General features: G+C 37.2%; 17 protein-coding genes and 3 long non-coding RNA genes across 40 annotated transcripts; 10 read left to right on the top strand and 10 right to left on the bottom strand.

Annotated features, from left to right (window-relative positions):
• Positions 1–3,572: 3,572 nt before the first annotated feature.
• Positions 3,573–20,790, bottom strand: LOC136239867 (uncharacterized). Its single transcript, XM_066030616.1, has 9 exons — positions 20,762–20,790; positions 20,564–20,657; positions 20,005–20,081; positions 19,555–19,725; positions 18,344–18,437; positions 18,186–18,284; positions 13,810–13,991; positions 3,704–3,953; positions 3,573–3,599 (listed from the first exon to the last, which is right to left on the bottom strand). Exons 1-9 carry the CDS (start codon positions 20,788–20,790, stop codon positions 3,573–3,575), a joined length of 1,023 nt encoding a protein of 340 aa, XP_065886688.1.
• A 690-nt stretch (positions 20,791–21,480) lies between these two features.
• Positions 21,481–24,216, top strand: LOC136240117 (uncharacterized). The gene is made up of 3 exons (XR_010693678.1): positions 21,481–21,548; positions 23,251–23,338; positions 24,102–24,216. It is a non-coding gene; the product is annotated as an uncharacterized lncRNA (long non-coding RNA).
• A 1,816-nt stretch (positions 24,217–26,032) lies between these two features.
• LOC136240116 (uncharacterized) lies at positions 26,033–32,242 on the bottom strand. Of its 10 annotated transcripts, XR_010693672.1 has the most exons (9): positions 31,751–32,242; positions 31,386–31,436; positions 30,994–31,067; positions 30,455–30,528; positions 29,746–29,849; positions 26,821–26,956; positions 26,530–26,768; positions 26,439–26,481; positions 26,033–26,271 (listed from the first exon to the last, which is right to left on the bottom strand). It is a non-coding gene; the product is annotated as an uncharacterized lncRNA (long non-coding RNA). The 10 variants fall into 10 exon arrangements; XR_010693674.1 differs by lacking the exon at positions 30,994–31,067 and having other exon boundaries at positions 31,751–32,051; XR_010693670.1 differs by lacking the exon at positions 30,455–30,528 and having other exon boundaries at positions 31,751–32,048.
• Positions 31,859–33,910, top strand: LOC136240115 (uncharacterized). Its single transcript, XR_010693667.1, has 9 exons — positions 31,859–32,097; positions 32,164–32,235; positions 32,288–32,320; positions 32,376–32,441; positions 32,495–32,549; positions 32,603–32,697; positions 32,751–32,841; positions 32,897–33,099; positions 33,896–33,910. It is a non-coding gene; the product is annotated as an uncharacterized lncRNA (long non-coding RNA).
• A 2,376-nt stretch (positions 33,911–36,286) lies between these two features.
• On the bottom strand, positions 36,287–55,140 carry LOC136240124 (ATP-binding cassette sub-family C member 4-like). Of its 3 annotated transcripts, none has more exons than XM_066030974.1 (29): positions 54,964–55,139; positions 50,617–50,727; positions 50,099–50,216; positions 49,753–50,043; positions 49,263–49,352; positions 49,046–49,209; positions 48,280–48,405; positions 47,979–48,228; positions 47,452–47,655; positions 47,355–47,402; positions 47,255–47,299; positions 47,005–47,196; positions 46,856–46,950; positions 46,720–46,806; positions 45,906–46,002; positions 45,509–45,856; positions 45,327–45,461; positions 45,243–45,280; positions 44,943–45,193; positions 43,058–43,137; positions 42,854–43,004; positions 42,578–42,808; positions 41,646–41,746; positions 38,859–39,059; positions 38,644–38,799; positions 38,498–38,587; positions 37,732–37,904; positions 36,991–37,096; positions 36,287–36,543 (listed from the first exon to the last, which is right to left on the bottom strand). In XM_066030974.1, exons 1-29 carry the CDS (start codon positions 55,053–55,055, stop codon positions 36,382–36,384), a joined length of 4,233 nt encoding a protein of 1,410 aa, XP_065887046.1. In that variant the 5' UTR covers positions 55,056–55,139; the 3' UTR covers positions 36,287–36,381. The 3 variants fall into 3 exon arrangements, with proteins under 3 accessions (XP_065887046.1, XP_065887047.1, XP_065887048.1); XM_066030975.1 differs by lacking the exon at positions 54,964–55,139 and adding an exon at positions 53,717–53,794; XM_066030976.1 differs by lacking the exons at positions 36,287–36,543; positions 36,991–37,096; positions 37,732–37,904 and adding an exon at positions 37,911–38,198 and having other exon boundaries at positions 54,964–55,140.
• Positions 55,141–59,040: 3,900 nt separating this feature from the next.
• Positions 59,041–68,336, bottom strand: LOC136241710 (rac guanine nucleotide exchange factor JJ-like). 7 transcript variants are annotated; one of them, XM_066032980.1, is made up of 14 exons: positions 68,091–68,336; positions 63,935–64,099; positions 63,331–63,452; positions 63,205–63,282; positions 63,094–63,132; positions 62,998–63,042; positions 62,901–62,951; positions 62,814–62,840; positions 62,679–62,714; positions 62,577–62,630; positions 61,924–61,956; positions 61,783–61,863; positions 60,495–60,551; positions 59,041–60,146 (listed from the first exon to the last, which is right to left on the bottom strand). In XM_066032980.1, the coding sequence occupies exons 1-14, from the start codon at positions 68,134–68,136 to the stop codon at positions 59,142–59,144; spliced, it is 1,839 nt and encodes a 612-aa protein (XP_065889052.1). In that variant the 5' UTR covers positions 68,137–68,336; the 3' UTR covers positions 59,041–59,141. The 7 variants fall into 7 exon arrangements, with proteins under 7 accessions (XP_065889052.1, XP_065889050.1, XP_065889053.1 ...); XM_066032978.1 differs by having other exon boundaries at positions 62,769–62,837; XM_066032981.1 differs by having other exon boundaries at positions 62,814–62,837.
• A 1,239-nt stretch (positions 68,337–69,575) lies between these two features.
• LOC136241711 (uncharacterized) lies at positions 69,576–109,240 on the top strand. Its single transcript, XM_066032983.1, has 9 exons — positions 69,576–69,757; positions 75,670–75,766; positions 81,958–82,063; positions 82,355–82,502; positions 84,788–84,881; positions 84,945–85,043; positions 89,668–89,849; positions 103,565–103,900; positions 108,900–109,240. The coding sequence occupies exons 1-9, from the start codon at positions 69,636–69,638 to the stop codon at positions 109,084–109,086; spliced, it is 1,371 nt and encodes a 456-aa protein (XP_065889055.1). The 5' UTR covers positions 69,576–69,635; the 3' UTR covers positions 109,087–109,240.
• A 3,425-nt stretch (positions 109,241–112,665) lies between these two features.
• On the top strand, positions 112,666–128,270 carry LOC136241045 (roundabout homolog 2-like). Of its 2 annotated transcripts, XM_066032224.1 has the most exons (8): positions 112,666–112,766; positions 117,306–117,635; positions 118,477–118,758; positions 118,812–119,159; positions 119,207–119,500; positions 125,354–125,668; positions 127,573–127,842; positions 127,890–128,270. In XM_066032224.1, exons 1-8 carry the CDS (start codon positions 112,721–112,723, stop codon positions 128,063–128,065), a joined length of 2,061 nt encoding a protein of 686 aa, XP_065888296.1. In that variant the 5' UTR covers positions 112,666–112,720; the 3' UTR covers positions 128,066–128,270. The 2 variants fall into 2 exon arrangements, with proteins under 2 accessions (XP_065888296.1, XP_065888297.1); XM_066032225.1 differs by lacking the exon at positions 117,306–117,635 and having other exon boundaries at positions 112,667–112,766.
• Positions 128,271–130,683: 2,413 nt separating this feature from the next.
• Positions 130,684–131,622, bottom strand: LOC136241100 (uncharacterized). The gene is made up of 3 exons (XM_066032272.1): positions 131,540–131,622; positions 131,408–131,483; positions 130,684–131,349 (listed from the first exon to the last, which is right to left on the bottom strand). The coding sequence occupies exons 1-3, from the start codon at positions 131,585–131,587 to the stop codon at positions 130,832–130,834; spliced, it is 642 nt and encodes a 213-aa protein (XP_065888344.1). The 5' UTR covers positions 131,588–131,622; the 3' UTR covers positions 130,684–130,831.
• A 4,961-nt stretch (positions 131,623–136,583) lies between these two features.
• LOC136240393 (nucleolar protein 16-like) lies at positions 136,584–146,437 on the bottom strand. Its single transcript, XM_066031359.1, has 5 exons — positions 146,205–146,437; positions 139,883–140,003; positions 139,780–139,819; positions 136,974–137,065; positions 136,584–136,913 (listed from the first exon to the last, which is right to left on the bottom strand). The coding sequence occupies exons 1-5, from the start codon at positions 146,303–146,305 to the stop codon at positions 136,806–136,808; spliced, it is 462 nt and encodes a 153-aa protein (XP_065887431.1). The 5' UTR covers positions 146,306–146,437; the 3' UTR covers positions 136,584–136,805.
• Positions 146,438–146,530: 93 nt separating this feature from the next.
• LOC136240391 (uncharacterized) lies at positions 146,531–156,216 on the top strand. Its single transcript, XM_066031358.1, has 10 exons — positions 146,531–147,518; positions 147,670–148,047; positions 148,101–148,319; positions 148,410–148,509; positions 148,553–148,694; positions 149,302–149,401; positions 149,453–149,551; positions 153,913–154,094; positions 154,150–154,485; positions 155,883–156,216. Exons 1-10 carry the CDS (start codon positions 146,667–146,669, stop codon positions 156,067–156,069), a joined length of 2,595 nt encoding a protein of 864 aa, XP_065887430.1. The 5' UTR covers positions 146,531–146,666; the 3' UTR covers positions 156,070–156,216.
• A 2,681-nt stretch (positions 156,217–158,897) lies between these two features.
• Positions 158,898–176,334, top strand: LOC136241379 (uncharacterized). Its single transcript, XM_066032571.1, has 9 exons — positions 158,898–159,031; positions 163,595–163,694; positions 166,053–166,161; positions 166,218–166,371; positions 166,673–166,772; positions 167,907–168,005; positions 172,862–173,043; positions 173,472–173,807; positions 176,000–176,334. Exons 1-9 carry the CDS (start codon positions 158,997–158,999, stop codon positions 176,184–176,186), a joined length of 1,302 nt encoding a protein of 433 aa, XP_065888643.1. The 5' UTR covers positions 158,898–158,996; the 3' UTR covers positions 176,187–176,334.
• A 5,441-nt stretch (positions 176,335–181,775) lies between these two features.
• On the bottom strand, positions 181,776–198,000 carry LOC136240288 (death-associated protein kinase 1-like). The gene is made up of 12 exons (XM_066031230.1): positions 197,840–198,000; positions 197,680–197,781; positions 194,290–194,406; positions 194,137–194,235; positions 193,363–193,473; positions 190,524–190,649; positions 190,389–190,472; positions 189,472–190,182; positions 188,250–188,314; positions 187,554–187,674; positions 183,109–184,062; positions 181,776–182,067 (listed from the first exon to the last, which is right to left on the bottom strand). The coding sequence occupies exons 1-12, from the start codon at positions 197,966–197,968 to the stop codon at positions 181,852–181,854; spliced, it is 2,835 nt and encodes a 944-aa protein (XP_065887302.1). The 5' UTR covers positions 197,969–198,000; the 3' UTR covers positions 181,776–181,851.
• Positions 198,001–199,273: 1,273 nt separating this feature from the next.
• On the top strand, positions 199,274–201,261 carry LOC136241620 (transcriptional coactivator YAP1-A-like). The gene is made up of 2 exons (XM_066032862.1): positions 199,274–199,719; positions 200,011–201,261. The coding sequence occupies exons 1-2, from the start codon at positions 199,352–199,354 to the stop codon at positions 200,876–200,878; spliced, it is 1,236 nt and encodes a 411-aa protein (XP_065888934.1). The 5' UTR covers positions 199,274–199,351; the 3' UTR covers positions 200,879–201,261.
• Positions 201,262–207,486: 6,225 nt separating this feature from the next.
• Positions 207,487–226,198, top strand: LOC136241617 (protein ECT2-like). Of its 3 annotated transcripts, none has more exons than XM_066032859.1 (25): positions 207,487–207,732; positions 210,502–210,782; positions 219,207–219,343; positions 219,391–219,436; positions 219,489–219,578; positions 219,636–219,743; positions 219,799–219,872; positions 219,977–220,004; positions 220,061–220,160; positions 220,595–220,710; positions 221,181–221,240; positions 221,728–221,833; positions 221,945–222,111; positions 222,585–222,704; positions 222,803–222,871; positions 223,740–223,850; positions 223,897–223,993; positions 224,411–224,492; positions 224,550–224,628; positions 224,727–224,855; positions 224,993–225,086; positions 225,147–225,304; positions 225,442–225,557; positions 225,824–225,886; positions 225,941–226,198. In XM_066032859.1, the coding sequence occupies exons 3-25, from the start codon at positions 219,279–219,281 to the stop codon at positions 226,128–226,130; spliced, it is 2,268 nt and encodes a 755-aa protein (XP_065888931.1). In that variant the 5' UTR covers positions 207,487–207,732; positions 210,502–210,782; positions 219,207–219,278; the 3' UTR covers positions 226,131–226,198. The 3 variants fall into 3 exon arrangements, with proteins under 3 accessions (XP_065888931.1, XP_065888932.1, XP_065888930.1); XM_066032858.1 differs by lacking the exons at positions 207,487–207,732; positions 210,502–210,782 and adding exons at positions 217,948–219,020; positions 219,065–219,129; XM_066032860.1 differs by lacking the exon at positions 207,487–207,732 and having other exon boundaries at positions 210,291–210,782.
• LOC136241616 (uncharacterized) lies at positions 207,761–215,421 on the bottom strand. The gene is made up of 10 exons (XM_066032857.1): positions 214,396–215,421; positions 213,211–213,579; positions 212,939–213,157; positions 212,744–212,843; positions 212,559–212,700; positions 211,289–211,382; positions 210,821–210,919; positions 210,572–210,753; positions 208,607–208,933; positions 207,761–208,057 (listed from the first exon to the last, which is right to left on the bottom strand). Exons 1-10 carry the CDS (start codon positions 215,242–215,244, stop codon positions 207,871–207,873), a joined length of 2,568 nt encoding a protein of 855 aa, XP_065888929.1. The 5' UTR covers positions 215,245–215,421; the 3' UTR covers positions 207,761–207,870.
• A 2-nt stretch (positions 226,199–226,200) lies between the features above and the next one.
• LOC136241619 (uncharacterized) lies at positions 226,201–230,147 on the top strand. Its single transcript, XM_066032861.1, has 14 exons — positions 226,201–226,323; positions 226,374–226,395; positions 226,445–226,514; positions 226,562–226,668; positions 227,142–227,264; positions 227,326–227,454; positions 227,883–227,916; positions 227,970–228,096; positions 228,193–228,315; positions 228,370–228,467; positions 228,521–228,679; positions 228,803–228,887; positions 228,941–228,990; positions 229,040–230,147. The coding sequence occupies exons 1-14, from the start codon at positions 226,248–226,250 to the stop codon at positions 229,151–229,153; spliced, it is 1,317 nt and encodes a 438-aa protein (XP_065888933.1). The 5' UTR covers positions 226,201–226,247; the 3' UTR covers positions 229,154–230,147.
• LOC136241621 (uncharacterized) lies at positions 229,120–230,223 on the bottom strand. The gene is made up of 2 exons (XM_066032863.1): positions 229,958–230,223; positions 229,120–229,901 (listed from the first exon to the last, which is right to left on the bottom strand). Exons 1-2 carry the CDS (start codon positions 230,094–230,096, stop codon positions 229,189–229,191), a joined length of 852 nt encoding a protein of 283 aa, XP_065888935.1. The 5' UTR covers positions 230,097–230,223; the 3' UTR covers positions 229,120–229,188.
• An 8,135-nt stretch (positions 230,224–238,358) lies between these two features.
• Positions 238,359–250,386, bottom strand: LOC136240917 (uncharacterized). Its single transcript, XM_066031981.1, has 4 exons — positions 250,242–250,386; positions 250,042–250,182; positions 243,027–243,180; positions 238,359–238,560 (listed from the first exon to the last, which is right to left on the bottom strand). Exons 1-4 carry the CDS (start codon positions 250,255–250,257, stop codon positions 238,464–238,466), a joined length of 408 nt encoding a protein of 135 aa, XP_065888053.1. The 5' UTR covers positions 250,258–250,386; the 3' UTR covers positions 238,359–238,463.
• A 25,227-nt stretch (positions 250,387–275,613) lies between these two features.
• LOC136239866 (uncharacterized) lies at positions 275,614–282,452 on the top strand. Its single transcript, XM_066030615.1, has 7 exons — positions 275,614–275,887; positions 275,986–276,264; positions 278,555–278,875; positions 279,384–279,449; positions 279,494–279,513; positions 281,047–281,194; positions 282,406–282,452. Exons 1-7 carry the CDS (start codon positions 275,719–275,721, stop codon positions 282,450–282,452), a joined length of 1,050 nt encoding a protein of 349 aa, XP_065886687.1. The 5' UTR covers positions 275,614–275,718.
• The last annotated feature ends 5,906 nt before the right edge of the window (positions 282,453–288,358 follow it).

Below are 288,358 nucleotides of genomic sequence, written 5' to 3'. Positions count from 1 at the left end.
TCGACTATTCTATTATCATAAGTCAACCTTTTTCTGTGGCATGCATTTTTTCACAATTATTCTGCCTATTATGCTAGCATCATGTTTGATGCTTTAAGGTACCTATTATGCTCAAAATTATGCCAGCATAATAGGCTGGTGGCTATACATACTGCTTTGTAATATCAGTACTGTATCACAAATTCAGGTCCACCTCGGATATGTAACAAAACACATCAAGACTTGCACTGAGATAAGTATAGCCCAGTTGCTAGCTCTGTATGGGGACTTTTTTTTCTATACACACTGTACACTGATGGGGAATATATACAATCTTTACTAATTTCATAGTGCTGATGGTATTAACCACCCGTGCCAAAAACAGCCCAGCTGTAAAAAAAGGCGAGGCCAAGAATGTTCAAGTACATGTTCATGGAGTAACTACAACCAAAAGACATGATATCAAAATCTGACCAAGAAAACATTTACAGTATAGGCACTTTTGTGCATTCATTTTCTATATGCTTCACATTATCATATCCAGCTAGTTAAACATGTGTGCTTGCAATATAAACAATACTACTGAGATGATAAAAGATATTACACTACATTGTTATCAAAATTAATTTAACTAAAAATTTACAATTGGTTTCTACTTGGCCATCTTTTTATTTGCAAAAAGATGGCCAAGTAGAAACCAATTGTAAATTTTTAGTTAAATTAATTTTGATAACAATGTAGTGTAATATCTTTTATCATCTCAGTAGTATTGTTTATATTGCAAGCACACATGTACAGCTAGCTGGATGTGATAATGTGAAGCATATAGAAAATGAATGCACAAAAGTGCCTATACTGTAAATGCTTTCTTGGTCAGATTTTGATATCATGTCTTTTGGTTGTAGTTACTCCATGAACATGTACTTGTGCATTCTTGGCCTCGCCTTTTTTTACAGCTGGGCTGTTTTAGGCACAGGATATCACTACTTTTTGTTAAATAGAGAACATACAGTTAGGTATTATATTACATAGGAGACACTGCATACATGCATGTGTAATAACTATGGCAGATTCAGTTCAGTTTCTCTAATGTTGGATCAGCTAAAATGGCCTACATTACAAGTTCATCGGAAATTATCTAGGTTGCATAAGATACACTACCAACAGTTATCACTCCAAATTCCTCATTATTACTTACCAAAAACACGACCAACAAGACAATACCACCATCTTCACTATAATTATCTTACCTACCTCATCCACCACGGCATACCAAAACAGCTATTTCTCAAGAACAATAAACAACTGGAACATACTACCAACTGATACAATTGAAATTGCAGATACTGATCTATTTACGACTGGACTCCAATCATATTATTGTACCTAATGTATTTGTGTTTATGTGATTCCTGAGCACACCAGCAGGGCTGACTGCTCAGTAAACAATAATAATAATAATAACAGCTTCAGCAACAGATTAGCTAGCTAAATTAGTATTAAATGCTTCCAAGTTCAGTGTTTAGAAGCGCTACTAAAAGTGACTTGCTAAGAGAAAATTCATTCAAACTGTGAAAATAATGTTCAAATTCCCGCAAGGACTCACATCAGCGTTGAAACCGGGTCGGGTCATCCGGGTCAACCGGGTCACATTTCTCCGGGTCATCTGGGTCCGACCCGGTTTACAAATTATCCAGGTCTGACCCGAATAGGATCACGTGAGAAACGAAATTGTTCATTTGATGACGTGGAAACTTATAAACGCTATCGCGTAGCTCTTCCGTGAGCAACGCCCACTTATCGCGTTACCAACATACGCTCAGCCACGTTCATTTATTAGTAAGCGCAGTATGTAGCACGAAACTGAGGGTATCTATGGTGAGGGGTAGCTATTGTCAGTAGGTGATGACCATTTTTTTTTTTTGGTCTTCAACCTACAGCTAGGCTGAAGTTGCAATGGAACCCCCGTTTTTAAAAGTCTCGATCCGCCCCTGTTTACTCAACACGAATCGAACGCACAAAACGTAGTCTCGCTCGAGACTAGCCGAAACATAGTTCTTATCGCACGCCTCGGCTTTAATTAATCCGGGTCAGTGGGTCATCCGGGTCAGTACACAGGTTCTAATAGATCTTGCGCGTCGACAAATTTAAAGCGGAAGTCACGTGTGGTAATTATAGTTTGAAGTTCAAAAATAAATCGATTTGATTGGTTGAAATTCTATGCACGTGATTTCGCTTGTTTTTGTTGTCGCGCAAGAATTATTAGAAGCTGTGTAGTAGTGACCCGGTTTCAACGCTGACTCACATGTAAGTTCATGTATAGCTATAGTCATTGTAAACGGCTATATAACTACCGTTGTAATTTTAGACAGGAATCTCCCATGTCATAGTAGCTTCCTGGGATTATATACTATGCTTGTGTAGGCCAGAGCCTCGTAGCTGGCTTGTTCTAGCTGTGTGGGTCAGACCGCGAACCTTGCCGCGAACACGTTGAGCTGAACCCTGAGAAAACAGCTAAAAATGAAATAGTCAGCATATCAACCAACCAAGATGGTTGGTGATGACAACAAAGATGTCAAGAGCAGACAAGTGCTTCCACCAACAGTTCAGGAAAGGTTAATAGGCTATATAATTTTATAGCTTCCTATAATGTATGGTGAAAACTTTGGCTATAAATAATGCGTTAGGCATTTGAATGATTAGTGGGTAAGTCAATACTACAAATGAGTTAATATTTTTGAGGGCTCAACTCAATGCGTACATACAGTATACCGTAATTACTATGCATCAATTGATTGATGTGATAATAATATGAGCAGATCTGAGACAACCATGGACCCTACTATATAGTAACTGGGCAGATATATAGAGTTATGTATACTCTGATATAATTGTTGAGTGTTGTAGTTTGCCAATGGTCAAAGCTAAATTAACCATTTTAGATAGTTTTTGTGATGTTGAAGGGTGTCAGGCAAACTCCAGTTAGGGGCAGGCAATCAAAGGTTATTTTTCAAAACAGGAGAGGAACATGCTTAGGCCAGCAAGATACGGGCTTAATCTACTTACCCCTATAGATGCACCATATTATATATAATGCACGTATCAATGTATTGCCCTACTCCCCCCCCCACCCCCCCCTTCGGGCATATATGGGGCTATAGTGGGCACAACCGAATGTTAAATGCCCCATGGTAGGGCAAACCTATTGTGTCAAATCCCCACCATTGGCTCCAGTTACAACATGGGGGATTTGACATAGTGTAGAAAAAATACTTGGTTGTTTAATGAATGATTGTCAAATGCCCCATAGCGTGCGGTAGTTTCTTGTCAATTCCCCCTGTAAAGCCCCACTTACATCCAAGGGGGGTGGTGGGGGAACACATTGGTATAGGTGCATAATGAGTTTGCATCATAAACCTTGTGTTAAAATTTACTTTTTCATGCTTATAGCAGCTAGTGAGCTTATTCTCAAACAATCAGGACTGGAAAAACTACAAATTGTCTTCTATATTTATCTATCAACTATCCAATCACTGCTGGTTTATTAAAATTTCCTTTGCTGTAGTAACTTGTTTATGATTATGCTATAACCATTAGTCCCCCCCTAGTTTATATGTCTCCTAGCAACAAAAATGGTTATGTCAACAATGTAGGTGAGAACCACAAAACAAGTCAAGTAATATATTCCAAAATTGGTCATCAACTGCTGCAGTATGCTGAATACATCTGGGGGTAGAACAAAGGCTAGGAATTCTGCCAAGTCATGTTGAGGAACATCAATCCTTGCCAGTTCCCAGTCGTAGATACACATTTGTCGAGTATCCTCATCTGAACTAGCACTTTGATCAGTTGCAGCTTTACGGATACAAATATTTCGTGGGTTACAATCATTTTGGACCAAGGTCTTTGGAAAACTATCAAATATTTTCCAAAGTTCATCCATAGAATCAATAGCTTCAGTGGTCATTTCCACCCTATACAATAAGACAATTATTTGCATATAAACACACAAAACAAAGTTCCTATGTATATATATATATATCCACTCAAAAACAGCCAAGCTGTAAGAAAAGAGTGCAGCCCTCAAAAGCCTGGATGAAAAAAGTTGTGAAATCAAAGGTGGAAGTTATGAAATGGCTGCAATGCTGTTAATGCTAACAAATTTTAATAATGACTCTGTGCATTAATAAAATTTATTATCATTAACATCACTGCAGCTATTTCATGCATGGCCACCACTTTTGATTTCACAACATTTTTCACCCAGGCTTTTGAGGGCCAAACTCTTTTTTTACAGCTTGGCTGTTTTTGAGTGGATTTCACTTCTTTTTGTATTTTCAAAACCAAGGTTTTGACATTTATGATTTCTTTTTATCTACAGATCAGAACAATGATGACCATACAAGTGATACAGAAAATTACCTACACAGAGAGAGAAAACCATTACTGCTGAAAAACAAATAATTCAGACACAAGTGTCCTCGGACACATGCTACCACAACATGATTTTCTAGTTCATGCATGCATGCATGATGGCTATACTTGATATAAAGTTTTATTAGGTTTATATGTATTTATTTCGACTATAGTGATTTATATGAAAGTGAATTGGTATGCGTGACTGTAGGATATTCATATTGAAAACTTTTGCATGTTTTGAAACAATTAAAATTTTCCCTAAAATGAGCTGAGTGCATGTTCCCATAATTTATGTGGACTCCACTTGTATATATATTGTGTGTTATCACAGGAGGTGAAACGAGGATCATCCAAAGTAGAATAGCCTACATTGTTGTACTGGAGTTGTAATGTTTCAACTCCCTGGTATACTATCAGCAACAAGCTGTCTATTCCAGTCACAAATCAATCAATCAGATCAGAGCATTCAATCATAGTTTTGCAGTGACTGTTCTATTAGAGTATCTCGATTTTTCATGCAAACATGAAAAGATGCAGTTGCTCAACTTTAAACAAAGCAAATCCTGCACCTTTTTTACTGGGATATGATTTCCAGGCTGTTGTATCATAAGTTTTGCTAGCATAGCACTTATTATGATGATTATGATGATGATGATTGGCGTAAGTCGGTCATAGCTATGTCTGCTCACAGACGGTCTGGGGGAAAAACTAAGTTAATACTACAAATATACCACTGATTGATACAAAAATGGCTCCGATTTGATGAAATAGCTATTAGACTGAGCCTCAAAGTGTTGCAACAATAGTATGGTGCTAATGCTCTAATAGGGCGCATGTTTTTACTTTTGCTGAAATCATCTAATAGAACACACAGAATGTTCTAGATTTTCTATTGGTAGATCAGTTTTACTGGAATTTCTATGTATAAGGTAGAAATTAAGTGAAGTGATCAGCCGAGATAGCAGGTTAAGGATGCAGGTGTCAGCTATGGAGGTCCTTGGTTTGAACTCTGGTCATGGTCAGTTGATTTTTTTCGGCATTTTTTATGCACCTTTTTTGCCTCCTAGTGACTGCTCTATTAGAGTATCTCGATCCCGCGATTTTACACTTGCTCGGTTTTACTTTATAACTTTGTAGCTGTATGTCTGTTGCTGTTCTAACTACCACACGGCACTCCTAAAATGATCAGCCTATGTACACACAAATTTTCAAGTCATTCCTGTACTCAGTTTACCCTGTAGCCGTGACAAAAGTTTCATATTTTTTATGTGAATAAATGCTCATAACTCCTTGGATATTTATCAGATTCATAACAAACTTGGTACGCAAATGTACCTCTATATGCTCTTTACTTGTGCAAAATATCAATACAATGGAGTTACAAGTTTGTGTTTTATAGCAATTATTGCAAAGTCAGGGCCGGAGGAGGGAAAATTGAGTTGGTCAGGCCATTGACTATAATGTTGAAATTGCTACTATATACATGCCAATGAGAGAGGAACTGTTGCACAGTGTGCAAAGCACACTCTGCGAAGTGCGAAGCACGAGCATTCTGGGGGCATGCCCCCACAGGAAATTTTTGAAAATTAGACACTGATATATAAAATTTTAGTGACATTTCACTGCTAGCTAGCTATATAAATATGCTCAAGCCTATCTGTTGTTCTTCAGACTTCCTATACTATATGTAGACCTGACATACAGGGGTGAGGGAACACAGCATGAAACTTGCTGTATGGTTCATTTAGTTATAGCTAGCAATTAGAAGTTCAAGGGGGTCTGGGGGTGCAACCCCCAGGAGCTGCAGAATTTTTGCAATTTAAAGGTTTGAAATGCCTTAAAATTTAAAATTGATGCTAAATTTTAAAGTAAAACTAGCTAGCAACTTGCAACTTTCCCACCAAATTTCACAGGGAACCCATGCAGCATGATCCCCTTTAGCTAGGATATAATTACTATAATATTATAGTGAATTCACACAGCTACAATAAAAAGTTACACAGCTACAAAAATACAGTAACAGTATACTACTATACTGGTTTGTATGAAGTGAACGGATCATCACGTAAATCTATATACTGGTGGATATATAGTCACGAGACTAATCAGTTTTCAAAAATGGCGCGATGTGGGTGAGGAGAGTTTACTCGGTATCTCGACAGGACGAGTGGGTAGTTGAAGAGGAGTGATTTCTACTCAACATTTCATCCAGATGGCCACCATGTAATGTATGGGTGTACAGCTTCTTGCCGCGGAATGAGTCGTCTGGTTTGTCACTGCCAGCCCTTCGCCCAGTAAAAGAAGCCAAGAGAGACAAGCCAAGGAATGCTAATGATTATTTTATGAAGATTGAATTGTGATATAAGTGTGCTGGTTTAGAATCAAAGAAGGCACCTGCCTTACACGTGATAAATGCCAACTGTCAGCACACGTGATACTGTACGTATAGAACCCACAATCATTTCTGTACGAATCAATACGAATGCTATACGCTGTACTGTAAGGTAATTTGAGATACTATACGTGTAGTTTTGTGCTTTAGTTAGGCCGAGAAACTAGGTAACTACTCGTGTCATGCATTTTCAATAACAGCTGTAAAATGTACGTAGCTACATGTAGATGTGATCGTCCAAAGATTGCATGAGAGTAATGTAGTTTGAGCTGGTCAGCTAGTTGGTTCAACTCCAGATTATTGGTCCGGCTCGGGCCTGACCAACCGGACCGTCTCCTCCGGCCTTGAAAGTGTGCGAAAAGAAATCAAAGCCCCCGTAGCCCCCCTACGGCTTAAGAAGAAAGAAATTAAAACAAAACTTTGGCCACTAATATCTCATAAACAGCTGGGGCGATTTCCTTCAAATTTGGTATGTGGTGTGGCCTACCTGGTGGGCACCTCTGTAGAGAAACTGGTTCCAATCGGATAAGGGATCATGGAGCTACAAAGGTGTGAAAATTGCATATTCTTGTAAATATACTCATGGTGTGGCGCGCCAGCTTCTTGGGCCGCGCGACACATGGTAGTGTGTCTTCATATACTTGAAATTGATAAGGAGAAAACATCCTAACGGCCTGGCAGACTCCTGTAAGCGTTCGAGTGTTAATCGGATGGCTGCAGGTTTGAGGCTGCCAGGCTGTAGGATCAGGTGTCCTACAGACCTTCAGCATTTGTGCTGTACAGCCTTAATAAATAAATTTAAAAAGCTACATCAATTGAACCAGTATAGTGCAACCAGGCATAAACTTCCAAAAAAATTTTACTTGTCCACCCACGCATTTATTCTATATCCTACTAGATACATTCTACAATGTTTATTATGCTTTCATGCCTTGCTCTGCTCATTAGCACTGTGAAAAAAGAGAGATATAAGATGGTATTTCCAGTGGCTTATTGAATACAAAAAAGCTTGATATAACCTGTATTATACAGTACTAGCAATCTCATGTAAGGCTTTAGTTAATGTGTAATTAAACATACTGAAACCATATATGTGATGGTATAGTGTGGGCATTATACTAGATATAAGATATTTCAGGTAATGTGGTAAATAAACTGAAACCATATATATGACCGGATTTACGAAAAGGTACCTTTTCCACACATTTGACATACCAGCAAACTAAATGATGTAACATTTAACTCCTCATACCGATTTTAGTATCAAAATGTAGCCAAATACTGTAGTTACATCCATTGAAAATTTCAAGCAATTATATTCCATGATCAAAAATTATGAAGCTTTAAAGTCCAAAAAAATAGGTCAAATTTTGTGTGTGAAAAAGGTACCTTTTCGCAAATCCGGTCACATATGTAATAGTTAGTATGCATTATACTAAAGTATAACATGAGTATAATGCAGGGTTTATATTAAAGCTTATTTGTATTCAATAAGCTACTGGAAATACCCTCTTATATCCCACCTTTTTCACAGTGTAGTATTTCATAATTTACTGCTTTACTGTGGTTATACATGTTTGCAGAACTGTAGTCAGTTTGCATTCACCTTAACCAAAAACACGTGTGCATTCCCAATGGTTTTGTACTGAAACAAGTCATGTTTTTATGTTGTAAACATGTTTCATATACAATTCAGGTGCTTAAGGGTAAATAGAATTCTAGGAAAATGAGAACAGAACAGGAACCAAAAGCTGGAATGAGAATGACCAATGGAAACTTCCTGATAAAGGTCATCATGTCAAATACAGATTTGATTTTACAACACAATGCTTCTTTACAGCTAGAGTTGCACCAATACTTCAATCGGTAATTAGTGGAGGTTGATAATTTGTTGTTTTTACCATAATCAGAAGTTGGTTGGCTAGCAAATTATTAACCTATTCAGCTTCAGTAGCTGCAGTACCACTGGAGGGATGGTGTCAAGGCTCTATATACAGGTAACATGTATTCACGAATGGTTAGTGGTGACCAAAACCCGACCCTAAATAAACAGTGACTATTGGAGCCCTAGCCCACTTGTCTGATTAGCAGCTTTGACTTGTAACTATACAAAGCCATAGCATTTTAGTGGATTATGCACAAGTGTAACTTGTGGAGTCCTACAATCAGGTATCAGTTAACTATTGGTAAAATGGGGCAACCATATACTGGATACTGGCTTAGCCTTATAATAGGAATATATTTACCACATTACATTGGGTCCTTCCACTAAAGTGATCGAAATACTCTAATAGAGCAGCCAGTTTACTATACTACAAGGCAGGCCCGTAGCCAGGGGGGGTTCGGGGGGTTCGGAAGAACCGCCCTCTTGGGAAAAAGGTCCACAATTTCAGTAAAAAGGTCCACAATTTTAGCAAAAAGGTCCACATTTTTAGTATACAAGTCCAAATTTTCAGTAGCAAAAGTCCATTAGCTCCAGTTTAATAAACACCACTAATAAGAAGCTAAATTAAGTGCTCCGAGTAGCTGGCTCATTCAGTGCTTGTAATGCAATGCAAGATCGAGATACTCTAATAGAGCAGTCAACCACCCTAATAGAACAATCACTCTAATAGAACGGTCACAATTATGTTTTCTTCTAAAATCTGTATGTAATTACTTAATTTATTTACAAAACCATGTTTGTTGCCTTAACTAGAACTTTCATAATATAAAAATTTTGGTGGGCAAGCCCCCCCATGCAGAGCCCATAAATAGCATCCATGCTTCAATGCACGATCCAACAGAGCGCTCAATCTTTCCCATTCTTATTCACTGTGACATTCCAATATATTATAGACACAGATGGTATAATTACAGTAGTATAGTAGAGATATTTCCCAGATGTCATCCAAATAGCTGGTCTTAAGCCTACCTAAAAATTGTTATTTTTATTGACTGAAATGCCACTAAATTCAACCTTTTAGTGTCTATTTTCAAGAAATTTCCTGGGGGGGGCATGCCCCCAGACCCCCCTAGTTTCAGCATGCTTCGCATGCTGGGTGTGCTTCACATGCTGGGTGTGCTTCACATGCTGGGTGTGCTTCACATGCTGGGTGTGCTTCACATGCTGGGTGTGCTTCACATGCTGGGTGTGCTTCACACACCATAATGTAATCCATATAAAAAGGGCCTCAAAAAAGGTCCACTTTTCTTCTAAAAGAACCTACCCAGATAAAAGTCTGGCTACGGCCCTGCAAGGGACCTGCATTGATGGACTGTAGGGTGTATAGACTAGCTAAGTCATCAATGCTGGAAGTTAGCTACTTGTTTGAAATAAACATTTTAAAAGATTCAACTATTAAGCTTGTAGGTTTTGGAAACTGCACCTGCATACTGGTTCCAGATAAGAAGTCATATGATGGGGGGTAGCCAGCAGTATGCTTTTCAAATTGAAGTGGCTCCAAGAGGAGTTCCCATGACTGTTCAGTCTTCTCATTGGAGTCACCTCAGCTAGCTTGACATATACTGCAGCTACTACATGCCTCATCATGTGATTTTTACGCCAAAGTTGCAAGGGCAACTTCCCACATTTATATACAGTCACTGTCAGTTAATTAGAATAATTTGAAAACCTCTTCATGTTTAATGACTGAACCTTTTTAAATGTTTATGGTTTCAAAGGAGTAGCTAACTTTCAGTGTTGATGACTTGGCTAACCTATATTACATACTTAATCTGCACAAAAATAGCCAGGCTGTGAAAAAAGGAGCAGCCTTACTTAAAAATCCTACATGAAAAAAAGCTGCAAAATCAAAGGTGGCAGCCAACAAATGGCTGCAATGATGTTAATGTTAACAATATCACTTTTTGTACAAAAATTGCAAGTTCCAAAGTCAGCTTATGGTTGGCCTTGATACTTCATTTCTACCTTTTTTCGTTTTACTACAGAAACCTGTGAAGACTGCATTATGAAGCACTGATTGAAAGAATTTTGAAAGCACATATATCCCAATGATAGCTGAGCAGATTTGACTCAAATTAGGTATGGGAGATGCCCTATCCTGAGGAAGCTTCCATAACAGAAATGGTTAATTATACTGTTCAAGCGCTATGGATAATGGAAACGGTGCTTTCTGATTCCGTAAAACGAGTACGTCGCCACCTGCACCTGCTGTACTTTGCCACACGACACACTTGATAAAGCCTATTTTCATAATTTAAGCAGTACTTTGATAGAGCACACATTTTTTTCTGAGCACTTCAATAAAATGTTCTAGAATTTCCACTGATAGACTATGAGTTACCATTCTAGTGTACTAAACCAGACACTTTCGTTTATATAAATTAGAAATTAAGTGAGATAAGCGACTGACAACAATGGCAGAGTGGTAAAGGGCTTGGGAATAATATACATAGGTGTGGAGGTCCCTGGTTTGAAACCTGGAGATTTTTTTCTGATCTTTTTTTTGCATGCATTTTGTTTTTTACGTACTTCTCAGTGGCTGTTCTATTTAGAGTATCTTGACTGTGCTTTTTTCACATGTTTGGTTTTGCCTTATATCTCCTTAGCTAATACTCTCAGTACTTTCAAACCACAAAAGGTTTGCACTACAATAGTAATTTCATGTACAGTAGTTGTTAATGGTTCCTACTCAGATTGGGTGCCAGTTGTCACAAGGGTGTGTCTTGGGCCCATTGTTGTTCCTACTTTATGTGGATGAGCTGACTACAATACCTAAAGTGTGTAAGTTGAAGCTGTTTGCTGATGATGTATTACTTTACCTTAATGTGACATCAGTGAAGGATTTCCAGAATGATCTTTCTGCTAAAGTATCATGGTCTAAATGGTGGCAGCTTAATTTGAACCCCAAGAAGTGTGAGGCATTATCCATTACCAACAAGAGGAAGCCAATTGCCTTTACTTATGTTATAGACAACCAACCAGTTCAATGGACCAAACCTAGTGAAATACCTGGGGATCCATATAAATGGCAAATTGCAGTGGTCTACACAGTGTCAGATTGCTGCATCCAAGGCCACCAGGGTTTTGAATGTTTTACAATGTACCATGTTTGGGTGTGATACACCAGATGTAGAGCATACAAAGCTCTTGGTAGGCTGAGTATGCTTGTGTGGTTTGGTCTCCACATACTGTGAAGGATGTGAACTTACTAATACTGTTCAGAGATGTGCTGCATGATGGGCTTGTGGTGCTTTCTGGGGCCCATCTTGGCCTTTTTCTCATGGTGTGTGCTACCAGAAGTTATACTTACCTACCTCATGTGCCAGACATGACTATTTGTCAGTTTGTGCCCTTCAGGACATTTGTCATACTGGTTCCGTTCCATTTCTGAACTATTGTATGTACAACAATATGCCAATTCATAGCCATCTTATCCCTCCACCAATTAATGCCAGACGTTATTCTTTCTTTGTGCATGTTTGTTTTGTTCGAAACCAAGTTCCCTTCAACATACTGGGAATTTACTGCCATTCTGCATTATATCATGCTGCTTATAAACATTTTTGTTGTAATTTTCAAGTGTTTGCTGTTTGTTTTGTACTGTATTGTGTTTGTGTTTTGAGTTGTTGTGTTTTGCATTTGGACAGTGCCTAGTGTAGGCTTGTGCCTTTAGTACTGTTCCTTCCCTTGTGGTAAAGTAATAATAAATAAATAAATAAATACAGACCGATTTTCAAGTTATTTCGTCAAGCGGATAGACCTGTAGACATGACAACAAATCACTTTTGCAATTTCCAAAATTGCAAATAATTCCATTGTTCTTAGTGTGATCTGTTCAAAAATTGGGCTGTAAATGTGTTGCATTATGTTCTTACTGCCCTCCAAATGTGAAGCCAATCAACTAAAGCACGCATGAGTGATTACAATTTTTTCAAAGTGTACAAAAAGAAAATTTAAGAAAAATATGAAGAAACTAAGACAAACTTTGAAGGCGTATATATATATATATATATATATATATATATATATATCAGTGATGGCTGGGTGGATCCAACTCAGATTTGGAATAGTAGATGTCCTACCCCGAGGAAGCTTCCATAGCGAAACTGGTTAATTTCCATTCAAGCACTATTGAGCTATGAATGAGTGAAAAAAGCGTTTCTTGGTTTCTGTAAATACACACTTGCCTGTCTTGCGTCCACACTAGCTGTACTTGGCTGCACGACACACTGTCATGTATCCTGATATATGCCAGCTTTAGTCCATAAATTCACAGGTTTTCAATACAAGTCTCTGCATGGTGGAATAGTTTGCAAAACATTCTTTACTGCCTTTTTAGAGTATTTTATTCCAGGTGACTGCTCTATTAGAGTGTTTTGATTGTTTTAGCAGAATGATCCAGCAATGCTGCAAAGAGCATTGTGTTGCAAAATTCAGCCTGTGTGGTAACATGATTACCTTTATCAGGGCATTTTCCATTGGTTGTTCCACTTCCCATTCCCATTTTCCTAGAATTCTACTGACCTGGTGCTTAAGGGCTTCACAGTGCTACTAAATGTTTGGGCAGCTGGCTCATGTAACAAGAGTTATTAACAGGAAACAAGAACTCATGATCAGGTGAATGCGAACCAACCATATAATAGCGCAAAAAATCAGGGCAAACATAAGTCCATGACATGCATAACACATACCTGCTGCGGTATATATGCTAAAGGGCACGTGTCAGGATGAACAGACATCTGCTGTAGCAGTCAAACTCATATAGTGTTTGCCATTATTGTGTTTACTTATCTGAAAGCACAAGTTATATAGTTAGTCAGTCAGAGGAACATTCCACTAAATAAGAAAACACTAACATTTGGTAGCAACTTACTAGAGCACTTCAGGCTCTAACTAATATTGCCAAGTCATCGTGAAAGAAGTTGAGGTCGATTTTTGGCCAATACTTGTGGCAAAAGCATGAACCTTCATGAATTGTACAAAAGTATAGAAGTTATTATTTCTGTATGCAAGTTTATGTAATACTATAGCATTACATAATTTAATAACATACTAGAAGCCAGCTGTTACTTACACTTTACTTGTCCAGAATTCAGGAAATTTGCTTGCAGCTTTAGCTAGAGTCCCCTTCCACAGTGGACAAAACCTGATGGCCACATCATGAGAATGGCTGTGATCCATCCATGATTGTTGACTTAACCACTCCACCTTGTCCATGAATAAGGAATGAATTTTGGCCATGTCACGAAGAACAACCTGTCAAAGAACCCAAACAATGATAGTCCAATTGTACAAATGTTTATGTTGGTGCATGTGTACTTTAAAACCAAATATTTAGATAGTAATTGTAACCCAGTCTGAGAAAACCGGTCTTATTGTCCATGTCAGCAGATTCGATTTTTCACCCAGGACAAAAAGCTACATGAATAAACTATCTAATTCCACAATAAAAGTCTGCTAGACTCAAGTGGTCTGGTTTTGCTGGCTGCTTTTCCCAAGCCCAGTGATGATCCGTACATGCGGTGTGGGGCCTTAATTAATGGAGCTCTGGTCAGCCTGGGGATGACCGCATGTGGCTGTACAGCTCAGTGGTGTTGAATAAGTACCTCTGCTGTGAATTTCCTTTCATTTTAGCCAATTTTGATACCTCAATGGTGCAAAACTTGGCCTAATTCATCCCTACGCCTTCCTTTTCAATTTTTGAACACGATCTTGCCTGCCTTCCAGGCCCCCACCTCCCACCCATTTTGCAGCTTGCCTGATACAGTCAACCTCAGTTTAAAAAATATCTAAAATGGTGGGAAATTTATTTGTTGGCTACTTGCATAGTGGATGCTGTGGAAGGTAAGGAATTGGTGTAAATGTGTGAAAATTTGGTACACATAGCTTCAACCATTGGCAAGCTACAACACACTAAATACTTAAACCGGCATTTTTCAATACTTTTAAATAGGCAATAAGCCTGGTTTTCCCAGACTGGGTCACAATTATTAGTGATATAGTCAAACAACTTTCTTTCTGTCTGTTTTAAATCCCCCTGCACGTAATTATTTCATAGGCTAAGTTGGGGTTGCAGAAACTTATGGTACAAGTATATGAAGATAGCACAGCCCATATAGCATAAGGTATTGCTTCTACAGATGTAAGAAATTAGAAATTTATATGGGGATCACAGAAATAAAACCAATGCAACAAGGGAGATCATCTACAACTTGTATAGCTGCAGGTATCATTTTATGATCTGTACTCATATATACATAAAATTTCAGTTATTCTATACATTTGTCTGTTTACTTAATATATTTCATTACTGGTGAACCATCGTATACTGCATCAAAAGGAAGAATGGTGCCAGACACATTCTTCCCTGAGTCCTTGTAACTAGGCTAAAGCTGCAGCACAAGTTGCTGTCAGACCTTCAGTGCAGGTCACTGTAAAGTGTTAATAATAATAATAAATGCTTTAGGTTTAAGGCATCTCTCTGGAGGAAGACTGAGTGTGGCTCCGACTATACATTGGTTGATCTGCAGTTTGAACCCTGGGGCTGGAGGGATTTTTTTTGGCCTGTTTCTGTTACACCTTGCTTGCTATAAGTCATTGCTTAAGTCTGAATCCTTGTAACTAGGTTAGGTAATCCTAAGGCTGCAGCACAAGTTGCAGTCAGACCTTCAGTGCTGGTCACTGTAAAGCGTTTATAATGCTAATAATAATAATAACATCATAAAAATTATTTGCACAACTGAACACCCAACTATTAATTACCAAAATGTGGAGTGGCTATTCCACTTTATTTCCAGCTATGTTCCACTTGTTATATGGCATTAAAAACAAAGAACAGTATATACTAGTACGATGGCATGAGATGCACCTGTGCTAGTCACTACGCAAATTATGACTGACAGAAAGGAGGACAAAGGTATGTCCATGCATCGATGCATGCATATACCTGCTGTGGTTGGTGAATAGGCACATCTCGGGCTGAAGCAAAGTTGAACAGAGAAGAAATCAAGCTTGTAGCCTTATCCATAGTCAAGGCATCAGTTAGTTAGTCAGGTAACTGAAAATTTAATTAAACAAAAAACATTTCATACAAGCTTGTTGGAAGAGTTTGGGACATTTATGCATGGGCCTAGCTAATGATGTCGCACTGTCATGAATGAAAGTCGAGGCTGGATTTTGGTTGATATAAGCAAGAAAGCTTAAACTTCCATAAACCCTATTACACAGTACTATCATACTATACATAAGAAATGTAGTAGAGTCTGCTACTGAATATGCTATTGGTGTAAGGTCTTGATACAATCCTTATAGTAGTATGATGCATAGCATTTACAGAAAGATGGATGAGCACTAAGTGGGCACAGTTCTATCGGTTTTTACTGCTGTAGTTTCTGAAAACATATTAGAACAGTCAACAGACAATAGGATATATCAACTATTCTAATAAAAGAACCACTGTGATCCAAAATCATTTATAAAATCATTGCCCTTTAGCATTAAGTGCCTTCAGTTACATTATCAAGAGGCAATTTCTTATCAGATGTAATGCAAAAATGGTGGTGCTGCTGTTTCTGGAGTTTGCCTGCTCTGGTTGAATATTAGTGATGCCAGAACCATTCCCTGTTTAAACTGAGATGGAAGTTAGCTAGTTATAGAGTTATCATTAGGTATTAAAGCTATGAAAGACAACTGGTCAGTGATAGAGTTACTATATGACAGAGAGAAGTTACAATTGTTACCGTATACTGTAACAGTATAGCCAAAATTTTTTAAGGGGTGAAACTGTGTGAAATACAATTTTTGCATTTTTAATTCATGAAAGTCTAGAAAACATTTCTTTGAGGTAATAGCCATGCATATGTGACCTAAAATATTTCACAATTATATATTCACGAAGCTGTCAGTCATTATTTGCAAAATTTGTAAAAAAATTGTAGCCTAAAAATTTCCAGCTATACGGTATAGCTTTAGAGTCTGCCTATACAGCAAGGAAGAGAAGTACAGTATTTTAATATGTAGTTGCTACTCAACATGCATATGATACGTGTAACATGTGATAGTTAACTACAGCTAGCCTACTTCCCATAATCAGTAGCCAATGATGTTACTCATACTAAATGTTGTTTGTGTGTAGCTGATCATGAGCAGCAGGGTAGTAAAATAGGCAGCCATGCATGCTACTTTTCAGTACTATAAATAGTTAATGGGTGACCCTCCACAGTTATGAGATGAATCAAGACTGCTAACCCAAGGGACAGTCATGCATGGCAATAATCCTTCATGGTGGAGTAAAACAGTCAGCGAATTTTCTAAAACTACCCTTGGAGCTAGGGCAGTACATTCCCCCATGAGTTAGCTATGCAGAAATGCATTTCTAGCATTAGGACTGAAAAACTGTTTGCTTGATATAAGCAGAATTCATAAAATATGTGGTCCAAGCAATTCATAAAATTCTATCATTATAACTATTTCTGGTACATCACCTTTGATTTTTTGAATGCTGGTTTTTGAAGTAACGGACTGTTTTTAGCAACTTAGCAGTTTGGGTAGAGATGCATATACACTACATATGTGACACTATACTGACAGTATTTGATTGCTGCAAACAATAAATACATACAGGATGTTTTAGTGCCAATTTCTTAGCATACATGGATGTGGACAGACAAACACACATAGGTATGAACACACAGAGTATAATAATTTGAAGAAACTGGTTGGTTGGCAACCTAACTGTAGCAATATCCAATTTGGAGAAGGGAGCACAAATTGTATGTTTGTCACAGTGTAGGAGAAAATCATGTTTCATGTTCTTTCTTTGTCAAAAGTACACTAGATAGTTGTGGTGTGACAGCTTTCTTGGTTGCACAACACACTACCATGTGTCTTTGTACTTTATACCAGGTAAACGTGACTGTTATATGTGACCTAGTCTGAGAATTGTCTATTAAAAGTATCAAGAAATGCCGGTTTTAAGTAATTATTGTGTTGTATGGTCAAAGTTATGTGTACTAAATTTTCACACACTTCACAAGGGTGAGTGGTAGGGCCCAGAGGAGGGAAGAGGCTGTTTAAAAATATTAAAGAGGAAGGCATAGGGATGAATTAGGCCAAGTCAAGTCTCAAAACTGGCTAAAATGAAAAGACACTTACAACACAGGTCTATATTCAACACCACAGAGCTGTACAGCTGCATACAGCCATCCCCAGAACTCCATTAATGTTAAGGCCCCAGACCAGACATACAGATCACCACTGTGCACTTGCTTGGGAAAAGCTGCCAGCAAAAGCAGACCACACTCAAAAGACCAGTTTTCCCAGATCCAGTCATATATTAAGAAACATGTACAGTTACAACTTTCCTGACTGGTATATTTTGACTACTTTATTTGGGTATATATTCTAGAATAACTACTGAAGTATACAGTGTTGTTTAGCAAGTGTTTATACCTTAATATCAGCAGTAGTCCATCCTGAGATATCATCAGCAGTGTTAAGATGAGAAAAGTGTTCATTTGAAAGATATTCCATTATGAATGCGAACATTTCCTATGCATTACATTTACAAAGTAAATGTATTGTTTTATATTATGGCTTTAATAGCTCACCTCACTGATGGAGGATATGCTGTAGTAGATTTGTGGTAGAAATTGTTGCAACTCCTCCATTTGAACAATGGCCAATTCCCTTGCATGGCTTAACCTATAGTGTTGAAATGCAATATACACACTTTTGAGTAAAACATTACTCTTTACTCATTAATACCAGCCAAAGTAATGCACTCCAGCCAAAGTAATGCACTATCACTTTATAGTAAAGTAACTAGTAATACATTTTAAAGTTACTTATTACTTTTGTAAGATTTCTAATTAAAACTGTCAGCTGTATATTTCTCCAGAATTTGCTAGAGTTACACATTAACAACTAACGGTGAGTAACTGCAGGTAACAGTAGGTAACTACAGGCAATACTGGGTCACTATAAGCAACAAGTTGGGCTAAGTGTGTGGCTTACAGTTTTCAACCAAAAGACATCAAACATCAAGAACATAGCACTGTAGCCACCAGTGTGCGGCTGTAAATGATTGTGATATACTCTAATAGAGCAGTCAGATCACAGCTATATTCTTCAATGACTCTATTACTAGTTGTTTATTGTTTTTCTGGCTATGTAGCTAAACATTTATTATTAATTAATTATTGTACTTTCATTGACATGCGTTGTCATGATACATTGATTGATGTAAAATTTGGTGCTTGTGTTGGCTAGGGATGCGCCGATTTTGCCTGCAAAAATTTGGAAAAATATGTTGGTAAAAGCAAAGAGCAAAATATTGGAAAAATAGTCAGAAAATTGAAAATATTAGCACCAAGGAATGGCAAGTTAGCACATTTTGTATGAAAAAGATCAAGATACTCTCAAAATATTCTAATAGAGCAGTCACACATGCTGTAAGCTTGAGATACTGCAATTAATTTTTACCGATGCTCAGCAAAGTAGAGAAATTTCGAGCAAAATATTGAGCTAGAAAAAAATTGAAAAATAGGTAGGGAAAAAAGCAAAACAGGCTCATCCCTAGTATTGGCTATCTAGGCATAAAATGTGTTTAGTTTAGTGTAAATCACATGAAAATATTTTTAACACAAAACTTATGATCTTTTTTTGCATAGTGATCTACTATAGATGAAGGGTGAAATTTTGGGGAAAAAACTGGTAGGTACATCTTTAGCTAGTTACTGGCAAGCTGTGACTAGTTAAATGTTATCTTAATCTGTGTACATACTTACACAATGTGAAATGAGTAATGTATCTTACTAACCTGACATTTGAGGCAGTTGCCAATGCTTGTATCTCAGCTATTTCTGCTTCACCTCCCTGTTCTGACTGCTGCTTTTTGCTCAAAAGAGCAGGTATATCACTATCAAGTGGTTTAGATTTCATCACAACTGGCCACTCCACTACACTACCTGTTACAACAACAAATAATTCCCTATGCAGTACAGTCAATCCTCAGTTATACAAACACCTTTGTTCCTATAATTAGCCAAAAGTGTTCAGATCAGTGAAATTGTTTGGATAATGAAGCCTATTGATTTGCAATAGAGAGCTTTGTTCAATTACTCTAATAGAACAGTCATTTACTCATGCACACTGATGACAAAATACTCTAATAGAGCAGTCACTTTTGGTATTCAAAGTTCAGATAAGTGAGGATCCACTGTAAAACATAAATTATCCACCTAAGTGTGAAGTGTAATGAATCATGTACCCAAAAAGACCAATCTTCTTTGTGGTATGCATTGTTTGCTTTTTCATCTTAGTAAAGTTGGTTTTACCAGAATCAATCTAAATTGTACACATTAATGTCATGAACACATCAATGTACTGAAATTACAAATGGCAGTAGTATAGCTAATTTGACGCATGTAAAAATTTAGAATTTCAAAATCACCTGGAGTCACCAATGTTGGCCATGTAGCTATACAATCTGTATCAACCAATTAACTTCACAACTCAGTGTTAGCACATCAGATATTGACAAACCCTTTACATCAATCTTTCAGTTACAAAATATAATTCATTTCAATAAATTTAACTAATGCAAAGCTACATATCTATTCATTTTGCTGAGAATTGTAACCTGGGTGCAACCACTTGTCTGGATTTCAAGTAAGTCAGCATGCAACAAGAGAGCAAGTCGACAACCAAGAAAATATCTTAGACAGTTCAGTGGCAATCCAACAATATTAGGGGGCAAAATATTTCAAATGATTCAGTGAAACTGGGACTCTGGGAGAACAAAATAATGACTGTTTCAGGGTTCTAACATTCTGTAATAGAGACAGCTCCTGCAGGCTTGGAACATATTTACCAGCTATTTTCTTCCATGCTTTGGTTGGTGGGACTCTGCTTCTATTAGATCTGCACAATAAAGTTTGTGATTTCATCATTAAACATTAATATTTTAGGTGTCAAATGTGCCCATATGGGTGATTTTCCAAAATTCGGTCACAAATGTCTCTCACTTGGTGCTGTTACAAAGCTGATTCCCCATGAGTAATCTACTGCATAAAAGACTTCATGATTTTGCACTGAACTTTGAAAGCACAAATTTGTTACTAGCTAACTTACTGACTCTTGACTACTTAATTAATCATGGCTTTGGAAGATCAACTGTATAAAATAATTTATGAATTCATATTCCACCCTGTATTCACAGGCTTTAGCCTTCTCATAGGTCCCTAGTGGGATAGCATTAATAATAAACAAACTAATGATACACCACAGTTTGTGGCTATGCTTAGTGTCATTCTGCAAGGTAAGCATGTCGCTAAAGAAAGCACTTACAATAGTTTACCCGAGTTGCTGAGAGTACTGTTGATGAACTCTTGTCTCCTTCATGAATAACTCAGTAATGCTGGGTGTGGCAATACTAAAGACTTTCAGACTTCTAATCCATCAATGATTCTACCAATTTCAATCACTAACATGTACTGTTTGATGACTGAAATATGCACACTCTCCCTTGAGTGCTGCATGCATGCTTGAGGGATTGTGTGTATATTTCAGTCATATTCCTCTTAGCATGTTATAACTATATAATTTATTTCATATATACGTATAGCTATAATTATGAATCCATTATTCATTATTGCTATCCCACTAGGGACCTAACCTCGTTTCATTATTGTTCATTGTGTTAATTGATTCCTTTTTAACATTACTAGTTTTTGTATCCTATGATAGACTTCACAAGGGTTGCAATCAACAAGCAAGTTCAAGGATTTCTTTGACATTCTACTGTCTGCAAAGGTATTGTATATTATGGCTAAGCAAAACCAATGTACCACCAATGCCACAGATACATAGCTAAGCATGCTTCATGCAATGACATTCAATATTAATATTGACCACTTCTTCTAGACATGTACATGTGTACTATCTGGCTGCTGGCACATGGTTTTTAGCCTCCTGAAAGTTGGTTATTGTGATTGTAGTTTGGTAATCTAGCTACACATTCTCTGCTGTCATAAGGGTTAAGCATCCATTCTATTTGAGGCTAAATGGCTCTAATTTTGTATCAAAAAATACTTGGGTAAAGAAAGAAAATGAACTTGAGGCCAGTTCAACTATGGAGATTCTATCCAGTCCAGTTCTTCATAATACTAACTGAGGCCGAAAAACCAATAATATGGTAGTGTAGCTACCCATTCACTGATGGTGTTAGTTTGATTTTTCCTGATGCATGATTTGTCAGTGTGTAACCTGTGGTCACATATGCAGCTTGAGTGCTTGACACACTGCTTCAAAGTCATACTCTAACACTTAATGCAACTGTGACAGCATACTGGTGAATCCTCTAAAGTGAGTTGCTCATAAAAATGTGCATGCAGCATGTTAGTACTCATTGGACATATAGCAGCATGCTGATGCTCCTTAATTGCCTATAGACAAGAAGCTAGCTTTCCATAATTATTCTCCCATTTAAGAGAGACAGCACTTAGGAACATGCTGATGCAAAGAGCTGCTAATTGTTCATAAAAGAGTAGCACATCAACACTACCATATGAATGAGAGAGACAGCATTTAGTGGCATGCTAGTGACTCTCTGCTATCATTATAGCATTTGCTACAAGTAGCAGCAAGTTGAAAGTAGTGAATGCTGTTCATTGTGTGAATTTCCCAAGGTTAGGGAGTTAGACTACTGATTGTGCCATAGAATCGGGTTGTTAAGTGCATGTGTCTATCAAGTGCATATTCTGTTAAGCACATACAGATTTACCATGGCTGATAAGCGCACATGGTCAAATGCAAGGCTCAAGACTCGACAAAGCTACACATGGGAAGAAATGCTGGAATTACTGGAAAATGAATTTCTCCTCGAGCACTTACATCGTCTCCTTGAGGTCTTCCTTCACTGTGTATACAGCAAATCAGCCTCCTGGATTGCAATATTCTTGTCCATTATGAAGGATTTCACCCAGAAATAGAGTAAAATATCCTTATTCACTGCCATGGTGACTGGCATGAACTACTACAGTAGCTCTTCTATTACAATGTAGCTATTCCATGTTAACACACCCTAATTATTTATTAGGTGTATGCACCAAACAGATAGTATGATGTTTTACAAAAGTTTTCTTCAAAAATTATAAGTGCATGCGCTTAACAACTCGATTCTACAATACTTTCCTGTAGATGAAAAGTGTGCTAATAAGTACTCCGATGAGAGGCAACAATTGTCAGCATGCTGATGGCTCTCTCTTGTTTTTATAATGGCTTTGCTCCAACATTAATTTACTTAAAAGGTATTCAAGTGTTATGATCTTTATTGCATGGTCACAACCTAGTTCGGGGCCTTTTCCACAAGCATACATGATGGTACTATATATAAGAAATGAATTTTGATTATTTTACTGTGTAGTATTACTGCACAGCCTAAATAGAGATATTGGCATCAAATGTAATGAGATTTGAAAACAACATACAAGAGTATACTCTTTGATTTTTAAAGGATGAAAATGGTGAGGGGTTAACAGATACAGAGATAAGAGAAGAAGTAGATACATTTATGTTTGCTGGTCATGACACTACAGCAGTAGGTATAATGAAGATGTTCATGCTGAGGCACTGACAAATCAATTACTATAATTAGATTGATTGATATATGTGACCAAATTTGCGAAAAGGTACCTTTCTCATACAAAAAAATATGACCCATATTTGAACTTTGAAGCTTCATAAAAACTTTTTTTATCATGGTATTTAACTTCCTGAAATTTTCCATACATAGCTATACAGTATCTGGCTGCACTTTGATAGCTATTAAGAGCAAGTAATTGGTATAAATCCTTTTCAAGTAAGCTGCTGCCATAGCAACATCCGCCATTTTTGAGTACAACCCATTTTGAAACTGTGATAGTGTAGGGGAGAGCGTACGTTTAACTTGGTCAACCTTTGCTGTGGAATGCAGAAGAAGAAGCTTTACTTCCTGGGTATTGTTTTATGCTTATAGAAAGCAACGCTACCAGAGTTGCAGAACGGGTTGTACTCCAAGATGGCGAATGGTGCTATGGTAGCAGCTCACCTGAAAAAGGTCTATAAGGAGTAAAGTGTTACTCATTCTGTTTGCTGGTATGTAAAATGTGTGGAAGGTACACACACACACACACACACACACACACACACACACACACACACACACACACACACACACACACACACACACACACACACACACACACGCACGCACACACACACATGCACACACACACACACACACACACACACACACGCACGCACACACACACGCACACACATGCACACACACACACACGTGTTTCTATATATATATATAAACTGCAGGACTAGGTTGGGTACTGTATTGTCTGGCAATGAACAAGGAGCACCAGGAAGTGTGTAGGAAAGAGGTCAGAGAAGTATTGGCTGGTAGGGACTCCGACAACATTACATGGTAAGATTTTTACTACCCATCTTTGTCATGCAATTATTAGTTTCTGTGTATGTACTATCAGGGAAGATGTGTCCAAACTCTCCTACACCACCATGTGCATTAAGGAGTCATTGAGGCTGTATCCAGTTGTTCCACTATTCGATAAACTGTTGGCAGAAGAGTTTGTGATGAATGGACAGAGGTTTCCAAATGGTATCTACATATTAAGTGTGTGGTATTTTTGTACATTTGTGATTGTGTAATGAAAAAGGAACCTGACAACAACACAATTACAAGTATAACCAATATTTCATAAGCACTTCATTGACCAGAAATCTATTAAAATATCTATACAAAAGAACTTTAGCACCGATCTTTTCAACAATTTTAAATGCTAAACACACTCAATCTCTTATAATGGTACCACATACTGTAACTCAAACAGCTTAAGATTTAGTAATCAACAATGAAATCATTTTTAAAAATCTGTATACCAAAGACATATTTGATTTCTATATCTGTGGTTATATGGTGGTTTGTAGATTCATAATTCTTACATACTTTAGGAACAAGGGTAATTATTGATATCCGTGCTTTACACCATGATCCATTAGTTTGGCAAGATCCAGAGGTTAGCCTATAGTGTTGTTGTGTATACATGTGTAATGTCTTGTGCTTCACTTCTGCATCAGAAATTTGATCCATTGAGATTTAATGTTGAAAACAGTAAGAAAATGGACCCATTTGCTTACCTTCTGTTTTCTGCAGGAGCAAGGTATATTTTGCATATATTGGAGAATGTATATATGTGGGTCAGTGTGCATATATATATATATATGTATTGCATATTGGATGGGCAGAGAAAAAGCACACCCAGTCTCTGACCTTCGGTTCCATTTATCCTGTAAAAAATCATTATTTGATTGTTTTTAATCATATAGGAATTGTATTGGTCAACGTTTTGCTATGCTAGAAATGAAAGTTACAGTAGCACATATTGTAAACAAGTGCGTAAGTTTGCTTGCGTTATGTAATGCAGAGGTGTAAGAAGCACGGGTGTAATGGGTGCTTATCTGTGCACGCCATGTGACCAGACAAGATGCTGATGATTGATTGGTTTATTGTTTATGACCTCTAAACAGTCAGACAAATAAATTACTACATAAATTACAAAACAAAATGACAAAATTCAATAAATTCATTTTCCAAACGATACTCACACTAGGATGACAATACCATGAATATGTACAAGTTGTGCCATTATTTCAGTCTTTTGTGCACATTTTATTTTTCATAATGTCTAGATACTTCACAAAATTACATCTATAATGCTAGCATTTTGCTAATTGCTTTTACTCACCTATTATGCCAAAAAATTGCTGACACAATCAAGTTCATTGCATTGTTTTGTCTGAATCACTATAAATTGTTAGTTCCAAAATTAATTTCCAATGATTTGAGACATAGAATTATAAAAGTGTAATCAATGTCTGGGGAGCTGTGTCCACAGACTCCCGCACCTTTCACCTCAGCACCCATGCCTAAAATTTCTTCTTACCACTGTGCAAAAAGTTTGATATACTCAGGTGCACACTAGTAGGCATAACTCAATTATACATTCAATTTACACAGGTATGTATGAATATGATATACTATAATTGTATATCCTGTGTATTACAAATTGGCTGCTATACACTGGTGTGTATACATCATGTGTACATATGTAATAGATATACACAATGTAGTATAGCTTACCACAGCTTGTTGGCATGGCTACGTGGGCACAGTACATACAGCTAACTTATTATTAAATTCTTATGTATTCTGTGCTATTTTTAAAGAATTTATGTATAAAAATGTAATTCAATAAACTGTAACACACACAACAACAGCTCCATTGTCATCCCAAGTGGCATTAATCTAAGCTTGCCTTTATGTAGAATTACATTTGTATAGAAAAAAAACATTAAGATGTTCTCTGTCATGGTGGCTTTTCTTCATCTACACCAGGCCTGACCCAGTTGGTGGTTGCTGTACATCAATTCAAGCCATACATGTAGTACTATTTTCACCAGGCTGCATCTGCCAAGACATAGTTATTTTAAAGAGCACATAGGCTACAATTACCAGTATAAAATTTATGGTACAACTTTATAACTGACTGAAAGAAACTGCAAAAGAACAGTTGTAAAGTTGTAAATGCTCAGAACAGTTGTAAAGTTGTGAATGCTCAGACATACAGTACTTACCAGTTGTATGTCATACAGCTTCAGTTCTCTTCGCTGACTGAATCTGCAAAGGATATCAGTTGTTAGTGAACAAATGCTAGTGAAAACTTACCAGCTGTCCATCGTACACATGGGTACTCTCTGTTGAGTGAATCTGCCAAGGATATCGGTCATTATTATACAAAGGCCGTGGTCATACTTAGCAGTTGTCTGCCGTAAACTTGGGTACTCCTTGATGGCCGAATGATATTGATTGTTAGTGCACAAAAGGCTATTGCAAGTTGTCCATCATACAAAGACCATGGTCATTATTGTCCATTGAATAACTTGAGTATACTTTGCTGACTGAATCTGTCAAGAATATAAGCTGTTATTAGTATGCAAAGGCCATGATCATACTTACCGATTGTCTGTCATTATAACTTCAGTACTCTTTGCTGACCGAATCTGCCAAGGATATCGGTTGTTAGTGCACAAAGGTCATCGTACAACTTGAGTACTCCCTACTGAGTGAATCTGGCACACTTTACTGGTTGAATCTATCATACCAAGAATATCAGTAGTAAGTGCACACAGGCTATAGGTTATGAGGGACAAAACTGTGCAAAACTGTGTAAAACATGACTTTAAATTCACAAAATCTAGAGAGCATCATTATACATTACTTCACTAAGGTAATCACTCAATGATTTCATCAATATAAAATTATATAGAAAACTGTCAATATTCACAAATTTGCAAGAATTTCATCCCTCAAAAATTTCTAGCATTTGTTGTCATTTCATCGATGCTTTTTTAATTATACAGTATTTAGGCATACTTAACAGTTGCTGGTGGAACATGACTGTTGGCGTACATAACATCTATGCTTTTGGGTAATGTCGTACACCACATTTATACCGCTGCAGTACCGGGAACATTGGCTTCATCGTCATATCATACACAAAGTATTAGGAGGATCTGTATACTTGAAAATTATTATTAAGTCCTATATAAGGTAGGTAGTCAATTTAACTTTTAAGAACAGTATGTAAGCCACAGTGGTAACTAGCAACATGCATACATACATTTGGCCAAGACTGTGATATTAATATAGTCACCTGTAGTAACACTATAGTCACATGGCTACTTGTTCTTCCTTAATAAATTTTGTTACAAAGGCCAGCTACCCAAACGTTTGATAGCACACACTGAAAGAACAAGTAGGCCTTACATAATATATATTTAGTACGGACTATTCAGGCGTAGAGAAACGTGTAAAACCACTGGAAGCGAGCATATGCTCACCTCTTTGATATGATTGGTTATAGTACCTATCTCTAATGAAAATTTTAATGAGCTGGACACATGCAAGTGCTGTTGTTTTCCATGAGTAATGGTGCACCGCAGTGCTGATTCACTGGGTAGGCGCGACCACATGTCTGCACATCCCAGACCAAACTCGTTTGTATGGAATTTTCTATTTAGCCAAATTTTCTGCTGACGCCTTCATAACTCTATAATGTTTAGCACTATGGGTATGATTTCAGTTAAGTCATACAAGAGACCAAAAAGTAAGCTGCATACTTTCGTATAGTGTGATAGAGACTTTAGTCTATAATAAAAATGATTCATTGTAGATTGGTCACTTACTACACACAGTGTAGAATTATTCACAGATTCTTTAACTATATGTATGTGATTACACCCAACATTCTTTGTTTGTGTACAGTCATGAACATCCATTGTAATGCCAGTTTACAGCAATGATTGCCAATTTACCAGACCACCACTGGAACATGAAGCATGACAAAGTGAAACTTGACAATCTATGAGGTACATACAGGCTGCTGTTGCTTCCTCCAAGAAAATTTCATATATAGATCCTCTGAGGATGAATTATAGAGAAATTTCAGTAATTTATCATAATTGTCTCAAATGCTGATTCACTGGGTAGGCGCGACCACATGTCTGCACATCCCAGACCAAACTCGTTACTATGGAATTTTCTATTTAGCCAAATTTTCTGCTGACGCCTTCATAACTATGTTTAGCACTATGGGTATGATTTCAGTTAAGTCATACAAGAGACCAAAAAGTAAGCTGCATACTTTCGTATAGTGTGATGGAGACTTTAGTCTATAATAAAAATGATTCATTGTAGATTGGTCACTTACTACGCACAGTGTAGAATTATTCACAGATTCTTTAACTATATGTATGTGATTACACCCAACATTCTTTGTTTGTGTACAGTCATGAACATCCATTGTAATGCCAGTTTACAGCAATGATTGCCATTTTACCAGACCACCACTGGAACGTGAAGCATGACAAAGTGAAACTTGACAATCTATGAGGTACATACAGGCTGCTGTTGCTTCCTCCAAGAAAATTTCGTAGATCCTCTGAGGATGGATTATAGAGGAATTTCAGTAATTTATCATAATTGTCTCAAATTATGGCTGATCTCATATCACTCACTGGTCTGGTTTCATTTAGCCACCAGAGTATAACCAGAAAATGCCAATTCAAGTATTTTAGTCATCATAGTGTAAAAACAGTGTGTGTGTGTGTGTGTGTGTGTGTGTGTGTGTGTGTGTGTGTGTGTGTGTGTGTGTGTGTGTGTGTGTGTGTGTGTGTGTGTGTGTGTGTGTGTGTGTGTGTGTGTGCATTTGCATGTGTGTACTGTGTAGCATTAATAATTATTATGCATATGTGTGTGTGCATTTGCATGTGTGTACTGTGTAGCATTAATATTTATTATGCATATGTGTGTGTGCATTTGCATGTGTGTACTGTGTAGCATTAATATTTATTATTAGGGACCTGCCGATTATGTTAGCATAATTTTGAGCATAATAGGTACCTAAAAGCATTGAGCATAATGCCAGCATAATAGGTTAAATATTTGTACGATAGTGTAAACTCTTGCTGGGAAAATGACAATTGCAAAATAAGATGGATATACTCTAATAGAGCAGTCAGTAACTCTAATAGAACAATCATCAAACTGACTGTTCTATTAGAGTATATCGATCTTGTCTCTTACATGCAGGCATGCAGCAAGAATTTATTATTTGTGTTCCAGCCACTCATTTTTTTCTTTCTATATAGTGTTAAACTAGTAGCAAAGCATATGAACTAAGGCATGAACATTGAGCATAATCGAGCATAATAGGTAAATATTGAGCATTAATTTAAGCATAATAGGTGAATTTTTTGAGCAGTGCAGCATAGCATAATAGGTAAAATTATCAGCATAATCGGCAGGTCCCTATTTATTATGCATATGTGTGTGTGCATGTGTAATGTACTGTAGCCTACCTATACACACATGTAGGCTCACTTATCTCGTTCATAAAAAGGATAAGCTTGATCACTGATGTAAGTTCCAGGGGAGACCACAGTTTTCTCCTGCAGTGTAGCCTTCTCCATCACATCGTGTAGGTACTGTAGAAACAGGAGTACACACCATAAAACTTTCAGTAGCCACCCACACTATGAATAGGAATACATATATACATGGAATCCTTGCAGTACACTAATCCCTATAAACACTGTAATCAACTAGGATGACCTTCACACATACCTGTACAAACATATGACACTCAGTTACTGTAGTAGCCCTACGTGAAATTTAAAAAAATCGATGCACTAAAATTTTCTCCAATTTCCTTCTTCTATAGCTCATTTAAATTGCCATGCACTACTTTTCCAACAAAATCTGAGGTATCTATTTGCCATGCACTACTTTTCCAACAAAATCTGAGGTATCTATTATGTGTCATGAGATATGTCTTTTATTGCATTTTGCAATACAAAATTTGTTACACCAGGTTGGTTGGGTCATTGTGGTGCCAAAATTTCCATGAATTAGATCATTGTGCTCATAGAGGGTTGCTCTACACATATCACACCTGAAAAGTTACCAGACACAAAGTAGGCTGTACACAATAATTAATTTTACAGAAACATATTGCACATACTTCTTAGCTGTCATTTTAGCCATGAGCAAACAGTTTGTACAATGATTGTTTTACAGTATACAGTCAAACCTCTCTAATGCGACGCTCAATGGGAGCCATAGATTTTGCTGAATAAAGGAGGTTGTTGGATTATCAAGTCACCTCTGTAATCCGACATTATACAATATGTCAGATTATGCAGTAAATAACAGGTAAAACAGATCACACAATGTTTTAAACATGAATTAATTTTAGAATTTGTAAGTATTACAGCTTTTTTCTATTACTGTCAACCAATTAAATACTTTGGTTGCTTAAAAATTATTTTCTGTGATTATTCTAATGCCGCTATTATTCTCTGTCAGATTACAAAGGTCAAAAACAATGCATTTCCAAGTCTAGAGAATCACAGTTTGTGTCGGATTATGGGGTACAGAGTTGTCAGATTACAGAGGTTGTTTTCTATACAAAAATGTTGGTAAATGACATTTCAGTCGGATTCTGGATTATGCAGGTGTTGGATTAGAGAGGTTCGACTGAATATACAATTACTGTTTTACAGAGGACACCTGCATAACCTGGACACTTAGTTGAGGCCCCAAAGTACCAGCTTTTACATGTAAACTGACCTGGAAAATCAGGACATCTTAATAATCAGGACATTTTTGGTTGATCCCAAGGTGTCTTTAATACACAGGTTCCACTGTAATGAATTTATATTTCATTTTGAATATCAGGACACCCTCCTATCTCACATAGCTAGACCAACTTTTTCAGGGGAAGTTCCACTGCTTGGTGCAAATTGGCAAAGCCATTATCTTCTTACTGTTTAGGTTCTGAGACTATTATACTTTAAAATGTGGCACAGTGTTTGCTTGAACACAACAGGATACAAAACAAGCATGTTGCTCAATAGCAAAAGGCTTAGTCAGTCTGGCTATGCGAGATTTGTTGGACTCCTGAACATACATACAAACTAAATCATCTGTACATAATACTTGATACATCACTCTTAACCTACACTTCGGATGGTGGTGGTCTATCAAAGCGTCGTACCAATGATGGTGACCGGCTATACAATATGACACAGTGGGAGATACAAAATGACACAGCGAGACATACAATATTATGACACAGTGAGACACATAATATGACACAGTGGGACTAACACGTGCAAAAGCAGTGATGTCATGCTTAGAGGTGTGTCCAGAATGAGTGCGACTATTCAAACTGGACCACACCCATTTTTCTCCCTACAAAGATAAAGTGGTCTAGCCAGGTGAGACTAGTACATAAAGTATAACATGCTTAAGTAATCTGTAAAGGACAATACAAACATATCATAGATCCTTTACACTCTAAGGATCTATGAACATATCCACTCACCAAGAGGAATGTAGTAGTGAAGTAGTATTCACAGCGGAATCAACACTAATAACTAACTAGTTACTGTCTGTCCAGTTTGCCACATAACTGTAGGAATTTGCGCGGTGGTCTAGGACGATGAGCTCTTCCAGAGTATCAAATCACGTGATTCGTAAGTGTTCGAATTTATAAGCAACACTAGTTTTACAACCGGATGCGGTTAGACCTCTTTTGCCGAGAGCTCAGACTAGCAGTGTGTGAAGTCTAGCGCAGTTCTTTTCATCCGAGTTTTTATCGATGATACTTTGTTTCATTGCGCACTGTTCTGTCGGGTCGGAGGCACTTTTATGTGAGCACCGCCTCCAGAGGTGAGTCAGTGTAGCTATTAATGTTCACTTCTTATTGCCGTGGTGTACTAAATATTAATCTTTTAGGTGTTAGCTAGACGCGCGTAGTTGTATCGCTCTCAAGACTAGGTCAAGGCGTCGTGCTCCACTAGTATCACGGTAAGCGTACATGAATTGTGCGTGTGGTTCATTAAAGTTTCTGTTTATGTAGTTTTGTCTTTAGGTACAAAAGCACATTTAAAAGGTTTGTTAGTTTACTTGTTGTCTATACTGTTTTACGGGCTGATGATTCAATGCAGGTATTGTATGGAAGTTGCTTTGGCGGCATAGTTTGCTGCATCATGCACTGACATAATAATAGCTTGGTAAGCAGTAGTGCTTCTTTCTTGCCAGCTTTAATTTTTCTTTTCAATGATAGTGGCAATGGAACTGCTGCTGCTTATTATGATTGCACAGCATTTCAATAGTTACAGGTATGTCTGTTGTCGTATTACTGACTAACTATTTTAAAGTATTCATTTTGTAGGGCTGAATTGTAGAATCACATGCTACTGATACTTCATTGTGTAGATGCCAGGCACATGATCATGATTGAGTTAACTGTGTTTATGCAGTGAACAGGTATAATAGCTTTTCATAGTTGTCTATTGGAGAATACACCTTTTCTATTGTAGAACAGTGTGTGGAGTTTAGGAGATGTGAACTAGGAAGAAGAATTATGTCCACACATGTACATCTGGTGAATTTATCAGCTTCGTTTCATTGGTAAGGCCACAAAAGAGCATTTGAATCATTGTTAAGTGATTTCTTTTGTCTGTAGACGTCGTTTGATGATGAGACCTATATAGAAGAAGAATGATGTACCTGCTACTTTTATCAAAGTGAACACTACTGGACACATTTCATGTTGTTTACTCAATGTTGTACAATTTTAAATTTTTTAATATGAAACCTCTAATCTTATAATAGTAAAGATATTCACATCAGATATACTACATTGAGTTACACCACAATTATACATTGGTGAGTATATCAAATATGTATTTCTTACATATGCACATATTATACTTATGTAAACAGAGGTTATACACGTGGTTAACCAGTAGTGTATAAGTCAATTATACTCATATATTATACATAGTAGTGTAAATGGTATCTATACACAGGTACAACCATGGTGTATAACAGATGTGCCACACATGTGTAAATAACTATCCTTGGTGTATATCATAATAATACATCAGTTATACACCTATGTATTTCAAATGTTTTGCATGGTGTACACCTCTGTGTACTAGATTAATTTGATGTTGCTACTGTTATAAGATGGTTTATGTATTATTTCTATGTGCAGAACTGTAGTCACATCCCTCAATCTTATTATACACCAATATATTTATTATGACAGCATTATGTTTATCTGTACTTCTCACCAGTTATTCACAACATTAAAAATGTATTTGTTGTAATTGTCAGTAGTATAATATGTGGTTTTGTTATGCATACTCAGTAAGTTGCTGACTAATATGCAAATAGTGAAATGTTACTAACTGGATCTGTGAAAAGGAGTCTTATAGCCTTTCCAAATTCTCAAGTTTGACTGATCATAACTCCTAATGTTTTCACCCTATCACCTTCAAATTACACCAAACAATAGTGCCATGTTAGGGGTATGTAGTGACTGAATTTCAGGGTGGTACCATTTTCACAAGTGAAGGTATGGGTTGCCAAGTACATGTAATCAGAAGGGCTAAAAGATCCCTTTTCGCAGATCCGGTCACAAATATGCATTAACCATATTATGCAACAATATGTACAGGTTCTTGTTAGAGGTAGACACTACTCACAAGGTGGAGCCTTATCAGCAAACACTCTGGAAGCCAAAGAATGGGATCAAGCTAAAATTGAGCCATGCACCAATGTGATGCTATATCAAGACATTCTGCTATGGGTTTGCTTTTTTATAGGGTTTTTTTCTGTAGAATGCTATTGCTGCAACCCCTTCACTTATGGACTTATCTGTTATATGCACAGCTATAAGAGTTTTTATTTCACTGCATACAATTGTTGTTGTAATTATAATGATTGTAGTTATGATGCATTTGTTTGCTGCTTACATTAACAATGGATATGTGGAAAGTACCTTGATTATTACATTTTAATTGAGTTAATGATGAGCAGCCGAAATTTTATTTAATCCTTTCTGGCACTGTGTGGATAAACAGTTGTACAGTATGTATAAATATGCAATTAAATTAAGGCATATAGCTAGTTTCTTAGGCAAAATTTCCAAGGGAAATTATAATGCTTTAAATAATGGTATGGTTTTGCATCCACTAAATAATGGTACTTTTGTGGTTTAAAAGTTTAAAACCTCAAGTTGATATTGTAAAATATCATGAAAACAGCAATACTAGTCTATGGTACAAACAACTAAAACAAGACATGTTTCATCCCACTTTTGACTAATACCATAATTCATGCACATGCAAGACAGTCAAGTCAAAATTTAAAAAGGAAGCATTTTAGCAGAATTAATTGTCACCCCATCTTTAAATCCCAATAGCCGCTTTATATGGATAATCATGCATGGATATCTACATAACAGTTACCTTTAGTTGAGAAATATTACACACAATCAATGGGCTCACTGTATATTATCTCTACATGGGCTAAGCAATCCTTTTACATATTTGGAACACATGATCCCGTTTGTATTCTGCGGTGGGAGAAGTTAGAATCATTGATCAAAATTTATTTTCAGTTTTCATACTGTAATTAGCTATGATTTTTATTATAAATTTATATCATTACTGAATGTTCAGGAGCAGATATGAAAGAATTGCAACGATAGCTATAATATGCATATGTCATCATTACTGTGTAAGTATTCATTCTGACTCCTGGCTGTTTGTTCTTACATCCTTGGAAAGGAATTAGTTTGATCTGTCTGCTAGGAATTTTGGGATAAGCTTGCCCTTAGATGTAAAAGAGTCTCTATATATATTGTGCTTGCTGTTTTATTGTGATGGATACATAGTGTTCCCTTCAACAGCTTTTGAGCATGCACTTGATTGTGCTTATAGGTGGTCTTGTTGGCCATAGGCATAACGATGCTTTTGGCTACTCTTGTGTGGTAACCCTATATCATGAAGAAGCTTGTAGGTTCTGGTGGCATTTTTGACTGAACTACCTGTTGTTGATGCATGTGCTTAACACTTGTTCGTGTGTATGTGAATGCCAAGTGGCTAGAGCAATAGCCTGGTAATTGAAAGGTTTCAGGTTTGATGCCTACATATAAGTTGCTGTTGTTTCCTTGAGCAATAAACTTGCTCCAGTCTATGTACCCACTGTATAATGGGGACCTGGTGGCCTAATATCAACTGGGGAAGTAGCCCACCCAGCAGTAACATCAAAGGGTACCTGATGACATCTGGGAAGCAAATCTCCAATTATCCTTGTCTCAGTTAGCGGTGTATACAGGCATTGGTTTGCTGGGTGGCAATAGCTATAATGAGGGCTTTGCTAGAACTAGGCTTTGTATGTGTGTGGGAGGGAGGGGGAGTAGGTTCAGCAGCCACAGGCTATAAGATATTATTGTTTATTTTGAGAGATTAATGCTCATGCCTCATAATACCTCTACTGCTGCGTTATGTAGTGCCACACCTGAAACAAACTTTAAGGAATACACCTTAATGAGCAGCCCTTTAGTATGGTAATTGGATACATGTTGGCTTGTGTATATTCTTCATGTAACATTGCTTTGTGTGTGTGACGGTAGGTGGAGGAGATTTTTGATTGTGAATCAGTGGAACTTCACCGTCAATATTACCTTGCATGGGAGGATCAAAGCAAAAAAACTGTTCTATAAAAGCCATACAGAATGCAAATGTTCTATATTGGGCAGTTATATATAGAACTCTTCAATAGGACACAGTTCTATTTGTATAGGTTAGGAACCCATTGCCTCATTAAGAACCCTTCGCCTCGGCTTATTATATCCGTACAAAATTTAATCAACTTCTACATTAACCAAACCAACATATGAGAGTGTGCCTAATACAGTTGTAGAACACCTATATATATATATATTTTTTTTACATAAGTAACTTACAGATTTACCAAAAGTTGCTAGTGTTACATTAGGATAATTTTATACCAACAGTTGTTCACTAGATAGCTTACTATGCTATAGTGTGATTACTTTAACTGAACAGGTACCACTCTGACAGATTGTTGTTAATCACAGTACAGTACTTAAGAGCATTATAGTGTAAATACTTTAATATACTGTGAGTGTCAGTACTAACTATACAGTAAGTTTTGGCTCTTCAGTTGTGCAATTTTTTTCAACTTGGCTGATTCTAATGGACCAGTTTTGTCCACCATTGATCTGAATACTGACTGAGCAGACTGCAGTAGGTTGAACGGTGTATCAAACTCTATCACTTTACCAGAAGACAACACCTGTAATAAAATAATAACAGCAGTAAGGCTTGTGATAATGATCCAATAGCCAAAACATACAAAGCTTACAGTAAAATATAACACAACTGCCAAATATTGGACTTTTATGTTCAACATTCAGCCAAGAGCCTTGCTGAATTCCTTTTTAAACTCTAATTGGCTGGTCATTTTAGCCACACACTCTCTTTGCACTTTCTATGTAAAAAGCTAACTGAATCATTAGTCAACAATAATCATTAGTCATCTATCAGCATTAGTACGGATTGCAACAAAATGTTGAACAAGAGTCAGTGACCATTCTTCAGTGTTTGTTAGTAGTAGTTACATTCATTCTTGCCCACACTAGTATCTGCTCTTTTTCCAAAAATAGACTGTGGCTCCTTCGTATATTGCATGCCAGGGAATATAATCAACGACTATATATGTAGTATTGCAAGTCATACTTACTAATATCCTATCAGAGTCCATTACTGTTTCAAGTCGGTGAGCAATAGTCAAGATAGTACAATGGCTGAATTTAGTGCGGATCATTTCCTGAATTACGCTATCTGTTCTGTAACACAACATAAGATTGTTGATACAACTACATACCAAATCACTAATCTTGCATAAACTATAGTATGCACACATTGAGCTGAATCCTCAATAACTCATGAATGGAAGTGCACAAGTTCTTCAAACGTTTGGCTCATCTGTAGTACTGCTGACCTGCTAAAATATTTCAAAATCTTTTCATTCGAATGTCTGGTACTTCATTTATAACCAATCAAACTTTTTACCATACATTTTCTGTGAAGAAACCATAAAGTGTATAGTCTGTTATACCTCTTTTCTGAATTTGTAGTGGGGTTAAACCACATGTGTCTGCTTTTGACACCTTTACTGTCAAAAATAATCATCTGGTTGATTTCTCTTGAGAAAAAAATCTACGTTTAATTTCTTTTTTGGCTGTTTTATCAAGATTCAGCTCAACGTGTCATACCATAAATGATTAGCTATCATAATGGCAGGAGCACAAAATACAATATAGCATGCAAACATTTTACAAGGTGGAAAGTATATAGGATAGAGATGTATACTGTAAAGCTACATGCATATATAAGTTTGAGTACTTCATTACTTTAACTAGCTAGACAACAGTTTTTGTTTACAGTATGTACAACTTAGTGTTATAATTATTCCACTTACATTAGGTCAACATTAGCAGTTGCCTCATCAATCACAAGAATTTTATTTTTCCTCAGCAATGCTCTTGCCAAACATATCAACTGTCGCTGGCCTACACTAAAGTTAGAACCACCTTCAGATACTTTAGCATCTAATCCTTTATCTAAACTGGACACAAAATCCTTTAGTTGCACCTGTAGTGTATAAGAAATTCTTATATCTGTGAATGCTATCCCACTGGGGACCTGTGAGAAGGCTAAAGCCTGTGATTACAGGGAGTCTGAAACATGTAACTAAAACATTGAAGAACGCAGAAAAAAATCCCAGACCCAGTGGTGACTTGATCCCCAGCAACACGCAGTCTAGGTACGCACCAAAGGAGCCACAACAACCAGGATCTGAGATTTTCTCTGCATTCAACCTTTACTTCTCACCAGCTATGGTTTTATCTGTGAATGCTATCTCACTAGGGACCTGCATTTGCTAATCTGTGGAATAAGCATAAGGCCCTAGTGATTCAGATAAAACATTCTTTTAAAAACAGTAAGTATCATAGCAAAGTTTAAGGCCTTAGTCTCCAGTAAATAGTCCTTGTGCAATTAAATTTAATCAATGTAGGCTATACTACAAGGACCAAATCAGTTCTCATGTATCATGATAAACTTGTACATGATGCCTGATGTTTGTAGAGAACAATGTGTGGAAACAGTTTAGTATAAAGAATTTACAAAGGAAGCTACTGCTACAGTTTTAATATGTTAACCATAAACAGTCAATATGTACGTACTTCTTCTAGAGCATTCCATAGTTGGTCATCTCTGTGTTCTTTAAACGGATCCAAATTATACCTGACACTTCCACTGAACAATACTGGATCCTGTATAATGCATGAATTATTGAGTCTCAGTTTCAGTATACTAGCTATACCATTACCTGTGGAATAATTGATACTTTCTTGCGAAGATCATGTAATCCTATCTCAGTTATCTGTACTCCATCAATTTCAAACACTCCTTCTGGTTCTGCTAACCTAAACAAAGCTGCTAGCAAGGAAGACTTGCCAGCTCCAGTCCTTCCCACAACACCAATCTACAGATATAGTACTTACTATGTATGTAGTGCTATGTACATAGTATTGCATGGCTAACCTTTTCACCAGATTGTATTATGAGTGATACAGACTTCAACACATAGGGCAAGTGTGGAGCATATCTGAAATCGACATTGTCAAGTTGAATTGTTCCCTTGTCAGGCCACTCCAGAGAAGGTTCCTTGTCTTTTGAAAAAGACATCAATTCTGCCTCAGACTCCAGTTTGCCATAACCCATAACTCTCTCAACTGATACCAGCTAAATTATAAGACACAATATCAACCTTACAATGTTTGTATTACTACCACACATGCATTGATAATAAAATAGTGTATGATACGTACTTGCAAGGGCAAAGTAATTTATTTTATTTTATGGCATTTCATAATTTTGATGGACAAAATTATTGGCAAGGTAACATTCCGCTAAATGTGGGGTCTTGACCACATACTGTAGGACTACATAATTATATTGTTGTGCATGCTACACCTATGCAGATTCTACATAATTTAAGTCTTCATAATTGTGTTCAGTCACATTCTTAAACTAGAAAGTCTAGTAGTGAGAAAAAAATATGCCTTCACTGCACTGTTGGATTATTTTAAGGTATTCACAACCACCTGTAGACTTGTTATTATAGTCATACTATTCTATCCTTTGTCTAGTTAATACATTATGAACAAAGGTGCCTTTAGAAAACTTTGTGACGTTACACCACAATGTATTATCTTAATCTCTAATGGTACTTTTTTTTTATAACAGGATGATGGCTCTGTATTTTTCATAACACTTGGGTGAATTGGGTCCTCCTGACCTGAAAGATGCCTTTTCAGCTTTTCATTGATCTAGGAAAGGGTCAGCAGTAAAATCTGAAGTTTGTTCTCTTGGTGTGTACTCTATTTGCTCATCATGATGATGTCTCACAGTATTTTGAGGAATATTTCTATGGGAAACCCTTCAATGAGAAATCTGGGGAACAAAACGATCTCTAAAATGCTTCCTATTTGTACCTTTACTCAGTTCACTGAATTCAGAAATGATTTATCTTTGCACTACTACTTTAGCCAGTGTTACAGATATGGTGCCTTGTTTGCAATAATATTATGGACTGGATTGCAGGTTACAATATACTGAGTAAAGGATATGTTAAGATGGATCAAACACTTGTCACCAGGAAGGCTGATTTAGATCCTGATGACAAGCCCTTATAGCATTAAGTTTTCTAAAGTTTATGTGTATTTATACATCAAATCCATGTTGTGTATTGTAAACAAATTAGATTCAGTATAACTGTATAATGATGAATCTATAAGTCTTATATGTATATTGCGATGCATAGGGCAACAACCAAATGAAATAGAAAACCATACTCTAGTGAAACTTTAACTGAAACAGAGGTACATGTAGATACAATACTCATCATATACTTCAAAACTGTTTACTGGCTACATTAAATGTAATTGCATTCTGCAAAACACTATAATATTTTTTTTTGAGCACCACTGTTTGCAGTCTCAAAGCTTCTGTCAGTATCACAAAAACGTTGTGTGACTTTTGCATTAGGGTTTGGCCAAAAATATCACCCTATAACCAGCCTCACAATATCTTCATGATGCCTTGGCAGTATTGGTTAGGTATAACCAAGCCAAAAAGTTCCTTCAGTATGACCTGAAATGCTTTCAAAAAGTTGCTACAAAATTAAAATATATATATTCAGTGGAATTTTCTACTGCACCTACTAACTCACTGACTGACTGACTGACTGCCTGCCTGCCTGCCTGCCTGCCTGCCTGCCTGCCTGCCTGCCTGCCTGCCTGCCTGCCTGCCTGCCTACCTGACTGAATGACTGAATGACTGACTGAATGACTGACTGACTGACTGACTGACTGACTGACTGACTGACTGACTGACTGACTGACTGACTGACTGACTGACTGACTGACTGACTGACTGACTGACTGACTGACTGACTGACTGATTGACTGACTGACTGACTAATGCATTCAGACATGTAGCTAGCTATATAGCTACTACTATCTGCTCAGAGTGGCTTTAATAGTGTAGATCAGGACTTGTTTGTGCCCCTCCTCCTGGATCCACCCCTATACTGAGCATTCATTTTTCTAACATTTATAAAATGACTGAATGCCTACAAGGTGTCGATTCATGGTAACATGATGGATTCCCTACATTTGTAAATGGGAGTTGTCCAAATTTTCCATGGAGACTGGGTTGATTGCAGAAGCTACTGTTCTTAATTTGTAATGGGCTGAATGCAAAGTGTAATGGCCACTTCACTTTCCAGTCAATTATTTATAGTTCGGGCACATGTTCAGACGAAAACATTAACTCAGGTGCCACTCTTTCTTATGATGCAGTATGCACGGGTTCACCAGTGTTACAAAAAGGAAAACAAACAAGCACAAGGAAAAATTAAGAATTTTAAGTTCGATTAGGGATCATAGAAAAAAGGGGGAAACAAAGTGAGGTCGCCAACACCTGTAGATGTACTAATGTTTATGTTTAATGATTACTAGTGACATTTAATCCTTAATTCAGAAGTCATGGGTATGAATTAGGGATTAAACATCCACTAGTATATTTGCAACTGTAGGCGACCTCCCTTGTTTCCCTCCTTTTTCCTATGATCCCTTATCAAACTCAAAATTCCTAATTTTCCTTATAACTGTAAATTATAGTCCCTCAAGTACATAGGCTAATGTACAAGTTGTGATTATGGTAACCTTATGCACAAATACTGCATGACCTATACTGAAATGCAAATGCTTCATATTCATAACAGCCTACACATCCAATCATGACAACATAATAACTTTTCCTTACCAAATTCTCCACTTCAGCACTTGTGCGTATTGTGAACTGAAGTTGCCCAATTAGCCTAATAGCATAATACATGGACAGGCCCACCAGTGCTGGATCAACACCTAAATATAAATAATCAATCACACTTACATCTATAACTTACTACAGTGTAGTACTATACAAGTTTAGGAAATTGTGGGACCATAATGAAGTATTGTAAGACATACAATCACTTGCAGTGTCTAAATTTTTCCTTTCCTTTGAGTTGTCATTAAAGTCAAAGGACAAGAAATTAACTACACAATTTTTTACTTTGCTGTTCACTTCAAAGGAGTGAAAAAGTCACACCTAGTAATAGAATGATGTATATAGTTCATTTTTATATGAACGCAGATCTAGACGTATAATAAAGCCATTCATGTTGCAGTGGAGGAGATCTAGGACTTTCAAACATGGAGGCCCAGATCGAGACATGACCCCAAAAAATTGTAGAAGCTTTCAGGAATTTATGCTACTTTTGTAATCACAGTTAAAGCAATATTTAAAATTGTGAACTAAAACTAACTTAGTCTAATTGCAGCTTTGTTACTTGACTGGTCTGTATATTAGAGTGTCTCATTTAGTTTTAAGAAATGTGAGATGAAAAGCTGAAGGATTAGTAGCTATAATGGATGTCACTTAAATGCAATTACATGCATGCTGCTGAAATATAGTGCATTGTATTGTTTGCCACAATAAATCATCAAGGCAGAAATAAATTATAACTACATTCTGTGCTAGCTAGATTGCTAAATGAGCCAGTGAGCTAAATTTAAATGAGGATTTAAACTAAAACTACTGAAACCCATCTAAAGTACCAGTGCATGGTGCAAAATGCAATCTTACACTTGGCTTTGTGGCAAGGAGATATCAAAAAGCAAATATATATGCATATACAAAATAAACAAACTTACTATCTGTAAGTGGAATAGATGCAAACATTACAACTGCAACAAACAATCCTCCAATCGTGTCAACTCTTAGACCAAACCAGGGGGAAATAGCAATCTTAATATGCCAACTCTTACTGTGCTCATTCTGATAATAATGTAACTTGTTAACAAATTTATTTTGTTCTTTATAAGCTCTGATAGTTGTTAATCCATTAACTGTGGCTGAGATGTGTGAATACAATGGACTACGAGCTATAAGAAACATATGAAAATCCACATAATCAATTGTCCCTTTACCTATTGCTTCAATTCTTTGCACATCTCTGGAAGCATACAGAAAATAGTGACGCAACAGGAGGAGCAGTATGATAATAATTATAGCCGGAATTATAAGCCAAAAATTAGCAATACATGCAATGATCACACCAGATGATGCCTCCATTAGCGTCTGTACAAAATAATACTAGCACCAGACTGGTAGCTACTGGCAAACTAACTTACCGAAAAGAAGAAAACAAATTGATTAGGAAGAACATTATCCATATTTCCGGTGTCAGCTGAGAATCTGTTTAAAACACGGCCTACAAAAAATATGTGTGATTCACTTATATACAACCACTAGAAATTAATTTACCAAAACAGCACTATTATACAACTGTATAAAATATATTACTTCTACTAACAAATGATTTGGAAAATAACAGCTGAAATATTTTGCAGCTACACTGGAGTCAGGCACCAGGCATGGCTTCATTGTCTGCAGAAACCAGTCGTATATGTAATGCCAGACTCTAAATTAGCTTTTAAATTATCACATCAATACACACAGTAATTAAGTGACAAAGAAAGCTGGTGTGCTGCACCAGTGTGTTAATAACAGGAAGGCACAATTTTGCAGTGGAGTTGTTCATCGGGTAAAGTAGACAAATTTTAATGACATCCCCACAGCCATTCCCAAGGTACGCAAAATTATTGATGGTAAATTTTTCTTTGCTTCTCCTTTTTTCACACAAATTATAAAATCACTATAAATGTATAAAATAGTTGCCTTTGAAAATTTGGCAGTATGTTATAAGTATGTTATACTTATATAACATACTGCAGTCTTGAAGGCAAAATTATGAAGCAATATCAAATTTTTAAGGAGTGATGAACGATTTTTACAAACAAATAGATTTATATGTTTATCATACCTACAAAATGAACTGCCATTGAAAATCAGTTGTAGATGTGATTTTCATAAGGATATCTTTTTAAAAATCAACGTATATAAGTTGTAGTTCTAGCACAAGTAGGAATCATGTTTTCAATAAAACAGTCACTCATATTAAATATACGTATCTTGCAGTGGAGATTCTAGAACTTGCTATATAACACACTTATGTGTGCTGTATTAGAATTAACCATTCTATAGATTTTAAAAATTGTAACATATCAAACAAAAAACAATTCAATATACGTGGTGTACTTAGCTAAAACTGTTACAGTACCAATTTTTTCTTCAGAAATCACTATATCAAGAACAAGAAAAATGAGAAGTCAGCAGATTTAAAGGGGGTCAAAGGAAGGACTCAACCCCCTCAAAATAATGCATGTCAGTTATGCTGTAAATGATATGAATATCTCATCCAGTGGGATGCCTTATCTTTCCATAGCTATACAACTGTTGTTGGGCATTGCCAAGCAGTCTTTATCATGTGATTGCTGTAGTTTCAACAGCAAGCCAATTGAAACCTACAATTAACTATATTTGAGTGCTATATATGAGCATTTAATGCACAGTGTCAATAGAGAATTCAGATGGACATAGATTATACACAGCTATTTAAAATTTTTAATTGAATAGGGCAAAACCTACAGTAGGTATGACACTCTCGTCAATGTTGCCACTTCCACAGATTAAGGGTTTGCACAAGCTTATAGTTGCATTACATCTGCTTGCTCACAGTTTATGTCCATGCAAATTCAAGCTAAAACACTTGACAACCGCAGTGAGAGTTTTATGACACTTACCTAGTTATCTGGTTAAGTAGCTATGCAAACTTTTATAACACACACAGTGACATTTCTTAAACACCTTAGGTATTCAGAGTTTGTCAATACCTTCATGGGCACAGTATGGTTAGATCATTAACTGCCTAGCTACTACTATATATCACTACTATGTTTATGTGTATATAGATGTGTATCACTATTATACAATTGTATAAGGTAGCTCAGTTTGACATTATTGCTTTTTGAATATTGGACATACTCACATTTTGACCCCCCCTCCCTTTTCCAAAAGTCTGCATACAATACTAACAATTTTATTGGACTGCTTTGTTGTACATTGCAACACATAGTATCATAAATACTATTTGATTGAGACCATAACTTTTCTTACCTACTGGATTAGTGTCAAAAAACAATATTGGCGCTCGTAGTACTGATCTGAACATTTCATTATGTAAGTTGCGAGATGCTCTCAGACAAGATACAAAGCCAAATACTGATTTAACCACAGTGATCAATATTGATCCCCCCACTATTGCTCCAAATATTCCAATCCACTGGTTAGTGGTCAGGTCAAAGTTAGAGGTGTCGTCGAATGTGACATTATCAAGTCGTGGAGAACAACTTTCACCTTCAGTGGCCCTGAGCAAAGAAAGGTTCCATACAGCTTATAAGAAGGTCAATTCCTTACCATACTGACAACCACCAAGTAGTGGTCACAATGCTACCCTATATGGCAATACTACATAATAAAGAAGTGCTATGTAGATAATACCTGGGATGCTAAAAACACTGCAATAAGAAGGAGCACCAATATTGTATTTCCTCCAGCCTTAATATAAGTGAAGTAGGTCTTGTTAGAAATTTTTCCATGAGCTCTCTCTTCCTCTGGTTCTGTATTATGCTGGTTCTAAGTACATTTAATGTTACTAGTGATGCATAATGCTACATACATACTTCTGAATCTTTTCCTCTGATAGGTTCAGTCTCATTATGGACTGATATCACAGAGCACAACGATGGCACAGTATACAGAGATGCTCCCTCTAACTCCAGATCACTACTTGGTTTGTCACTATCTGAGTTCTCTAGTTTTGTATGTTTTCTAAAGTTTTCTATTGGTAAGAGATGTGCATTATCTCCACCCTTGTCAGATTCTTTGTTCATCTCTGTTGTATCTTCACATTCATCTACCACAATATCTGGCTGTTTAGTACTATCCTTCTCTATATCATCAAATAGTTCGGTTGGATCCATTCCACTTGATGTTAACTGCTCATAACTACCATACCCTTGTACACAACCCTTTAAACGTTAGGTCACAGAGCATTACAAAGTTAAGGCAAGCACAAACCTCCTTTAGCACTAGGATGGAGTTTGCATGTTGAGCATATTGTAACTGATGAGTGACCAGTACAACTAATTTATCAGACAAAACTCCACATACACATCTGTAAAATGGTAAATTTAAATAAACTGACATTCACACAAATGTACACACATCATACAGTAGTACTGTATATTAGGGATCATATATGGTGGTTTGCACTTTCTCACAAAACAAAAGGTTGGTCAGAAACCAGCCTCATAGTGCTTTGTCCAAAAAGTGCTTTCATAGCAGCCAAAAACACTTCTGAACTGCCTGCCTACCTGCCTGCCTGCCTGATGACTTCAGACAAGCATTACTCAGTAATGGCTAAGGCTACAGGTTTGATTGTTTCACTGTAAGACATCACTTCAGTCTGACAAGTGCCTTCTGGCACACATGCAATACGTACAATGCATGCATCACAGACTTGCCTTTGTTTTCCCACTGGCATCAATTCATTGTAGTGCATTATGGCTTCCCTCTGCTGACTATCCCATTTATAATGGAAGTTGTCCATTTTTTTCTGTATACTGGAATGATTGCAGATGCTTCTCACACTGTTCTTTGTTTGTAATGCTATGAAACAAGCTGAACATACAGTATAGCTGAAAACAAAATGCAATGGCCACTAGCAATTAATGGTTATGTATTGTAGGAATATACAGTCATTCAGTATTGGCCACACCTAATATCAGCTCTTTTAGTTAGTTGCCAGTTACTTTTACTACACCTTTTTATGATCAAGGTGTTTTGGTAGGGATTTATGTAGCTATGCTTGTATGTATATGCGTTTACTTACGCATCAAATAAGTGTCTACTCACTGCAGCATCTACTGCACTCAGAGGATCATCTAACAACATGATGTCACTGTCTCTGTACACAGCCCTACAATAATACATCACATTGCTGCTCACATAGTCTATATATTACATACCTGGCCAAGTTCACTCTAGCCTTCTGTCCACCACTAAGATTCACTCCTCGCTCTCCAATCAAGGTGTTCTCACCAAATGGCATTTCATCAATATCCTATCAACACAATATCACTTATCATTATTGCCAGTTACATTAATTTCTTCTCACCTTCTCCAGAGAGCAACACTCTAAAACTCTATTAAACCAAGGTTTATTATAAGCTTCACCAAATAAAATGTTTTCTTTTAGTGTTCCAGAAAATATCCATGGCTCTTGGCTTGTATAAGACACGGTACCCTTAGTGTCTACTGACCCATCTAATGCTTCTAGTTCTCCCAGTATACACTGCAGTATTGATGACTATAGAAGTCATAAAGTATGATGGTGATCAGGAAGAGCCAGCTAGTAGATAACATACCTTTCCTGATCCAACTGGACCAACTATTGCTAATAACCTGTTTGACTAGATGAATACACTTATGTAACAGCATAGGCCATTTTAAAAATATTGCTTTTACCTTATCAGTGGTGAAACTGATATTGTTCAATACTAGCTTCTCCCTTTCCTATGTTCAATGCAGCCAATGTACATACAAGTGATGCAATGTACCTCACTTGTGTCCAAGATGCTGTTAGGTTACTAACTACAATTGTGGGAGATAATTCATTAGACAATGATCCAAGTCCATAAGTTTCTTCTCCACTGGCCAGTTTTATAGTAGTCTTTTCACGATCAAGATGTGGTTTTCTTGTAGTATTATCTGGATCACCACTTCTTTCCACCATTTCATCTTCAAGCTCTGGTAGCAGCAGTAGTTTCTGCATTGGTAAAATAAGCATGGGATTTAGCACTAATTTTAATTGCATGCAAGGTTTCATTGATAATTGTTAGCTACAGTACCTAGATATATACAGTAGCTGACTGTGGCACTTAAAGCCTGAAATGGAAATATATTTTAGGATACTCAGTATTTCACATTTTAGATCAACCAGTGAAGATCCCTTATAAGATACACAAAGTGTAGCCATGTATGTATGTACAGTGTACATAGTCTTCAGTCATGATGACCAATAAAAACTTGAAGATACAAACACAAGTTAGAATTTTCTGTATGCACCTGACTTATTAACAATGAAAATACCTCTATTCTCTTTAACGCAACTGACATCTCTGCAGTATGCAATAAACAGTAGACCATCAGTTGCACTAAGAAACGCTTTGCAAAACTTAAGAGAATCAAACTAGTAAATACTTTCTTTGGAGTGAGGATGTTTCCCGAACCAGCATAAGTTGAGAAGATTGCAAAACTTAGTAAGCCAGTTGATGTGTAAAAAATTGCTAAATTGCAGCCATTGATTAGACTAGCTTGAGTGATGATCCTACTCTCCTTCCTAATATAACAGACCAAAAGCTAATAATGCATTATAAACCACTTTACTAACTTTCTGATTCCTTTCACATATTCATGGAATGCCCACTCCCATGCATACATCTTGATCAGTCTCATACCGCTGATGATCTCATTCATCACTTTCACTCTCCTGTCTGTCACTTTAGCAGACTTGAACCTGTACAAGCAGTATACACTTGTTCAAATTGTTATTACTGGCTTTACAGTTCCAGCACTGAGTGTCTGACAGCAACTTATGCTGCAGCCTTTGAATTACCAAACCTAGTAAACAGGAATTGAAGATCTTGACATTACTCAATACAACTAATAAGGCAAAACAGAAAATGGGCCAAGGAAAGGAAAATAACCCTTCCTATATCCCAGGATTCAAACTGCAGGCCACCCAATGTCTAGTTGAGCAAATGAAAAGTCATTGAATACGTTCCTTATGATGTATATGACAAGTAATCATGTGCCAACTAACTATCATGAATTGACCCAAACAATACACCGAAAATTAGGATTCAAGTTTAAAATATGTGGTATCCAACTTGGTAATATGTATATGTAGCTATCATATTTTACTATTCATTGACAATTTACAATCAGTGATAATTATAAATATTATTGCAGCCATTTCTTCCTTAAAGGGTGTATAAGCTCTTTATTTATAAGCCACTTCCTATTTACAGTCATTTAAGATTATGATTAATATAGAGAATGGTTAAGTACTTACACTTTTATGTAGCTACTAAAAAGACCTTTGTGGGTATCACACAAACCTGTACATTGCTTAATAAATGAATCTTTTTGCTCACCTCCACTTGGCATATATACGAATGGACACAAACTGTAGCAATGGCAAGAGCAAAAGAATCGCCAAAGCAGTTAAGCAACTTGGACCAGTTTCTCTCCACAACAGATACATGACAACAGGAATGAACAGTGGAACAGCCCACCACTCATGGATAAAATCAAAAGCCTGTAATAGACAACATACCAACATGCATCAATATTGATAATATATAACTATACCATATCAAATTTTTTAACATCATTGGAGCAAAGGTTTACAATACGTCCAATAGACTGTTGACTAATGGTAGACTGTGACAGCTTTACAACCTGATGATTACACACATCATGTAAACAAAAAGGTAGAATGGAAGACTATCTTGATTGGTGTGGCTGCGTAAATATAGTAAGAGGCAAGAACAAGATAAATTCAGGATATTACATAACTGAGTGGGAAAATTTATAAGGATGGAGGAAGACTTGCTATCAGACTGAACACTGATGTAAAACAGTGTTTGTTTGTAATGTTGCATGGGGTATTTTTAAACAACAGAGTCATAACTATCATGAATCATTGGAAAAGCTTGTTAATAATAATTATTATTATTATTATAATGAATGAATGACTTATAATACTTTCTGTGCAGAGTACAAGTGTCTTTGCTTGAGCTCAGTATTATGTGCTAAACGTATCATACAGAACACAAAAGGACATTATGTATGTACGTACCTTTGAATAAATTGCTGCAGTCAACACTATTCGGCACATCATTCCAATTCTATGCCCAATATAAAACACCCATGTGAATAAAACTACTGAACAACATGTCAATAGAGTTATTCCTGCAGCATAGAGGTATGCATTTCTGGTGACTATGTCTATCTCCTCTTCTTTTTGTTTGACCAATTCCGAACTATTAGAAGCCCTTAATGGAAAAAGCTCCTCTTCTAGACTATTCTTCTCACAGAAATATTGTGACAGATAACCCACAAGTACTGACTGGCCAATAGGAGGAAGGAGCTAATAATGCATATGTACAGTACTAAGCTATAAAAGACATGGTGACAATCCTAACCAACATAAAGAATAGGATTCCATGTACCAGTAGATTCCACTTGAAACAATGAAATAATGCGAACCACAGTCGAGGTGTTACATTCTTCTCAGCACGTTTCAATTCTTTTTCCCAAAATCTACAACAATAGTGTCACTATAATATACTGCCTTGAAACATTTCAATAGGTATATACACAAAATATATGATACATAGGTGAAGATAATGTCACTATATATTATCTAAATGCAAAGATGCAAACTAAACTATGTCTTGCGTTTCTTCAGTCAATAAAATTAATATTATATTGAATTCGTAACTAATGCTGTGCTTAAAAAATGGAAGGTGATGTAGCATGATATACGTGAACATATGCATGCATGCAAATTACCATAGGTTACTATGATTAAAGGTCTCTTGAGCTTGAGGTTGTACATTGCATGATTGATAGTTGTGAAAATAGTGAATATGAGCGGTGGCTATGCCTAGTTAGTGTCATATACACGCCATCAGGAAATTTACTGTAATTAATAACCAACTTGTTGAATTTCTCCAATAAAAGTTGTGATCTAATTCCTTCAGGTGTAGCATATAGATCATCTTGCTTTAGCTCCTGCTTGTATCCTAACCAGATCAGAGAGTGCACCCAACTATAGTAAAAGATAGGACAGTTGCCTTTTGTATTCAAAACAAAATGAATATATACACGATGAGAAACACAAAATAAATAGTTTCTATGTGTAAGCATGAAATGAAGTTGCAAGATACACATATAATCTAATAAGAAATACAGTGGCATTCATTGTCACTAGGAATTAACCTAATACCACGTGCACAAGTAGAGTAAGGTCTTTTAAGTGTAGGAAGTTCTAGGATCACCTCACAAGTTGTTTTTGGTTTCTTTACTAGAGTTACTAATGGAAGCAAAAATCTGATTAGTTACTCTTCTCCTACTAGTGAAGGCTAGCAACCAAAATGCAAACATTACAATTTTAAACTAGTAACACTTGAAATTCAACTCATAAACATTCAGTAAAAACTACATATGCAAGCAGTTCTAATTACCAAGTTCTGGGTGAAAACTATAATAATGTGTGTAAAACTTTATTAGACCAGAAAAGTGGTTTCCATCAACCATACTGGATCATGAACTTTGCATCTCCAATGATGCATCTGTATGGATATGATATTCACTATGCATTCATCGAATGCTAATGCAACATGAAGCATGACAACCATTTCATAAGTTTTGCAACTTTTCATAAATAGTGACGTTTTATATAGGTAAGAGTTTGTTATGTCATTATTACAGTATTAATTCACTATGTGTTATGATGATGATTATATACTGGGTCAAGACAGCATAGCTGATAATTGACCCAGGTAATTACAAACAAAAAAAAAAGAAAAAACATTTAACACATACATGCATACATAAAATTATTTATTGTGTGATGACAAGGTGGTTGGTAAAAATTTCTGTGGATTACTCTTCAATAAAGTTGTTAGGTAAAGTTCCATTCTCTTAATTTGAAGCTGTGCTGCTATAGCAAAAGCTATGTAGGATTATTTATTCTACCAGGTGGCTGTAGAGAGAAAATATCTAACGTGTGTCCAGCTACAAAAGTCATGTGTGAGTTTTTAAAGAATGCCAGTATTGTCAATGAAGCAAGCATCAGCAATATATTGTATGCATACATTTTCTGGCTGGGGGCGCACAAGAGACCATTAATAAGGCCTGCATTTTAAAAAAGCAATCAAAATGAAAAAAAAAGTATTATACAGAGCGTGCTAGCTATAAATAAAGTGTACGAGTTGGCCTATACACTTAGCTATTACAAAACAAAGAAAACATAGCCAGCCTACAATATTTTTATCTTTAAACAAACACCACTCATTATTTCGTTCAATAGGATGCTACAAGATTTCTTTCAGAAAATACCTTTTTCCTTGCATACGTACATAACATTCTTGCGTGCAAGCGGTGTAAGGATCTTGCAAAACTCTGCAAGCCTTTTATAAGCCGTTTCTTTTCATATGCAAGATCGTTATTCCTGGGCTGACATGAATTAACCAATATTAAACCCCAGTGCGTGGGAGTATCAAAGCGCCGCGCTGGGTTATAACTACCATACAGCTAGACAGAGCGGCGCTGCTACTGTACGATATATTAGTTATCACCCAGTGATAACTAACCTATCACCCTGTTGCGGAGCCAATCAGTCCGAGGCTCTTTCGTGACATCACTATAATAACCGCGAATGGCATTGTTTACCAATGGAACAAAGAGCCGAATAAGGAAATATTGATACAAAACACACCAATACAGCACTTAAAACTACCTAAATCTTACAAGAAAAGTGTTAATCCTTTACACAATAACACTACAAGTTACCAATACGATAGTTTAACAAATGTCAAGAATAGTACGTGACGATTTTCGCTCCAGCAATCACTCCCAACGGCCACTATGGTAAGAACTAACTTCCTCTAGCTTCATCGTTCTATCTCAGACTATGGTAGCCACTTGTTGGTCTTTATTTTTCTCTTGCACACCATGCGACACCACCATACCAATTTCTGACGAAGGCGAATCGTACCTGGAACCGCTGCTTCATAACACTGCCCTTCGCTACAGTTTGTAGGCAGTATGTAAGGTCTCTCTTGTAGCTACGAAGTAGAATCTCCAAACAATTTGGATGAAATCTTGAACACAGTGACAAGAACTCAAACCGGAACTTAATTTACTATCCGTAAACTTTTGCGCACTCCCACGCACTGGGATATAAAACAGTTATATCCCGTGTGCTCGGATGATATCATTGTTATTACACTCTTCCTCGGCTCCACCTCGGACTTTTATTATTATTATTATTTTATTACTAGGACCGTGTCACATACAACCAAGTACATACACCAACGTGACAGCCCCCCGGTGAGGCTATTAGGTGGTGAATGCATTATCCCCAAATCAACTCAATATGTCACAATAGTGACAGATATAACACAATAGTGGCATCGTAACTAAAGGCCACCAGTAGCTAAATGCCAGTACATCATTGGTGTGGTATAAATGGCACAGTGATGTGTACAAAGTATATGTATACAAAACATACAGGAGAGAACTATACATTATTGCAGTATTGTATGCAGCAATACATTATAGGCAACATCACCATGCAGATAAAAATTATTAGCCAATATACAGCAATGCATATCAACATCAACTAGAGCTAAGTAAGGTTCATCAGTGATGTAGCAATGGCACAGTGATGGGTGACACACTATAGTTATGCATACACAACTTTCAGGAGATAGCTACACAATGCTGTAGGCGTATGCAAGCCAGATGAACCAGATAAAGGAAGACAGCCAAGCCACTAGAGCCTAGTAGCTACGCCAGGTGAAGGAAAAAAAGATTAAGCACGTATTGAATTGCCTGACACCAACACAAAGAAAGTTCGCCATGCCAGCTGCACAAGACAAAATTGTTTACTTGTATTTTATATGTAACTGTAAGCTTATTGTAAAGAGCGTGGCATATGTCAGTTTAATGTTTTCTTGTATTGTTTATTTACGTGAATTAATCCACTGGCAGCTGGCATGGAGACTTGAGATGTTACAAACATAAAAACTTACTTGTAATCTTCTTGTTTACACAAGTGGCTTCTGGCTCTCCTGCAAGGGCATCACTAAATCTTCGCGCAATATGTAAGTAATTAAGCAAGGGTGTGGTACTGGGCGTTATATAGAATTACACGTATGGTCAAGTCATTAGCACAAACAGGAGCGACGATTATACGTTTGTGCCTTCATTCACAGGCGAATCTATCCCCGGTTAGTTCATGTCTCTAGGCCTCGTCGTTTTCTCAAACATTAATTATTAATTATTTATTTATTTATTTATGACGTAATTTTAACCGCGTTTCGTATTATTCTTAGTACTTGGTTGTATAATTATTAAAGCTTTACAGTGGCCTGCACTGAAGGTCTGACAGCAACATGTGCTGCAGCCTTTGGATTAACCTAACCTAACACACTGGAACTGGAGACTTAAAGATTACATGACCTAGCTAACAATAAGGTGAAACAGAAAAGGGTCAAAGAAAGGAAAAAAAATCCCTCCTACCCCAGGATTCGAACTGCAGGCCACCCAATGTCTAGTCGAGCGCCACACTCAGTCTCCTCCAGGAGGGATGGATTTTCTTCCTTTAAACCTAAGTATTTATTATTATTAAAGCTTTACTCGTGTAATAACAATGATATCACCCTCGTATCGGGATATAACTATAACATCTACCCTGCATGCATGGAGCTTATATAATAATTACCACTTTGAGATTACTTCGAGACAATTGTATCACTCATTGTTGATGACTCTATGTGTGGCAGAAGTTTGACTGGATCACGCCATTCAAGGTAGATATTAGCCGTATCGGTACGAATGCTTCCAATAACTATAGTTATGATCCACTGTAGCTATATAGGCCTCTAGAACCCAAAACTATAAGCTTACTATCGTTCAGTAAAGGCGCTTTGTTGGCTATAGAGGCATTCGATATATACTTGACTTTAGAATCGCTGGCTAACTATTAGTATTGGATTTGGATTTGATTACTGTCCAGCACTTGCAATCTGTGCTGGGGGTGGTAGGAAAGGGCAGTCCATCAAGCCCGGGGAAAAAAATAAATTACTGTGTAAGCCAGCCGTATGCCGATACAACACAAGGGGTGCAACTGCACAACCCCATGCACTGATAATTGTCTAAATGTTCGGTACAGCCGCTAGCATTACAGCTAAATCATTGCAGACCTTCAGTGCTGGTCACTGTAAAGCATTAATACAATACAATAATACAATACAAAATTCTGCATGCGTGTATGTACCTGAAGAAAAGTTTAGAGAACACATTCGCCTTCTTTCTAGGGTCATTAGCAGGTTTCTCGAACACGAAGTCTGTATGACTCTTAGTATCCATGTGGACTCTCTCCCATGCATGCACTGCATGTACTATTCAAGTGGTTGCCGCTGTACTCAGTCAATCATTGTAGAGTGTAGTTTTGCAGTTCGTATTTATATAGGTCTATGCACTCGTAAAACCCGCTTGCAGTAGCTATACTTACGTAATTATACCGCAGGAATGTAAATTCCGTTAAATAGTTTTGATTGTATGATGACGTCATAAATTGTATCTAAAGCTGTCAGTCACTTTAATGTTAGTGACGTCACATACTGTGTTTTCTTTATTTTTATGTATTTGTTTATTTAATGCTATCTTAAATATTATATATTTAAATAATTTATGGCCAGTGTAAAAAAAATTCCTTTTTTATTTATTATTATTACTTTGCAACACCATATGCAAGATTACAGAATTAAAAAATGGTTGTACGATAACATTAATTAATGCTGCAGATGCCCTTCCACCTCGATATGGTGGTTTGGGTATCATAAACCCAACTCTTATTGCAGCTGAGGAGTATTCAGCCTCGTGTCACATTGCTGAGCCTCTTTCACAATTCATTCTGGACCGGGGTATCAATTCGGCTATTGTTAAAACAGAACAGCTATCTCGCAAGTCCGCAATCCGCAATTCCAAATCTTCCAACTATTCGGATAGATCTTCCAGTTTGCGTACCCACTTAGATCCCTCCTCTCAACGCGCTTTAGATCTAGCCTCAGCCAAAGGGGCCTCCAACTGGCTTACCACCAGGCCCCTACAGGAACATGGCTTTGCACTGCATAAGTCCGCGTTTCACGATGCCGTGGCACTACGTTATGGGTGGTCTCCTCAGCGGACTCCTGCTCACTGTGCATGTGGGACTTCCTTTTCAGTGGAGCATGCTTTATCCTGTCCCAAGGGTGGCTTACCTTCTATCCGACACAATGAGATCAGAGATCTAACTGCTACCCTGTTGACTGAAGTATGCTCTCAGGTAGCTGTTGAACCAGAGCTCCAGCCGGTTTCACAGCAGGACTACCCTGCTTCTGCCAATATCCAAGATGGTGCCCGTCTTGACATCGCCATGAATGGTTTTTGGGGTGGAAGAAGTGAAAGATGTTTTGTGGATGTGCGGGTGTTCAACCCTCTGGCTGCTTCTAATGCGTCCTCATCACTGGCCTCCTGTTATCGGAGGCACGAGAACATTAAGAAACGTGCGTATGCTCAGAGAATTCGTGAGGAGGAGCATGCCTCTTTTACCCCCCTGGTAATGTCTGCCTCTGGTGGTCTGGCTCATGAGGCTTCTGTTTTTTATCAACGCTTGGCTCATCAACTTTCAAACAAGTGGGGCGATGATTACTCTGTTGTCATGGGGTGGTTAAGGTGCTGTCTATCTTTTTCTCTTTTTTTTTTTTTTTTTTTTTTTTTTATTTTTTTACCCGGGCTTGATGGACTGCCCTTGCCTACCACCCCCAGCACATAAATGGCCTGTGCTGGACAAACCGGGACTTTCTTAGTCCACGGCAAACTGAGACTCTGCCCGAATCAGCTCCACAATTGGGGGAGTCTTAACATAGTGACCGATGGATGAGCGGGCTCCGCGGATGCATTGTACGGTACCGCTCAAAGCCAACGTCGCACGAAACCCTGGGGTGCACGCGAGCGACTACGCTATGACTTTGGAGTACTTTCGTGCACAAGCTTACACAGCCCCAGCGCAGACTCGCACGTCAATGGGAGCGGTTTTCTTAATAATTAATACACTTGCATGTTAGCTGCACAATCGCTACTCCATGCAAGCATGTTAGCGAAAACAGAGCCATTGCAACAATACCGGTTGTTTTGCGTATAGCACGAATAGTAGGTTTTACGTTTAGTATAGCATGAATATATAGTAGGTTTTGCGCCTTTGTCGACCGCCACAAATGCTTCAAGTTGTTTCAAGGACCATTCCTGGACTACTGAAAAGCAAACAAGAACGTCACGTGTTGAGTCACTATCCGGGCGATCGAGTCCACTCGAGTGCTCTCAGCTAGCTAATTATAATTCTCCGTGGGGAAAACCCAGCAGGTGGTTGACAAAAGCACAGCTAATGTTATTAACTTACATTATAATAACGACAACTATTGAACATAAATTTATACTTACCAGGAAAATTAGGCTGCCAGTGCTCAAGAGAGCTGAAACAATTTTGTAGCCTGGTTTATTTTCACACGCGTTCACTTACGACGTTTTGATTAAAAGCCGCAGTCTTTACGTATGTTAAGCTACCATGCGGATTTTAATCAAGTTGTTTATATTATATAGGCTATATGTATAGACTTGACATGCAAATATAATTATTGTTGCGTATCATCAATATTACAGGTGTTGCTAGCCATGCCTGAGGACGCGAAGATAGCTTGACGGTCTACAAGTTAGCCAGACGACGGGTGAAGTCTCCAAAGAAGAACCTTCAACGTTGTATAATGTGATTTTAAGTGTTTACGTATAACCTATATTCTATATTAATCATAGAGCAGGATGTTTTTAATTAGCATAATGTTCTTGCGTTGGCGTGGCCGAGGGCGTGGCTAGCCACTGGCCGGGGAACGTGATCCAATACCGCACTTCTTAGCCTATAAGAGAGGGAGAGAAACCATCAATATTTACGAATAGCAAGGTTGTGTTACAAAATATTATAGCTACCCATTGAGTGAGTCCTCGACGCTGTGACAGTAGAAAACACACGTGACAATAAAGTAACTTGTGTACAACCTATATGGTAGTCTGTCGGCGCCCGCCCCTTTGCATAGAGTGGTCGGGCGCCGCCAGACTATATAAATGGCACAATTATAATAATTCAAGCGTAGCTTGCAGAATGCCTCGTATGGATGTAGCAACCAGGAAGAGAGTAATTGTACTGCATAGAGCTGGATATACCCTAGGAACCATTTGGAAACGACTGCAACAAGAAAGGATTAAAGTAACACTCAGAAGCTTGCAGCGGTTGCTGAAAAAATTTAAGAAGCATCACATTATCACCGACTTGCCTCGACAACATAAGTCCCGTAAAATAACCGCAAATATGAGCAAGATGATTGATAGTATGCTACAGGACAATGATGAACTTACTGCTAGACAGATTCGTGAAAAGTTAGAAAAGAAGTTTCCATCTTTGCGAGTTTCTCTAGCTACAGTAAAGCGGTCTCGTAGAGAAAATGGTTGGGTATGTACTCGTCCCCATTATTGCCAGCTGATTCGAGAAGCTAATAAAGCAAAAAGAGTAGCGTGGTGTAAAAAGCAATTAGAAAACTGTGAGCAGTTTGAAGATGTTATCTTCAGTGACGAATGCACAGTTCAATTAGATCACCATGGTAGACTGTGCTTTAGAAAGCAAAACCAAAAGAGGATACTGAAACAACGACCAAAACACCCTGCAAAGGTTCACATTTGGGGTGGCATTTCGGTTAGAGGAGCAACCCAAATTGTTATCTTTACTGGGATTATGAACGCTGTGAAGTATGTACAGCTACATAGCTGTAGATAACAATTGCAGGTATTAGTTAACATAATATTATACTTGTGCAGGTATCGCAAGGTATTGGAATCATCACTGCTGTTATTTTTGAAAAAGTGCTATCCACGGGGTCATAGACTACAGCAAGATAACGACCCCAAGCACACCAGCAAGTACATTGGAAGATTTTTTGCAGCTAAGAAGATTAATTGGTGGAAAACGCCTGCAGAATCTCCTGACATTAACCCCATCGAAAATGTATGGGGATCACTGAAACAGTTTTTAAGAAGCTCTTACAAGCCATTAAACCTTGAAGAGTTAAAGGAGGGCATTCAGCAATTTTGGCAGACACTGACTCCAACTGTTTGTAAAAAGTACATTGGGCATTTGCATAAAGTGATACCAAGGATTATAGAGGTGGAGGGAAATCCAAGTGGATATTGATACAATTAAGTTCTGTAGAATACTTAACTACATAGCTATACTTTATATACATTTTTTATGCATTGACTTCAGTAATAATTAAGCAGAAATGAATTATTCATGAAAAGGAAACAGTAATCACTTATTAATTGGGATAACAGTAATCATCTAGATAGTTATTACTAACGTTTCTGAAGTATTCACTGTGGTGGTTGTTGTCTACTAGGTTTGTTTATCAGCCTCCTACAACTTTCATCGATAGAAACGACGCAGGCAGCCCACTCTTTTCTTTCATTTTCATACCCCTGGAGAGGAAAGAACTGGAATGTCAAAGATCGGATATATTGAATCATTTGAGGATTTAACTGTGATTTTCTACCCTTTCCAGACACATTGGATGAGCACCTCACCGAAACAGTGAATAATCTTCTGACTAAGTTGACAGAAAAGTTGCGCCTAGAGCAACTAGTATTGTAAATGGATGTGAGCTCCATGTTTGATAAAGCCGTAGTGGGCATTGGAACTGGTACCATACGGTTAGGGGTAGGAGGGGTCCTCACAGAATTTGGTGTGGGATCTGTAGCATTTGTCCCTTGATCTGGTACCAAACAGGCAGGGGTAGGAGGGTTCCTCACAAAACATTGTACAGAATTTGGTGTCACTGCAATGGGATCCATAGCATTTGTCCCTTGTACTGATACCATACAGGTAGGGGTAGGAGGGGTCCTCACTAAAGGCTGTACAGAATTCGGATTCACTGCAATGGGGTCCGTAGCATTTGTCCCTTGATCAAGTAGTACTCCAGCTGGTACCATACGATTAGGAGTAGGAGGGGTCCTCACAGAATTTGGTGTAATTACCACAGGCACTGTAACATTCGTCCCTTGATCAATTGTAGGGTTGGCTTCAGCAATAGTTGACTCATGACTAGGTGGTATCATATTCTCTTCAGCATTTGGCGGTAGCTCCCCCTGATAAGGCTCTGCAGTGGTAGTAAGTGGACTAAGTGATGACTGGTGACTTGGTGGTATCATAATACACTCTGTTGGGGATGGAACTTGTACACTTGACGAATTGAATCCAACTGATATGGTATCGGTGGGATTGAACATTTTCGTAAGAATAGACGCAAGAGTTTTTTGCGAATCCTCTACTGCTTTTGTCAGCTTCCCAACAGTTGAATTGAGCTCCACTAAAGACTTCTTCTATAAAAAAGAAAAAGTTTTATGATTTTTTCAGAGACTTAGCTACTTAAACTGAACTACATTAGTGTGCCAATATTATAAGTTGTGTCATGATTTATGCTTTTAATTAATATTAGTGAATGGGTGAGTCTATACAAAAATTATTAATGCATGTAGAGAATCAAATATATGCAATAAGAAGGTAGTCATGACTGTGCTTTACATACAAAAAAAAATTGTTAGCTTCTGCTTTTTTCTGTATTTGTTCTAAGCACTGATGTTGTTCAGGATGACATCAGTGAAATTTATTGTAGCTATATGCATACTTTTGATTCCCCACAAGCATTAGCACAAGTATGTATTTCTTACCTGTTCAGTGCTTTCAATTTTTAATTCCTTCTTTAGCTCATGAATATCTAATTCCTGCTGGAAAAAATTAAAATTAACAACGGTAACTAAAGTAACTATGTAAATGGAAGCATTTTAGGACTACTCAAATTTTCCACAGTTATAGTTAGAACGAGCCGACAAGGTTTCTACGTGATTTAATGACCTGATTTATGGGTAGTTGAGCCCACATCATCAGAGGGGCACTAAATCATAGAAACTGAAGTCGGCCCATTTTAAGTAGTTTAGAAAGTTTCTCTGAGCGTAGCAGGCAAAGAAAGATTGAGAGAAAGTGGCACTAAGGGTACTCGAATCGAGATTTTTTCGAGGTGTCAACACCATACCATAGTAGCTACTATGCCTAGAAGAACGGCGCCAATGATGATTGTCTAGTGTAGAAAGTAAGCTATAACAAGTGGCAAAATGGCTGTTAGCATTATGAGATATCTGTTAAGTTTGTTAATCGGCAGCGCCACACTAACATCGCATTGTGCCCAGTTATACTGAAGTGGTGTGTTGGCTAGCCAGTATTGTAAGCCTTTAGAAACTTCTGATCGAGTGAAGTGAGTACTGGAGAGTAAAAGAAAGTAGCAAACTCTGTAGCTGTTGTTGTCAGAGTCGAGTTGCTGATAGTAAGTGTCAGCCACGCCACCATGTGGCAATAGAACGATCAGCCCAAATATTGTGTGTCTTGTCCATAAAGTAAGCTAACAGTGAAGGTACTGTGTATTTGGCTTTTGCCGACTTTTGTTTGATGAATGTAGTAAACAACCACTGGCGAGACCACAGGTTACTAAGTGGTTAGTAACCCCATCGCAGGTTTCTATTGGATTTAGTAACCTTATTAAGCATCTAGAGAAATTATACGTAATTTTCTAAGGGAGAATAAGTTATACATCCATGATGTTTAGCGTATGACTGGTTATGCAAGTCTTGCACCTATCATACTGAGTAATAAAGTTAGCTCAAACTATTATATTATTAGCCAAGTATTCAAGTGAGTTTCAAATATACTGATAATCCTAATGCTAATAGAGCTACGTTTATGATAGATATAATAGTAAAGTACCTCAGGTTGCACAGCTATCACAGATTTTCAAGATCCATGCTATAAAATGCCACGTTTCGTGTGACTTACTGCCAACTAAAATGGTTACAAGACAGTAGTCAGCATCCATAATTTCACATGTTATGCTGCTGTGCAACATAAGGAACCAAGAACTGCACAACTTGAAAGGGCTATACATAGTATACATTTTGAAGTACACACCTGTCTACCACCAGTGTAGTGGTGCACGGAACGGTCACGCTCACGATCACTCGAATCCATAGCCATCGGTACCACAATTTCCTATGTAAAATTACAATAATTAAATGACCAAGTTTTCCAATGCTAGTACACAGTACATACTTTGTTCACTGCTCCAAAAGAATCTCTCGTATGCTGTAATTAAATAAATTAAAACAAATTTAATGTAAGAATTTACATAGACCATCTCAAGCAAACAACAACATAGGTTGCAGATTTCTTTTATCGTCTGATCTGTACATTGACTATGCTGAAAATACACTACTGGGTCAACAGTACCATACAAATTAGCATATTAACTTTTTCTCAGAGCACTAGTTATTCATTTATTCCTTTTTAAGTGTTGAACGTGTATCGGTACACCTAAGATGGCTTTTGCTGGGGGCAATAATTTAGTACATGAACTTGAGCAATTTTCTTGTTTGACACACTGCCCTGGTAGTCAGATAATTCAACATCAACAGTTTCCTACAACAATCATTCATCATCACTAGACAAAGCAGTGGTGATAGTTTTTTTTGACTATACAGTATTGTGCATCAAAGTGAATCCATCCAATAATTGATGGTACACAAGAAACAAAACACTAGGCACAAAAAGGCTACAAAATCTGACTGAAACACAGTGTCAGCCTATACAATCAACCAACTCTGCGAAGCCCAAAACTACACAATTACACAATGTAAGTATGGTTATTACAAACCCACTGCTAGATAACAGCTAAGAAAACTGTGCTTTTAAAGAAAAGTACCCACTTCAATATCATCTTCACTGTATTCATCATCAACATTTTTGTGCTGATCTATGATCTAGAGGATACATTAATTAACAATTGTACATATATTTAAAGCACTTACAATGTCATTCCAAGTATCCAAATCATCTGATGTCATCTATAAAATACAAAAATACAGTACTTTTTAGCACGGTAATGTATTTACACATACTTCAATTTCATTCATGGGAATTTCTTGTATGGGAGCTTCACCAACCTTTAAAATAAAATCATCATCATCCTGCTATATAAGATATATTTTAGTAATGAATATGTGTCAGATCTTGGTACTATGTATACTCACTTGCTTTGCTTTCTTTGATCGCTGCTTTTGTTTGCCTTTCTTTGTAGTTTCCTAGAAAACAAGCATCAAACTTGGTCACATAATAAGAAATGGATACATTTTTGGTCTTCTGTGGTTGTTGCTTGCCCATTCTCCCGGCCTCCTGAAAGATTTTATAAATCATGCACAATAAACATAAAACACCTGCACATACATTGTCATGTTTCATGCTTTTATCTTCATTGTTGTTTACCTAAAGGGAACAATAACAAATTATTGAAGCACCTATATATATGTTAAACTTGCACATGAAGCACATTCATACTTGTATCAGTTTTCTTTTTCTTCTTCTTTTCGTTTTCTTTCTTCCTATTTCTTCACTCATACTTTGAGCTTCATTAGTCTATGATTGATCTACTATAATGAAATTTTCAAATGGACATATACCTACATCAATCAATTTCCTTCCTACAACAGCTTTCTCCTTTGTGACGTTCTGTTTAACTCCTCTGTTCTCCTTTTCTTCATCATTCAGCAATTCGTCTTCTTTTTTATTGCAACAATCTTTTGATCCTACAACAGAGAATATAACACAACAATAATATGAACTGCATGGCTTGGTCTCTTGTTCATTTCTTTTATAGCATATGGGCAGATTGTGGTAGGAACTTGTAAGACAATTTAATAATACACTCCTATCAATTATCCAAGCTCTATATTGGCTGTATATCAATGGTGCATGAATTTGTGAGAGTTACGTAAATCTTAGCTTTGCATTTCACAGACATACACATTTATTAGGTGCTCACAGTGTTTCTGTTAGAATGCACGACATGATACATAGGTACAGAAAAATAGAATTGATCAGTCACTATAGGAAACCACATTTTCCAGGTTAGGTTATCCCATTTGCATCCATGAAACTGCAAATTGTGAATATAGATGTAGCTTATGCGGTATAACAACAACCCCTTAGTGGACCAGTGATCCACTACACAAATCCATTCATAAATGAATTAAAGACCTTCTGACACCCGTGATGGAAGTATATTTACCTGCCATAACAAAAGTAGCTGGGTACAAAACTCCATCGTCCCACAGCACAATACAACTATCTCCTTCAGATAGCTTTTTAATATCTGATTGTATCCGAAAATCTTCTACAACAGACGTACACCCCTCCTCCTCATCAAATCGAACAACAGCATGATCACATGCATCTACAGTAAAACAATTGATCAATATGTACAAAATATTGCCAACAAACAGGTTCTCACAGGTGCATGTTTATGTGTGTAAGTATATATCTCATGCAAGTTCTGATACTGCTATGGATTATTGACCTATTACTGAGTGATCAAGCAAGTAGACACTAGACCAGAACATAAATTTCACAAATCACTGCAGATAATCATTGATATGTGGTAGCTTTGAGTTGACCAGTGAATTTTCAAGGTCCAGGATGCCACCAGATAGTACTCCCACAACATTATTTACAGCCAGTTTATACACCATAAACCACTAATTGCCCATAATTTGTGGTATATGTTTATCTAATTTCAAATGACCATGGTTCTTTTTTGGAAATTTAATGTTAAAGTGCAAAAAGACATCATGGATTATACAACGCTGGTTGTACGTAATAGTAAATCCAGCTACTACATGTACCTACATGTTCAGTGTAGGTGCTGTGTTCAATAAAAGATACAATTTATTACTGTAACAGTTCACACACAAATGCCATGTAACTTACATACCACTCACCATATCAACCAGAAGGCATACAATTGACCACAAATTACAACCACCTAGTGGTTTTCTGTATAAGGTAGTATTGACTAGAGAAGTAGTTCTTTGGCTTTGGTACCAAGTACATGTACTGTTCTAAGCTTCTGTACGATATAAATGAAGTTTCAGTGCTTGGTGTTTCCTAAGAAGTTAGTCAATTTTGGCAATTTGTCAGGCAGCCATGGTACAGTGAAGATATGGACACAATGCAGTTCAGCAAACTCATTACAGAGATGTGCTAATACAGCATGACCAGTAGCAAAGTACTATATAGAATTATAAGAAATGTCTATGACTTGTGTAGGCCTCTAAAAGCACACTTTGAATTTTACAGAGTATAAAATTATTTTTGAAATATATTGCATTCAGTCATGGGTTAAGTTAATTTCATTAGTCAGGAAAGTTTAATTAGGTGGGTTCAAACTAAACAAACACAGATGTTCCTCCTTAAACCAGAAGCCTGTAAACACAAAATGCTAATCCCTGTCAAACTTACCACTAATTGATATAGCAATTTGTGGTGCATAATCCAGGGTCAACAGAATTATACTCTGAGCCAACTTTAAATATGCTATAAAGCACAAACAAAAGAGCTGGGTGGATCTGACTGAGTTATCTTTAGGTCTAATGTTTTTGTTTGATAACTAGCATTGTATTCGTTGTGTCATTGAGCCAAAAATAATGATGAAGACATGCCATCCTATAATGTCAGCGTACTACATAATAAAACATGAAAGTCTTTATGTACAGTATGAAACCACTTATGAAATTAGATAAAACTGACACTACAGAATGCAATGTTACTGTATAACCAAGTTTAACAAGTAGAATGCTTGTGTAGCTTCCCAAACAATACCAGAGACAGGTTGGCGGAGGATATGTCTAGTACTAATGAATGAATGGGTGAGTAACACATGAATTTCGTTAACTTATGAAATCACTGTGACCAAGAAGAGGCTCCACTGAAAAGCTTTTGTGCCTACACCTTCCTCCACTGTAAAAACACTGTGCCTTCAAAATCCCAGTACGTACTAAACAGCACTGGTACTAGTGTGCAGAAAGCTTATTAAATTAGAAAATAAACTACCATAAGGATATGGATGCAAGAGGTCTTGGAGCTCAAACTATTCCTGAACATAATATCATGCGTGTGCTACAAAACAAAATAAACAATTATAGGCCAATTGCAAAGTTATGCAACTCTGTTGTGCCTTGTGTGATGCTATGAGATTCTAATCAATACCACAATTTTGAATCTAACAGTATTAGTATGCTTTTCAAAGATGACACTGAGTAGCTACATTATTAAAAACCACTATAATGTGGGTGGTAAGTACAGTGAATTGAAAAAGAATATAGTAAATGTTTGTCCAAGACATATTTTTGCCATGCTATGTCATAAGAAACCATGAAAGTCTTTATGTACAGTATGAAGCCACTCATAAAATTTAACAAAAAATTATGTGATTGGCTTCCTAAACAATACCAGAGACAGGTTGGCAGAGGTTATGTCTATAGTACTAAGTAATGAATAGGTGAGTGGAATTTGTAAACACATGAATTTCAATAGTCAATGGTCTGATGTACTTATTTGGATGTAAAAAAATATTGGACTTTTAAAAATTTTATTCTACCATTCCAGTAGTCCATTCCACTGTTTATACACTCCCATTAAAATGTTTAACAGTCATTCATTATCCTTAAACCATATTACAACTCTTATACCATTCATGCATGCTTATACCACAGACTTGTCAGTTAGGCATGTTCCTGAGCTTTTTAACCAAGCAAGCAGTATGCTACCTATATACCAACAGTAGCTAATAGCTTTGACCAGATGAGGTAACCAATCCATGTACAGCATCACTTCCTTCAACCTAACCTTGTTGTAGCATGCAAAGGAAGTTGGAATAAACTACCCATAACATGCAGCATACAGTGCACTAGAAGTTTCAAACAACCTTTCTAATGAGCACAAAACAGCAAGTTGGCATTGTGCTACTTCTAGAGAAGGCAAATGTTTAGCTAGATAAGTACATTATGGCTATAAAATATTGTGCATCCATAAGCGGGCAGCTCGATGGATCTGCGGGAGTCGCTCGTGTCCATCTACCAGCTCTTGGACTATCTCCTCGAACGATTGTTGCTCTCAACTTCACCGTCCTTCTCTGCAGTCAAGACGAAGTTTCCTTTCAGTCAGTTTCCTCAATGACAAAAAACCATCAGCAAACACCTATTGCATTTAATAGTCACTGTTAATTAATTCAATAGCATCTACCAGAAGTCACCATCTTTCACTAGTCCCTCCATTGACTCTAGGAGATATTCATTTTTTGTCAACACTACTTTCCTCTGGAACACTGTACCATTACTAATCGTTGAAGACAGTAATCGAAAGTCTTTCCAGCATCTCCTTATAATTACTTATGTGTCAATTAATTTCTGTATCACTGTTTTGAGCATTGTTTAGCTAACTGTGGGTCTATATACATATGTATGTATGTATGCTTGTTTTTGTAGGCAGACACATTGTACAAGCTTTACCTTTTGTGTATGCCTTCCTTTATGATAATAATAATAATAATAAGTATGAATATAATAACCAAGTAATAATAATAAGTGACGCCATTAATAATAAGTATGAATATAATTATTTTTGGTAATTAGTTACAATGGTATGGCCTCCAAATAAGTTTAATCTGCCATAACTTATGCATAGTAGCTATCTTCACAAGAAATGTACTTCACGACAGTTTCATAGTGTCTATCGTATTTTCTCATGTAAATTCTTTAGAGAAAGGCTCGAAGCTACTCTACATATTCGTTCGCGCAAGTATAGGCCACGCCCCTTTTACCTCGAACGTCAGTACGAAGCTATAGACACGGCGTTTTCAGCCCATTGTGAAAAGCACCCATAACATTTCAGGAGCTCGTTTCACACGGGTTCAAAGTTGGCACGAATAAACCTCAAAGCGAAAGCTTATACCTAGTTATATAACCTAGAACTGCTATACTGGCGCTGCATGCATAGCTATAGTCTTCATTCCTCTCATACTGTAGCATAGCTAAGCCACTTTGCTAACTTGGATGCGCAAATACAAACCAAAAGCTACAAACACACTCAAACGTTTTTGGAACACGACGGTAAACGCCCCTGGTAAACTACTTTTAAAAAGACCTGGCGCGTCCGTTCAACTCGCGCTCTAGCTATAACCGTAGAACTACTTACCATAAAACAAAAGGCGACGTCTGGCTAGCGTCACTTGGTTTGCTTAACAGCTGGTGCAAATCAATGCGAAAAACAGCTAGATCAATGCCCACCAGCCAGTATTGGTTGGCTAGCTACTTAGCGTTAGCTAAGCATGTACGACCAAAAAAGCAGTTAGCTAGCTAAATATAATACAGCAGTAATTAATAACAAACCTTTGCTCGCGAGCGCCATTGCACGCCTCGGCCTTAAGGATGCCATCTCCTTTCGAGTAACTTCGAGTAACTTCGAGTAGACTGTGAATTGTCAAGTAGCTAGGCTCTACAGGGGGGTGCCAAATATCGTTAATTGTCAGCTGTCTGCGACGAATGGTTGAAAAGACGGTACCAGCCAGTTGTTGATGTCTCGAACGACTGTTCCACGGGATTGAAAGTTTAACACCAGGTGAATCCCGTAAAGTATGCATGAAATCATCACCACAGAATGTTTATCAGTATATACCTCTTAATGGCAATGGATTTCTATCGCTTCCGTTGAAGGGCTAGCAGTATTCCATATCGTGTTTTGGTATACGTACCTGCGCATGGCGAACTCTCGAGGTAGCTTGGGAGTGCTTGCACGTTACGGTAGCGTGATCACGCGCGTACTCCAATGCACGATGTAATGGACTCCAGAGCAAGTGCGACGTTGGCTTAGAGCGGTACCGTATGGAGGACCGCAAGAGAGAAAAAGATAGACAGCACCTTAACCACCCCATGACAACAGAGTAATCATCGCCCCACTTGTTTGAAAGTTGATGAGCCATCTTTTTCTCTCTTGCGGTCCTCCATACAATGCATCCGCGGAGCCCGCTCATCCATCGGTCACTATGTTAAGACTCCCCCAATTGTGGAGCTGATTCGGGCAGAGTCTCAGTTTGCCGTGGACTAAGAAAGTCCCGGTTTGTCCAGCACAGGCCATTTATGTGCTGGGGGTGGTAGGCAAGGGCAGTCCATCAAGCCCGGGTAAAAAAAAAAGAAAAAAAAAAAAAAAAAGATGAGAACAAATTGACGGTTGCAGCTATTGACGGTTGCAGCTACTACGTAGCTACTGACGGTTGCAGCAGCGCGTAACGCCCGCGTGGTGCGTGAACGTGAGCGTAGGCTTTGATCATAACCGCAAGTGGCTGAGTTTGCATCACGTTAACCACTACGCATGCACTAGCTGCACACACGATTCGAACAGAGATGCAAACGTAAAACGTAAACTGCGCATACTCCATCACCATTTAGGCATGTAAAACCGCAATGCCAATATATTTGTGATATATAGTATATACGTAATAACACAATTAGGAGTATGTTGATAACATAGGGTAAATTTTTTATCGTCCTTGATCGGTTGGTTTCACCTAAAAAAGAGCCTTTGCTGTCTTGGTCATCAACGGTGATTATATAAAGCCTAGTAAATTCTCGTGTTCATGTGCAGTTGTAGCCCGGCTTCGAAGGTGTTTGATCACAAGTTCTGTGGCCTATATTTAGAATATGCAAATCACAAGAAATGCAACAATTATACAATATTTATATATACTCCTGAAGGTCTACTTGCACTGGTAACCACGTAACTATTCAAAAGTGACCGGATATGAGAAGTATACGTGTTAGTACGCGGATTGTGGTAACTATAGCTAGGTATATATTACGTTGTTTTGCAGGTCTTTTATTTATTTATTTACATTTATTTGGTCTTTTGCAGTTGTCCTCGGAGTTGAGCTATATACAATGTCGTCTGACATCAAAGACAACAAATCACTAAAATCCAACGAATTTGATGCTATTGGTAATGATCATGATGGAATAGCAAAATCTCAACGCTTGAGTCAAGAGCAGGATGATGTGAAGAGGTGGGAAATATTAACTCAAAGGTCAAAATGGCGATGCAAGAGTTCAGTGATAGTTTATATAGTCACGTAATAGTTCTTTGTCGGTTAAGCTATTCCGATCCTCCCATGCATCCTCAGACGTGCACCATCATTCTCTCGCTGTATGATTGCTATACCAGGCGTTCATTTTCCGGAGCTACTCTCTGTGGTATTACAATCCTTTTCAATAGCTGACTACAATGCAACTTAATAGAATATTGTTTAGCGTTTGTTCATAGCTATAATAATATTATGAGATTTTCAACCTACCGAATTTTCACGTGTAGCTACGTAGTTATTTTTGCTAATCAAATTAGCTACACCCCTTCAACAAACGTTTGACGAGTTATAGTCTAACACTGAGGATTTTCTGTCCGTTCGAACATTGCTGATGGCGTATTGCGTGCTCGATTTCGTGACTGCATTATTAGCTATCCATGCATGGAGCACGCAGTACGCAATGTTCAAACGGACAGAAAATCCCCAGTAGCTATACTGAAGTGGTAGCCAAAGCTTCGTACTTTGTAATGCATTTTACCGATTTAGATTTTAAGGCACCACTTAGTGATAGTCAAAAGTTGTCGAGTTTTCCGCGAGTTTCTGTGACCTGTGAGGCAAAGCATGCAATGGCGGATCCAGGATGGGGCATTTGGAGCAAATTCTCCCCCCCATCCTTCACCTTGTGGAGGAGACAGCCATACTTCTGATCAAAATAGTTACTAAACTTTATGTCAGGCCAAGAAACTCATGAAAATATGCACATTTTAGCTACTAGCATTTATTCCTGAAACAAAGTCAAATTAGCTGTGAAATTGTCACCCAGTACCTTCGTACGTACTAAGCGTCTCTAAAAATAATTAGCGTGTTGCAGTTTTAAGACATCAATTTTACAGTCTTTTAAACAGCTTTTAAGACTTTGCAACCATCTGAAAAGGCCAAAATGGCAAATATCACTTACACTGCTAGAGGTGATTATTTGCTGCTTCATAATGCAGCACTGAACTAGAGAATCTGCATGGCTTTCCCAGCCACTTACAACTTAGCTTGTTTGTGCCCCTCCCCTTGCCAACTCCTGGATCCGCCCCTGCAAAGTAGATATGCTGAGTTATCTATTTTTGGTGACAAGATTTCAGTTTCTGGTGGTCCAGCAAAACACGAAAAGGTACACTACCATCTAGTCTCGCGTGGCCGGCCAGCAATTATTATATAATTATGACATCATCTAATAAAATATCCTGACCAAAAAATAGTCATTGCAGCCGCAACAAATAGACCATGACAGCAGCATAGGTATATCTCAACAGGCAGTTGTGAAGCCTTGCAAGGTTTGTTTTATCTGCCAACACTGCATGTTTTCTCGGAAGTTCTGCATGGCCTACAGCAATTCCAGTACATACTGTACAATTATAATTAGTTTTAAAATTACGAACGACAAAGTGGATATAGTACCGGCACCGGACCTGTAACGAAAATTTTGGTCCGGGGCAAAAATCGGTCCGGCCGGACCATTTTCAGTCGACCAAATTTAGTCCGCCCGGACCATCTTTAGCATCCGAAATTGGTCCGACCTGACCAAAATTGGTCCGGCCCAAACCTAGTTGGCCACATGCACTCCTGACCACTCGGACCAATATTGGTCGACCAAAATGGGTCCGGGTGGACCACTAACGCATGCAGCCAATGATGCATGCATAGCTATAAGTTGTTTGTGACGGAACACTGTAGCCGACTTAGCTATAGCTATTCTTATTTATCAATCTCGAATAATGAGCATTGCAGGCATTATCACTGCATGGATTTGTGCTTAAAAGGTTATCCAACAAGGGCACGGATCATTGCATGCACGCGGGATCAGCTAGCCGCATTGGAGGTGCTTAAGATCGAGATACTCTAATAGAGCAGTCACCTATAACATTCATCACCAGGCATTGATCCAGAAATAAATGAAGGTAGGTGGCTACCCAGCCTAGCCCAGATTTTAAGTTGAGAGTCCTAAATGTCTTAATATTTATATATACATCAGGAAAAGCTGACGCTGTTATTGTTTGGCTTGTACAGTGAAGTGCATGCACAGTAGCATGTGTACTGTGCTCTTATGCACATATAATGTCTGATCATGAGTTAACACTAATGGTTAGAACAATACATCTGTAACACCTGCATGCATGTGTACATACTGCACATTCCTCTCTTGTATGTGATTTGTAGGAGATGATAGCTTAGGTTTGCTCCATTAAATAACTAAATGTGAACTATCATCTTCTACTGATCACATGTTCCTATATATACTGGTATAAACATTTCCTTAAAAGTTATATAATATTCCCTGTATGCTTTTCACTACTTAACCAACTTTTAAAATTTTACTAATTTTCACCTGTGCACATATACCAGTAGGAGATGCAAGCACTGATCCAGAAATAAACCAAGGTGGGTGGTTGGCCCAGATTTTAAGATGAGAGTCTTGAATGTCTTGGTAGTTACATCAGGGAAGAAGGGCTGAAATATTATCATCTAGCTTGTAGCACATAGCTATAGTAGCATGCCCTTGTGAACATAATAAGGCCGGACAAACTTGATTAATTGTTTCTCATCCCCACCCACATCCCTTTTTACCCCACCGCCTCTAATTTCATTATTGCTGTTATCAATCACGTGCACACGCATTTTGATGTTAGGAAGGCTGGTTATCATTTTACAGCACAGCAAATGTCACTTGCACCTCAGAAACGGTGGTAGCTAATAAGTAAGTAATAGTTCTTAAAAGGTTTTATAGTTAACCTTTATAACAGACTTTCCTGATTTGGAGTATTTTCTTTACTAATGAATAATGAAAAATGACCTCCCGCCTGCATGGAAATCTGAATTTTTGTGGATGAGAAACTAGTAATCAAGTTTCCTGGCCTAATGTATTTTGTAATCCCAGTATACAGGCTGATCGTGAGTTAACACCAGTGGTTAAAACAAACTGTAATACAACTGCTATGTAACACCTGTGCACATGCATACTGCACATTCCTCTCTGTCATATGTGATATGTAGGAGATGATAGTTTAGGTTTACTCCATTGAATAACTAAATGTGAACTATCATCTCCTACTAATGACATGCCCCACAGGAAGAAACATCACCTTATAAAGGTTATAGCTATAATATTCTCAGTATGTTTTTTACTAAGCCAACTTAAAATTTTGAGGCATGCAGTCGCATTATTCCACAGCCTTAGGGTGAGTTGTTGCAGACATAAAAGTAAAATCGACTCAATCCTAAAGCAGACCCCATATCTTCCTTCAAGAAGTTCTCTGCCTGGTAATAGTTAATATACCGCCCATGATCATAGATAAATTCATGTATACTGCTACCATCTACTGTAAGGTTATAGCCAGCTAGCATTGGAATCTGATGCAATGTAGGGATTTAGTTCATATTGATATAACAAAAGAGTGTTCATGATCAGTAATATTCATTATTAAATAATGCATGTCTGAGTGGCTGCAAGGCCACGCATGGTGGGTGGCTAGCCACCTCATCCACCCCTCTGGATCAGTCCCTGAAATAATATGTGTATCTGTTTATGACAATGCGTGCATGGGTATTCCCAGATTAATAAAAAACTGACCAAGGGTCAGAATTAACAAATTAAATTCTGAGCTATATAATTATGCAGAAGTTGAAGATAAGACATGTTTTAATGGTAGATTTTATATATTGTCTACCATCCTCAAGTATAAGTAATCCAGCATAGGCTGGTGATTTCCATCATGTTGCTATAGTTGTTTGTCATACTCAACACAAACAGGCTGGATGAAAGATTCAACCAAACACTGCAGAGCTGATGATGCTTGTGAAGTTTATTGAACATTTTTAAAAAAAATTTAATACAAGAAAAGGTTTTTACATTCAAACATGGTTGAACATATAAAAACGTACTTGGGAAGAATATTTTGTTACCTGTGTTTTGTATGCAACATTGACCACCATGCATGAATCCAGCATTGACCACGCATTTGAGTTGATGTATGCCGGAAGAAAACCTCTACTTCCCAGCTAGCTATTGACATGGAGAAGAAGAATACAGGACTTTTATCATACCACACTGCTTTAAATTAAATTTGCGACTGTGTTCATCGCTGCATATATATAGATCATGGAATTTAGTTTCTAGCTACTACATGCATTTTCCGTAAATCACAGAACTCGGGAAATTAAACTACGCTACTCATTTATATAGTTTCCAGGCTAAGTCGGCTGCAGTGATCCATCACAATATACTTAGCACGGACCGACCTGTCCATACAATGCCGGGTACACCCGCGGACCAACCAAAATTGGTCCAAGTGGTGAGGGGGTGCATGTGGCCAACAAAGTTTGGGCCGGACCAATTTTAGTCAGGCCGGACCAATTGTGGATGCCAAAAATGGTCCGGCCGGACTAAACTTGGTCAACCAAATTTGGTCCGGCCGGACCAGTTTTGGTATCCAAAATCAGTCCGGCCGGACCGATTTTACCCGGACCGATATTTCCGTGACAGACCGCCGCACCGGTTACGAACGTGAATGGCTATTTTACCGGCACAAGTGCATCATTTGCTGGACTATCAAACAAACCAGTTGTCTCTAGGCGAGCTAGGGTTGGTACGCGTCCAATATGCCTCGAGCATTCGACTTTAGGGCACGCGTCTAATAGGTTTCCCAGAGCGTTCAACTTTAGGGGATACGTCTAGTAGGTTGCCCCGAGCATTCAACTTAGGGGACGCGAAAATTAGTTCCTTAGCGTTAGGGTAGGCTAGGGTTCAGCTTTGGTTTCTTCTTCACTGTTGTTATATATAGAAGTCACTTCAGTCGGATGTTTATAAGGTAGAAACTAAAAGAAGTGAGTAGCTGTAGCACCGGTGGTATAATGGTTACGAGCATTGCTTATGAGTACGGATGCCCGGGTTTGAGTCCCTGCTGAGACAATTTTTTTTTCGCTTTCTTGGGTTTTTTGTCTAAGTTTTTTTTTAATGCACGTGACTGCCGGCACTGTATAACTTGCCTTAAAATTACGAACACTGAGTTAATGTTACTAGATAATGTGATGGAATTCCTGTTAAAAGACATTCCAGTCCTGAGTGATCGTGAGGCAGCTGTGGAATCAGAATACACAAAATGCCGCTGGAAAACATATTAAGTTTCACATAGCTTTAAAACATGGACAGGAGTCGTACAAGTAATACCAGATGTTTATTTTCTTCTTAGTCTACAAACAATGGCTAAGAAATGACTTTCAAATTTAATTAGTTCACCTGTATTTATGCCACGGCATTATAGTTTAAGTTACTGTAGCTAATTATATGTCATAATAATTGAATGGCTTGATCTGCTACTGATGTTATTGTTGCTATAAAAGTGAGTTTTCTTTTGCACACTGGAAATTTGAAAATATGCATAGTAATTTTACAGTTATAGCAGTATAGTTACAATGGAATATTTTACAGGACAATAGTACTATTGCAGGACAGACTTAAGTGACAGGGTTTTATACTTATTTGATTATGAACAAGTGACGTGTATTATAAGTGTGCATGGTTAAGCAAACTACATTCCTACACACCTTACTGTATTATACTGTATAACATATTATCTCATTATACTTTTGTACAGCATACACTGAGTGTTTTTTTAAATTGGTCAGTTTGTTGCTAGAGCTAATATTTAACAAACAGCCAATTGAAAGGTTCAAAGCAACTATGCCACTGTAGTTACAGTTTGACTGAAGGCTTCACTTGTCAATGAAGCAAGCCATTATAGTCATTGTACAATAACTTCTAATCCCCACAGTATAGGCTGAGTCAATTTTTGCATTTTTGTTGTTCTCCGCATGCTGTATTTATGTATTCAATTTAATCACAACAGAACTATTAAGGGTTTACAAGAAGATGACCTCAATGATGAATTCTTCAGTAAGGTGATTGGTACTAGGGGAACACTAGTGGATTGGAAACCAATGGAGGTAAGGATTATGAAAGTGTTATGGTACCTGTATGCAGACAAATGAACAGTTTAATTTTAACTGTTTGCTATAACTAACCTGAAAAGTAATAAAGCATGTAGCATTACATGTAGCATTTTTTGCCACATATAATTATACACCAAAAATAATTGTTGGCAGTAGCAATGTGCAACTATGAAATTTGCCACAAACTAACTATTGAAATAATGCCTCCGATATAATTTTATATATTATACCGTGTTTACTTGGTTAAACGCCACACCTTCAATAGTAGCCACGCTTGAGTAGTGCCATAATCAATTTTGAAAAAAGGGCTTCAACATCATTTTCAAGTCAAATTCAAATAGTTGCTGTATCGATTTTATGAACAAAAATAATAAATGCCATGGTGATTTAACCAAGTAGATAAAGGTATACTACTTTGACACCTGGAATCCACAGGGTTATATTATTGCCCTGACCACAGGGTGATATCATGATATTGTTCTAACCACAAAATAATGTCTTTGGTGCTAAAGCAGTGCAAAGCATTGGTACCCTTTGATTCTAATTATTGCACTGTTTAAAGTTTGACATTGTGGGTTTGAGTTTATGATAGATTTTAAAACAATGATTAGAACGGATGGCCTAAGTGTTGTCTCACTGAAAACAAGGGATTGAGATCAAATATACTATGTTGTTAGATATTAAGTATTGTGTTATTAGGCAATTAAGCATTGTGTTTTCATGATCGGAGAATCATAGTAAGTTATACATGACACATTTCAACCATGTGACAAGATGGCTCGGACATTTTCCAAGTCAGTAACTTATATTCTTATGTCACGTACTAACCAAATAGTTTGGGTCTGTAATGAGGCTAGATGGCTGAGAAATGATGACCATTAAAACCAGTAAAACCACAATTGCATGTTTCGAAAAGCACTGTATAGCTACAATATAGCTATAAATATTTTGTGAGTGCCATAGCCCAGGTGCATATCCAGGCCAGATGGTTTCCAGATTTGGTAGAGTTATAGGTGTGGGGGTCTGGGGCACAGCTCCCAACTGCTGACTAAGTATCATACATCAAAATGCTTCTAGATTCATGTTTTCATGGATGATAAACTTACCTTTTCAATATATATATATATATATTCTTTGTTCCTTAACTTCCTAAATATTTATCAACTACATGTACTGGTCAGGTAAAGTAATAATCCAAACGGCTACATAATCAATTTCTCTAATAAAATAAAACATAAACTTTGTAGATTCAAAAGTTTTATTCTAGAGTAGTTTGACTGACCTGACTGCTCTATTAGATAGAAAATGGTTTTTCAATACATTAACTTGTTCTTGCTGTGAGGAATTGATGTATAAGGTTCCTATTACACTGTAGCTATAACCTGTTCCCTGTATATACAGTTGTGCTGTTAAACTAAGATAATCCGGTGTTTCTGCTTTAAGCCTACTAGTTAAAAATTTAGAGAGGGTTTCCAGAACCAGAGGGTTTCCAGAACCTCAGGAAACCCCCTAAATACACCCCTGTAGCCTACACTTTTAACCCATGATCAATATTTAGATACCTGCATATAAAGCTAATGGGGTGAATGCTGCAGGTTTGTTTTTTCACCTATTAGAGTGATCACAGCACACCTGAGTGGTATGGCTACAGGTGTACATTGCTTACACCATCGCTACTCAGAATTCATTTTGATATAATTACATGCACAAATCCCTCATGGCCATTGTATAACTATTACATATATTATATTACGTTTCTTTCTCTATTCAGTTTTACCACACATGGCCTGGGGGAAGCTCTTAGGGATACATGTGACCATAGCTTCAATTATAATTCCTCACTCCATAGCTCCAGCTAGGATTATAATGTCACTAGATTCAGCTCTAAGACACCACTTGCCTCAACTACTACGCTAAGCTACTGGATTTACTGAGTTCAAATGGAAGTTCTACCATCTGCCATGAAAATTTGCCAGCAGTAATAGCTAGCTAGTTTGCCATTTAATACCAAGTAGAATAAAATATGGAGTAGAGAATGTGGTAGGTAGGAGTGCCATTAGGGTCAGTTCTTTTTTCTTAAATTCTTAAGTAAAGGAAAATGCAAAACCAGCTTCTGCACTAATGCAGTTCATTTATATACAAAATTTGAAAGTTGTATTGAAAAGCTGGATAGTTATTTCCATTTTTAGCTGTGAGGCTCATAATTTTGTGCAGTTCATGGCATGATGAGATGCCAACAAGCAAAATTTTGAAACTAGGATTCATAGTAAATGATCTTCCTTATAAATAAAATCATTATTTTACACAAGACAGGAACTTATGTCAACCACAATAATAATTGTGGCTATGCCAAACATTTACAAGGAAGAACTTAAAACACTAATTCACTTTACTGGAACTCATACACACTAGCCCTGTAATCCACATGCTGATTTTACCACTGCATGTAATCACAAAGTGACAAAACCAGAATATCAGCATGCAAGTATAGTTTATCATTTGGGGTCATTCCTATCAGTAATACTAGCATAGCCTCTAGCAGCTGTACAAATGTCATTTGGATATCAAGACAATAGTGGACTGGTAACTTACGAAATTATGAAGTTCCAGGCTCATTTCCCATGCAGTGAAAACTGCTACTTTTTTGCTTGAACAGCCAAGAGAACTTTAGTTTGCTTCCATTAATATTCCATAGCTGCAATTAGCATTCAGATCGATTCCTAGCTTTGCACCAGCTAGGATTATGATGTCACTGAATTTACATTATTTGCCTCGTAAATATCTACCACCATGCTGAACTTCTGGCTTTACAGAGTTCAAACTGTAGTTCAACCAATGTTGCATGAAGATCTGCTGATAGTGATAACTAGCTAATTTGCCATTTAATAATACCAAGCGGAGTAAAGAATATGGTGGATGGGGGTGCCACTAGGGCTGCCTTTAAAATTTTATAAACGAAGAAAATTCAAAAAAAAATTGGCTTCTATATACTAATGCACCAATACTTGCCTACCCAAAATTTAGAAGTCGGCTTGAAAATCCCACTAGTTATTTTCATTGTTAACTGTGAAGCTTGTAATGACTGCACAAATTGATATCATTATCTGGAATTTTGTGTAGTTGGTGGCATGATGACATTGCATCATTCTTGATTTTGTAATTGAAATTCATGGTAAATGATCTTCCTTTTATGTAACAACATTTACACAAGACAGGAACTTATGGTCAACCACAATAATAATTGTGGCTATGCCTAACATTTACAAGGAAGAACTTAAAACACTAATTCACTTTACTGGAACTCATACACTATATAGCACATATAATTCACATGCTGCTGCATGTAATCACAAAGCAACAATCTGCATGCAAATACATATATACAGTACATCTTATCATTTGGGTCCCCCCTGTCAGTAAGACTCAGTATCACAGCAATGCAAAGCCTCTAGCACAGCTGTGCGAAACAGTGGAAACACCACACAGTGCATCAGTACTGGAGTCGGTAACTAGCAAATCTTCCACTATGGAAATTGGCTGTCTTGGGTACTATCTTAGTGAGAACATCCATTTTATGAAGCAGGTTATGAACCATTTCACATTCTAAAAAAAGTATTTGATAAAGCAACAACTACTGTCATCTTAGAGCTGGAATACTTTTTGCTGACAATAATTTAGCTTGCATAGACTAAATAACTATTGCAATTGTATTTTTGCTATGCCTACATTGTCGCATGTGACTGATGACTTGTTATTTTCATCCTACCATCAATGTAGATGGTTTCAAGAAAGTACACAGATATATTATGGCAGGCTCTGCTGTGAGTGTAATTTGCATATTGGGACAGTAGTAGAGTAGTAGACCATCAGTGGCTTAAGAAATCACGAGGTTCAGACTCTGATAACTGCTACTGTATTTTGCTTGAGCAGCCGAAGGAGCTTTTAAATTAGTTTACTCCCATTAATGCTCTATAGCCATGCACCTAGCATTCAGAACAAACTATAACTTTGTGCCTACTAGGATTATGATGCTGCTGGGTTTGTTCTAAGACACTACAATACCTGATTTGCATAACAAATATATCTACCACTGTGCTAAGCTACTGGCTTTACTGAGTCGGTAGTTCAACCAATGTTGCAGAAGATTTGCTGGCAGTGATAGCTAGCTAATGTAATAATACCAAGTGGAGAAATATGGAGTATAGAATGTGGTGGGTGGGAATGCCCGGTTCTTTGTTCTTGTAAAATTCATAAGCATTGGAAAATGCAAAAAAAAAATCAGCTTCCATACTAATACAGCTTATCAATGCTTGCCCATCCAAAATTTAGAAGTCTTCTTGATAAACCCACAGTCTTGTTATTTCCATTGTTGGCTGTCAGGCTCACAATAATAGCACAAAGCAATTCAGACACTGTATTATTCTGTTAAAAAATACTCTTGTAATTGAAATTCATGGTAAAATGATCTTCCTTATAAGTAACATCATTTACACAAGACAGGAACTTATGGTCAACCACAATAATAGTTGTGGCTATGCCACACATTTACAAGGAAGAACTTAAAACACTAATTCACTTTACTGGAACTCGTACATATACTAGCCCTTTAAATTCACATGCTGATTGTACCACTGCATGTTATCACAAAACAACAAAACCACAATATCAGTATACAAGTATAGTTTGTAATTTGGGTCTCCCCTGTCAGTAAGACTCAGAATCTAAGCAATGTAAATATGTAGCTATATAAAGCCCCTGTGCAAAACAGTGGAAACCAGCATGGGGGTAACTCAAAGGTGAATCCAGGGGCCTTTGGGGTCTCACAACCCCCCTCAGGTTAAACCTCAAACAGGAATTCTAAGGGAAACTGCAAGGAGGAAAGCAACAGGATACAAAATATCAATAAAGCAGTCACAAACTATTCTAATAAAGCGATCAGACTACATCACATGATGATAGCTAATATGATATGAATTACAGTAGCATTCATAAAGAACTGTTTCACACTCTAAAAAGAGTACTTGATAAAGCTATAAGATCTTAGAGATTACTTTTGCTTGTAGCTTACTATACCTACATTGTTGCATGTGGCCAGTGACATGTTCTGCTGTGAGTGTCATTTGTATATTGAGACAGTAGTAGTAGACCACCATTAGTAATTTAGTGACTTAAAAAATCACGAAGTTCCAGGTTTAAAGCCCAAGTGATAACTGCTACATACTGTTTTTTCTTGAGGAGGGAACTCCCATTAATGCAGTTGTAAAACAAATACTACAAATACAATTTCCAGGCATGTGCTCACAGCCGGCTTCCAGCCATCTGTGGGCACACTCCTGTTTCAAAAATCAATAATTAGGTTTGCTAATTGTTGTTACACATTGGACTAACTCTCACTTGAATACAGCTGCAGTGGAAGTAAATACTTATTGCCTTCTTGGGATGGAAATCAGTTAAAATATCTGTAAACCACATCACTTGCTCTCTCAACAACCGTAATTCTTGGCGTAAAACATCTTTAAGATCCATAACATATAACTGGCCCCAAGCTACTGACAGATTTTGGAGATTGAAATCCTTCAAAATATTTAACAAACTTGTGTTAATATTTAACAAACTTGTGTTAATATTTAACAGACTTGTGTTAATATAAACTATACTTAGTTCCCTAACTACATGTCAGGTGTTGTAGTGATTTAAATATCCAAATTCTCCGATTGTTAAAAAAAAAATTAGCTACTAAATGTTTCAAACTATGCTCATACATTTATTACTATTCTTTTATGTATGAATATTCTATTCGAGTAGTTATAACTGCTCTATTAGATACATCTGGTACAGAGTATGATCTTAGCTGATTTTTGTGTTCCCTTATTCTTCCTTTGAGTCTGTTTTAATAATAATGGAGAATTTGGATATGTAAATCACTACAATACCTGACCATAATTGACCCTTAATTAGGACTAGTTTAGTTTATTATCCATAGAACATAAATCAGAATCTATTAAATTTTGAAGCGTTTAGATCTCCACAATCTGTTAGCGGCTTGGGACTGTACCCCCGCACCTACAGTATAACTCACTATATAATAGCAAATGTGGAAACCACCTGGAGAAAATCCGGGATCCACCCCTAAACTACTGCCATTTGTAATTGATGTGTTCATAACATAAAAACATATGATTTAGATTGAATGTGGTGAAAACAACTTCACTAAGGGGAAAAAGCAAACAATGCATTCCACAAAGAAGATTGGTCTTTTTGGGTACATGATTCGTTACACTTCACACTCAGGTAAATAATTTATGTTGTACAATGGATCCTCTCTTATCCAAACCTTGAACACCAAAAGTGAATGTTCTATTAGAGTATTTTGTCATTAGTGTGCATGAGTAAATGACTGTTCTATTAGAGTAATTGAATGAAGCTCTGTATATATAAATCAATAGGCTTCAGTTATCCAAACAATTTTACTGATTAAAACACTTTTGACTAATTGTAGAAACAAAGGTATTTGGATAACAGAGGATTGACTGTAATAATACAGTAATTAATGCACAGGGAATTATTTTGTTGTTATAACAGGTAGTGTAGTGGAGTGGCCAGTTGTGATGAAATCTAAACCACTTGATAGTGATATACCTGTTCTTTTGAAAAACAATCAGAAGCCAGGACAGAGAGGTGGAGCAGAAATAGCTGAGTTACAAGCAATTTTAACTGTTTCAAATGTCAAGTTAGTAAGATGCATTACTCATTTGACATGAAATATGTACATATAGTAAGAAGGTACTCTTTTGGTACATTGTACAATATGTACGTAAGTATGCACATAGATTAAGACGACATTTAAGGTATTTGAATTTGTCACAGCTTGCCAGTAACTAGCTAAAGATGTACCTACCAGTTCTTCCAAAATTTCACCCTTACATCTAAATGCATTTTATGCTTAGACAGAATTTTTATAGCAAATGCAAGCACCAAATTTTACATCAATCAATGGATCACGATGGCACATGTCTATGAAAGTACAATATTGGTATTTATGTTGAGAGTAGTTGTGATCTAACTGCTCTATTAGAGTATATCTCAATCTTTGCACCACTGGTGGCTACAGTGCTATGTTCTTTGATGTTTAATATCTTGGTTGAAAGCTAATAAAGACTGTAAGCCACACACTTAAATGAAACATTGAACCTAAAAATAAACAATAGGTTTAGCTATAGCCACTTATAATGTGCAAAAAATTTATAAGTATAAATAATATTTTGTATATTTTTGCACACAAAAGTTAGTCAATGCAGAGTTATAAAGGTAGCTGGGATCAGTGTTGTAAAGGTTTAGCTGGGATGATCAGAGTTGTAAAGGTGTGATGGACTAGCTGGGATCAGAGTAGTGAATTTTGTCAGGAGAGAAAAGATTAGTGAAGGTTCCCACTGCTCCCAACAAAAGTCTTGTGTGATGTAGTACACCAGTGATGGGTGACTTAGACTGTTGTGGTAATGGTCCTGATAAAAGGTAGCTCAACTTTTGTCTTGTAGTGACCCAGTACAGGAGTGTTTCCAGACTTGGTAGTGAGTTATTAATACTGGGGGAGCAGCCCCCAGCCACTGTACATTAAAGTGCTTCAAAATTTACTAATAATTATAGTTTATGCTGTATGAATAATACAAACCATTTAATTATGGTTTAGTTTACTGGTTCTCTTTAAGCCCATGGTTATGGGGCTGGTCTGGAGTACTGAGTAATTAAAAATTCAAAAATCAACATTTTTATTTAGGTTTCAAGCTAGTTTTACATTATGCCCATTTAAATTACAATTTGTTATGAATGTTCTATTAGGGTAGTTTTGACTGCTCTATTAGAATACATCTGACTGCTCTATTAGAGTATCTCAATCTTCATTAATATTTTTCCTTGTAGTTAAATTGTAATCTTTTTTGAGTATAGGTTTCCTAATACACTGTAGTTATACTGCTCTGCTCTATTCCCATTTTTCTGTATATTTGCACAACCAATCTATGATGGTTTGGTGTTCCTACTGCAAGCCTACAAGTTCAAATTTTCAATGGAGGCTTCTGGAACCCCTGGAAATCCCCCTACATATGCCCCTGCAGTATTGCCTGTAGCTACCTACTGTTGCCTGAAGTTACCCCCTGCTAGTTGCTAATGTGTAACTGTAACAAATTCTGGAGAAAGAAACAGCTGGAAGAAGACAAGACAACTGAGTTACTGACAATTTTAATTAGACATCTTTCAAGAGTGCTATATAACTTTAAAATGTATTACTAGTTACTTTAATAGGTTTTGTCAACAAACTGATTCAGATATATAGCTAACAATGAATTAACTCTTCTCCATGCCACAACCCGAGGCCATCATTACCATTACATGAGACCCTTATCAAGAATAGACTGTCATTTACACTCATTCTTCCCATCAGCAATAAAGTTATGGAACAGCCTACCCCCTGATGCAGCAGGAACGACACTAGAGAGATTTAAACAGTTGAATAATTTATTTAACTAGTTTGTAACTGATCATCCTATCTATTGTGTAATTTTCCTGTACCTTATGGACGCTCTGCACAGTACTATGAATACAGTACAGTACACGAAATAGTGCATTACTTTTAGGGACATAATAATCTAGACTCTCTGGTTTAGTAGGACACAATCTTGAACAAAAAAGGGGGCAACAGCCTGCTCACAATGACAGCCCTCCATCAAATATTTATATCTCTGATAAAGTAGATAAAAATCTTTTTTTTATAACTGCATAGTTTGGTATACTGCATCTCTGAATAGTGTGACAACTTATTAGACTGATTGACTACTCTATTAGAGTATCTCGATTTCAAATACAGATACCTCTGATAGAGCGCCAAACTTCTTTGGTAGGGCACAGGCCCACCTCTAGATATGCCACTGATTACTTTGGCTGTTAGTAATAAGTATAATAAGTAATAAATTACTTACATACAGTAACAACCCCAAAACTGTGTATATGTACACACTATAGGTTAAGCCACACAAGAGAAGTGGCCATTGTTCAAATGGAGGAGTTGCAACAATTTCTACCACAATCCTACCACAGCATATCCTCCATCAGTGAGGTGAGCTATTACAGCCATATACATATAATAATAATTATGTTACTTCATAAATGTAATGCAAAGGAAATGTTCGCATTCGTAATGGAATATCTTTCAAATGAACACTTCACTCATCTTAACACTGCTGATGATATCTCAGGATGGACTACTGCTGATATTAAGGTATTATCACTTGCTAAACAGTACAGTACAGTGTATTCATACATGTACAAAATTACAGTAGTCAAGTTATACCAGTCAGGTAAATTGTAACTGTACATGTATCTTAATACAACAGTCACATTAACCTGGTATAAAGTATAAAGATACATGGTAGTGTGTTGTGCAGCCAAGAAAGCTGTCACACCACAATTGTACATGTCCAGTGTACTTTTGACAGGAAAGAACATGAAACATCATTTGTGACCGAATTTGGAAAATCAACCATATGGGTGCATTTGACACTTTAAATATTTAATGACCAAATTAATAACAAGCTTTATAATGCAAATCTACTTGTTAATGATTTTAAGCCTTTCTCAATACCCTAAATTATTAGAAATATTTTTATAACTGTGCTCTGCTCATAATTAACAGTAACCCACTAAACATGAAAATTCTAATTATTTCACGCGTGCCCATATGTGGGTAATTTTCCAAAATTCAGTCACATTTTCTCATGCACAAACATATAATTTGTGCTTCCTTCTCCAGATAGACACACTCCAAAATTACATCACTGTCATAGCAACAGCCTTCCGCCATTTTGAATGGGGCCACTAACAATAATCACAATTGCACTACGTTGAAACATGATGATGAAAACAGCTTGAAAAAGTGGTATTATTGAACAGCAGGCTATGTCTTCAAGATTGCAAATTAGTGTTTCTGGTTAGACGCAGGTAGTTATCAGAGTTGAACAGGTGCGAAATGTTAACAACAATAATTGCCTTGTTTGCCAGTACAAGGATAGTGTTTTTATCTGGTAGTCATTACTGCTGTATTAATGAAAGTGACAGCAATAACAGCTGACCATCCATACCCCTCCTTGTACTGGCAAACAAAGCAATTACTGTTTTCAACACTTCGCACCTGTTCAACCCTGGTAACCACCTTCGTCTAACCAGAAACACTAATTTGCAACCGTGAAGGCTTCTATAGCCTGTTGTTCAATAATACCACTTTTTTTCAAGCTGTTTTCATCATCGTATTTCAACATAGCACAATCATGATTATGTTAGTGGCCCCATTCAAAATGGCAGAAGGTTGTTGCTATGACAGTGGTGTAATTTTGGAATGTGTATATTGGAAATTGTTGCAGTAAAGTTGCCAACTAGTTTCTTAAAATTATTGTCAGAAACTCTCTGTGTTCATACCTATGTGTGTTTATCCACACTCATGTGTGCTAAGAAATTAGCACTAAAATATCCTGTATGTAGAAATGAGAAATTATTGCTTGTAGCAATCAAATATTGTGCAACTTAGTCAGTAGCGTCACATATGTAGTGTATGTATCTCTACCCAAACAGCTAAGCTGTGAAAAACGGTCTGTCATTTTAAAAGCCTGCATTCAAATAATCAAAGATGATGTACAAGATAGTGGTTATAATGATATCAATGTTAATAAGGGAATCGTGAACGGTTAAAGTTGTCCAGTGATAGAGTCTATAAGCATTATAATATATGTGATCAGTGACGTAGCTAGCCCAGAAGGATTGGTTGGGCACCATTGTATGTGTACAACCTGCAGCAATCAGCATGCAAAGCATGCTGCAGCTAGGGGAGCCTGGGGACATGCCTCTCCAGGAACATTTTTGAAAATTACATGCTGAGATTCAATTTGGTGGCATTTTGCAGCTAAAATTTATCATCTGTAGTAGGACACTAGCTGTACGAATGTTTTGTTTGCATAATAATTATTATTAGTTATGTAGCTGTAGGAGGCTTCATATTGCACCTTGTATCACACAATTTAGCTATAGCTAGCTACGTACGGTGAGTACCTGAGTTGGTAGGGCACTGGAACTGATTGGTTGGGCCTGTGCCCTACCAGTACCCACCTTAGCTACACCACTGTATGCGATATATACACCCTGTAAATAGACCAAAATGATTCAGTCATATTGAAAAGGGTGCAGCCTTATCAATTCTTTTACTTGTCTTTGTCTACTGAACTATTTAAGGCAGCATTTTACTTTATTATTGATGCAACATTGGAAGTGGTAAATTACACAGGTTGAAGATTGACAGGCAAGAGGCTAAACACCAAATGATGGCAACAAATTGTTTTCACTTTTTGCAAACAAAACTTTTATGAATTCTTTGGACCACAAATTCTGTTTATTATCATTAACAGGATTATTACCATGCATGACTGCCACTTTGATTATGTTACACATATCATACACATGTTGAGTAGCAACTACGTACTAAAATACTGTACTTCTCTTCCTCACTGTATAGGCTTGTGTCAAATAATTATATGCCAGCATAATAAAAGCATAATAGGCTGGAGTGCTATGCCAACATAATGCTAGTGATATTTCAAACTATGCAGTTTAATTCCATTGTTACTCCCTAATAGAGCAATCTTTTTGGAAACTATAGTACATTCGCATTCACTTGGACATCCTGTTTAACCACATAGTACTGTGAATATATTTGTGGTAAACCCAAGGAAGCCAGATCATGCTTTTCCAATGGACAGTCAGTACATTATGGTTACATAATAACTGTCTACCCACTGGTTGATCTAATTTACAAAGCCTTTGATTTCTATTCAACTATAGGAAGTCCAAGTGAATGTGAACTTACTATACAATAGAGCACTCAAATGCATAGTACATAGCTCCTTAGATCAATATTCTCTAATAGAACAGTCACTTTGTAGTGAAATACTTAATAGAGCATTCACCAATTAAAATGTTCCAAAATAATCATAAGAAATGTTGCTAACCTAGGAGCATGATGCAAGCATAATGGAAACACTGAAGAGCATAATAGGTGAAACTTTTGGGATATTCCTGAAAGCATTTTGGGTGAAATCTTGGGCATATTTGACTCAGGCCTACTCTAATACTATACCATGTAGCTGGAAAATTTTAGGGACAAAGTTTTTTGTGAATTTTGCAAATAATGACAGTTTTGTGAAAATATAATCGTGGAATAGTTTAGGTTACATATGCCTATTACCCTAATGCATTTCTAGTTTTCTAGAATTTGTGAATTTATAAAATGCAAAAATAGTATTTTATACAGTTTTGCGTAAGTTTCACCCCTCAAATAATTCTGGCTATACGTTATACAGTATATAATGCAGCGATTGTAGCTTCTCTCTGTCAGATAGTAACTCTATCACTGGCCAGTTGTCTTTCATAGCCTTCCTTTCTGTCTTTCTCTGCATAATTGAAATTATCTTTAATTATAATATCAAATGAAAACAATGTAACTAACATCACATAGCTAACTTCCATCTCAGGTAAAGATTCTGGCATCACTAATATTCAACCAGAGCTGACAAACTCCGGAAACAGCACTACCACCGTTTTGAGCTTTTAAATATATTACACAAGAAAGTGCTTTTTGTTATTAGAACTAAAGGCACTTAGTGTTATGATTTTACACTTACAGGTCAGAGTAGTTTTTCTATTAGAATAGTTGATATAATTATATCCTATTGTCTGTTGACTGCTCTATTATGTTTTCAGAAACTACAGCAGTAAAACCTCTAGAACTATGTCTGCCTAGTGCCCACTCTCCCTCTCCGTAAATGCTATGTGTCCAAGTACACAAACATAATTCAATTACTACTATAAGGATTGTATCAAGATCTCACACCAATAGCATATTCAATTTCTACCTAACAGTGAATAATTGTAAGTAGCAAAGCAGACTCTACTGCATTTATTGTGTATAGTATGAGGGTTTATATGGAGAGTTTTGATTTGCACACTCATAAATATCACCAAAAATCCAGCCTCGATTTTTGGCTTGACATTATTCCGTAAATGTCCCAACCCTTCCAAATAGTTTGTATGAATTTTTTTTCTGTTTAACTGAATTTTTCTGCTAACTGACTAACTAACTGATGCCTCCAACCAAGCATAACTTGATTATAGATAAGGCTACAGGCTTGATTTCTTTGTTTAACTTCGTTTCAGCCCGAGATGTGCCTTTTCACCAACCACAGCCAGAACAATGCATGCATCATAGACGTACCTTTGTCCTCCTTTCTGTCAGCCATAATTTGCACTAGGTTGATTGCACAGGTGCTTCTCATGCCGTTGTACTTGTATACTGTTCTTTGTTTTCAATGCCGTATAACAGGTGGAACATGGCTGAAAATAAAGTGGAATGGCAACTCAGTAATTAATAGTTGGGTGCTCAGTTGTGCAAATAATTTTTATAATGTGTCTGGCACTATTCTTTCCTTTGATGCAATATGCAACGGTTCACCAGTAATGAAATATGTTATTAAACAGATAAATGTAAGGAAAAAATTGAATGGAAATAAAAAATGAAACAAGGGAGATCATCTACAACTGGTATACGTAGCTACAGGTGTCCTTGTTTCATTGTTATGATCCTTACTCATATGTAATGTTTTTGATCCCCATATAATCACATGTAAAATTTCCAATTTTCCCTTACACTTTTAGAAGTAATATCTTGTGCCATATAGGCTGTGCCATCTAATAATTATAATGCAAATATCCAGAAAGAACATTGTTTGACCACATCACCAAGAATTACTAACAGGCATAAACAGATGTACAGTTGGACTATCATGTTTGGTTTTCTTTGACAGGTTGTGCTTCGTGACATGGCCAAAATTCATGCCTTATTTATGGACAAGGTGGAGTGGTTAAATCAACAATCATGGATGGATCACACCCATTCTCGTGATGTGGCCATCACGTTTTGTCCATTGTGGAAGGGTAGTCTTGCTAAGGTTGCAAGCAAATTTCCTGAATTCTGGACAAGTAAAGTGTAAGTAACAGTTGGTTTCTAGAATATTAATAAATTATGTAGGGGCTATACTTACATGAAACCCTTTAAGCACCAGACAAGTAGAATTCTAGAAAAATGGGAAGGAAAAGTGGGAATGGGAACAACTGATGAAAAATGCCTGATAAAAGTCATCATGTTACCATACAGGTTGAATTTTACAGCACAATGTTTTTGCAGCAGCATTGTTGTTCCCTCGTCTAAAGTAATTGTATTTGTTGAACTTGACAATAAATAATTTTAAATTAATTGCAAGGATTTCTAAATAATTTTTACAATTGGCTAATAAATAGCTGCATGAATTTAACTATTCTTTTTGTTTGTTTTCTTCTGTGCAATCACAAACAGAAACTTTGACCACAAATTTTATTATTTTTATTTGTAGGTGTATCATACAGTACGATAGTACTGTATAGTAGGGACCACAAAGGAGTAGGCGTGGCCCACAAAATAATATCACCCAAAAACCAACCTCAATTTTCCAAGATGACGATGAAGCAGTATTGGTGAGGTAAAACTAAGCCCAAAAAAGCTTTCAGATCGACCCGAAACGCTTTCAGCAAGTTGCTACGGAATTTTTTTTTTTAATTATTCAACGGAATTTTCTACTAACTGACTGAGTAACTGACTGATGCCTTCAGACAAGCGTAACTTGATAATGGCTAAGGCTACGGGCTTGATTTTTTCACTGTTCGACGTTGCTTCGGCCTGACAGGTGCCTTTTGGCATACTGCAGTACATACAATACATTCTTCATGGACTTACCAGCGTCCCATTCATCTTTGCTGACAGCGAAGTGTCGATTTGGGGATAGCATGTGATGGCTTCCCTTTGTAATGGGAATCGTCCATATTTTTCATAGTGGCTATTTTGAAATTAGAGGTACTTTTCATCCTGTAATAATGTAACTATGTAGTGATGTAATAGATATATAAGAACTCTTATAAATACTATTAGTATTGTATGATGATCAACACTTCCTTTGTAAATAGCCACACATGCACATGTAAAAGTAGGACACATGCTTTTGTGAGTCAGTTGAGTTGTGAGTTATTGGTATCAGCAACAATTGTTACAGTGGCATAGTCGGCAGGATTGCCGCGACGAGACACGACCGACTCGACCTAGTCTAACTTAACCTCCCTCGCAAAATCTGTGATACCGTGGAATAGCTTGATAATGGTACCTGGAAAGGTCGAGTGTTATACTCTTCGTGCCAGTTGTTATTTTGTCTTTTCCTAGATAAAAGATATACGTCGCCATGGGAACCAGAAATGAGTCAGGACGACGAACTGGCTAGTGCCAGTGCCAGTGTTTCGCATCCCGTGGTATTGCCAGAGAAGTTTAGTGGTGCAAACGACTTCAGTGAGTGGATTAGTCATTTCAAAGGGATTGCTGCTATTAATAAGTGGACTGAAGAAGAGAAGAAGCTGTGGCTTGGAGTACGGCTGACCGAAAAAGCTCACGTGGCATTCACACGACTTCCAACTGAAGCGCACCAGTCCTATGTGGCACTGAAGTTGGCGCTCACCGAACAATTTGAGCCTACTAGTAAGCAAGAGGTATTCAAGGCAGAATTTGTAAGTCGTAGAAAGAGTAAGGCAGAGAGTTGGGGCGATTTCGGAGATGAGCTGTTACGAATAGTGGACGAGGCTTTCCCCACCCTTGAATACAAGGCTAAAGAACAGTTTGCTCTGTCACGATATCTGGATCAACTAGATCCAGCGGACGTGTTCTTTGGTGTGAAACAACGCAGGCCCAAAACAATAAATGAAGCAGTGAGCTCAACTATAGAACTGGAGTCCTACCTTACGAAACTGAACACTCGACAGAATTCCAGCAGTGTTTCCCACGTACTAACTGATGAGAAACCAGTGGTTGAGAACATCCAAGCAGTGCAACGAGATCTGGTTGGGACAATGCAGAAACTGGCTGAGAAAGTAGAGAAATTGGAACTAGATGCATCTCAGCGTAGATACCAGCCCCCTAGGCGTGTAAGAGGATCGCCACGGAACCCCAATGCCTCTATTATCTGCAGGAAATGTAACCAACCTGGACACTATGCCAGGGGATGTGCTACAAATGTCAACCAACAAGGACCTACACCTGGAGGAACTTGGACCTATGAAGGACTATATGTTCCAGACATGCAAGGTGTAAATGTTAATAATGTTTCAAGTTATTTCGTGTTGGGGAAGGTGTTTGGTAGTCCAGTGTCATTTTTAGTAGACACTGGAGCTGGGGTATCACTACTTAGGGGAGACGTGTGGGATAAGGTGGTACCAAGTAACTATAAGAAAAAATTACAGACAGCTAATAGCTTGGTAGGGGTAGATGGAATCCCTCTCCAACTTCGTGGAACTGCTTCAGTGAAAATCTCAGTAGGAGACCTTACTATGTGTCACAACTTTGTAATTGTTGATAAAATCACTGCAGAGGCTATTCTGGGTATGGATTTTCTAGAAGAAAACAAATGTGTGTTGAATTTATTGAAGGGGGAACTATCATTGAAAGATCAAACAAAAATACAGCTTCAACCTTACTCTGTAAGTCAGCTACTAGGCCATGCTAAAGTTAGTATAGTGGAAACATGTGATATCCCTGCCACCTCTGAGGTTGAGGTTATGGCCAGACTATCCACTGAGGACAGTGATCACACATGGGTTATAGAGACAACAGTAGGGACCCGCCGATTATGCTGGCATAATTATGAGCATAATAGGTGCCTGAAAGCATTGAGCATAATGCTAGCATAATAGGTAGATATTTTGTAACAGTATGAATTCTTGCTTATAACCCTCACAGAAAGATCGATATACTCTAATAGAACAGTCAGTAACTCTAATAGAACAATCACATAGCTGACTGTTCTATTAGAGTATATCGATCTTTTCTGTGATATGCATTTAACAAGTAAGTTTGTGCTTCAGCCACTATAATTTATTCGTAAACTGGAAATTATTAGCAGAGCATGGTAACTGAGGCATAAATAATTGGGCATAATTTGAGCATAATAGGTAAGTATTGAGCATATATTTAAGCATGATTATTATTAAGTTTAATATGCAAAACCTCCATTAAGGAGTATGACGCATATATCTTATATCTTACAAAATTATTCAAGAGTTTCTGATCAAGTTCATCACAGTACTTGCTTGAGACACTGCATCGCTAAAATCTGTTCTGTAGCTACAGATGTATTTTGATCTTGATATTATATGGCTTGATATGATGGAGTTGGTCTAAATTAGGAAGCTTCTCTTAGAACTATTTTACCATTCTTAATCCGATACAATTTATCCTGCTTGTTGAGCTCACTTAGCCTGGCACGTAGTTGTTTGTTCCGTATTTGCTCTTGTGGGGTTATGATAGGTAAATTTTTGAGCAGTGCAGCATAGCATAATAGGTAAAATTATGAGCATAATCGGCGGGTCCCTAGACAACAGATTCATCAGTCCCAGTACAAGTGGCAAGGGAACTAGTACAGCCAAAACATGGCCTTATACCAATACGAGTCATTAATACAAACCTCATCCCGGTGAAAGTTTATAAGGGGTCTACTGTAGCACATACAGATACCTTAGATGAGTCTGCTATCAGTATTGTGTCAGAGAGTGCCATATCAGAACCAAGTAAGCCTGCATCACCAAAAATTCCAGAAAGTCTGATACCGGAGAACCTTGAAGATGAAGAAAAGGAACAACTTGTGGCATTGCTAAAGCTTTACAGTGATGTAATTGCAAATGATGAGCAAGATGTAGGATGCACTAGTGTACTACAACATAGCATAGACACTGGCACTGCTACTCCCATTAGACAACAAGTTCACAGACTATCCTTGCCAGCAAAAGAGGAAGTGAAGACATTATTGCAAGACATGTTGAAAAAGCATGTGATTACTCCATCAACCAGTCCTTGGGCATCGCCCATTGTGTTAGTACAGAAGAAAGATGGGTTGACAAGATTTTGTGTCGATTATCGCAAAGTCAATAGCGTTACTCGAAAGGATGCATATCCCATTCCTAAGATTGACGAGACACTAGACACTCTTGCCGGGGCTAAGTTGTTTTCTACACTGGACCTTAGGAGTGGCTACTGGCAGGTGGAGGTGAAACCAGAACGTCGGGAAAAACTGCATTCTGCACGTCCGAAGGGCTATTTGAGTTCAATGTTATGCCCTTTGGGCTCTGCAATGCCCCAGCCACCTTTCAAAGACTTATGGACTCAGTGTTAGCTGGACTACATTGGAAGACCTGTCTAGTGTACATAGATGACATTATTGTGGTAGGGAAATCATTTGAAGAACACCTCTGCAATTTACAGGCAGTATTTGAGTGCCTTCGAAAAGCTGGACTCAAATTGCAACCCCGCAAGTGTCAACTGCTCCAACAGAAAGTTACTTACTTGGGTCATGTAGTATCAGCTCAAGAAATTTCCCCAGATGTAGAGAAGACGAGGAGAGTCAACCAGTGGCCTACACCACAGTCTCCCAAGGAAGTACAACAGTTTCTAGGGTCGGCAAACTACTATCGACGCTTCATCAAGGACTTTGCCTCCCTAGCTATACCCCTCCACAGATTAACAGAGAAAGGAACTCAGTTCAAATGGACTAAAGAGAGTGAGGCAGCCTTTAACACTTTGAAAAAGAAGTTAACTTCAGCTCCAATTCTAGCCCTTCCTGACTGGTCCAAACCTTTCATAATTGACACCGATGCTAGTGATACAGGTATTGGTGCTGTGATTTCCCAATTGCAAGATGATGGAAGGGAATGTGTAATTGCATATGCCAGCAGGCTATTAACCAAACAGGAACATAACTACTGTGTGACAAGAAAAGAGCTATTAGCAGTGGTAACGTTCCTTCAACATTTCAGACAATACCTCATTGGTACAATGTTCACTATCCATACTGACCACAGTGCTTTGACACGGCTACAAAATTTTAAGCAACCTGAAGGCCAACTAGCAAGGTGGCTGGAAAAAACTACAATAGTTCCAGTTCACAATAGTTCATCGCCCTAGTAGAACTCATGGAAATGCAGATGCCTTGTCCTGACAGCCAGTAAGACATTGTAGCAAAAAGTGCCCTGATGCACACAATTGTACCATCAATGCAGTGTCCATGGCAGCACTTGGATGCACTACTGCAGAACTTTCTCAGGCCTAAACTGAGGATCACAACATTGGCAGACTATTGCAAGCTAAACAACAGAACCAACGGCCATTAATGAATGAATCTAATGGTGAGAGTTTGGAGTATCACCGCCTTCTCCAGCAATGGGACCAACTTATAGTACAAGAAGGTATATTGTGGCGATTATATGCTCAACCAAGAGAAGATCTTAGCTGGAAGCAGTTGGTTGTTCCACAAAAGTTTCGTCCTGATAAACTTAAAAGCCTACATGAGGGAGTAACAAGTGGACACTTGGGACAGGAAAAAACTGAGTAAACTCAAGGAGAGGTTCTACTGGCCTGGACATTATAACGATGTCAGAGATTGGTGTCAAACATGTGTGGCATGTTTTAAGAGGAAATCTCCACCAACCAGTAGAAGAGCTCCCATGCAGACCATAACAGCAGGCTACCCAACTCAAGTCATGGCTGTGGACTTGCTGGGGCCTCTCCCAGAGAGTGAGAAGGGAAATTCATATGTGATGGTAGTAGGGGATTACTATACTAGATGGATGGAAGCCCTAGCTATACCTAACCAAGAAGCCTCAACTGTGGCAGAGAAGTTAGTGGATGAGGTGTTCCTGGGTTCGTTGAATGCTTTAACTGTACACTTCTAAGTATGCTAGCAACTTCTACCGAGAACCATTCCTTTGACTGGGAGCAGCAACTTAGAAAGGTATGCATGGCCTACAATACTAGTGTACAGTCATCAACAGGCTTTACCCCTTTCTACCTCATGTTTGGTCGCCAAGCTAGACTACCTATAGACATCATTTATGGAACAAGTACACCTGAGAATGAAGGTCAGGGAGTGGGTCAGTATGCAGCATCCCTTAAAAAGAAAATGACAGAAGCATTTGAATTGGTATATCAAAGCATCACATGCACCAAAAAATATTATATGATGAGAAGATACATGGCAAGCCATATAATGCTGGAGACTGGGTCTGGCTTCATTCACCATTAGTTCCAAGAGGAAGTAGTCAGAAGTTACATTGCCCATGGAAGGGTCCATACAGCATTGTTAAGAAAATCACAGATGCTACCTATAGGATTCAGCATTTACAGAAACGAAGAGATAGGCAGGTTGTTCATTTTAATTGCTTGAAGCCATGCTCAAAGCAAATTCATCTAGAAACTTCTGACCCATTAGTGACTGTACCAACTCCCCCAGCTCCTACAGATGTCCAACCAGAAGATCAAAATGATATCGAACTAGTTGACTATCTAGATGATGTAAGTAACACACAACAACCCAGTGAACCTCAGGCCAGACGGAATCCTACTAGAGACAGGCACCCACCTCAGCGGTATTCTGATTATGTACAATACTAGATTGATCTGTAGTGAGCCACCTTATGTTAAGAGGGGAGTGGTGTAATGATGTAACTATGTAGTGATGTAATAGATATATAAGAACTCTTATAAATACTATCTAATCAAAAACAGCCAAGCTGTAAAAAATGGTGCGGCCCCCAAAAAGGCCATGGTGAAAAAAGATGTGAAATCCAAGGTGGCGGCCAAGAAATGGCTGTGATGGTAGGTTAATGGTAAAAATTTTAATAATGACAGTTCAGGTGAATTTGGTGCCAAGACCAAGTGGCACAAAATTCACCTGAATTGTCGTTATTAAAATTTTTACCATTAACCTACCATCACAGCCATTTCTTGGCAGCCACCTTGGATTTCACATCTTTTTTCACCATGGCCTTTTTGGGGGCCGCACCTTTTTTTACAGCTTGGCTGTTTTTGATTAGATATCACTTCTTTTTGTATTTGTGGCTGGCTTTGGAGCTTTTTTAACCCATGCGTTTTTTTATTTACTACAGGAAGAAGAAAAGAACTTATAGAAGATTTTTAATACTTCAATTATTTTTGATTTTATTAGTAATTATACAAATTATATACATATATTTATTACATGCCCATTATTCCCCACAGGATATTTTTTAGCAGCTGATCTCTCTACTGGGTGACTTAAAATATAGCTGAACTATATACAGGATGGTTTCTTTGTAGCTGAACTCTCTACAAGGTGACTCTTCTAGCTGATTTCTCTACAGGGTGATTTGTTTCTAGCTGAACTCTCTACAGGTTATTTGTTTGCAGCTAAACTCTCTACATCCATGGTGGTTTCTTTGTAGCTGAACTCTCTACATGATGGTTTCTTTGTAGCTGAACTCTCTACATGATGGTTTCTTTGTAGCTGAACTCTCTACAAGGTGACTTCTTCTAGCTGAACTCTCTACAGGGTGATTTCTTTGTAGCTGAACTCTCTACATGATGATTTCTGCTGATCTCTCTACAGGGTGATTTGTTTCTAGCTGAATTCTCTACATGTGATTTGTTTGCAGCTAAACTCTGTACATGGTGCTTTCTTTGTAGCTGAACTCTACATGATGGTTTCTTTGTAGCTGAACTCTCTACAAGGTAGTTTCTTCTAGCTGATCCCTCTAAAGGGCGATTTGTTTGTTGTTGAATTCTCGACACAGTAATTTGTTTGAGACTGAACTCTCTACATGGCGGTTTCTTTGTGGCTGAACTCTCTATAAGGTGACTTTTTCTAAATGAACTCTATACAGAGTGATTTGTTTGCAGCTGAACTCTCTACATGATGGTTTCTTTGTAGCTGAACTCTCTATAAGGTGACCTCTTCTAGCAGAACTCTTTACATTGTGTCTAGTTTCTAGCTGATCTCTCTACAGGGTGATTTGTTTGCAGCCGAAATCTCTACAGGGTGATTTGCTTGTAGCTGAACTCCTTACATTGTGTCTAGTTTCTAGCTGATCTCCACAGGGTGATTTGTTTGTAGCTGATCTCTCTACAAGTTGATTTGTGTGTAGCTGATCTCTCTGCAGGTTGATTTGTTTGTAACTGATCTCTCTACAGGGCAATTTGTTTGTAGCTGAACTCTCTATAAGGTGATTTGATCTCTCTGCAGGTTGATTTGTTTGTAGCTGAACTCTCTAAAGGGTGATTTGCTTGTAGCTGAACTCCTTACATTGTGTCTAGTTTCTAGCTGATCTCTCTGCAGGTTGATTTGTTTGTAGCTGAACTCTCTACAGGGTGATTTGTTTGTAGCTGATCTCTCTGCAGGTTGATTTGTTTGTAGCTGAAGTCTCTACAGGGTGATTTGTTTCTAGCTGATCTCTCTACAGGGTGATTTTTTGTAGCTGACCTCTCTTCAGGGTGATTTGTTTCTAGCTGATCGCTCTACAGGTTGATTTGTTTGTAGCTGAAATCTCAACAGGGTGTATTGCTTGTAGCTGAACTCCTTACATTGTGTCTAGTTTCTAGATGATCTCTCTACAGGGTGATTTGTTTGTAGTTGATCTCTCTACAGGGTGATTTGTTTCTAACTAATCTCTCTACAAGTTGATTTGTGTGTAGCTGATCTCTCTGCAAGTGTTGATTTGTTTGTAGTCGATCTTTCTACAGGGTAATTTGTTTGTAGCTGAACTGTCTATAAGGTGATTTGTTTGTAGCTGATCTCTGTGCAGGTTGATTTGTTTTAGCTGAACTCTCTACAGGGTGATTTATTTCTAGCTTATCTCTCTACAGGTTGATTTGTGTGTAACTGATCTCTCTACAAGTTGATTTGTTGTAGCTGATCTCTCTGCCGGTTGATTTGTTTCTAGCTGATCTCTCTACAAGTTGATTTGTTTGTTGCTGATCACTCTAAAGATTGATTTGTTTGTAGCTGAACTCTCTGCAAAGTGTTTTGTTTGTAGCTGATCTCTCTACAGGATAATTTGTTTGTAGCTGAACTCTCTGCACAGTGACTTGTGTGTAGCTGAATTCTCTAGAGAGTGATTTAATTGTAGGTGAACTCTCTACAGGGTGCATGACTTGTTGATAGCTGAACTCTCTTCAGTGTGACTTGTAATGTTTTGAATCTCTACAGTGATATAATTGTAGCTTACCTCTCCACAGGGTGACTTGCTTCTTGCTGAACTGTCTGTAAGATTAACTGCTTGCAGCTGAAGTCCCTACAAAATAACTTGTAATGTAATGGAATTCTATAATGGAGTAAATAAATTAGCTGAATGCTCTATTAGGGTGACTGTTCTATTAGAGTATCTCGATCTCGCATTTGCTACACGGAGTTGGCTTTCGAATTATAACTCAGTGGTTTGTAATCCAATTCTTCTATACTACTGCAAGGACTTTCTATCAATTCTATGAAGATTATTCCAGCTATACACTGATTTTCAGCTCATTGCTCTTAGCGGTTTGACTAGTAGGCGTAAAAACTAATACTTTTTTATTACTAAAAATCGATCACGTAATTGTGACACAGGTTGGGTTTTGTGTTATATCTTCGTGGTCTTTATCTCGATTCCTTTCAAACCACCAAAAGGCACTCCTATGATGGTTACTCCATCTACATAGCAATTTTCAACTCATTCCATGAAGTGGTTTACCCTGTAGGCGTGACAACAAATCGATCTTGTTTTACGCGAATAATCGGTCATAACTCTTGAACCATTCATCGGATTTGCACCAAATTTGATGCTGGCTGTGGAGTGCAAGTGGGTTTTCATGCTGGCTGTGGAGTGCAAGTGGGTTTTGATGCTGGCTGTGGAGTGCATGCTGGCTGTGGAGTGCACCAAATTTGATGCTGGCTGATTTAGTGCAAGTGGAGTCCCGCTTGTCAGAGTAACATGCTGGCTGTGCTACTGTTTTTTCTTTTGTCTTTTACAGTTGTCCAGCACGTGCCTTTCTTTGTGCTGGGGGTGGTAGGCAAGGGCAGTCCATCAAGCCCGGGGTTTAAAAAAATAAATGAATAAAAATTAATTATAATTATTTTTTTTAAAAAACCAAATTTGATGCTAGGATTCGCCTTTGGACTCCCTTTCTGTGTGCCAAATTTCAAGGCGATCGCAGCATGCATTTGCGTTTTATAGCAATTTTTGCAAGTGTGCGAAATGACGAAGAAGAAAAAAAAACGAAACTTTGGCCACTCATATCTCGGAAATGGCTTGAGTGATTTCCTTCAAATTTGGAATGTAGACTCCCGGCAACTCTGCAGCAAATTTGGTTTCAATCGGATAAGCTATCACCGAGATACAAAAGTGTGAAAATGACGTTTTGTTTCTTCCTGTAAATATACTCACTGTGTGGCGCGCCCGCTTCTTGGGCCGTACGACACACTACCGTGTGTCTTGATGATGATCAACACCTCCTTTGTAAATAGCCACACATGCACATGTAAAAGTAGGACACATGCTTTTGTGAGTCAGTTGAGTTGTGAGTTATTGGTATCAGCAACAATTGTTACAATCCCTACAGTTCTTGATTTGTACTGCTGTGTAACGAGTTGAACATAGCCAACAGCGAAGTGTAATGGATATTTCACTTTTCAGACGATAAAGCCAATGAAGCTTGATTAGCAGTTTCGCGTCATCGCCCGCATGCTTTTGATATACCCGCATGGAATTTCATTATTGGTATTTCAGATCGAAATACTCTAATAAAGCAGTCACTTTAACTCTAATAGAGCAATCGGCTATACTCTAATAGAAAAATCACTTGTTTAGGAGTTACAGAAATAGCTGAATATTCTTATATGGATTAGTAATGTACTTTAGCTATTTTAATGCAAGAGTAATCAATGTAGATCTCACTGTTTTCTGGCCGAAATTTTCATGTTTGGGATGTGTGTTGTGCTTTTGGAAAATAATGAACAATAACCGCCCGCCCGAATCAAATTTTCAAAAAAAACCTGAGCGAGAAACTGGTAATCAAGTTTCATTGGCCTAATTAATTTAATTGGGGCGCGCGGCACAATTTCTTTCTATTGGTATGTGTGGATTGCAGAGGTGCTTTACGAACAGTTCTTGATTCAAAATGCTGTGCAATGGGTCAGGATCAGAGCCCATGGTCCGGCCAATCACTTTTCAGCTACTTGTTTTAGTGAAAAGATCAAGATACTCTAATAGAGCAGTCATTAAAATATACTCTAATAGAACAGTCATCGTGATACTCTAATAAACCATTCAGTACTTATAGTCTAATCCATTTCATCTGTGTTAACTGTCTTAAAATACCCAGTGAGTCATCTGCATGGCACACTGCATTGAACTAATTGATCATGCATGTTGTGCATTAGCATGCAGTTACAATCTAAAACTAAACTTTCACGTTGAGAAATTTTTGTATACATCATGAAAACAAAATTAGCTACTAGCTATAATAGTCAGATATGAAACTCAATTAATTAGTAATGTAGCACAAAATTACCATTGATGTTAACAAAAAGAAGAGACTTTGAATAGCTTCCAGATGCCATTTCAGAGTATCTATTTTCAAAAATTTCCCTGGGGGAGCATGCCCCCTGACCCCTCTAGCTTAGCATGCTGTGTGTACTTATAGCGCATGTAGTTAAGTAACACACCAAAGCAGATAATGTCTGATTTACAGATCATATTAGATCAATAAAAACTGAGTAGTGTGCATGACTATGACCTTCACTGCAGTCCATGGATGGCCGGACCACTCAAAATCTCTGGGCTCAGCCCTGCAATGGGTTGAACATAGCTGGCAACAAAGCGTAATGGATAGTTCACTTTTCAGACAATAAGGGGCTGGGAATTTCAGATGCAGTATGCGTGGGTTCACCAGTCATAATAAAATTATTTACAAAAAAAGTTAACAAACAAGTACATGAAAAAATTTTGAATTTTCAACTAGAGTAGGGACCATAGCACATCAATAAAAAGTACTGAAACAAGTTGGAGTAGTCCATGATATTAAATCACAGTAAAACAATAAGAAGTGTTATGTCCCTACTGTGCATTTCTGTTATGGTATCTTGAGCACAGTAGGGATATAACACTCCTTATTGTTTTACTGTGATTTAATATCATGGACTACTCCAACTTGTTTCAGTACTTTTTATCGATGTGCTATGGTCCCTACTCTAGTTGAAAATTCTAAATTTTTCATGTACTTGTTTCTATAATAAGTGGATTAAATAGAGCAGTCACTGGGATTAAAATACTCTAATAAAGCAGTCAAGAATGTTTTGAACTATTCCACCAGGATCTGGATTGTAATCCAGGTAATTGGTGGACTAAACGTGGCATAGATTAGGTTTATAGGCTAGTTAAGTCATCAAACCTGAGCTACTCCTTTGAAACTATAAACATTTTAAAAGATTCAGTCATTAAACATGAAGAAGTTTACAAGTAGTTCTAATTAACTAACAGTGTCTGTATTATAATAAATATGGTTTGGGGTAAAAGTCACATGATTGGGTATGTGGCAGCTGCAGTATGTGGCAAGCTAGCTGAAGTGGCTCCAATGAGGAGACTACAGACAACAAAACAATCATAAAAACTCCTCTTAGAGCCACTTCAACTTGACAAGTATACTGTTGCATACACCCATCATATGACTTCTTATCTAGAAGCAGCATACAGGTGCAGTTTTGAAAACCTACAAACTTAATTAATAGTTGTTAAAATGTTTATGGTTTCAAAGGAGTAGCTAACCTCCAGCATTGATAACTTAGCTAGTCTATATTCCCAGCTACAGTCCATCTATTCTACAAGCTTTCAATGCAGGTCCCTGGTGCAATCTTGACTGCTCTATGAGGGTATTTTATCTATTAGAGTGTTTTGATCGCTTTAGTGGAAGAATCCAACACAATGCTGCAAATAAACTTGTACTTATTCCCATTTTGAGGCTAAGCCCTATTTCACCAATAGTTAACTGATACCCGATTGTAGGGCTCCACAAGTTACGTGTGTGCATAATCCACTAAAATGCTATAATTTCCAATAGTCAAAGCTGCTAATCAGACAAGTAGGCTAAGGCTCCATTAGTCACTGTTTATTTAGGTTTTAGTCACCACCAAATTACCTAAATACATGCCACAGCTTTGGACACCAGCCCTCCAGTGGTACTGCAGCTGTTGAAGTTGAATAGGCTAATAATCTACTAATATAATAGCCACAGACTGTTACAACCAATTTCCAATTATGGTAAAAACAGCTAATTATCAGTCTCTACTGATTACCAATTCAAGTATCTGTGCAACTCCAGCTGTAAAGATGAACCGTGTTGTAAAATCAAACCTGTATTTGACATGATGACCCTTATCAGACAATTCCATTGGTCATTCTCATTCCAGCTTTCTGTTTCCCATCCTGTTCCCATTTTCCTAGACTTCTACTTACCCTTAAGCACCTGAACTGGTTATCAAACATGTTTACAACACAAAAACATGACTTGTTTCAGTACAAAACCATTGGTGATGCGCATGTGTTTTTGGTAGGGGACTCAGGTGAATGCAAACTGACTAAAGTTCTATTTGCTGGCAGTACATGTCAATTTTGTGGGTAGCATGACAATGGGTGGTTTATCACCTAAGAATGAAGCAGAAATTGTCTAATTTGCGTACCACACCTCCAAAATTTGTAGAGTGATTCACTTCAATGGATGTCCCTTATCCTACTGGTTCAGTTAATGCAGTTTTGTTTGTGTTTTTATATGTGAATAATAATTATCTTATTGTTTAGGGTGGAAATGACCACTAAAGCTATTGATTCTATGGATGAACTTTGGAAAATATTTGATAGTTTTCCAAAGACCTTGATCCAAAATGATTGCAACCCACGAAATATTTGCATCCGTAAAGTTGCAACTGATCAAAGTGCTAACTCAGATGAGGATCCTCGACAAATGTGCATCTATGACTGGGAAGTGGCAAGGATTGATGTTCCTCAACATGACTTGGCAGAATTCCTAGCCTTTGTTCTACCCCCAGAGTGTCCTATCCAGAGGAGAATGGAAATGATCGAATACTATATTGAAATGTTGCAGAAATACAGCAAACGCAAATTTGATCATGGAAAGTAAGCAAAATTGCAAGTACACATAAGCATACAATCATTCTATTTTAACTACACATGAAGGACCACGTTATTGCATGTGTACACAATTTCAAATGGCAAAATATTTTTATATTTTTTTATAAAATAGATGCCACAGGTTTTTTCTACTCATTAGTGTGCTAAATCATTAGAATTATAGCCCAAACATTTACATTAATTCTATTAATACAGTGTTTAATTCAGTTGTGGATCTAGACCTTTGTAAACAAAATTGGATTTCATCAGGACAACTGTTTGAACTGTCTTTTACAATATTTTTAGTAGCTGTGCTATAATAATCTTTTATGCAGTAATTCTGTAATTTACAGTTGGGAAGGAGATGGGTTAGGGGACTGAAGCCAATTTATAATTACTGAAATTGTTACAGAGTTGCAAGTATTGATTATAAGTGTATTAGCTACTGCTGAAAAATAATCAAATAAAACAACCACTAATTCTCATATAATAGCTACCATGTGCATATAATAATAAAATGGCAAATTTCCACACATCTAACGTACCAGTAAACTAAATATCATAACAGTTGACTAAGTTTCTCTTTACATCAAAATGCAGGCAGATACTGTAGCTACCCTCATGGAAAAGTTCAGATGATTATATGCAATGATTAAAACATTATGAAGTTGTAGCTAAATTGGTCAAATTTTGCGTGAAAAGGGTACTTTTTCACAAATCCAATCATACATTGTTGTACTCCAGAGATGATCTCTAAGGTTTGGGGTATGGTTTAGCAGCACATCAAAACACACGACAGTGTGTCGTGCGGCCAAGTACAGCCAGTGTGGGTATGCGACAGACAAGTGTGTATTTTACAGGAACCAAGATAACGCCATTTTCACGTATTCATAGCTCGCTAATGGCTAAATGGAAATTAACTATTTTTGCTGTGGAAATTCCCTCGAGGTGGGGCACTTACCATTCCAAATTTGAAGTGAATCCACCCATCCATCACTGAGATACGCACCTTCAAAGTTTATCTTATTTTCTTCGTATTTTTCTTCGTTATCTTTTTCTTCTTTTTCATCTCGCACACTGTAGAAAAATTGTAATAACTCGCATGCGCTTTGGTCGATTTATTTAAAATTTAGGTGGCAGTAAGAGTGTAATACTGTACATTTAGAGTCCAATTTTGGTACAGAGGAATTATGCACAATTTTTCAAAATTCCAAAGGCGATTTATTGTCATACCTCCAGGGTAAACCGCTTGGCAGGATAACTTGAAAATCGATCTGTACATGAAGTAACTATTGTAGTGCAAACCTTTTGTGGTTTGAAAGAAATCGCAGTAAGTCATGGAAATTCTTCAACCATGTGTAAAATTGCAGAATCGAAATATTCTAATAGAGCAGTCTCGCACACTTTAGAAACATCATAATAATTCGTGCATACTTTGAACATATTCCAAATTAAATAAGAAATCATAATTTTGAGGTAACGTGCTGGAAGAAATTTTACACTTGTGTAGGAAACATGATTCCTACATGTGTAGAGCTTTGTTGAGAATTTTTGCAGAATTTTGTAGGAAATATTCCCATTCTGTTGAATTTTGTAAGAAAGATTCCTACACATGGCACAAAGTGTAAGACATCCACTGTGAAAGAGGTGGGATATAAGATGGTATTTCCAGTGGCTTATTGAATACAAATAAGCCTTAATATAAACCCTGTATTATACTCATGTTATACTTTAGTATAATGCATACTATACTATTACATAATTTATATGGTTTCAGTTTATTTATCACATTACCTGAAATAGCTTATCTAGTATAATGTCCAACCTATACCATCACATATATGGTCTCAGTATGTTTAGCACATTAACTAAAGCCTTACACGAGATTGTTAGTATAATACAGGTTATATCAAGCTTTTTTGTATTCAATAAGCCACTGGAAATACCATCTTATATCCCTCTTTTTTCACAGTAATCTTCTTGCAGTGTAGGAATAATTCCTACAAGTGTAGGAATCATTCCCACAAGTGTAGGAATTGTTCTTACAAATGTAGGAATTATTCCTACACTTGTAGGAATTATTCCTACACAATATGTCATGTGTAGGAATCTTTCTTACAAAATTCAACAGTGTGGGAATATTTCCTACAAAATTTCTTAATGCTGCCCTACACGTGTAGGAACCATGCTTCTTACACAAGGGTAAAATTTGGTACATCACAGAAAATTTGCTGTGTTTTAAGGAAAAATTTGCTGTGTTTTAAGGAAAAACTTGCCACATCTTAAAGGTTTGGCTTCTTATTTAGTTTGGGACATGTTTTTGGTAGATTTACTTAAAATTTGGATGGCAGTAAGATTGTAATACTGTACATTTACAATCCAATGTTGGTACAGATCAGACTAAAACCAAAGGAGTCATGCACGATTTTTCAAATTCCAAAGGCTATTTGTTGTCACACCTCCAGGGTAAACTGCTTGACAGAGTAACTTGAAAATCGGTCTGTACATGGAGTAACTATCATAGTGAAAACCTTTTGTGGTTTGAAAGAAATCGCACTAACAGTCATGGAGTTATAACAAAATCCGGATCGAAATCCGGATCAAGATATTCTAACAGAGCAGTCACCGAGATTTAAAAAACGTGCACAAAAAATGTCGGGAAAAAATTCTCCAGGTTTTGAACCAGGGACCTCCACACCTATATACCCAAGCCCTTACTGCTCTGCCACCATTGTCAGTTGCTCACCCCACTTAATTTCTACCTTATAAATGAATGTTCCGGTTTAGTACACTAGAATGATAACTTGTAGATCTGTCAGTGGAAATTCTAGAACATTCTATATGTGTTGCATTGAAGTGCTCAGAAAAAATGTGTGCTCTATTAGAGTAGCTACTACAAAAATTATGAAAATAGTGTGTGTCATGCAGCCGAGTACAGCTGGTGCGGGTGGGCAACATACTTGTTTTACAGAACCAAGAAAACACCGCTTTCATGTATCCATAGCTTGATAATCATTTCTACTGTGGAAACTTCCTCGGGGTAGGACATCTCTCATGAATCAAACATCTCTACTCAGTGTGTGATGACTACTTTAGACATATCTCAATATTTCCTTTGAACTTATCTCGATTATCTAACATATCTAGATAACTGAAACGATTATTTATTTTAGTAAACTGCCAATATTGTAACCAGTAAAGTGAGCAAATTGCAATTTGAATGAAGACTATAAAAAGTGAAAAATGTTAGTCTTAGCAATGTTTCCAAATGGTAGGAGAGCTGGAGCCCCCAGGAGATGCCTACACCATCAGGTATACAAATAATTTACAAAAATTTACTATTATCTAACCTATCCTCCTTATCTCGATAAGTCTTATGATATCTTGATAATCGAATATATCTAGATAATCACACACCTCTACTCATGAGCTGAATCTGCCCAGCTATCTTTGCGCCTTCAAAATTCAGTTCTTCGTAGTCTTCGACGATTCCTGTAAGTAAAGAGGGAAGTAAAAAGGCAAGTTAAAAGGAAGTGTCAAGGCCAACCATAGGCTGGCTTTTGAACTTGCAATTACAAAAAAGTGATATCCACACAAAAACAGCCAAGCTGTGAAAAAAGGTGTGGCCTTAGATTATTCTTTTTGTGCACTTTACAAAAACCCTTATAAAATGCAAATCAGTAGATTGATTTTCTTGAACTTTGGTGCAATTTAAGAATGTATTGCAGCAAAATTACGTACCAAGTTTGGTGTAAACCTGATAAATGGTATAGAGCTATGGACGACAATTTGCATTTAAATACCTTTTAAAATGGCCTATTTGTTGTCATGCCTATAGGGTAAACTGCTTTTGGAAATCAGTATGCATATAGGTTAACCATGACTCAAACCTTTTGTGGTTTAAAAGAAATTGCATTGACAGCTCTAGAGTTACAAGGCAAAAACCAAGCAACTGTAAATCACAGGGTTGAGATACTCTAATAGAACAGTCACTGTGAGGGGTTAAAAAGTGCATGAAAAGTGTTGGAAAAATAATTTACCAGTGTTCGAACCAGGGACCTCCATACTGACCACCCAAATCCTTAATCACTGAGCTGCTGCTATCATGGCTATCCACCTCACTTAATTTCCTAGAAATGAATGAAAATTCTAGTGAAAATCTGCTCAATAGTAAAACTTTATAAATTTCGTAGATCTACCAACGGAACAATCTAGATTGTTCTATGTGTGTTCTATTTTTTTTTTAAATGCATGCTCTATTACTGGAGCACACATTTTTTCGAGGATTTCTAAAATAGAACACTCATACAATGTTCTAGAACAATAATGTTCCATTGGTAGACCTATGAAACTATGAACTTTTACTATTGAGCAGATTTTAACTTTATTAGAATTAAGTGAGGTGAACAGCCATGATAGCAGCAATACCAAAATGCATATGGTTCTAATATTTTTATAATATTGGCTCTGATACAGTGGAATACTAGAGAAGTTACAATAGTATTGGATTGCACAGTTTATTTGATTACTTTTGTAGTTACAATAGTATTGGATTGCACAGTTTATTTGATTACTTTTGTAATAAAAGTAATCAAATAAACTGTGCAATCCAATACTATTGTAACTTCTCTAGTATTCCAATGTATATACAAAAGTAATCAAATAAACTGTGCAATCCAATACTATTGTAACTTCTCTAGTATTCCACTGTATCAGAGCCAATATTATATACAAACATTTTGGTTTCAATCAGTATTGGCAGTACACACTATACGATAAGACGTACTTGTTCCAATTGTCATCAACACAATCATCATAATAAGTACTATGCTAACAAAAATTGTGACAACAGGTTGGAAATTGTGCTCTAGCATATAAGGCGTATACTCCTCATTCTGAGCTTCTACATGTAAAACCTACCATGGTTTCTGTATGGTACTGATATAATTATTCTACATATATATATAGTACAGCAAAGTAGTAAAGTTTATAAATATCTTCACAGCTTTCTGAAGGTGTTAGATGCAGCTGCACTGGATTTCCAGTTGAACAGGCTAAACATGTACACCCTGGCCATGATGGAAAACGAATCTCTTCATTTCAAGTTTTTGTCAAGAGTTGTGGGTAGTAATGCAGCATACCTCTTTCAACGCAAGTCAGATGGTCACATCAAGTTTATAAGCAAGTTATGACATCTTGCACAGACACACACAGCTATATTGTCATTTGGACAAATTATTTTGATGTGTCACTGCAATATTTTACTTTTATTAGTGTTATAGTAATATAGCTGAACTGTATTGCTGACAAACTGCATTAGATTTTTATTACATTTTTAAGATTAAATTGCGTTGGCACATACAGGAAATACATGTATGCAGCAAAACAAATATGATCACCTACGTAGTTTACCTTTGGAACAAAAGTTTGCATTGTAGAGTATGTGGTCATATTGTATTATATAGCAGAAAAGAATTCGAAGCCAGTCTTCTTAGATGTTAACGAAACATTTCTTGTATATCTGAACATAATGATATTATGATGCAAATAGCACCTTACAAAAGAAAAGAGTCCTTCATTTCAAACAAGCATGAACAAAGTTTTAAAAATTGCAATAGCTAAATTTCCATATTTTATTTAATTAATCAGTTAATTTATTTATTTTTAAGGCTTTACAGCACAAGTGCTGAAGGTCTGTAGAACACCTGATCCTACAGCCTGTTTAAATTTTTTTATATAAAGTATGTTTGAAAAGGTGGAGAGCGGAGAAAAATTACATGACTGGACTCAAAACCTGCAGTCATCTGATTAGCACTCAAACACTTACAGGAGTCTGCCAGGCAGTCAGGATGTTTTCTCCTTGTCAATTTCATGTATATGTATCCATAGGAACTCTATAGATAATTATATATATGACCAAACTATCTTTCTAGGCAGGATGTAGATAACATCTCTTTGCATTTATATAATTACATTTTCTCTGAGTTGTGTATAGTGTCGTGTGATTCATTTTCATATTAATTCATACCTGAACTGAGGCCTAAATAATTATAGTCTTGGATATTAACAGTGTTTGATCTTGTATCAAGCCTATAATTTAGTTGTATGGAGCATCCAAGCATTATACAGTATTAGTAATACAAATAGGCGTCAGATATGAAAAAGCATAATAGGCTGGAGTGCTATGCCAGCATATGCTAGCATATTTCAAATTATGGAGCTTAATTCCATGCATGATAATAGATAGATACTCCCTAATAGAGCAGTCAGTGGAAACTGCAATAGAGCACCTAAATGCACTCTACATGGCACCTTAGATTGATAGTCTCTAATAGAATAGTGAAATACTCTAATAGAGCATTCACTGATTAAAATCAAAGGAATACTGCATGAAGAACATAATAGGTGAAAATTTTGGGAAATTTCTGAAAGCATTTTGGGAAAAATTTTGAGCATATTTGACTCAGACCTAAAATACAAAGAAAATTTTGTGTCAGACACACATCCAGATATGCAGGTATATGCAAAAGTAATGAGACTCACTTGACTGGGACAAATGACTCAAGTAACAGGGATATAATATATATATATATATAATCTGGCTTATTTAATGTGGTTTCAACCCTATAAACCTTCAGTATGTTGCATATATTTTTATACAGATACTCCAAATCTCCAGAAAAGATAAATTTTTATGCACATCAATAGGATAGCATTTTAAATTATTCGTGTTACATGCAGTTGTAAAATTTTAGTTAATCAGATTTTGGCCAAGTACTCTTGTTAGCACTTATACCTAAGATTATAACAGATAATATTACTATACCTTATTGTATGTGGCTGGGCCTGCGAAAACAGGGCATGTGGGCACAAACTATATACCCTGTCACACTACAGATCATATCTCAGTACTGGAACAACCTGCATCATAAAGCTAATTAAATGCTTACTAAGTGCTGAAAATTGTATAGCTATAGTGGAATGGTATAAAAAGTTATGAGTGATGGAAGTTTGAAAAAGTAGGCAAAAATCATGTGCCCACATGCCCTAATTTCACAGGCGCATTCACATATATGCTAAGACCTTCAGCATGTTGCACCAAAGTGCAACCAGCACATTAGCTATATACAAATTTATGAAAACTAAAATCTGGTTCTACCTCCAGTGTTCACCCTCCAGTGCCTAACTGGCAAAGTAGATAAAACAAACAAACAATTACAACTGTTTTTCATGTCAAATTTAGGCAAACTATGACTAAGGCTTTTGCATTGCTCTGTTAGCATGCACTTCCCTTGGATACACTGTGTTCATCGCAGTATCTTTACAGCCTCTCTAGGGTGCTGAATTTAAACATTAACGTGGACACTTGTTATGATTACTCCTGAATTTTAACAGTGCACTGCAGATATGTACCATGGATAATATGTCCATGCACAAGATCTACAAACTGTGTTCAACTATCACTTCTTCTATGTGGGCAAATAAAATTAATAAATGGTAATATTCAGCCTATACATAAATGTTCCATCATGTAAATTTCCAAGCATAACACTATAAATTCATTTGTTTATGCAATACTTATAGCCAATCTCTAACCATGCATACACCTGTCTAGTAGAAATATTTAAATTGGTTCATTACCCTAGCCTTGATCCTGGTGTCAGTACATTAATTTAGCTATCGGTTTACTAGTGTTATAATTATAGATTTGTGCATGGATATATCCATTAGCACATTCTAAAATGTGGTTGAGCTAATAGTTTCAATACCTTAATTAGTGGTATAGCTTCAGGCATCTGTTTAAATCATGTTATAGCTATTAACTTTCTTAATGATTTGTTTAATAATGTGCTCTAGCTGCCAGCTGTCAGATAATGCAAGATACTTACTTAAATTTAAGATGTATCTCTGACAAAGTAAAATGTATATTTCAGAACAGTAATCAATGCTAATGCGTCTGTTTCTGTATACAAATTTACAGTGGCTTGAACTGGCTTCTCATTAACCTCATTTATAATTCATAAATGACTCAGACCACGAAATGGTTGCATGCTATTTAGAATCGTATGAAGTAGGTGAAGCTGAACATGTTCTAAAGAGAAAACTGGTCAAACACTGTTGATATAAGCATAGTATTATTGTCTATGATATGAGCTCGGATATGAGAGACTGAGCCCAGGGCCGCCCAGAGAAATTAAGGGACCCAGGGCAAAGAGTTAAAGTGGGGCCCTTGACCCAAGTTGTAAGGTGAAGACCAAAAAAAAAGAAAAAAAAAAAAAAAAAAAAAAAAAAAAAAGGTCACAACCTGCTGGCAATGACAATAACTACCCATCACCAACCATATCTCCTTATCTATAAGCTTGCTACACTGCTCCTCTGAAGAATACTGTGACTGCTCTATTAGAGTATTTAGATCTGACTGCTCTATTAGAGTATATCGATCTTTTAAACAGGTATTCAGGGGGCCCTTCGTGGGGCCTCCTGGGGCCTCTTTCAGGCTGGGGCCCGGGGCAAAATGCCTCAGTTGCCCCCCCCCCCCCCCGGTGGGCGGCCCTGACTGAGCCTTCTTAAGATCTTGAACTGGCTTCTCATTGCGGCGTCATCGTTTATCCTAGCTATAAAGCAGGTGAGGAAGATGGGCACTGATTGGCTTGGCATCATGATGATAATTAGTGCTACAGTACGTAGGTAGCTGCAGCTGTAAATGCATTAAAATTTTTAAATGATATGCAGCTCACGTGCACTATCAACTATAATTATTTGCTGATTCGGCATTGCCGAACGACTTCGTCTCTGATAACCTTACTGAAAACTGTACCGCTTTAAATGGATTGGCATTTAGCGTCTCTTGTGGTGTTCTCCATTACAACAGGTTTGATGTTTGTCGTGGCTTACTTTAATATACTCACAGAATACCTGGTATAGCTACCGATGCAATTAAGACTAGAGTCTAGTTGTATTATGGGCGAAAACATAGGGTTTGTAGCAGGAGAGTATAGTTATGCACTTGTCAATTTCATGCCCCACCCCAGGGTGTCCCCACACCCCAAGTGGGGATTTGACATTGCTTCTTGTCCCCACCCCTGGGGCAATTGACAGTTCTCCAATTCACTGACTGATTTTTCGGTAGTTGCATTTCTAAACAATTAAATCGTACTCACTATAATTTTACTAGCTACAGGTGTATACCAGGTTAATTATTAGCTGCATGCATGAAATATGCGCTTATCCTTGAGGTGTTGTCAAATCCCCTACTAGGGGGTGGGGACATAGTGGGGATTTGACAGCCGATTTTGCCCCAGTAGTGGGGAATTTGACACCACGATTTGTCAAATCCCCTGTATTCCCCCACCACCCCCGGGGGTGGGGGGGTGGGGCATGAAATTGACAAGTGCATTAGGATTTCCTGGAGTAGCTAGTATAGATAGTCTACCATACTATACTGGTGGAGGGTTTAGACACAGGCTATCCATGCAGTTAAGTTCCCTCAGCAACATTACTGCATGGCTTGACTCTTGAACAATCTAAAGAATCCCTATCTACTTTATTATTAATATAATTGTGCATTAGCGTGTTATACCTTTGCAGGGCTTTGCTAATTATTTACTAATAAAAAGTAAATAAAAAATAGCCACGCGCCGCCCGCTTCAGAGGGTGAAGACTTAGTAATGCGTAATTGTGCCCTTGTTACGTATACCTATATTAGGACATGTATTGTGTGTTTGTGTGCATCTACCTTGCTGCCTAGCTGATACACATACAGTACACTGATACTTTTACTGTATGCTACCAGAGACTATGCAATTGCCATGAAATACTCTATTAGCTAGCTATAGTTTTCCCATGAATTTGAATGGCACTGCAGAGATTGCATGCATGGTGCAGTACTGTAGCTACCCATGAAGAGGTAAAGTTTATGGGAAACATGCACCATGAAAGTTGATCATGAAATACCATGAAATTCTGAAATTCATAGGCCTGACTTTTATGGTACATTCCATGATAATAATTTTACAAAAACATAGACATACTTTTCTGGTAATATGCAGTCCAGCACCAGTGAGCTACACAATTTGCACATTGGCTTCCTCCATGCCAGAGTCCCTTGCTGGTTCCAAGCATGAATCTCAATGCATGGTACTCTTCTTAAGAGTCCATCATTGAGGTAGCTATAATTATATCATCATGTCACTTAATCAGACATTGGTATTCCATCCCAAGAGATCATGTGTCCATCTAATATTGTTAAAACCAACTAAGCGTTGAGCCTTTGTTGTAATACTTAATTTTGATCTGACACAAAAAAGGGGATTCATTTTAGTTACACCTCTATATATAGGTTGGTAAATAAAAAATAAAAATTAAAGAAACAGAATTTACACAGAATCCCCAAGTATATATGTGACTGAATTTGACAAAACAAGGCTTCGACGCACAAAGCTTTGTTAGGAGATGTGGCGATTTTAAGGAATCATTGTGTAATAACTTCCCAGTGCCTACAGCTGTGCAAACAAAAGTTGCACCAATTGTTCATCTGTTCACTAGCTATCATTGAGTGGGTGTATACATTTCTGATACCCAAAATTTGCCCTGTTTTGAGCAGCTTTTGTCGAGCGGGTAATAATATCACAGGTGGTAGTAATAGGGTGGGAGGGTGGGGGTGGACGGTGGTCTTAATATACGGGTATAAAATGAAGTAAGAAGACGATTGGAATCCAGAGGCCAAGTTTGGGCTCTCCATGGCCCTCAAATTACTCCAAATTGACTGAGAACACTATTGGCGAGCTCTCTGTGAAGTCCCAGCTCACTACACACTATTATCACAAATCCATGGCCATTTAATGGTGCCAATCTCACACTCGTGGCTTTGACAGGGTCGGAAGAAAGCTGCTACAGAAACCAGACTTGCCAGTGCTGAAGGAAGTACAGTGTGAAATATGATAGTGTATTAGACCAGCAATTCATGTCTGGTAAAATCGTAAGTTTGATTTTGTGTGTGTGGAAGCCTTGTTATGTGAAATCCGGTCACATATGGATATTGAAATAAGTCAATGTGTATAATATTATTGGTAGATACACTCAGACACTATTTTCTGTGTGTTGTATACTATAAGGATCATTAATACCAAGTGCAATCTTTGCTGTAACAGATTACCTCTATAACTGCACAACTGATACAGTACAATGTTTGTGTTTTTTGTGATATTATATGGTAGAAATTTTAGCCAGAATGATTATCAAGTTCATTAACAACCAACTGTGCTTTTATTAGTATTAACATTATTAACACTTTACAGTGACCAGCACTGAAGGTCTGACAGCAACATATGCTGCAGCCTTAGGATTACCTAATCTAACAGGAACTTTGCAGCTATGATATTATAATTCAATTGTTAAGAATCATTTTTTGTGTTTGTAACAGTAAATCATTTGTGTGTTTGTAGCAGTACTAGTATTACAATTCTTACATTTCAATATAAAATTGAAGCAGATTGAAGCAGATTATTCTATAGTCTTGCTTGATGTTGGCACTCTTATCCTCCCTATATCTCTTATGCCTGAATTTAAATTCAAAAGGTAGACTTACATATCTATGTATATTAGTGCTATTATAGTGTCTACCCCTCATCATACAGAGAAAGCAACATTTTAGGGGGGAGTTTCACACTCAGGCAGACTTGTTGTGATGCCAGCATAATGATATTTATGCAGAACAGGGGCAGATCTAGGGGGGTTTCTGAAGTTTCTGAAAACTGGTCGTGTATATTCAGGTAATCAAAATTATGTTTTACAGTGATTTGCAATAGTACAAACGTTTAGATCGAAATACTCTAATAGAGCAGTCGACCACTCTAATAGAACAGCCACATTTTGTGTTTCTTTTAAGAACTGTAAGTAGCTAGCTACTTTATTTACCTGTGCCAACACAAAAATAGTCCAAAATCTTATAACAAAGTGTTAAAATCTGAATATCTTCCTTGGGGCATGCCCCAAGACGTCTGTTGTATGCTTCAAAACTGAAGTCAAATTTGCTCTGTCCATTAACTTTAGTCTGCACCTGATACTGTACCAGAAGGAAGCACAATTAAGCAGCCTACATTATACTTAACATAATGATATTTTTAAAACTGTTAATATTGCTACCACACAGTAAAAACAAACTAGTGAAGGTCACTACTAAATGTAGTGAACGTCACTACTAATGTCTGCCACAATACTCACTATTTTTGTGTAGTGACGTTCACTACTAATTTTGTAATGAATGTCACTACATTGACCACCAAGTAGTGACGTTCACTACAAAAAGTAGTGAACGTCACTACTTAAAAGTAGTGAGTATTGTGGCAGAGCAATTCACTATTAAATTTTTACAGTGCAGATTCAGGGGTGTAGGGAGGAGGGTTCCCAGGGGTACAGGACCACCCCTGTAAAATTTAGACTTCTGAGTTTACAGCAAGGCTCTAACACTTCATTTAGTGTGGCAGCACCAAATGAGTGAGTAATGGTGCATGGCACAGCACAACCATTCATAAATCTTGCATTCATCTCTCGGGAAAAGATTTAGAGATAACATGAGTCCTCTTGAAAGCTTGTAAAAAGATCGATATACTTTAATAGAGCAGTCAGGTATATACTCTAATAGAGCAGTCACGTATATTTTAATAGAACATGCATGTAAATATTCACTATGTTAAGGAACTTCATTATTGGAGTTTTTCAGACATTCTAACATTTAATAAAATATTAATGTAAAACTGAGCATGACCTTATACTGCTGTAGCTTTGGTATGCAGTACTTAAAGATATAGAATGCCAGTATTTTATCACTTGGGAGTATTTTATCATTTGGGCATGCAGAATAAATCCACGCTATGCATATTTTGTAGTTATAAGGTCTTGATTATAAGTCGTTCCAATTGTATCAGTGGATTCATGGTCCCTATACCAGTGAGATAACTATCACTTGCAGATGTCTATATGTATCTCTATATGTGCTGTGTTGTCTGTTTCCACTAGGTATATGGGTACAAGCTTCATCCCAGGGGCACTTATATAGCTATGCATTATAAGTAATGTACTATTTTTTGCATGAAATATGAAGTTTTGATTCATTAAAATATTGAAAGTCTCTCAGCGGCTGGGGGTGCAGCCCCCAGACCCCTGCTTCTGGTAACTCAATACTGCTGTTGGAGCTGATCTTCCCTTCAAAAAATCCTGGCTATGCCTCTGAGATTCCATTTCAAATTACACAATTTTCTGGAAAATCTTGCCCCCATACCCTCCTAGATTTAAATTTGTGTATAGTAAAAGTTTGGAAACCAGTCACCAAAATTCCTGGGGCTGCCCTTGTAGAAGGTGTATAGAGCTGTGGTTATTGCATGTGTACTGTGTTTGCCTGTTCTTATATTAGCCATGGATGTATCAGCTCAGGAGAGTTGTACTATTATCCCAACAAGTCCTGCTGATCTGGATCCTACTGGTGGAGTAATAGTTGATGGGACACAAAATGTGATGATAGAATGTAGTTGTGGTACAGGAAGAGTTCGGTGGTTTTATCCTAACACAACTAGAATTCTGACTCAAAACAAAACCCCACCTGGTGATCCATATCTTATGAACCAAAGAAGTGCACTAGTCATTCCTACCTTCAGTGACTCTACTAGTGGTGTATATACTTGTGGACTAGAAAATGATTACCCACCTCAGAGTATGGTTACCATTAACCTCACTCTATCATTTGGTAAATGTAACTGTTAGTGCTTGGTATTTCCATGCAGAGCCAGATCCAGGGGGTTTCTGAGGTTTCCAGAAACTGGTTGGTATGTATTCAGGAATTAAAGATTGATTTTGCTATGATTTGTCAAGGTATCAAAAGGTTCTCAGATGGAAATACTCCAATAGAATTACCCTATAGTCGCAAAAGTCACTTAGTCTACTTGTACCAACACAGTAAATACAGTCTAAAGGAGTGTTGAAGACTTGAAATTTTCCTGGAGGTCCCCATACAGAATGGTATCCATGTCTGTTATATGCTTTAAATTTCACATAGCTCCACCTCTTGACTCTTTATCCTGCATGCTCCTAATACTATTATCATTCCAGCAGAAGTAAGCTCATATCAATCAATTCCTAACATATATTTATTAAGATTCAATTTCATAATACATAATTTTCAGGGAGAGCACGTGCCCCAGACTCCCCTAGATTTAAGTGTGTATGCAGCAGAAAATTTGGAAACCTGTCACCGAAATTCCTGGAGCCACCCTTGATTTCTAAGCACAAACTAAGGTTTTCAATATCAAATGCAGTTTAGCTACATTCTAAGAGATCATGATCATTTTTACACATTTTAAAATTAAAAAAGGTGTAAGAATGGTGAGAACAATGAAATGCCAGCAATCCCTTCATCTTTTGTTCGTTGTTTCAGCAATACCTATTAAATCTAACTTATATCCTTTAAAAATTCATTTATGAGTTAACTTGTTAGCCACCGTAAATATGTACGTAAGAGTAACGGATTAACCATGCAGAGTATCATAATTATATGTATTGTAATCTCTCCATGTGTTTTATACCATCAGCGTTTACAACACATCCCAGTCCAGTGACTACAGGTGTGCATGCAGATGTTGCATTTACTTGTAAAGCTAGAGGACTGGGACCTATTGATCTTACTTGGGTGAAAAATGGCAGTAGTCTCCCTGCAGAAAGACATAAAGTGCTAGTTGATCAAAAACAACATGACATCACCAGTACTTTGACTATTCAAAATGTCATTGGCTATGATATAGGATACTACTATTGTGTTGCAACAAACTATGCTGAAAACATAACTTCAGAGAGTGCATTCTTGAATGTAACAGGTACTTCACAAACACATGCAAATATTTTGTGCAATTAAGTTGTATTTTTATAGTTCCTTGCCCAGAAGTAGTCACAGCCCCAGAGAACATCACAGTTAAACCTAGAGAGAATTCTAGTTTTGATTGTGTAGCGTGGAGTCATGGTTCATTGTATTATTACTGGTACATAGAGTACACCAATGGCACTATCAGCTACTATGATCCTTATCAGAGATGTGATACAGAGTGTGACTCGTATCCCATAATACACAAGCAAGAGTTTAGTCTTACTTCTTATACAACAGAGGTCCACACTTTTAAGGTTTTCAATGCAGATGAGCAGTCTAATGAAGGATGGTATTGTTGTGTTGCTGTCAATGAATGTGGCAATACTACTAGATGTGGATGGCTGGAAGTTGACAGTAAGTTTATTTATTTAGTGGAAACCAGTTGTTACATACAATTTCAGCTACTCCTAAGATTTGTAAGCATCCATCAAATATTACAGTTAGAGCAGATAGCTACAGGGAACGCACGTTAACTGTTGTAGCTGCTGGTAAAGGTCCAATTAATTATCAATGGGAAAAATATTCATCATCTGACAATTCCTGGATAATCCATGATTATGCATTGATAAAAGGTGAAACTTCTCCAAAACTAAAGTTTAAACCTGCTAGGCATGTCCATGAAGGTATCTACCGTTGCACTGTGAGCAATGATGATGGTAGAGTAACATCCAACAATGCTACTGTTACAGTCTATGGTATGTACATGCTGTAAAATACTGTGTATGTATAATGCACTGCACACAGATGTGATCGCATCACATAGCATTTGGTAAAAGAATACCGGTAGTAGATTACACACTTTACTTTGCAGCGACTTTGTTACAAAAAGAGACTATATATATATACCTTATGGTACATGGTGTCATGTTATTTCAGTAGGTTCCAAACATATTACTAAGGCCTAAGGGATATTAATTTTATGACCTCGTTAGTAGGCTACCTCATTGTTGAAGCCACTTTTGTCACAGAAGCTGCCCCTATTAATGAAGTTCCATTGTATGTCAACCATGAAAAGTGGCTAATGTGAAACTTTTAAAATAATAGTAGGAATTAAAGAAGTTGAAACGTAGAAGGCCGGATTATGCACATCCACACTTCAAGGAGTTTGTAATATTCAACTTATATTTTAATGAACACGTCTTCCTTGCAGTACATATATCTGTTATTATATATTAACATGCATGCTTCACCAACTAGTGTAATACATATATCTGTTATTATATATTAACATGCATGCTTCACCAACTAGTGTAATACATATATCTGTTATTATATATTAACATGCATGCTTCACCAACTAGTGTAATACATATATCTGTTATTATATATTAACAATGCATGCTTCACCAACTAGTGTAATACATATATCTGTTATTATATATTAACATGCATGCTTCACCAACTAGTGTAATACATATATCTGTTATTATATATTAACAATGCATGCTTCACCAACTAGTGTAATACATATATCTGTTATTATATATTAACATGCATGCTTCACCAACTAGTGTAATACATATCTAATCCAAAACAGCCAAGCTGTAAAAAAAGTGTGCGGCCCTCAGAAAGGCTATGGTGAAAAAAGATGTGAAATCCAAGGTGGCGGCCAAGAAATGGCTGTGATGGTAGGTTAGTGGTAAAAATTTTAATAATGACAATTCAGGTGAATTTTTGTGCCGCTTCACAAAAATTCACCTGAATTGTCGTTATTAAAATTTTTACCACTAACCTACCATCACAGCCATTTCTTGGCCGCCACCTTGGATTTCACATCTTTTTTCACCATAGCCTTTCTGAGGGCCGCACACTTTTTTTACAGCTTGGCTGTTTTGGATTAGATTTCATTTCTTTTTGTATTTGTATACCCCAAAGCCGGCCTATGGCCAGCTTTGGGACTTTTTTAACCTATGTTTTTTTCTTTACTACAGGAAGAAGAAAAGATGAAGTAGATGTACTTTAAATATTTTATCAGTAAATGTACAAATTATATATACTGTATAATACATATGTGACCGGATTTGCGAAAAGGGGTCCAATTTGCCAACTTTGACAATTGATAACTTCAGATTGGAAAGAGCTATTGCCTTGATATTTGGGCAGTGGTGAGCACCACTATAGCTGAATACATGGTGAAATGTTCAGGTTAATAATTATGTTACTTGAACACTGAGTTATGGTCTCCAACATTTACGGAATTGGATGTGTGTGGAAGACCCCTTTTCGCAAATCCGGTCACATATATTGATTACAGAAATCTCCATGGTGGTTTCTTTGTAACTGAACACTCTACAAGGTGACTTCTTCTAATTGCTCTCTCTACAGGGTGAATTGTTTGTAGCTGAACGATCTACAAGGTAACTTCTTCTAGCTGATCTCTCTACAGGTGATGTGTTTGTAGCTGAATTTTGTATAGGTGATTTGTTTGCAGCTGAGCTCTTTACAGAATGGTTTCTTTGTAGCTGAACTCTCTAAAAGGTAACTTCTTCTAACTGATCTTTCTACAGGGCAAATTGTTTCTGGCAGAATTTTCTACAGGGTGATTTCTTTGCAGCTGAACTCTCTACATGGTGGTTTCTTTGTAGCTGAACTCTCTACAAGGTAATTTCTTCTAGCTGATCTCTCTACAGGGAGATTTGTTTGTAGCTGAACCATCTACAAGGTAACTTCTTATAGCTGATCTCTACAGGGTGATTTGTTCGTAGTTGAATTCTGTACAGGTGATTTGTTTGCAGCTGAGCTCTTTACAAAATGGTTTCTTTGTAGCTGAACTTTCTCCAAGGTAACTTCTTCTAACTGATCTTTCTACAGGGTGATTTGTTTGTAGCTGAACTATCTACAAGGTAATTTCTTCTAGCTGATCTCTCTACAGGGCGATTTGTTTGTAGCTGAATTCTGTACAAGTGATTTGTTTGCAGCTGAGCTCTTTACAGAATAGTTTCTTTGTAGCTGAACTCTCTACAGGGTGATTTGTTTGTAGCTGAAATCCCTACAAGGTAACTTCTTCTAGCTGATCTCTCTACAGGGTGATTTGTTTGTAGCTGAACTCTCTACAGGTGATTTGTTTGTAGCTGAGCTCTACAAGGCGATACTTCTAGGTGATTTCTCTACAGGATTCCTTGTTTCTAACTGAACTCTCAACAGGGTGATCTGTTCATAGCTGAACTTTCTACTGGGTGATTTGTTTGCAGCTGAACTCTCTAAATGGTGGTTTCTTTGTAGCTGAACTCTCTACAATGTGACTTCTTCTAGCTGAACTCTCTACAAGGTGACTTGTTTCTAGCTGATCTCTCTACAGGGTGACTTGTTTCTAGCTGAACTCTCTACAGGTGATTTGTTTGTAGCTGAACTCTCTACATGGTGGTTTCGTTGTAGCTGAACTCTCTACAAGGTAACTTCTTCTAGCTGATCTTTTTCACTGCATATTTGTTTGTAGCTGAGTTCTCTACTGGGTGATTTGTTTGCAGCTGAACTCTCTACATGGGAGTTTCATTGTAGCTGAACTCTCTACAATGTGACTTCTTCTAGCTGAACTCTCTACAGGGTGACTTGTTTCTAGCTGAACTCTCTACAGGTGATTTGTTTGCAGCTGAACTCTCTACATGGTGGTTTCTTTGGTGACTTGTTTCTAGCTGATCTCTCTACAGGGTGACTTGTTTCTAGCTGAACTCTCTACAGGTGATTTGTTTGCAGCTGAACTCTCTACATGATTGTTTCTTTGTAGCTGAACTCTCTACAAGGTAATTTCTTCTAGCTGATCTCTCTACAGGCCGATTTGTTGAATACAAAAATTGATCAAAAATATAATTTTTGGTCAATTTTTGTATTCATTGTTTGTTTGTAGCTGAACTCTCTACATGATGGTTTCTTTGTAGCTGAACTCTCTACAAGGTGATTTCTTCTATAGCTGATCTTTCTACAGGGTGATTTGTTTGTAGTTAAACTCTCTACACGATAGATTCTTTGTAGCTGAACTCTCTACAAGGTGATTTCTTCTATAGCTGATCTTTCTACAGGGTGATTTGTTTGTACCTGAACTATCTACATGATGGTTTCTTTGTAGCTGAACTCTCTACAAGGTAACTTCTTCTAGCTGATCTCTCTACAGGACAATTTGTTTGTACCTGAACTCTCACATGATTGTTTCTTTGAAGCTGAACTCTCTACGAGGTGATTTCTTCTAGCTGATCTTTCTACAGGGTGATTTGTTTGTAGCAGAACTCTCTACAAGGAAACTTCTTCTAGCTGATCTCTCTACAGGGAGATTTGTTTGTAGCTGAACTCTCTATACATGATTTGTTTGCGGCTGAATTCTCTACATGATGCATGGTTTCTTTGTAGCTGAACTCTCTACAAGGTAACTTCTTCTAGCTGATCTCTTTACAGGGTGAATTGTTTGTAGCAGAATGATCTACAAGGTAACTTCTTCTTACTTATCTCTCTACAGGGTGATTTGTTTGTAGCTGAACTTTTTACAAGGAAACCTCTTTTAACTGAGCTCTGTACAGGGTGAATTGTTTGTAGCTGAACTATCTACAAGGTAACTTCTTCTAGCTGATCTCTCTACAGGATGATTTGTTTGTAGCTGAACTATCTACAAGGTAACTTCTTCTAGCTGATCTCTCTACAGGGTGATTTGTTTGTAGCTGAATTCTGTATAGGTGATTTGTTTGCAGCTGAGCTCTTTACAGAATGGTTTCTTTGTAGCTGAACTCTCTACAAGGTAACTTCTTCTAGCTGATGTATCTACAGGGTCACTAGTTTGTAGCTGAATTCTCTACATGGTGGTTTCTTTGTAACTGAACTATCTACAAGGTGACATCTTCTAGCTGATCTTTCAACAGGGTGATTTGTTTGTATCTGAACTCTCTACAAGAAATCTTCTTCTAACTGATGTTTTAACAGGGTGAATTGTTTGTAGCTGAACTCTCTACAGGGTGATTTGTTTGTAGCTGATCTCTATACAGGTTACTTATTTCTAACTGATCTCTTTAATTCTGTTCAGGGTGACTGCTCTATTAGGATGACTGCTCTATTAGAGTATCTCGATCTCGCACTTGCTACACCAAGTTGGATTTCGTGTTATAACTCCGTGGATTTAAGTCTGATTCTTCTACACCATTGAAGAGCCTTTCTAAGATGATAACTCCATCTGTACAGCGATTTTGAAAGCATTACCCCAAGCGGTTTACCTGGTAGGCGTGGCAAGCATAATAATAATAATAATAATAAAATAAAAATATTAAAAATTAGCTAATCTCGATTGCGTAATTGTTACACACTGTTGATTTTTTCGCTGTATCTTCCTGGTTTTTAGCTCGATTTCTTTCAAACCACAAAAGGTTTGAGGTTCAATAGTTAACCTATTCACCCACCGATTTTCAGCTTCTTCCCATACGCGGTTTACCCTGTAGGCGTGACAACATATTGGTGTTATTTTTCGTGCATAATCGCTCATAACTCTTTGTCTGTTTATGGTATTCCAGCCAAAGTTGGTACCGAGATGCGCCTTTATATCCCCCTTCTGTGTGCCAAATTTCAAGGCAATCGGATAACGCGTTCGAGTTTTATAGCAGTTTTTGTAAGTGTGCGACAAGAAAAAGAAAAATAAGAAGAAAAAAAAAAACGAAGAAACTCAGCCAATTTTTGAAGTCGCATATCTCGGGAACGCGCGAAGCGATTTCGCTCAAATTTGGAATGTAGAGTGCTGCAGTTGGGGGGCATGTCCACAGCAAAAATCGTCTTGTTTCATCAAGGAAGCACAGAGCTACGGAGGTGCGAAAATTGCGTTTTCTTTCTTCCTGTCAATATACTCACGGGTGTTACGCGCCGGCTTCTTGGGCCGCACGACACACTACCGTGTGTCTTGATATCTGTTATTATATATTAACATGCATGCTTCACCAACTAGTGTAATACATATATCTGTTATTATATATTAACAATGCATGCTTCACCAACTAGTGTAATACATATATCTGTTATTATATATTAACATGCATGCTTCACCAACTAGTGTAATACATATATCTGTTATTATATATTAACAATGCATGCTTCACCAACTAGTGTAATACATATATCTGTTATTATATATTAACAATGCATGCTTCACCAACTAGTGTAATACATATATCTGTTATTATATATTAACATGCATGCTTCACCAACTAGTGTAATACATATATCTGTTATTATATATTAACATGCATGCTTCACCAACTAGTGTAATACATATATCTGTTATTATATATTAACAATGCATGCTTCACCAACTAGTGTAATACATATATCTGTTATTATATATTAACATGCATGTGCATACTTCACCAACTAGTGTAATACATATATCTGTTATTATATATTAACATGCATGCTTCACCAACTAGTGTACTACATATATCTGTTATTATATATTAACAATGCATGCTTCACCAACTAGTGTAATACATATATCTGTTATTATATATTAACAATGCATGCTTCATCAACTAATGTAATGGCATTATTCTCTCTACTATTTCATGTGATAAAAATGTATACTGCAGGTCCACCAACCATCACTTTTATTACTACCAACACAACTGTGTTTGAGGGTGACAAGGTTCAACTAGTTTGTGGTGCTGTTAATGATGAAGATGCATTGTATGCATTACAAATTATCTGGTATAAAAGATCTGCTGGAATTACAATACCATTAAGTGAAATGCCAAGGTGCTACAATGACACATGCAATAATGGAACACTAACTAAACAATTATTACTTGATCCTGTAAGTCACTATGATGCTGGTGAGTATATATGTCGAGCATTTAACCATCATCAATCTTATACTGAAAGTACTACATTTTTGACAGTGGAATGTAAGTTCACTTTATAAATAAAACATTTAAACATTTGAATTTGTTGCATTGCACACTTATGTAATATGACACACAAAAGTTGCTGCCAATGTACCCGAACATATATTTAGAGGGATTCTCCATGCACTCTTTGTTCAAGTTATATGTTTAATATATCACAGTTGTTGCATATAGTGGAACATGTAAGGAAGACTTTGGGTCTGACTAGTTTTGACAAAACTTTACTGTTATAAGGAGATAGTATTATCTTACTGAGTTCTATAAAGACTTCAGGTAATTATGCGATGTCCTTCATACGAAAAGTTCTTTATACGAAAGGTTCTTAAGACAAGTTCCGCGCTGTATACTCGTATATCAGTGGCAATAGAACATCTTAAGGTCATGCCTACTTGAAAAGTCGTTGCTCAGAGCCAACTGACCCAATTTTGTGAAGATTTTAATTTGAAAAGGAATCACAAACACACAAAAATTTAAAATGATTGAGATACTATAATAGAACAGTCAGTGGGTAAAATGTCAATCTCACAAGGTAACATTATCTGCAAGCATAGATCCTGTGTCTCCCCACGCCTAACTAAGTTATACCAAAACATCAATGCCATCTATAGCTCATTGAACTACTGTATCCGGCTATGACCATGTAATTACTATGTTTGTATCTGTTTTGCAACAATAATGTGGCTTAAGCTATTTAACATGATGCGTGTAATATTATTTTGATCTGACCTATACTGATCTATTAAAACATGTATCAAACTAGGTATTATTTACCAACCGACCAACTCATTTTGTTATAAAAAATTTTTTTGAGCAACAAATTTTCAAATAGGTATGGTCTAACAGGAAGAAAAATCTTTGTACATGCATATAAAGCTCAGGAATAGTTAGGAAAGTTTAAATTGCATGTATAATGGAAACCACAATAAGAGTAGGTAACTGCTCTTATGGAACATTCATCCGTATCGTCTGGGGCCATCTCTCTCTTGAGATCATCATCTACACCTAACCCTCCATGGAAGGCATACACTTACCTAGCCAGGGATGCTAAATTTCCTATTTTAGAAGCTATTGAAATTTAGGCCAGGTGAGGGGACGCTCAGAAGGGCAGATAGGCCATAGATAATTGCAGGGAACTGAGTTAAAGGCTTTGTCCACTTTGTCCAAGCATGGTGTATTCATAGCGTATGATGCTCTAATTGGTTTGCAAGTCCAGCACAAGTGAGTCCCCTGGTCTCCACCACATGGCAGGATGAAGGTTGCCACATCACCTACAAGTGATGTCACAAGTTACTGTGTCTGCCATGAGGAGAAACTACTATGGGACTGAGAATTCAACACATCATAATCACTTTCATTAAAGTTTCATGCTCAATTTGACTGTATTATAAATCTAGAACTATATAACTTTGACATGATCTTCCTTTCGTTCATTCGAAATTTGTGCTATGACAGTTTGAACATTCTACCAAATCAAGATGTCACAATTAATACTGAAAATATTCATAATTTATATGAACAGCATGCAGGCTTCACAATTATATAATTATTATGAAAAAAATTATTTCTCAAGAAATGTGGATTTTAACTTTAAAACTTTGTTTTCATTTAATCAATTAACTATTATCGACACTATTAATAAATGTGCTGAATTATATAGTTCTATATGTGCTGTTATTATTTACAAGCTGATATTATATGTGTAGCTATAAGATTTTGTGTTCAAAACCTGCATGATTATAGTTACATTGTTCTATACATGACTAGAGTTCTAGCACTGAATCTTTTTACTTAGAATTATATACAGGTAGTAGAAATATGTAAATCAATCCATACTATAAAACCTCCTTATGTCACTTTTATTACTGAGATGTTTAATATATTAATCTGATCACAATTTCTTTCAGATGGTCCTGTACTCACAGTGCATCCCTCACAGTCACCATACATAGTCAAAATTGGGAGAAGTTTGTTCTTACTGTGTTCAGCATCTGGACTGCCAAAGCCTACTGTCCAGTGGTACAGGAATGGCTCACAAATTGGAGATCCACTACTACTTCAACAGTTCTATATAGTTCCTACACTTAAGCAAGAGAACTCAAATTACACTTGTGTAGGAAGGAACAATGCTGGAGGCAAGATAAACACAGCAAGTGCCAGTATACTAATAAATATAGGTATGTAAGATTTGTATTCTAAATTGTTTATTTGAGTTTCATTGCAGTACCATGTTGTCCACATTTAAAGGATCCTGCAAATGGAAAAGTGTTTTTCTCAAATTTTGGAGACAATGCAATTTTCACTTGTAATGATGGCTACACTATAAGAGGAACTTCTTTATTGAACTGTGACCTTACTACTGGTAGATGGAGTACTGATCCACCAACCTGTACAAAGTAGTTATGAGAATGCGCAAATATCAGAAACTTTAATAAAGTTAGCACAATTTTGACATTATAGCTATGTTCTACTATTACACATGGACCATAAGGTTTGTTGTGATGTTTGGTAATGGTATGTACAATGTCTATAGGTACTCCAACTTATTACATACTGTAATTCACTTTTTAACATTGCAAATTTTGTATGCAAAAATTATATGAAAATATCTTACACAAATATTTTTCAGTTGTGAATAATCAAGATACTCTAATAGAGCATTCGTGTAAATCATACATAAATATTTTACATGAAATTTTCCCATGAATATTTTACACAAAAATAAAGTGAATTTTATGGTACAGTGGATCCTCACTAATTCGAACAGTTCTGTTCTCAAGTTGACAAAAGTCTGTTCAGATTACTGAATTTGTTTGGATTAGTGAACCCATTGATTATATACAGAACCTAATTCAATTACTCTAATAGAACATACATTTGTTTGCAAATACTCTAATAAAACAGTCATTTGTACTGTTCGGATTATCGAGCGTTCGGATTACTGGAGTTCGGATTAGTGAGGATCCACTGTAGTAGCTATTGTAAGTAAATAGAAAAGACTGGAATGACTAAAGTTTGGTAAATTTGGCAAATCAAGGAAATTCACCAAACTTTATTTCAGTTGCCAATTAGTTATTCAGTATACAGTTCTATAGTAAATTTGCTAAACTTTTGTCTGCTCTACGTACTGATTCACCAAACTTAAGTCATGCCAAACTGTTGTCAGTTATGGTATCTCATTACTATAAACTTCAGTTTATGACACTTGTGTACAGTACATCCTAATGCATAAGTTATGTCTTTACTTGCCAAATTTATTTGTTTTTATTTATTAAGGCTTTACAACACGAGTACTGAAAGTCTGTAGGACACCTGGTCCTACAGCCTGTCTAAAGTTGTTACAGAAAGTGTGTTTGAAAAGGTGGAGAAAGGAGAAAAAAAATCCGTGACTGGACCTGGGCAGCCTCCAAACCTGCAGCCAAAACTGCATAGCAGTAACCATGCTATAATCTTACAGACATTGAGGATTACATACTCTCTACTCTCTTGAACATCATAGCATGCAACCGCACATAAATGTAACTATTCTTTAGGGAATAGAGGTGTGATAATTGATGTGTAACTATATTACCAACTGCATGCTGTCAAATTTAAAGTAAGTTTAATATCTTTTTGACACAGAATTAAAATTCCACTTAGCTCATTGTTTAGTTCACTTCACCTTGGCTTGCCCTCAGTGTTGGTTATAGATATCCTACACCAATTTGAGTTTTGTTCCTTATGTTTTCTTAAGTAAATGTATGTATATCTGTCAGTATGTAAGGTCTCAGCATAGCTCCTACTTGCTAAAGCACTGTGTATCTGTCATCTACTCTCTGTACAGAGTAAAACAGTGCTACAAAAATATACTTCCTTTTTGCTTATGTGTAAGCTCTACACAAATTGCAGATATAGCTACGTGGCTGCTCCAGTAATTTTAATGACTGGTTTCCAATCCAAATTTTTTGTGGTTCCAGGGCCTACTGTAACTACATAGCATTATAATCACGCTAGCATGCAACACATGCCAATCTAGGGTGCCATGTGGGCATGCTCCCCAACAGTAAAACATATAATAGTCAATATTGGTATTTTATAAAGTGTTGAAATTCAACTTCAAAATTTCATGGTATTGCTTTATTAGGGTATCTCAATCTTGCTTGACCATTTTCTGGAAATCTTAGAGAACCGTCCTGGAACCAATATGTATAATTTTTATGGAATTATGAACTTATTTGATACTTATCACTTAAGTTATACAGAAAAAGACAACACACATATCATTGTCAATATTTAAGAGTGTCAGCACTTACTTGCATTGGAATCACATGAGCTGCTGTACTTTATCATCACACAATATTATAATTAGGTATCCATGAGATTATCTCTGGTATATGTACCATGTGACTATATCCATCTGATTCAAGGGGAAGGGCATGGATGCAGGGGCGGATCAAAAGTTTGGAAAGGAAGGTACACTAGGGTAGTAGGTATATAGCAGGGGATCTGAGGGACACAGAAGCTAAAGGATTTTATATGCTTCAGGACTGAATGTTTTGAAGTAGAGCAGTTTATATACAAATATCTAATGCTTTCTATTAAGTGGTCTGCATTGATCAAGACTTGTACATTGCAGTCATGAGTAAGTAGTTCAACAAGAATGGCATACAAAGAACCATGTTCATTTCATTTGCTATATATTTCTAACAGGCTAAATGTGCCCATGGGATGGTACTGCAGATGCAAGCTGTCACACTCAGTAACTGTTAATAGTGGTGTGGTATATAATGACTGTTCTATTAGAGTACTTGACTGACTACTCTATTAGAGAATCTCTATCTTGTATCAAGTTCTTTTTGTGTGTGTGTGTGGGGGGGGGGGGGGGGGGGGGGGGGGGGGGGGGGGGGGGAGGGGAGGGTACATGCCCTCTGTGCTCCCCCCCCCCCTGGATCCGCCACTGGGATGCTGGCACTTATAATCAGAATATCAGTAGGCACTTGACACATACTGGTCTGACAATGCAAGGCTACATGGATGCATGCATGCATTTAAAGTATTACAATCTATGTATATATTTCAATTGTGTATTATATATATCATCTGGCAAACAAAATCAAATCAAATGTACATGTGTGTGTGTGTGCATGAAATGTCTAGTAGTCCTAAAGCCAGTGATTTCCTCAATGTCTACTCGGCTGCAATATCATATCTCACACATTCACATATGGTGCGATCAAAATCAAACCCATCTAGACAAGGACGGATTGAGCATAATGCACATTTACATTGGACACGGTCCCAGGTGTATCCATGTGGGCAGGATCCGAAAGCAGGGCATTGGCAGGTCAAAGAATGTCTGTCGCAGGTCTTTGGTGGAGTGCAGTCTACATCAGTGATGCATTCTGGGCATTTACAGCTGAGGTGTTCAGTAAATTGCAAGTACTGAATTCCAATGAAGTAACAGTAGTGGTATGTACACCTGAACACAATAGCCCATCGGTAAATCACATGTGTACGACTGGGTGTACATTTCCCAGATTGTCCACACACTAACCCATCACACTGCCTGAACCTGATGGGTGGCCAGTACAAGTAGCTAGGCTTATAGTAGTATTTGTAATAAGGTCCACTGGCACACTGTAGAGTGGATGGTCGAGCAGCACTAGTAGTAAAGCTATTGTACTCTGAGATAGCTTTAGAATCACCTTTAGTAAGATGACAAATCATTTGAAATATACACAAATGATTTTAGCACTGTCTTACTTATCATATAAGCTACTTCCACTTGATTTTCAGTGATACTGGAGGAAGACAGGTCTATTCCATGTATACTGTCAACCTTTGAACAAAGAATACAATCAGTTCATACTACATACTTACATTTGGTCTACTTACAAAGAGAACACAGCATGCCAGACTTAACAAACTTGAGGTTAACATCATTTTAAAGAAACTGATTTCACATGCCCATCCTGGTTGGTCATGCTCCTTTTATACAATTCACTCTCAGGCCTTGATGTGGCTAAGTTATCACATGACCTATACGCAGTGGAGTTGTATTGTATGTGACCATGTGACAAATTTGATTATGAGATGACTACAAAAAAAGCAACAGTGGAGAGTCCTAGGTCTTCTGCAAATACCCCTGGTATTTTTAAATCACAAGTTTACTGCTGAAATTAATCATGTTACATTATCTGCTAACCTATATAATTTCTATAGCAGCCTAGATAACTATTAAACAATAATTAAAATAATAAAAACATGAACACAATTAAAGGTCATATATACATCCTACCATTATTGTTCATTGCATAACAATTATTTTGCCTTTTTTCAGCTGTCTGTGACATTAATTTACATCCCTGCAAGACCAATCTTTTACACAGTCAACCAGCAGTACAATGTTCGCTTTCAAATCCATTCCACAGTCCCCTTGAATCATGAAAAAATAATAATAATAACTAACACACCTACTGTATAAGAATTGCTAACATGTTGATGTGTTTCATTTGGAATTTTTTCCTTATATATGAGAAATTTGGCAATATATATTATTTAATTTCATCAACCAAGAGCTGATCCCTACCAATACCTGTTGCATGATATAAAAATGGTTATACAATCACATTCAGTATGATATTATGTGAATTTCCCTCTTAAATAAAGATTATAAAGACAATTACTTACACACATGTATAGCTTACAGCATATACATGGATATGTTAACTTTCTGTGTATCACAAAACACACAATGATTCACCTTATAGCACTGATCCATAGCTAGAAGTATATTATATATTATTATTTTTAGGTCCTGTTATAAAAGGCAGTGATGTATTATAACTATACTATTAAACTGTATTTACATAAAAATGACAACTCATTGTAAGATAGATAGACAGATTAAGTAGCAATAGCATGAAAAACTGGGAAACCCAGCATCAATAAGCATCACAAATGGCTGAAGTACTAATTTGCCTGTTCAACAGAAGAAGCTAAAATGCTTGCGTTTGTCCTGCAAAATCTGGCTACATTTCATGTGCCTAAATGAATCTACATGCAGTGAAACCTGTCTATTATATTATATAGACATTTTGGGACTGACCAAACATCCTGATTATCAATGTATTCTGATTTCAATTCCTATAAGTGTCCATGCATGTTCCATAGATTATGCTGCAGGTGCCCTTATTTTAAAGTATCCACATTTATTTACAGCTTCAACTGTATAGCTGTAAAGAATACTGAAATTCAACATCACCTATTTAGTTTGTTAGGAGTAACTGCAAATAAGGAAACATTAGAATTATGACATGATCTAGACTAAAGAATGCATGCATGGTCTTATAATTAGATGATGGAGGTCTAAATACATGTATGTTATGTAGCTGCTTTTACAGCAGGAATAGAATATATATTTTAGTGCATGATTATAATTAAGTTCAAGGCAAAACTATTATTGTCAACAACTGAGATATTATATATGGCTGCTGGGATACAACTGGCTTCTATATCCCATGCAATGAGATTTGCAGGTGCAGCTTAAATTGCTGTACTATTCCCTTTACGTAAAAAAAATTCCATGTGTAATTATGTTACATGTATAATTATTATGTATTCATACTGAATAACTTTAAAATGAATTTTGTTCTATGGAAATTGTGACAAAATTGTTGTTGATTATACCAACCTCCCCAATCAGGGATCATCCTTCAACATTGATATAAGCAGAATAGATATAATATCTATTTAATTAGTTTCTTAAACTGGCCATGACCTACCCAATAAATTAGAAAACATCAGCCACCTCTAATAGCTGGTCAATATAATAGACCATCATACAAAATCAGTCTTATAATAATTATATCCTTAAATTCCAAAATCAATAAGCTAGCTATAAACATCAAGTCATGCTAGGGGGTGTAAGATTGTTTTGTTTTTGTTACACCAGATCACAAATTTCAAATTAACCACAAAAAATTAATTAGTAGTTACAACTTATATAAACATTATTAGTATATACATGTAAGCTGAATTCAGTTTCTATCATGTTGTACACCAGCATAATAAATTGTATGCTTAGGGAAATAGAGGCTCTAAAACAACATGTACATGCAGCAGGGACTACAGGGGAGATTGCTACTTCCTTTGTGAGTAGTTCTTTGTATGAGTTTTGTGGTTGTTGGTAGATTAACTATATCCAATTCACTTGAGGCTATCAGCAACCGTTTAAAATCATTTGATGATTTATTGTTGGTACAGATTCGTCACGCTCAGAGCTCCTAGTAGATGAATGCATTACAAACACAAATGCACAAGTAGCTATTCTGTGTAACCAAGTTAGCCAGTTGTTGGTTTGCTATTGTAGGACCTACAGCTAGCCTTCTGGCTTCCTAAATGCTTTAGAAGCCTAGCTTACATGCTTGATCACGTATTCCACATCTACATACATTATATTAATGGACTACTGTCTGTTCAACAACTAAAAACTAGCTGTGCCAGCATTACAGTTACATATATTATATTGTAGCACATTGAGTCAGAGTGTGAGGAAGATGGAAGATTGCAATTGGGTATATATAAAAATGATTGGAAGCTTGCTGGCTTAATAAATGCATGGATAAGTATATAGTTAATGTGCAATAAATTCCATGCAGATACCCACTCAACGTCTCAAAATTGGAAAGGTGATTGATATGTATGTGAAATTGCATTCCTACATTTCTGTTAAGGTTACGGGATACTGAGATACTGAGGGACTGTCAAACAAAAATTTATTACGTAATTCAGGTGGGCTTGGTGTTGTTGTGTTGTGTATCAGCTGGTAACAGGCTTAAATTGTTGGGAGAATCTTAGCGTGCTGACTGGACAGGTACAAGGTACAAGAAAACACACGTAACAGTACAAGATAACATAGAAACAACACACTTAGCAACTGGTGCACCTGTAAGCGCATGCATAGTTTTGCTGACTAATGGTGATATTTTCCTGAACCAAAAATCAGAACTGTCAGACTAGTTGTTAACATTTTGTATAAACAGACTACTAGTTTGGCTTCTTGTCTAGGTCCTGACGGAGCCATTTGTTAGAAATAATGTTTCTAGTGCTTGTGATATCAATTTAAAAATTAATTTTGTGACCACAGTGTCTTGCTTTAGGCCATATTGTAGTCATATTTCAGCAACTATACACATTATTCACAAATCCTCTTGTCAGTCCCTCACAAGTGATGTTCTTCAAACCTTAGAATTGTTAGTAAGTTCTCATGGTTCTTCATTGGTCTGATTTTTGGTTCATAGTTTTCACTAATTGGCATGGGGACAACTCATGTTTCCATAACAACATTTGAATTCCATGTCAATTAATGAGAAGTCAAGAATGCATAAATATTTGATAACAATGCATTAAGAAAAATCAAACCCCTAATCATGAAAAATGATTGTTAGTGTACTTGTGGGGTTAACAGTATTCCGTAACCTTAATATATAACATTTTACTAGTTCAGATGTATACATATTTAGACAGATCTCATGAAGTTATTCAGATGGCATATTCGGCTCAGTCATTACAAGTCACCTCAGAAATTTGAAGACATTCTATCAAAGTTCTTGTCAAGCCAAGCACTTGCCATTAACAATTGATCTTGCTCGGTATATGTAGTTTTAGCATATTTATACTATATAAGTCTCTAATTGCAGCCTGAGTTGTATTGGAGGCCATGTAGTATGTTTATTAGTTTAACAACTGAATGTTTTGTGCCTTGTGATAAGAAGTCACATTAGTTACTCGAAAGAGTTAGCATGGCATCACTCCCTTAAGGTTACGGGATAGTGAGCGACTGTCGAACAAATTTTTTATTACGTAATTAAGGCGGACTTGGTGTTGTTGTGTTGTGTATCAGCTGGTAACAGGCTTAAACTGTTGGGAGAATAATCGCATGCTGACTGGACAGGTACAAGGTACAAGAAAACACATGTAACAGTACAAGATAACATAGAAACAACACACTTAGCAACTGGCGCACCTGTAGGCGCATGCGTAGTTTTGCTCACTAATGGCGATATTTTCCTGAACCAAAAATCAGGGCTGTCAAACAACTTGTTAACATTTTGTACAAACAAACGACTAGTTAGGCTTCTTGTCTAGGTCCTGACGGAGCGGTTTGTAAGAAATAATGTTTCTAGTGCTTGTGATATGAATTTTAAAAATAATTTTGTGACCACAGTGTCTTGTTTTAGGCCATTTTGTTGCCATACTTCAGCAACTAGACACATCATTCACAAATCCTCTCGTCAGTCCCTCACAATTGGTGTTGTTCAAACCTGAGAACTGTTAATAAGTTCTCATGGTTCTTCATTGGTCTGATTTTTGGTTCATAGTTTTCACTAATTTACATGGGGACAACTCATGTTCCCATGACAACATTTGAATTCCATGTCGATTAATGAGAAGTTAAGAATGCATAAATATATTTGATAACAATGGATTAAGAAAAATCAAAACCCTAATCATGAAAAATGATTGATAGTGTACATGTGGGTTTGCAGTATTCCATAACCTTAAGGCATCTGTTTACCAATAAGTATCTAGGAGAGTGCATCTCAGAGTATTTATTAAGCCATCATTACAGAATCTTCGGATCAATTTGGCCTAGTTTTCAAATTTCGTGGGATCAGTTATTTCATACACATATATGCCACTTGTATTACTTATCCCTATAAGTAGGTTCTTTGGTGTACTGCCTATATATTGAAACTGGGTAAAGTTTCATTGTTTTTGCTACAATAATAAATGTATTGCAGGTACTACTGAATCATCTCATCTGTTACCACAATGTAGGTATACATAAGACTGTCAATTATCCAAACCAATATGGGGCTGAAGGGAGTTCGTATAACTGAAAAGTACATAAAATCAAACAGCCATGATCACCCTGTTCTGTCCAATTACTCTAATAGAGCATACGGGCTAACAAAATACTCAAATAGAGCAGTCATTTTGGCATAAAATAAAGACTGTTTGATGATGTTCAGATTATTGAGTCTCCACTGTATTATCTAACTGCTGCCTTTTAACAATATTCTAGAGTATAAGTGATTAAACTGATTAACGGGAAGACACTCCTATAGCTCCAGCATACACATTGAGCATATAAAATTTATTCTTTCGTTTGTAAAAACTGTTTTGATCCTATAAACTGAAGGCATTGTTTTCGCAGCTGTCCAGCACTAAGTTGATAAATGTTCCTCTTGTCTCGTGCCATTTTCTACACAGAAAACAAGGACACAATAGTAAACATATAAAAAAAGCATGAAAATTAACTGACTTCATAGTTATCTTGATGGTCAGAAATCATTGCACTTATAAACTGTGCTTTATTTGGAGTGATGTGTGGACTCTTATCATCAGGTGTGGATTCTATAACAGTACACATGCAATAGTTATTAATACACTACTAACGAGGTTTGTAGACACAAAGAAACACAGTACCAGGAACTGAGTGCTTATACGTATACATAAATCTTAAAGAACTAGTGAAAGATCAAAGTAAAAACAATGCTATAATTACCATACAGAACAGTGATACCGATACTATATCGGCCCTATTTTGGCGGTATCAGACTTGTATAGGTAAAGCTGTAAATGCCCAATACCAACCGATACTGTAAATGACATCATTTAATTACTTTTCATCTGAGATGGCGGCGTCAATCGTGCATCGAACTAAGTTGAGCAAGAGCTGATCTATGCCATGAATTCTTTGGAAGAAACCAGTTAGCTACTAGCATTATTTAGTACAATGGAAATGGCAAAAAGCCACGAAACAAGATTCATTGAAGCCATACACTATTGTTATCTTCGTGATTGATGACCACAAAACCAGCAAACTGCAGTTGATGAGACTGATTAGCAACTGTGTTTAGTAAGTTGGTTTAAGTTTCTTGTGAGTAGTGCCTGTGTGGCAAAGGATTGGTATTGGATCGGTAGTGGAAAAGTGGTATTGGTGCATCACTAATACAGAACAAACAGGATTATGGAGGTATAATATAGTTAAAGAACTCTACATGGGCAAAATGCTGATTAATCTGGAGAAGAGGTACTGAAGAGAGCCAAAGGAAACATCATGCAGGAACTCCATGGTATGCCCATGAAAAGTTTTATACATATGCAAATTCAATGTCTCACTTCTGTGGTGAGAACATGTACTGAAATTTGATTTGTAAATATATTTCATTCCAAAGATGATCAGTACAATAAATAGGGTGCCCTGTTACTATACACCACTACATACGCTTATTAAAAAAAAAAACCTATACAAATCTTGGGATGGGGGAATGGGAAAATGAAAGATCTATGTAAATTACTTTACACCTGTCATACATGTTACACCAAATACCAAATTTTCTAATAGTAGATACACTGGTTGCTCTACATGTGATCCAGGCTGGTTTGTAGGGGTGACTTACAATTGTTATGTTGATGTTAGTTGTAATCACATAGTGAAATAAGGCCACCCTTAACTTGGCCTTAATAATGAGATGGCATCTTTTTAAGTTACGATGTACAATTTACATTGTACAGTAGCTGTGCTTGGGGGTGGTCACTATAGCAAGGTGGTCTTATTAAAGAGGTGGCTGCTAAGTGAATTTTCATCCGTGAAGAACTCTTCTATAGTGTCACTAATGATAACATATCAAGAATGGAGCTACATACTACCACCATTCATCTTTTACAACAAATAAACAGTCAAAAATCTGATTGTTTACATTGTAGTATGATAATCATAACAGTTCTCACCATCACAATGTTTTGTTTTATATAACTAAGTGTGATGTTTTAAACTCTCACAATCACTCATTCAGCAGCATTCCCAATTCTAGATTGTAGCACTTTAGCATGACAATGGAAATGTTCTACTGTAATGGAACAATCTGACCAATTTATTCACTTACGTGCGTTTTAAAGGAATGACTGGGCTCACTACAAGTAGTTTAAATTTGTCAAAATTAAACCTGGACAATGAACTCTGGCAAGACTTAATAGTACCGTATACATACAAATTTTCGAGGTATGTAATTTTTGCGGATTGACAAATTTCAGGATTTTCACGGTTTTATTTTTGTGGATCACTCAGACTATCTGTTACAGGTAGTCTTGATAATGCTAATTTTCAAGGACAAAATTTGCACACAGCTAATTAAGCTAATCTTGCATGGTGTATTTTTAGGCACAGGGGCTTATCGCTTTCAGTATAAGCACCCGTGCCTAAAATATTCGGTCTGGCACATTTCAGGCACCAAAGTTATTCTAAGAAGCCATACAAGTCCGGACTCACCTCTTGGTGTTTTTAAGCAATGCTTCACAGTAGTTCTCCTTGGATACTACAGGTAAGAATGGCACAGTAGAAAGCTGCCATATCCCCTCGTATTCTGTAAGTATTAGGTCTTCGTTGACAACATCAACAGTCTTCGTTACTATCTCTACTTGCTGGAATGTGTGCACATGAACCAATTACCTGAGGCATTAACCCAGGATTTGTAAGAACAACTTTGGTGCCGTAAATGTGCCAGACCAATATTTTTTAAGCACGAGCACTTATATTGAAAGCGATAAGCCCCTGCGCCTAAAAAATATACGGTCTGTGCCACGCGAGACTACAGTAAAGCAACTACAAAATCTGCAAAAAATACATCCATTGGTACATAAACAGTAGGGGAGAGGAGAGTGTCAAACATGATACACATGTCAAATGGATTCCTGCTGTAAAACTCTGTAGTGTAGTATACTCTATAGGTGAAGATTGGATTGTTTCGTTTCCTTGATCTGCTTCTTATAACACATCTGGAATCCATTTTATTCATGCAATATCATCTGTACTGTGTTTGACACTTTTCTCTCCACTATTATTAACTCTTGGTACTATGATAAGCACACAGAAGCTTCTATTGCACTTTCCTCAGTGTAGGGGGTTGACAAAATAGGGGGAAAACCACTATTCATGGTTTGTTTTTAGAGCATCACTCATTGTTCCACACAGAATGCATATACCCACCACTGAATCCCAATAACAACTTGCAGACAGACAGCTATTTTCGAAAGCCCAAACAGTGCATGCTAGATGACTGACTTACTGGGTATTTTATGAGTAGCTTTTGGTATGAGCTCCTCCTCCTGTATGTGTGTGTGAAGTAAAAACACAATTTCAAATCAAGGAATTGACGACATCAATCTCACCATTGCTACTGGCTCTGTTGCTGTACCATGCAACATTTCATCTGGACTATAGACCAAGTTCAACGATTGCAGATTTTGTTTGAGTGACTTTTTGTGATCCCACTTCTCTTTAACATCTTTCCTGTGATGAAATACAGCAGCACATGAATACAGCATGGGACAAAGTTTAAACACAGCAAAACACTTAAGAAAGTTTATTTCCCCTCCTTCGATTATCTGACCCCCTTGGTGCCAAGATGTGTTCAAATACTCAAAAAATTCGAATAATTAAAGCCTATTTATTTATCTACAGAGCCCCGTTCAATATAGAATGCACCATAGACAAAATACTCTAATAGAACAGTCATTTCTACTATTCGGATAACTGAGTAATCAGATAATCAAAGGTCAGATAATCAAGGGAGCATTGCATTTGCATATTGAAGCCATTAAAATTCATAATAAGTATTATCCTTTGAACAGAGATGGGTTGATCCCATGTCTGACTTTTTAAATGAAGTACACACTTGAAAATTGTTATTAAAAGATTCAAAAGGAGTCATTATGGTGATAGCAAAATTTGATAGATGTGTACGGAATATTTCTTGGTGAGATGAGGAGTAATGTTACTCGAAAATTGACTGCTTTGTAAATTTGTTATTATTGTAAAACGTACATTATATGTAATCTCTCTGTGGCATAATCAAAGGGTTCGCAATGAGTGAAAATTGCCAACAAGATTTAGATATTTACAGTCTAAAATGGTCCCATAGTAGATAAGTATACATTTAGGCAATTTACTTTTAAAAATTTATGCTTTATGCACAATTCCCTTTGATGTCTGGAGACATGTGAATAGAAACCTGCAGAAGGGTCACTCACAACTAGGTAGGGCTCTGCAGTATTCCTTTATTTGATATATTTTAAAGGTAATACCTCGGTATATGTATATGTTATACTACAGATATCATGGTATTCGAAATATATACCAAAAGATATACAAACTTAGAAAAGATGTTATAGTGCGAGGCTTTTGATATCTGTAGTATATAGTCAGGTTCACTATGTCAAAAAATACACTTTCGTTCAAAGTTTATGGGGATTAGCAAACCTATACATTTTTGGAAAGCTTAGAGCATGAGGAATCTGAAAATCAATGTTTACATTTGCTCAGATTCCTGCAAGGTCAGCATTTTTAAATTTCAAAGTGACAGCTAAAATAACAAATTTCTAATACATCAAGTTTAATTTTGACATAAAAGTTTGATAAATGGGCTCAACAAATTCTCTGGTGACATTTTTACACCTCTATTCATTAGAAGTGACAGTTAACCATGAATAATCGAAAGTTTTTGCAAAGGGAATAGAAGAACGCCCATTATATGCTGCAATTATTCAGGAATAATTTACAGTGAAAAAAGTTAATGAATATTCTGGAGTAATGTGTTTATGCATGTTTAGCATAATTATTACTAGATAAATTTTGAAAGAATTTTCATTTTCAAAGACAGTAATTGGAATTTGCTTAATAGTTTTAAAATAACAATTGGCAAGAATGAATTCACGCTGATCACCAAGAGCAATTTTTTGCACCAGACAGACTTGCACTAACAAGTTAAAATTGATATATACACAATCTTGAAAATTAGTATCCACTGTAAATCCAATGAAAATTTGCTTTCCAGATTGTATATCAGACATATTCAAATAATCCAAAGATTGCCATTGTCAACAAATTAATTCTTATCCAAAAATAAACAAAGGACATTTGGCACATCTAGCCAAGACATTTTTAATGATGGCTCACAAGTAACTGCTTTAAGCATAAAGTTGGATTAAAGATCAAAAAAGTAAAGAAGCAATTGAATAGCTAAACAGTAGTGAAACAAAAGAGGTTGCCTATATATTGCAGATGTACTAGTGGACATTTAATCTGCAGTATATAGGCATGCAATCTCTCTTGTTTCACTACTGTTTAGCTATTTCCTTGTTTCTTTACTTTTTTGATCCTTAATCCAATCTTCTACTTATTTGTTTACTGTTTTTGTAACATAATTATGACTGGTGGACCCACACATATGTTGCATCAAAAGGAGGACAGGCACCTGACAAGCCATATGTCTGGATGCATGCCCCAACTATCAGTTATGTAGCTAAAAGGGAGGTAGCCATGACGCTTCATTTTCATCTGCAGTATGCTTTGCCCATTACACAACATTGCAAACAAAGAACAGCATGAGAAGTGTCTCAACAATCAATCATATCAAGAGTATATAATGGGGAGGATACTCTTAATCATATTGCTTATGGAAAATACAGCCACAGGGAAGCCATATCACGATATAATATAGCATGAATTGACACCTTGCATTGTCAGTGAAGAGAACTGGAACACAAAGGAGGACAAAGACAAGTCCATGATGCATGTATATATTGTATGTTGCCAAAACCAAGCCTGTATGTCAAGTTATGTTTGGCAGGGAGCATCAGTCAGTCAATCAGCATAAAATTTTGTTGAATAGAAAAGTTTTAAATGCTGTAGAAACTTGTTGGAAGAATTTGGAGTTGACATTTTGGGGCTTGGATGTGTCTAACCAATGCTGCCAAGCTGTCATGAAGGGAAATTGAGACTGGTTTTAGGGTGATATTCTGAACTGGAAAAGCTCAATTCTGTATGATCCCTAATATACAGTATATACTGTATGATGCATTGAAAATGACAACAGTGACACTGCTGATGATTGTTATGTATATGTATGTACGTGCATAGACATGATGTCTTCATATGTAGCATAGACATGATGTCTTCATATGTAGCATAGACATGATGTCTTCATATGTAGCTATACCCTATTTCTCAATGTTAATAATTCACTTATTCACTTTGTTTCATGCAATAATTATCTGCCAAATAAATTACTTTTAGGTTTCTTAGTGTTTTAGAGGCCATTAAGTAATGGATTCTATATGGGTGTGAGAACATAGGAATGGTGTTTGTATATGAAGACATTTGCACCATATAGACTGCTATTTTCAAACTTCTGATTGACTACCATGCAGGCATCTGTATACAGTAAATGTAAGCATTGATTTTCACTGATCTCCATGCATTCCCCATGCTCCGAACTTTATGTAGGCCCATAAATTTTGAACAAAGTTATCTTTGACATAGTTATATGACTATGTCAATGCATACCACCAACTGACAAAAGTGTCGGTCAGGGTGAAATCATAGTTGCCAATTGCGAATTAACAAAATTACCTTTTAGGGGAGAATATTTTATGTAAATTCCAATCATTCTTTCAAACCTAGAATTAGCTAATCTCCTGAAATTTATGCCGAACATAAGCACACTAGCTAGGACTTTCACAAAAGTGACTGCTACATTGGAAATATGGAGTCAAAAGTTGACTGCCTTATCAGAGTAAGTGACTGCTCTATTAGAGTAACTCAATCTTTTCTGCTGTTTTTAGGCTTGAACTGTTTCTGTGGATACCGAACTAATATTTTACACCAGTTATACATATATCTCATCCAATTAATCTGGAATATTCCTCAATTCTTTTCGCTAAAATTTATTCCTGAGTTATTGCAGCATAATGGACGCTCTTCTATTCCATTTGTTAAAACTTAATTTTTCATGATTAGCTATGTCACCTCTAGTGAATAGGAATGTAAAAATGTCACCAGAGAAATTGTTGAGTTCATCAATGAACTTTTATGCCAAATTAAAATTGATATATCAGGAATTTCTTACTTTATAGGCTGCCATTTTGAAATTCAAAAATGCTGACCTTGCAGGAATCTGTGCAAATGTAAACAATGATTTTCAGATTCTCCATGTTCTAAGCTTTCAGAAAATATATAGGTTTGCTAATCCCCATAAAATTTGAACAAAAGTACATAGTGGACCTGACTAATAAGTTATAGTTATATCCCGGTACGAGGGTGATATCATTGTTATTACACGAGTCCGAGGCGGAGCCGAGGACGAGTGTAATAACAATGATATCATCCAAGTATACGGGATATAACTATTTTATATCCCAGTGCGCGGGAGTGCGCAGAAGTTTACGGATAGTAAATTAAGTTCCGGTTTGAGTTCCTGTCACCTTGCTCAAGATTTTGTCCGAATTGTGTGGAGATTCTACTTCGTAGCTACAAGAGAGACCTTACATGCTGCCTACAAACTGTAGCGTAGGGCGGTGTTATGAAGCAGGGGTTCCAGGTACGATTCGCCTTCGTCAGAAGTTGGTATGGTGGTGTCGCGTGGTGTGCAAGAGAAAAATAAAGACCAACAAGTGGCTACCATAGTCCGAGATAGAACGATGAAGCTAGAGGAAGTTAGTTCTTCACCATAGTGACCGTTGGGAGTGATTGCTGGAGCGAAAATCATCACGGACTATTCTTGACATTTGTTAAACTATCGTATTGGTAACTTGTAGTGTTATTGTGTAAAGGATTAACAGTTTTCTTGTAAGATTTAGCTAGTTTTAAGTGCTGTATTGGTGTGTTTTGTATCAATATTGCCTTATTTGGCTCTTTGTTCCATTGGTAAACAATGCCATTCGCGGTTACTATGATGTCACGAAAGAGACTGAGTGGCTCCGCAACAGGGTGATAAGTTAGTTATCACTGGGTGATAACTAATGTATCGTACAGTAGCAGCGCCGCTCTGTCTAGCTGTATGGTAGTTATAACCCAGCGCGGCGCTTTGATATTCCCACGCACTGGGATGTAATATGTAAATACAACATCTCGTCTCCCACTTGGAAGCAGTAACAGCAATTTCTAATGTTTTTACACCATTATTAGTACTGGTAAGTAATTCCTTGTGATTAGCATGCTCAAGGAGTATGCACATGTGTTGCAGCCTGCAATCTTCTTGAAAATTAGTCCAACAATCCATAGCAACTGTTGCTAGGCAACAAAAAGTAAACCTGACCTAGTTACATGCTTTTTGGTGGTTGCTTAGCAACCGTTGCTATGGTGTCAAAATCATTTTAGAATTATTAGTGGTTGCCTAACAACGGTTGCTAGGCAACAATATTGTTGCTAGGTAACAGATATTGGTTACTATGGTACTAGTAATTGTCAAGTCAGACATGCCCAATTGGTAAAACAACTAAACACTATCAAACAATTTTAGCCAATCAGATGCGTATATCAAATGTACAAGTGATGGCTAGTTTGCTATAGTATATCAAAAATATACCGCAAGCTGCTATTGGAGTTTTTGTACAGGACACGATATTGATGTTCTATTAATTAAAGGTATTTTGCCCTTGAATGAACAAATAAATAGGGGATTGAAGTGGCAAGGCAAAAAGAAAAAAAAACTTTGCACTCAGCTACCCCTACTGTAAACCCAGGTGATGTGGACTTGGCTACAAAAGTTGACTACCTACATCCTCGGTAATTAATTTGTGGGGAACCCTTTCCCATATCATACTCAATTTCTCTAAACAGCACAAAAAACTTTTTCTAACTATATTTAAAAAAATTTCAATGGCCTACAAGATTACACTTTGTTGTTGACCCCTTGGTAACTGTAGTATGAAAGGAGAGTGTCTAGTTGGAATACATTTATCAGATATACAGTGTTAAGGTGATAAGTGACACACTACACCAACCAAGAGTATATAATCATGAGCATGTAAACTAGCATTAATCAACAATTAGGGCATTAATTTGCTCACAACACAAGCTGCATTAGCACTACTCTCCCTCGTATGTTGTCTACTCTTCACTCTTCACCACAAAACACACACACACACACACACACACACACACACACACACACACACACACACACACACACACACACACACACACACACACACACACACACACACACACACACACACACACACACACACACACACACACACACACACACACACACACACACACACACACACACACACACACACACACACACACACACACACACACACACACACACACACACACACACACACACACACACACACACACACACACACACACACACACACACACACACACACACACACACACACACACACACACACACACACACACACACACACACACAAAGCCTACAGCAGCTGTCACTGAGCCGTGAGAAACACAGCTATTGCTACCCAGTGAACCAGCACTAGGAGATCCTAGGCCCGTGCACCACTCAGGCGCCTGAGTCTTGCGTAGGCAAATCCTCCTGGGGTAACTCACAGGAGGTATCATGGAGAGAGGTAGAGGAACCCAAAGTTCCCCAACACCGCTAAGCAAGACGAGGACAGTAGGCTATTTGTTTCCCCAGTAAACACACACACACAAACACGTGTACCTATTTACACTTACATCACTTTTGGAGGAAGCTTAGTTTTATTCTTTCGCTTCTTCACGTAATTAGCTGGATTCACTTTCCTTTTACTCTTTCTACTACGTATACCACCTGCCATGGTAACCCACAATCAATTCACACGTCACCAAATATTAGACTTTCCACCACTAGCACAACGCGACTAAGCACGAACGTTCAGTTTAGAATCGTTCCTGTATGTGTCTCTTGCGTCTACCCTGAAAACTGATTTTCAGTCTCAAATTTACGCGCAATGTTGTTTACATTTACGCGCCTGTTACAACAATTTTAAAACCCAGCTACGTAGCTAATGGCCGGATGTCGTCTATTAGCTAACTATATATAGCATACCTCTGCGACCCATAGAAACGTAGTTAACTTGCAAGTGAGATTGGTATTTATATTAGTTTATTAGCATTACCAGAACAAGTTTTGTCCCCACTTTAAATCAGCTCGGTAGAATGTCTTCTGATACGCAGAACAATCACGAGAAAAAGTCAGCGAAAGCAAGCGAATTCGATGATGTGGATCCTTATGGACTACCGAGGATTCCACTGCGAGGCTACTACGATGTCAAGAAGTGTGACAAGAGACGCCAGTGGGTTGAGAAATTCACATCAGCTAACTTGACACATCTTGGCGAGTGGTGGGCTAACGAAGGAAGTGATATTGGTTGTTCTACTGCTAAACTCAAAGGAAACGCTGAGAATGTTATTGGTCTAGCTAAAATACCAGTTGGGGTTGCTGGTCCTTTATTAATACATGGAGATCATGTCAATGGACATGTTTTGTGTCCTTTTGCTACCACAGAGGGTGCCCTTATAGCCTCAGCAACACGGGGAGCTACAGCTTTAAGCAGGGCTGGTGGTGTGATGGTTCATGTGGGAAAACAACAAATGCTCCGAGCTCCAGCATTCATCATGAGAAGCATTCGTGAAACACAAATTGTCTGGGAATGGCTAAAAGACAACTTACGACACTTAAAGCAGCAGGTGACACTCTTCAGCCAACACTGTGTGCTTCGTGAGCTAGTACCACACTTCTTTGGAAAGACACTAGTTGTCCAGTTCATCTATGAGACAGGAGATGCCGCAGGACAAAACATGACTACAAGTGTCACATGGCATGCTTGCAAGTGGGCACTCACTAAAATTGGTGAAGAGTTACAAGGAGTGAGGGTGGTGAAGTTTTATATTGACGGCAACATGAGTGGCGACAAGAAGATGGCAGCTGGACACTTACAAAATACCAGAGGATGGTTTGCACAAGCTGAAGCCTGGATACCAGAACAAATTCTGAGATCAGTATTGAAGGCAAGCAACTAAAAGTAGCTAATAAGGATTCTGTGTGCTATACATGATCTATAACTTTACAACATGTTTTGCATTCCTACACATGTAGAACACAAATCCTTTCACACCTAAAGAAGTTCAGTTATGCATGCACATTTTTTCTTTATCTCAGATTGACAGTGAAACTTTGCTCCAGTGTCACCACATTATACAAGAAGGAGCTACTCGGCTTGGAGTCCTGGGATCAAATATTAATGTTGCCAATGTGATAGCTTCTGTATTTATGGCCACTGGTCAAGATGTCGCCAACATTGTTGAGAGTGCCACAGCACAACTACACATATCACCGATCAGCAAAGAACACTTGATTGAAACACAAAAGAAAGTGCTACAGCAAAATAATGGAAAGATGTTTGGAGTAGATAAAGCTGATGAAGGAGGTATTTATGTTAGCATGCAATTGCCAAGTGTGATTGCAGCTACTGTGGGAGGAGGTACAATGTTAGCTACACAGAAAGAATGTCTACAAGTTATGGGGTGCCATGGAAAGGTACGGTAGCATCACAAAAATTCACTATGTTTACAAAATGATGTAACTTATAGGGAGCAGTTCGAAGGCTTGTTGAGATAATCGCTGGATTTACATTAGCATTGGATATTTCAACAATAGCTGCTGTAGCCAGTGGCCACTTTGCATCCTCTCATGAACGACTTGGTCGCAACCGACCAGAGAATGGGTTACGTGAAGTTCACCTCAATGCTGAATTCTTCAGTAAGGTGGTTGGCTCCAAAGGAATGTTAAAAGACTGGAAGCCAGTGAAGGTTGGTAATATAAGCACTATACCAGATTACATAATACACTGTGATCATTTAATTGAGTTGCCATGAATAATATAATTGATGCATTTTTAGGTTGATGCAGGAAATAGCATCATCTCTGAACTAACCAAGACAGAAATCTCAAAGAAGGTTGGTCATTTTGGATACATCATCAACTACACTACACACTCAGGTATGGTATACTGACAATGATTGTGTGGTGATTGTCACAGCAGGTAGTATGGTGGAGTGGCCAGTTGTGATCAAGTCTAAACCACTTGATAGTGAGACAGCTACTATGATCAACAAGATGGCACAAGCATGTGGATTAGACTTGGCAGTTCAATATGAGAGGCATAAAATGGAGACTGGATTTAGGTTAGAACTTAATAGGTATACTGTAAATTAAAACTAACAGTCGTACGTTTTCACCATTAGGTTGTAAAGTGACCCACACCATTTACACTTTAGATTAACCATAATGAAATCAGGTTTTCAAAATGATGATTTATAAAATCATAGCACTCAATGTATCAGTTAGTGTGTTCTCTGTTTCCTGGTCTTTGCCTATCGATAAGCATACTACACAAAGTGTCATTTGATGTCTGTGGGCATATGAAATCACCATCTAAAATATAAAGCTATGGAAGGCTAGTTAGTAACTTGTAGTCTAGCTTGTGATTGTTTACTTGACTGAGTATATTCATCAAAGGAAAATCAAACAAGCCAAAAATGAAACACCTTTGCTGTTAGCTTACTTTCCAGATGTCATTGTCACAGTGTAGTACTGACACTATAAAGAGTAAATTTCGAAACTTCATAGCAACACAGTTTAAAACTTTCTCTGACTCTTTCTTTATCTCCTGAAATTTTCAAACACTTATTGTAGGTTTACCTCATCCAAATTGTACATCTCTATATAGTATAGAAACCTTATTATATGCTAGCTAACTATATATTTATTATGTATACTTAAACATTACAGGTTTTGTCACACAAGAGAATTAGCCATTGTTCAAATAAAGGAGCCAGAATTTCAACAGTTTCTACCACAAATGTATCACAGCATATCCTCCGTAAGTAAGGTGAGTTGTTTCAGCCATCACTACTACCATCCTGTTTCATGTATTTAATAGGACATGTTTGTGTATGTCATGGAGTATCTCTCAAATGAACACTTCACACATCTTAACACTGCTGATGATATCTTAGGATGGACTACTGCTGATATTAAGGTACCAAACCAGCTAAACCTGTTATTTTAATGTTTACACCAATCACCACTCACTATAAACACATGCATGCACGTATATACATGTGCACACAAACACATAAAGTTTAGAATTGCTATTTAGTTAGATCATTTCTCCATGTATACAACTTGCATATTGTATCATGGGCTTACGTGATTTAATATGTACACCCAAGCTGAGGGTGTATAATTTGGCTTATATAGCAAGGGAACATGATATGTAGAACTGTATGCAAGCTGATAGCCAGTCTATAATCACTTAAATTTATCATACAGCATGGTAGTATTATGGTATCCCCTCCCCCAAATAACTCAAAACTGCTGCTCCCAATAATCATCATAGAAATCTTTTGCTTGACAAAAAGCAACTTATGGATTCAGAAGAGTTTTAGCATTTATAGCATCTAATCCATTACATAAGGTCAAAATTAATATTGAATTTTTTTATTGTTTTAAATTCAATTTTTGTTTTGCCTATCTGTCTGACCACAGTCACAAGGTTATAGGCTAAATGGTGCAACCTATAGTTATCACGCCACAATAACAAACTCATGTGTCGGATATGTCTTTTCTGGTTCTGACAAGTGTCTGCCATCTGCACCATGTGTTTTCTTGAATCATACAGTACAGTAGTAATTTATATTAGGGATCATGCAGTTTTGGGCTTTCTTGCCAAAAAATATCACGCTAAAACCAGCCTCAAATTTCCTTCATAACAGCTTGGCAGTATTGGTTAGGCATAGCCAAGCCCAAAAATGCCTTTAGAGTGATCCCAACAAGTTCTATGGAATTTTTAAAATTTTCTATTGAACAGAATTTTATTCTGACTAACTAACTAACTGATGCCTTCAGCCAAGTATAACTCGACAATGGATAAGGCTACGGACTTGATTTTTTCACTGTTCGACATCACTTCGTCCCGAGATGTGCCTTTTCGCCAACCACAGTACGTACAATGCACGTATCATGGACTTTCCTTATGTTCCAGTTCTTTACGCTGACAACGCAAGGTGTCAATTTGCGATAGCACAATATGGCTTTTATCGTGGTTTTTGCTCACATTTTCCATAGCAACTGGATTCATTGCAGAGAAGTTTCTTGTATTGTTCTTTGTGGATTCAGTAGTCACAATTGTGTTATTAAAAGAGCAAACAAACAAATAGAAGGGAAAATTAAGAATTTTAAGCTGGATTAGGGATCAAAAAAACAAAAAAGTAGGGAAACAAGGGAACAGCTGAAAGTTGTGAAACAAGGGAGGTTGCCTATACCTGCAGATATACTAGTGGACATGTAATCCCTAATTCAGTCATGGTTATAGACTGAAGAGTAGGGATTAGATGTCCACTAGTATATCTGCAGGTATAGGCAACCTTCCTTGTTTCACAACTTTCAGCTGTTCCCTTGTTTCCCTACTTTTTTGTTTTTTGATCCCTATAAAATTCCTAATTTTTACTTCTACTTGTTTTGATTAAATAGTCTTCTTCATGCTAGCAAACCATATGAAGGCATTAATTTTCTGTATCAGCACTTTCCTTATCAAACAAGATCGCCCTAATAATGAACCGCAATTGTCAAATTGCTGCCTCAACCCTTCGGTGTTTAAAGCGCTCACGTTGATGTATTGCCGGTAGACAACTGCACCAATAACGATTGAGAGACATGCCTCTTAACGATGTACCTGTACTTATAGCAATTAAACGCACACTTCTTACAATAAAGCAGTCACCCTAATACAACAGCCACATTCGATGTTCTAATAAAACAGTCACATGTGCATATCATAGCTGTATATAGCTATCCTAAAACAAAAGCAGCCTTGGGCTGTAAAAAAAAGAGCGCTGCCAAGCGAAGTAGGATCAGTCAAACAAGCTTATTCAACATGACTATTAAGAACAAGGACTGATATCAAGTTGCAGCTAAGTAGATTGGAATATTACCATGATCAATCTATTAAACAACTGGCAAGAACAAGGACTGATATCAAGTTGCGGCCAAGTGATTGCAGTATTACCCATTCTCTTTGTATCTAGCTATAGCTATATAATAAAACTAGAGCAAATACACATGCAACTGTTATTAAATTGCCGCTTTTTTGTAGTGTGTGATTTAAAAAGCGGCCAGATGACAATTTAATAACAGTTGCATGTGTATTTGCTCTAGTTTTATTATATAGCTATAGCTAGATACAAAGAGAATGGGTAATACTGCAATCACTTGGCCACAACTTGATATCAGTCCTTGTTCTTACCAGTCATGTTGAATAAGTTTGTTGGACTGATCCTACTTTGCTTGGCAGCACCTTTTTTTACAGCCCCAAGGCTGCTTTTGTTTTAGGATATCACACATTTTTGTCACTGAGCAAGACCAAAAAAATATTGCATAAAGCTAATAGTTAGTTTCATACAAGCCACAACAGCTTCAACAGTTAGTGTGTGTACTACATCATAGCTTGGGACAATGAAGTGGCAAAACCAAAGAATGTAATTTGGTACAAATAGGTCTGTGTTGCAACCTCGGTAGGGTATGGCTTCTAGGCACCATTAAAACCATCAGTGAACAGATTGAGTAAGGCCATTTCCCTGCAGGTGAGAATATGCCCCAAACTTCTTATTATACTGGATTATCCCTTGAAATCAAACAAAGCTGTATTGTGGGCTGCATTAGTTCAGACCCATTATTAAATAACAACTGAATAACAAACACTTATGAGAATAGTATGAGCGATAGCAAGTTATTGAGTTTATTACAGTGATCATGCTCACCTAGCATTGACGCTTAAGGCCAAATTTGCACCGAGTTCACCAACTGTAAATAAATGCTACTGTACTTAGAGGTGTCTTAAATTTAAGATAGAGTTCTAAAAGACCGCAAAATAAATCAGCAATTAGTGTAGGCGACATTATTATCCTATGAGCACACGGAAAAACGGCAGGTCTTAATCGAGCAAAACTACTCCATATGTTTAATTACATATCAAAGATTGTCCCATGAAGCACAAGAGTGAATGAATCAAACTTTGAGAAAATCGCTTATGGTGGCTCTCGCAAGAGAGGTGGAGTTCCAAGGTTTGTACTGAAGAAACTTGACTAGCCAAAGAACTTGTGATAGCAAATCCAAGGCTGTAGAACTATCACAATCTAAGATATAAGAGTAAAAAAAATGAGCGGCTTGCGCTAACGAGTATGCAAACAAGAAGGAGGAGGAGAAGAAGGAGAAGAATACGATGTTTTCAGCAAAATTTCATGTGGTGTTACTAAAATATAACAGGAATTACTTACTTAGTAATACGCTTATATAACAATATACCAAAGGTTTTGTTGTATCGCGACATTTTTTTTTACAAAAGAATAGTTTTAAAGGTAGGTTTTAGGTGTGCGTTCTATTAGAGCTAGTTGTTCATGTAAATAACTCACGGTAGTCACGCGCCCTACTTTCCTTGGTTGCACAACTCACTACCGTGAGTCTTGATAACAACAAAATTAAAATATATTAATTATTAATTTTAAAATGCAGTAGGGATCTAAGCAATAAAGACAAGAGATGAATGATGCAATGGTATTATAACATAGCTCTGTGTAGGCCCCGGCCAATTATACCAGCATAATTTAAAGCATAATAGGTTACCAAAAGCATCAAGCATAATGCCAGCATAATATGGACAGTATTTGAAAAATTAATTAAAATGTACAGTACGCGCGCCCGAAAGAAAGCAAAATTATCACTGCCAATAGTATTATTAATGCATTTCATATAAAACACGTAATATAACTTATTAATAAACCGTTTCTTTGTTGGTTATTCACACTTTGCAGAAATAAGATCGAGATACTCTAATAGAGCAGTCACTTACTCTAATACAACAGTCAGGAAAGGCTGATATACTCTAATAAAACAGTCAGTTCTAGAGCATAATCTTGATTTGAAAGCATAATTTTGAGCATAATAGGTAATAATAGGCCAGGGCCTAGCTCTGTGGGAGAATCCCTATTGAACAAAATATTGTTATAACATGCTGATGTCCTTATATGGACTTGACATAATTTTGTGACTGGATCCGCAAAAAGGGGTCTTATAGCCTCTCCAATTATATGTACTTAGCAATCCATAACTTGAATTGTGAGTATGGTACCAGCCTGAAGTTTGGTCACTTTACACTCCTAACATAGCTCTAATCCTAGATGTGATTTTAAGACAGTAGATTAAACACATGATGACCTCTTCAAACTTGGAAATTTGGAAAGGCTATAAGACCCCTTTTCCCAGATCCAGCCACATACAGTATTACCAGAGTTTCCCTTTGAAGTGAAGTGAGATAGTGCGCTAGTCACATCATTTGATTAACAGGTTGTACTTCGTGACATGGCCAAAATTCATGCCTTATTCATGGACAAGGTGGAGTGGTTAAGTCAACAATCATGGATGGATCATGCTCATTCTCGTGATGTGGCCATCAAGTTACGCCCGCTATGGAAGGCCATGTTAGCTAATGCTGCAAGGGAGTTTCCTGAATTCTGGACAAGTCAAGTGTAAGTTGAAATTGCTTAATAGAAACATATATATAATGTTTATTTCACTGTTTAGGGTAAAAATAACAACTGAAGCTATTGATTCTGCTGATGAACAGTGGAAAATCTTTGACAGTTTTCCAAAGACCTTGATCCACAATGATTGCAACCCAAGAAATATTTGTATCCGTAAGGTCACATCTGACCAAGGTGCTAGCTCAGACGAGGATCCTCGACAGTTGTGTATTTATGATTGGGAACTGGCAAGGATTGATGTTCCTCAACATGACTTGGCAGAATTTTTAGCCTTTGTTCTACAGCCAGAGTGTTCTATCTATAGGAGAATGGAGTTGATTGAATATTACATTGAAATGTTGGAGAAATACAGCAAACAAAAATTCAATCACCGAAAGTAAGTGGTTACTGTTGGATTCAGAAACATGATGTGTATTTGTCATGCAAGGTAGGGTCCGCAATTTGAAAAAGCGCTAATTTTACAAATTGATCGCCCTACCGTTTTGGGATATTCATCATAGTATCCCATTGCTAGATCCACCATGAAACCAGAGGTATGATTATTGTCTTCACAGAAATATCGCTTTTAGTATCTCACAAGATGCAAAATTTATTTTTAAAATTTTGTGCTCTGCACAAAGGACTAGATGAAATTTGCTACTTATTTAGAGTTGTTGTAGTTACAAAGTATTTCTGTGAAGACAACAATTGTGCCTCTGGTTTCAGGTGGATCTAGCAATGTGATAACAATGAACATCCCAGAATGGAGATCAATTTGTAAAGTTTGATTTTTTAGATTGTGGGCCCTGTACAAGGGGATTTGGAGAAAGATTTGAGGAATTGCTATAAACCCATCACAAAGCTTTGTCCACAATTCTTTTCATTTCAATCCATATTATATTATCAGGAGTTTATGAGCCGCTGAAGGCAGCAAAGGAGCATGAAACTTACACTGCCTGCCAGGTGCTATCACTATCCAAATCAATCGCCAATTAGTTTCCATATAAGGAAATTCTACTTGAGGTTGCTGATCCTCACTGCCAACACTTTGTAGGTTGAGTAGAGCTGTGACACTTAACCGGTTAACCGATTAATCGACCATGGCCAGTTATTTTTATAAATTCAGTTATCAGTTATTTTTTCTCATAACCAGATAACTGACCCCTAATATTTTCACTCAAAAATGTATGGTTTGGGTACTCTTTTCATTCTTCAACATTGATATCACAACTTGTAGTAGGATTCAGCTTTATTTATAATGACTTGTTGCCTCCACTACAAGTATAATCAACTATAAATTTTAAGGTGCATGTAGCTTAAAAATTAAGTCCAGCATAGAAATTAGAGAAAAATTTGTTAAGCTCAGTTAACCGGATAACCGACAGTTATGATTTGCCCAGTAACTGGTTATGATATTCTGTCCAGTTTCACAGCTCTAAGGCTGAGTCCTTCTCATCTTTGATTGTTGAGCCCTTCACTTCTTCAACAGTGCACGTGATGTTGGTTGAGTCTTCCTCAAAGTCTTTCTCTTCTTTGATGGTGGCGAACTCGTCTCTACCTCAACTGTAGCTGGAACATCCATTATTGCACGGGAATCACACATGTCGATTACATATCTATTTGCACATGATGTAAACCAATTTTATTTCAAACACTGGTACATAATTTGGATTGTCATGGAGCTTAGTTTCATGCTCCTTCTCCAACTTTGGTGGCTCACAAGCTCCTGATATTATACTGTAATTACCATACTAGATGTCATCACAGTGTATATCACTTGAATTTTTACTGCAGTTTTTTGAAAGTGCTGGATGCAGCTGCACTGGATTTCCAGTTGAACAGGTTAAACATGTACACAATGGCTCACACATTCAAGGACTACAGGTTTCTCTCAAGAGTCGTACGTAACAACTCATCATATCTCTTACAACGCAAGTCAGATGGTCACATCAAGTTTACAACCATGTCAGCCAAACTATAGAGTTCATGCTCTCTGTTTTAATTATTTATTATAAATGTTTATTTGTAGCTCAGATTTTTAATATTCAAATTTGATTGTCATTAGTATTTGTTATGAGAAGCCATTGTTCTGTTGCCAGTACATACTGACAAAGAATTTTCATAAGGGAGGGGGTTGCTTGGGATGCAACAGAACCCCTCAAAATATTTTACTGTGCATGTAGTAGGAGCTACACTGTTGTACTGTATCTGATCATGACCTATAGCTAAATTCTGTAGTTCATTGTAATACTGGTTGGTTTAAGGAGTGAACACATGATTCAGACTATTTGATGCACTTGTGAATAGACTTATAATCATCACCATTATTTTTTGCTTATAAAAGCGTTTACAAAATGTGTATCAGTAGTGTAACATTTCACTAAAGAGATACTTAATGTAGTGGCACAATTATTTCATTAACAACCTCTACTGGCCAACGGAATGTTAAATGTAAGAATAAGTTATATGCAGATGGTCTACACAACCATCAAGATGGTATGTAACTGTCACAATAATTTACAAACTGATCTTAATTCTCTTGAACAGTGAAATATGTTACTCCATTAAAATTGGAGTATCCAATAAATCTAGTCCTACACTAATTCATTACCATATTCATTGGTCAAGAAATCAAGCAAACACCAGCAGCAATATTGGTTTAACTATTTGACGAGCATCTCACACAGAATGATCAAGTTAAGACTGTTACCACCAAAGCCTTCAACGTAATCCCAATTAACTGACTAAAACAATGCTATACTTGGGGGGGGGAGAGTGCCTCATAGTGTAGCTCATTGTACATAGCTAGGCACTTTAGAAATAATTCAAACATTTTTGGTGCAGTTTATATGTCAGTGCATAACATTCCCAGGAATTGTTACCCATGTTATAGGCATAGCACAAATAAATGGAACATGGGAAACTAGAACCCTTCTACATTAATAATCTAATAGAGCAGTCAAGTCATATACTCTATAATAAAACAGTCAGAAGCAGTGTGAAATACCAATTGTAAATAGAGTTTTGCTGTCGACCCTATTCCCACCCTGACAAGAAATTCTCTGGAAATGAAGGTCATACTTTTACACACCAGTAGTGTCTTTAGCAGGTATTCATGAGTATAGTTTATAATCACACCTTATAGACCTACTACTAATTCTGTTTTCTAGCTCAGAATAAACCAGATCTACAAAAAGGGGTCTTATAGCCTTTCCAATTCCATGTACTTGGCAATTCACACCTTGACTTGTGTGTGTACAGTACCAGCCTGAAATTTGGTCACCTTACACTCCTAACATAGCACTATTCCTGGATGTAATTTTAAGACAATAGGTAAAACACATGATGGGTTATAACTCATCAAACTTGGAAATTTGGAAGGCTATAAGACCCGTTTTCACAGAATTATGTAATTCCAATATTGAACTGGCAATAAATTTTGCAATTTTCAGTTGGAATTGGCACTTAGATCTAGAGTTATGCACCACACAACCACAGACTCAACTCGAAATAGGAAGGTGCTCCTTGTGTTGTTTCTGGAGATTTTCATACAGACTGGCCTTTAAGATAAAGCAAAAAAGTGCTAATATTGTTGCATTGCTTGTATAGAGTATCAGCATAACACAAAAGCATTAAAAAAGTGATAATGCATGTGACCAAAATACCATAATAGTTACATTGGACAGCTTATTCGAAAAATCATTGTATTATAAGTCACAATTAGTATATGTCTTACCTTAATGAAGATTTCCACATTTTGTAGTGTTATATATATATATATATAGCACATCCTGTATAGCAGTAATGGGATTCGGTTTACCACGTTTTAGATATTTACAGTTAGAACTGCACTGATATTGAAAGCAATACGAGACAGTTTAATAACATCAAGAGTACATAATAATAGAAGAGGGCCTCCCTCTTCTATTATTATGTACTCTTGATAATATATTAGCACTTGTTTGTTTTATGTTAAGGTCAGTCTGTGTGAAAATCATCAGAAACAATGAAAAGAGCAGGGGCATCATCTTATTTTACAGTGGAAATCCTACTATATGAAGGGATTTTTGGTCACGTGACCCGCACTCTCGGATTTAGCACAAATGTAAGATTTGTTGTGATTTCACTGGGATTCATCAAGATTCAAATCTCATAGAAGGTTAGAAGTTCAGTGTTGCAGGCCCCCATTTTCTCCTAGCATGCAGCCACCAAATCTTGAAGGCTTATATATATAGGGTTTACTGGCTGGGTGTTTCATGCTTGTGGTCATAACACTAATAGCCATCAGCTGCAACAGTATATATAAATTTTCCATATGTTCCACTGCACACATTAACAACAGATTGTCAGATGAGTGGGACTCCTGTTCAGTATTGTATCTCGTTCACCAATGGCTTCTTGCAGAGATCCACTGCTTCCAGAGGAGTTAAACTGCATAGTTATCCATGATTTTTTGCACTCAACAACATCAGCTAAATCCTTTCCAATAATACACCATGCTCACATAGTAATTATATCACGTGACTATCAAATGTAAATGCACCTCTAAAATCACCATGCAGGCGGGTGACAGGAAACTACCGTAGTATATTTATTTCAGAGTAGCTACGTACCTCGGCCAGGGAAGAACGGCTATGCCGACTGGTTTGAGTTTAAATTATAGCAATCAAATCAAGCTATAGCTAGCTATATTAAGACACAACATTAAAGTTGACTCAACTCTCCACTTTATAGCTAAATCAACAAGTTCACAGAAATCTTAAGTCAAAGGAAGCGTGATAGGATAGAAACCGGAAGTTCAAAGGTCGTAGCATATTAATTCCTACTCGTAATTAGACGATTTCATTTATACCCAAAACACTTTCCGACACTTTCTACTAGCGAAGAGTTGAATCTGGATAAAACTAAATGCTTCCTGCACGTACTTCTAGCGAACTACCAAGGTACGGCTCCATATTATTGTAGCTACGTAGGGCACCGCTGTCATACAAGGGGGTGTCACTCAGGCTCTTGCTGTAGGTCGGTCTGCGACCGAGGTCAAACGGTCAAGGCCACAAAATAGCTCTTGCAAGTCAAGACGAGATGAAAAGTTCGAAAACCCACAATCGAATACTATACGTAGCTATTATCAAGTTTACGGAATTATACGTAACTCACAGAAAGTAAGGATCTCCAAGAGGATGTTTCAAAGCTCCAACATGCATTTCGCTGTGATTGTAATGATTTTTTTCCCAGCTGTTGGTTGCACGCACCAAGAAAATATTATACTAGGTTACAAGCGCAGGTGCGTATTGGAAAATAGAGAAATAAGCAGAGGTCAAAAGTTCAACAAGAAACACTCAAGTCATAGGTCAAAGACGATAAACGCTGCAAGTCAAGGCCCCGGTGAAGACTGACCGCGGTCGCAGATCTACCTGCAGTGTGTGCTGACATTATAGGCTATGTGAAATACATGTATTAACGGTATATACAAACAATGCAAAAGTGCACCAATTAGAATCCATGATTTTCTCTAGCAAACCATACACATTGAATTTCTCTATACAATGGCATCCAAACTTTTGTTTTAACGTCTTTAGAGTGCCAGTTATTCACAGTTGACTCCACCATAATGTGTGTTCCATACAATTTTCCACTGGAGAAATTAGTTACCTCAGTATGCAATCTCAAAAGTGCACTGAGTTTCCCCTTACACAAATTCGCTTAACTTGGTCTCTTGTATGAGTTGGAGAGTGCTGATTAAGAATCCACGGGCTTAACTGGCCATTTTACAAAGATACATCACAAAACATAAAGAAAAAGGTATTCATTATACTATTTTTGTACGTAGATGTGTGCGGTGTAAGTTGGCTCTTTCCTCTCATTCCATGAATCTCTACACAAAATGTTGCATATCACACAACTCGCATTTCATCAGGGATTTTGATAAACTAAACCCCATCTCTGTAAATTGAAGTACGATGAAATTGTGGTGCATTGTTTGAAAGACAGTTTTATTTTCCATTTTTAATTCATAAAATTTGTTAGCTGTACCAAGCAGTTGATGTAGTAAATCCACAGTAGTGACCTGTCACAACTGAGAAACAATTATTAATTATTTCGAGCTTTCATGTTTCACATTACAAACAGATGTGAATACATAGCAGCAGCAGAAAGGATCCCAAACACACACACTAGTTTTTTATAGGGCTGTGATACTACTACTCATTACAAAAGTGACTAATCCTTGTATTTACAAGTATATGATTTTCACAGTTCTGGTACAACATTAAGATCAGGCAAAGTTAATCTCAGTTTATTGTCCCATCCACATGTATGTAGTTCAACTGACCACACTGTAGTGTCAGTCCAGTTGTTCTTGTAACTTGATGGAGTTCTCTGGAGCTCATAGTTGGGTTAATAAACTTCTTAGTTACCTGACAATACCATTGTTAGGAATTTTGAAGTTCAGAGTTCCCTATTTCTGCACTCTTTTTTCACTATCTCTAACAACATAGTTACACATACAATAAAATTAACACTTTAAACTGATATACTATTTATACTAGTATAAAAAGTAAGGAAACAAGCTTACAGCTGACAGGAGAATGATCCATTCAACAAAAAGTAAGGAAACATGTCAAACAAGATTAGATGAATACTTGCTAAAACAAGACACATTTTAATGCCTACTTTGGCTAATATCTTGAAATGAGACTAGCTATATCAAACTAGCCAAAAATAGGGATTAAAATGCAGCTCACTTTAGCAAGTAGTCATCTAATCTTGTTTGACTTGTTTCCTTACTTTTTGTTGCATGGATCATTCTCATTTCAGCTGTAAGCTTGTTTCCTTACTTTTTATAGCATGTGTATTGTATCGATTCTACTTTCTTTTAAAATTTTTAATTATTTTAATAACTAGTTTGTTAACTTTTTATGTCTAGCTAGCTAGCTAGTTATACACAATCACATCATTTCACTGAATTTTAGCACTAGAATAGAGTTCATGGCGTCCTAACTCTTCTTGATATTTTGCAGGGCCAGTCAGGCAAAGTAATGGCTAGAGTCAGGTTACCACTAAATAGGGTTACTACTAAGCTATATGCAAAACTAAACATGCATGCTCTTTAGGGATCTGGCACCTGTGGACAAAATTCAAATAGCCACTCTGAGATTGCATCTGAGAGTGTTTCAAGACAGAAATCAGCGGTGTATTTGATAACTGTTCTATTAGAGTATTTTATTGCCTGTCTGTTCTATTAGAGTATACCGATCTGTACTTTTTAATCAGCAAAACCTACTATGGCCACTGCTGTAGTGGCTGTAGACACCAGTTAATTGGATACTGGTTAATTGGACACTTGACAGTTAATTGGACACCTGACAGTTAATTGGACACCTGACAGTTAATTGGACACCTGACAGTTAATTGGACACCTGACGGTTAATTGGACACCATTTGGATGGTTAATTGGACACCATTTGGACGGTTAATTGGACACAGGGACACAAGTTAATTGGACACTGGTGTACAGCACTATATTATCTATGGTTTTATTTTTGAATGCTCAAATGTCATGTGTAGCACCAATAAAAATAATTTTAGTAGTGTGCATTTAACCAAGCAGATTGTTATCGAGATGACCACACATGACAATACAAATGATAAGAGGATATCATGTCTACAACGAAAATATGGATCACTACACTAGGAGAAATTTGTTTTGCAGATGAGGCTGAAACAAGGAGAGCGTGAATCGTTGCACATGTTCACATGCAGAAGGAATCTTGAGCCAGTAGCTTTAGGCTCCAGTCGCTTACTAGCAATTGAGAATGTAAAGCCATGACACACCATTGCTATTAGAGTTCAACAGTGACACACTTCTGTATCACGGGCTTAGCTACGTAAAGTTTAAATCGATTATGTATAATTAGCATTTATTCAAAGAGTTAAATTTTCGTAGAACCACTGCTCTTCGAAATTAAACTCCTTCAAAAATAACCCGTTATATGGCAACAAATCTATATACTTACCATTGCATTGGTCACTGTTAACTAGGGAGTTGGGGGCTGCTGATGGCCTGCATGTGTAGAAGGAGTTTGAAACTTATTATTTATAGTGATATTACCCTACAAAATTATTCAAGTCTGCAATCATGAGCAAACTAACAGGAGTTGTATATTGATATGGATGCAAAGAGACTGTTCTATTACAGTATCCGTATCTTTATTATTTAGAGGAACTACAAGTAAATTTGCTTTTATTCCAAATATCAGCTCTTTTAGTCAACAGTTAGTTTAACTTCTTGGATGCACCTTTCTATACAGCCAAGCTGTTTTGGTATACTGAAATCATTTTAGGGTGATCATTTTGTTTCCACCCACACATAATAAGTTCTGGTGTGCACCTCTTCTAAGTATAGGTTATTGCACAATTCCAAGTATCTATGCTATTTAGAGACTTATGGAATGGCACAGTAGTCACCTTGGGCAAATAACTGATTTAGGCTATGGCTTGTGTGGTTTTGGTCACTGCTAGTAATGGAGACTGGCTTGAATTAGTGCTCACTGGTAGGCTTCCTATATGAATACGATCATCTTTATGATCCAGCAGTGCTTTCTAACAACACCTTTACACTCTAGTGATGACTTCTGATGGCTGTTGTGACTGAAATCCAACAAAGCACATGACATACATGACAAAAAGTTTTGTCACGGGTATCTAACCAGTTTAGATACCTACCCACGGGTATCTATTGAATTTTAAATACCTCATTAATTACTAAACTTCAATGCATACTATGTGTGACATATTCTAATTTTGATAAGTGCAGCATAAAGAATTAAGTGCCTGAATGGATGCTTTTATCAACTTTGTAACTACTGTATAGCGGAAAATTTTGGTGAATTAATCGTTGACAGAAATTAGCGAATAATGTTTTGGCGAATGCATCACATTACTTTGCCCACACAATTTTAATTTGACAGCATTGGTGACGAAGCTTTGCGATGTCTACAGATGAAGTACTACAGTTCAATGCCTCTCATTCGAATCAATGCACTCTTCTTATGTCTATAATAAGAACAACATGCACTAGCTCGCTGAGTCAGTAATCAAGACTGGAACGCACGTGGAGAGGCATGTGCATGGACAGCTGAATTGCCCATCTTCCTGAGCTATTGGCTAAAACTATTCTGTATTCAATGGGATACTTGTGGAAGACTAACCACTCACCACTGTAACAATATTCACTCACTGATGAAGAATAGCGTCTACTACGCTTTCAGTGTTTAGAAAAATGGCGAGTAAACTTTTTGCGATTCCATGTATACTTGCCAAATTCACCAAAATTTTCTCCCGCCAAATTTTTCTACTATACAGTATTATAACTACCCAAGTAAGACCATTTTACCTACATGTTGATGTAATATCTATGCTTTAATGCTTAATATTAAATTCCCAGAATTATATGAAATTTTGTATACCCAGTACTTTTTAACCTCTTATAAACAATTTGATTACAGCACAACAGAGAAAGGCTTACAAGATGTCCACCTTAATGCAGAATTCTTTGGCAAAGTAGTTGGCTCAAGAGGAACTTTATTGGACTGGAAACTGATGGAGGTAGGCACCATGAAAATGTGCTGTACTACACATGTATACATGAATAAAATGTTGATTGTATAGCTTAAGACACATGTTTGTGAAGTCAAGGTAGCAAAGTTCATTTCGCTTTCTTTGTGTCAAGCCAGTGTAACAAAAACTCAGTTTTCATGCATGCATTATCTCCATTATTCTCTTCTCCAAACAAGATGATATTTTCAGTGTAATCAGGCCTGTACCCAGCTAGGGGGGTTCAGTCGAACCCCCTATTTTATAAACTGGAAATTTTATATTTACTGTAAAACGATCTTTTCAACTGTAATCTGTGTTCTAGCATTCACTACATGCCTTCCATGGCTTCTGGCCACGTGTGGCTTCCACTTCCAGGTATTAACCATAGCGCTTTGAGGTTATCTGTGTACATAGAAACCACTTTAATGATGCATGAATACAGAAAGTGGTTTTCTCTCTATCGCTAAGGCTTCTATTGTTCTACTTACAGTATCTTAATAAGGCCAAGCCATCCATGACCATACTGCACTGAGAGTTACTATTTTTATTTCGATCAATTCCAATCGTAATTTGTTAAATATATATTTTCTAATAAGAGTCCGGAATAGCAATGATGAACACCAGACTGGATGGACACTGCGGGACACTGTGACTGATAGACTGTTAACTATAACAACAACTATAACAACAAGTAAGCCTGGCTTGTTACATTCAATGATATGAATTCTAAAGTGTCAAGTGTGTGAGTCTGTCAGTTGTTTTCATATCAACCTTCTATTATAGTTATTATCTGTGTTTGGACAATGGTGAAATGTAAGGTTTAGCTTATAGCTCAAATGAATCACCCTGAGCAGTCTTAGAAATGATGGAGTGTACATGCACTACAACCATATTTTAATCTCTTGCTTACATTAGTGTGTGATGGGCCAATGTTGAGAGGAATTTGTGTCAACACAATGATGTGCCGTGAGAAGTTTATTTAATCAGTACATGCATTTCTGCATTGAGCAATTTGAGGCTATTCTCAGGACATTGAATGTTAAACCTTTCTCACCTCTTGTGTAAATTTCTTACTCGTGTTTGCTATCCTTGGAAAGTTATGCTGACTTTAATTCTTTAAAACCGTTTATCTCAAGACTTCTAATGTGCAATTTGCAATGTTTTTCCTAATTTAAGTCACATATAAAGCCCACAATCACTTCAAGTGTTTGGTATTAGCCACTGCACTTGTTTATAGTGCTATATTATAAGTCACAGATGCTTTATCACTGCAATGCACTTCAAGTCAGTGAAGGTGGGACAGATCGAGTTTCAAATGGATGAGCATTTAACAGTGGCGACAATCGGCCCATTCCATAGTCCTTTTATGATAAAGATTGCCCTCTAAATGGAGTATTGAGCTCATGCTTCATTGCAGAAATGCCTTCCTGCCACACATGCTAGTGGCTGGCTCTGGTTTAGTATTGTCACTGTTTTTCACCAGCTAAGTCATCACTAGTGTTGGTGAGTAGTGTTTGTCAATAGGTTAAGCTTCTAATGAGAAATGGCCCTCTTTGTTCTTCCATCTTTTGTGATAGTGTCCAGTTAAGTCAGAAGAATTTGTAAAATTTAAGGAGTTTGAGCTGAGTACAACTAATGAGTATGGTAATTCAATTGGAAGGATAATGGTGGAGCTCAAAAGAGTTTGAGATTTACCTAGGCTTATAAAACAATGCAATGGGCCATACCCCCTAAAATGATCAGAACACGCCACCACACTAGTGATCAGTGCTGAGGCCACGTCCCTCAATGATCTAGCTCCATAGAAAACAAGGCATTGTTCCACACCCCCTACTGCGCAGTACTGTTGCGAGATTGAGATACTCTAATACAGCAGTTACAACCACACGTGTACTTTATAACTATGCTCTAACAAGTAAAGTTAATAAACTAGTGTAATAAATTTGGAAATGAAGTAGGGTTCCAGCAATAAAAATTAGTGAAACAAGAAATATTGGTAGCTATGAGGGGAAATCCCTACTTGGCATTGTAGTAATGTGGGAAAATCCCTACTTTGGCATTGAAAAGATGGTGAAAACATGCCAATTTAGCGAATTGCTACAATGCCAAGTAGGGATTTTCCCTCATAGCTACCATCATTCTCTTGTTTCACTACTTCTTATTGCTGGAACCCTACTTCATTTTAGATTAATAACACTGGTGTACTACAAATAAGAATGATTCTAGACAAATCACTCATTTGAAATTCTTACAATTTTCCGACATCAAGTCGATTGGTCAGTAAAGCCTCCAGCTAATATTTGCTTCATCAACAAGTTTATTTTGTCTTGTTGCTCCAATAATAAGTTAAACTATATAACATTTTAGATTGATTCAGGTGGCATTAACTTGACTAAGTTTCTAAAACAAGGAGCCAAACATATCTCCAAGAAATTTGGTATTATTGGGTACATCATCCGTTACACTTCATACTCAGGTATTGTTATTACCAATTTGTGTTTGATAAAAAATTAATTTTGTTCATCATAACAGGTAGTGTGGTGGAGTGGCCAGTTGTGATGAAGTCTAAATTACTAGACAATACTGTACTAGCTGTTATGACCAATGGCCCATCACTCGAGGGAAGTGGATTAGAAACAGCAGCTAGACCTGAATTCCAAACACTGTTATCAGTCATAGGCTATAGGTTGGTAAGATACATATAGAATATAATCTAGACAATACACATTAAGCACCATTGGACCAAAGTAACAAATAGTTATTACTGACACAGCCAATTCTTTCTGATCACAGTCAGGGTTTTTGTATATAGCACTTCCTCCTTTATAAAGCACTTCCTCCTTTGTATTCTTTACATGTTATTGTAAAAACAGGTTTGTAATGGCTGTTAGTACAATAACTGTTTTATTACAATATTTGATTGTTGTATTAGCATAATAGCATGCACTAGTGTGCGTCTGTGGTCATGTGATTGCATAATATCATAGGCTAACCCATGAAAGAGAATTGGCCATATATCAAATGGAGGAACCTGAGTTACAACAATTTCTGCCACAAACATATCACAGCATATCCTCCATTAGTAAGGTGAGCTGGATTAAACTATAACTCTCCTTCTCAGCACAATATAGCAGGTAAAGTATTAAATGCCTATTATACACAGTAGTAGTGCTAGCCAACTCAAACGCTTCAACTGTTAGTTATAATACAGTAGATAGAAATTATGACCATTGACTGTAAACACACCCTTAAGTACATAGCGTTGGCTTATCGCAAACTATATTGTTAACACATTAAAATTTGTACTAATCACTATACATTCATTTTACGCAATATAGTTCTGTATCATGTACCAGTTAAATATTGAAGTTAAATTACTTTGTCTATTGGGCCACCTAATCCTCTTAGTTTCTCATCTCTGTCCACATTATCATTTTCCTTACCTCATCAATGAACTTTGTATCATTGGTGGCTAAAGCAGCCATTGAACAACTTTTTTGAAGTTAGTAACTAGCTAGAGCAAGAAAGTTGCATTTCTATAATATAGTCTTGTGAGCTATTTAATCCAGCTGTATACAGTGGTTAATAATAATAAAAGAAACATGTACCCTCACCTGCATTGCTATTTTGAGTACTGCATGGAGGATGATGTGAAACTAATTAAGTGGCCTATTCTTACTTTTTCTGCCACTTGTCAGGATGTCCGTCACATTGATTTTCTGAGGTTTGATTTTCTCTTTTCTGTGAACATGTTTTTGGATTTAAAAGTTACTATTTGCTCCAATCATGCTTGCACATTGGCCTGTGTAGCTCCTCGCTACATCTCCTTCCAATTCTTCATGCACATTAATACTAATCATATACTTATTTGTGTAACTTTAGTCCTGTTTTGTACACTATTAAACCAAAAAATGGTGATTATAATTTCCTGTATATTTAATCTTCTATATAATGTAATTTGCTTTTTTTCGTTGTATAGTAATTTTCGTATGCAAAATTTTTATGAAAATTTCTTGCATGAAAGTTTTATACAAGATTGAACTACTCTAATAGAGCATTCATTTATGTAAATCATACGAAAAATTTTTTACATGAAAATTTTTATCACGAAAAATTTTGGTGCGAAAATAAAGTGAATTTTGGTATAGAAGTTTTACACAGTGCAGATAATAATATAATGTTCTATGATGTATGAATAACCTTATAATAATTCTGTGACAGGAAATATTTGTTGTTGTCATGGAGTACCTTTCAAATGAACACTTCATTCATCTCAATACTATTGATGATGTGTCGGTATGGACTACTGCTGATATTAAGGTACTAAACACAAAATTTCTGAATCACATGCATATGCATATCATGCACAAATGATTACGTGAAGCAGTCATATTACTCCATGCAAAAACAACTTGGCTGTACGAAAACGATGTGTCCATGTAAGTAAAGTAACTGGTGATTAATAGCTGCAGCCAAGAATGAATTAATCCCACTGTATGTTTTATAATCTTACATATGATCCTTTATCATTAACTTGTGCAGTCTTGCTGCATTCCTAATTAATTCATTTTAATTCTAATTGGCTAGTAATTTGGCCGCCTTTTTTCTCTACACTGACTATTGAAAAAGGCGGCCTAATTACTAACCAATTAGAATTAATTACGAATGCAGCAAGACTGCATAAATCAATGATAAAGGATTAATGTAAGATTGTAAATGAATTATCATTCATTCTTGGCCACACCAGATATCAGTTCTTTTAGTCGCCAGTTACTTTTACGTTCATGGATGCACCCTCAGCCTCAAGCTGTTTTTACATGGAGATTTCACTCATTTTTGTAAAGTACCTAAGAGGTAAAGTAGCTAATACTGTAGTAATATATGATTTTGTGAGCAATGTACAGGTCAGATTCATTACTAATGTGATGATAATTCAATCAATTATTTTGCTTGGACAGGCCACTCCAATCGGTATTAAATATTCTGGTCCACCACCCTTGTTTTTTCTGAGAGTATGGAATTTCAGAAAAGCACGGCAAAATGCCTGCATTGGCAGCCAGGTTTTAGAAAATACACATATTGGGCTACAGCAAATAATGATAATTCTAGCTTTTCAGTGTCATGATTAGTTTTTTTAATAGCATAAATCTACAGAGAATTGGCATGGTATAGTGTGGATCAATATACTCTAATAGAACAGTCAGTAACCCATAAAAACTATTCTAATTGAGCAGTCACTTCATTGTTGCTGACTGCATTGAAACTGAATTTCATGAGACAAGAAACATATTGACTATCAGTTGGAGTGGCCATAAATGAAGCTCGTAATAATTCAGTTTGGAGCATACACTACTTCACATACTGGCAGACGGTTATCATAGCTTGGATAGTAGACACTTCACCTTATACCACTGCTATAGTTAGGGGGCTCCTTAAGTTACCCTACAGTCTGTTGGCAACATCATGGAAATATAGTACCTGATGAAATTTAATGTACTATATATATATATATATCTAAATGTCAATTTGCTATGGGTGTTTATAGATGAAAGAAGATAACCTCACCATACAGACAGTCTCCTGTCAAACATTATAAATATTTGGGCATCACAATCCAGACTAACTTGTGGTATAAACACTTTCAATCTACTACTTGTAAAGCTAATCAGAGACTAGTTTTATTCATAGAAAGAGCCTACCTTAGCTTGGTACATCATAAACTGGTATGCCACTACAATCTGGAGTCCACAACTGATAATGATAAAATTACATTAGAGAAAGTACAGTGGTGTGCTGCTTGATATGTAAAAAAGTGTATACAGATGTTAAATTAATTACATGAGAATCACTTGGGAACAATTTATGTTCTATAACATCTTAAAACAGGACACCCATCTACCGCCACCAGAATTTCACTCTGAAACATCACAATATCAACCACAAACTAGATCTAGCCACATGTTCGCATCAGCTGAAATTCTGTATTACAGATACCTCTTCCTAAATAATGAACTCTCAACCACTATGTGCTGAGAACGAAATACAGTTTTGTTACTTGTGGTAGTTGCATGGAGTTTATAATTATTTGAAGTAGCTTGTCAGCACACTGTTTAATCTAGTAATGATGTACTTTACTTTGTATGGTACATTAAATTAATGCATAATCATTTAACATTTTAAAATTAATCTTATTTCTGACAAGGACAAACCAGCAGCAAATGTATCACTTCACTTCACTTCACTGTATGATTTGATCACACTAGTTCCATTTGTAGCAGCTGGCTCAAAGCCATCAGCTAGACAACATGATGAAGCGTTGCTATGATACATATTGATTATGACAAAAGAGCGATAATTTTTACCTGAAGGAACCCCACCATTGAATTTGCCCCAATTCTTTTCCCACAGAAGTTGTGGTTATGCATTTTAGCATGAGGTACACAACTCAGCTTCTGGTGATTTATTCTGCTTGAAACTTCACAATCATCATATTTCCTTTAAACCCTTGCAGTGTATTCATATGATGGAAATTATGCCTAGGCAGTGCTTTTCAAAGTTATTGTTTGTGAAAGAAGTTCCAGTTGGCATCTTCACCAAAATTCTAGTTACCACTAATACTAGCACTTTGCAACATAAAAGTTTTATTGCACTTATATTGTAATAACAATAAAAGGAGGTCGAGAAATGAATTGCAAAATTGTATGGCTTCACGTTTTCAAACCTTGCAAAGAAAACAATCCCAGGACATGCACGACAACATTCAATCGACCAAGTTCCTCAGTACTGATTTGTGTTGTACTAGGTGAGTGAATCAGTATGGATACAAAGAAAATTTGTCTCTAATATGAAGTTAAAAGCTTGTCATAGGTCCGTGAGCTGAGGAGTTTAATAAAGTGGTACAGATCACATGAATTACAGTGGGGATTGCAAAACCATTGCTATGCATAATTAACTCACTGCATTAGTTTATCGGGGCATATTCCTTTTACTTTCTTGGCATGCAACTCACTACTGTGAGTCTTGTATTACAAATGTAAAGAAATTCTAAATTTTACATTTGAGTAGAATGAAACAAGGGAGGTCATCTGCACCTGCAGCTATACTAGTAGACTGCATCACACATATACAGCCTGTCAATGATTGAAGTAGGGATTAAATGTCAAGTACTACAGCTGTGGGTATAGATGACCTCCCTTGTTTCACTGCTTTTTATTTCTACGATCCCTAAATTTCTCATTTTTCCCACTTATTTGTTTACTTTTTGTAATAACATGGTGAGCAATCACAAGCCACACCAAAGGGAAAGAATGGTGCCATGCAGATACACTAATAATTATTGTGCAACAAAACGTGTGCCTAACCATCAATTGCTGAAGCACAAAGTGGCCGTTCCCTTTCATATTCAGCAATGTTTCAGCCATTATACAGCTTTAAAAATGAAGAACAGTATGAGAAGGAACTCTGCAATCAATTTAGTCACCATACAGAAACTATGACTGAATGCACATCCTGATTATCAATTTTTGAAATGCAAGTGGTCATTTCACTCCAGTTTTCAGCTATGTTCCATTTTCTTATGTTATATAGCATTAAAAATAAAGAACAGTACAAAAGTGCCTCTGCGATCAATCCATGGTAATTTTAAGGCATGAAGCATTACTATCAATCAACACCTTTGCAGCAGTAGAGATGCAAAGAAGGACAAAGGTAAGTCCATGATGCATGCACTGTAGCTGCTGCGGTTGATGAAAGGCACATTTTGGGCTGAAATGACATCAAAAAGTGAAGAAATCAAGCCCATAGCCCTAACCACTGTTGAATTACGCTTGGCTGAAGGCATTAGTTACTTAGTTAGTCAGGCAATCAGTAGAAAATTTATTTAAACAAAAAAACTTAAATTTCATAGAAACTTGTTGGAAGGTTTGGAGTTGCTCTGAACATCAATGGGATTGGCTATGCCTAACCAATACTGCCAAGCTGTTATGGAGGAAGAGTAAGGCTGGTTTTTGGGTAATTTTGTGGGTGAAATAACCCAGGCCTCCGTGATCCCTATGCTATACAGCACTGCATAATACAGTGCTACCATAGTGTATCATACTCATTCAGTATGGTAGTACTGTCTGTATAAGTGATCATGGAGGTTGCACTTCCTCACCAAAAATATTGACCAGAAACCAGCCTCACAATACCTTCATGGCACATTTGTAGTATTGGCTACAAGCCCAAAAGTGCCATCATTTTGACCCAAAATGCTCCAAATAAGTTGCTAAAAAAATTTTATTTATTCAGTGGAAATTTTATTTATTCAGTAGAATTTTCCACTGACTGACTGACTGCCTGCCTGCCTGCCTGCCTGCCTGCCTGCCTGCCTGCCTGCCTGCCTGCCTGCCTGCCTGCCTGCCTGCCTGCCTGCCTGCCTGCCTGCCTGCCTGCCTGCCTGCCTGCCTGCCTGCCTGCCTGCCTGCCTGCCTGCCTGCCTGCCTGCCTGCCTGCCTGCCTGCCTGCCTGCCTGCCTGCCTGCCTGCCTGCCTGCCTGCCTGCCTGCCTGCCTGCCTGCCTGCCTGCCTGCCTGCCTGCCTGCCTGCCTGCCTGCCTGCCTGCCTGCCTGCCTGCCTGCCTGCCTGCCTGCCTGCCTGCCTGCCTGCCTGCCTGCCTGCCTGCCTGCCTGCCTGCCTGCCTGCCTGATACCTTCAGACAAGCATAACTCGATAATGGCTATGGCTATGGGCTTGATTTTTCACTGGTAGACTGGATTGATTGCAGAGGCCCTTCTCATACAGTTCTGTGATTGTAACACTGTATCAGTCTGAAAACAAAGTGCAATGGCCACCATTTAAATACTTTCAGTAAGGATGTGCATACAGATGAAAACATTAAGTCTGACACCATTCTTTCTTTTGATACGGTATGCACAGGTTCACCAGTCATAATAATGTTGCAAAAAATATATACAAACAAGTACAAGGAAAACTTAGGAATTTAAGAATCATAGAAATAAAAAGTAGTGAAGCCGTCAGTCAGTCATTGGTATAGACTGAAGTATATAGGGGATTAAATGTCCACTAGTTATCTTCAGGTGTATATAGGCAACCTCCCTAGTTTCTTTACTTCTATTTCTATGATCCCTAGTCGAACTATTTTTCCTTGTACTTGCTATTACTTTATTTGTTTGGCAGATTGTACTTCGTGATCTGGCCAAAATTCATGCCATCTTCGTGGGTAAAGTTGAGTGGTTAGGTCAGCAATCGTGGATGGATCACACTCATTCCCGTGATGCAGCCTTAAAGTTACGTCCATTTTTGAAGCACTTATTGGCCAACATTGCAAATGAATTTCCTGAGTTCTGGACCAGTCAAGTGTAAGTTACTACAGTCTAATAAAATGCATGATAAATTTTAAGAGAACAAACTCATATTTGTATCTGATAATGACAATATGCATGCTCTGAGCTTAACGATAAGCTTGAGTAAAACCAGCTACTGTAACTATGGAAATTTATCCTTCAAGCGTAGACATCTAGCTCTTTACATACTGTGGGAGATACAGTAAACTTCATTTATCATTCATCTTATTTAACTTCTTGCAATTGGCTAAATGATAAGAGAACAGGAGGTTGTGGGAAAATAATCTATATAAAAGCAAAACAGTAGCATCCATGAAATTTTTCCAAATTAAAATTTGGAAAAATATTTAGCAACTAACCATTATTGTAAATTCACAATGCCAAACTTTGCATGTGTCAGTAATAATCTCTCATGTAAGCTGCATGCTTGCTTTATTGTTTAGAGTGAAACTGATCACTGAGGCTATAGACTCTGTTGATGAGCTTTGGAATGTCTTTGACAGCTTTCCTAAAACACTAATCCACAATGATTGCAACCCAAGAAATATTTGTATCCGAAAAGTTACATCTTATCAAGATGCTAGCTCTTATGAGGATCTTCGACAAATGTGTATTTATGACTGGGAAATGGCAAGGATTGGTGTTCCCCAGCATGACTTGGCAGAATTTTTAGCCTTTGTTCTACCCCCAGAGTATTCTATTGGCAAGAGAATGGAGTTGATTGCATATTACATTGAAATGTTGGAGAAATACAGCAAGCAGAAGTTTGATCAAGAAAAGTAAGTAGATGCACAAAGCAATTAGCATGCAATGTGTGAAACTAGAAAACAGCATACAAGATTTTATTTCCAGCAGTGCATTTATCACTATTCATTTCTCACACATACAGCATCCAACTGGATACAAAAAAGGACGGGCAATATAGTATACCACTGCATCTCTGGTGGTGCAATATGCGCCATCAGAAATGTAATGGTACCCTAAGTGGTAGGATTATGGTATTCTATGAGAGGCCAACTGTATGTCAGAATGATGTACACAAAACATAGGGGCTCCGTTAAAAAGTACCCAGTATTATTTCACACAACAAAAACCTCACATGACACACTTTCATAAACTTTTTATAGGAGTACATAAACCACATCCTTTGGTCATAATTCATCTTCTGGTAGGCTTTTAAGGGCTTTGAATAATGTTGTATGCTATACTGCTAATTAACAATGACGCTCATACTATATTATAATGTTCTAACATCACAATGAAAGCTCAATCCAACAAATGATAGGTATTTGTGAATGGTTGGTTCATTAACTTTTCAATACATGCCTACTTAGCTGAAACAAATATGGCACTAGTGGGGCCAAAACTGACCAATATTGATCTATACCCACCTTTTGTACCAATGGCTCACCCCTTACCATATATGGTAGCCCAATGAACAAATAAACAAAACAAAATAAGAGCTAATTATATGACTTGCTGGTACTTAATGGCCATAAGCATGATATCTAATATATTGGTCTGACATGACAACACCCACTTAAATTATGGTCACACACACCATAGATATACTAACCCCAGGTATCTATGCTGCAGTACATGTTGCCATCAGACCTTCAGTGCTGGTCACTGTAACTGTTAAGTGCTAATAATAATAATAATATAACACACACACACACACACACACACACACACACACACACACACACACACACACACACACACACACACACACACACACACACACACACACACACACACACACACACACACACACACACACAGAGAGCATGCATAGAGTAATTGCACACAGGTTAGTTATTTTTGTGGTCAACCACGTGGCAATGTAGTGGTAGGATGAATTGTGTATCCATGATAAGGAATTTAGTGGCAAAGTATTATTAACACACTTAATTTGAGGGTCAGAATAGTTACAATTGTAATCAACAGTATTGGTAGCAAGCATTTTATTAGAATAGTTAGATACGTGATAGATATTCACATCAAGGTGAAATATTTTGCACTATATTTAGTATTTTTAATGAAATTTATATCACTGTATTGTGCATATAAATGACCAATGTCATGTGGCCAAGTACAGCCAGTGTGGGTGCAACAGATGAGTGTGTATTTAACAAACGCCGTTTTCACGCATCCATAGCTTGATCATGCCTCATTGGAAATTAACCATTTTTGCTGTGGGGAAAAACCTTGGGGAGGGGGCATGTTCTGTTTCAACTAAATCCGCCTAGCCATTACTGAGATATGCTCCTTCAAAGTTTGTCTTAGTTTCTTCATATTTCTTCTTTTCACACCACTTTACAAATTGCTATAACTTGAGCTTGCTTCAGTCAATTTAATTCAAATTTGGAGGGCAGTAAGAGCATAATGCAGTACATTTAGTGTCTAAGTTTCATGCACATCAGAAAAAGAACAAGAGAGCAATGCGTGAATTTTTTTTAAAATGCAAGGTTCAGGATTCAGTTAGGGTTCGGTTACAAAGCAAGTCACCCGAATAGCTACATGATAATCATTTAATTCAGTTTCAAATTCACATAGTTGCACACAAATAGTAGTCTTTCCTTGTTCAACGATTCCTGTAGAAAAGAAAAGAAACAAGTTAGAAAGAAGCCTCAATACTGACCATAGGCCTGCTTTGGGGCTTGCAATTACAAAAGGAAGTGATATCTACACATGATGCTAATTACGATTGTGTGATCATTAAAAATGATTGGCATTATTAGCATCATCGCAGCCATTTCTCAGCCACCACCTTTGATTTCACAACCTTTATCACCCTGGCCTATTTAGAGGGTTGCACCCTTTTTTCACAGCTTGGCTGTTAATAGATTTTGCACCATTTTCTTTTAGTGACACCTGTTCATGCAACCTCTTGTGTTTATTTACTTTGTGTATTCATATTCAACCTCACCAGCAATATAATATGTATTTCACTTGCCTATTTCTATAGCTTTCTGAAAGTGTTGGATGCAGCTGCTTTGGATATGCAGTTTACCAAGTTCAGCGTATACACTGCTCCTTCCAAAGCCAATCAAGTAATGTTTGTGTCAAGAGTTGTGCGTAGCAATTCAACATACCTCTTACAACGCAAGTCAGATGGCCACATCAAGTTTACAACTACAACAGCAGAACTGTGACACCTTGCAGACACAAACTGTATTCAGACTGTTTTGGTACATGGGGGCTAATTTGGTTTGTAATATTAAGCTCTTTGTTTCCAAATGCTAAACAGGTACTCAGTTTTATTTTATTTCATATTGATATGAGATATCCTATCCAAAATAACTTAGTAATCTATTGAAAACTCCAAAGAGGTGATAGAAGTGAGGTTATCTGACTGCAAAGAATATTAACTTGTCTACAGTAATTGTATATGTTTGTACGTAGTAGAAACACCAAACTATCAAACATTTGGAAGCACAGTCATACTGCCCATAAAAAGACAAGAACAGTATGGCAGTAGTTGTAGGTGATTTAGCTAGCTATTCCAGTCTAGACGGCATGGTAGTACAGCATATACAGCTTGATGGGAAATCCCTACTTTGATTATACCTACAGCTATAACATATTGATGTAGGGATATTCTCACAGAGCTATGCTGTAATACCATCATCCATCTCTTGTTTCACTATATACTTTTTCTCACTTGGATACCTACTTCATTTCTAAATTAAATATACTATTATTTTGATTTTGGATAATGTGCAATTTTGATCAGTTATGTAAAATCTGTGGCATTGATTTTTGTTTCTAGCGGATACATATATAGTCTTAATCCACTTCCGAAGAATCATTGCAAGCTTCCTAAGACTGTTAGCCTCTTTACGAATGAAATCCTTACAATGAGTTATGCTTGTCGACATCACATCATGCTTCAGGGGAGTCTAACGTATACAATTATAGTTAGTTGCACAAATTCCTCGACAACATTTGTGCTGAAAAGTCACTATTGCATCACAAATGATCCTCGATACTTTTAAATTCATCCTCTCACCAAAGCATTCACTGTGACAGTGATATGCTCCATCCGCACATTCCCCAAGCTTCATTTAATTGGTGTGACTGCCAAGTACACAAAGTGATCATGCATGAAGGATGGAAAGTGATACACAAGCTCTCACCCACCCAATAAAGAGCTGTTCCCATTTTAAAGAAGAATGTTCATTAAATTTCCTGACAAAAAGGTTTGCCTTGCCTTAAGTGCAAACAAGTCATCAACAAAGAGGCATAGTTAACTGAAACATGGTAACTCTGACAGGCCATGGCCACTGACAACTTTTATTTTATTATTTTTTTTCTGCATTCTTCATGTTTCTGACTCCCTGTATTCACAGGCTTTAAGCCTTCTCACAAGCTAGGTCCCTAGTAGGATAGCATTCACAGAACAGAATGTCTCAGCACTACACAACACAGCAGAGAGAGGGGGTGTGACTACTACCATAATTCGCTTTATTTTCATGCAAAAAAAATTTGTGATAAAATTTTCTTCATGTAAAAATATTTTTCGTATGATTTATGTGAATGACTGCTCTATTGGAGTAATTCGATCTTTAGTAAAAATTTTCATGTTAAGAAATTTTTGCCATGCAAGTTTTTCATACGAAAAAAAAGCTAATTACGGTACATGACCAGGCATCAGTTTTAAAATACCTCAGTCTGTCACTGCTGAACCCCATGCACATGCATAATACTGTATAAAGGGGCACCACACTCATCACAACACAGAAGCAAGCACAATAATAATAGTCTATTATACAGAGGCATTTTGCATCCAACCCACTATGATCTCTGAATTCCTGGGCAGTCAAATTAAACTGGCTCCTCTGCAAGGGCTCAAGGGCATCACAAACAGGTAGGATGAAATACTGAGAAAATACAATTATGAAGGTATTTCTGCTGCTGCATGTGTCTTGGTCTCCAATTCTCTGTACCCTCATCTACATACTAGTTAGATGGGATATTGTTGTAAGTTATCACTGGCACAACCATGGCCATTTGATTCAAGTTGTAAATTTATTACACTTTTCATGGAGACCTCAGTACGTTGAGCATGCAGATTGTGACCGGATTTGCAAAAAGGTACCCTTTCCACACATTTTACATGCCAGTAAATGAAATGGTGTAACAGTTGACTCCTTATACTGAATTACTTGCTCTTAGCATCAAAATGCAGCCAGATACGGTAGCTTCACTCATGGAAAATCAGGAAATTGTAAGCAATGACAAAAAAGAGCTTCAAAGTTCAAAAAAATGGGTCAAATATTGTGTGTGAAAAAGGTACCTTTTTGCAAATCTGGTCACCTATAATAAAATGATGGTGAATCAAATTATGGTAATGATACTAATAACAGTTTTATACTACTTGCTACATATTTGATATAGATTTTGAGCAGACAACAGATAGCTAACACTGGAGATATATTGTTCTGAGGAAGTTACACTGACAGTTATAGTGATCAGAAGACTTAAAGGCCGCTCCAATTGGTAATTATGTTTCTGGTCCACTGCTTTTTGGAGAATGTGAAATTTCAGAAATACATGGGTAAAATGCCCGCATCAGCTTTTGAAAAACCTGGATTTCAGAAACAAATATATTGGGCTGCAACAAGTATGCTAAATCTAACTATCTAAGTGTCATGATTTGTATTTTATCAGTAAAAACCTGCAAGAAATGGGCATAGTTCATAGTACGGATTGATACACTCTAATAGAACAGTCAGTAAATCACAAAAAAAATACTCTAATTGAGCAGTCACTTCATCGTTGCTTTGTTGCTGAATTCCGCCCAGTCGCCCGCACCTAAACTGATTTCAAATTAAAGGACCAGAAACACAATTACCAATTGGAGTGGCCTTAATGCAAAAAGGATAAAAATAATGCATCTAGCTATAGACCTATAATTACACAGCTGTGTTGCTAGATTGCAATGCACAAATATTAAGAGTGATTATGGCTGCTATAACAGACCTAGGCAGATTGCAAGTCACCTTTTGGAATATATCTGGATCAAACTACCTTTCATACAGTTTTTTTTGGTACACAGGAACCATTACTCCTCAGGAGAGTCCAACATTGCTCTTGACTTGAACTTCTGCCTCACCATATACTCTCAATGGTTCTCCTTTATTTTTATTACAGTGTAGAACAATAATACAGCACTGAAATGTACAATTGCTTAACCTTACTGATGAATTTTATATAAAAAATTACAATCAAAAATATTAAAGATTTCCTCCTTAAAATTATTACAAATGGTCACAATTTGGGGTAAAAAATTAATCTTGATTGCCTCAGAGAAAAAGGATTGGCGATAACAGTCAGTACAGGATAAACTTAGATGAGTTTTGGTGGTTAATGAATTTTGTACAATTTCTGGGGTACATTGCAATTGTGGAGAATCTTATAAAACATTATAGCTCTATTAACAATTCTTCTTCATTTGAGTGCTGCCATTGTGCTGGCCATTTCAGTTTCTTTTAGCATTTGGGTCACACTGTTCATTGGTCTGCAATCATTCAAAAAAAAAGCATGCCACACGTACATTATTGTACCGATTCTAATGTTCTTATAATATGGAGACCACACCACAGATGCATGTTCAAGTATAGGTAGTACCAAGAGTTCGTAATATAAAAAGATGAACTCTTGGTAGTACTAAAACTTTTCAGTTTGTAAAGTTGCAACATAAGAAACCTCTATAGATCGACTCTGTTAACTTTGGGTGCAATCCTATCTATATGTAAATTGATTGTTAATATTATGATTAAAATACAGGGTAGAGGCACTGCCTGTAAAATGTGATGAATTGTGTACTTATAAATAATTGGATTTAGCTTATAAATATATACTGATGGGATTAAACTTCATCTGCTACATTCTTTGCGTGCAATGCACACACATCAGCTTACAGTCTTCTTTTGATTCAACAAAAGAAGACTGTAAGCTGATGATACAGTAATTCATCAAAATATAATATAAAATTCAATTACATAAGACTTTCTCTAACATAAAAGAACCCAGAGGTACCATAGCCAACTGGTGGAACATCACTATAAAATCCATCTAAAGCTACTTGTTGAGTTCTGTTGCCTAAAAAGTCTATCCAATTTAAAGTGAACCCTGTATTCCAGTTCCATGCTTAGTCTTTTGAGTGGAACCTTATCAAATGCTTCGCTAGTATATTATTGTATCTAATTGTTTTCCTTTACTCTATGCAGTAGTAATATGGTGTAATGTGAGAAGTAACTGTGTATCACATGACCACCGTTTCCAGAAGTCATGTTGAGAATCAGACAGTACATGCATAATGGAGTTGCCATGTTTGGTAAATTTCAATATGTTTGTTTGATGTTTTGGAAATTTTTTTTTGCTAATTATGGAACATTTTTAACCAGGAAGTCTTGCCAATTTTGGAAAGTATTAATTTGGTAGGTTTTGGGATTCTTTTAGCCAGTTTTGGAAACCTGAAAAACAAAAAATGGCATCCTCCAAGCCTTGCCACAATTGGCAAATTACTTACTCTGCTTATACAGCATAGTAGGGGAAATTTCACTGGGCATTGGTTTCCAGTGTTGGATTTACTGTTGTATGAATGGATTAGGAAATCTGCTGTATATAGTAGTGTTAGAAATGTACTAGGGTTGGGAGATTTGTAATTAGAATTAGGGAATTTGTAGTTAGGAAATTTGCTAGTAGGGTTAGGAAATTAGTATAATAGTTACTCACTGATGAATGTACTTCTTCAACACATTTGATAGCAGAGTACAGTGGCAGATCTAGAAATTTTCAGAGGAAGTTTCAGCTAAAACCATTGCAAACCCCCTGTATCCGCCACTGGAGTAGTATATAATTTTTGGGATAGACAAGCTCCCAGTGGTCCATCATTGCTCGGGCTAAGCATTATGTCAGTATGACTGATTAAACATATGGTGAACTAAGCTAAGCAAAGAAGAATATAATTATAAACCTAAAGACAACCTAAACATGTCATGGTGCATGCAACACGCCAATACAGATATTATTAACTAACTATGTCACGGTTGGTAGAGTGGGCTACAAAGAGGTGGGATGATGACTATGCATGACATGAGACTCCTACATTCATACTTAAAACATACAACTGACATGCAGCATATAATTGTGGGGCCATGTCCCAGGAAAATTTTAAGGTCCTATCATGAGACCATTGTGTTGTGATAAATATCTGAATTTTCTTTGCCTGGTGGACAAGAAACAAGGTATTAAGATATACATGTGACTGTTCTAATTGACTAATCTTTCAAAGCGGCACAATGATCTTTTGTTTCAAGTACAGCAGGGGCCATTCTCCCTTGTTACAACTGCATAAAATATACCGATATAACTGTAAAGAAAAAGAATGTTGTATTCACTGATAAACAAAATAGGCAGTCATTATATTTTCAGGGGAGTGTGTTTGAGACCCCCAGCTCCAAGAAAATTATTCAACTTACTTAAGATCCAGTCACTGTACACATTATCTACACTTCCAATCAAATACTTATATATAAAACTACAAAAAAAATTTCGAATTCAAATGATTGTACTTGCCCCATATAATCCTGTGGAGTGCTGCCTTTAAAAAGTGACCAGTGTAATTTACCCACAAACTCTCAGAATAGAGAACATACATAGACCTGCATGAGTTATTGATCAGCTTCTGTAAAACATTCCTGTGGTTAGTGGGTTCTATGTGGACAAAAGAAGGATCAAGTTCAAATTTTGAAAAATTTCTATTATACAAACATTCAGTAGTACTATATAAAAACATAAAAATTTGTAGTGTTAAGTCTTTGGTATATAAGTTCCTAATCTGGTCTGAAGCCATGTCTTCACTTCCAGGCGACCAATCTCATTTAAGGCATCTAAAAGACCATGTACTTTCCTTCTGGGATTCTCACCATACTTCCTTAGCAAAGCCGTTGTGCTTTTTGGTGCCTTGTTTTCAAACAATTGAACATAGTCTGCCATCCCCAACTCTTGACAAAGATCCACCCAATTCTAAAAGAAACAAAGCCAGAAACATAAAATTAAATAAACATAGTGTGGCATGCACTATGGTACTACGTACATGTTGAGCTGAATGGTTGAACCCTCAAAAATATATAATATAACTCATGGATGGAATTATACAAGTTCTTGACATTTGGTTCACACTACATGACTCACTAAAAATCTTAAATGTCTGACACAATATTTATGGCCAATCAAATTTCACCATACATTACCTAAGGGAAAGCTATAAAGCAATCATCTGTTATGTCCCTTTCCCAAACTTGTATTGGAGCTAAATCGCACATGTATGCTCTTGACACCTTTCCTGTCACTAATCAAATGGTAGGCTGAAATGTTATTTCTGTTGCAAAAAAAAAATCCACTTTTCTTGTTTTAGCTGTTTTCTCAGGGTTCAGCTGAGTGCTATTGTAGTTAAAACATTTTTGGCAGTCTGACATTTATGGGCACAATTAGAATATCATATTTGGTTGTTGAAGGAGTTTTCATCCTTAAAGATTTACTCCATAATAAAACCTACAAAAGTATCCAATTTTGCTTAGCAATAACGGTACACGTAAGGGCTGGGAACGAAGCTTCGAAAGTTTCGAAGGTGAAGCAAACTTCAGATTATAAAACTATCCTTTGATGCACTCATAACCTATGAAAGAATGTAAATGTTGTTTTCTTTATTGCAACAGCATATTTATCTTGAACGATTGATACTCATGTACCACACCCATTTTTAAACCAACACAGTTTAGCTTGCTACTGTAACAAAAGCCTTAAAACACCTTATAAAGTAATAGATAATACACAAAAAATGTCTTAGCTTTTATTTGGCATGCATGATTGTAGTATAGAGGAACGCCCATTTCCACATTTTATTAGTGAACATTTGAATTTAAATTTCAAGCTTCGTCCCAGTTCTAATGTCATCTGCAACAAAAACACTATGCGGTGTCTGCATGCGTGTATAGTATGTAGTGTGTGTGTGTGTGTGTGTGTGTGCAGTTCCACTGCACAGTAGAATACATACAGCACACATACTTTTCCTTGATTTCCATCACTGAGTATCTCTTCCAATCCATTCATGACTGATTCTGATAGGAACGCAATGGGCATAAAATTACCAGAACGCTCTTTTTGAATATGCTCACAGCCACAGAAGAGTACATCCACAATTTCCTCTTTTTGGCCAGAAATCTTGTTGACAAAGGGCATTTTTGTTGAATGGGCATTCATTATGTCCTCCAACGTATAGACATAGGGGTCATCGATGTGTGCTTTTAAATCTGCTGCACTCAACACCTGCCACTTGGTACTGATACTAGGGCAAGCAACTTTAAGAAGCCTGTACAACTGTGAGTGAAGAATGTCTACCAGAAGAAGACACTGGTGAGCACTAGGATCTGTTCTCCCAAACACACTTTGCTGTACATTCCTAACAACTTTTCCACTGCGTGAAATAAAGGTGATTTGATCATTCATTTCATCTGTTTTGACCAAGCACTGGGCATGCTCATTGCAAACTATGAAGGAATTCTTGAACATTTTGATCTGTTGTTCCTTGGGGTACATGCTGCGCACCTTCACTTGCAAGCGACTAAATAATCCAGGAGGAAAACAATCTTGTTCTTCGCTGCATTGAATTTGACGACCGTGATAGTAGACAAAGAACGGATCTTTTTGCCAAACATCTGGTGGTAGTGGCATTGTAAGAAAACAAGGGAACTCGTACATGGCTGGATCACTTCCTTGTAGTCGACAGCAGAGCTCAAAATTGGTGAGAAGCTGGATAAGAACATTGGTGTGGGGGTTAGCAAACTCGCCCAGTAACCCAACCAACTCTTGCTCAGAAATAACTGACTTGCCAACATCTTTAGCCAGGTTTGCTCCTTCAAACTCTTTTGGAGCTAATGCAGTACCCAGCACTTCCCGGCATAGCCAGCTGGGATCCAAACAGATGTGGTGAGCCTGAGCACCTTTGTCACTGTACACAACCTACAGGAAATAAAACCTTTCATACTAGACAACTCCACAATTACCAAAATTCAATACAGTGGAACCTCAGGTATGTCAATGCCAAAATGATTACTTGTAAGTATTTGTGTAGTTTATATTACTACAACTTTTTATAGACAGTAAGTTGAGGCTCAGGTTTGTAGGTTGAAAGGTGATCACTTCTCCATCGTGTACATATACAGTATGTGATTGTTACTACCCATGTGATCCTGGCGGATAAGCCAGGAGACAAGTGACAAGGTAAACTACAATGGCATGTTTTATGTGCTTGTTTCTGGAGTCTGGATGAAACATTCCACGGAGCAAAAAAAGACTTTTGGCATACAGTACATACAATGCACGCATCATGTTGAGATGATTTCTCTTCGCTACAGCTCAAGGTATCAATTTGCAAAGGTATGTGATCAGCTTCCCTACGTTTGTAATAGGAATCATCAGTATTGTCAGTAGTAACTGGATTGATTGCAGAGGTACTTCTCCTACTGTTCTTCATTTGTAACACTGTGTAACAGGGTGAACATTAGTGCTGGGCAGTACTGAAAAATAGCAAACGGTATACCTTCCATAAAAAGTATCACGGCATTACTAAATATCACGGCATTACTAAATATCACGGTATTATTAAATATCACGGTATTATTGAATATCACGGTATTATTAAATATCACGGTATTATTAAATATCACAGTATTAATGTAAAAGCCATTGTGGTATTAAAGTAACTGCCATTTACCTCAACAAAAGTACCAAATACCAATGGTAGCTCAGCAAACCCCAGGAACAAATTACCACAAACAACCTTGTTTACATAGTTTGGTTAGCTGACTACATCAGCACCTGCCTACAAATGTCTGGTTACCTTCTAAATATGGGAAGAAACAAGTCCACAGGGAGGCCATAGTGCCCAGACAGTATGGCAGTATTAAAAAAAACAGTATCAAAACTGGCATGACTTAAATATCACAGATTACTAACAATACCAGTATATCATCCAGCTCTAGTGAACATAGCTGAAAACAAAGCATAATTGCCACTTGGTGCTTTTTAGCAATTGATTGTTGGGATACATTATTCAGATAAAAACAGCAAGTCTGGCACACTATGATGTGGAATACAGAGGTTTTACTGTATATAGAAACCTTAAAGCTCATAGTTTACATTGAGCATGGCTTGTGGTCGCCACTAAACCACCAACACAATAACTTAATTAAATGACAAATTCGGTATGTCTGCATCACTACAGTACACAACGCAACCATTGATATAACTGATTGGCTATACCACATCATACTGTATCACCAACCCATTATATCAATACTATCAATGTATCAATATATTGTGGCAGCACTATGGCAGATCTACATGGATTAATTTCTGTGGTTTTGGTTGAAATCTTCTTTTAAATTTAGCTCAGTGGCAGTCTAGTAATCATTTATCTAATCCAAAACAGCCAAGCTATAAAAAAGAGTGCAGCCCTCAAAAAGGCTACGGTGATCACCAAGCGGCACAAAATTCACCTGAATTGTCGTTATTAAATTTTTTACCATTAACCTACCATCACAGCCATTTCTTGGCTGCCACCTTGGATTTCACATCTTTTTTCACCATAGCCTTTTTGAGGGCCACACTTTATTTTACAGCTTGGCTGTTTTGGATTAGATTTCACTTCTTTTTATATTTGTACACTCCAAAGCCGGCCATAGGCCAGCTTTGGGGCTTTTTAAACCTTTCTTTACCACAGGAAGAAAAGATGAAGCAGATGTTAAATAATTTAAATATTTCTGATTTTATCAGTAATGTACAAATTATATATATATATATTGATCCTTCTAGCTGATCTCTCTAAAGGATGACTTGTTTCCGAACCATCTACAGGGTGATTTGTTTGTAGCTGAACTTTCCACAAGGTAACTTCTTCTAGCTGATCTCTCTACAGGGAGATCTGTTTGTAGCTAAACTCTCTACAGGTGATTTGTTTGCAGCTGAACTCTCTACATGGTGGTTTCTTTGTAGCTGAACTCTCTACAGGGTGATCTTTTCGTAGCTGGACTCTCTACAAGGTAACTTCTTCAAGCTGATCTCTCTACAGGGTGAATTGTTTGTAGCTTATCTCTCTATAGGGTGATTTGTTTGTAGCTGATCTCTATACAGGTTACTTGTTTCTAGCTGATCTCTTGAATTCTCTTCAGGGTGACTGGTCTATTAGGATGACTGCTTTATTAGAGTATCTCGATCTCGCTACATCAAGTTGGATTTCATGTTGTAACTCTGTGGCTTTAAGTCTGATTCTTTTACACCATTGAAGAGCCTTTCTAAGATGATTACTCCATCTGTACAGCGATTTTCAAAGCATTACTCCAAGCGGTTTATCTGGTAGACGTGGCTAGTCATTTTTTTATTAGCTAATTTCGATTGCATAATTGTTACACACTGTTGGATTTTTTGTTGTATCTTCCTGGTTTTTAGCTCGATTTCTTTCAAACCAGCAAAGGTTTGAGGTTCAATAGTTAACATATTCACCCACCGATTTTCAGCTTCTTCCCGTGAGCGGTTTACCCTGTAGGCGTGACAATATATTGGTGTTATTTTTCATGAATAATCGCTAATAACTCTTGCCTGTTTATTGCATTCCAGCCAAACTTGGTACTAAGATGCGCCTTTATACCCCCCTTTTGTGTGCCAAATTTCAAGGCAATCGGATATGGAGTTCGCGTTTTATGGCAGATTTTGTAAGGTTATGAAAAGACGAAGAAAAAAAACACAAAGAAACTAAGCCAATTTTTGAAGTCACATATCTTGGGAACGGTTGAAGCAATTTTGCTCAAATTTGGTATGTGGAGTACTGGAGTTGGCGGGCGTGTCCACAGCAAAAATCGTCTTGTTTCGATAAGGCAGCACAGAGCTACGGAGGTACGAAAATCGCATTTTCTTTCTTCCTGTCAATATACTCACAGGTATTGCATGCCAGCTTCTTGGGCCGCACAACACACTACCATGTGTCTTGATGTTATTATTGACGCATTGACCTATTCAGCATAGCAAAATATGCTATATACTGTATCACAATGTAACCCTTAGCAACACTTTACTACTTTTCATCTTCCAGTAAAACAATAAAAATACTCCAATAGAGCAGTCAAGTAACCATTCTAATAAAGCAATCAAAGACATAGTTTAGGATGATTATGTATAGCCCTATGGTTAATCCAGTTAAAGCATAGGGATTACTATGATTACTAACTAATAATAGTAACAATCTTAGAGCTTTTAAAATTTTCTAAGGATATGTCTTCAAACTTATTTTTACTAAAATAGCTACATTGCAACAATAATTTTTCAGAAACCTCCCTTTAAAATCCTACATCTGTCACTGCAAATGGATAGGCTTCAATCATCTGAACACTTCAACATTAAATTTTAATCTCTGTCAGGAGGTTCCACTGTAGTTACTAAAGGAATAGAGTGTTTACCTTGCCAGTGTTTGACAATATCTTGCAGATGTAATTCAGCTGGTTCTCACTCAGTAATCCATTCACCTCTTCATGTACAATGTTGTACAGATCTGCAGTGCTGAGCAGCTTGACGTTAGAGCTGAAATAAACACAAAATCACATGATGACGACGAAAATTAGCTGGTACATATAAAAAAATAAACCATACACAGAAGGGCTTAGCAGACAACAATGTTTGTATCAAGCAGTGCGTTGTGTGGTCCAAGAAGCTGGCACACCTGAATGAAGACATTTTTGCACTGTACAGTGGAACCTCAGTTATATCTGGACCCCACTTCTCCGGATTCTTTGCTAACCGACCTACGGAAATGACTGCTCTATTAGAGTAGTGAGTGTTTTATTAGGGTGGTTGAAAACACTGATATTTAAAAAAAATTCTTTGTGCTATTTTAAGGTTATTTATATAGTTTCAGAGATATGGACTTTACAGACTTATGGACCACCCCTGGTCCCAAGGGGTTTGAATATCTGAGGTTCTACTGTAGATGCCCACTAGGTACATTGGGCAGTCCACTTGCAAAATTTGAGCAAAATCTTTCCAGCCATTCTTGAAATATGTATCAGCAGGTACTTTATTAATAAGCAAGCTAACGTGCATTTGATACTCATTGGTTACATTAATAAGGATTTTACCATGTATATATACCATCTTACTTGCTTTGTTGTCTCCTCAGGCATTCATCCACCAATCTCACAACTCTGGGATACTTTCTTTGAAGCTACCAATACAAAATAAATAACATTCACATACATACCTTTAACACTACATATGTACCATAAATGCAATAATGTATTTAAAAGACTCCCTCAGAGGAGATTGGTCACACGTCATAACCACATGACGTACTACTATGTATGAATCCACAGTAAAGCATGGCCCTGAAAGTCCTTTGTCACATTCATGAGAAATATGCACAATGTAGTTTGTTTCTTGGTTACGAAAGCCACACAAAGTGTTGGGCAGCTGAATGTAGGATTCTGGGACCTGTACTTTATCAATATCAATTCACACATTAGAATATTTTATATCGACACTGAGGTGTTGGGGTTGAATGGGTTGAACTTTTTTTTTAGATTGCGAGATGTTTGATGATGCGTGCTCTGCTACTCCCTGCTATAATATCACGCAAGTGCTTCAAAATGAACTAGACAATCATGTCTTAGCAGTAATGCTACCGTAAACTTTGCAATAGGAAGTGAATTTTTGGGCTTCAACAGATTCATGTGTTAGTACTTGAGAGTGACAGTGATACTATAAACAGTGTGTTTGTCATGTGCTTGTACATGGAATTCTGTGAAATAAGGCTAGTTTCCATGCAGCCTGTGCATTGCCTGCAATTATTACCGGGGTCTTGACGGGGGCACTCTAAACAATATGGAAACATACCTTGCAACAACTGTGCCACAGCCATCGTAAAAGTTGGGAGAGGTTCAACCTTCCAGGCTCTTCCAGCATTGTAGGCAGGACGATCTGTTAATGGAAACAAACACCGCAGGCAAACACCAGCAATGTTCACCACGAAGAAGCCAAGCGCGATGCCTACAAGTACACCACGCTTCACTATAACACCTGTAACATGCTGTGTGTTGTACAAATTAAGGCGTACCTTTGCTGGCATCCAAGGTTCGCTAAACTTAACAAATACGGAAAAATACAGACATGTAGAGAACTATTGATCCATCTCAGCTATGGTTGCAGGCCCGCACAGACTAACCGCAGACAATCACAGGCTACCGTAGACATTCTGACTCAGGCAATAACGCAGGCAGTTTGCGGCTATATGGAAACCAGCCTATACACTCTCTCCCCTATAAGCAGTACAAACCTCTCAATATTATTTTGACAACACACACTGTTCTACAGAAGCTAACTTACATGCTTCACAGAAGCGTGCAACTTAATCAAGTGATCCTTCAGGTTTGTCAAATCTGGAGATCGGGCGTTCAGGCAATTCAGGGGGTACAATTTGGTATCAATATCCAGTGAATCACTGAACATCTCCTTCATCTCTTCCACAAGCTTTTGCACCTTCGGTATTTCCGTTAATGCATCCACTTGGTCTAGATGGCTGGCAACAACCACCACTGGTACTTTCTGCAAAGGACCTTCTCCACCATTGTCAGCTTCTTCAGGAATCTGAAACTGCACCAGGTCATTTGCTTGGCGAGCAGAATAGTAGCGGGTAGCACCGATATTGCGTACTTTAACAAACCTCAGCCAACTCATCATTTGCTGTCGAATTTCTTCAGCATCCGTGTTGAGATTTACCATCATGACAATTACAGTGTTGTCGGTAGAGATGAAGAAATGATGCGTAATAAAGCTCTCAATCTGGCCAGCGAAGTCCCACAATTGGTAACAAACTCCATTTCTCAAATCAAGTGTATGTACATCAATCCCTTTAGACTTTCTGGTAGGATCATCTTCGTGGTCAGCAGCCAAAGGTGCAAAAAATGTGAGAATTGTCCATCTCAACAGAGTCTCTTGAAGTGCTGTTTTTCCCACCTGAGGATCACCGCAAATGCACAGCTTCACATGTGACAGTGGCTCAAGTTCCTCTATGTCCTTCACCCAGGTCTCATAACTCTGCAAACAGAAGAGATACATATAACACAATGCAGACAACCAGAGAGCACACACACACACACTACACTCACTCACATGCATGCACGTACGCACACAGACACACACACAACACTCAATCACACAGACACACAGACATACACACACACACAGACAACACTCACTCACACACACACACATACACCCTTTAACAAATCTGAACAACTTACAGAAATATATCTTCTCAACACGCCAGCCACATTATTATGCCCAAACAAAGTAGCAATGTCAGCTACCGACAACTTAGTTCTCTCCTAGCACACACAAAAAGGTACTAGCACCTAAACAGAGACTAAAACTCATACCTTATTTTCATCGTGATCTACCGTACAGCTACACAACTTGTTCGGCAAGAATCGATTACTCTTCATCAATTCAACACACTGTAGATGACCATTCATTGCTGCAAAGTGTAGGGCTGTGAAGCCTTGCTGTAATAAAAAGCAATGCATACATTAAAGATTTCAAGTTGACTTAGTGTTAAATTTCCTTATTGGTATGTATTTCTGTATAATTAACAATTAATTTGATAACTCAATAATTAACTGGTTATCATACAGTAGTAGGTGTGGCCCACGAAAAAACATCACCAAAAAACCAGCCTCAATTTTCCCTGACGACAATGAGGCAGTATTGGTTAGGTAAAACTAAGCCCAAACAAGCTTTCAGAAACACTTTAAACAAGTTGCTACGGAAGTGTTTTTTAAAAATTATAAAACGGAATTTCTACTGACTGCCTGATACCTTTAGACAAGCGTAAGTCGATAATGACTAAGGCTACGGGCTTGATTTTTCACTGTTCAACGTTGCTTCGGCCCGAGAAGTGCCTTTTGGCATACCGCAGTATGTACAATGCATTCTTCATGGACTTACCAGTGTCCTTCTTTGTGTCCCAATCATCTTTGCTGACAGAGAAAAGTGTCGATTTGGTGGTAGCAAGTGATGGCTTCCCTTTGTAATGGAAATCGTCCGTATTTTTTATATTGACTACTTTGATTGCAGAGGTGTTTTTCGATCAGTTCTTGATTCAAAATGCTGTATAATAGGTTGAACATAGCTGACAACAAAGCGTAATGGATACTTCACTATTCAGACAATAATCGGTAGCTGGGATGTCTGACGCCATTTCTTCTTTTGATGCGGTATGCGGAGTTCACCAGTCATAATAATTTTACTTTACAAAAAAAAGTTAACAAGTACACAAAAAATTGGAATTTACAACTAGAGTAGGGACCATAGCACATCGATAAAAAGTACTGAAACAAGCTGGAGTGGTACACGATATTAAATCACAGTAAAACAATAAGAAGTGTTATATCCCTACTGTGCTCAAGAGAAATGCACAGTAGGGATATAACACTTCTTATTGTTTTACTGTGATTTAATATCGTGCATTACTCCAGCTTGCTTCAGTACTTATAAATCGATGTGCTATGGTCCCTACTCTAGTTGAAAATTCCAAATTTTTTGGGTACTTGTTAAATTAAATAGCATGTGCAATTTGTAGCATATGTGCAACAATTTGGTAGTAACTAGACATTGTGGGGCAAGTCTGAGCGAGTTGAGCTGCACAGAATTGTATTTGTGCATGGCTGAAGATTAGCTATACGTAAGCTGTGGTGTGTTTTGGTATTTTGTAGGTGGAGAAGAATGAGTAAGATAGTACAAAATTGAAAAAGATAATTCATATTATGTACCTGAAATTCTGCCACTTTAGCAATGAAACTACTTGGTTGATCAAACCGTGGAAACTATGCAGTGTTGGTGGCACTGGTGTCATAATCTATTTGAGTACCACTAGCTACACAGTAACTACTTTGAGTGTCACTCAGTAGCTACTACCTTTGTACCCTAAGCATTTAATTGGGGATTAGCTCTTCTTAATTCTGCTTGTTCTGGCGTTTCTGTTTGTCTGTTATGTCTGTCGCGTTCCCTTCTTCTTACATGCTCTTCTAAATTCCGCTTCTTCTGGTGTTTCTCTTTCCATTCACACACAATCTATTAAGTTCTCTTTGACGCCTTTCAGCTCTATCATATGTTGTCCACTCATGTCGATGAACAAAAAGTAAGGAATGCATACATAACAGCCTCATATGGAGCATCAGTAAATCACGCCGGTTATCGTTCGTGCTATGAACGTACATACCAGCCTTATATGGAGTGTCAGTAAATCATGATGGTTATTGTGTTATGAATATACGTACCAGCCTCATATAGTAGCATTTGTAAGTTATCCGTGTTTTCTTGTAATTGTCCGTAAATGACTTGCTAGTGTGGGACTCACCTCGACTATTTTTTTTACATTTGAATGTTGAACTGCATCAAATACATAACATGGATGAATGTTTGACAATAGATACACTAGCATCTACTGAACATTGTTGTTAGTGATGTGCAATGATATTGATAGTGTGATAATCGTATCGCAGTGGTTCATTATCGTGATATGATAATAGCTTGTGATTATCATGAGCACCAATATTATACATTCTTACCTCGCCAGAATTACTCGAACAATTAAAACATTCATTTGTTTATTCAATTATGTATTCTAACTGTTTTCTGAGATTGAACTTTGAATATTTTGGCATGACATATATGCATTCGGTACACAGGATGTGCCTTTACCCGTATTCATAGGAAATAAATTAGTACTACATTATGTATCTTATCATTTGGATTTACTATTGTGATAATTATCGTATCGTGATGCAAACATCGTGATTAATCGATATACAGTTGCAAACTTATTATTGCACATCACTAATTGCTGTTCTTGCTTAGTTGCTCACCTAGATTATTTTACACTGTCAATCGTATTTACCTTTAGCCAACACCCAGGGCTATATAATGCTTTTGATACCTACTCTCTATAAGCAAATAACAAGCTTTCACTCGTAAAACATACAACAAATATCATACATAACGTTGCCTAGATACTATGCACCTATAAGCATATATAAGCATGTCTCTGAGGCCTATTCCTAAAGGTGGTCCCACTAATGAAGTTCCCTTGTATAATACCTGGGGCCCAGATAACCCAACTACCTGTACCTTAAAAGTAGGTTTTCACAGCCATCCTCCTAAAGTACTACTATGTAACACATACACTATGTCAAGGATATATATCTATAATCTGGTCACCTTGTCTTCAGTAGGGAGAGTAAAAGCCTTCGGAGAGCTGTGTTTGAGAAATAACTGGAGTGTTTCAAAGTTGCCATTCTCTGCTGCAAGGTGTACTGGAGTTTTTCCTTTCTAGAACAGCAACAAGTATAGTATAACAACAACTACAAGATACCCAGGAACTGTTAAATAGAAACAGTTCCTATTGGAAGTGGAAGAAGGTTCAAGAAACCAAATAACACAACTGCACTCTAGTATAGACACTAAACACTCAAGATATCATTAATAATGATTCCATGAAAGATCTCCTACTCAATAACAATGACATAATTTAATGGGAGGAAGAATGTGAGGATACAGGAAAACCTGTCAGTGTTCCTCTGTGGAATGGGAACTGTATCAAATGTTGAGTAAATTCATTATTGTTTTCTACCTCCAAAAGTAACTACACCATTGAAGCATACCAGGCCATTGATCAATGTATACATTTTTAGTATTGAGAAGATGACCCTTCACCCTTCAAGTTGCAAAATAATAATTCAGTTCATGGATCATCAGCTAACTAATACTGAGCATTAGTGACTACAAAGGTAGCAAGCTGGCACTTGTTAGAAAAACCAATGGGAGTGAATGGCATAGAGTGTATGTGAACATAACAATGCCCATACTTCATATTGTAATCATGATCATCAACACAGGTATTTAATCAATGCACACGCACGCATGCACGCACGCATGCATGCACGCACACACACACATACACAAACAGCACTGTGAATATACATATGTGTGTACCTCATCTTTTGCATTTAGAAAACAGTTGTGGTCAATAAGGATCTTGGCTATCGCAGGGTTGCCATTCTTGGCAGCATGGTGCAAACAGTTCCATCCCATCTGTTATACAATTCATAATAACCTAACACACACTGCATCCATCAATCTAACAACCTTGTCAGTCTCATTGAATGCTCTCTCAGTATTATCCTCGTCAAGTTTCAACATCTCCTCAATGATGAACTGCTTGTCGTAAAAACAAGCAAAGTGTAATGCAGTATAGCCATAGAGCTAAAAAAAGGAAAAAAAAATGGTGTGTAAATTTGTAATGCAGCTCTGTGTGTGTGCTTGCACATGTGTACATTCCTTGTGGGTGGGTATTGTGTGTGTGTGTGTGTGTGTGTGTGTGTGTGTGTGTGTGTGTGTGTGTGTGTGTGTGTGTGTGTGTGTGTGTGTGTGTGTGTGTGTGTGTGTGTGTGTGTGTGTGTGTGTGTGCGTGTTATAGTCAGTGTGACTCAACATTGACATCACCCGGCCAGGCCCATGCAGCCCCATATTTCATCATTCAATCACCTCATAATGATATAACAACATTTAAAGCACCATTGACTCCACAATGACAGTACACAAGGAAGAGTCCTCCTACCTATTCTACTACACTGGCTCATCAATGGCTCACCAATATGGAGTAACACTACATTAACTTGTCAAATAGTAAATACACTACTTCTTGCAAGGGTACACAAGATATGTCAACTTATGGACAGATGCACAAGCCAATACATAAGCCAATACATCAATAAGCTGACCTTATACGTACTTCCTGACAGACACAGTAAAGCTGCCAATCGGTTAGCCAATTACTGAGACTTCAGTGCATATGACTGTTATTAACCTCAGCAACAGAAGGCAACAACATAGAGTTAAAAACAAAGGACAAATCTGGAGAGTAAAAGTAGCTTGCAGTTATAAGACTGTGGAAAGTTTTCTGGTCTTAAAATTTGATATCTCTAACAAGACTACCAGTAAACAACAGATCTGGAGTATACACATGTCTTCAGAGTTAGCATTACAATATATTCGTAGTTAGAATTGTGCCAGTAACATTATGATCTTAAGAAGCAAAGCCAAATAGTGATAGCACATCTGTGTGCTATGAGAAGAAATCATTTAAACAAAAAAAATGCCCTTGGTAATGGACTCCAATTAACATCATATGCCTTCATACTTGATCAATGGAGTTTATAATATACACATTGTTTGCTATTAATTGGTAATCTGTTGAAACATGTTAAGTGGCTACAAAGTTACATTTCCATAGCAACAGTACAAAATGAGAGGAACAAACAAGAGAACAAAAATGATATCATGGTGAAAATTACTTTTAATTTCAAGCAGCACTTGGTTGTTAGGGAAATTGAACTTCCAGATAAACGTTTACATCATCAGATGGCCTTATAAAGCGATGTCGAGTAAGGTCCATTACTGCATGTACAAGTCTATGAATGCCACAATTAACCTTTGGCCCTGAGACACATTAAGAACAGGAAATTGAATCTATTTACAACTTTCCTTGCAGCAATAAAAGTTAGAAATTAATACAAGCAAACAGAAATCATGGGAAAGCCAAAAAAGCCTTGTCATTAAAAACAAGCAGGTTATCACACCTATATTACATATATCTAGAAGATACAGTACATCCAATATTTATAACCATCACAGTATTTTGACTCCTACAATGTTCTATAAGAATACATTGTGTGAAGTAATAATATGTTTGTATTTGAACAGCTTTAGGGATACTCTTGAGTTCTGCTATTTGTTATTTATATCCCAGCATGTGGGAGAATCTAAGTGCCCACCAGGTGATAACTAACTTGTCGCCAGATTGCGTGGGTTGCTAATGGCCACTAGCCATGCTGCACATTTAGGAGAGGCAGCCTAGGTAAGATTTAATTGTAACATTGGGTGCATTTTAATGCTACGAGTCACCTTGTGATGATGAACAATCACTTCAGCTTGGTTTGTAGGTTGTGATTTATAAAATATCTCGGTGTACTCTGGTGATATCTTGTTACTCTTGTCCTCACAGACTTATTTCCCATTACATATGATACATTGATGTATAATATGAAGTTTTGCATATTAATGATTTAACCTCCAAAACATTCCCATGTTGGAAATACAAACATCTGGTTTATGTAAATAAACAGTGTAGATGGGTTGTTTACCAGTTTCCAACACTCTTTTATAATCAAGCTTGTTACAGAGCAGTGCAATAAAGTCAACTATACTTATAGTAGTAGTTAGACCACTTTTGATTTTCTTGTAAATGTTTGGGACAAATCTAGTCCCCTGGGCAACATCAGTAGTGTTGCCTGCCTAATATAAAATAAATTAGAGAAGAATGAGTACAGTGGGCATAGTACACAGTGAGCATAGTACAGTGGTCCCTTTGCTCTTCTGCTTCCGTGTGCTCACATGCACAAGGAAGCAAACACCTTTCCAATACAGTAGCCAAATTCATGGTATGGGATACAGTTACGTACCTGGGTGACAATTCACCCTTACATTTTGAATCCAAATAGCACAACTTTTAAAGAGCATTTACAAGTCTATGAATGCCACAATTGCCACAATTTTTATCAATGCGCACAGTGATAAAAAAGACCATCTTGAAGTAAAGAAGTGATTAGTGATATACCTGAAACTAATTGCTGTGTACATAGTACAATAAGATATGATATTGTGGATTTTTTTTGTACAAAGAAAATAGGTTTAATAAAGTGTGTGGGCGCTGGCTATAATTGTTTATTTGATCATGAAATGAGTTGATTGATCTTACACGTGGGGATAGGGTATTCCATTCTTTGACAGTTCGAGGGAAAAAAAACTGTTCATGTAGGTACCTGTTCTAACATTGGTAAAATTGTACGTATTCTGGTGGGTGAATCATCGTATGTGTAGGTGCAAAGCAAGGTTTCTGATGGGAGGGATTTTGATGCACACAAACAAACCAAAACTTGCTTTTCAACACAAGCCAGTTTAGTTTGGCCTTTGGAAGCTGCTGTTTTTCAAACCACGACAAGACTTTAGGTTAGATGCATAGGAAGCTCTGTTACCAGCTGTTGTTGTGGCTCATTTAGTGCATTCCTAGACTGCAGGATCAAGTCATCACTGGGTCTATCTGAATTCAATGTGTCAAAACAATGATCCTGCATTGACAGGCTTTGCAAGATAGTAATTCCATACAATATTGGGCTTAGTGACACCACACTGCATGACTTGCTATTTTGCTTTAGTGTACTACCATTTGTCTATCCCCACACTACTAGTAAAAAAACTTGCAATGATCACTCAACTACCTTACTAAATTCTAAGACCTAGATAGCACTCCCCAGAAACCAATTATAAAGATATGGCTGTAAGTAATATTTTTGTCTTTTTTTCCAGACCAACATTCATTGTCCTTTGAGCTTTACTGTATTGAATATTGAGGGAGGCTTTTTGGTCACGTTACGTAATAGCCACATGCATGTCACATGTAAAACCTCCATTACTCACATTATCTTTTTCATGTAGCGATACTCCGCCAGTAGTCATCAAATGCAGAACCACTTCACGGTTTCCATACGAACATGCACAATGTAACAAGGTCTGGCCAGTCTAAAACACAAACATTATCATAATCGGCATTATTTAGAGACAAAGAAGACTGCGTTACCGTGTGGAGCTTCTCGTTAATTTGTTCCTTATGCTTCTTAAGGAGTACGATAAGAAACGGGAGATTGTTATCTCTGCCAGCTAACTCCCACAGAATGGTTGTACCAGCAGGACCTCCGCTTTCGCTCATGTTGAGCACGCCACGAACAAACGGTATTTCCCCGTAGGCGTCAACAGCAATTAATTATTACATCATCATAATTAACGGTTCACATCATGATTGACACTGTAATGTCAGGCCTTGCACAGGCAGAGTGCAAGCATGCAGCTATACATGAAGTGGTAATGTTGAATAACTACACCGAACTACACCGCTGTGATACCCTAGACTAAGCCTACTGAGTTGCCACCATGTATATATAGCTAGTTTGCTAGCTGCAATATTTCAAGTAGCAATCATTACTAGCAGGACTAAACTATCCTTGAAGTAAAATTACTGCCTGATCAAGTTAAACTGAAATCTGATCAGGACATGGAATAGGCATCCAATAATGGGAACATGGCCAGAGGCATTGATGAGATGGCACAGTCACACAGCCGTCAGTACAATGATTATAATTGTCAGCATAAATAATGTATGTACTACAAAAGACAGCTATGCAACACAATGCACTTGGCCGTTGAGTACCATAACTGAAGCTGCATACATCATGGCCAGATTTGCCAGTCACTAAACAGGGTCAACGTTTCAGTTGTAGTGAAACCTTACATTTCAAATGGTGCTATCTAGCTAGTGTCAAGTCATCCCAGACTATTTTTCTTGAATTTTATGACTTCTTTCTAGATCTAGCAAAATGGCTGATCTCGGGCAGTACCAAGTTATGATAGCTACTTAGCTCATATAGGCTAACCCCACTGACTGACACTTTGGTGATAATTGTAACTCGATCCTATGTTATATATACGACCACTAGATACCTATATTTTTTGCTATGCTGTGATAGCTAGCTATAGTATTGGAGATGTTCCACGAATTGGATCGTGCTATAATATACCACCAGTTACAGTCCCAGATAGTTTACAGGTTGTGATCCACACATGTGAACAGTGGATTCACAGTTAAGCAGCCAAGTGCATGAGTAGTCCGGTCTCTGATGAATTTTAATCAGTGTAACATTATAGTGTTTGATTAGGGCACAGCAACATGTACACTTGCAAGTTAATATTACTGTAGGCAAGCGTGATTTACCGAATAAAACAGAGAAACGTGGGAGGCAGCTAGTCTACTGTGCTGCACCTACACTCAGTTATAATTGTACTACAAATGCAACTGAATGCCAGGTAACTTGTAAAATTGTCACTCCCTCTAATTCAAATATGGGTCTTGCGTGTATTGTGGTCACTAACTGTTTATATAAGTCAAGGTGAAAATGCTGTACGTGAACATGAATCTACTATGCGGTAATGAGATTGCCATGGCATATAAGTTACATCTCTATTAACCCGCTGAATATTTTTCGCTCTTCACGTGATTTTGTGGGTATCGAGAATCAATCTGTTTACAACTGTGGAGATGTCTACCGATCAACTACAAAATGTTGCCAGCCCGGATGGTTCTAATAACAGATCGATGATTGTAGTTGAGAACAACAATAATTCGTTGGATCAGCTGTTCGGGGTGCTTACCCAGCCACCGGCCAATTCGACCCCTATGAAACAAAGAAAGCTACCAAGGACATTTCATATACCCCCGCCGAAACAGCAGTTATCTCCCGCGCTTCAACAAACTGCTATGCACAATCGCTCAACATCACTACCAACTCACCTGTACCCTAACTCCCCTGGCAGCCCCTCAGCTGGCGAAGAAATGGTGGGTCGGGGCCCGCTACCCCCGGGCTGGGAAATGGCGAACACGCCAGATGGAAGGACGTACTTTCTTAAGTAAGTTCTGTTCATTGTTAACCTATTGGCAGTATTGTTAAATTCGTTATCACCAAGTGAACAGTACTAGGTTTATTATTCACGTTTAGTTACCAGGAAATTTATTTTCAATTAATTACAACAGTGTTTAAAGGGCTGTGCGCCATTTGTACAAAGGTGTTGATTGACACTAAGTCTAGGCAAACTTTTGGGAGTAAATGTAGGTAAAGTACTTAGTGTAAGGGAGATGGGATTATAATCTTTGTATGGGCTCACCATTTGAGTTTACTTTGATGATGTAATTGATTTTAGCCATAATGATAAAACGACTCAGTGGGAGGACCCGAGGAAGACAATTGGTGGTAGACAGGCACAGCACTTTCCACTGAATCCCTCACTCACTGTACAAACCCCACACTCTCCACAACATCACCCACACTCACCAGCTAGTGGGGGGATACACAGCCACCATCAGCAACAAGCTTCATTACCAGTTCAACAACAGCAACAACAACAGAATATAGGACCTCTACCTCCTGGCTGGGAACAGGCGGTTACTCCCGAAGGAGAGACCTACTTTCTTAACCACGTAGAAAGAAAGACCAGCTGGTTTGATCCACGTATGATACATCATCAACACTCGCATTCGTTTAACCCACCTCCCCACCTTCCTCCACATGTCCACCATGTACGACAGTCGTCGCAACCACATGCTACTTCAACGCAGAAATGGAAACAACTACAAATGGAAAAAGAACAACTGCGGCAGCGACACCAAGAGTTACTACATCAAGAGCAGATCCTGAAATCTACTAAGGATGGTAGCAGTGGTAGTTCTCATGCACAGCTACAAGGAGATCCTTATCTCAGTAGTTTAGCCACGAGTGATCATGCCCGTCAGGGATCAACGGATTCAGGTTTGGGTGGTGCAACTCCATATCATCCAGAACCAAACAGTATGGTTGACGATTTGTCAGAAATGGACACTTCCGGTGCTCTGCGATTCTCACCGTACCACAGTGGAGCACGTGGTCCCCCTAACCACAATGTTGAACTAATGGGTGGAAACAACGATGGAGATGCAATCCTCGATTCCACCATGGACACACAACTACAGCCAAGTATTGGATCAGAATTTTTGGATAACATGGCGGATCCGTCTGGACTTTACTGGGTATAGGATCCGTGAACTGCAGGTAGCTTACCAGCTTTTGTCAGCTTTTCATGATCATTCACTAATAATTTTTTTCATTTGCATTTTTAGTTTAGTGAGAATCCACACTAAACCCATATTTAGATATATTCTATGAGATTTTGAACATTTTTCTCAGCCTCCATTCATTCTTAGTATCTATTTACATTTTACATAATTACTATTTTTCGTTTTCTTGTAAACATTTCTGTTGTAGTTCAATCACGTGTGAAATATTTTTGAGTACAAAAAGTATCTGGCGGGAAAGTCTTAATCAAAAGTGGGTGCTAAATGGAAAGCAAGAAACAGCAAGAGGCGTTACACCAAACCGTGTGACTTCTGAAGAATGAATATTACAGAAAGCAATTAATGTAAGTGCCATGTTTTTTATTTGTGGTTCCGCGGACTATCGACATGAGAGGGAGATACAGCACGTCGCGCCAGACTAGCAGTGATGTAATTACCAAGAAACTACGGTTCTATGGGTACACCTATGCCATGCGTTCACTGTGTTTTCAAGCTTTCTCTTACATTTTGGCTTTGACGTATCAGATAAAGAAGCTTGCTAAACAGTGCTTCCATTATCAAGTTAGTATTTCTGCAGGACATTGTCTATGCTTTGTAATTTAATATATCACAGCAGAATAGGGTATCAATCATAGACACAAAGGACAAATGTGAGATGTTTATAACAACAGTTGTGTAACTGGTTTCTCTGGTTTAGATTAGATTTATTATTTTATACTCACAACAATCGGCACAATATGCCGTACCTCCTTGTTAGAGTGATACAATAAACCACAACAAACTAAACGTACATGCATATATCATCAGGAACTGTTTGTTAGCCTGTGGAAATCGTAATGATTTCAAAATCTCATCCCTGGTTTTTGTCGAGTTTGTCGTTCCCTCGTCTGAATTAGTGCTAGATGTAATACCTCATCTAATGCTCACAAATATTGCTCCTGCATGCATGCACATACCAAAAAAAATTGCATGCTAGTTTATTGAGATTACTGTCTTGTGGTATAGCATGGCTGTGTACTTTTGTATTTAGGAATTCTATTATCAGAATTGGCTAACAGGGAAAGAATACAAAAAAACCTACCATGTGCAGGGCTGCAATCGGGTTTCACGCAAGCAGGATGCTAATAGTAATTTGTGTTGTGAATAGATGAGGGTGTATGTGTGATGTGTGTGTAAGTATAGTCAGTGTAAATCCTGGAGCAGGTGACCAGACCAGACATGATAGTTGATCTCAATTCACACAGGTTTCCAGAAGTACACTATTAGGTGTGTGTTTCTAAAACCCTTTGGAGAGGATGATCTGATGATACCTTTATAGTCCAAAGAATCACTAATCTGGCATCTGTAACTGTTTATATTCACAAGAGGTGATAAACACCTTCATAATGGATGGGCTTAGAATTGTACACCTAAATACTTACCTGAGTCATCTCCTCTTGTGAAGCTAGTAGCAAATTTATATAATCATGTGCAATCCCAGCTGTGGGTGTGCATGCATAAATGTGTGTGTGCTGCGTATCCATGGGACTGCTACTTTACTGTGTGTAGTATGCACATTTTTGTATAATTGGTCTGGATTACTATCACAGTGGTTTATCTCACTATAACTCCCACACAGCACCTCCCTGAGATTGTGTCTGATATCTTAACCAGTAACATTTGGTAGTCCCATTGTTCTGTGTTATATGATATGCCATTTAGTTGTGATATTCATATGAAACTTCACACTCCAGGGAAAGTACTTTGCACTGAATGGCCCGGTATGTTTTATCCTGCACTACTATGAAATATTGCAGGTAAATAACAAACTAAACGTTTGATACAGCTCCCATTCCACAGAGAAAAACTGACAGGTTTTCCTGTACCCTCACATTCTTTCCTTATTAAATTATGTCATAAACTTAGGTAGGAGAACGTTGATGGAATCATTATTAATGACATGTAAATGTTTATTGCCTATCCTAGAGTATAATTGTGTTGTTTGGTATTTCTTCCATTTCCGATTAGAACTGTTTCTATTTAACAGTTTCCTGGTATCTTGTAGTTGTTGTTATACTATACTTGTTGCTGTTCTAGAAAGGAAAAACTCCAGTACACCTTGCATTGAGAATGGTCACAAAGGAACAGTCAAGTTATTTATCAAGCACAGCTCTCTCTGAAGGCTTTTACTCTCCCTACTGAAAACAAGGTGACCAGCTTATAGATCTGCGTATGTGGGTGAAGTGGTAACTTGGATTATGTATTTTAATTTGTGTCAATTATGTAATTATGAGATAACAGGACATCAATTAATAGATTTTTAACTAATGGGGTAAATTGTCTACCTTCACTGTAGCTTGTATACTTAGCAACCAGTGGAGGTTGGTCACAGTGTTCACATACACTGTTGTTGGAGTTTGCGATTGTGTAACTGAATAGGGCCCTTTTAACCCAGGTGGTTGTTGTTGGTTTCCTGAAAAACCCAGATTGGATTTTTGAAGGACAATAAACCCATTCGCCACCACAACTAACCCCCATGTATCAGAATTGGCTATAAGCACCAATTGCATCATCTTTTGTAACTTGCGATGCATTTTAGTAGTCACTATTTATCCTGTAGTGGTAACACCCTGGAACCATAGGGATGAATTGTCCCTCACACACTATTGTGGATAATTGCATACTGGTATGCACAATTCAGAGCACAGCTGAAAAACATCCTTGGCTGATGCTGTCATGTAAAAATAAAAACTGATAACTTTAAAGTGAAAAAAAAAAAACAGCCTTAAGTAAAGATACAAGTAAAAATCATGACTTAACAGTCTATGCTCCGTACAAGATTTTTGGAAGTTGGAGCAACTATCTCCAAGCCCGGTTTTCAGACTTGTGAGAAGGTACACATCTGCATACAGTATATGTATATACAAAGGCCACCAATTTGAGATTTGCAAAAGTAGCAAAATACCACTATCATACAGTAACATGGTACTGTATATGGTAGGGACATTGAAGGTGTGGGTGTGGCCAGTGATATAATATAACCCAAAAACCTCGATTTTTCCTCACAACAATATGGCAGTATTGGTTGGGTAAAATCAAGCCCAAAAGTGTCCTCAGATCCACCCAAAACGTTTCCGTCAAGTTGCTACAGAAAATTTTATTCAACAGAATTTTCTACTGCCTGATGCCTTCAGTCAAGCGTAGCAGGAAACTGGCTACAACTACAGCCCTAATTCTATTGCAGAAACGTTGCTAGTTCGCTTAAGAAAAACTTTTGGTATATTGATAAACATACAATGCTTGTGCTAATGTCTTACCTTGTATCCTAGGTCGTCAGTCAAGGTTCTACCACTGAATGTTGTTAATAGACTGAAGTGGGGCTTCCATTTACCGGTATATATTGCATCAAACTATTCGAATACGTGTGGCTTGCTGGTTTTCAAAGTTGGTAGTTGATATCGATCAGTGAGAACAACTTGCGGTGAACTAACAACGTGTAAGTCATTAAGTAACAATGTTAAAATTGAGTCAGGTCCGCTTTACAGATTATCTGGGTCTGACCCCTTATGCTAAATTAATTAGTGTAACAATGTGGATGTGTAGTAACACGTCATAGGGTAGCCATGCTTCTTTTGTGAACCATGCCCACTTATGTAAATCACTATCTGTAGACATGGTAGCCATGTCTATTCATCAGTCTGTAGGTATGTACAAATCCACATCCATTATTGTCTGCAGGCTTATGTAGAGCCACACCCACTGATCAGTTGTTATTGTGTGAGTCATAATATAGTATAATAGTGCTGTGATTAACTCTGTTAAAATATTGTGACTGGTTTTATGAAAAGTAGGCTATTTAGTGGTCATGAGCTTGCAAAAAACTTCATAAGTATAAGAAAAAAATTTAGGAATTTTAAATTAGAGTAGGGACAGTGTGTAGTGCTGCAATAAAAAGTACTGAAACAAGCTGGATCGTAGTATGTAATGTCCAATACTGTAAAACAATAAGAAGTGAATATCCCTACACTCAATGCACAGTAGGGATATTACGTACTACTCCGATCCAGCTTGTTTCAGTACTTTTTATTGCAGCACTATACACTGTCCCTACTCTAATTTAAAATTCCTATTTTTTTCTTATACTTGTAACTGACATAATTTCTTTACTGTTTCTTTTCATTAGTAGTGAAAAATCATCTACAATGCTTATTATCAGCCATCAAAAAAAGTGTGAGATGACATCATATTGCAATTATAGTGGGTTTGTATGTGGTTACCATAGTCTAAACAACAACACAATAATTGAATTCTTTCTTCTAAAGCAAGTAATTTGATATGTGAATAGTTATAATGATATGATATGTTACTTATAGCTGTTTAGAAGCAGTAGATTGGAACCCTTACGCATTTGGCAGTGAGGGAATTATCCTTAGGATTGGTTAGCTTTCTTATAAACTATTTTCATCATTTTTACACGGCTCGTAATGAAAATCACTGAATGGAGGCTTGCCTGTGTGTTATATGGGTGTTTCAAGAGCAAAAACACTATACAGTAACAATAAGAATAACTGGGCATGACCAGTTGTGAAAACGGTCTATACAGAACTGTAACCACAGGTTCCAGCTAAAGGATTCACATAAGTTGTTTCTTTGTATGTATTTGTATCTAAAGCTACTGGTTATTGTGAACTCCCTAGTAACCAATTCAAACACATTATCTTAATTGTGTAAGTAATTGGTTAACTAAGTGGAAAGTATGCACAACTGGCATTTGGAAATTAGAATACCAAGGTGTTCAGGGTTGAATTTTCTTGGAAATCACAAGATGTTTGTTAACGTGTTGCCAACCTCTTCTGTTTAGTAACTTTTTAATTTGTATCATTTTTGGCTGTACTGTGTACATGATAATTGTTTTTGTTCACTAGGAAAGCTTTTGTCAGTGAATGGACATCACTTATACATGGAAGATGATGTGTCACTGTAAGTTCATTTTGTGTGGCTGTAGAACAATGTCTAACCCGGGTGCTCATACACCTGTACCTGTCACTATGTTAACTACTGTGTGTGTACTTACACCTCCAGAAATACTAGTGGACATTTAATCTCTAATCCTTCAGTCTATCTATACCAAATGACTGAAATGTCTACTGCAGTTATAGGCGACCTCTCTATAGTTTAACTATTCCCTTGTGATCTGTAATCCATGGCCAGCTCTAATTTTTCCTTCGGTTTATTTTTATGACTAATAAACCCACACATAAGAAAGAATGATGCCAGGCATGCCATCAAATAATTTTGCCTGAACATGCCCTCCAACTATCAAAAGCGAAGTGCCATCACGCTTCATTTTCAGCATGTTCAGTGTTGCAGGTGAAGAACAGAATGACAAACACTTCTTTAAACTACAGAGAATATGGATGATTTTTGTTATAAACATGATAGACAGCAGAGAGGAGGCCATATGCTTGACACCTTGCACTGTCAGTGAAAAGAAATGAGGACAAAATTAAGTCCACGATGTGTGTATTGTACGTACTAAAAGGAATCTATAAGGCTGAAGCAACATCTATCAGTGAAAAAATCAGACCGGTAGCTGTTGACAAGTTATGCCTGCATGTGTGTGAAGGCATCAAACAGGCAGTCAGTTAGTGGTCAATGAGAAATTCTCCTAAAAAAAAAATTGTTTTTAAAATTTTAATTCCATAATTAATTTTATCAGAAGCAGTTTTGGCCACTCTGTAGATACTTGTCTTTTGGGCTTGCTTATACCTCACCAATACTGCCAAGACACCATGAAGGTATTGTGAGGCTGGTTTTAGGAGTTTTTGGCCAGAAAAACCCAAATTCTAATGTATGCTACTATTGTACTATATGATGTGTTCTGATAAAGGATAGGAAATTGATTCCAAGAAAGACATGAATTCTGGTCTCCTAATGTATGCATGCCAGCCAAGTATAACCACCAGTCCTTAGTGGGTTGTGAAATGACGGACCATAACTCAAGGCAATGTAGCATTAACATGTAGACACTCTCACTGTAGTACTTTTAAAGATGCATACAATGGTGGAGGATTCCATTGCTACTTATGTATGTGATGTTGTTGTAAATCTTAGGATATCTACATGGAGTTCAGAAATTAGATTTTTGGTACCTAACTGTCAGAAAAAACCTGAAATTACAGAGAATTGTAGAAGGAAAGTCAAGGATCTTGTTAAAGTAATGATGTGTACTTGGTCAGAGGAAGTGAGGAAATGGCTTCAGATAAATTTATAAACATAAAGATATAATACCCTTGTCAAGTTTTGAAAGAGATATTGAATACTTGTATTGTTTCAACAAATAAGTACCACAAATATGTTTGGAATATTTGTTAAACAACAAACTCATTGTATAATTATGATGCTTAATGTAAAGTGGGGAAAACCCCTTGGTTTCCCAATATTATATTTTAGTAATTTGATGGTAGTGCAGATAAGCAAGGTGAGATTCAACAGTAAAGATTTGAGATTGTACAGTAGGATAGTTCTATACAATAAAATATATCCAGCTACCTTAAAAAATTTTTTGTTTTTTTTTTAACATAGCCACATGATTATGGTTACAAGGTATTTTTATCAGTTTCACACCTTATTTCCCCATCACCCTAGTTTGTGTGACAGATCAATAGATATGAAAATTAGGCAATGATTGGGACACAGGACAGCAGAGCTTATCAGTGAAAATCCAATGTGACATCTTAACCAGCACAGGGGAGGTATAGCTAAAAACGAGTAGACAATCTAGTGATTGGTACCAGCAGTAGAACCACAGCTATCAACTGCAGAAGAGACCACCGGTGAGAACCATTCCATTTCTACATTGCATATAGTAAACTCCACTCTTCAAAATTTAAAACTATCATAGTACAAATTAAAAATCTAAAGCAACATCATTGCCCATAAAAGTGATTTTAATATACGTACACACACTATGTTTACAGTTTTCCTGTCATAGTTGTAAACTTGATGTGACCATCTGACTTGCGTTGCAAGAGATATGCTGAGTTGCTACGTATAACTCTTGAGAGAAACCTGTAGTCCTTGAATGTGTGTGCCATCGTGTACATGTTTAACCTGTTCAATTGGAAATCCAGTGCAGCTGCATCCAGCACTTTCAAAAAACTACAGCACAAATTTGAAAGAAATACATTTATTACACTGTCGAAAAAACATTGTACTAGATATTATGTGTAAATATTACTGTGTAGGACTCAATGTATGAGTACAGCATACATGTATGAACATGGGAGACTAGAGGGGTAGGTCAAAACTGCCTAGTGTCTGACCTTAGTACAGATGGCTGCTATATGTTAGGCTGATCACTTAGTATACAGATGATATATTTGGGTTGGCTGTGGGCCCCGCCTATCTATTATGCTTTTTGAGCAATACTCAAGACTGTCTTTCAAATTATGCTACATCAGTGTTTCCTGGCTCCTGTTTCGAGTGACTGCTCTATTAGAACACGCACTATGCATTTTCCAATATTGTTCCTATAATGCTGGCATTCTGCTTGATTTTATGCTTACATTGAGTGCAGGCCTAGTTGGCTAGTGCAGTTGAGAGACCTCGTCACATGTGCACTATACAAGCTTGTGATTTTTTCAAACAAGAAAATCACAAAATCACATGATCTAAATTCATGATGGCTTCATTGTACGAGCAACTTACTTCCAGTGATTGAATTTTTGTTTGCAATATTTCTCCAACTTGTTAATGTAAAATTCAATTAGTTCCATTCTCCTGTGGATATAACATTCTGGGGGTAGAACAAAGGCTAAAAATTCTGCCAAGTCATGTTGAGGAACATCAATCCTTGCCAGTTCCCAGTCATAAATACACATTTGTCGAGGATCCTCATCACCTTGATCAGATGTGATCTTACAGATACAAATATTTCTTGGGTTGCAATCATTGTGGATCAAGGTCTTTGGAAAACTGTCAAAGATTTTCCACAGTTCATCAGCAGAATCAATAGCTTCAGTTGTCATTTTAACCCTAAACAACAATAGAAACATTGCATATGTTTGTCTCTGTTATCAACGCATACAGCAAAGTGTTTTGAAGACAAGAAAGCCAGTGTGGCCAGTGTGGAACACATTGGGCTAATTTTTTATCACTTTACTTCATATTGTATTTTGAATATCCCATACCCACCCCATGAGTTTTATGCCAGATCAACAAAAATTTAACGTGATTTTCACGCATACGTTTGTAGTTCAGTGGAACAGCTACCCGTCAGCTAACACATGCAAATTTGAATAAAATTTACATGACCCATGCCACATGGTTTAGTTTATTCTCACTTATGAGGTGAATTCATATACCAAAGTTTGGTACAAATATAACACATTCATGTGAGAGCTATGGGTGACTGTTATTCATAAAAGAAAACTCACAGCTACACTACATGGTACGTACATAACTTATCAACCAAACAGTACAGTAGTACTGTTTAAGTAGGCATCCCCCAAAAATGATGTGTGCCACCTTCACAAATCACCCTAGAGACATCTTATGCACTAATAATTGCCTTTACAGAGTAATATACCATCTAACATCAAATACAATTGCTAAAACTCGTCTTTCACTACTACCAGGGATGTGTCACTATTTCATTGTGCTAGCATAAGCCAATAATAACGGGGTGATAGATTGTTAAGAGGTATGGTCTCAGCTCTTGATCATTATTGATCAACCAGATTGTGTTAAATAATTAATAGGTGTGTCATTGAACCTACCATGAAGTTACAGGTATCTACTGATCGTAAGTGTTTCAATAAATTTGCAGCATTCTAAATATGCTGCTCAAGGAAAGTGTTGATAGGAAAACTTATTATTATTAGCACTTTACAGTGACCAGCACTGAAGGTCTGACAGCAACATTTGCTGCAGCCTTAGGATTACCTAACTTAACGCATCAATATGGTTTCATTGCATGGAGAAGAGGAAAGACAAGGGCACCAACTTGTCAACTCCAAAAGGCACATCCCTCTGGTGAGTATGTTATTGTGGTGTAAAATGGTGGCTGTGCGCTGCTCCAGCTGTGGCAGGTAGTGAGACTAAAATCCACTGACTCGGGATACTACTATAATGCAGCAGTCACACTAATAGAACAGTCACACGTGTATAGCTGTATGCTATAGCAAAAAAACTCAAACAAACTAGTATATTAAAAATTATGATTTAAAAATGAAGTAGGGATCCAAGCAATTTAAAAATAGAGAAATAAGAGATGAATGATGGTATTACAGCATAGCTCGGTGGGAAAATCCCTACATTGGCATTGACTAGTGTAAATACACCTTGTAGCTTGAAAATTAGTCATCAACCATAGCAGTGCCCTTTAGTGGTTTAAAAGAAACTGAAGTGACAGCTACAAAGTTACAGGGCAAAAACTAAAGTGTAACATTGTAAGATCGAAATACTCTAATAGAATAGTCAACAATTTCTTTATAAACACAGAGTCTGGCATTCAACCATGGAGAACTCCAACCACTGAGTCACTTATAAATAATCTATGTCTTGGAACATTATTGTAAAATGTATCTTTATTGTTGTGTCAGAACTTTTCGTAAGCCTGGCTTTTGGAAAGGCTGCACCACAGCTAAGATGGATCTACCAATTTCAACTTACACTTGACTTGTCCAGAATTCAGGAAACTCCCTTGCAGCATTAGCTAACATGGCCTTCCATAGCGGACGTAACTTGATGGCCACATCATGACAATGAGCATGATCCATCCATGATTGTTGACTTAACCACTCCACCTTGTCCATGAATAAGGAATGAATTTTGGCCATGTCACGAAGCACTACCTGTCAAAGAAAGCCATACTAATACAAAGGTTTGTGTGTGTGTGTGTGTACTTAGCTGGTTTGGTACCTTAATATCAGCAGTAGTCCATCCTGAGACATCATCAGCAGTGTTAAGATGAGTGAAGTGTTCATTTGAAAGATACTCCATAACATGCACAAATATGTCCTATTAAATGTATGATATGGGGTGATAGGGATCATACACACAATACTGATTAGTAATAATATAGTAACAATATAGGCAAATATTCGATGAGTGAAAATTTGGACAAATTGGATGGTGAGCATTTTGACAAGTAAGATTTTGATGAAACCCCTGAACGCACTAAATGCTAAATTTTGAGAGGGAAAAATTTCCCCCATTTAACTTTTACTCTATGGTAGTTAGAAAATTTTGAGGGACAAAAATGTTGATTTGTTGTACCACATACAAATCACCAAATTTTTCATCCTTAGCTCAATTAACCACCGAGCGGAATTTTTTTTGCCAAAGTTAAATTTTTTAGCGGAGCCATACTGGAAATGTGTAGCTCACCTTGCTGATGGAGGATATGCTGTGATATGTTTTTGGTAGAAACTGTTGCAACTCCTCCATTTGAACAATAGCTAATTCTCTTGTATGGCAAAACCTGTAATGTTTAAAATGAAATAATTGGCATGGTGTCCAACTTTAGAGCAAGTAAAGTAGCATTAATAAATTATTTCAGATACTGATTTAGATTGATTTGTGTGTGCGTGTGTGTGTGTGTGTGTGTGTGTGTGTGTGTGTGTGTGTGTGTGTGTGTGTGTGTGTGTGTGTGTGTGTGTGTGTGTGTGTGTGTGTGTGTGTGTGTGTGTGTGTGTGTGTGTGTGTGTGTGATGTGTACATGGGATCAACAAAGACAATAGATACATGCCACGTATTTAGATATTCAGTATCATGACTTCTCAAGGGATAAGCAGAAAGATGACAATTCAAGCTTATACTGAACTAGACTGCAAGTTTTAATCCCTTTTCTTTTTGCACACTTTAGAAAAATCGCAATAAGTCACATGTGCTTTAGTCAATTGACTTCACATTTGGATGGCAGTAAGAGCATAATTATAAAGTAACACATTTATAGCCTGATTTTCGTCCAGATTGAATTAAAAACAAGTAAGTTATGCATGATTTTGAAAATTTCTAAATTGTCACGAATCGGCTTGAAAGAATAACTTGAAAACAGGTCTATACATGAAGTAACTATAAACTGTTATGGACTGAGAGTATTAACTAAGTGGATATAAAACAAAAAGCAATCAGGTAAAGCAAGCACAACTGAGATACTCTAATAGAACAGTCACTGAGAATTAAAATAAAACCTGTGTAAAGATGTTGCAAAAATTTTTTTGTCAGGCAGGAAGCTCCACACCTATATTCCCAAACCCTTTACCACTCTACCACTACTGTCAGTTGCTTACCTCACTTAATTTCCACATTCAAGTTTTTTTTACAATCTCGTAGATCTATTGGTGGAAATTTTAGTACATTCTACAGTTTTATGTGTGTAGAGCATTCAGCCTATACATAACACACTGTACAGGGTTGAGTTGTGTTAACAACTGTGAAAAAAGGGTGTAGCCCTCCAAAAATGACGCTGCCACCTTTAATTTCCTAACTTGTTTACATCTGGCCTTTTTGTAGGGCTGCACCCTTTTTCACAGCTTGGCTGTTTTGGCATAAATTTAAAGCCAAGCCATCTTGGGGTACGAAAATCACTAAAAGAGTACGTGGTAAATTAGGGGCAACTGTGTACTCAAGGAAATAAGTTAAGTATCTTACTGACCTAAATCCAGTCTCCATTTTATGCCTCTCATATTGAACTGCCAAGTCTAATCCACATGCTTGTGCCATCTTGTTGATCATAGTAGCTGTCTCACTATCAAGTGGTTTAGACTTGATCACAACTGGCCACTCCACCACACTACCTGCTATGACAATCACCACACAATCATTGTCAGTATACCATACCTGAGTGTGTAGTGTAGTTGATGATGTATCCAAAATGACCAACCTTCTTTGAGATTTCTATCTTGGTTAGTTCAGAGATGATGCTATTTCCTGCATCAACCTAAACAGTACCACAAAATGGCAATCATGATAATAACCAAGGGTTCGTACTACTTAAGCTACTATTGTTTGAACTGTGCATGAACTCTTACCAACCTTCATTGGTTTCCAGTCTATCAATGTTCCTCTAGAGCCAACCACCTTACTGAAGAATTCATTGTTGACGTGGAACTCACGGAAACCATTCTCTGGTCGGTTGCGACCAAGTCGTTCATGAGAAGATGCAAAATGACCACTGGCTATTGCAGCTAATGTTGAAATATCTAATGCTAATGCGAATCCAGCAACTATCTCAACAAGCCTCCGGACAGCTCCCTACATAATACAGAAAATTAGTCGTACACTTAATAACATTGTGTGTATTTTACCTTCCCATGGCACCCCATTATTTGTAGACATTCTTTCTGTGTAGCTAACATTGTACCTCCTCCCACAGTAGCTGCAATCACACTGGGCAATTGAATACTAACATAAACACCTCCTTCATCAGCTACAAGGGTCTTTGTATTGCTGTGGTATAATATCTTCTCTCGTGCCTCTTTCAAATGTTCTTTACTAACAGCTGATGCATGCAGCTGTGCTGTGGCACTCTCAGAAACATTAGCAACATCCTGACCAGTGGCTACAAACACTGAGGCTATCAAATTGGCCACGTTAACATTTGATCCTAAAGCTCCGAGCCGAATAGCGCCTTCTTGTAACATCTGGTATGACTGAAGAAAGGTTTCACTATCAATCTATAAAAAGAGTATAATCTATAAAGCATACAATTAATTTGCAGGGGTGGATCTAAGAGCTGGCAAGGGAAGGGGCACAAAAAGTTCCATTAAAAAGGGGAATCCAAGCATGGCAGCTAGTATATAGCTAGCCACATGTAGTCTGTTACAGTTGATGTATACATATAGCAGCAAATAATCACCTCTCAGTAGTGGTTCACTGTTAGAGTTAGGCCATTGCAGAAAGGTTGTGAAGCTGTTACAAAGCTACTAATGACTTAAATTGCATACAAGATAATTAATTTTAGGGGCATTTAATGCACATGAAGGGGCTGGGTGACAGTTCAAATTTGGCTTCAGGTGAATTTGCAGTAAAGGGAGGTAACATGTTTGTTGTTTTTGCTGTTTGTTTTTTACCTAAATGTATTCAATAAGTCAGTATATTCTTGAGAAATAAACTGACTTTGGCCTTATTGGCATATCAAAGTAATAGCTTAGCTCTTCCCAAATTGACAGGGCGGGGGCTGGGGTGGGTGAGCATTTGAGGCTATCCTGGGATCCTCCTATGATTTGTACAGCATCTAATACATGCTAGGAATCTTCAATATGACATATATCACTGCAATTTACATTCCTGTTTGGGTGCAATATTTAGTACCTAAAATTTCTTCATATTAATACCTATACAGGGCATTGTAAAATTCACTGAAATGTGAACGCTTTGATAACCAGTCCATATATTGGCAACACATCTGGACCCTGAACATTATCTACCTGATTGTCCAAAATAGAGGGTTAATTCCATAAGAACAAACATTCAGCTTTGCAGTTACTTGCCTTCAATACTGATCTCAAAATTTGTTCAGGTATCCAGGCTTCAGCTTGTGCAAACCATCCTCTAGTACTGTGCAAGTGTCCAGCTGCCATCTTCTTGTCTCCACTCATGTTGCACTCAACAAAGAACTTCACTACCCTCACTCCTTGTAACTCTTCACCAATTTTGGTTAGTGCCCACTTGCAAGCATGCCACGTGACACTTGTAGTCATGTTCTGTCCTGCGGCATCTCCTGTCTCATAGATGAACTGGACAACCAGTGTCTTTCCAAAGAAGTGTGGTACTAGCTCATGAAGTACACAGTGTTGGCTGAAGAGTGTCACCTGCTGCTTTAAGTGTCGTAGGTTGTCTTTTAACCATTCCCAAATGATTTGTGCTTCATGAATGCTTCTTGTGAAGAATGCTGGAGCTCGGAGCATTCGTTGTTTGCCCACATGAACCATCACACCACCAGCCCTGCTTAAAGCTGTAGCTCCCCGTGTTGCTGAGGCTATAAGGGCACCCTCTGTGGTAGCAAAAGGACACAAAACATGTCCATTGACATGATCTCCATGTATTAATAAAGGACCAGCAACCCCAACTGGTATTTTAGCTAGACCAATAACATTCTCAGCGTTTCCTTTGAGTTTAGCAGTAGAACAACCAATATCACTTCCTTCGTTAGCCCACCACTCGCCAAGATGTGTCAAGTTAGTTGATGTGAACTTCTCAACCCACTGGCGTCTCTTGTCGCATTTCTTGACATCGTAGTAGCCTCGCAGTGGAATCCGTGGTAGCCCATAAGGATCCACATCATCGAATTCGCCTGTTTTCCCTATGACTTTATCTAGATCATTCTTATCAGACGACATCCAAACGCTCAATTGTGATTGTGGCACTCGCCACAGCAGGAAATTTTGATAACTGTTTTTGCTGTCACTAGATATTACTCGAAACTCATGAAACTAGACAGAGCCAAGGGACAGAGCCTTGAACGCCTGTGAACGAAAATTATCGGAGTAATCTTCCAGTTTAGTCTCGTGCCCAGCCGGGCTCGCGCCTAACCACACGAGCGGAATTTCTCAGATTCGTCTGCCCCAAACAGTTGACAAACCGGACAAACTTCCTACTAAAAATAACCTCGTGTGGCCACAGTGAAAAGCTTTGCGAGAGAGTATTAATGGCTGCAGAAAAGTTGATTTCAGCTGTAGATGAATGGTTTGATCATTTTAAAGCTGATTTTGTGTCATGCATGAATATCAGCGAGCTTGCACCCTATCTTTTCGAAGAGGGATTACTAACCAATGACGAGTTTGAAAGGATTGCGATCGTAATGGAAAAAAATTCTTCCCAGACAGATCGTGTGGAGCACATAGTTTCTGTGTTAAAACGAAAAGGTCCACAAACTGTTATGAAATTTACAGCAGCTATCGCTCGATCAGTGAAAGAGACAACACCGTGCGATATGGGGAACAAGTACCTCTTGGATGAAGTGCTGATGAAGGCTAAAGTACCAGTTATGACTAAGCTACCAGATGATCCAGATGTGATTAAGATGTGTCCGAAGGAAGAAATAAGCATTGATGACGTCATAACAATGATTGAAATGTTGAAAGATAAAGTAAAACATTTGGAGGAAAAACTAGCAGCCCCACGTGCACCCCCTACCCTGCAATGTAAAAGTTATTGGTGATAGCTACATGCTTTGCAAACTGCTTTATATGTGCATGTCTTTTATATAGCTAATGGTTGTTTGTATTAGTGAGATGTTTGCACCTGTGGTGTATGTGTACAGTGAGTACTGCTATATCCATGGAGCTGTAGCTATGTAATACACGGTGAAAAAATGTGTCCATTATTTGGGTTGTACCTCCTGTGTTGTATCAGCAAAATGGCTGGCTTACACAGCAAATGAAATCCAAATTTGAATTAAGATGTTCGGCAGTTCTATAGAGGCTACTGTGCAGTGTCTCCAACAAATGAAAGACCCAACAGGTAAGTGAATCATACATAAGGTAATTATGCAGAATACACACACACACACACGTACACACACTTACCTTCGGCCTTAAACAGGCTATACCTTGGTATTTGGTATATGCAATATTTTCTCTTCTTTTAGAGCAAGTAGCTAGCTACTTGGCAACAACACTGGGATGAGCAATATACTAGGCAGCTTATAGCAACAGAAATTACTGCATGCTGTGTATATTATTAAAAGCCGCTGTATAGTCATAAAAGTTTAGGTGAGACGATTCATCTATAGGGTAGAGCACTCAATTATTTCATTGGTCAGTCCAGGGACATATCCAGGATTTTTCAAAATGGTTTCCAAATTTGGTAGTGAGTTATAGATGTGGGGAAAGCCCCCAGCCACTGACAGATTCTGTGCATTAAAATGCACCAGATTCATGATTTCATGACTGTTTTCAATATATGCTTAGTTCCCTTTAAGTCCTAAATGCTAATCAACTATATAATGATGTAATAATCTACATATTTCAATTTGTCCAATTAAAATAAAAAAACTTATCTAAATCACTGTCAAATTAGTCTTAGATTCAAAATTTGTATTTCGGTATATATGTTCTATTAGAGTATTTGATTGCTGTATTATAATTCACCTGCATGACTGCTCTATTAGAGTATCTCAACTATTCAATACATAACTATGCTCTCTCTGCATGTGAGGAATTGTTGTATAAGGTCATGCTGTATAGTTATGTTGTAATTAAATGTATCACACATGAATATCATTCTATACCCTTATTCATGTGGCTTACAGCAGGAGCACCAGACTATCTTAGTTTAACAACACAACTGAATAAATTGAATTGCAGGTGCTCCTGCTGTAAGCCACATGAATAAGGGTATAGAATGATATTCATGTGTGATACATTTAATTAACATAAGTTAAAGCTGCTGCACTATTGGCTAGCTATACCAAGACTGTGTTTTTTTTCTTGACCAAATGACAAAAGAAAATATACAGGCTGGCTAGTGAGACTAGATAGCAGTTGGATGCATGTTAAGGTGATATTAATTGCTGATAGTGTGATAAACATGTAGAGGTGAGTAATGTTCTGGAATATTTATGTCAGGTGCATGGGTCTTGACGTAAAAATGTAATACAATTAATGTGCGTCCCTTCATATGGAAAATCTATCATAAGAGAGAAACCATCATTGACGATGAACAACGACCAAAAAAAAAGACAATGTACAAAAATAACTATATAGCTAATTAAGTGAGTGAGTGAGTCCTTGGGGACACACTATCACAGAGAAGGCAATAGAATGCCGGAAAAATAGCAACACACACACACAAAAATGTAGCTAATTACAATAAATGATAGAGTTTACAACATTCAAGCATCTTCAGACCATTCAGTGCAATCTCTTGCCATGAAAATTCTTCTTGATGAAGAAATAGAAATGGTAGCAGCGAAGTCAAAATTTCTAGATTTAGAAATCTTGATCTCAAGTTAACACAGTTCATAAATGATGACAAAGACACTGGCAAGTAGTGGCCTAAAACACTTATTTCAATGGTATCATAACAACAAGGAATTCCATGACAATCAAATTCTGACTGTAACTCTTGGTACTCTCTCTTCCCTTGTTTTTGATCCCTGGCAGATTTGAGGTGTTCAATTGAATCTAAAAGACATGTCAGTTCTAACAAGGCCACCGAGTTGCTGCTTTCATTGTAAAAAACAATGTCTGGGCGATATGAGGTAATCAGGAGAGAAGGAGGGATTGTTGCCTGTGGAGAGTCACTTGGACGCATACCAGGAAGGTCAGCATAAACTGAGATTGTACTTCAGAAATGACCTTAGTGAGTTCAACAGTCAAACAGTGCAGAACTTGGTTGTTGCGATATGAGAAGTGGCCCTGTTTCAAGGAACTAGGACAGCCACCCAAAACATGAGCAGTGGTAGGCTGAGTGCAACCACATAATGAGCACTTCACCCCACATTGTACGTGCCAAACTGACTGATGTGCATATAGGGTGTCTGAGGCAGCACGGAGAATAAACGAGAGTTAGCCTGGGTTGCATCCAAGTAACAATCAATTCCAGGTCCTGTAGCAAGATTCTAGTGTCACAGAATCCTTCAGTTTACTTTGACTGAACAGATAGCATAGCTATACTCAGATGATTTATCATAGTAAGAGCGTTCATCAGCTGCAGCTAATTTCTTTGCTTGCAAGTAAAGGTGATGAGCCATTGGACCTTTTAAACAATCACATACTAGTGGGTAGTTACCTTATAGTTGGAATGAGCCTTCAGTCAAAGGGGCCATACTCCACGGTGATGATGACGTCTTCCAATGACGTGATCTTAAAATCTGCTATGTATAGAGTCAAGAGTCCATACTTATTATGGACTCTTGATAGAGTCTATAGATTCTCAGATGTAGTGATTTAGACGACTAGTTCTCCAAAAGTAGTCGTCAAACACCAACGATCATTTCTATTTGAAGAGATGTGATCACGTGAAGACATTTAAAAATTTTTGGCGGTAAATTGAAAAGTTACAAACGGGTGTTAAATGGAACCGAAGCCGAAGCGAAGACAGTTGGTTCCCGTAGTATTTGATAAACATGGTTTTACCTCGTCTAGCGAGATGAGCGAATTAACAGAATCAGGTAAAACAGTAGCGTACGGGCTGTGACTTACACTCTTTGAGCAGACGAGCACTGTTACGCTTGTATCATCTCCGAAGAAGTAAATGTTGAACTTGAAAAGGCACTGAAAGTTAGTTTTGTGTTTTACTATATGAAACAAAGCAGCGAATGAAAGATATGTGTTCTTATAATTGTTTAATTCGTCAGTTGTTAGGCCTGACAGTTTGTTATTCTACTGATGGGAAGCATTTACCCAAGGAGATCCCGGACGAATGTAACATGGTGTTTATATGTGACAAGTTTGAAGGAAAAGTATTCGAGTACTTAAATGAAAAAGGATTCAGGTTAGTCTTTGTATGAAGTTTCAACCAATGTCCATTTGTTGTATTAGGATATTAGGACCACCGTGTGTCCTTGCATGTGCATTACACAAGAAGGTGTGTTTAATACCTCTTTGCTGCTGGATTATATCAGTGATCTTTTCCCCAGCCATTACCTATCAGCATTAGACCAACTTTTTGTTGTACAATGCAAGACATGGTCATCTGTTTTACTGGCTTCAAAGACAGAAATCACCTGGTAATTTTGATGTGCAATTTTGTCCAGCTTGTGTATCATACTGTATGCGATCCCCAGCATCAACTGTGTAGTTTGGTTCATTTGATGGGTGGCAGTGTTCGTAAAGACGTTATCAGTAGTGTGACACATGTGGTCGCAAACACCGTGTTTGGATCAAAATACAAGGTATGCTATGAATATACTGTTGGTGGATATTGTCGAGTTTTATTTTGCTGTGTAGGCAGCAGTATGTTTTAACACACCTATAATGAGTGAGAAATGGATACGTACTTGTTGGGAAAGTAGATTAGATATGTAAGTAGTAAATGTTGACTTTTAGAACCTTTCCTTATTTGACATGTGGTACATGTGTGATTGTAGTGTTTATGCGTGTACTTATTTGTTCTTTTTGCACTCAGCAATTTTACAATTGCTTCACCAGAAATGGTATGTTAAAATATTGTTGCTGATAGAAGAATTGCATGTCTTAATTGATTGTGCAGCAATTTTACAAGCAGCTACCATTTGCTGGATGCAGGATTGCCCTACTTGGATTCAAGCAAGAAGAAGAGCAAGAAATGGTTGAAATAGCTAAGAAGAATGGTGTGTGTGTATGTTGAGTGGTGGATATATTACAATTTTTTTATCACTCCACATTGTATTTATCCTCTGCTATATCTTGTGCTTTGTGCAGCCAAGAAGATAAATATATAGTGGCCAGTAGTTGATTAAATGACACCAGTGACTGTGGTACCACTGAAATGTGCAGTTACCCTGTATGTATATCCCATTAAACTCATGGCATTGCAATCTAAAATTAAATTTTTGTTCATTGAGAGCACTGTGTCAATGAATTGGTTAGGTGTGGACTTCTCTATTCACCTTTTCTACTGTTTCCTATGCATTTATACAAATCATTCCAACCCTGAGATCTTCCCACCAATAAGTATGTGAATTTCAAAGAGCTCCTTTTCCTTCTTTGTACACATATATACCCCCAGTTGTTTCCATGCACAATACATGTTTGTTTCTTCAAGGTGCGGAGTGTACACCAGTAGATGGTGCTGGGTTAACACACTTGGTGGTGTCTGATGATGTTCCACCAGACAGTACACCGATCGCTCCCTCCAGAGTAATGGTTGTTAAACAACAGGTACTCACATACCACGCACTCATTTATGTAATAAGAATTATTTCAAAATAGATCATAACCTAAGTGACCTGAATAGACATGTTACCCTTCTGTACTGATCAAATTTCTTCTCCCTGATATTGTACAATATAATATTATTGGTTTGATGAAATTGATGTGACTTCTCATAGCATCAGTGACATTGAAGATGGTTGGAAAAATGTAATTTATCATCCAGCATACACAGTTTCTGTTATGTGATTTGCTGAGTTGGCTACAAAGTAATTTTAGATATTGTTTTCAGTAATACATGCTGAACAAATCACGCATGCTTACTAATCATGCTACAGTGAATATCACGCATGCTGTTGGTGAAACTTGTTCTGTAACTAATCATTGCACATAATATATTTTGTGAAGCTTGCATGTATGGTACACATTTGTATGTTTCTGTATTACGAGTTGTATGTACCAGTTTTGTTTTTGTTTAGTGGTTTTGGGAGAGTATTCAGATTGATGCTTGCACTGACGAGGCATTGTACCCAGTTAATGTAAGCTAACATTTTAGAATGTATGTGTGTGCATATTAATGAGGTGTTTAACTAATACTTTGTGTGTTGAGACAGCAGCCAGACAATAGGAGCAATGGCTTAACTTTTTCAATTTGATGCCCAGTTGTTGTCATCCTATTTTTAGTTGCTTTAGTGTATCTAGTTCTGTAAAAATGATAGCCCACAGCAGGCTGTGCACCATATACATATCACAGCAGAGATCCAACTTAGACTTCGCTTGTTATGTGAGACATGCACTGACAGTTAGTACAAATTCATTCTTCCAGCAGCAGGAGCCAGACACCAGTAATACAACTAGTACACTGCTTCCCTACTAAATACCAATTAGACTTGTTCACAGGTGGGCCAGTGTTTTTACTGGGTAGCCAAAGGTTTTGGTTTCACTTACAAGTGTGTGGTGTATTTATACATGTATTTGCATACATATGTAAGTATATAGTGTTTATAACACATTTATGTACTTTAGAATGTTGTGACCCCCATGAGACGTAAACGCAAGCGACACTCAGCAATGGGTAGTAGCATCTTAAGTACCATCCTGGAATCCACACCAGTATCCTCAAGTAGTCCAGGTATGCTTGTGTATATGAGGCTATACTTGAAGACCTCTGGTTAATCTAGATTAATGAAAATGTAATTTGGTTGTGTGCATGTGATAATATGTTGTGTCTACCTCCTGTCAGCTGGTAAAGGTGATGAGAGTGTATCATTTGTGGAGGAGAGGGAAGACAGTGTGTGCCAGCCATATCAGCAGGATCAACAACCTCAACGTGACCCTCGATATTATATCGCAAATGAGCTGCTGCAGACTGAGCAGAACTATGTTAATATCCTCTCTGTAATAGTGAAGGTAAGCTAAACTGCAGATCACACACGCGTGCGTGCGTGCACGCATGCACACACACAGAGCTCAGTTTATAACTAATCAGTCCAGGTAAGGTTGAAGTTTAACATCAGTGCACTTGTTAGGTAGGCTTCAAATATGTAGCTGGTTTGTGTCCCCACTTACATGATTTTTCTGGTTGTGTATTTTTCACTGTAGTGTCAGTGATGCCACACAAACCATTGCATAGTGACTGTGGTAAACATAAGTCCATGTTGTTTTCATCCTTATATTTCAAGTGGTTGAGCAAAGTGCTTGTCACATGTCTGCATATACTAGGAGCCATGCTTATATCCAATAGTAACAATTTAATTAGAACAGATCCCTTGTAAACAGCATGGACTGCCAAATACTGTGATTTTGTTGCTGGGCTAAATGCAACAAAATTTGAAGAAGGAAATGCCTGGTGATGGTTTGTTCTATTATGATAATCTCTACAGGTATTCAAAGAGCCATTGGAATGTCCTACTTTGAGAGGTGGACCGATAGTGAGCACCGAAGATGTGAAGGGAATCTTTGGTAACATTGTGGACATCTTGGAAGTGCACAATAAGATAAAGGTATTACAGAAACTGTTGTATTAGGTGTGTTTTATTAGCATCTAACGTGTCTACAAGTACTATAATTTTTTTTAATATGATCAATTTTATCATATCAGGATTCATTAGACCAGAGGATATCACAATGGAATGAGTCATCATGTATTGGATGTGTGTTTAATGACCAGGCAAGTAACTGTTTTGTTAACAGTTATATTTTATGAATAGTGTATAAAATGATACCGTATCTTGCTGTGTAAAGGATTTCAAAAAGCTATTTCACAATGTGGTTGGTCTTAACCCAAACTTTTAAAAAAACTGAATCTAGACTTAACCCTTAAACCTGCAGCTGTTTTATAAAATGCAAGCACTGAAAACACATAATCCAGTAAACTGGATCGCATTTATCCCTTGTAAAACTAAATTCCATAACACAAAAATTGTTAAAACATAACAAACACCATCCTACACACCATTAAAATTTGATTAAGTCATTGTTGGACAAGCACAATGACGATACGAAGACGAAAAGGCACAAAATGATTCAGCACGTCGTAGTGGGTGAGTTCCTTGTATGTTGAAAGCTTATACACAGTTAGATTGCTTACTCTTTGCCAATTACTACAATCATAAGTGATCGGACAAACGCTTCATGAGATATGTTTTAAAACAAAGTTCCATAACACTGAAACTGCTGAGCTATCTAAAAATGGTAAACCATCTTACTCACCATTTTGGTTTAAATGGTCCCATACTTCATCGCATTCAAAGCTTCCCACTATACTTTGAAAGAAAAAGAGAACTATCTCTCTGTCTTCCTTCTTCACACATAATCGATAATGATGTACAAAATGCCATACTTTGCCGTACTTCAATCATCATATCAACTTTCTCTTGGCATCGTGTTGCTCCTCACGTGGTGGCAATTCAGTTGATATATAGATACCACATGATTAATTAAATGTCACACAAGCATAATGATGATATGATGTGATGTGATATGTGTATTCATCTGTGTATTACTGACTTGGTATAAGCACCAATGTTTTTCTGCAGGCTAAAGACATTCTAAAGGTCTACCCACCATTTGTTAATTTCTTTGAAGTCAGTAAGGAAACACTCCATCGCTGTGACAAGCAGTATCCACGTTTTCATGCCTTTCTAAAGGTGACCCAGAATATTATTCTCATTAGTAATACAATTGAACACATAGGCCAATGAGTCTAAGGCTGAATGTCAGCGTCAAAGCTTGGAAGAGCTGTTAATCACTCCCATCCAACGAATCCCACGGATAATCCTTCTTCTTCAAGGTACACTACACTCACATGATACGTATGTACAGTGGAACCCCTCTAAGATGGACACCATTGGGGAATTAATTTCTGTCCCTTATAAAGAGGTGTCCTTAGTTAAGGGGTGTACAAATTACTAGTACTGCTTATTTGGGACCTGGACAAATGTTCATTATAAAGAGGTTGTCCATGGTTCAGGGATGTCCTTTTAAAGGGGTTCCGCTGTATGTGTATGCTCTCTTGAGCTAAGCTGGCCAGTAAGCTACTCTCTCTCTCTACATGCACACACACGCATGTACACACACACGCACACACATGCACACACACGCTCATGTGTGTATACACATGTACGCACATATGCACATGTATCCCTAAATGATTATAGCACTGTGTTGTCTCAGAAGCTTACTCAAGCTTAACATACTCCTTTGTTAGATTTGTTAAAACGCACTCAGTCACACCATCCTGATCACAAAAGCCTCATGCAGGCAGTTGAAGTTGTGAAAAGCACTCTAACGTGAGTCAACATCATTTGCATGTATGTACCCATGGATTAAACTGTACCTTTGTTCAGGAATATCAATGAAGACAAAAGAAAAACTGAAAAGCAGATGCTAATGTTTAAAGTATTAAATAAGATTGAAGACTGTCCTGTAAGTACTGGAGTATAATACCATCCAGGTCTTTTATATACCAAAGTATTTTTTCTCACGTTAACTGTTGATAGGATACTTGTGTATTTGTTTAACAGGCTAATGTTCTCTCAAGTACCAGAAGTTTTATCAGAGAATTAGAGGTCATCGATATCGGTGCTGACCCTGCTAGTAAAGCAGTGAAGGGAGAACCTATAGTGATGTTCCTGTTTACTGATAGTATTGAAGTATGTTGGTGAATGTATACTGTATTACACAGTATGTGTGTGCCATGCACACACACACACACACACACACACACACACACACACACACGTACATACACTACACTACACACAGACTCATGTACTTGTTCATCATGCAGGTAGCCAAGAAAAAATCAGGGGGCAGTCAATACAAACATGTTGAGTTTATACCTCTACAACATGTCAGATCAGTGGTCACCTTTACAGACAAACGTAAGCGCACACCATGATACTGTAGCATTACCACAATCATATTACATATCAACACCACAGCTGGGCCAGAAATGTTTGGATTACTTACTCAGTATCCTGAAGATCCACAAGAGAAGTTGTTGGTATTTCAACTCTCTCCTCAAGAGAGAACAACCAAGGATAATCTACTGACGCAATTGTGTGGTCTTTTAGCTGATGTTAACAATAACTCTGATCAAGTAAGTCAACTCTAACAGCCCAGCAGTTTTGTTGTTGCTGTGTAACTACAGTGTGCGTGCGTGCGAAACATGTATTTCTGTGTGACTGTTCAATTAGAATGTTTTGGTAACTATTGTTTCTTGTGTTTCTTTTATAGTCTCAGTTCTTGGTGTCGGCTTCTACAGACATTCTATGCAATCCTGTGACCCCAGGCAAACAAGATACATTGACCATATCAAGTAGTTCATCGATTAGACTTAAAAAAGCAATCCAGTAAGTAGACCCTCGTTGATCTGTACCCTCGTTTATCTGAAATTGAAAATGACTGTCCTATTAGAGTATTTTTGTGTACAAGTGTATGTTCTATTAGACTATTTCAACAGAGCTCTGTATATATGAATTTATGGGCTTGAGTTATCTGAACAGTTCATTTATCCAACCACTTTTACCATTGCCTGAGACACATTGATATTCGGATAAACTGAGGGTCCACTGTACTACCAGTATAAGCAAATTACAACTATTGCGTGTTCACTTAGTGGAGCTAGAAAAAGAGTACAGAGAGCTTTTTCTCATAAAAATAAAAAGCCACTCACACCAAGGTAGAGTTATTTTGTAAGTGTTGAGAATGTGTCTACACGTTGTTTTTTTATTAGTCTTCGACTTAATCTACCTCCTAATCAAAATGATAGCACTTTGGGACTAGATGACAGCATATCGGACATACTAGACTTATCAACATCCATACTTACACCAGTTTCTGCACTACACACTTCAAAGAGACAGAATAGTCATAATTCCAGGCCACAATCAGTTATTATTTCATCTTACAACACCGAAGTGTAAATTTTTGTACATAATTATTTTTTGGATGTGTCAAGATAATTATCATGCGCCTGCGTCTTAAAAGAAAATCATTCCAACTAATGCTCAACATTGTACACGAGTTTACACGCAGCAAAAATGCCGACGAAAGTTCAACTGTATATATACGATATGTCCATGGGAATGGCGGCACAGCTCTCTCCATTATTTCTAGGTATTACGATCATTCTTCAGCTATAAAATTCTATTTCGTTTTTGTTGCAGGAAAACAAATCGATGGCATATGGTACCGAGTCGCTACGTGACGGTCTTGTGTGTAATTCTTTACTATATAGGCATACTGGAGTTGTGGTCTTTGGTAGAGAGTACTATTTTGGCGGAATGGGTATCGAATGGTGTTATCCAGTAAGTATGCTGTAGTTCTATGCTATATCACTGATAGCTTGTTTCAGGGAGGTACCATACTGGGACAGCCATTGAAGGTACAAGACATGGGGGACACTCATATCACTTTGGATGTGTTTGAAGAGTTTCTTCGTGGCAAACAGCCACGCTTTAGGTACAATAATATTATAGTTGGCCAGAGGCATACTATTTACAGCAGTTATTATTGTAGCTATGTAGTTAGTTTCATTGTGCACACAAGATAACTACTTTCTTAAAACTTTCTTATTCATTGGAATACTAACAAAGATACTGCAAATAAGCAAGTTCTTTACAATATGAAACACTTAACACTAGGTCTTAAATATTTAGGAGTTTATTCCAACACTGATGTCGAACTTATGAGCATTACCTGCTAGGAAGTTTCAAGAAATTTTTGTTAACTCACCTAAAAATAGTATATTCTACTGCATCTGCCAAATCTGAAGCTTTTCCACAAATTTGATAGATCCATATATGTGCTTTGTAGATGTTTGAAAGCATGTCAGGACATTTCTTTTTGAACATCTTAAGTACGAGTGGCAAAATGCTGATGCTCACATTTCTGAATACTGTACTGTATTTAAAGTGACTATCATTTCCTTAAAGGCCGGAATGCTATAACCTTCTCAACCACAATTGTAACAACTTCTCCAATGAAATTGTACAGTTTCTAACAGGGAGTCCAATTCCTGACTACATTGTCAACCTGCCAAGTGAAGCTCTTAACAGGTAACACAGGTTGAGCTGGCCAGAGTTGTGATAATTTTTTTTCTTTTTGTTCTCAATTTAGTCCGTTTGGTCAGCAGTTGTTGCCTTTTCTCCAGATGTTGTCTGGTCCAAGTGGTGGATCAGCAACTAGTTTTGATAGTGTCCCTAAAGTGGAGCAACCAAAGCCAAGTACAGCAGCACCTGAAACAGGGTCAGTGTATAAAATACAGACACATATGCACATACATGAGCAAGGAAGTAATCTGCATGTAAATAAACAGTGTTGGTGATGTTGTGTAGTGTTTTTGACTCCAGTTGAAAGTTGAACACTGATTGCTCTATTAGAGTAGTTCATTGTTTTTGTTGGGAATGTTGCCTTGCTGTTTTCTACAGGATCAATTCTTTACACATTTAAAGATGTGGAATTATTAGTTGTTCTATCACCATGACAGGTAGTTTAGGGAATTCTGAGGTGTACTTGGTAAAAGATGGCTGCTTGTGAGTAAATCACTCTGATAGAACAGTTGCCATATGAGAACATGAATGGCTCAATTTGTATGTAATCAAGGGGCATCATTGTATTTTACATGTATATAATTTCATATGGCGTGGTTATTTTATGTGCTAATTCTCTTATAGGCCAGAACTAGCTTTCCTGCCACTGGACTTTGAGGTAACTTGAGTTTGAGCCCACTAACTAACTAAATTGGTGTGCATTAATTGCAGCTGTCAGTGGTTGTGACTGAATTGAAAGGCATTGCAAACAAGGTTGGCATTGATCAGAAATTGCTTGATGACTTATCAGCTATATCTTCACTACAAGAGAATCCATCCACTGCAATGTCTTTAGCAAGTGTGTGTAGTGTGTGCACATAGTATTGTATAGTTCATATTATGTGTCTTGCTTATAACATATGTACAAAGTTCCTTTTTACTCTGTGTTCTGCAGAATTTCTCTGGGAAACATTTTCTTGTACAATGGAACCGCCAAATGCTGCAGAAATTGTAGCCAAGTATTTTTTAGCATTCACAAGCTCTTCAAATTTATTACTGGAATTATCAAAACAGCAAGGTAAATAGAAGTCTAAACAATTTATGCAATATTTTATAACGCTCTTGTATATAGACAATGCAACTCAACTAGTTTCTAAGCTAACATTGTGTAGCATTGAAGCCAGTATGTGTGATCATAAGGAGACTGTGTTGAAGTTGGTCGGCACAGCTGTAAGTGGCCAATCACTACACAGTATTCAAATTCAGCCCCACCCACTCTACAGCTTGTCAACTGTTTACATCACAAGTCACTACATGATGCAATCAAGGACCAATGTGATGATATAGTGCAGGCCACCGTCAATTCCTTCTTGTTGAGAAATGAACCATCTCTTACTGGGACCAACTCAGCACTTGTTCTAAATGTAGCCCATATCAATGAGGTGCACATGTAGCTATACACTGTACAGGTGGTGTTTTATTTTAGTAGGGGCATGTCTGTTCGTGTGTGTGTGTCTGTGCATGATTATGAGCACTTTGAAAGGTTGTTGCCTTTTTGTATATAGCTGACCGAAGACCACCTTCAAGAATTGGTCCCAGCCTTGTTACAGTTTTTGCAGTCAGAGACAGCTTCATTCACTGACCAACAAGGTACAGTCTGCCTAGCATAGTGTGTGAAGTGACTTATATTTCTATATATGCAGCACTATGGAGCATTTCTGCTTTGCTGAAACTGTTGAAACAATCACCTGAGGTGAGCACTCTTCCCATAGTGTTGTGTGGTTACTATGCATTGATGCTAGATGTTGGAGGTTGCTAAAGTAATGTCACTGGACTTGACAAAATTGAAATCTCGACAATCAGAACCACTGAAAAAACTGTGTGCCGATTATGATAAGTTAATTAACGCAACATGATAAAAATTACAGACAAATATAATTTTAAAATGTGTTTAAGCTACTGCTATTGTTTTGGCGGTGTCTTGCTTCAAGAGGCTGTGAATTTTAGTCCCATTTCCTCTACTGCCAAAGAAGTTATCTAGCTGTACTCTACGGTCCCATACAATCTCATCCTTATATTTGAAATACTGTATTCTGTGTTTGGGGATTGCCAGAACATCTAAGCTAACTGTAGCAATGTCCTCCCAATTAAATTCAGAAAACTGTTTTTCTACAATGCCAATAAATCTATCGGAGTAACCAATTATAAAGTCACTTTCTGATAATACTGGATCCCATTGGATACGAGAGATGACATCTGTTGCCGTACGCATTGGTGGCTTTTTTGTCACTTCTGTGTCTATGTTAACTTTTGTGGTTTCTGATTGGTGTGAGGTCTGTCCTACAGTTGCCTCTTGGGCAGCTTGACTTTCAGGATGAAAATTATGACATCGTTCATTAAACCTACACCGTCCCTCCAAGAAATACTTACACACGGGTCTGGTTGCTGCTGAATCATCACTGTCTGAATCATCACTGCTAGTTTTAACATTGTCTTTGATCCAATCCTGCGCTGCTTGGAAAAGTAAATACAGAAATTTTTCTTCCAAAGAATCTTGCACTGTTCTTATCAGGTGTTGCTTCAGGACATTTCCGTCAATGTGCACGTGGTTTGTGTGATGTGTTGAGACTTCTATCCTTGGTATTTCAGAATGGTAGCTGCCAGCTAGAATAAAATATGTAAATGTTATTAAACACAAGTACAGATGTATACGATCGCACCTTCAACTTCTACACTAAAAGAACAGCTCTCCAGTGTGTACTCAACTCTTATGGAATTATCTGGACTCGGATCGTGAACGACGACATCGTTCATAAGAATTGCTTTAAGTACTTCAAGTTCTGCCTGTAGCCCCTCCATTATATCACTGTACTTCTCTACTCACACTACGTACTCTATAAAAGTCAAACGATGAGGTATAAAAACTGACGAAGTTCGCCCTCTTTTATCGCGTTCTCCTTCGATTGCACCACAAAACGTAATACGCTGTCACGTGATTAGAACTATTTTTAGTAAATTGCGTCACTTATGTTAATACGTACGTACTGTACTGCACGTGCATGCATACTCTAGATTTGTCTTGATCTACTCATTATAGTGTGTCAGACTATGCCATACTGCACTTGTACTGGCCCACGGTACTACATTTCCCTAGCTAATTCATACAAACAAAAAGTAGCTAAATCATGTCTTTGATTCCACAATGAATTAATGTATGCTATCCCCATGTAGCTAATCCTTGGTTGAATCAACTTTATATGTAGCTGTCAGCTTTTACTCATATCTACTGTACCTAAATAGTTATAGCATACAGTTAGTGATGGACGGTATTGAGAATTCTAAGAATCAATATTAGGCCTCAGGGAATTATGCTCCAAATTTTCATTATTATTCTATTTCGAATTTCTCCAAAAAAGTTACAATTATACTTTTATTGTTCCCAAAATGTACTTATTATTCTCATAATTATTCCCAATTTCTATTTTAAATGTTCAACTTTTGCAATTTATAATGTTTAGCAGGATTTTGTAATTATGTTGTTCTATTAGACAGGAAAGTTAGCTTTTAGCTGCTAAGATACCTAGTCACTGTTGCAATACAGTAAAGATTATTCTGCCGATTGCTCTATTAGAGTATCTCGATCTAAACTTATGTGAAATTGCATATTATGCCAATTATGCTCTTAAATCACTTCAAAATTCTCAAATAATTCCCTATTCTTTTACCCCATCATTATGCTCCAAATTATGCAGGCATAATTCCCGGACCCCTAATCAATACGGTACTGATTAATGAAATAATCCCTTTATTTTTAGCAATTGACATTTGTGATTATGCAGGCATCTAATGGACATTTAACTGAAACAAGGAGGTATGAAAAAACTAGGATATCAATATTTACTGAAAAATTGTAGTATTTTGAAGTTACAAATCAGTCTGACATTTACAAAATGCTTTGGAATGGCTCATATTTAATGTTTATGCCAACGGTATGCTGCAATTACTCACAGTATTTGCAATATCTCAGTTATCAAAATACCATTCAGTGTGTATTAATACCTTAATCATATTGAAATATTGATTTATTGCCTGACTCTAGATACAGTACTTAAACAGCAAAACTTAGTCAGTGTACAGATATACTTGGACTAATTCTAGGATTCTGCCTCATCTTTGTCTTCAACTATAGGTAATTCATTTGTGGTCTCTGTCTTATCTTCAGGTCATTTGTTAGAAGCTTCATGACTTTCTGAATCGGTTTACCACCAGGACCGTCATATTTTGGGGTCTTCTTTTAAACCAAACTCAATAAGACTATAACCTGTTTCAATCAATGTCTGCAGCTCAACATCTCGTGGCTGAATTCCAAGTTCATTGATCATTTTATCATTGACAGGTGTTACTCAGTTTCTCCTAATCCCTGGAAAGATCAATCCCATTTCACCTTTAAACTTTGAAACTATCCAGGCTATAAATTTTGGTATTTTCCATGTGACAGCTTTATATCCTTGTGGGACAAATCTCTGTTTAGGATTTCACAGCATGTTTGAAAAGGGACATCATTTTTAGAAACAAGAATGTAGTGCTTTCCATTGCATTCAGGTTTCTCCATGGCAATAATATTAGCATGGCAGCATCACAAACATCAACATATCCAGGCAATTCTCCAGAAAACAGTGACTTTATAAAGCCAACTGAAGTACCAGCAGATGTTTTAGTGATTATAGGCCAAAGAATCACGGTAGGATTAATAACCACAAGCTCTATCTTTTTTCCTCAGGCAAATCCTTTATAAAATCCCAAGCAGCCTTTTCTGCTAAGGTTTTACTCCTATCATATGCTGATGAATAAGCTTCCCCCGAGGGGACCAATTCTCCTCACTATATGTGTGGTCCTGCCTGTTTGGATGGCTTACTAATCCACATGATATTGTTATCGAAGATCCCGTAATAACCACTTGCTTCACACTGCCACTCTCAACACAAGCAGACACATTAATTGTACCATCAATAGCAGGACGTATCACATTGTCTGCATGGGTTCTTTTGGATAGCTGCAGGAAGAGGGAAAGCAATAATTATGAAGAATGTACTTGCAACCTTTCACAGCAGGGATCCAACTTTAGAGTGGCCTCACAAACTTCAAACAAGGATATTTAACATCTGGAACTAGTTCCTGAAGTGACTTTAGTTTATCTTCATTCTCAAATTCCTGACAGTACCTCCTTGAACATGATAATTTCCAGAAATGAGAAGCTGGGGGTGGTAAGATACCTCAGGGGAAGCGCCGGTCACCAATACCATAGGTTATTCTTAGAGGTGCTAACTTGAAGTATATATTTTGCCCTAACATTTGAGTAACCAATTTTGGATGGTAACATGCATTCCAATATTGTAAGACAAGGAATATCTGATTTTGGATGACAACAAATAAAACGATAACCATCCAATGTTGGAAGACAAGGAACATCCACTTTTGCATAATTCCTCACTAGCTATATAGAGAGATGAGCAATAATCAACTAAATATATAAATATGGATAATTTAATTATCTTCCTTATTTGGATGAAAAATGTGAGATCAAAGGCCATCTGGGTCAATTTTGTTTGACCATACCTTTTTGTAATGATGATTATATTTCACATACATGAGTTGAAATTTAGACTCTTCTTGACCTGTGGCCTGCTAACTATCTCATCATATTATGTTAAACATCCTGCCACATTATATTCCATGGCCAACTGTAATTTTATCTACCTAGTCAGATTGCTAAGCTATTTGCATCCCCTATAGGCAGTGTTGGGAGTAACGCGTTATGTAATATTCTTACTTTTGTGGTAACTAAGTAATATAACGAAATACGCTATAAAAACAAATAATATAACTCAAGTTACTTTACTTACTAATGTAACACGTTACCTAAGTAATATAGTTACTGTAATGAATCTAATATTACTACTACAAGTAACAAAGTTACTAATCTCGTTAGTAATCTACTGAGTAACGCCTAGCCACAACGAAGTAATGAAGCCTACTGAATGAGGTTTATTCACCAGCTTCTTACTTATAACCAAGATTTGCACATTGCCCAACAACGCAATCATGTCATGTGATAACGTTGTAGTTTCACATGTGACAGCTTAAGGCTGTGGACACAAAGTAATATAATATGTAATATTATTATAGTTACTTTATGGGTAATATGTAACTGTAACTAAATAGTTCTGTTGCAAGTAATATGTAATTAGTTACTTTTACAAAGTAACTTGCCCAACACTGCCTATAGGCAATAAAAACTGTTTGAAATAATGTAAACTAGCTAGCAATCTGTGTTGCATTAAACATTAAATTGCTACAGAATCAGCCCTGCAAGGCATTTAAGTGATTATACTGAATTGTAATGTATAATTATAGCTAAGTATGCACTCAGGAATACTTTTAGTAATCCACGGTGCTGGATGCTTGCAGTTTGCACAAAAACATGTAAAGTGTAACAGCACAGAATAAACTATATTACCTGGCCATGGGTGTATGATGTAAAAGGAAACTGAAATTACATGGCTCAAACTATACTATGTTAAACTGAAACAGATATATTTAATGATAATAATATTGTGGTTGTCGCCATTCATGTAATAATTATGGACCAGTTATATAGTCGCACTTCCTCAATTGTGAAAGTGACAGAGTCCATCATTAAGGACAATATCTATACTCTTATTTGTGTAACACTACTTAAGTCAACATGCACCACAAGAAAGTCTTACACTAGCCAACTGCTTCATGAAATGAACACAATGTTTGGATGACAAATGCCCTGTGGATGTTGTGTACTTGGAGTAAAGCATTTGACTCGGTTCCACATAAGTGTTTACTGAGTAAATTATATGGATACGGTATTTGGGGGTAATTTGCTATCTTGGATTGAAGCTTTTTTAACTGGAAGGAAACAGAGATTTGTTTTAAATGATCACCTGGGCTGATGTGATTGGTGGTGTGCCTCAGGGGTCTGTTTTGGGTCCTGTGCTTTTCAACATAATATTATAATTATGTCGGATGTTGTGAAGAGTCTAATCCTACTTTTTGCTGATGACATTGACATTTAGACTTTTACATGTATTAAGCAAAAATTAACAACAGTAAATGTAATGTCTTACATCTTGAAACTACACAACACACCTATTACCTTGTGTGGCATTGCCATCCAGCCACCACATTCTGTCAGAGATCTCAGAGTTCAAGATCTTAAATTTCACGAACACTCCTCACTTGTGACTAACAATTAAAGCAAATTATGTACTTATAATGTTACCGTATTCTAGTGTGTATCCTATACTAGAATACGGTAACATTATGGGGTCCTCACTACTTAATGGACCAAAGGAAAGTTGAAACAATTCAATGTATAGCAACCAAATTGATCACCAGTTTACAAGACAGTGACCATGGTACAGGACTTGCAGAATTAAGGTTGTCACTGAATTATTGTTGTCAGCGTGGTGTTATGATATACTTATATCAGATATTCAACAGTTTAGTGGACATTGACGTCAATGATTTATTCACATGATCATCAGGAATTACAAGACGACATGAATTGCAAGTACTGTCCCTCTTGTTTGTTATGACTGTGTAGTGAATGCATGGAACAATTTACCACAACATGTTATTGAAGTACTCTCCTTAAACAACTTCAAGGCCAAACCAGATACAAACTGGACAGACAATTGTACTATTTTGTATAATGAGTCAGTGTACAGGCTATTTTTTCCTTCTTGCCAAAGTAATAAATAAATAAAGTATTATGGTGCACTAACTATGATACATAATTACTATATGCGTTCTTTTCTGACCCTTATAAAGCCTAGCATTTGTGGGTGGTTTGGCAGTTGATTCTTGGAGGTCAAAAGTTTACTCCAACTATCTCAATAAATTCAGGCACAAGTTAAGCTAGAATAATATGCATGGAGCTATATACACATGTGTGAAAAACTTGTCTTTTTCCCACAATGTTGTGCGCTGGCTTTCTTGGCCACACAACATACCATGTGTCTTGACGGTTCTTAATTATCTAGGCTGCTTTGTGCTGGGTGTTGTATAGAAAGAGACATCTATTCAGTTACCAGTGCGACACCACCTAATTATATAAATTTGAGCCTTCATTGACTGTCAATGCTATCTGCAGTTAGCTAACTAGTACATGTTATAAGTCTTGCCCGAGCTAGTTTTTTTCAAAGTACTGAGCTAGCTATATCTATCCACAAAATGTGCAACCGGCCATAACCTATTGGACCATGCACATGTTCATAAGTTGTGCATACCTGTAGTTGCATCAGTTGAACACCTGGTCATGAGCATGCAGTTGAAGTCTTTACTGTACTATGCACAATAAAAAATGTAATTGGCTAGCTAGATACTTTTATAAGCATTTTTACTTGGCACAAATATATTGTTACAATATGTGTAATTTAAATGTCACTTTACATCAAATGGAATACCACACAAAATCACAATACAGTGATCCCTCCATTATCTGACCATTGTGCATTATTTCCATTAAAGTTCATTATTTATTATTACAATAATGGTGGTTTTTGTGCTGTTACTGTTGTTGAAAGAAAGCACAGGATAAGAAGTGATATCCATAGCTACCAGCATAGTACATTGTAGATAAACTGGATGGAGAGTTCAGCTACAAACAAATCACCTTGTAGACAAGCAAATTAGAGTTCAGCTACAAAAAAAATCATCTAGAGAGTTTACCTACAGACAAGTCACCCAGTAGAGAGCAAAAAGTCACACTGTAGAGAATTCATCTACACTCTGTAGACAGTTCAGCTACACGGAAAGTTCAAGTCACCCAGTAATAGGCATGAGGTTATTATATGCTCATAAAGGTGAGCATTTTTTTGAGTACTGATCAAAAAATTGCCTATTATGCTTTTGAGAAATGCCCATTATTCCACCACTTTTTAGCTAATAATGTCACCTTATTGCTGTATCAGATCATTTAAATTGATGTTTCTGTTTCAAATAGGTATCTTCTCTTTATTTGGTTGCTATATTAGGGTATTTCATCTCAAATTTGTGACTTCTCATTTTAACTAAATTGACTGCTCTATTAGAGTATCTCCATATATTTTTAAAGGAAGTTCTTACTGTTAAAATTTTATAATTGCTTCAAAATGCCAGCATAATTCCTGATTCCTATTATTCGTGAAATTAAGCTGGCATAATCGCTACATGCCTACCCAGTAGAGAATTCAGCTACAAACAAATTACTGGTAGAGACTTCAGTTTCATCCTGTAGAGAGTTCAGTAACAAGCAAATTACTCTGTGGAGAGCTCAGCTACAAAAAAGCCATCCATCAACTGGAAACAAGTTACCTGTAGAGTTCAGTTACAAACTAGTCGCCATGGAGAGAGTGAGCTGCTCTGTAAATAGTTCAGCGCATCTAGTAGATAATTCAGCTAGAAATAAGTTACCTGTAGAGGGTTCAGTTACAAATATAAGTCACCATGTGGGGAGTTCAGCTACAAATACCCCTGTAGAGAGTTCAACTACAAACAGATCACTCTGTAGAGAGTACAAACAAATCACCCTCTAGATAGCCCTTTACAAACAGATAACACAGTAGAAAGTTCAGCTACAAACCAATTACCCTGTGAAGAGTTCAGCTACAAACAAATCGCCCTCTACATCCAAAGATTTCAAGCTACAAAAAAAACAAACAGTTACACTGTGGTAAATTCATCTACAAACCAATCACCCTTCAGCTCAAATAAGTCACCACGTAGAGAGTTCAGTTATGAACAAGACGCCAGAGTTTTCAGCTATAAACAAATCATCCTATAGAAAGTTCACTTATATACAAACAAGTCACTGAGTAGAGAGTTCATCTACAAACAAATCACCTTTTTAGAAAGTTTGACTACAGACAAGTCACACAGCTATGAGAGTTTAAAGTCACACTGTAGAGAGTTCAGTTACAAATAAATCATCCTCTAGATCTAGAATCGAACTACACAAGTCACACTGTAGAGAATTCATCTGCAAACATATCACCCAGTTTACCCCAATCAGTGGCTAGAGGCCACCATAAGTAATGGTGATGTACTACAGTTTATAAAATGCAGTAGTTACTATATGTTTTGCTACATTTTGGTGCAAGGATTGTACATTTTACTTTAAAATTTTGAAGAGTCTTGAGTCTATATTGCTAGCCTATTATGACATTTAAGAGATTAACTATGCTTGAAATCATGCCAGCATAACTGGCATAGGCCTACAACCACTACTATTTTGTTTCTATATGAATAACTGTTACTGTATTTGAAGTAATATGTTATTAGCCTTACATTTGCAGGCTGCAACTACAGTATATCATTACAAGGAAAAATTAGGAATTTTAAGTTCGATTAGGATCATAGAAAAAAAGTAGGTAAAGTAAATTAAGTCAGTGGCCATTATGCTTCACTTCACTTATGTTCAGTCTATTACACAGTGTTACAATGAAGAACAGTATGAGAAGCATCTCTGCAATCAATCTATAGTTAGTCCCTACGGAAAATACAGGTGATAAGCATAGCTAATGGCCAGCACAGCCACAAGCCACATCGTGCTATCACAAACTGACACCTTGTGTTGGTAGAGAAAAGAACTGGTACACAAAGGAGGACAAAGGCAAGTCCAAGGTACATGTATTGTACATACTGCAGTTGGCGAGAAGGACGAAGCGATGTCAAACAGTAAAGAAATCAAGCCCATAGCCTTATCCATTGTCGAGATGATATGAAGCATCAGTCAGTCAGTCAGTCAGTCAGTCAGTCAGTCAGTCAGTCAGGCAGCATAAAATTCACTTAAATAGGAAAAATTAAAAATTTCATAGAAACTTTAATTTTTAGGAGGGTTTGGGATTGTCTGAAGACATTTTTGGGGTTGGCTGTGCCTAACCGATACTATTAAGCTGTCAAGAAGGGAAATTGAGGCTGCTTTTTAGGATCATATTTAGCTGGAAAAGTACAGTTCTTTATCATTCCTAATATACAGTACTATCATACAGCATGACAATGCCCCAACCTTAGTGGGGCATAAAGGCAATTTATAGAGAACAATTGATGTACGATTAAAACTAATTTCATGCAATATTTTATCAACAAAAGCTATCACTCAGTCACACACACTCTTCAGTATATCAGACTAAATTCATTTCTTAGTCATACTCTTCAGATTCCTTCTAACTGCTGGGGAGTCTGACTGTTGTCCATCTCAAACATGATACGCCATACTCCATCGTCATCCTTATGCCAAATAACTGCACTACTATATAAACATACGAGCATAACATGATTATAGCACTTATGCATTTATGATCCATGCAAAAACAGAAAGTCTGTAAGAAGGTCTTTAAGTAAAACTAGCAGACAAGAAATGGCTGCTATGATGATAATATACATCGTTTGTGTGTGTGTGTGTGTGTGTGTGTGTGTGTGTGTGTGTGTGTGTGTGTGTGTGTGTGTGTTGTGTGTGTGTGTAATCCAAACATGGTTTTTGTGTACTATAAAAATAATTTTTAGTATTTTACAAACCAGCACCACAAATTAAAGTGAAACTAAGGAAACAAAACTGAATCATTTGAATGACATGATTCTATCTAAATTATTCTGGCATAATTTTGAGAATAATAGGTCACCAATTTCGTGAGAATTTATAGGATGGTTACAGACATAATTTTAGAATTATTGGACATCCACGAAAATAATTGGTGGGGTGTGTCTTTTTTTGATTAGCTATAAGAAAGAGTTTAGCTACTAAGAATGATAGGAGTGCTGTGGAGTACTGGCTGAACAGAGGATGAAAAGCCTCTAAAAAATTGATATACTCTAATAGAATGCTCAAATACTCTAATAGAGCAGTCAGATCGTTTCGTGTTAACCATATTACTGCATGATTATCTGCAATTCTGATACTTAAATACCTTATAACAGTGTATCTTCTTCAAGTCTTTGAACATATATATTTATATCATTTTGTACCCTTAGCATGTAGCTAGACTAATAGTTGAAAACACTTGAATTATTACTGCAGATATAGCTTTTCTAAGTCTGTTGTAGCTATACTTATGCAGGGGTGGATCCAGGGGGGCTAGTGCCTCTCCCCTTCAGATTTTTTAATAGTGTTGCTCATTGAACATAGCTAGGCACTTTAGATATACTTGAAGCAGTTTTTATGTAGTTTATGACTATGTGTAATATAATAAATGCGTCTGTAGCAAATTGTTACCATTGACATAGCACAAGGGGAACTAGGTGGGATAGAGCACCCTCCACATTTAGAAATCGAGATACTCTAATAGAATAGTCATTTACTCTAATAAAACAGTCAAGAGTAACATAATTATAAAGCAATGTTTGTTGTTTTAAACAACTAAAACTAGTGCTGAAACGATTATTTGGTTATTTGACTATTTGGTCGGAATGACACTATTTGATTCATTAACACACTATTCGAATAATCATTAGCACTTTGCACACTGTATTCAAATAGAAAAGCCAGCCTTGAAACATAAGATTATGAATGAAATGATGTATATATGTGACCAAATTTTAGAAAACCATCAATATCTGCACAATTTTCAAAATGCATTTTATTTGTTCTTTGTTTTCTACAGGGACAGAGGAATGGACTAGTGAAGTTTCAGCTTCAGAAGTTAAGCAGTGTTGGAAATACAGTAGACCCTCGGTTATCCGACCGTCGTTTATCCGAAATTGGAAATGACTGTTCTATTAGAGTATTTTAAGTATAGGTGTACGTTCTATTAGAGTATTTCAACAGAGCTATGTATATATATGTATGGACTTCAGTTATCCGAACAATTCACTTATCTGAACACTTTTATCATTGCCTGAGAACAAAGGGGTTCGGATAACCTAGGGTCTACTGTACAGCACTAGACAGCCGGACGAGCAAATAAATTGATATGTACAAAAGCTATTGAGAAAAGAATCTATAGGCGCTTACATAAACCATCATAACTTACTGATACAACGGCGTATGGAATTGAATCTTCACTCATTGTGTTCGACATGAATTTGTGCATCCACCAAGGTATAGTTTTTGTCCCAGGCATGCTTCTTTGTTCGAAAAGGAAGGCATATTCACTGAAAAATGATTGTCGATAAATTCTTCGTTACTGCAATGTAAACAAACGTCTGTAACTTTGAAATCCTTTTGTGTATGGAGATGAAACAAAGAATTTTGTACTCCCTATGAACAGGCGAACACGATGATGCCCAGGATGTATCCATTGGAGGCTTAATTCGCCCACCAGTGAGGCGATAAAAACTTGCATAATTTTTTTTCTGGAGCTTGCATTTTTTACCCATGGTTTTTAAATGTGTTTTATTACAAAAGTACTATTGTGCGTATATCAACGGTTTTCCAAAATTCGGTCACATATGATGTAAAAATACTATTTTAGAAAATATGGAAATAGTTCTTAGGCTTTACCTTGCTCCCTAACAAAAGGTTTCAGTACTTATTGAATAGAAGTATAACCTTAAAGAATAATCAAATATTCGGTTGTTTTGTTAACAACTATTTGGATAGTAAAAATTGCCATTCGTTTCAGCACTAACTAAAACCTATTCTAAATGACTTTATCCATGCCATAGTGACTATAGAAATTCTCTGGAGATGCAACTGCACACCAAATGCCAGGATTATCTATATGCTTAAATTATTGTGATGCTTGTGCAGGGGACCTAATGCTAACTCTAAAAAATTCAACTCAAAATTAGCATCAAAAACAATTTTTCAAAATTTCATTATAGATTTTATAGCTACTACAGCTCAGTAGCATTCATGCTTCCAGCATTGAATTTTCATAAACATTTAGTCAAATTATTACACAATGTTTAAGTTTTCAAAATTTCATTAGGGAGCAGTTTAAACTGATTCTGTATGCTTTTTAACTCAAAATCTTCCAGTGTTTGAACTATCAACAAATTTAGTCAAAATTGTCACCAAATTCAATCTCGGACCATTAATTTTTCTAAATTTCCTGGGGGAGCATACCCCTAGACTCCCTAGAAAGCTCATGCTTCGTATTTTTAGCAAAATCCTGGATCTGCCCCTGTTATGGCTAGAAAAATGATGTGTTAGATGGTATTCTTTGCATAATATGGCTATATGTGACTGGATCTTGGAAAAACGATCCAAATCGCACATTAGAAGTTTCGAGATAAACGGTTTTGAAGAATTCGAGTCAAGCCAGCATAACTCTCCAGGGATAGCAAATACGCGTATGAAATTTACACTAAATTTAAGATGCATCAATCTGTTACCTTTCAGACCACTTTCAGTACTTGTAGCTGCTTGTAGAGTTTCCCACCAAATCAGATAGAAAATCTGAGCTGTTGGACGAGCGAAGTGGTATCACGAGTGCTCACAAAGGGGCGGGGGCGGGGTGGGCAAGGGCCAGACCTCACTCAAAATGGAGACAGGAGTCCAGAGACAAGATTACAGGGCTGTGCTGGCTCCTTAGTGGTAGATATGTAGCAAAATCTACACAAAAAAACGTCTGGCCAACATTGTCAGGCTGTCCACCAGTGAACCACTGATTCTTGCCAAGCCTGGTCCTTCACAAGGCCTAAACCGCCATTTGAACTCTACACAGCCCCCAGAAAAGACGTCTGTTGAAACCAGCCTCAACGTAGTTTAAGTGGTACTGTTTGTCAAAACTACTAGTACAATAGTGTAGCTAGCTATCCACTGGTGGTGTTAGTTTGATTTTGCCTAATGTGCGATTTGGATCGGTTTTGTAAAATCTGGTCACATATTAATTATTTAAAAACTAAATCTTGAAACCTAAGCGATCAGCCACAGAAACGCAATGAGAATTTATTATGGAATAATAGGCTAAATACAAAAATAAAAAAGAATAATAGGAGATTTTTTTGGGAAATTCTGGAAGGAAATAATAGATAAAATGTTGAGCAAAATATGTTCAGGCCTAATCTAAAACCAAGCCTGCAGTCATCACATACAAATGATAGCTACACATGTAACCCACCAGCTGTTTTACAAAATTCTATTTAGTTATAAAAACATACTGGGTAAAAATATGTGTGCCGCATAAAAAGCTATACACATTTGAATCACTTTGGTATTCATTCAAAATCTATGCACCATCGGATTCACTTGTTTATGGAGAGTAGGAAACCTTTTGTTCAGGATTCATATAGCATGGATATGGGCTTTTGTTTACGATGTAGTAAAACTAAACAATATACCATCATCATTTCTTTGTTGGAATGGCCTTCTTTGTTCACACGAATACTTGATCAATCTGTAAGTTCATGGTGAACAGACTGAGAAAAGTCCCATCTTCATACTTTGTTTCAGTCACGAGTTACGATAAGTCCCTGTAATTTATTTGCCGTATTGTTGTTTCTGTACAAATCAAATTTGTTGTTGTTCTGTCTAACATTACAACTCTAAGAATATTTATTATATAAGGCTGAACCTTTGGCTGTCCACTTCTTTTTACTATAGATAACAGAGAAACAATAAATTGGAATCCGAGGAATGTGTGAGAATTAATGGTTTGCTCAGCCGGTCATATATGTGTAATATCAGTTATCGGACAATTCCAAGCATCACTGTACTAAGGTGACTGTCACCAAAAACACTTGGAGGAGACCTGGACATTTGTAATGTAGGTAATATAGAGCTAATGTTTCATATATTATATGATTGTCATTATAAACAATTTTAGCAATGCTTACTTCATTGTGTCCATTACTTTGTTGTCTTTATCTATCAGCTGAGTTTCACATGTGTCTAAGATATAACATTCACCCATTGGATGCAGTTCTTCTTTAGAAGTCTTAAGTTCTACAACTCCAGATTTTGAAAATTCCTCAGCTATTTCTTTCAAAGCTATAAAATAGATATAAATGTTTTAAAGACTTTCACTAAGCTCTTGGAGAGAAAGATAAAGCATTAAACGTATAGTTACAAATGTTTGACGGCCAAACAAACAGAGAACAGCACTTTGTACGTAGAACATAGTAATATTATTGAGTCTGAAATGTTGTAGCTCACTACTACACAATGCAGCATGAACACAGTTACTATGGTGATACACATGCGCATGTGCCTCTCGAGTAATAAAAATATGCATAAAATAATGAGATTGTATATTAAAAGTGTTGAAATGAGATATATGATCTCATGATGCTTAAAATTGTTGAAATTGGCTTGTCAGTGAGAATTTTAATTTAACTGACCCATGACACTATCCAGTGCCTTGTGAATATTATCAATATCTCATTTACTAAACTACCAGAAGACTCGTTGATATAATTCGTAACCAGCTCATAGTAGCTAGCACAGAACCGGTCACTAGTTATCTATGACTCCATCAGTTTTGCTAAATACATCTTCAAACAGCTTACTGCAATTAATGCAAAACCATGGTCACATTGCATTGTGCACTTAGGTTTACATTTACAACAATTGTACATAGTCTGACCCATACACCAGCTGCAGGGTATTACATGGAACAAGCATAGGCAGCTGTGGGATTTTTGGTGACTGGTTTCTGATCAGGAGCATAGCTAAACATTTGCAAAAAAGGCACTTGACCAGTTTATGGAAACCTCCCTGGAGCCACTCTTGACAAGTGCCAAAATTTGTCATATCATATTGTAGGGTAAGTAGAATGCGAGGAAAATGGGAACAGAATGGGAACAACTCACGGAAAATGCCTGATAAAGGTCATCATAAAATTATACAGGTTGGACAGGTCGGATTTTACAGCACAATGTTTCTTTGTGGTATTGTTTGGACCCCTTAGCTAAACGATTGAAACACTCTAATAGAGCAGTCACCTGCAATAAAATACCCTAATAGAGTAGTCAAAAATGTTTTGCTAACTATCCAACCAGGAACCCACATTGATGACCTGTGAATTGATGGACTACAGCTGTCATAGATAAGTATATCAACTAACCAAGTCACCAACATTGAAAGTTAGCTACTCCTTTGAAACCATAAATATTCAACTATTAAATATTAAATTAATACTGATATGAAACTGAGATTCACAAGTATTCTAGTTAACTAACAGTGTCTATTATAGGATTCAACAACTTCATCTATACTGCTTTCAGATATGAAGTCATATGATGGGAGTATGCATGCTGGTATGCTTGTCAAGCTGAAGTGGCTTCAAGGGTGTCCCATGACTGTTCATATGGTCCTTAGTCTAGCCATGCACCTACACATACTTCAGCTGCCACATACCCATCATGTGACTTTTTCCTGCGATTGCAGGTACAACTTCCCACATCTATATGCAGGCACTGTCAGTTAAGTAGAATTCTTTTGTAAGCTTATAATTTATGCTATAATGGTTTAAATTTCAAGGGAGTAGCTAACTTTCAATGTTGATGAATCTATGACAACTATAGCCCATCAATTCACAGGCCATCAATGGTGGGAAAGGTAACAAAACATTTTTGACTGCTCTATTAGAGTATTTTACTACAGGTGACTGCTCTATTAGAGTGTTAATGCTGCAAAATCCAACCTTATGCTGTAATATCAATGGCATGATGACCAGTGTTGGGAGTAATGCGTTACGTAATCAAACAGTACGATAGTACTGTTTAAGTAGGGATCGGGGTGGATTTGGCGCGCGCCTCAAATTTCGATCCCTCAAAAATCATCCTAGAAATATCTCACACAGCAAATAAACCTTTTACTAAAGAGTCTTCAAGTTTCTAACTTTATTTCTAGCGTTATATATCAGGAAACGACTAGAAAAGTGCTGGAATTATGTTTCTAAAAAATCGTTAAAACAGAAATTTTTGTCTGCCTGCCAGTCTGCCTGCCTGCCTGACCACATTCGCAAGGCTACAGGCCAAACGAAGCAGCGAAGGATCACCATTCTTTGCCACAATATTTAACTCGCTGCTGGGATGTGCCTTTTCGGGTTCCGACGAGTGTCTGCCTTCTGCGCTTTGCCTTTCCTTTTATCTTCAATTACGGATCGTCTTCTTCTTTTCCAGTCACGGAGGCATTAATAATTCGTATCGACACTTTCCTTAGAGCAGCCGTATTCGGACGCCACAAAACTAATAACGGATTCCGTACTGTAAGGGCAAGTAGATGCCTGTATAGCAACACTTGCAAAGCGATCAAACAGCCTAGTGAAGTAAGAACACACTGCCACGCCCTTATCAATCAGAGCGCGCGCTCGTACTTAACGATCAGTGGACCACGTCCATTATTAATGGTCCAGCTGTAACTAATTGTAGAAAACAGGAGATAGAAACCCTGCATGCATTTCAATTTAGTAATTGAGCAGCTTGCATAAAGCAAGCAGCAAGATCGAGATACTCTAATAGAGCAGTCAGTGCCAAAGATCAATAATAGCTATATACCTATACCAAAAAAAGTTAACAAACTAGTGAATTTAAAATTGTTAATTTAGAAATGGAAGTAGGGATCAAGCGATAAAAACTACTGAAACAAGTGATTTGAATGATGGCAACTATTACAACATAGCTTTGTGGGGAAATCCCTACTTTGGCATTGAACATTATGGTGACGTGGTGAGATGCCAATGTAAGGATTTCCCCACAAAGCTATGTTGTAATAGTTGCCATCATTCAAATCACTTGTTTCAGTAGTTTTTATCGCTTGATCCCTACTTCCATTTCTAAATTAACAATTTTTAAATTCACTAATATTATTACTTTTGTGGTAACTAAGTAACATAACGAAATACGCAATAAAAATGGCTAATATAACTCAAGTTACTTTACTTACAAATGTAACGTGTTACCTAAGTAATATAGTTACTGTAACGAGTCTAATATTACATAATATTATTACTACAAGAATTAAGTAACGAAGCCTACTGAATGAAGCTTATTCACCAGCTTTTTATTTGCACATTGTCCAACAACGCAATCACGTCATGTGATAAAGCGGTAGTTTCACATGTCACAGCTTAAGGCTGTGGACACAAAGTAATATAATATGTAATATTATTATAGTTACTTTATTTTATGGGTAATATGTAACTGTAACTAAATAGTTCAGTTGCAAGTAATATGTAACTACAGTGTAGTTACTTTTACAAAGTAACTTGCCCAACACTGATAATGACCTTTATCAGGCATTTTCCACTGGTTGTTCCCGTTTCTGCTTTCCATTCCTGTTCCGTAGAATTTTACTCACCCCATACTGTAAACACTGTTTCTAGTACAATAGAATTATGTGAAGCTTCACGCACTTTTTATTGTTGCTTCGTATGGTATGCGAAGGGTCAAGGTAATCGCGCATGATATACATTGTTAATATCGCTATAAACCAAAGGGTTTTAAAAAAAACAACCAAACATACCATCTTAAAACTTACAATTCAGTTATCTAGTAAACCCCATTCAGCTGCTAGATTTGTATTGGGTCTATTGAGGTTCATGTGAAATACCAAGTGGAAATATGCAATTAAAGCAATAATTTTACATAGCGCCCTCTCAAAAGTATTGCAATAACTACGGTCAGTCCACTATTGTTGATACAACTAATGTTATTCATGCTCTAACATCATTACCCTGGCAGACAACACCAGCTGTCATCATGTGATTACTTCTTTATGGAGAGACACATAGACACATAGTCTCCACAGTTCTCTAAATAACTTCATTTCAATCTGTGTACCATGGATCTTCAAGATTTGGTGGAGGTGCTATAAAAACTATGATGCTTCTTGTATCCCACAAGTCAAATGTACTGTTAACAAGGTTATAAATATGTACAATTTACATTTTCATAACCGACAAGCACAAGTAAGCTGCATGTAGTTAACACCTCAAAGCCTATCGAGTTGTGACACTACAAATCCTCAACAAATAACACTGTCTTTGTAAGGTTACTCTGTGGTATTTAAGATATTCAGTTACAGTATTCATGTCTGTCTCCATTACCTACCAAGTATTGGATTGCACAACAAATTACCACATTACATGTTACCACATTACCTGTTACCATGTTACATCACAAACACAGCAACACTACATCACAAACACAGCAACACTATATCACAAACACAGCAACACTACATCACAAACACAGCAACACTATATCACAAACACAGCAACACTACATCACAAACACAGCTACACTACAACACAGACACACTACAACACAAACACAGCTACACTACATCACAAACACAGCTACACTACATCACAAACACAGCTACACCCATCATCTGTTGCAGACAAACGCAGTTGTAGCTAGCTAAATAAAAAGAATAAATTATTAATATACAGAAAGTTCAGGTTACTTGCACTAAGGCACTCAGTAATAATATGCAGCACCTGGTGACCTTTACCAAGAGTAAATAACCCTTGCCTTTACCATATAATAGGGAAGGTGCTATACTGTAGAATGCTCTTCACATTCAGCTATTCTGTAAATATGGTAAGAACATTTGTAGCTTCATAATTCTATTGTACTGTTACACAACAAGGAGGTTTTTGGTGCCCATTTGTGTGGAGTTTCTTGGGGTTCCTATAATGGTGCAAATTTGAAAGTCATGGCTTGTGTTGGCAAGTCATTGATACATACTATAGTTGAGCATAGAGATAGAGGAGTGAATTATTATGTTGCCATAACTTACAACTGTATTCTTATACTATTATAGGTAAAATGAAACACACAAGAGATATACCAACTGGCAAACGCTTCGTTTCTCAGTCCATGAATTGGAATATGAATATTATATCAATTAGAATATAGCCAGACCTAGAATCTTGACATTAAAAAAATCCATGCAATCTAAGCATGTAAGTCATAGGAGTCACAATATCTGCAAAATTTCATTTCCATTCCCCCGAGACAACCCACATAATTATTATAAGCTCTGCATCTTGTACTTGTGCCAACATGATAATAAAATACAATATTTCTACGACATCCTGTTATGTGGAGTGCTCATCCCCTACAGGGTGTGACCTTTGTGTAACTGAATTATAGCTGTTGAGGGGGAACAAAAAGGAGGAAAGATTTTTTTTAAAAACAAGCAACAAGCAAACTGTAGATGCTTTGCCATCAAAGATTTGATCAGACAGCTACAAATAAAGCCAGGGACTATGCAGTATAAATCATGAACAGTATAAGGAAATTTTTTTTGGAATTTTAAGCGATCACAGAAAAAAGTAGGGAAAACAAGGGAGGTCGCCTGTACCTGTAGATGTTATGGTTTTTCCTTATACTTGTTTTTTATTTTGTAACATAACCAGGCCTTAATTTAATTTTTAAGGTGCCAAGGACAAAGTCCTTACATATTCACAAATGTACAGACATAGAGTCAAATTGTACAGACATGAGCTAGAGGAGCACTTCACACTGCTGGAATTGGAATAGGGAGTTTCCATTAAAGGTTTTGAGGTTAAACACAACCACATAGCTGCAACATATCACCAGGCTGTGGTCTAGTCTGGCGCCGCCCGCCCCTTCGCATAAAGTAAGGGTCTGGTGAAATACAAATACCTAATCATTTCAAAAGGAATTCAATTAGACAGCGCAAGTAATGCTTGTTACGTCAGATGATTGCACTTCAATTCGAACAAAAGCATTGTGTTGCCAAGGCGATTTCTGTGTGAACATCATTGGCATGCACTAATTGGCTAGGGCCAAATCTGGGCGCTAGAAATGATTTAGTATCTGTATTTCACCAGACCCTTACTTTATGCGAAGGGGCAGGCAGCACCAGACTAGCTGTGGTCACTACAGCTGCTGGTGATAGCAGTACACAAAGGGGAAGTGGCACTGGTAAATCTTTGGGTTGGGAAAATGTAGTATCTCCTAGCAACCAAGTGACAGCTATGGTTAGCACTACAAACAAACATGCACACATCAGCTTTTATGGTACCACTATTGGTTTTGCAAGGACATGTGTGTCTGCCCAAAACTAATCCTGTACAGACATTGTGCTAATTGTGCAGATTTTGTTGACCACACCTTAATTTAAGGCCAGATAACTATGACTGGTGAACCCACATATGTTGTATCAAGAGTTCATGATATTTAGGTATGAACTCTTGGTTGTATCAAAAGAAAGAACAGCGCCATGCTTAATGTTTTTGTCTGAACACATGCCCACTATCAGTTACTGACTTGAAAGTGAAGTGGTCATTACGCTTCACCGTTACTATGCTCAGCCCATTACACAGTGCTACAAATGAAGAACAGTAGAAGTACCGCTGCAACTAATCAGTCACCATGGAAAATATGGATGACTTCCATTTATAAATGTACTAGTACAGTAGTGAAGCCATTATGCACCACCATGAATCAACACCTTAGGCTGTCAAAAATAAATGGGACACAAATGAGGACAAGGGTAAGTCCACAGAGCATGTATTTATATGTACTGCAGTATGCCTGAAGCAACATTGAACAAATAACGCCTGTAGCTTTAATTGTTAACACTTGTCTGAAGGCATTATAAGTCAGGTCTGGAATTAGAAAATTCAATTGAATATCATTTTGAAATTTTATAGCAAATTGATTGAAAGCGTTTAGGGTCATGCTGAAGACACTTTGGGCTTGGTACCTAACCAATACCACCAAGGCACCAGGAAAGTATTGTGAAACTGGTTTAGGGTGATATTAATGGCCTGCCTTCCTAGTATGTATTGTACTTTTAAAAAATGCATGACATCTCCATGACTGCATGATCCCTTGTTACAATCTGACACTTCAGTGCCGGGTAACTCACCAGCTCGTCCCTTTACCGGTGCACTCCCAGGAGGAATCATTGTACAATCCTCAGTGTGGAGTTTGAGAATTGTGTTATAGTCCTGATCTTTATATGCAGTAACTGCCTTCTTTTGTGCCTCCTTAATTGCATCCAAGTTAGCTGTAGGTGTTGTCAATGTGACTAGTCATTGAAGTTATTTAATTACGCAGTATACGCACCTTGAGGTATTGACATCTTGATGGATACCGGACTAGGGATCTCTTGCAAACAGCGTCTTAGCGGAAAGCGACCAATTCACTAAATCCCTGGGGTCACGTGACCTGGGTTTTAGGTTATGCGCCTCTAAAATCTCGCTATAATTTTATTTAGCCATTTCACAGGAAGACAGAACAAGAAAGTCTTTTCTCCGTAGTATGAATGAAAAATCGTTTTTCCTGTATTTATTTGTAGGCTGGTTACATAGTGCCGGCAGTCACGTGCATTGCGATAATTAATTATTCAGTGTGAATTTGCGCAGTTTAAAAATTGCGCTGCGTACTTTGTGAATTGATAATTTCTGCAGTACTTTACTGGAGTTAGTATTATTAAGACACACGGTAGTGTGTCGTGCGGCCCAAGAAGCCGGCGCGCCACACCCGTGAGTATATTGACAGGAAGAACGAAAACGTCATTTTCACACATTTGTATCTCAGTGATCACTTATCCGATTGGAACCAAATTTGCTACACAGTTGCCCGCCAGCCATGGGAGTCTACGTTCCAAATTTGAAGGAAATCGCTCCAGCCATTTCCGAGATACGAGCTGCCAAAGTTTCGTTGTTTTTTTTCTTCGTTTTTTCGCACACTTGCAAAAATTGCTATAACAAGCAAACGCGTGCTCCGATCGCCATGAAATTTGGCACACAGAAAGGGAGTCCAACGGCGAATCCTAGCATCAAATTTGGTACAAATCCGATGAATGGTTCAGGAGTTATGACCGATTATTCGCGTAAAACAAGATCGATTTGTTGTCACGCCTACAGGGTAAACCGCTTCATGGAATGAGTTGAAAATTGCTATGTAGATGGAGTAACCATCGTAGGAGTGCCTTTTGGTGGTTTGAAAGGAATCGAGATAAAGACCACAGAGATATGACACAAAACCCAACCTGTGTCACAATTACGCGATCGATTTTTACGAATAAAATAGTATTAGTTTTCACGCCTACTAGGCAAACCGCTTAGAGCAATGAGCTGAAAATCGGTGTATAGCTGGAATAATCTTCATAGAAAGTCCTTGCAGTAGTACAGAAAAATCGGATTACAAACCACTGAGTTATGATTCTAAAGCCAACTCCGTGTAGCAAATGCGAGATCGAGATACTCTAATAGAACAGTCACCCTAATAGAGCATTCGGCTAATTTATTTACTCCATTATAGAATTTTATTACATCACAAGTTGTTCTGTAGGGAGTTCAGCTGCAAACAGTTAATCTTATAGACAGTTCAGCAAGAAGCAAGTCACCATGTGGAGAGTTAAGCAAATAATATCACTATAGAGATTCAGAACATTACAAGTCACACTGAAGAAAGTTCAGCTATAAACAAGTCATGCACCCTGTAGAGAATTCAGCTACAATTAAGTCACTCTCTAGAGAATTCAGCTACACAGAATTCAGCTACACACAAGTCACTGTGGAGAGAGTTCAGCTACAAACAAATTACCCTGTAGAGAGATCAGCTACAAATAAAACACTTTGTAGAGTGTTCAGCTACAACAAATCAACCTTTAGAGCGATCAGCAATGAACAAATCAACACAAATCTACCTGTAGAGAGATAAGCTAGAAACAAATCACTCTGTAGAGAGTTCAGCTACAAAAAATCACCCTGTAGAGACATCAACTAGAAACTAGACACAATGTAAGGAGTTCAGCTACAAGCAATCACCCTGTAGAGAGTTCAGCTAAAACAAATCAACCTGCAGAGAGATCAGCTACAAACAAATCACCTTATAGAGAGTTCAGCTACTAACAAATTACCCTGTGGAGAGATCGGCTACAAACAAATCAACCTGCAGAGAGATCAGTTACACACAAATCAACTTGTAGAGAGATCTGCTACAATCAAATCACCCTGTAGAGAGATCAGCTAGAAACTAGACACAATGTAAGGAGTTCAGCTACAAGCAAATCACCCTGTAGAGAGTTCAGCTACAAACAAACCAACCTGTAGAGCGATCAGCTAGAAACAAATCACCCTGAAGAGAGGTCAGCTACAAAAAATCACCCTGTAGAGATATCAGCTAAAACAAATCAACCTGCAGAGAGATCAGCTACACACAAATCAACTTGTAGAGAGATCAGCTACAAACAAATCACCCTGTAGAGAGATCAACTAGAAACTAGACACAATGTAAGGAGTTCAGCTACAAGCAAATCACCCTGTAGAGAGTTCAGCTACAAACAAACCAACCTGTAGAGTGATCAGCTAGAAACAAATCACCCTGAAGAGAGGTCAGCTATAAAAAATCACCCTGTAGAGATATCAGCTAGAAACAAATCACCCTGAAGAGAGGTCAACTAGAAACTAGACACAATGTAAGGAGTTCAGCTACAAGCAAATCACCCTGTAGAGAGTTCAGCTACAAACAAACCAACCTGTAGAGCGATCAGCTAGAAACAAATCACCCTGAAGAGAGGTCAGCTACAAAAAATCACCCTGTAGAGATATCAGCTAGAAACAAATCACCCTGTAGAGAGATCAACTAGAAACTAGACACAATGTAAGGAGTTCAGCTACAAGCAAATCACCCTGTAGAGAGTTCAGCTACAAACAAATCAACCTGTAGAGCGATCAGCTAGAAACAAATCATCCTGAAGAGAGGTCAGCTACAAAAAATCACCCTGTAGAGATATCAGCTAGAAACAAATCACCCTGAAGAGAGGTCAGCTACAAACAATCATCTTGTAGAGAGATCAACTACAAACAAAACACTTTGCAGAGAGTTCAGCTACAAACAAATCAACCTTAAGAGTGATCAGCAACAAACAAATCAACCTGTATAGAGATCATCTAGAAACAAATCCACCTGCAGAGAGATCAGCTACAAACAAATCAGCTTGTAGAGAGATCAGTTACACACAAATCAACCTGTAGAGAGATAAGCTAGAAACAAATCACCCTGTAGAGAGTTCAGCTAAAACAAATCATTCTGCAGAGAGATCAGCTACAAACAAATCACCTTATAGATAGTTCAGCTACAAACAAATTACCTTGTAGAGAGATCGGCTACAAACAAATCACCCTGCAGAGAGATCAGCTACACACAAATCAACTTGTATAGAGATCAGCTACAAACAAATCACCCTGTAGAGATCAGCTACAAACTAGACACAATGTAAGGAGTTCAGCTACAAGCAAATTACCCTGTAGAGAGTTCATCTACAAACAAATCAACCTGTAGAGCAATCAGCTAGAAACAAATCACCCTGAAGAGAGGTCAGCTACAAAAAATCACCCTGTAGAGAGAAACAAATCACCCTGAAGAGAGGTCAGCTACAAACAAAACACTTTGCAGAGAGTTCAGCTACAAACAAATCAACTTTTAGAGTGATCAGCAACAAACAAATCAACTTGTAGAGAGATCAGCTACAAACAAATCAACCTGCAGAGAGATCAGCTACAAACAAATCAGCTTGTAGAGAGACCAGTTACACACAAATCAACCCGTAGAGAGATAAGCTAGAAACAAATCACCCTGCAGAGAGTTCAGTTACAAGCAAAACACCCTGTAGAGAGTTCAGCAACAAAGAAACCACCATGTAGAGGTTCAGCTGCAAACAAATCACCTTATAGAGAGTTCAGCTACAAACAAATTACCCTGTAGAGAGATCGGCTACAAACAAATCAACCTGTAGAGAGATCAGCTAGAAACTAAACACAATGTAAGGAGTTCAGCTACAAGTAAATCAGCCTGTAGAGAGTTCAGCTAAAACAAATCAACCTGCAGAGAGATCAGCTGCAAACAAATCACCTTATAGAGAGTTCAGCTACAAACAAATTACCCTGCAGAGAGATCGGCTACAAATTAATCAACCTGCAGAGAGATCAGCTACACTCAAATCAACTTGTAGAGAGATTAGCTACAAACAAATCACCCTGCAGAGAGATCAGCTAGAAACTAGACACAATGTAAGCAGTTCAGCTACAAGCAAATCACCCTTTTAGTGAGTTCAGCTACAAACAAATCAACCTGCAGTGAGATCACCTACAAAAAAGCACCTTGTACAGAGTTCAGCTACAAACAAATTACCCTTAGAGAGATCGGCTACAAACAAATCAACCTGTAGAAAGATCAGCTACACACAAATCAACTTGTAGAGAGATCAGCTACAAACAAATCATCCTGCAGAGAGATCAGCTACAAACAAATCACCTTATAGACAGTTCAGCTACAAACAAATCACACTGTAGGGAGATCGGCTACAAATTAATCAACCTGCAGAGGGATTAGCTACACACAAATCAACTTGTAGAGAGATCAGCTAGAAACAAATCACCCTGTAGAGAGATCAGCTAGAAACTAGACACAATGCAAGGAGTTCAGCTACAAGCAAATCACCCTTTAGTGAGTTCAGCTACAAACAAATCAACCTGCATGAGATCACCCACAAAAACGCACCTTGTACAGAGTTCAGTTAAAAACAAATTACCCTGTAGAGAGATCAGGTAAAAGAATTCACCTTGTAGAGAGTTCAGCAACAAAGAAACCACCATGTAGAGAGTTCAGCTGCAAACAAATCACCCGGTAGAAGATCAGCTAGAAGAAGTCACCTTGTAAAGAGTTCAGCTACAAAGAAACCATCATGTACAGAGTTCAGCTACAAAGAAACCACCATGTAGAGTGTTTAGCTGCAAAAAATCACCTATAGAGAGTTCAGCTAGAAACAAATCACCCTGTAGAGAGATCAGCTAGAAGAGGTCACCTTGTAGAGAGTTCAGCTACAAAGAAACCACCACATAAAGAGTTCAGCTGCAAATAAATCACTTGTAGAGAGTTCAGCTACAAATAAATCCCCCTGTTGAGGGATCAGCTAGAAGAAGTCACCTTGTAGAGAGTTCAGCTACAAAGAAACCATCATGTAGAGAGTTCAGTTACAAACAGATCACCCTGTAGAGAGATCAGCTAGAAGAAGTTACCTTGTAGATAGTTTAGCTACAAACAATTCACCCTGTAGAAAGATCAGCTAGAAGAAGTCACCTTGTAGAGTGTTCAGTTACAAAGAAACCATCATGTAGAGAGTTCAGCTGCAAACAAATCACTCTGTAGAGAGTTCAGCTACAAAGAAACCGCCATGTAGAGAGTTCAGTGTCAAACAAACCACCTTGTAGAGAATTCAACTACAACAAATCACCCTGTAGAGAAGAAGTTACCTTGTAGAGAGTTCAGCTACAAAGAAACCATCATGTAGGGAGTTCAGCTACAAAGAAACCACCATGTAGAGAGTTTAGCTGCAAACAAATCACCTGTAGAGAGTTCAGCTAGAAACAAATCACCCCGTAGAGAGATCAGCTGGACGAAGTCACCTTGTAGAGAGTTCAGCTACAAAGAAACCATCATGTAGAGAGTTCAGCTGCAAACAAATCACCCTGTAGAGAGTTCAGCTACAAAAAAATCACCCTGTAGAGAGTTCAGCTAGACGAAGTCACCTTATAGAGAGTTCAGCTACAAAAAAACCATCATGTAGAGAGTTCAGCTACAAAGAAACCACTATGTAGAGAGTTTAGCTGCAAACAAATCACCCTGTAGAGAGACCAGCTAGAAGAGGTCACCTTGTAGAGAGTTCAGCTACACAGAAACCATCCTGTATATAGTTCAGCTACATTTCAAGTCACCCAGTAGAGAGATCAGCTGCGAAAAAATATCCTGTGGGGAATAATGGGCATGTAATAAATGTATGTATATAATTTGTATAATTACTAATAAAATAAAAAATAATTGAAGTATTACAAATCTTCTTTAAGTTCTTTTCTTCTTCCTGTGGTAAAGAAAAAAAACACATGGGTTAAAAAAGCCCCAAAGCCAGCCATAGGCCGGCTTTGCAGTATACAAATACAAAAAGAAGTGATATCTAATCAAAAAAAACAGCCAAGTTGTAAAAAAATGGTGCGGCCCCCATAAAGGCCATGGTGAAAAAAGTTGTGAAATCCAAGGTGGCGGCCAAGAAATGGCTGTGATGGTAGGTTAATGGTTACATTTTAATAACGACAATTCAGGTGAATTTTGTGCCACTTGGTCTTGGCACCAAATTCACCTGAATTGTCGTTATTAAAATTTAACCATTAACCTACCATCACAGCCATTTCTTGGCCGCCACCTTGGATTTCACATCTTTTTTCACCATGGCCTTTTTGGGGGCCGCACCATTTTCTACAGCTTGGCTGTTTTTTGATTAGATTATTTATAGCAGGACCCTCTGGAACATAATGCTGATGTGCAGTACAATTATTAATCACATGATTTGATTTGTGTTACGTAATTCTACACAGTTTCAATAGTATCATCATTCAGTCTATTCCATTCAGGTAGCTACAGTTCTTGGAAGAATTAGTGTGCAATTCGTTACTTTTATGAACTCCTAGATTCTAGTCTGCTCAGCATACCATACCCCTGTTACGTTCTGGGCCAAGTACATTTCGTCAGTATAACTGTCTTCCTCGAACTAATAAGATTTGAGGCTCAAATCCATCTGATCCAATACACTAAACTACAGTTGTACAAGTACACAAAAAATTGGAATTTTCAACTAGAGTATAGGGATTAGCTATAGCATATCAATAAAAAGTACTGAAACAAGCTGGAGTAGTGCATGATATTAAATCACAGTAAAACAATAAGAAGTGTTAGCTATATCCTTACCGTGCAGTAAAACTATAAGAAGTGTTATATCCCAGATCCCAAGTAAGTAAGTAAGCAAAGTTAGTTAGTAAACAGAAAATTCCACTATTAAAGTTTGTATTAATATATTGTAAGTATTTTGGAGAGTTTTGGGCTTGATTATAACTGCCAAGGTTCCATGAAGGTATTGTTGGGTGGGTTTCTGATCGATATTTTTCATGAGGATTAGTAAAATAGAAACGAGCATTTAGCTGACTCTAATAAAACAGTCAGGTACATGTAAGATTGTAATGAATAGTGAGTGAACCTTCTGCCCACATTGGTTTAAGCAAACTTTCCTGATCTGACACATAAAAGTGGCCTAATGTATTACCATACTGTATATATGCTCATGCACTTATATTTGCACTAGTCAGCATTGGAACATTAATCAGATGGCTGCAGGTTCAAGGCTACCCAGGTCCCGTCATGGATTTTTTCTCCTTTCTAAACACAAATTATGTAACAGCTTTATACAGGATGTAGGAACAGGTGTCCTACAAACCTTCAGCTATGGTATAGCTAATAGTATTGGTGATCTTTGAGTACAGACTGTGTAGAATTCCTTACAATGGAAACTTGTTCACTCCAACACTACAATAGATGTGTTTATATTCAGACAAGTTAGCTCTCAGTAAAATAAAGTTTGTGTGCATGCATGCATGGTAGGTAATGTTTGAAGCCATGTTGTGTATATAATTATCTCTTTATTGTTGCATACTCAAAGAGGGTGTGTACCTAGCTCTTTTTAGCAGTCCATCAGTTATTCTAGCAGTGTAAATTTAATTGAGGTATCTCCTAATGTGATTAGACATGTATAAATAACTTGAAGGTCCCTTTAGTTTTCAGTATAGGTATATTGAGCATAGTGTAGCATTAATTCAATCTGGAATGGTTTAATGTTTGTGGTTTGTAATAATATAACTGAATTTTGGAAAATCACTCATATGGGTGTGTTTAACACCTAAAATAGTTAATGATCAAATCACAAACTTTGTAGTGCAAATCTACTTGTTGATGGTTTTAGGCCAATCCCAATACTACAAGAAAAGTATTGAAATATTTTCAAAACTGTGCCCTGCTCTTATTAGCAACCCACTAAACATGAAAATTCTAATTATTTCATGGTCTGCAATTGGTCTGCAGATAGACTGTCCATATGCATCATAGCACAAACCCATTATGATTGAAAGCACTGACAGCTAGTATTGGCTGAGGGGATATAAAGTAAAAACAGACATGTAAAACAAACACAATCAAGATACTCTAATAGAACAGTCACTGTGAAGTGAGAAATAACATGTACAAACTATCTCAAAAGTTCTCCAGAAATCAAACCAGGGACTTATACCCAAACCTTTTACCACCCGATCACTGCTGTCAGTTGCTCACTTCACTTAATTTCCACTTTATAATTGAAATTTCTACTTTACTACATTAGAATGGCAAAATTTTGTACTTTTGGAAACTTTAGATATAGTACATTGTGTTAGAAGTCCACAGAATAAAATATAAGCCCTATTAGAGTTCCACAAAAATAAGCCAGGCAACAGTATGCAGGGGCGGATCCAGGAGGGGGGGGGGGGGGGCTTTGGGGGCTGAAGCCTCCTTCACTTTTAGGCTTTAGTTGATCAATATGCTGAGGATTATAATGAAATTTTGTCTTAGCATAATTATATGATCACTAATAATACAAATACTCTTAAATCCACCTTGTAGACATTTTTTCAAGGTATTATCAGTGGATTTATCTTAAAGGTTATGTAACAAGGACCTGGATCAGCATGGAAGTTGTACAAGATCGAAATACTCTAATAGAGCAGTCACCTAACTACTCTAATAGAACATTCAGTGGAAGCACAAGTTGGTTCTGTTATGGAGTTTTTTCAAATCTATCTGTATCTATATATACAATGAAGTGCTTTGGTCTGTTTAAAAGGCTTGATTTATCTACTTGTGTAGTTATTATGGATGGCAATACTTAATTCAGGTACACAATTTCCATTGAAAATGCTCTCAGATTCAATCTTGTATCATTCAGATTTCAAAATTTTCCAGTTTCAACATTATTACTCTAACATTCTAACATGCACCTATTGTTGGGAAATTGTAAGAGGGTCAGGTGCATCATGTGCTTGGTTGTCTGAACCTAGCTACACAAACCTCTCCATTAACAAATGCTGTAGAGAGCCCTACCTATAATCTAAAGGCAGTATACAGCTAGTATATAAAATATCTACAGGCAGGAATATCTATTTTATGTGGAAACGTCTCCAAATTGCAGTATTTTAGCATCCATTTTTAAAAATTTTCCTGGGGGGCATGCCCCCCGACCCCCCTAGTTCCAGCATGCTTTGCACACCTCACCCAAGAGATTAGTACCTTCAGTTAGCCCCCCCTTTTATAAATCCTAGATCTGCCCCTGGTATGTAATAACAATCATGCAATCAAGATACTCTAATAGAGCAGACAGTCAGCAATAGTGTGATTAGCTGTCATATCACCACCTAAATTACTGATGCAAACATGTTAAATTTTCTTGAAATATGTCAGTAAGCTATCAAGTACAAACCTTCAGTAATGTAATGGAAATCTGCTCAAAATATCGATGAGTTATAACATGAAAACCAGTATGTTTGTATGGTAGGTGTAGCACATAGAGTGTTGAATATATGTGTTACCTCTAAGCACAGGTCATTCAACTCTACTGTTAGTTAGCTTTACACAAGCAAAAGGTTTGCTGAAAGTTATTTTATTGGCACTGACTGAATTTATAGTATGTGTATATATAATAATGTAAGTATTGCAGATCATGAACACAAAAGACACATTATCTAATGCAACTACGTACATTAACTCAATGCATTTAATCAGCTATAGAAGCTGACATTATGATATGTAACAATTAATCACTGTGTATAAACACATCATGTACTTACAAATTACCACTTCTCTTGAAATAGTACTCCCATCCAGCAAATGGCAGTCAAAGTAATACGATACTGTACAAGGAAGCAGTTTTATGAGGAGAGTTTTGATCTGTACAAATCCCTTTGGTATCTTGATTGTGTCTTGCTGTAAGCAATCCAGGAAATTCTCATAACTCAGTGATTTCGGTTCCAGTTGGAAACTTCGATACTCCTGCCAGATTACGAAGAAGGAATAGAGTATCTGAAATTTCAGGAATGAACGTTCACTGGCATCAATAATGGTATAATAGTAATTTTTGCATGCATACATGTGACACTGTACAAAACAGTCAGCATTATTACTTGTTTTCAAGTCTATCTACCAAATTATAATGCAAACTGACTCCATGTTCTATCTAATGTATTTATATACATACTACATTTACTACCACCCCTACTCTGTTTTCACATTCCATTTCCCTCTACTGTATACTAATAGTGAGGAGTAGCTGCTACATTTTCAGGTTTGTCCTTTTGTGCATCCCTGTCATTTTGCAGACAAAATTGATACTGATGAAACCATCTGCCCACTGGCACATGAATAAGGGTTTAATACTAATGGGTATAAGTCAAACAGGAGTGCATTCCAGCAAACATAGTTGAAATTAACACCCTTTGGTTTGTTCTATTTCATGCACAGGTTTCCCACACTCAACACCTATCAACAATAACATAAAATATAATAGTTCTCTAAATCACCATGCCAGTAGCTAGTCAAAAGTTTCAGTTTGATCAAAAGTTGACTGTGGCCAGTGTGTTTGACAATGGTCATCGATAGCTCTGGTAACTAGTTTGATACTCTTCCTTAAACATAGATAGGACAACATTTCTTCAAGTAATAATATGGCTACATGTATATGACTCAGCGACGTATAATATTGTAGCTATATATAGCCACCTGAATATTTTTGGCCTTCAGTTTGTAGCTCAGTGTACATATATCAGTGAGTCACAGTCAGTGGTGAGCTATAATCACAATCATATTCATAATCATTGTCTTCATGCACAACGTCATAGGCTAGCATAACACACTTACCATGCACCCCTCGCCAACACTCTCTGAGTGTATTGTAATCACATTGAGGAACCTTTACTGTGCTACCATTGACTCCACAAGTGCTATAGCAATAGCCGTCTTGTAGCTGCATGAAGAAAGTCATATATATCTTCAAGTACTCCTCCACATGTTGCGGCAGAAGTTGACTAACTTAGGCCATACCAATATTAATCATATCACAGATTGTTTTCCCACTAGTAGTGACCAACAGGTCAAAAAATAAATAAAAATGTAAAATCATTTCAGGATGCTTTGTTAGAGCTTATTAGACTGCTCTATTAGAATATCTTAATCTTGACAGGTGAAAAAGTTAATCCTTCAGAAATAAAATGATGGACCTCCATTTCCTTCCCCTTTGTTACTACACCTGTTACTGCTTGCACGATATCAAACAGTCTACAGCCATATTAACACCCTTTTTCAAAGATCACATGATTCAGTTATATTTATTTTTGGGTTTCCAAAAATAAATGCCACATCCGTGAAGCATAAGATCAATTTGTCATGGCCTTAGTTGGTTACTACATAAGTTTATACCTTATAAACGTCTACTAAAAGAATTACTATCCCGGGAAAACATGCAGAGAGCCAGAAGCATCAGTGGCGTTCTATTGGACTCAACACAGATAATATAATAGCCAACTATTGTGAGTGTAGAATCTTGTCAAGCCAGGTCCTTCATAAGGCTGTGCAACTATGATTAGTACGACAACTATGATTAGTACTATCTTATGTAATTAATTTGTAAAAATTTCAAAAAAAACAAACTATGATTAGTACGACATACTCTTTTTATAAAATCAATCCAGCATCCAACAAATCGTTTCAATATCTGCAATTTGTCACCATCCTACCAAATCCTCCACCGCCAACAAACTTTAATGTAATTTCATATCATCTATAATAAAGCAAACCAAGTTTTATTTCAACACATTAGCTAGCTACCCAGTGGCGTAGCTAGCCCAAAGGATTGGTTGGGCACCCACAACAATCGTGATGTTCAAAGTACACAATATGCTTTGCATGCTAATGTTAGGGGGATCTGGGGACATGCAACCAAGAAATTTTTTGAAATTATATAATTAGATGAATTTGAGAGCAATTTAAGCAGTTTACCATACTAAATAAAAATATATGCTTGACTGTTGTATTAGGGTGACTGCTCTATTAGGGTGACTTCTCTATTAGGGTGACTGCTCTATTAGGGTATTTCGATCTAGTTTCTGCAAACTGAGTTGGTAGGGCACTGAAGCTGATTGGTTGGGCCTGTGCCCTACCAGTTAACTACGCCTCCGTCTAATCTAGCTACCAAGAATTTATGTTCATCTACCAGTACTTGACTTGAATCAATCCACGATCTTTTGGCAGCATTTTACTAATAACTTTGACCCAGACAATCTCTACAATTTCCGCTTCCTTTGTCCCTGCAGCACCTGCTCCAAGTCTCCCGCCCACCACTGTAACTTTAGCTTTTTTTCTTCTTTTCTCTAAGTAAAATAAGTACCTAGTAATTATACTATGTATAATCTACAGTAAAATGCAATTGTATAATTAAAATTCCGGTAAGTTGTACTGTATGGAACAGGGGCGGATCCAGAGTTTGGAAAGAGGGGGGGCACCTTGCTGAAAAACAGTTGAAGACCAAAAAAAACTTGCTGAAAACCAGTTGAAGACCAAAAAAAAAAAAAAAAAAGGTCACAATAATAGCTATAGTTATCCTTTACCAACTATATCACTTCTGTTATGTAACATAAAATCCTACTTATAGCTTCATACGTAAACTACACTGCCTCATGAACATTGTGACTGCTTTATTAGAGTAATTGACTGCTCTATTAGAGTATCTCGATCTTGTATGCAGTTTCTTGAAGGGGGGGGGGGGGGGCATTTGCCCCAAATGCCCCATCCTGGATCCGCCATTGGGGAAAGAAAGTTTCGTGGATTGCTAAATGTCGTAAATCAGTAATTTTTGTGGAACAGATTTTGTGGTTTAGACATAGATCTCCATACAACTTGTATTTAATTTTCGTGGATAAGCCGCCCGCGAAATCCACGAAAATTTCTTGCCCTCCGTTATACTTTTCTTCTAAGGCTTCCGTATTAGGCTAAAAGACTGCGGCGCGCGTCTAAATATCACACTGCGCAAAATTTTAGATCCCAGCATCAGACTCTATAAATTATTTTTAGTAACATGTGGCAAGGAGTATTTTTCATTCTTCTGATCATACTGCTGCAGCGTTGCAGCTATTCCTACAACATCTGTAATGATATTGGTGGTGCAATTGCAATACCTCGATGTGAAAATAACGTATCAATGGCGGTGTTGTGCAGAGGAAACAAGTGTAATTATAAACCATGTAAGTAAAGGAGTGTGTCTCGAGTGTGTCACTGTCAGAGTAGATAAGGACTAGAATACACTACTTGCGTAGAGTGGTCCACAGTAGTAGTACACTATAGCAGAGACAATTATAATTTTTTTCAAATACCAGTGAAAATGTCAGGCAATCTCATGCAGTAAAGCATTACCTGACATTGATATGCTACTGTTTTTACACAATTCGTCATAATAGGGAAATCCTTATGATACATTGATAGAATAGAGTGACTCAACCTATAATAATACAATCATTGTTGTCTAATTGATTGACAATATTGACAATGCATCACTACAAAAATTCTACAACTTCCTTTTATTTTGATCTGACATTTTGTCAGGCAGGTTCCATTATGGTCGGCCATGCATGATATTTGCCTGACAAATGGCCTATGTCAGACAGTAATAATTGACTCTGCACCATAGCTAGCTCTATGTGCACCATCGGCGAGTGCTCTCACCACTGAGTGCCCGCTAACTGCGGTAAAGTTGATAATACATAAATAACAAATAGCTACCAATACTAGACACGCCCAGAAGTTGCAGAGGCGGATCCAGGGGGATTCAATGGTTTCCATAGAACCTCCCTTTTGAAAGAGCCTCCCTTACTCAAGATACTCTAATAGAGCAGTCAAGATCGAGACACTCTAATAGAGCAGTCACATAGTCTTAAGAGGAGCAGTGTAGCAAGCTATGCATGTAGTTATAAATAAGGAAATATAGCTGATGAGGGTATCTATGGTGAGAGGCAGCTATTGTCAGCTGGTGGTGACCTTTTTTTTTTGGTCTTCAACTTACAGCTAGGCCGAAGAAGTTGCAGAAGTTGCAATTCCAGAGTGGAATCCCCCTTTTAAAAAGCCGCCCCTGAGTTGAGTAATGTATCAACTGGTGCTGGCAATGCTAGCCTGGGTAAAAGATTGAGAAGTTGAGTACTGAATACTTATTTATTTATTTGTAATGTACAGGACTTGAGGAGTCCTAGAGATTGAGACTGAGATTATAATGCAAAAGATTTTCTTGGCCAGGAAATGTAGTGATTGGTCAACCAAGCACTTGACTTAATTTTTGTCTTGTAATTATTATTGTTGTTGCTGTTGTTGTTAGTCTTTTTTTTGTTTGTTTTCTTTTTACATGTACACACCTTGCCGTGCCCACAAGATCTCATTTTGCTTGATCTGACTGTGGTCACACGAGACCAAGGACTAATAATGTATTGTATGTATCATCATATTACTAATGATGGTTCTCTCTCTCTGAAGAGAGGCTTGCTCCCCCGAGTCAGTTTTCTTTCATATGCAAAATTTTTAGTTTACTCTTTTAATGCCATTATAGTTGGTATAATAGTTAGCCTGGTTAGTAACCAGCATCTGGTTACAAAACTGAGCAAGTACACGTATCATGGCCCCTCGGTATCCATGCATCATAGTAACATATCTAGAATAATGGTTTCTGTTAAACACCATTAATTTTGTTTTCTGCTTATATTATGCAGTCCCCTCTCCTGTTGAGGCATCATCATCAAAGTTGACTGCAAATGTGGCTTGTATTAATCTTGACTGGTCAAACTATGGTGATATTATTGTGTTGCCTAAATGTCATGGGTTGTTTACTGGAAGAAGGAATCAAAGTACTAAAGGAGTTTGTGTGGATATCGAAGTTCGTACATATACAGGATTGCCCTGGCGAGATCCATTTCCTTATTTGGCCAGTAATTTATATATATCTTTTAAGGATTTAGTGGCTGGAAAATATTATTATGATTGTTATACATTTGATGGAAGTATTATATCCAGAGAAGTCATTGCATGTAAGTATGTACTTGTACAGTGTTACATGTCTTTGTAGTGTATATACAATTACAAGTATATATAATATGTAGAGAAATGTACATAATTATACGTATCAACTTGTTTAGGGATGGGTGAGACATTGATATGTTCACCTCTCATTCCTCTTGTCACTCTGTGATCTGAGGTAGTCAGGTAATTGCATTTCAGAATGCTTGGATCACAAATCAACGTGATGTTTGTACAGAATCTGTTGAAGGTGTGGACTTGTCCCACAGGGCACTGTTAGCTGGTTTGTAATGAAACTTCAAAATAGATTGAGATCTTCAATTAGCAGCATCCATTATTTGATTTGTGGTAATTCCAGCTGATACTGCTGCAGTAGCTGAAAAACTTCTCACTGAAGGTTGCTTGAAGGTGTTGGTGGAAGGCCTTAGAATGACACATCACCAAATGGAGTAGGCTGGGTGAAAACTGTGAAAAAGATAATAGAATGCTCGATTACCCTATATAGAGCTTCATAAAAACGTATTCCTAAAAGTAGTTTAGAAATGAAAAAAAATCTTTGCCTCCACAGTGAGAATCAATTGAACCACTGACCTCTTACTATGAGAGTTGGTATCGTACCACTGTACCAGGTGGCTTTTAAATGCTGTATGTTTATTAACCCTGTAGTGAACAGCATTGTAATGTAAAAGTTTTTCCATGACTGAAAAAGTTTACTTTTGACTAAAAAGTTGATGTTTTAGTTGAAAGCTACAGTGTCTGGGGGACTGCACCTCCCAGACCCCCTGCTTTCTTAATTGTGTTGTTTGGGCTTGTGAATTATAGTGTGTATGTGCAGTAATTTGACATGTGAGACATGGTTATTTAGGAAATGTGTGAACATAATTTCATTCTAGTCAACCAGGCGTGAATGTGACAGCTGACTCATCCTCTGACTCATCTTTAGTGTTGGCTTAGAGCCCAAGTGTCATCTATACTACATGATGATAGTATTTAATGCGCACAGTGAACAGTTTGTTGGACAAGGTGGAAGTATGTGATTTTTTTCTGGGTAGATAAAAATTTCTGTCTGGTTTTTTCCCTTGACTTTATTTGGGCACAGTGAGTTCTAAATTAATTTCACTGTGTAGGGTCTTACCTTTGTTACAGGTACACAATTTCGTGGTTTTAAGCAGTTGTAAAGGTTTTTAATGAGATGTCAAACTAGTGTGTATGTGGCTGAGTTTTATAATAGATATGGCACAATATGGGGTATATTTTTGTCTTACTTTTGACTACATCTGTTTTGGTTGGAACAGTAAACGAAAGCATAAAATGTCTGTAACCTCTGTAACCGATGACAGGTTTTATTTAAAAGCAATGTCTCACTATTGCACCATGATTATACCCAGCTTTTTATCTTGAAGGCACCTATTGTTGAGCTACAGTAGGTTTCGACAGGTTATGGTGGGTTACAGTGCATTAGGGTAGGTAACAGTGGGTTACTGGAGGTAACGTTACAGCAAGAGTTAATAATAGAGGGAGGTACCTCCGTCTATTATTAACTCTTGGTTACAGTGATTACAATGGACTACAATGGGTTACAACAAGTTACGGTGGGACACAACTAGTTATAATAGGTACCACAGGTTACAGTGGGTTACAACAGATTACAGTGGGTTACAACAGGTTACAGTGGGTTACAACAAGTTACGACAGTAGGTTACAATGGGTTACAACAGGTTACAGTGGGTTAAAATAGGTTACAACAGGTTACGACAGTAGGTTACAGTGGGTTACAATAGGTTACGACGGTAAGTTACAGTGTATTACAACAGGTTACAGTGGGTTACAAACTTACAGTGGGGTACAACAGATTACAATGGATTGCAATATGCTACAGTGGGTTACAACAGGTTATGGTAGGGTAACTTTTACAGTGGATGATCCTGCAAAACTCTCTACAGAGTGATTTGCTTTGTAGCTCATCAGGCGACTTGTAACGTGGTTGAACTTTCTACTGGGTGACTCGTAAAGTAGCTGAACTCTCTATATTGATCTTCCCAGTTATATATAGCACAGACTTAAAGGTAAAATACTTGTCTTATCACAAAACTACACAATGATATAGTACATGGTACAAGGTAGTACGTATATTTATCTAATACAAATCCTAAACAGCATGTTTACAAGATGCAAGCTGCATAAATAAGTCTATAAAAGTGTGTTTGTGTGACATAGCTAGTCTGATTATCTAAAAAAATCAAAGTCAAAACATCAAAGAACTGCTGATAAGTATTTACAAAGGTGATGGATGTGTATGTATCAACAGCATACCTGATAACAATTAAATATGAAACTTTTCAAGGATGCAAAATATTTACTAATTAATAATTCTTTAGTGGTGGTATAATCACTGCATTTGTAGTTTTTCACACATTCTAACACTTTTTGTGTCAATGCTGTTCTTGTCAAGTATATATGTCTGGAATTTTACCATATACTGTGCCTGTAAGATGATTTTCTGGTGGCCTGTATAGTCATGCCATGCATGTCTACAGCTCTGTGAAGACCAGGGGTAGGTATAAACAGTGAACCTGGGGATCCAATTCTTTTTGGAATTTTATATATACACTTCACAATGTTCTACTAGGTACCTCTGCAAGTAGTCTTGCCAGCATGGCCAAGTACCATGGCCAATCCACTTTTCCCCCGTCACAGTGTCTGACACGATGTTTATCAATTAGAAATTATAGGTGCCTCTGAAAAAGTGTCTGAAGCTGACTGCATTTATAGTCCACCCACCTGCTGCACAATGAGTATACAGTCTATTATGTCGCCTAGCTACCAACATTGTGCATATGCAACACGATGTATGAAGTCTGGTTGTTGAGCTCCTGAGTGAAACTTGCTTAGCTAGTAATTGTTATTTCCCCGGAATTGTTTGCACAATGTTTCTAAACTTTGCTAGCTGGTGGACAATAATAAACTAGTATGTTCATTGTGCAGCTTCACTGCCTTCAGACACTTTTTCAGAGGCGCTTATAATCTCTAACTGATAAACATCGTGTGAGACACTGTGATGGGGAAAAACTGGATTGGCCATGCAAGACTACTTGGAAAGGTACCTAGTACAAGTATAGAATATTGTGAAGTATATAAAGAGTTGGATCTTCATGGGTCCCCTGGTCCAGGGTCCTTGGTCCCTGGGTCCACTGTTTATACCTACCCAAGACCAGGGATGTGGTCAAACACCCTATATAGACAGATAAGAGCAGGAGCTGAATATGTGATATATGTCTTTTTTGTAAGATTTCAGCTTATTTGCTGCATGTGACAGGATGTTTTGTGATCTGGTTCCTTACCATCCCTGTGACCCTGTCCATATTGAAGTCTGTCTTTTGCCCCTCCCCACTACCCACCATTCCTTTTGAGGACTTGTGATACAGTTACGAACCTATGGCAGGAAACTCTACTAGGATTACCTTGGCCATCCCACACTCTCAAAAGTCATGAATAGTTCCATCTTTGGTGAAACGTTCATGCATGTAGCTCATCCAGGAGTGGTGAAATATAATGCTTTAAAATATTAAAATATGTGTGTGAATATATACAATGCACCTTTATGGGTGATTTTCTAATATTCAGTCACAATTACTGCATGGTAATAACCTTAATAACTGTTTTCTGCAGATAATTCAGCCACTCCATTCTATGAAATGGTGATTCTTGTAAACAATGAAATCCAATCTGATGCTGCTGGCCTAGTAGAAGGCGATACTGTTTTAATATTTTTCAGAAATGTGGGATTAGAATATGTGATTAGGTCACCTCCCTGTAGTGAGCACCAATTCAGAAGTAAACAACGTGCTGGATGTGTTTATAGTGGAGTTCCCTGCATCACTGATGGCCGCAATAGCCAACACTATGCTTCCACCTTGTTGTATTATTTCAGGCCAGTGGTAGTAAGTGATGATGGATTGACCATAAAGTTAACTGACAATAGCCGCACCGTGTTGAACTCAGTAACCTTTAATGGTGAGTGTATATATATATATATATATAGTATGGCCTTCTTGCAGTATGTGTACTTTATAGGCTATAATCATTCAATAGCAACAAGTATATGCAAGGAATTTTGAGCTGATATAGTGATTATAATAATGAAACAAGGGAGGTCCCTTGCACATTGCTTTTTATTTCTATGACCCCTACACAAACTTAAAATTCTCATGCATACAGTGGAACCTCAGTTATCCAGACCCCACTTATCCAGATTCTCACTTAACCGAACTACGGAAATGACTGCTCTGTTAGAGTAGTGTCTGTTCTATTAGGGTAGTAAAATAATACTGATGTTTTTAAAAAAATTCTTTATGCTATTTTAATGTTATTTATACACAGTTTCAGAGCTACGGACTTTTCACACTTATGGACCATCCCTGGTTCAAAGGGGTTCAGATAACTGAGGTTCCACTGTACTTGTTTGCTTGTATTTTTGTACTGCATTTATGAGTGCTGAACCCATGCATACTACATTAAAGGAGAGATGGTTCCTGACATATCAAAGGATAATTAATTATATGCATGTGAATGGATACTGCATCTATCAATTACAACAGCATTAGTAGTCCATTGCACTTTGTTTTCAGTTATGTTCGTAGCATTTCCAATGAAGAGCACTATGAACACCTCTGCAATCAATCAAGCCACTATGGAGAATGCTGACAATGTCATGGAAGTGCATATCAACACCTTGCATTGTCAACAAAAAGAAATGGAACACAAAGGAGGACAAAGGTAAATTTAAATTCATGATGCACGCATTGTATACACATATTGCAATATGCCAAAAATCATATGTCAGGCTGACGCGACATAAAAATCAATCACATAGCCTTAGTTGTTATTGAGTTATGCTTGTTTGAAGGTATATAATAAGTAAGAAAGTAAGTAAGTAAGAAGTAAGTATGTAAAGTTAGTTAGTAAACAGAAATTCCACTATTAAAATTTGTATCAATATTTTGTAAATGTTTTGGAGAATTTTGGGCTTGATTAAAACGGCTAAAGTTCCATGAAGGTATTATTGGGTGGGTTTCTGATCAATACTGTTCATGAGGATTAATAAGATAGCATTCAGCTGACTCTAATAAAACAGTCAGATACATGTAAGATTGTAATGAATAATAAACCTCCTGCCCACATTGGTTTAGGCTAACTTTCCTGATCTGACACATAAAAGTGGCCTAACATACTACCTTGTATTCACAGTGCACACTAGTCAGCGTTCGAGTATTAATCAGGTTCAAGGCTGCCCAGGTCCAGTCATGGATTTTTCTACCATTTCAAACATATAGTTCTTTAAACAGGCTGTAGGACCAGTGTCCTACAGACCTTCATCACTTGTGCTATAAAGCCTTAATAGTCATGCAGACATATTTGGTAAATTGAATAATATGGTATAGCTAATAGCATTGGTGCAGAATGAAAAGGTCACTACCTGCTGACAATAGCTGCTTCTACCAATTATATGTCCTTGTTTATAACTACACATATGTAGCTAAGTAGTTTGCTACACTGCTTCTCTGAATACTGTGAATGCTCTATTAGAGTATCCAGATCCTGACTGTTCTATTAGAGTATCTCGATCTTTTCTTGCAAACAGTGTCCCATAAAAGGGGGGGGAGGCATGGCCCCTGCCCCCTCCCTCGTTTCCGCTGCTTATGTATTCAGACAAGTTAGCTCCCAGTAAAATAAAGTTTGTGTGCATGCATGTATGGCGGGTAATGCTTGAAGCCATGTGTATGTAATTACCTCTTTATTGTTGCATACTCAAAGAAGGTGTGTACCTAGCTCCTTTTGGCAGTCCATCAGTTATTCTAGCAGTATAAATTTATATGGTAGCAATTGAGATATCACCTAACTTGATTAGACATGCATAAATAACTTAAAGGTCCTTCAGTATAGGTATTGAGTATAGTGTAGCATTAATTCAATCTGAAATGGTTTAATGTTTGTGGTTTGTAATGTATGACCGAATTTTGGAAATCACCCATATGGGTATGGTTGACACCTAAAATATTTAATGATCAAATCACAAACTTTATAGTTCAAATTTACATGTTGATGGTTTTAAGCCATTCTCAATATTACAAGAAAATTCTTGAAATATTTTCAAAACTGTGCCCTGCTCTTATTAGCAACCCACTAAACATGAAAACTCTAATTATTTCATGCACGCCCATATGGGTGATTTATTATCATGATTAAAATACTTGGTAAAGGCAGAGCCTGTATACCAGAAGGCCTTATAAAGGCCTGTGGGACACATGGTCCCACTAAAGATGTTTATATTAGCTTCACTAAGTATTTCCAAAATTCAGTCACATATTATTATGTTCTCTACTATATCTCATTCCTCACTTTATTCATGTAATATTTAAATTTTGTGCTGTCACTCCATCATGCATGCATTTGATCTATTGAAATGTTTTTATAGTCATTGCTGCTACTATTGCAGCTATTGTTAGCTATTGATGTTGTACTTACTGCTGGTATTTACATTATTGTGTTACCAGTATCAGCACACAGTCTGCTCTATTAGAGTATCTCAATCTCTGTTGCGAAGTATGTGATATCCTTGTCTGTTACACAGCAAATACATTCAGAGATTCTTAGAACCAAATATTATTTCCAAAATTATGGTGGCATAATTGGCAGCAATTACTTACCACAATATAATAGTCACTCAAACATTATGTGATTGCTCTATTAGAGTATGTAGAATATGTAAGTGATTTACTTCATTTTCTCTTTGATTCTCTACCATACCAGTTGTATCTCTATTGAACCTGTTTGCAGTTGTTTGCACCAACTTCTAAAAAATGTGCACACATAAGAAATGTTGGTTTGCAATTAGGAATTCGAAGAAGGAAGGTATACAGTACTAATATAAATACTATATCATTCTTCATGCAGTATACATATCTAACTTTGTCTTTTATAAATCACAGTTACTCCCAGACCTCGTGGTAGTGCTGATTCATCATCATGCTTACCTTACTCATTCCAAAGTTTGTTACATTATTTGTGTAATCTCAAATATGTGTTGTACCTGTAGATCATGGTAAATGAAACATGTAAGCAGATCGACAAACACAAGCTTAATGATTTTGCTTATGCTAGAATGTATGTTGATATATAACAAACTACATAAACTGTTACTTTAACTACACCACTTATCCTACTCTATATCCTGGCATGCATGCCATTGCTAAAAGTGCCATACAAACACATAAGGTATTGTACAATAGTACTGAAATTTAATTTTGATGAAAGAAAAAGTTGACGAAATTAATAAATCAGTTAATTCATCCATAACTGCTTTTGAGGTTTTTATCAACATTCGATATTTGTCAATGCTCATGTAGTATGGATTTGTCAACTTTTCCTTGCGAAACAATTTCCTGTCATACGGTAGTACATTATTAACACAAGAGGTCTGAGAATCCTGACTAAAATCGAGTGTTGTGGTATCAAGGTTGTATACTATGCCTGAATACTTATTGCAACAGTTGCCAAATCATATATTTATAGCTGAATGCAATTACTGCAGAATGTACATTGCAAGATCAACTGATCAATATTGTAGATTCAGTGAAGAACGGAACAGTGACAAAAAACAGATTTTTGATTAGCGAAAGCAAGAGTACATAATAATAGAAGAGGGAGGAGAGTGTCTAACTCTCAATATAGGCTGTACAAACCCACAGCGCTCAAACCCTCCTACTTCAATCCATAGAACAGCTAGCCATATATCAAGACCTTTTTGTGAACAGAAGACTGTTAATATCTGTTGATTGAAGCAGTATAATGCTGAAGCCTACTTCAGAGGGCAGCGCCTATAATCGCCTATGGTGGCTATAGATGATTGCGTAATGTCTGAGCACTGTGCATTTGGCGAATCTATAGCAGTTAGACACTCTCCTCCCTCTTCTATTATTATGTACTCTTGCCAAAAGTTAAGTCATCTTGTTTTCTGAGGTCCAAACTAGATAATTGAAGCATGACTTGTATATGCAGGATGGCCCTTGTCAATGAGATCTGTCTGTTACCAATGTGAAGTGTGAGCCATGCATATACGTAGCACTTTATCAGTAAAATATCATTGAGGCACTGGAGGTGAACTAAGGAGCACAAAGCCTGCACAAGGTGTTCACCTCTAACCTAGGAGCCTAAGTGAAAACTTTGAGTAGAACATATGGAACAAACACCTAGCATGGCTGAACTGAAAACAACTTGAAGATACACAGGCTATCCAGATTGCGGCCAAGTGCCACCTTTGGTGCCAACCCAGGAAGTCAGACCTAAGAAGGGTATTGTAATTGCAGTACACACTATTCTATTATAGAGATGGGCAGATAACAAAAAATATTATTGCTTTTCTGATAATGAAAACTCTGCCTACACACAAAAGAATGTGTTTTTGAGACTGTTTTCTATGTAGCTATGTGTATTGAGTGAACAAAAAGTACCATTCCTTGAAGCTGAGCATGAGGCAGATCCAGGGGGTTTACAGGCAGCAAGTCCACCACCCACACTTAACCCAATATACATACAGTACAGATTAGAGCTATTCATAAAATGTTCAACCAAAGAGCAACTCGGTGATGAACTGAAAATGGGAACACAAGGGGAATGTGCCCGTTCAAGATACTTCTGTTAATAGAGCAGCAAAATACTCTAATAGAACAGTCATTGCTTGCAATTACACTCCATGTCACAAAAATTATTCAAATGCATTTAGCTAGTTCTTATAACTAAGCATTGGTTGTCCTTTGGATGTCATATAGCTATCTCAATACACAACACAAAACACATACTGTAAACTACACTCATGGAAATCATCGGTCACAAGTAGTTCGATTGTCAGGCAGCTTGTGTTGAGGATATTAATGCTCAGGCTTCGGCATCATGGGATGCAGTCAACTTGATCTGTTGAACTGTTGATAAAATCATTTAGTTTAATAAATAGCTAAAATTTCATTTTATTTATTTAGCTACTCATTTGAGTTGAAATGCACTGCATAGCTAGTCTAAGACTATTTTTTTTTCTTTTTGTCTTGCCAGGGCTCCAGTTATTATTACTTTTATTTACTTATTTACCCTAAGACATGACCCATTCATGCTTGTACAGTAATTATGTGTTATTATCAAATTATGATGTTATGTGGATTTTATTACTGTGTAAGGCAGTCATATAAGGCTGATACAACACAGGGAGTGCAACTACACAACCCCAAATAATATGCACAATACATTCAGTGTAAATCAAAGTTGTGTGATTGTCTAAATCATCATCATTATTAGCATAATATACAAATTGGCATAACAGGCATGTGAATTTCATTTGCAAACTATTCCTAGCAGGCTTAAAACATTTATTTATTTTAAGGCTTTACAGCACAAGTGCTGAAGGTCTGTAGGACACCTGGTCCTACAGTGTACAGCCTGTTTAGAGTCGTTACATAAAGTGTTTTTGAAAAGGTGGGAAAAGGAGAAAAATCCATGACTGGACCTGGGCAGCCTCAAACCTGCAGCCATCTGATTAATGCTCAAACGCTTACAGGAGTCTGCCAGGCAGTCAGCATGTTTTCTCTTTGTCAATTTCAAGTATATATATCCATAGGAACTCTGGAGAGTGACTTAGCAGGAGTATCACCTGTAGTGCTGTGAGGGGTAGTTCGATAAGACAGCAAGATCTTACCCTGGGTGACTTTCTTCAATCCCCGTTTTACTATTTGTACTGCTCTTTCTGCCAACCTGGTTATTGATGGGTGGTACGGGGCGGGCTTACAACAGCGCCATCCCATGAACTAGTAGGCTTATAACTTGGGATGGCACTGCAGATACAAATTTTCATACTCAGTGTCTGTGTTAAATACTGTTATACAGTGGAACCTCTCTATTACGGACACTTTGAGACCCAGAATTTTTAGCCACTTTTTGCTGTAATATAGAGGTTTTCCTCTTTCAGAGGTAAAAAAATGTATAAAACAGATCTGTCGGGACCAAAATTTTTGTCCTTATTATGGAGGTTTTTTCTATTGTGTCCTTATAATTCGGGGAGTTTGTTAAGAGAGGTTCCACTGTATGTGATGACTGTTCTATTGGAGTATTTGACCGACTATTCTACTGTTCTAGCCGCGTGTCAAAAAGCTCATGCATGGCGAGTGGTCAGCAATAAGCTTAAAATCTCGTAAGTCGCGATCGATTCTAAACTAAAATATCCTGAAATTTTGAATCTGAAATCTTTTATTGCAGATTTTCCGGAATCTATTGGATATTTCCGAAAATATTACTTGCGGTTTTCTCTGAAACCTTTTCTTGGAAATCTCTGCAACAATTTTCAGAAATCTTGAAATCTTTGCTAATGCCTGAAATCTCGTATGTAGGCGATTTTACTAATTGGTTGGTTGCTGACCCCTCGACGCATGGAGATCGAGATTAACGGCATTGTAATCTATGTCACGTGATTATAGTGATAACAACGCCGAAACGATCGTTGCTCTTTCGTTCAGTTATTTCAGGGAAAGTGCTGGATAAAATGGCCATAATTTTACAATTGTCCATTAGACCAGTGGGTATTTGCATTTTCTTGACCATCTTGCTACTGCCAATTTGCAACTCACTGAATATTTGTGGAAGTGGCAGTAGCGCAACGAGAGTGCCATATTGTAGCCGAAATTCTTGCAGTGCCTGCAATTATAAAAGAGGTAGAGAAATACTAGCTGTAATATGTAGCTATATTCTATGCATGCATTACATGTAGCTATATAATGAAATGACTTGCACAAATGTTTTTGGCACCTAGTTCAGCTGTCAGAAGTATCATCCACACTCACTTCAAATGCAGTGTGTATTGATCTTGATCAGTTCAACACAACAGGATATCTGGTGTTATCAAGATGTGATCGGTTGGGAGTGATCACAGGGAGAAAAAATCAAAAAACGTTTGGGATTTGTACTCAATATCAGAGTGCTGAAGGTTATAATGCCATCGTGTCAGATATCAAAGAGCTAGTGGTAGGCAAATACTATTTTGACTGCCATATCACAGATGGAAGTGTTCGTTCAACTGAAGTGATTACATGTAAGTATATAGAATTGAATAGCTGCACGTTAATGGATGCATGCACACACACACACACACACACACACACACACACACACACACACACACACACACACACACACACACACACACACACACACACACACACACACACACACACACATGCAGTTGGATGAATGTTTGTAGCTCAGTAATGTTTCATGATAACAAACATGGAGAGAAATGCCTCATGATTATGCAATCACACTGAGATACTTTGAATGCAAGAAATGTGTTTCTCATAATTAACACAACCTTAGTATTGGCATACTGTTAATTAATGGGATGACATAACTCTTACCTGTTAACATGTGTTACAAGCTAAAGTATACATGCTACAGTAAGCAGTGTTTTGGGACTGTAATCGAGTGTCCATCCAGATTATGCAGATATTCTCCTTTCAAGTGTCAGGTTCCACTTTTCACTATCCCACAAGGGAGCTGACAGAAGGTCTGTGTAGCAGGGAGTCAGAAATGTGATACTAAAACTAAGTCGAATGCAGAAAAATCCCAGACCAGGTGGTGACTTGACAGTTTGTAGTCTAGCTATAATTCTGACTCCCTGCAACACAGGCTTTCAGTATAGCCTTCTTTGTGGGGTAGTGACTAATAATCAACCCCCTAACAAAATGCAAGAAGTCATGATGTTGAGCTGGTTGAATGCAGTGGAAATTCTGGATCCCTGGCTCCTCATTCAGGTACTTGCCTATAGCGTTTTGTTAGGGGGTTGATTATTAGTCACTACCCCAGAAGACACCCAGAAAGAAGGCTATAGCCTGTGTTGTATACATATAAATTATGTTGTTGTTGATGATCAGCTGGCTATAAATGCATTGCTAGGACATGGGGAGGGACTATATATGTTAGAAGTCCAGACACAAAATTGCAGGGCTGTGCTTGTTCCTTGTGGTGGCTGATATGTAGCAATATCAACACTTTACAAAGTCGATCACATCAGGCAAAATCAAAGTTACACCACCAGTGGTAGCTACACTAACACTATTGGTTTTATCACTAAAACAACTCAAGGCTGGTTTTAAGTTGCCTTTCCATGTAGCAAGCTCGAATGTTCTGGCCTGAGAATTACTAGTGTAGTGGTGAACAACCTGTTAATATTGGTGAAAGTGGCTCTTATTAATGCCAAGTGGCTTTATTAATTATACAATTATAATCTATACACCAGTAATGTTCATACAAACTAGAGGTCATGTACGTATATAAATTACTTAAGCCCCTTGCCCACCATTTATGTCGGGTCAACTATTTTGGTACTACAGGCTTCTAATACTATTTTGGTATTTGCCCCCTGCCCACTATTTTGGTAATGACTGGAACAATCTTACAAGTGATATTGTAGGAAATTCTTCATTAAATAGTTTTAAATCAGCTATAGATAATTACTTTTATGACTTTAGATTTATGTTAATGTAATAATTATTATATTCATAGTTAATTTTTGTTTATTGCATCTAATTTATGTATGTGTATGCATGTATGTAATTGAATGGGTGTACAGGTTTCTAAGCCCCAACCCAAATCACATCATAATCATAATCATAGACGGGACTCATGGTCCGGCTTTGTCCGGATCACATTTCAGCTTTTTGAATTTTGTAAAAAGATTGAGATGCTCTAATAGAGCAGTCATTACAATATGCTCTAATAGAACAGTCATTGCAATACTCCGATAAAGCATTCACTATAGAATATAGTCATTGTTCTATAATTACACCACTTAGTCTTGATGTTAACAAAAAAGACAAAGAGACATATAGCATCCAGAAGCCATTTCAGAGCATTTTAATGAAAATTTCCCTGGGCCAGATCTCACATGCTGTTGTGTAGCACATGAAAACAGATAATAAAATTATCTGATTTAAATACCTAGTATTACTGTGTCCTTGGACGTAAATAATTCCACATTGTAATCAAACTACACAAATGCTGACTTTTTGCAGTGGAAGCTCAGTTATCCGAACCCCTTGGGACCAGAGGTGGTCTATAAGTCTGAAAAGTCCGTATCTCTGAAACTGTGTATAAACAACCTTAAAATAGCATGAAGATAATTTTTGAAAATATCTGTATTTTCAACTACTCTAATAGAACAGTCACTACTCTAATAGAGCAGTCATTTCTGTGGTTCGTTTAGATGAGAATCTGAATAAGTGGGGTCTGAATAATTGAGGTTCCACTGTATAGTTTTTGCTTTATTTCTGGACTCCAACCCAGATGAATGAAAATATATTATTACAGTTATCTGTCTTTAACAGATAATGCAGCTAATCCATTTAGTGAAGTTGTAGTTGTTGTAAATGGTAAAGTACAGCCTGATGCTACCAACCTAGTTGAAGGAGACTCTCTATTTATCATTTTTCGACAAGTGGGATTAAGTGGTTTCTATCAATCACCTATCTGTCGTAACCTGCGTGTGCAGACACATTTCCGTGCTGGATGTAAATACGGTGGAAGAGTGTGCAGCAATATTCGAGGGCACTCCCATGTCATTTACTATATTCCAGTGGAGTTGAGTGATAATGGAACTGTTGTAACAGTAATTCAGGGAAATGTTACATATAGTGTAACTATTAATGGTAAGATGGCTTAGACATATGTGTATGCTATAGAATGGCCATAATAGGACAGAATGTAACAAAAATATAACACAATGATTGAGCCAAGATGTGTGTCATTCCATGCAAAATATCATTAGAGATTGACCTATGTGAGCAAAGTACTGACAATGCTTCTGTAAAACTATAGTCTAAAAATAAAAGAAAATTGCTGTAAACACTGAAAAATAGCCATAAATGATCACGGATGTTTAACCCTACTTAAATCGTTAATTAGCATTGTTGTACAAGTCACAGATTGCAGATATTCTTCATTTTCTGGCATTGAGATATGATCAGCTTTGTGATAGGTGTAGTTTGTGTTCACATACTAAGGGAAAGTATCATAATTTGATATTTTCAGTAAATAATTCACATCATTTGTTACCTTTTTTTAAAAAAATGTAATCACATGCAGTTAAACTTAATTAAATTAATACTATTATGCTGTACGCTGTATCAATTTACAGTGTATTTTATTCAATTACAGTGCATCTTCAACCTGTTGGCGATGGCTCTGATCCATCATGTTTACCATTCACCTATCATAGATCAAGTTAGTTGCATAATATTTGAAAATAATATTTTATTACAATGTAGGACCTGCAAAGAAGAAACATGTAAGCATTCAAGCTTGACCACATGTAACATAGTTGTACTGTTGACTGGATGATTAGATTTAGTGTAGCACATGTTATCATCTACAATATCTTTGTGACTGAGTGTCAGACTATAATACTTTCTTGTTGCCACCCATGCACCTGTTAATCCACTGGGAAGCTGCACCAACTAAATAGATACCAGAAAATCAAAGTGATCATTGCAGGGAATAGGCCAGATTGATATTATTTATGTATGAGATGATGGGTTGATGAGCAGCAACTGTTAGCTATCATGACAATTGCATAGCCTTACACAACAGTTATTTTTGAGAGGCTGATTTAGGCACCAGCCAAGCACTATTATGCTTACTTATTGTCACTTCTTGTGCTCACTAACGAATTATATGATTGCATATCATTATCTCTTGAGGGTAGTCAACACTATGCTTGCTGCAAAAGCTATCCTTTTAGTTGGTCACTTTATTTAAGAGTATACATACCTGACTGCTTTATTTGGAGTTATATTAATGTGCATGTATGTGGCACAATGACAGTAGACCTGTTACCAAGTACAGACTATAACTGCCGGAGTGGCTTCTTATTTATTAAGGGTTTCAAATTTGTTAGCTAGATAGTACTTAGATTAGCTATTAGTATCACTTTATCTTTCTCTCCAAACTGAGGTTAGCAACAATGTGTATAGTACAGAGAAGCAGATTTTTATCCCATGCCTACCACATCCAACATGTTGTCTGCAAAGCTAACTCAGCCACTAAGGCAAAACATTTCCTCTTGCCCTCCGCAGACTAAGAAAATATGTTATTTGGCAGTTTCCATTTTGGAATAATATTATGTATCTATTATTTGGTCTTCTCACACCAACAGTGCAGGAATAAAGCTGCGAGGTTTACTATTCACCCTGGACCAGTGTAACTGAGATTCTACACCACCTTAGCCTATATCAACTCTTGAACAGTGACACAATAACTGGAAAGTGGAAATTATTAATTTTAGTAGCAACCCAAACACAGGGTCATAATCAACAATTTCTACAGCCACACTCCAGAATTGATGCATAACTCTACTGTTATTACCCCTCCACAATTAAATTATGGAATGATTTATTCAGCAGTTCTGTCATCATTACTTTAAAGCAATGTATTAATTAATAGATAAGTAACCATAGTGTAATTGTTGTACTATACACTCTGTATGAAGGCTTCTGTACAGTAAAATAATAGTTATACTGTAGTAGTAGTAATAGTAGTAGTAGCAGTAGCAGTAGCAGTAGCAGTAGTAGTAGTAGTAGCATTGGCACCTACTGTTTATTTATATCGTCACAATTTGGTAGCACAGGTCCTGCACTGGCATTTGTTACAGGTGTACTCTTTACCATTGTCGTCTCGATCATGGTGTACGCACAAGCCCATGCCTGTATCAGAAAACTCGCTAGCAAAACTACTCTGGGATTTTGGCCTTGTGACTGAGGGACATCATCTTTCAAATCGTCCAGATATGGTGTTATATGATTATTGTCATTCTGTTATATAGTGTTTCGAAGTATCCTGTCCAGCAGATGTAAATGTGGTGACCAAACAGACTGAAAAGGTTAACAAATACCAGCCCCTAATAAGTGACCTTCGTCAGCTTCACCCACACATGTCCATTGAGGTTATAACAATTGTTATTGGCCACACTGGTGTGGTCTCTCTACATAGTAAACAGTTGTTTAACAAGATCCCTGGTTTTCGTGACGGTTTGTTTTACCATCTACAAAAAGCAACTCTCATTGGAACTATTCACATTCTGCGAACACTACATCTTTAAAAATTGTGTATCTTATGTTGTACATGATGCACTCTTATATTTCTGTACTCCTGTACATGTGAATTTAATCAAATAATGAGTAGTAGTAGTAGCAGTATTCATCTGAATCACTGCTACTAATGTTTTAGCACTTGTCTGAGATATGATATTGAAACTGTTCTTGTTTCTACTACACAAGATGGTCTGACAACATTCTGTGATCTGGTCAACAGATGCTTTCCTGGAAATAGGCCCCACAAGTGGTTCTAGAGACATTTAGTTGTCTCTTTCTTCGTATGTATCCAGCACACATGCTGGAGTGGTACTGTTAGGCAAGGGCATTTGGCCACTTATTGTTAGTTTTATGTTTCAGATCAGAAAGTTAGCCTAAACCAATGGGGAGGGTGACTCAATATTCATTATTCATTACAGTCTTACATGCACCTGACTATTTTATTAGAGTTAACTGATTGCTTTATTAGAGTATCTCAATCTTTAAAAGAATTACATATCTTAACTTATTGAGAAGTGAAAGAGTTAATTAAAGTCCCTTGACATTGGGATTAGACTTTAGCCAATCTAGCCTTCCTTTCACTATGCCTAGCTCTGCAAGCAAGCTCATTTATAAATTCTATAGCTATAATCATTAAACATTCAGACAATGAAATAACCAAATTTAGGTGGTTAGACATAGCTAGCAATTCGGGTGGCGGGGGATCTGAAGATTTAAGATTAGGTACTGGGCAGTCAGCTCAGCTGGTTTGCCCAGGGGGTGAAAACCCCAAATGGTACAATCAAATACATACATACAATTTGATAATTAATTACAGTAGTGAAGGTTAAGTACATAAATAAATCCATCCAAGTTTCTTGATTCTATTATATTAATTGGCAACTCATTCCAGTCTTTAACAGTTCTAGGATAAAAACTATATTTATAGGTGTTGAGGGTTGCTTGTGGCAGAATGAAATGATTGGGGTGATGTTGCCTGGTACAAAATTGAGTTCTTTGATAATGTGAGGGGATGGAGATCGGTAGTGTATTATTAATTATTTTATAGAATAGTGTTAAGCTTGATGACTGACGACGTTGTTGTAATGTAGGTATACTAAGAGAGGACAATAATGACGTAACACTATTTCTGGAGTAATCTGATAAAATCCATCGAGCAGCTCTTCTTTGCACCTTTTCTAACTTATAAATGTCAGTGTTATAATACGGATCCCAAACTGGGGTGGCATATTCCATAATTGGTCGAACCAATGTTAAATACGCTGTTCTTTTAGTATCAGATGGGCAGTTGTTTAGGTTTTGTTTAATAAAATTTAGCACTTTGGTTGCTCTGTTACTTACTGTTTGTATATGTGATGACCATGACATAGTGTTATCAATCGCTACACCTAAGTATGTATGGCACTTCTTTATATCGACATTATGACCTGATAAGGTATACGTATATTGTATGGGGTTCAGGGAACAAGTACACCTCAGCACAGCACATTTCTCAACATTTATTTTCATTTGCCATTAGTGAGTCCATTCACATATTTTATGTAAGTCTTCCTGTAACTGCTTTGAATCTTGCGGTGTTGTAACAGTCTTGTAAATAACACAGTCATCAGTAAACAATCGAACTGAAGATGTAATGTTTTCATTTATGTCATTAATATATACAAGAAGCATAAGGGGGCCTAGTACAGTACCCTGTGGTACCCCAGACTTAACAGTTGTTGCGTTAGATAATTCTCCATCAACAATTACCCTTTGATATCGTTTGGTTAGCCAGGAAGAGATCCATTGAAGAAGAGGCCCTTGTATACCACAGAATTTTAATTTGTTTAATAGTCTTTTGTGAGAGACTGTGTCAAAAGCCTACGCGCGCGGGTCGGCTACGCCATTAAATTAAAGATTACCGTACTTTAATAATTAAATGATGTGGAGTGGAATATTAGTGGCCTTCATACTACTAATAAAGAGCGGTGATAGCTACAGTACTTGTGGTGCTGGGAGCGACACTGTCAAAGTTCCACAGTGTGTGTACAGTTCACGTAGAGAGTGCCCAAAGGTAGGGTCCGCAACGAGAAAATTCGACCTTCGAGAACCAACTAGCAAACAACCTGCAAATGTTATGCTAAGTACCAAATAGAAAATGCTACATTGGGGCTAATTTTTGTCAACTCCTTATAGCACTACAGACTCGATTTGTTTACAAACCATGTGATTTATAGCTACAGCTTACACGAAACTTGTTTCCGAGCTGCGATACTTGCACTCAACGTTTCTTATTAAGTGTACTCTACGCTACAACCATCAGTAGCTGCATTGCCTTGAAGGAGTTCCGACCACAGCATCGTGAAAACAGAATTTTCGAATCAAGCAAAATATTTACGCCTCTGGAGGACACAGCAATGCTTGCAAAGTATCCCTCCCAGGTGCAATAGGTCAGGCATGGGTTCGACTTCTACCATACCAAACATCATTGAATTCGGAAATTGTTTGCCATCTGGCTCAGCTAAAACACAGATTAAAATCCACCAAAAGTGACGATCTCGACCGATTTTCACTGAATAAAGGAAACTTATGCAGCCAAATGTATTTGTTTGCTTCAGAAAAATCTTGTTGGGTTGTTGTTTGATCGTCCTGTGCCATATAGGACTGTCGTCTATCCCACGGCTGGCCTGCTCACGTAACCTGACAACTTGATAAGGTTAAGGGAAAACCAAGATAATACGCTGTCGTAATTTTCACTGCTACAACAAAAGACAACCTTTTCTGAGCAAAGTAAAGAAAAGTACAACACTCAGAGACAATAGATTTCTAAGTAATGCACTTTACTTTAAAAATACTCGATTGTGGGTTTTGTTAAGAGTTTGAACTATACAGAATTTGAGCAGGGTGCTTCTGAAATACCACACGCATGACTTTTCTGTCAAGTTAGTCCATAGCTAGTAGTTAATGTGTTAATTAATTTAATTTACTGTTATGCTTGATGCCGGTCTGTATGACCAAAATTCACAGCATTTGCTAGTCACATGATACTAGTATTAGTATTTGTGTTACAGGTAAAGAAGGCTCAAGGAGCCTGTAAAGCCTGATCTGTACAAAAAGAATTTAACAAATTTGCAACTACATAGCAAAAACTTATAATTAACTAATTAATAATCATACAATAAAGTAGACCAGCCACTGTTGAGAAAATTTTTAAAATAATTGAGTGTGGGTGCATTAACTATGTGATTGGGTAAACCGTTCCAGTCATTGATGGCTCATATAGTGATACTGCATACTAAGATAATGGCGTTTCCAAAAGGAGCCAGGGGAAGTGGCTAGTCCTTTGGGAAAAGTTTTGAACTCTTATAGTATATGGTGATTGCTCCCAATAGACAAATTTCATAATAACAAAAAATAAACCGTTGCCTCTAGCAACCTAAAATTTACATTATTTGTAGATGTCAATGTCTTAAGTCACCTCTCCAAGTTTTAAAAGGACAGCATATATAAGTCATGAGATATGACATTTCAAAGTTGCAATTTTCCCATACATTGTCAATAAGGGGGGCAACAGTTGCCCTTTCTCAGAAACCACACAAATCATGGGATTTAAAGAATGTGTTATCTTATGACCTATATACACTATCCATTTATAACTTGGAGAGATTATTGTTGACATTCACACCTACAAATTGTGTAAAATTGAGATATATCAGTGTACTTTTGAATTTTTGGTTTTTGCATACATTGAGATACCTCATTTTTGTGATTTCCCAGAAGGGGCAACTGTAGCCCTCTCACATAGATATCGATATGTATGGGAAAACCACAAATTTCAAAACATCATATCTTATGACATATATGCTATCCTTTCAAAATTTAGAGAAGTTAGCGTAAGTGACCGATTATCAAACAAAGTTTATACTTTACTTCATAAATATCTCCAGGAAAGTAGTATCAACCTCGACTTTTAACCAGGAGGTAGCGCCTTTCTTGTAGAATACCTCACATAAGTTTGAGTAATAGTATCCAATTAGTGTCCATGTTATGAGTGGATTTCTGCATTCCATAAAATATGAATTATCGAACACCGATACCTATTATCGAACGCCCATTAATTTGCGTTAATCAATTATCGAACGTTTTGCACCTTTTCTACTGTGGTGACTTCAGTGCACCCTACACACTCTTAACTATTATATCAACGTGTTATCTGAAGTACCATGATACTGTAACTGAAGTATAGTTTTGATACAAGCATGCACTTGTGAGTTACAACAGCGAATCGTTTAGTGTAAAATGCGTACAATGAAAAATCAGCACATTACGACCAATAACACAGTCTTATTATCCTTATTTACAACAATCCCTTCTGTACAGTCTTCGTGGATACATCTTTTACTCAGGTAAATGACAAACAGTAAGCCCAATTCCGCCGCCAAAGTCACGCTCGAGTTGTACTTCTTTCAAAGCAATTCCTGTGTTCTTTTTCTTCATTTCTTCATCAGTGGTGATGAGTATCAAGACTGCTGTGATGTCCACACATAAACTCTAAAGGACGGAAAGCTCATTAAGAATAGGCTACACTATTGGAATTCTCCATATAAACACCTTACGAGTATGCGGAATAAAATTGTAAACTTCCGAATACGTTACGTGATTTTTATGTTCGATAATAGGTACCGTTCGATAATAGGTCACTTACGCTACTTTAGACATTATCACCTAAAAAGCATGGGAAATTCAGGTTGCTAGGGGCAACAATTATTATTATATGTTATAAAGCCTTATTATGGAATTGTCTATTGACCCTTACTTTACGCTATACAGCCATACAACAGCATTCCTTTAGAATTACCACAACATGTCAGTGCTGAGAACCAGGTGCTATTTTGCAGGGGTATAGGAAGCTATTAGTAATATGCCTGGTATTGCTATGATTGTGATGGAGATCAAAGGTGGGACACTGCTAGGAAGGGGCATACCAAGGGGGTTTCAGGAACTTTACACATTTGTTTGGCTTCAGATGTTTTAAGTAAAGCAAAACAACATATTACCTCTTTACAAGCATCTCATCATTCAGAGCACAGTCACTTTAAACTCCCATTCCTCTGTCAAACCCAAATCGTTTGCTGGGCAATTACTAAACTAGAACATCAGTGTCCATATTTAGTGGACCATGTCTTGTAGCATGAGCAGCAGGAATTAACAGTGTAGTATCAGTCACTTCATGGTTCCAATGTTCAATTTCTGCTATCAATTCAGTGCTAACTTTGTTCGTTGAAAGATCTCTGTTAAGATGAGTGGTAGCTAGCTATAAATTACTTTGTGGTTAATGTCTACATTTTGTGTTTGGAGCAAAGATATCTCTCTTCTTTAGTATTATTGGTACTCAATAGGTAGACCAGTTTAGGTAATTGTGTTATTTAACACACATCTTCTGGAACCTCCCCCAGCCTTATGAACCTATTGTTTGAAGAATAAAGATCCAATCAATAAATTATAAATGAATGGAATGGACTCCCATATGACTCCCATATGACTCATATGAATACAATGTCTAGCCTCTCAACATCTGCAAACAAATTGGGAACCAAAAATGGCATCAGATTGTTGTCTGCATATTTCAAAATATCTTGATATTACCAACAGCAGATCAGACTCGACTCATTACCTAATGCAAGGATTCGGTAAACTTAAGCCAGATGATCGATGGAGAAAATACAGGACAACTTTTGTGAGGCTTTAAAGCATTTCTAATTTAAAAGCTGATTCTCTTGACTGCCATACAATAAACAGCCTAGCAGAGAGTTGACAATCTTTTTTTGAGTGCTGCTGTTTTAAACAGTGCTTTGGCTCCAATCATTGAGTTAAACAAGTTTTGCTGTAATAGCGAGTTTGCCTCTGTGCCTAATTGTTTAGCATAAAAATAATTTGACTGCATCTTCATTCAAATCAATCCTTAGGGTCTAGCATCTCCTTTGCATTACCCAGCTTAATAGAAGTAGTATTAACCTATTTTTCAAAAGGTGGTTGGTAGTGCAGAGCTTGTTCATGGTGCCTAGAACAGATTTTCCATCATCCACAAATTGATTTTATTCAAGCAATCCATCTCCATAAGTTGCACTATATATAACTCTGTGCCATTCTATTATGTGTTGATCGCTGAATACTAGTACTCCCATATCTTGAATGTGTGCTGGTAGCCAGCATCCATAATTAACACAAGTACATGGAAAATTAGCAATTTCAAATTTGAGTAGGGACCACAGTAGAAAGAAAAAGCAATGAAACAAGGGAGGTTGCCTACACATGTAACCATACTAGTGCAAATTTATCGCTACTTTATAGTCATGGTTATAGCTAAAGCTACCCTAAAGTAGAGATAAATTTACACCAGTATGGTTACATCAAGAGTTAATAATAGTATTATTAACTCTTGGTTACATGTATAAGCAACCCCCCTTGTTTCATTACCTTTTCTTTCTACTGTGGTCCCTACTCAAATTTAAAATTCCTATATTGCATATCACATCAAAAGAAGGAATGGTCTAGCTATAAATTGTTGTCTGAAAAGTGACATGATAGCATCGTTCTGAATTATGATTTTGGCAAAAAGATTAAGATTGAGATACTCTAATAAAGCAGTCAGGACTCTAATATAACAGTCACTTAGCTGCATCGTTTTGATTTCTTTGCTTTTTCTTCTTATGCCGTACGGGAGCTTCGATTTCTTTTAAATGTCGAAAAAAACCTTACCGGAGTTCGAACCAGGGACCTCCATACCTAGTACCTGCATCCTTAACCACTGAATCGCTGCTACCTTGGCTGATCACCTCACTTAATTTCTGCTTTATAAATGAAATTTCTAGTTGAAATCTGCTTATAATCAAACGTTTGTAATTTTATAGATCTACCAATAGAAGTACTAGATTGTTCTAGAACATTCTATATATGTTCTATTAGAAGTCCTCAAAAATGTGCACTCTATTAGAATATTACAATAATATTATCAAATATTGAATTAAATCATGCAATGAAATACATTTATAAGTCTGTCTTCAA

Source organism: Dysidea avara, chromosome 12, assembly GCF_963678975.1.
Source record: "Dysidea avara chromosome 12, odDysAvar1.4, whole genome shotgun sequence".
NCBI classification, from domain to species: Eukaryota; Metazoa; Porifera; class Demospongiae; order Dictyoceratida; family Dysideidae; genus Dysidea; species Dysidea avara.
The sequence above is the reverse complement of the archived record's forward strand: the minus strand, read 5'-3'. Positions and strand labels throughout refer to the sequence as shown.

Excerpts from the sequence above, each read along its gene's own strand:
- LOC136239867 (XM_066030616.1), bottom strand. The coding sequence starts at position 20,790 with ATGGGGAATCAGCTTTGTAACAGCACCAA. Across the intron at positions 18,438-19,554 it reads GCAACTGCCTCAAATGTCAG|GTTAAGCCATGCAAGGGAAT; the intron begins GTTAGTAAGATA and ends TCAACACTATAG. Across the intron at positions 3,600-3,703 it reads CCTTTGTTCTACCCCCAGAT|GAGACATATAAACTAGGGGG; the intron begins GTATTCAGCATA and ends TTTTGTTGCTAG.
- LOC136240124 (XM_066030974.1), bottom strand. The coding sequence starts at position 55,055 with ATGGATACTAAGAGTCATACAGACTTCGTGTTCGAGAAACCTGCTAAT. Across the intron at positions 50,044-50,098 it reads GAATCCTATTCTTTATGTTG|CTCCTTCCTCCTATTGGCCA; the intron begins GTTAGGATTGTC and ends ATGCATTATTAG. Across the intron at positions 48,406-49,045 it reads CGTATATATGCCAAGTGGAG|GTTCAAGTCTGCTAAAGTGA; the intron begins GTGAGCAAAAAG and ends CTGCTTGTACAG.
- LOC136241710 (XM_066032976.1), bottom strand. The coding sequence starts at position 68,136 with ATGGCATCCTTAAGGCCGAGGCGTGCAATGGCGCTCGCGAGCAAAG. Across the intron at positions 61,957-62,576 it reads ACAGTGAAGATGATATTGAA|CATACGAGAGATTCTTTTGG; the intron begins GTGGGTACTTTT and ends ATTTAATTACAG. Across the intron at positions 61,864-61,923 it reads CTTTTGGAGCAGTGAACAAA|GAAATTGTGGTACCGATGGC; the intron begins GTATGTACTGTG and ends AATTTTACATAG.
- LOC136241711 (XM_066032983.1), top strand. The coding sequence starts at position 69,636 with ATGTCGTCTGACATCAAAGACAACAAATCACTAAAATCCAACGAATTT. Across the intron at positions 82,064-82,354 it reads TCGTTACACTTCACACTCAG|GTAGTGTAGTGGAGTGGCCA; the intron begins GTAAATAATTTA and ends TTGTTATAACAG. Across the intron at positions 89,850-103,564 it reads GAATTCTGGACAAGTAAAGT|GGTGGAAATGACCACTAAAG; the intron begins GTAAGTAACAGT and ends CTTATTGTTTAG.
- LOC136241045 (XM_066032224.1), top strand. The coding sequence starts at position 112,721 with ATGGATTGGCATTTAGCGTCTCTTGTGGTGTTCTCCATTACAACAG. Across the intron at positions 118,759-118,811 it reads TGCATTCTTGAATGTAACAG|TTCCTTGCCCAGAAGTAGTC; the intron begins GTACTTCACAAA and ends GTATTTTTATAG. Across the intron at positions 127,843-127,889 it reads CAGTATACTAATAAATATAG|TACCATGTTGTCCACATTTA; the intron begins GTATGTAAGATT and ends GTTTCATTGCAG.
- LOC136241100 (XM_066032272.1), bottom strand. The coding sequence starts at position 131,587 with ATGATGTTAACCTCAAGTTTGTTAAGTCTGGCATGCTGTGTTCTCTTT. Across the intron at positions 131,484-131,539 it reads TGGCATGCTGTGTTCTCTTT|GTTGACAGTATACATGGAAT; the intron begins GTAAGTAGACCA and ends CTTTGTTCAAAG. Across the intron at positions 131,350-131,407 it reads GGAAGTAGCTTATATGATAA|GTGATTCTAAAGCTATCTCA; the intron begins GTAAGACAGTGC and ends ATCTTACTAAAG.
- LOC136240393 (XM_066031359.1), bottom strand. The coding sequence starts at position 146,305 with ATGGCAGGTGGTATACGTAGTAGAAAGAGTAAAAGGAAAGTGAATCCA. Across the intron at positions 137,066-139,779 it reads AGCTACTCATAAAATACCCA|AATCCACACCTGATGATAAG; the intron begins GTAAGTCAGTCA and ends GTACTGTTATAG. Across the intron at positions 136,914-136,973 it reads ACCATCAAGATAACTATGAA|AAAATGGCACGAGACAAGAG; the intron begins GTCAGTTAATTT and ends TTTTCTGTGTAG.
- LOC136240391 (XM_066031358.1), top strand. The coding sequence starts at position 146,667 with ATGTCTTCTGATACGCAGAACAATCACGAGAAAAAGTCAGCGAAAGCA. Across the intron at positions 147,519-147,669 it reads TTCTGAGATCAGTATTGAAG|ATTGACAGTGAAACTTTGCT; the intron begins GCAAGCAACTAA and ends TCTTTATCTCAG. Across the intron at positions 149,552-153,912 it reads GGACTACTGCTGATATTAAG|GTTGTACTTCGTGACATGGC; the intron begins GTACCAAACCAG and ends TTTGATTAACAG.
- LOC136241379 (XM_066032571.1), top strand. The coding sequence starts at position 158,997 with ATGCTTCCTGCACGTACTTCTAGCGAACTACCAAG. Across the intron at positions 163,695-166,052 it reads TGGACTGGAAACTGATGGAG|ATTGATTCAGGTGGCATTAA; the intron begins GTAGGCACCATG and ends ATAACATTTTAG. Across the intron at positions 166,372-166,672 it reads TTATCAGTCATAGGCTATAG|GCTAACCCATGAAAGAGAAT; the intron begins GTTGGTAAGATA and ends ATAATATCATAG.
- LOC136240288 (XM_066031230.1), bottom strand. The coding sequence starts at position 197,968 with ATGAGCGAAAGCGGAGGTCCTGCTGGTACAACCATTCTGTGGGAGTTA. Across the intron at positions 193,474-194,136 it reads TTCTAAATGCAAAAGATGAG|AAAGGAAAAACTCCAGTACA; the intron begins GTACACACATAT and ends TTGCTGTTCTAG. Across the intron at positions 187,675-188,249 it reads CTGAGGAGACAACAAAGCAA|CTCTAACGTCAAGCTGCTCA; the intron begins GTAAGATGGTAT and ends TGTTTATTTCAG.
- LOC136241620 (XM_066032862.1), top strand. The coding sequence starts at position 199,352 with ATGTCTACCGATCAACTACAAAATGTTGCCAGCCCGGATGGTTCTAAT. Across the intron at positions 199,720-200,010 it reads GGAAGGACGTACTTTCTTAA|CCATAATGATAAAACGACTC; the intron begins GTAAGTTCTGTT and ends AATTGATTTTAG.
- LOC136241616 (XM_066032857.1), bottom strand. The coding sequence starts at position 215,244 with ATGTCGTCTGATAAGAATGATCTAGATAAAGTCATAGGGAAAACAGGC. Across the intron at positions 212,844-212,938 it reads TAGACTGGAAACCAATGAAG|GTTGATGCAGGAAATAGCAT; the intron begins GTTGGTAAGAGT and ends GGTACTGTTTAG. Across the intron at positions 212,701-212,743 it reads CAACTACACTACACACTCAG|GTAGTGTGGTGGAGTGGCCA; the intron begins GTATGGTATACT and ends TTGTCATAGCAG.
- LOC136241617 (XM_066032858.1), top strand. The coding sequence starts at position 218,924 with ATGGAACCGAAGCCGAAGCGAAGACAGTTGGTTCCCGTAGTATTTGAT. Across the intron at positions 220,711-221,180 it reads TAATGGTTGTTAAACAACAG|TGGTTTTGGGAGAGTATTCA; the intron begins GTACTCACATAC and ends GTTTTTGTTTAG. Across the intron at positions 225,887-225,940 it reads AAAAAGCCACTCACACCAAG|TCTTCGACTTAATCTACCTC; the intron begins GTAGAGTTATTT and ends TTTTTTTATTAG.
- LOC136241619 (XM_066032861.1), top strand. The coding sequence starts at position 226,248 with ATGCCGACGAAAGTTCAACTGTATATATACGATATGTCCATGGGAATG. Across the intron at positions 226,669-227,141 it reads GGCAAACAGCCACGCTTTAG|GCCGGAATGCTATAACCTTC; the intron begins GTACAATAATAT and ends ATTTCCTTAAAG. Across the intron at positions 227,917-227,969 it reads TCCTGCCACTGGACTTTGAG|CTGTCAGTGGTTGTGACTGA; the intron begins GTAACTTGAGTT and ends CATTAATTGCAG.
- LOC136241621 (XM_066032863.1), bottom strand. The coding sequence starts at position 230,096 with ATGGAGGGGCTACAGGCAGAACTTGAAGTACTTAAAGCAATTCTTATG. Across the intron at positions 229,902-229,957 it reads TTTTAGTGTAGAAGTTGAAG|CTGGCAGCTACCATTCTGAA; the intron begins GTGCGATCGTAT and ends ATTTTATTCTAG.
- LOC136240917 (XM_066031981.1), bottom strand. Across the intron at positions 243,181-250,041 it reads ACCGGTAAAGGGACGAGCTG|CTTTGAAAGAAATAGCTGAG; the intron begins GTGAGTTACCCG and ends TCTATTTTATAG. Across the intron at positions 238,561-243,026 it reads AAAGTAATGGACACAATGAA|TAGTGCAGTTATTTGGCATA; the intron begins GTAAGCATTGCT and ends ATGTTTATATAG.
- LOC136239866 (XM_066030615.1), top strand. The coding sequence starts at position 275,719 with ATGGCCATAATTTTACAATTGTCCATTAGACCAGTGGGTATTTGCATT. Across the intron at positions 278,876-279,383 it reads ATATAGTGTAACTATTAATG|TGCATCTTCAACCTGTTGGC; the intron begins GTAAGATGGCTT and ends ATTCAATTACAG. Across the intron at positions 281,195-282,405 it reads AATTGTTATTGGCCACACTG|GTATACTAAGAGAGGACAAT; the intron begins GTGTGGTCTCTC and ends GTTGTAATGTAG.